The sequence below is a fragment of the Vulpes vulpes genome, chromosome 3 (genome assembly GCF_048418805.1).
Source record: "Vulpes vulpes isolate BD-2025 chromosome 3, VulVul3, whole genome shotgun sequence".
Taxonomy (NCBI): domain Eukaryota; kingdom Metazoa; phylum Chordata; class Mammalia; order Carnivora; family Canidae; genus Vulpes; species Vulpes vulpes.
In genome coordinates, this window is record NC_132782.1 from 14,751,818 (window position 1) to 15,040,175 (window position 288,358).

A 288,358-nucleotide genomic window follows, 5' to 3' on the forward strand; every position below is an offset into this window, starting at 1 on the left:
TAGGTGAGGAGAGAGGAGGGTGAGGAACCTTCCTTTAGTGGTTGCTCTGGATGGTTGTTCTGTCCAGAAATCTGGCAAGTGGAAGGCCAGCCATTTTTGTATTTGGGGTCATTCATCATTTGCTGAATGCCACACAGTCCCGACTGAGCAAATTTTTCTATTCCATTCTGATCTGGTAATCAGATATGCTAGGGTATGGTGACAGCATCAGAGGGAAGTTGAAGACTTACCCAGTACTCCTTCCAGATCCCTCTTTGAGGCCTCTGCACCCATACCAAGCTGCTAAGTCCTCACAGCCATGCCTTTTGATGGACTTGCCCTCAGCTAGCATGCTGCTTCACCCAAGGTTATAGGGTATATCTGGAATGTTTGTGTCTCCCAAAATTTATGTGTGGAAACCTAATCCTCACTGTAATGGAATTTGGAGGTATGGTCTTTGCGAGCACGGAGCCTTCATGAATGAGATTAATGTCCTTCTAAAAGAGGCCCCAGAGAACTTCCTTATCCTTTGAACCATGAGAGGACACAGCAAGAATCAGGAGGTAGGTTCTGACCAAACGCTGATTTTCCAAGCACCTTGATCTTGGACTTTCAGAACTGTGAGCAATAAATTTCTATTGTGTATAAACCACCCTGTGATATGGTATGGTCTCTGGTATTCTGTTATAGCTGCCCGAACAGGAGCTTGATAGTCAATGCCTGGCTAATGGGGGGATTAGAGGCTTGGCCTCAGCCCCAGTTAGAGACACCTTAGAAGGACCATTCCCAGCTCCAGAGCATCTTGTAGGATTGAACGAGGCCTTCATAACAATTGCATCAGATTGTCTTCTCCCTTTGCCCCATCCTGCCTTTGTTCCACTCATCTCTACAACTGCATGAATAGCTTTCCAGAACATTCTTGAGGCCCCATATTAATAGTTTCATAAAAGGATGGATCCAAGTATCTTTTATAGATGTACAGATAGATGAAGAGAGTCTTTTCTTCAACTCCTTCAACATATGCATTAGCTGGGTAGAAGGGGTATAGGTTTGCCATCAAATGGGATCTTCAGAGAATTTCTGCCAGACAAGCCTCTTCCCCATGAATACAGGTATGCCATGTTAGCTGGCCTTCAGGGTCACCCTGCCCAGAGCGGGTGGCACCAGAGGTCAATAAGCAGATGAATTGCTGGCCCACACAGAAGTTTACATTCTGGAGGGAGAGAGAGACAAAACTAATAAACAGACTTAGTACCTAAAATATGGTGGCCAGGATGAAGCAACAAAAATACTTGGTTGATGTGACACAGAAAAACAGAGGGTAGAAACTAGGTAAAGTGGGACAGATGGGACCTCGCTGAAACTGATAACTTTGATTTGACTTAATTAGAACTAGAAAACAAAACTATTGTTATTAAATATAATTCTTTTGATAAATGATACTTTCAAAGCACAAGCCCCATGGAATTAATAAAAGAATCTTCCTTTATGAAAGATTTTTAAAAACTGATATTCAATCCCCCATTTAAGAAATGCAAAAAATAGGCAACTTGATCACATTACTAATTTCTGGCCCACCTGACTAAGACCTGAGTCTTCTCCTGCCTGGAACAGAGATCTTTCCATTATATCATGTCTCAAATCACAGAGAGAACCCAGAAAACAGTGCTGACCGTGGTTAGAGATGTGGCTCTGGACTGAAGCCTCCTGGTTCAAAGCCTGGCTCTGCTACTTATTAGTTGGGTAGTTTCGAGCAGGCTATTTTAATTCTGCTCCTGTTTCCTCCTCCATAGAATGAGGATGTTAATAATAGTACCCCCTTCAGGTTGTTATATTTTTCAAATGAAATACTACGTATAGACCCCTTAGTACAGAAGAACATACGCTAACTGCTCGGTGGGCACCAGCTGTGAACTCAAGTTCCTACCAAGCCTGGTATCAAAAGTCCAGAAACTCAGGGCGGTTTCATGAGCGGTTCTCTACTGCCTGTTCCATGAGAGCCCTGTTAAGTTTTAGGGATTAGATGACCCAGGAGGCGTGGACCTTCTATGTCAGGTGCACTCGTAGTAACAGCTTATTACCTCTCAGTAATCTGTCTGGAAGCACATGAGGTTAACTCCTCAGATGTCTTTTAAACAAAACTGGCCATTCTATTCAATTAAAAACCTTTATCAGGAGAAAAGAAGAAAAAAAAAAGTCAAGATATAAATTTAAATGACACCTGATTGTGACCCGAGCGACCTCACGGGCATGGACTCCTCTGAAGCAGGCTGTGAGGTAGGCAGGATAAACACGCACCCGCGAGATCGTTCATCTTGCACTGGGGCATGTGATTCAATGGATTTCTTTCTCACCTTAGTCTTTAACTTTTTTCATTTATTTACTTAGCTAACATTCATTCAGTACCTATGAAGTACCAGGTTCAATGTCAGGGGCTTTGGACAGAGGAGTGAAAGCCAGCCGTTGCCCCTAAGACACTCATACAGGGTAGGAGAGAGACGCAGAGAGAACGATGATCATAGATTACACAGGAGGCAAGTCTGGAAGGTCCATGAGAGTACAGGAAAAGGCTGTGCATCCCACTCGATTAAAGATTAATTTCCCACTAGGAAATTACAGATTTAGTCTAGGGTTAGGTGTCTGACCTAACCGTTTTGAGGCAGAGCTCAGAAAAATCACTGCAGCTGCCTCTCCCATTTTCCTGCGTCTTTGTTTCCTGGGAACAACCCCACCCCCACCCCCACCCCAGCATGGTGAGACCATGAAGTAGTCGCACCACCAATATTCGGCTTGTCCTCCACAGAATAGATCCAGGCATTCGTTCATTATATGTTTAAACGCTAATGACTTGCCTGAGGAAAGGGTTCATGCTAGTTGGCCTAGTCAGTCAGGGCTGGCTTGGCCCTTCATAGGGAGAGGCACCAGCACCCAACTGGCGAAGGAGCACCCCGAGAGACAGTCCAGTACAAAGAGTTCCCTCATCTGACTAAAGCCCTCTCCCCCAAGGGCTCTTATGAAATCATGTGTTAACCAAAGGCAAGATATAATGCACAGGGAGTGGAACTCATTTGTCTGCCCTCAGCTCAAGTCACTGAAGGCTGCCTGGGGACTGGAAGTTTGGCGAGGAGCTAGGGAACTGGGTAGCTGATAGTAAGGGGAGAGAGATGGAGGGGAGTCAGATCTAAGCCGGTTAGGACCGGATATTTCCTTGCCAACCTATGTTAGAACTCAGTGTGGCAAAATGGTGAAGAGCGTGGACCCCAACTGTCTGAGCCAGGGTCCTGCACCCAACACAGTAGCTGTAAGGCCTTGTGCACGTTATTTAATCCTTTCTGACTTTGGTTTCCTCATCTATAAAATGGGGATGACAATAATAATCTACTTCATGGTGTTATTGGGAGGATTAAATGAATTCATATTTGGAAAGTGGTTAGAAGTCTTGGCACAAAGAAAACTTGCTGTTGGGGCACCAGTGGTTGAGCATCTGCCTTCGACTCAGGTCATGATCCCCAGGTCCTGGTATCAAGTCTCACATCAGGTTCCCAGCAGGGAGCCTGCTTCTCCCTCTGCCTATGTCTCTGCTTCTGTGTGTCTCTCATGAGTAAATAAATAAAATCTAAAAAAAAGAAAAGAAAAGAAAAAACCTGTAATTATTGCTGTTGTCACTAGACAGTCACAAGAATCCACACAGTTCAAATAGGGGAAGTAAAGGAAAATTTTTCCTGGGTCATGGTCTTCCGTCAAAGCTTGCTATTCATGTTTTATCATCTACAAAGCATCTTCTCATCTGTCATCTCTGTTTTCTTATTTTTAGGATGGTAACAATTGTAGTTCCCGGATGAGACTCCCAGGAGAAGTGAGATACTTCACATAAAGTGCTCAGTAAATTAGTTGCTCCTCTTTGATACCATGCTCTGGAATCTAGTAGGTGCTTGTTCCATATTTGTTGAGTGAAGGAGTCAATATTAGCCTCATGGGAGCCCTGTGGAGTTTATAATTTCCATGGATTTTTTTTTGTATGTTTGTTTGTTTTAGGTAAGAAACTGAAGTTTACTGGAGCTCAACAGTTTGCACAAGCTAGTTAGGGAATAGCCAGCTAGTTAGAGAAAAAGTCATGGCTCCAGCTCTACTTTCTGAGATGCCGAAACTGACTTCTACACTAGAGTTTGGTGGTCATTTGCTTAAGTTCTTAGCATTGGTGGCTTATATTCTAAACATCACAGTTCAGCCCATTCTGAGAGGTAACCCAAGTGGCCACCATAGCATAGCTGACTAGAGTATTTCCTCCTGGACTGAGCTGGGCTGAGCTATGTCTCCTGCCATCTTTTCATGGGTTCTTTTTTTTTTTTTTTTTAAAGATTTTATTTATTTATTTATTTATTTATTTATTTATTTATTTATTCACGAGAGACACACAGAGAGAGAGAGAGAGAGAGAGAGAGGCAGAGACACAGGCACAGGGAGAAGCAGGCTCCATCCAGGGAGCCCAATGTGGGACTCAATCCTGGGTCTCCAGGATCACGCCCTGGGCTGAAGGCAGGCGCTAAACCACTGAGCCACCCAGGGATCCCATTTCTCATGGGTTCTGATACAGAATAGTAGAAGGAAGTATCGTACCTCGGTGATTTTCAGACATCATAGACAGCCTTCTAAGGTCATCTTGGAAAACGTAAACAAAAACAACACCCCAGATACCAGATTGATTATTATAAATTCAAGTTTAAAATTTCATGTTGCGTGTATTTTACCACAAAAAACAAATCCAAGTTCAACTTTCAAAGAATGGAAGCCACATGGTTAATTTATTTTAGTCATAGGTTTATCTGTTCCTTAATCCAGAGACCACTATGGGCCTCAAACCTCCTCAGAAGTCAACAGGATGCCACTGGTCTTCACAGGTGCCTGCCTGCTCCACCAGCAGCCTCATTCTGGCTAGGGTCCCTTCATGTACCTTAGGAAACTCATCATGGCCTAGGATCCCATGAAAGGCCACTATAGCTTTGGATTTATAAATGGTTGCAGGAATTTCCTACAGAAAGGACCACCCCCCACCCCCCCACACCCCCCCACACCCCGACCCATGGCAACTCAACTCTGAAATCAACAGGCAGGCTTTCAGATACTTCAAAACAAGAAAAAGAAAAAAAGGAAACGATCCTACAATGCATCTCTTTGATAGCTCACCTAGAGAGAGATAACATTTGAGGGTAAAAATGAAGACACTGTAATTATATTTGCCTTTTTTGAAGTTGCTGTAACAAGCTTAGAACTTTCTGGTACAGCCGCAGTGAGTTCAAAATGAACTCAACTCCACATATAGGCTCAAGTAAAGATAAATCACTGAAATCATGGCACTGGAAAGCCATGATTCTCTAGAGGAGAACTTAGAGAACTGTGTCCAACCCCTTCATTTTCCAGAGAAAGCTGCTAATCGGTGAAAAGACTTACCCACGGTCACATGGCCAATTATTCAGAGCTTCAGTCTCTCCAGATGTGCCACTTGTCAGTGGGAATGAGGTCTGGGTCAGCTGCATACATGAGGCGCTTGGCAAGGGTCAAAGACCGATAAACTGACAACCGCCCTCCTCATCCAAAGCCTAGATGCTACCTCCACAAGGCAAGTTTCTGCTGCAAATAAAGTCTCCACTGCCCCCCCCTCCCCGAATGCATTTGATCACTTCAAACTTCAGAAAATGGCAGTCAAGCGCTGTGCCAAGAACGACTCGAGGCCTCTTCTCTTAAAAAACTGAAGTATCCCACTGAAATGTTTTATTCTTAGAAGTTGCCCAAAAATAAAACCATAAAAACTCAACAAATGGAAACCTAGAAGTAGTGAATATACAATCGCACTCTGGGAAATAGACCACGTCCTCCCTGACTTGCATTAAAAGCCTCATTCGTGGGCAGCCTGGGTGGCTCAGTGGTTTAGAGCCGCCTTCAGCCCAGGGTGTGATCCTGGAGACCCGGGATCGAGTCCCACGTCGGGCTCCCTGCATGGAGCCTGCTTATCCCTCTGCCTGTGTCTCTGCCTCTCTTTCTCTCTCTCTGTCTCTCATGAATAAATAAATTAAAATCTTTAAAAAAATAAAAAATAAAAGCATCATTCGTGTCAAGAAGGCTTAAGATGTTTTTAATTGTCCTGTTCCCCGGCCCCTAAGAGGCCTGTTGAGGAAATTACAGCCACACTCGGGCTAAGGAAAACTAACGAACAGAACATAATTGAAGAAAAGTCCCTTGGAGCTAAGTCTGGAAACTTGGTAAGGGATGAAAGAATAAATTTCTACATCAGCTTGTTCTTCAATCCACTGAAGGTGTGGGTGCTAGACCCTGGGAATTTTGTGGAAGGCCCTACCCCTGCCCTCCTGGAACAAGAAATGTGGCTCTGAACGTTGTGATCTGAATATGCCCTACCTTTCTCAGCCTGGGTTTTCCCATCTCTCAGTCCAGGGGTATTGCCTTCTCATTACATTTAAATAACAATAAAATGAGTCTCCAAAGTTTATCATCTCCACTCCGGCCTCCTTACAGACAAGATAGGTGCATTCTTCCAAAGGCCTGAATAAAAATCTTGACCACTCCCATAACATCCTTTATGAAAAAAAAAAAAATTAAGATCAGCCACTTCTATTAGACCAGTAGTTCTAATGCTGGCTACACATTAAAATCATCCAAGGAACTTTAGCAATACATTTTCTTCTTTTAAAAAAAAACCTCGGGATCCCTGGGTGGCGCAGCGGTTTAGCGCCTGCCTTTGGCCCAGGGCGCGATCCTGGAGACCCAGGATCGAATCCCACATCGGGCTCCCGGTGCATGGAGCCTGCTTCTCCCTCTGCCTCTCTCTCTCTCTCTCTCTGTGACTATCATAAATAAATAAAAATTAAAAAAAATAATAATAAAAAAAATAAAAAATAAAAAAATAAAAAAAAACCTCTTCCCATCTCCTCTACGTAATAAATGGCCATAAGCATGGCTCCTGTGGACTGAGGGCTTACTCTGTGCCAGGCGGTGAGCTAAATACATTCTTGACCCACATTACATGTTGGACTCCCATGGCCAACCTCTCTGTGTTATGGGAGCAGCCTCTGGGGCCGAGATTCACAGTAGGAGGATGGCCCGAGCCCCTATTATGAAAGCATTGGTTGCAAATTGTCCTCCTGGCAAATGACTATCATTAGGGGACACTAGTTAATGAGGGAACAGAAATATATGCCCCTTGTCTCTGGTCTGCATAAGTGGGAACAGCACTCAATGACCGGCAATACTATTATCTAAGTGGGACTCAATGACATCTAGTAGTTTCTGGAGACCTGTTTCTTATCACTAATTCCAGAATATCATGGACACTGAGTGAACAGACGCCTGAGTGAAGTGGCCACAGCAGCATCCTGAAGAACACGAGCTTTAGAGACAGAGCTGGGTTTGAATTCCAGTCCTGCCACTTATTGGCTGTGTGACTTTGGGAAAGGTTAGTTTAACCACTCTGTGCCTCATCTGAAAAATGGGGGTAATAGTATCTACCTCAGGGTGCCAGGGTGACTCAGGTGGTTAAGTGTCTTCCTTCGGCTCAGGTCATGATCTCAGGGTCCTGGGATGGAGCCCACATCGGGCTCCCTGCTCAGTGGGGAGTCTGCTTCTCCCTCTCCCTGCCATTCCCTCTACTTGTGCTCTCTTTCTCTGTGTCAAATAAATAAAAATAAAATCTTAAAAAAAAAAAAAGTATCTACCTCATAGGATTGTTATGAGGATGAAATGAGATAAAACATGTAAGGTACTCAGAACTGAACCTGGTACATCAACGTTCCACTAGCTATTATTATTCACATCCCTGATGCCTAGAACACTGGGTACCGTGGAGACAATTCATGAATGTGTATTATTTGGAGAGGACGGCAAGTACAACTGAAGGATGAGAGTTCCTAGCTCATTCGGGAAAGTTCTAGACACACCCAAGAATAGAGACAATAGTATAATAGACCCCATGGACCCAATGCCCAGCTTCATCGAGTACTGCCTCATGGCCAGTCTCCATCCTGTTCCTCACACACACATACTCATTTATTTAAAGCAAATTGCAGATGTGAAGAAATCCATTTCATGCTTTATGCTCGTAAGGGAGCTTTCCAGAAGGAAACACATGGCTCTCCAGTATCCCCATTTGGATGGATGGCTTGTGACCCCGACGAATGCAGGGTGAGGGCAGAACAGAGGCTGGAGGGTCAAGGGCAGCCAGGGGCTTCAGGCTGCAGTCCAGGGCTCCTTCCAGAATTGCACATCCCCAACGAGCTTCCTCGGAGCCTCCCTCACCCCAGGGCCTACCTTGTTCTTCACAGACTTCTAGCCACCCTGAGATATTCCACCTTGAAATCAAATAATTGTCTTTTTTTTTTTTTTTTCATTTCAGAGAAAGAAACAACTTAATGGATAGAGTTCTCAATTTAAAGTTCTCCTCTCCCATATTTTCCTGAAACCCATGGCCTCTGCACCCCTCTGTCTGCAACGGAGTAGTGAGCGAGTCGTAGTGAGTGAGTAGCAAAACCCTTGCCAGAGACCCTAAAACCAGGTGACCAGCACGATCTGACAGCTTTCCGTGGACACACCTGCTGTGGTTGCCATCTCATAGTGTGCGGTGTAACACATGCCTGTAAAACTGCCCCTGCTTCATGTGATGAAAAGCTAAGCAATATCCACCTCAGTCCTGTAAATAGTGGGTGCCATCCCCACCCCGATGCTCCCACAGAACTTCTGGAACAGCTGTCCCAGGCTGGAGAGAGGGAGGCGGGCTCAGAACCAGCACCGGCACCAGGAGAGCCTACCCGGAGGGGCAATGGGAGGGCCACAGTCTGCTGCCTGGAGAGGCCGGAAGGCACTAGTAGGCTTTCTGATCCCCTTCCGGGCTACACTCAGAAATGACGCCGAGCAGAAAAACCGAATTCTCATAAAAGAAATTCCCAAGACTAATTTCATACTGAGCTTAACGCCCAAGACAAATACCAAAGCTGGAAATTACAAGCATTTTCCAAGCGCAGGTTCTCTTGGCTTCCTTTTACTCTTCTAGTCACACTTTCTGTTGGCAGATGCCACCATCCCCGAGTTCATGCATCCAAATACACCCCACTGAAGCTTGAATTCCAATTTGGAACAAAACCCTCTCCAGCTGCGACCATCCTCACTGCTCTTCCGTCCGGCTCAGCGGGAGGAGCTCTAAGATCCCTCAGCAGTGGGTACTTTCACTGAACTCTGGAACACAATTAGATCTGAAAAGGGGGACCTGGCACAGGGCCTGGAATATAAGGAAGAAAAAGAGGAGGTGGAAATTGACTTTGAAAGCAATTAAGGGGGCTGCCTACTCAGAGTTCAGGTGGGAACCTAAGGAGCTGACTCCTCTCTGAGATTAATTACCCCCCCAGGCCTGTCAAGGCTGGATGTGCTGTGAATCCCCCCTTCTCACCACCTCCCTCAACCCTGGGCACCTCTAGTTCTCAGGTGGCCGGCCAAGCACTCAAAGCCCCAAGCTCTTTGCACAGTGAAATACAACTAATTCATGAGCTGGTCTTAAGAAGCACACGAAAGAAGTCTGATAAAATACACATTTATTAGAAATTTCTCAGCAGCATCATTTCCATTTGCTTTTCTAATCAAAGTACATTTCAAAAAAATTATAAGCTCCCAAAATATGAACCACAAATATTTTGAGAACTCCGTAATAAAATAATCAGTAGTACATGTTTCATCCATCCATCCATCCATGCATTCATTCATTGTTTTAAAAATGTGCAATATTAGCACAGAGAGCCAGAAATTCTACTTAGTATGGAAATTGTACATTCCTGTCATGGTTCCCATTGCGGAGACTATACCCACTATTCAAGAGAAAAATCTAGGCTCTACAGTACATTCCAATACAAATGTACGATTTACGCAAAAGGACCTAAAAAAAAAAAAAGGCTCAAGAAGAACAGTTTCCCTTTCTATTCATGTTCAACTGAGGAAATAAATAGTCATAATGATATTTTCACACACAGAAACGAAAACCCAGCTGAGGCTTTGCTTAACTGGTATTTGTTTTGCACCATCCTTGATGAAGACACAGATTTGGTTTTAGTAATTCAGCTGTTGAGCTCCAGTGTCCGGGGTAGGTAACCACCTGAGATGCCAGGAAGGATGTAAGATACCCTAGGGTCCATCAGGCACAAGGCTTCACTCGATTAGATACAAACTCTTTGCAGGAGGACACCTGTACTTCATGACACAGAACTTTCTCATAGATGTCACAAATAAGAATGTTGCCTTGGCAGCTAGTGAGGTAACACATGTGAAAGTGTTCTGGCTAGGTAGCACAAACATGCAGAAGGGTGAACTTGAGTTGGTTTTCTACCTTCTGCATATCTCAGGCGTCTACAGTCAGATCCAGATGTCTGTACAACACATGGCACCCTCTATCCATATGCCTACTAATCAGGTTACAGGTAATATTGAACCTTAATTAAGTGCCGAGGCGTAAAAATGGACCCAAGGGTGGGGCCTGGATTCCTTTCCTGGGTAATTCTATAGGGAATAGGAGTGGTACCCCTTCTTTAGACATGGCTAAAGGGCCCCAAGTCAATTCCTTTCCTTGTTGGATCATTTACTGTGATGATCACCAACCAATTCAGCAGATATTTTTATCAGCAAATTTAATGATGTGATAATCTTTGCAAAATTTACAAATGTACAATATATTTATAGAATTACCTTCAGATAGCTTCAGTGCAAAGATATACATATAGTACATTGTGATAATTATTTGTAAAAATATGAGACGGCGTAAGTAAAAAAGAAAAAAAAAAAAGACACACAAGGCAGAGTTTCCATGGACACTTCCAACTATAGGCAAACCGGGAAAAAATATATTTTTTTAATAAAGTACTGAATGTTAACTTTTTCTTCATCTGTTTGTAAAAAATATATGTGCAAAAGTGTGTTTCTAATTATTCCCTAAATAGCTGGCACAGCTATACCTCAGAGTCTTCTCTAACAAGGTTTGCGGTGTCTGTAAAAGTGTCTTCTGTTGCAGTATAGGTTGGCACTGGATCTCTCTTTGGAGAACTTTTAGCAGGGACAGAAGGCATTGGAGGTGGGGCCACAGCAGTACTGTCCTTCTGTTCATTCTCCATCTAAGACCACAATGAAACACATATCAGCCTTTTTTTCCCAACATGACTAGGAACAGTTTTGTGTGAAGAAAACGAATTTTTGCCAGTTTGCTCAGAATAATCTGTGTATATCCAATTTAGCCAAGCAAATGATTGCTAAGGAAGAATGCCGAATGCTCGTGCTAAGAAAAATTGTCAACAATTACCTCTGCGTAGATTGGATTTTCAAAGTTAGTGGTTGGTTTCAGTTTTCGTTTGAAGATATTCCATTTTGTTGCCTAAATGGAAAGAGGGAAGCAGAAAACTTTCAGTATTGGAATTTTTTTTTTTTTTTTTTTTGCGTGGATTTGTTCCCCTGGGTAAGTTTTAAAATGTCTTCTTAGTAAAGGAGAAAGCAAATTGGGACCTGGGACCATGTGACCTGCCCCCTGGGTAAACTGTTCAGTTCTTCCTTAGATGGTCCCCAAACAAACTGAAAGTCTTGGGGCTCGTTTCATCTAATAGTTCCAAACACTTCCTTGATTTCACATGTATAGTTGACAGTATCTGTGCGTACAGAATCTAGAAACTTTAACAGAAACAGGCAAGAGATTTCTTCAGAGGCTGCCAAAAATTTAAGGAAAAAGCCAGACTGTTCCTCTCATTTCCTAAAATGATGGCTTGATCCTTGGTCAACTCAAGGATATCCCTTCTCCCCCTTCATCATTTCCTCCTGTAATCAAAACAGCCACCGAGATAACAAAAATTAGCATTTATCGAGAGTTTATTATGTATCAGGGGTTAATCTAAAAGTTTTATAAGTTACCCAACTCCTTATCCTGGCAACTTGGTGAGTTGGGTACTCTTATTTTACAGATGAGGGGACAGTCACAGCAAGCTCATATAACCCAATGGTGGGTGGAAGAGCAGGGAACGATTACAGGACTCAGAAGCCCATAAACTGAGGAACCCAAAGAGAAATCACCCAGACTATGGTGGGTAGCCCAGGTCTTGCTGAAAAGCTGCCCATAGTGCCAATGCTAGACACAGCTCTGGCTGCCAGATGGATGGAGACAAAGGAATAGAAAGCAAGGGAACAGTCACTCCACTCCACCAGGTCGCTAAGGTAGCACGTATACTCTAAGCGTATCTCTTGCTCTGTGAAAGTAGAGGGCCAACATGTGAAGGAGCGCGGGGTGCACAAGACCACAGAAGACCATTCACTGTAACCCACATGTAAGTGAGCACCTACTCCATACATGGCCACCACCAAGAAAATGATGAAGACATTCAGGTCAAGAGCCTGGCCTCGGGGAGCTTACGCTTATGGAATGGGCTAGGTGGAGTTAAGCGATTACTAACAAGAGGAACCATGGTGATTTTCATTTTTATCTCCTTGGGAAATCTGATGCACGTCAACAGGACTTTTGGGAAATGGATAGAACTGAGTCACAGGAATTCATGTTCCTTGATTTGAGTACTTTGAGCCAATTTACTGATGAAAGATAGATTTGTGAGCTTCTTTGGCACATCACCATTAACCTAAGGAGATCCTAACCAAGTGCCTCTACAGCTTTAAGTCACATGGGCTGCTTTCTCAGTACCCAGGAGACAACTGATACAGGGAGATCACCAGATCTACCACGGAGAACAGATGCTAGAGGGTCTCAGCCTTGCCCGATTAAAAAAAAAAGAGCTGATACACTGCAAAGATGAAAATGAGAAAGAAAGGGACTATAATTGGTAAAGATCCACTCTCATTTGAAAAGCCTTTCAGTGTTCATTTTGTTTCTGATGATAGACGTGCAGGTCAGAGGCTGCAGCCTCCCCACCACATTCTCCTTCCTGCTCAGGCTGGGAAGGAGCTCTGTTTAGTGAAGAGGATCACTAGACTTGAAATGGACTGGAAAAGAAAAATAAGTGGAGAATATAAAATAAATCTGGCCCTGCCTTGGGCTTGAGTCTGATTCAGGGAACATTCAAGAAACATGATATTGTGACATTCAAGTATTTTGAAGTCTGTGGAAAATTAATCTCCAAAATCCACTTTTAAATGTAGGCTAAAGAAAAAAAATCAGTCCCTTGAAAAATAGGAAACTGAAAATTCCTTTCTAAGACAATATTTGGATGTATCTGGTGTGTGTGTGTGTGTGTGTGTGTGTGTAGAAGGAATGCGTACATGAAATATAAAAAGGTAGACAGGGACCTCTGTTATAAGCTCTTTATTACCATTAATTTTTTTTTTTTTTTTTTAAAGAGCAAGTGAGCAGGTTGGGGAGAGGCAGGTGGTGCAGAGGTGGAGGCAAGAGGAGGAAGAAGAAGAGTGAGTCTTAAGCAACCTCCATGCCTAGCACGGAGCCTGCCCCTAGAGCCCAAGGCAGGGCTTGATCTCAAAACTCTCATATCATGCATGACCTGAGCCAAAAACAAGAGACAGATGCTTAACTGACTGCACCACCCAGGAGCCCTCATTAGCATGGATTTTATTCAACTTTTATTTTGATCCAAACAAGCTGAACAGGAACCAGTATCTGAGGTGCTAAAAATCTAGCATGACTCCCAAGTTAACTCTGCAGACGCCCATTATGCATATAGATCACGCAGTTTGAGAAATAAGGATTTTGAAATGGTCAGATTTCTAACCACCCTTGGATTTGTGTTTTCACATTACTTTATAGAAGAAGTCATAGAACCTTAGAACTGAGCCATTCCAGATCCTTTTGGTCTCAATTGGGAATGTGGGGGGAGGCAGAGTAGAGGATGACTTCTGGAACCACGGTGCTCTGGGGGAGACACTACTGACACTTAACTGGACAGGGGCCAGGAATACTAAAATGGCCTGCAATGCACAGAGTTTTGTACCACAAAGAACCATCTCACTTCATATGCCAATAGTGACCCAATGAGAAACATTAAGACTCTAGAACCCAGAGGTGAATAGTTTGTCCAGATCAGACAGCTAGATCTTATTTAGCTTCATATGTATCCATTAAAACTAGTGAGAGATTATACATTAACACAAAATTTTACATCAAACTTATCTACTGAATTTCTTTCTGTGGACCAAATAGTCTAAAAATTTCATGCCTGAAGGCATGAGATAGAGTATCATCAGTGGTCTTTTTTTTTTTCTCTTAATCTCCAGTGTTAAACACTGTGCCTGGCACACCGAGGGCAATAATGTTGGTTGGTTGGACCTGGATGGATAGATGAAGAGTATAAAGTAGTGCCATCTCGTGGTGAATACAGGTAACAGCAGTAGAGCTAAGACAGGACATTCTGGAAACAAAGATGTTAACACTATAGAAAATTTGCATTATGTAAAAAAGGAAAGGGTCCTTGACACAGTGAGCTCATTCTTCTTATGAAGTCATTCTCTAAAATCAAGCATCTTTGGTCTTAAGAGCCTAGGTCCAGAAGACTGTCACCTTTCTTTTCTGTATGGTCTCCCATGTCACAAGGGATATCATTCCTATCCCAGTCAATGTAAGAAATGTGGCTTTAGTTAGAGGAAAGTTTTCAATTTATTATTTTTTAAAGATTATCTTTATTAACTGCCTCCATATCTTGGGTCCGTGAGCCTATCAGGGTCTCCCTAATTTACCTTAGCATCAGTAAACCCAGCAACTCCTAAGCCTTTTGCAAATCCTGTATCATTTCAGTAGCCGGCCACTGTTACCTGAGTTCCATCAGCACTTGGGGAAGTCGGCTTTGTGTCTGGAGCTATTTCAGAAGGGTTTATGGGACTTCCGTAGTTCTGGTTATCCACATTTCCAGAAGCAGTAACCTGTGCACATATGAAAGGACATTACAGTTTTGAAAGCTGTGAAGCTTCTTATCAACTCTGGTTCTCTTTACTACCTTGCTTTCCCACAGGCATGGTGAAGCACTAGTTTTCTTATATGAGACCAATTCCATGGTTTAGGACTATACATTATTCCCATCTCCCCAAATCAGGAGCACCTATGTCATCTATGTCATGCCTTAATCCTGGGAGGCAAACACATCTCACTTACACCCTCATTTGGCAATGACAATATTACTTAGTAATGTGTTGTCCATGCTCTCTCATTCCCACTGTTGACCATATTTTTAAGTGAACCACTTTGGTTGTATTTTGGCAACCAGATCCTAGAGGAACAGCATGAATTATTCCCAAACTCAGAGAATTGAGAATCTTATCTTTGGACATTTAGAATAAAATTAATAATTTGAGAGAACTCCTTAGAAGAGGCTGAATGTTTGAAACAAGAGGCATAATGGAATTGACCCCCCTCTAGACATTTTCTATGACATTCATGTGATTCCAAGTTTCCCTCTTAAGTCCAAATTACCATGAATATGCAATAAACAAATTACAAGATAAAAATTCACTATTTTTCCTATATTTCTACATTCACTGTTTCACTTCTCAAAATGGACGTGTGGTTGTTTTTTTTAAAGATTTTATTTATTTACTCATGAGAAACAGAGAGAGAGAGAGAGAGAGAGGCAGAGACACAGGCAGAGGGAGAAGCAGGCTCCATGCAGGGAGCCCGACGTGGGACTCGATCCCAGGTCTCCAGGATCACGCCCTGGGCCAAAGGCAGCTCTAAACTGCTGAGCCATCTGGGCTGCCTGAAAATGGATGTATTTAAAAATGCCTAACGAGATGCCACATCTATTTTATTGCTACCTGGCTATCAAAGGGTCAGGTAAAATGCTTTCAAGATGCAATTATTTCTGATCTTAGGAAAGCTATTCATAAAATAAACATTTTATTTTTAAAATGCATCGTATAGGGGTGCCTGGGTGGCTCAGTGATTGATCTGCCTTCAGCTCAGGGTGTGATCCTGGGGTCCTGGGATCGAGTCCCACATCAGGCTCCCTGTAGGGAGCCTGCTTCACAGGGAGCCTACTTCTCCCTCTGCCTGAGCCTCTGTCTTTCATGAATAAATAAATAAAATCTTTAAAAATAAATAAATAAAAGGCATCATAGCTTATGACTTCAAAAGAAGTTTAAATATTAACAATGAAACCATATATCACAAAGGCTGTAGTAGTTTTTGACAAAGGAAGGACAGGTTAATAGTTATAGACATTAGAAGTGGTGTAGGAGTCACTGACCCAGATCCAGTGAAAAGTTCTTTCCCTTCATCTATACACCTACGTCAACTCCCTGCTCCTCTTAAAAATGAGTGAGCAACAGGGCTGCACCAAAGGAAATTGAGATCTCCGCCTATCAGTTCTGGAGGCTTTTGTACTTTTCAGTAAAGTACAGGGAAGGCAAGCATAGGGAGGTCACCTCAAATAACACCCTTGTGATACCAATAAGAACCCAGAGAGTATACCCAGTCCCCCAAATCTCTACATAATGACCTGACAATCATTCACTTGTTCATTTCACAAATATTTACACAGAGTCGGTGTGTGCCAGGCACTGCTTGCCAAGCCCCTGGATGGACTCATAATTCTTGCTCTGACCAGTCAGAATGAAAAGGCTCTTGGTCAGCACCCCATGAATGGCTTCTAAACCCCAGCAACTATGCAAAAAGTTGGTGTCACATCCTTGGGTCAGTCCTGTGACTGCATATAGTGAAGCTGAAGAATGGAACACTTGTGTTTCCTTCCACTTGAGAGAAAGCTAGGAGAACCCTAAGAGGATATTATTCAATAGAACAAGATACAACAGCAGCAGCACCTGAAAGAAAGGACTGATTTCTCACCTGGGTTGGCTGAACCACTTTGATATCACTGTCCCTGGATGCATACATTGGGTTTTCAAATATTATGGGCTGCTTCCCCATCTCCATGGCAAAGTTTTCACTCTGATGGAGGAAAAAAAAATCTGGTCTCTACACAAAGAAAGGTGCTCCCCTCGTACTTGGAGCAATGCCAGGTACTATGCCAAATTTACCCAAAAAGAAATTACAAAGAAAAATAAAAGGCAGGAGTCTTAAGGCTTCTATATAGCAAACCATTACATAAAGTTAACAAACGCAGTCATTTATCAGATCAAGGAAATGGAAACACACTGCCTAGATCCATGTCTTTGGCTCCTTACTACAAATATATCACTTCGGGACTGGGTTTGCACAACAAAGAAAAGGGTGAGTGGTGGAAGAAGAGCAAAGAGGAGAAGAGGGAGATGGGAAAGGAGAAAGAATGGATAATATTGTACTTTTATGCAGGGGCAAATATGAAAGATTTTGGGGGAAAAGAGAATAGTGAAAAGGATTTTCCAGTATTGATTATAGAGACTGTACCAGTCCACTTCCCAAAATAAACCTAATAACCATTTGGTCCTAATACAAGAGGTATTACTGTACCCATTTTACAATCCTTTTTCCTTTCATATACAAAGAGTCACCACATAAAAAAAACACCATGCTCTCTTTCTGCCCTCTCCCAAAGAACATAAGACTGTTTAAGATTCCCATTAAACATACCACTGCTTACGATTCAACTGTGACTGAGAGCAGGGGTTGAGTTCAATTTTATTACTAATATTTTTAGAGACCTGCAACAAACTTAATGTTTCCTAATTTTATAAAGACTATACTGAGAGGCATATTGCTTCATCTTTTTTTTTTCTAGGTTAATTTTATACTCTCTAAAGTGTTTCTTTTATAAAACAGTAACAATGACAACCTTGCAACCACACTCACCATCACCATTGATCTGTCAATAGCAGACTCCGGCCCAAAACCAGATACTCCAATATCCATGTTAACATCCGCTCCTGATCTGAAGGTCACCCCATTTCCATTTTCAGAGGATTTAACTAGACTGCTTAAGCTGAAAAGAAGAAATTGAAACAATGTGGTTTTTATAAAAAGATTTTGTTTAGTTATTCATGAGACACATACAGAGAGGCAGAGACATAGGCAGAGGAGAAACAGGCTCCATGCAGAGAGCCCAATGTGGGACTTCATCCCAGGACCCCCGATCATGACCAAAGCCAAAGGCAGACGCTCAACCACTGAGCCACCCAGGCGTCCCCAGTACGCTATTTTTTAAACAACCTTTTGCAATAGTTCTCTCTCCCCCATATTGCTAAATCTTCCTTAAATGGAGTGCCCGATTCCCACTCTGATTCACACATCAAACACGATAGGAAGTTGCCTGACCTACAGGGAAGTGTTAAAGCACATTCCTGGGTGCTGGAGATCTAAGAGAGCCCACTTGGCACTTGCAGGAATAAATCCTGGTCCATCCCACAGACTGTGCTCTAGCCTACCCTGAATGCCCACCAGTGGGCACAATCATTTGAATTATAAAATGGGATTTGCACTCAGGCTTCAAAAAAGAAGCATTTGATTACGAAGTTGTGATTTGAAATGAATGCTTTAAGTTCATCACTTTTTGTTTCTGCAGAAAAGGTAAGCTGCATGCTATGCTTTTTTAAAAGAAAGCAAAAAAAAAAAAAAAAAAAAAAAGCACCTAAATTCTTCACAGGGTCACATCACCCAGGCTTCTAAAATCAGTATTTCCCATAATAAAACTGACCTTGGTAGCTTGGGCAGGGAGGGCAAAAGGGAGCCAGTCCTCCTGTAGTGGAAAAATCCTAAGGCTGCCAGAGCTCCAACTATGATGATCAAGATGATTGTCAACAGCACTGCCACTGCTGCCATCAGAGAGGGAATAAGAAGTGACCATATCAGCATGTGGAAAGGGAAAGGAACCAAAAGACTTAACAGTGGAAGCTGGGGGTAGGGCCAATCGTTCTTGGAAGCCTGAGTTAAGTAGAACATAAACAGCATTCAGCTTAGGAGCTGTGGGGCATCTCCAGGTTGCTCACATTCTTACAACTTACTTGTTCCTGGAGGGACGCCTTTTGAAAGCCCTATTTCACAATATTTTCCCATGTAGCCACTGGGACACCTGAAAGTAAAAGAAGAATTGCTCACAAGCTGTGGCCAACTTAGGCTTCCGTAGTTGCTTTACGAACACATGAGGCAGAGAGAGGTTTGACTGAGCAAATTACATCGAGAACAATCAGTTTATTCTACCAAGGGATGGATGATGAGCAGAGAACAACAATCTGACCGTGAAATCCACTTTCAGTGGTGTGGCTATGACATCTACGGGATCATCAAATAAGCCTGGTGGTGTCTACCCTACAGAATTCTTCAAGAATAAAACTGGGAACCATGATTGTGTTCTCTCTTCTGACATGTATTCATTAAATACATTTTAAAGACCTCCATTTATCTTGCTCCATGTAAGAGCTTTCTCAATAATTCTTTTTTTCCAAATCTTTAGCCCAATCTCTGCTCATCAAGAGTATTTGGGCTGAAGCAGCTCTGCTGACAACTGGTCTCCCACAATCCAAGCGTAATTAACACCAGATGAGTAGAAAATGGGGTCATCACTTCTCTAACTCCTTGTTAGAGTTGGCCCACAATCCTCTGGCATCTCCTGGGGGAGTGTTGGAGATGCAGAATCCTGTGAACGAGATGGGCATTTGATCCAGATGTTCTTATGCGCAGGAAAGTTTGAGAAGCACTGCCTTAGTTTTCTGTCGGACTCTTCCAGGGAAGGGCAAGCTGGTCAAGATGTGAAAATTAGTGAACTGGCCAGGTTCTTGCACTTGTTTTTTTCTGGCTACTTTGTCTCACTCAAATTCCCCCAGAAGAGACAAGGCCTCCAGCTCAGACCTCAACATTCAGACTTACTTGCATTTGGGGAGGTCATTCTCATCAAAATAGCAATTTCCTCCGTACATACACCTGCATGGGGGGGGCATGTTGATGGGACTTTCGATGGCTGCAGAAAGGGAAAGCCATGCATGTGTTAGTGTTAGTCAGCCACGTTTGGCAGAGCACCCAAACCATGCAAATCTGTGTGGGCCCAGGGTCAGGATGGGGAGCGGGTCGGGGTGGGGCAGCAAAGCAGGTGCCCTATCAAAACGTTACCTTCCACTCAAGTCCCCAACGAATTTCTTATCAGTAATAAGGTTTTGGAAAGTAACATACATTTGGTGGAAAGAAAGAGGCAATTTATAGCATTTTTCCCCCCCCAAGACAGTAGAGAGATGCTACTCCAGAACGTACATTAACGTTTAAAAGAGACTTGTGGTAGAGGAATCTCTCAGGACATTTATGTCCTCATGCGAAGTTCTCAGAATTCTCCTCTGCAAGCCCAGTGAAACACAAAAGTTCAATTTGGGCACACCTCAAAGTCTCAACCGAAGCTTCCAAAGCATCAGAGAGCCATCCATCAACTGACAGAGACACACAATGCAGAGGCGTGAATGCCTGGCAGAGAGCTGGTTAGAGATGTCCTATTTTTTAAGCCCTCCAAAACTGCCCTCTCTCTGGGCCCCTGCTCTAATTCAGCCCCCACAGACTCCCTGGTTGTGCCTGATGGGGTTGTTGGTGTTCCCACAGCTCATACCTAGAAGACGTGTTCACTTATTTCAGGAGCTCAGATGTCCTGCTAGCTCAGTCCCTCAATCTGAATCTCTACTCAGATTTTACTTTATCAGAGAGGCCTTCCTGGAACTCTGTGTAAAGGCAAGCCAACCCCCACCCCACCCTCATCCCTCTTTCCCTGCTTTAGTTTTCTCCTTTTTTGTTTTCACCACCTGCCATTATATATCTGGGGGAGGGGGGACGCTCTGTTTATTGTCCTATTAGAGTATAAATTCAACAAGAGCAGAGGATCTGTTTGTTGTGTTCACTCCCAGCACTTCGTTATCTCCCACATTTAGTGCCTGGCACATAGTAAGCACTCAATAAATACTTATCAAGTTAGCTAATTAATATACCAAACCAAGACTTCATAGGGAATGACTAACCACCATCGGCATGCTCGCTTTGGTTAAGTTCTTTCAAAAAGAATCTTACTATAATTCACTTGGCAAGAAATGTAAGTGGGGAAAGTAGTAGATGAGGTGACAATTTGGCCAACACTAACCCCTGAATGTGAAATGGCAGTTAAGTGTCAGAACCAATCATCATAGGACAAATGTCAAAAGCCTGGAATCATTGTTTGGTTCAAAATATTGCTGAATATTGAAATCTTGCCAGTATCTCTCCAGTAACCTTGGGGATGAGAGTAGGGACAGGGAAAGGGGAACAGGGGAAGCAGTTTTTTCCCTTTAAGTTCATTCTCTAAACCTGCCAACTTCTCAGCCTCCTTGGGAAGAGTAAAGGTGGGGCCTGTATAACTGCTTTGCTCCCCCTGGTGGCCAAAGGTGGGTAAGCAAGGCCCCATCAACTCAAACTAAGGGACCTGAGCCACAAAACGGGCCACTAGTCAACTGCAGGATGATTTTTTAATGTGCGTATTAAGAATTGGACACTAGGGGAAAAAAAAGAATTGGACACTAGGTAGGGACGCTAGTCATTCCCCATGGTTTATACACACCTTAATTTAAGAGTCATTGAAGAAAGGTATTGCCAGGAATAGATCATCCACAGCCCTTGGGATGAGAAACCACTGCTTCCTTATTCTGGCCTCCATCTCCCAACAACATAAGGTATCTTTTAAAATGTGGCCCTTTTTCACTCATCACAACTTTTAAATGAGCATGTGTGGTGAACAGTGCCCCTCCTCTTGCCTTCCCATCTGTACTGGATAAGGTCCCCCACCTTCAGGAACCTAGTTCCTCACTTGAGGAACTCCAGTTAAGGCCGATTGAATTATAGAGCAACAGATATCCAATATGGGGTAGGGAAAGGAGGTAAAGGCCTTATAGAAAACCCACTTCCAAATATCTTTACAAAACAACACAAGAGTAGATTTGAGGGGACTGAGTCTATACAGATCCAAGCAAATAATTCTCAGCAATCATTGGGACACCAGTTCTGTTTGGCTCCCTAAGTCCCACCCAGCTTTGTTCATATTTTCCTCTCTCTCATCCCTCTGTTGAGCCACTCCATCCTTCAAAGGACCCAGCACACAGGGATTTTTCAGGCTCTTGCAGAAGGTGAAACGCAGATAGGGAACCTAGTGAAGAAGGCAGAGGAATATTCCCAGGGCCCCGTTGGCTGCCCCAGCCGTGCCCCTACCTGCGTTACAATCAGTGATGCTCCCTTCTATGAATGTGGAGCCCTGGGGGCAGGCACAGCTGTAGCCTCCGGGTCTCAGAAGGCAGAGGTGACTGCAGACATTTTTACAGCGGTTGGGCACTGGAAAGCACATGAGAACAGTGGTTAGGGTCTGAGGAGGGAATGAGTATCCCAACCAAGGATATGCCCATGATCTGAGTTGTGGCCCTGCCAGGTGAGATCAGAGCCCAGGCAGTGTCCCAGCCCCTGGAAGCCACATGCCACTCACCTCAGTTACACTGCCATCTCCCAACCTCCCCACCAAAGTGGCACAGTCCCTCCATCCTACTCCCATATCACTCACATATTCTATGGCATTACTTATCTCCTCCCTTGTCCTGGCAGGTTTGGAAGGTAGGTGTTTAGTCCACTGCATGACCTCAAAAACTAATTAATGCAAAGCACTTTGAGATAGTTCAAAAGACCAGTAAGACCCTATTATTATACCAAGATTTGTCATTACCATAGATCATAATGTATCCAAATAATATATTAGATATGATTTCCACCCGCCCTTGTAAGAGGACTTTCTTCTGGACTTTGGTTCTCCTACTTGCAGGACAAGGGAATTTAAAGCTGCAATTTCTAGAGTCACCTGGGAACGATTCACAACTATTGATGCCTAGTCACAGAAATTCAGATTTAAATTGGTCTAGGATGCAACTCAAGTGTCACCACGAAAAGCTTCTCAGGTAATTCTGGAGTCTTCCGAATTCTACCTTAGCTTATGTTATGATATCTCCAAGGTATAGACGATCTCTAAATTCCTTCTCAGACTAACATTCTGTCAGAATGGTTAATGGGCTGATTCTCTGTCACCCAATATGTAACCACAGACATAGCAAGGCTATAATATAATAAACCATATTCCAAAGTCGCACTCAACATCTGCCCATCTTCTTCAGCAATCTAGAGCAAAACTTTTCAAACTTGAATGTAATACAAATCACCTAGGGAATCTGATTCAGAAAGGGTGGGTAGGGCCTGAATGTCTTGCATTTGCCACCAATTCCCATAAGATACCAGGGCTACCAGTCCATGGCCAACACTGGAGTAGGGCCTTAACCAGTAACATCAGCATCAGTTGGGAACTTGTTAGAAATGCAAATTTTTAGGCCACTCAGGCACATTAAATCAGAAACTCCTTAGGTGGGGCCCAGCAATATACATTCAACAAGCTCTCTAGATAATTCTGATACATGCTAAAATGTGAAAACTATTGGTCCAGAGTAAAAGCTAATCTGGCACAGCTGGGCTAGGTCTCTGGCCTACACAGTAATCAGTACTCTCTTATGGGGGCCCAGCTGACTCCAGATATTCCTCTAACTCCTAGGTAGCCTTCTCTACAAGGGCCAGAGAGCGGCTCACGATAGGTACTGTGTTCTCCCTCCTGTCTTTAGAACTGCCCAGCACAAGGGCCCCAAGAACATGGAAGACATAAGAGCTATTTTATCAGTGGGGTTTCCTGTATGTTAGATGAAAATAAAACCTCTTTATACAGTTTTGCAGATTAATGGAAGTAACAGATGTCTGAGTGAACAGTTGAAGGGAGAATTGGACTTACAGAGCTTAATAAAAGTCTATTTCCTTTCCTCACTTCAAGAATTTCTCTTCCCTTTTACCTGACTCCATTTGATGGTGAAGGATGAATTAGTTAGAACACGGAAACCTGATGAAGCGTGACCCGCAACTAAGAAAATGGGACAGTGGGGAGGAGGTAGAAATGCATATAACTAACAGGTTTTTTAAAAATATATTTTTATTTACTCATGAGCGACACAGAGAGAGAGGCAGAGACACAAGCAGGCTCCATGCAGGGAGCCCGATGTGAGACTCGATCCAGGGTCTCCAGGATCAGGCCCCGGGCTGAAGGCGGCGCTAAACCACCGAGCTACCCAGGCTGCGCGTAACTGACAGTTTTAACCTGAGGCTCATGTAGCTCAGGATAACCTGACTAGCCTAGCCTTGGAATTAAAAGAGTATGTAACACCGATGATGTTGATGAAACCCGTTGTAACCCACCTACACCTAGCAGAGGGTGGATGCCTACTGGATTCTGTGGTCCAGAAGTATATACCTGTAACTCCAACGAGGACTGAAATATTTTTACTTCATATCTGCTGGTGATGTACATAATTACATCTGACCTCCAATTTTATCTTTCTGTGGTCAAAATGGTTAAAACACACACACCTTTCGTGCACCAAGAGATCAGACTATTATAATCCACTACCACTTTCCAATAATACAGCCATTAATTTGAAATAAGGTTTCCAGATAATAAGGAACATCTTATTCCAAGGTTGGGGTTACCTGATCGATCATATCTATGTTGATGGAAGATTCGAACTTGAGTGAGCCATGGGTTTACCATCAGCATTTTCTCTTTCTCATCTTGCCCAAATTTATCTTGCTTCCATACTTCTCCCTTATCCTTAGATATCCAGTAAAACTGGCCTTCAAAGATGTCCAGACTATATGGGTTCATTGCTGCTTAACCACAGAGGGAAACAAACAAAAACAAAAAACAAAAAACAAAAAACAAAACCCAAAATTATTGAATAGAAAGTTCCCTACCTCTCTTTTATATCAGGTGTCATTATGCTTGAATTAAACCCTAATACAATGCCTTGATATTCCAGGAACATTCAGGCAGACCTTCTATACATGTGACCACAACAGTGTGCTATTTGGGAGATCAAGATGACAGACATTAAACTAGATTAATGCCCGCTGGTTTATGGCAATTATAGAGAACCTGCTCACTTTCGAGTTGCTGATCTAATTTTATTTCTGGACAATAATTTGAATGGCAGAGATTCTGGGTCTTTTTCTTTGAACATAAGACAGCACTTGTTGGGTAAAGCTGATAGATAATGGATTGCTGCAATTCTGCAGAAATCTGGATAAGAAAACAGAATGTTTCTTTCCTTCTAGATGTTTCCAGTTGTACATAATAAACAACTGAGCATAATAAAAACAAATGGGTCTAGAAGTGGTAAGACATGGATTTCCATTGGTACGCATGAAATGCCACTTAGGGCACTCAGGGCAACTTAACAGGAAACTAGGTTATTTCAATTATCTGTTGGTAAGAATACCTTTTAAAAATTATGTTAAAAGGACCAAAAAAACCCCCTTAACTATTGCTAATAGATTCATTTGCACTTAAATCAGCAGCTGCGGGTTGGAGGGAGTGGTATCTAAGAAACTGTATCAAATGAAGATCACATTGCTTCTGGAGAAAATGGGCAGATACTAGAAATATACTTCGTGGTTATATATTAAATTCTAACCCATTTCTAACCTGCATTTGCAACAATTCTCCTATCAGTCCCATCATGTTTTATAGTTTCAATATTGTTCTCCTTGAAGTCACTCCAGTAGATCCGGTCATTGTTCAAATAATCAATGGCAAGGCCAGTTGGCCAACCAAGGTTCTCTTGAACCAGGGTTTTCCGATGCTGTCCATCCATCCAGGCAGACTCGATTTTAGGTTCTCTGCCCCAGTCAGTCCAGTACATAAGCCTGCAACAGAAGGTTTTCTCCTTTTAAGATTTCATCTAGTGAGGCGTCTCCACTGAAGCAGAGCAAAAACTTCCAACAGGGAAATCAACTGTTTTTCATAGAGGTCTGGGTGCTAAGTGATGCTGTTTTTACACTTTACTTTTTAGAAGATGGGGTGAGAAGAGGAGGAGCCAGTGCATCTGTGGTCTATCCTTCCTGAAAACTTTCTCAATAGAAATTGCCCAGCCCTGTTCAAGTATATATATTCAGACACTTTAAAATGTATAATTACAAGAACTGTTCATTCTTCATAAAATACTTATTGAATGCCTATGTGTTAGCAGCGCTATCTTGCATTTGAGATGCATCAGTGAATAAAATAAGGATTCCAATTTTAAAATGGATTATTTTGCATCCAATTAATAATTATAGGAGAATTGCATAGGCCAGGGATTACATCACTTCAAATACCTGGAAAGGACCAGGCAGGCAATATAAATGAGTGGAGCACAGCAGTTATGAATATCAAGTGATTATGAGAGCAAGGCCTTGTCTAAAAGTTCCAGGCAATACTGCATCAAAAAAGGCATCCCTACTGGGGAACCCAAGTGGCTCAGTTGGCTAAGAGTCCAACTATTGATTTAAGCTTAAGTCATGATCTCAGGGTTGTGAGATCAAGCCCTGCATCAAGCTCCAAGCTGGGCATGAAACCTCTCCTTATCCCTTCCCCTCTCCCCACCTCTCTAAAAAAAAAGAAAAAGAAAGGCATACCTACTTAGTATTATCAGTTCTCATTTTTCAAGCCAAAAATACAGCGTAAATTTTTTTTAATGTTAGTAACTAAGTTTTCAAAACCTTAAAGCTCTGTTTAGTCCAATATAGCCATATTTAGCCTACCAGCCACCACTTTGCAGCCTCTAGTCTACACCAATCATCAGGTAGAGACCAATTCTTCAATTCTATTGAGAAATGCATGGATTTTAGACAAAATGGGCTATGCAAAAAGTGTGGCCAGAGGCCTTCCCCTTACACAGTATCAGTCTGAAGCTTGGCTAGTTCTAAATGATCCTTAGGGCATACTATAATTCTTTAAATTAGTCACAGATACCATTCCAAAAAGTCCAAGGACAATTTTAGTACCATTAGGAAAAAAATAATTAAAGATATAAATTTTTAAAAATCCACAGGAAAATATCTAGAACATGAAAGACTCCTTCAAGTACCTACCCTAGTTTGGGATTCACAACCACTGCAGCTGGTTGATCCAGTCCAGTGGAAATCAGCCACTTTCTGTACCTCCCATCAAGTTTAGCCACCTGGATCCTTTTGCTTTTGGCATCTGACCAGTAAATATGCCTAAATTCAAAGGGACAAAGTTAGATATCTATAAAGTCTAGACTGATCACTTCTGAGGGACAGGTTTGAAGATGAGAGCATTCAGTTTGGAAGCTGGGGCCAGTAAGACAACTACTTAGATACCAATGAGCAGATGGGAGTCACCCTCTCTCAGGAATGCCCCAATCTCTTCAGCCAAGGGTTTTTGCAGTTACAAGTGGAAGAGTAAGGGATAGAGGAGGACTCCTGCCTCATCAGCCAGGATCAGTGATGATGGTGTGTCTCACATCTGGCATTGCTATAAGACATGTACTTCCAGGTGGGAAGTCGTAAGGCACTGTTTAGCTGGCCCTTTAATTCCAACTATGAATCTGTCTCTGCTCAGTCAAGAGCCTCACTGGAACCAACTACAATCAGGCATCAGCTCTAAGGATGAGTGGAAATTGCCTTTCCAAAAAAAGAAAAAAAAAAAACTTAGCAAGGCCATCCTGCCTTATTCTACTAGTAGGGTGGCGCATCTGTCTCTTATGAGAAGGAAGATTTCTATCAGCTTCTTCACTCACTCGTTCATGAAGGCTGAGAAAGGAGTAAAAACTTCAAACATGAAGACAGATCTCCTATTGCCTGGCTAATTTTCAGAAGGCAGTGCTAAAGTCTATAGAGTTTCAAGTTACTGACTCTCCAAGGCCTTGATTCCGGATAGAAAATGCTGAAATGAGTGCCCTGATAGCCTGTGGGCACAGCAGGGACCTAATTAACTTCTTCAGAGATGTTCAAGTCTTCCAGGAGCGCTAGACAAGTTGTTAAAAGGTGAAAATTAATTTATGCTGCTAATGACTCTCCAGTCTCCCAGAGGGCAACAAGCCCCTGAGCCTTCCCTCTCAAACATTTTTTTATTATTCATTCATTTTCAAGGAGATGGGGAATTCTATGAATATTTGAGCTCTGATCCTAACATAATTGCTTTTCCATAAATGTCACTTACGATGCAAGGCTCTTCCTTGAAGAAGTGGCTTATGAACTTTTCCACATTGGTTTGCATTTCCTGCGTCTACCTGATAATAAACCTACTTAAGGTTCATATTTAGGGATCATACAAAATGTCTGGCTCTGGTCCCTCAGGTTCTAGAAAATCTAAAAGAGCAGAACAAAGCCGACACCACTATTAAACCAAACCCAAAGATTAAACAGGAAAGTCAAATTTCCAATCTGTTCAGACAGTACAGCATGCTGAAAACACAAGATGTGTATTCCTGCTCCTCCAAATAATTACCATAGAGAAAAATGTTTCATCTCAACTGCCTTGCTGGAAGAATTGGGAAGCTGTTCCATTTCTTCACAAAATGAATAGTGCTGCCATACTGAAAGTTATAATTTTGGAATCCAAAACTCTGTTGGATAAGAATGCTTTCCCGCATATAAAATCTTGACCTCGGTGCTTTCCCAAACATTTTCATAGAATACACAGAACATAGGAAATTAGAAGGTTTATATAACACCTCAGGGTAAGCAGAGGTGGTTACTGGGGCTAGAGCAAGCCCAGGCATCACCCAGCTGCACCAGCGCCATGTGCTACCCATAGTTGGACCAGCTTAACTCACATGCCATGGCAAGCAGTAGAGAGGTCTGGCCAGGAAAACAGAATAGACAAGAGGAGAATGAGGCTATGGCTAAACTTACCTTCCAACCCAGTCCACTGCTAATCCATCTGGTTGCATTATGTATTTCAGGTTCAGGTTAACTTTCGACACGAGATTATTAGTACCAGATTCAAAGTTGGGGATGTAGGCACGTTTGATAGCACCAAAATCAGAGCCATGCCCTAGCACAGTATAATATACAACACCTGCAAAGCAAGACACACAGTTGAGTTCCATGTTAAAAACATCAAGTAAGGGCGGAACTAGGGTCTAATTAGGTGAACTACTGTTCATTTATTGACATCTCTACTTCCCCATTGTTCCTATAAGAGTAATAATTCAATTACACTGATTTGATCAAACCTCAAGACATCATACTTGAGCTACTAGCTACAAATACTTTCAACTGATAGCTTATTGATACTGACTTAGCTGTCTCTATTTCAAGGTAACTTGCTAAAATATATTTCAGCCAAGGGGCTATTTACTCTCATTAGGATCAAGTTCTAGTTTCCCAAACAAAATGTATAGATAAACCAGGGGCAGGCTATTCAATAACTTGTAGTAAAGGAGCTATGTAGATGAGGAGTCCTATTTTCTGTATAGACTAAAGGAGAGTAGACAGCAAACAACTTAAAAAGCACAGGAAGACTGTGAAGGTCTTTGCCATTCTTGAAGAGTTTATTGTATTGAGTAAGTGTGTAAACACAGCCATAATAAATCTTACATAGCATAGTTACTGATAGTTTGCAAAGCACTTTCACATCTGTTATCTCATTTCATCTTCAAAGAACTCTCAGAGGTAGGCAGGCAGACAAGATTACAGTCCTTACTTTACAGATAAGAAATGGAGAATGAGATAATTGTTACAATTATTTAAGGTTATAAAGCTTAAGAGATGAGGGAAATAGGCATAGAAGATGAGTTTTCTGATTCCTGCCTCATTACCATCTCCCACATACCCCACAGTCATGAAAGACTCAACAATAAACATTTTTCATATTTTCATCCATTGAACTAAATTTCTAAAGCAACCATTGCATACACTGTACTAGATGTTGGGTCAGATGCTAGGCTTGCAGAGTTGAATTAGATTCAATCCTGTCTCCAAAGAGCTCATGGTTAAAATTCAGGGAGAAAATTATGTGGAAAGCTGTAACTCAGTGTAACGTGCTTTAGTAAAAGCACATATAAAACACTTATAGGCTCATGAGTGAGCAATTATGGAACTGTGCCCAGGAAGGATATAGAAGATGTCAGAGGAGATGATATTTGAACTGAGTCTTTGAAGTTTGAATAGAAATTTTGAAGGGTACAGTGACAGGGAAGAACAGTCCCTGCATGAGCAAAGACAAAGAGATATTAAATAAAGGGATGAGGTGGTCCTAAAAGGATAATCCCCAGAGATGGGAGAAGGTTTGGTTAAAAGTTGAAAAAGCTTTGCTGGAACACATGGCCACACTATGCCCACACTCCAGAGCATGCTGGATTAGGAGGAGCTTCCTCTTCCACTCATGCAACAAAATTCACTCATTAAAAAACAGATTCTCCAAAGACCTTACAATTTAATAATTCAATTAATATCGATGACAGATGCCAAAGTTCATACTCACTGAGACCTATGTCTTCAGGATCCCAATCATAATCAATAGCCTGAATACGTTCTTCGCCTTCAAGATAATCTGAGAACTTCTCAGATGAGAGATTATATTTTCGAATCCGGACATTTTCGGGCAGTAGCAACAAAGGAGGGTTACCTGTAAAAAAAGACAAGGGCTGCTTTATCTGTTTGCATTCCATCTGAATTCTTTTTTATATAAAGTAGATATAAAATAGCATTTGTTTGGTTTGGTTTTTTATTTAAATTCAATTAATTAACATATAATGTATTATTGGTTTCAGGGGTAGAGATCAGTGATTCGTCAGTCTCCTATAAAATCCAGCACTCATTACATTGCATGCCTTCCTTCATGTCCATCACCCAGTTACCCCATAAGTTTTTATAGGAATCTGACTACCTCTGCTAATTAATAGAACTAACTATCCAACTGGGGTGGAAAATCTGTGACTATGGACATTCTTGTCTCCATTTTCAGGTGGAAAGCTAATATTTCTGTTAGGGATGTTGTTCTTTACTCTTTGTCCTCTGTGGGTAAAGGTTTAAAGCAAGACAAGATTGAGACCCCTAGATAGTGTCCTCTTTTCCACTGATGTTTTTCTTTATTCACTGACAATAAAATAGACAAGATTATAGACAATCTCACAAAAGAAATATATGTACAGTCCTACTAAAAGTTTACCAGGATGTCCTCATTCCTTACTCTTTACGGACAGATTTTATGATTCTTTTAGCAGGTAATCAGGTCCATGACTCAATTCATCTTCCAGCTAATGACAAAAACAGCTTGTTCTTGTTCTTACCCAAAGCAGCTATTTCAATGGTGACTCATCCTGAGGTGCATTGTCTAGAATTTTTAAATTTAATTTACTTTCATAATGTCAATCGAATCTCATTTGAGTAACTTTTGAAAGTTCACTTTATATATTTCCTCTGTCTTGACATTGTATTTTATATGACTATGAGCATTTATTTCAGTCATCTCCTTAGTTAAAGACTTAAATCGTTTTTAATTTGCTGCCTAATTACCAGACCAACTGCTCAAATGCCTTTACCCTAGTTTTCATTTAGTGTCAAAAATGTTTGGGGGGTAAAATATTTAAGTATGCTAATCAGATGCATGCTTTAAAAGCCCAATTTGTATGAAGAAATTGAACAGCCATTTTACCCTTAATTTGCAAAGTAAAATGTTATTTCCTTATCAAATTCTTTACACTCTAGCACAAATTTCAAATTCAAATCTATAAGACTTGTAAAGACCTATAACCCTTGAGGGGATAAGCTGATTTAGATCAGACCCTTGGAAATTTGAACTATAATACTTCTGCCACACAGTCTTTCTCTTTTGTCCTTTCTATCTAGTACTTACTACTGCTTTCTATGAGGCCCGACTCTCAGATACCAGCATTAACCTAAGATGTAGAACTAACAATTGAAGTTATAAATGAACCAGACTTTATCTGTGATCGGCAGCCCATGAACAGTAAAGAAGATTTATCAACAGAATGGCCTTGATTTGCCCCAAATGAATATGACTGTTTTTTGTGATCCATTTTGAATCACAGTGTCTCAGACCTTGATCTTGTAGTGAGAACTGGAGGGCTTCATTAATCTGTCGACCATCATTGGACAACAAAAGCAAGCTTTTGTTGTCTTAATATTCTGGAAGGCAACATCTTATCCAGTTTTTGAAGTTTTACCAAGGTGGACAAGAGGCTCAGCCCAGAATAATAAATAACACTGACTCCTATTTTAATTCCTATGTATTTGCGTGGGATTGTAGTTATTGTTTTCATCTGGCAGGAGAGAGGAGAGAAGAGGCTGGATGGGCATTGGAAGAGAAGTAGCTGGTGAATTAACAATAAGACTCTGAGAGTGTAAAGTTTATTTTCTGGTATACTGTAATCATCAAAATTTATTTCTCTGAAAGTCAACTGATTAATCCCAACACAAACCCATCATACCATCAGCGGCGCATCGTTTTCCATACTGGTCACTCACAGACCTGAAGCCTTCAGCACAGGAACACTCATAACTTCCTTTGGTGTTCTGGCAGTTCTGGGGACAAACCCCAAACTGCTCACATTCATTGATGTCTGCAGATAAAATAAAAGCAAATATACAACATCTGCTCCCAAACATTCCTTTGAGGCCTCGTTTCTGTTTAAATCCACAGTCATAAGCAATGAAGCCTGAGGAGGCTGCAGATGAAGATAAGCCATGTTGCCATCATTTGTGGAGCACTTATTAAGCTTCAGATATTGTTTCACATGCTTTTCAAGCTTGTGCCTCATTTAATTCTCCAAAATGACTGCAATATGGACAATTCTTAAACCCAAAGTCCCAAAGAGAGTAGGCAATGAAGACAGAGTTCGACTGCAACAGAGTGACTATGTGAAATAGCAGAACAAAATTTCCACTTTTGGAGAGCAGCTGTGTGTTGGTGTTGCATGGTACCACCTCCCTTGGCCTAACTAGTTTCAGGAAAGGGACTTGTTCATTTGGTTTCTTCATTGAGTTCTTAAGTTTCAGCTTCCAAAGAACAAAAGAACGGTCTCAATCATCTGAGTATGACATGACACATCATGAGTTAGAAACAGCCAATTTAAATAATGAAAGACACTTAAAATGATACTCATTCCTTACCATCTTGATAAGGTACCTTCCAATTTCATACATTAGATCTCACTTATGTCTAGCATAAGTAGGTATGTAATAAATATGTGTTGTTGGACTTTGAGGAAGAAAGTAAAACTTGTGTTTATTTATTTTTTTAATTTTGATCTCCCACACTGATAGAATAAGCAGTCATCATTTCTAAAGCCTTAGGAAATCTTACCAATTCCACAGACATTACTAAGAATGAGCTATCTGCCTAACCATCTGCTAGGGACTGGCAAGAGAGCATGGAAAAAAAGTAATTGGCATTCCCAAATGTTGTGGATTTTTTGTTCATGACCCAAGAAATTAATGAGCAAAACCTTAACATTTGTCATCATTGCCTATATACATCATGAAAGTACAGCTTACAGTCTCAATCAGAACTGATCATCACCCTCTAACAGTATAATTATTGGTGCACTTAAGTATTTTAATGAACTAGAACCAAGAGTTTAGTTCTATTAAGGGAATTAAACAGTGGTTAATAAAAGGGAATGAGTGGAGAACCTAAATAGTATGAGGATCTCCTAATGGGAATTGTAGGAAATATACTCTACCGTCACAGGAGTTTCTGTCCAAAATACTGGCTTTGAACCCAGGTCTACAGGAACAGATAAAGCCTCCTTCATTTAACTGCGTACAATTTTGTTCACATAGATTCTCTGCACATGATCTTTCTTTTCCTGTATCTGGAGAAACAATCTTAGCATTACAAATGAAAGACATAAACCTATTTATCCCACCTATCAAACCCACCTGAGATGTATATTATACGACATCTCAAGATAACCTCTTTCCATAAGTCTTTGTAGAGAACCGAAGGCCTTTGTACTCAGATATCTGGTAATGGACTAGATGCCATTTATACAATTGTATATAATGTTAGATCCTTGAGGCAATCTTCCCTATATTCAGCACTGCTAGGCTTCCCAGGGCATCTAATTCCAGAGTCCAGAACCATGAAGTCAGGGGCTCTTTACAACTGAACCATCTGCTCCATAAACATATATATATATATTATATATAAAGATATATAATATAAAAATAATACATGTAATATATATCCTATTAGATGTGTAATAAAGGACACTGATACAGTTTAGAGCAACATAACAAATAGGAAATTATAAATTTATAAGAAGACCAGTTGAGATATGTGTATACATATATATCAAGTGTTAGGGCACAGTAAAATGCATACAGTCATAAATCATACAACTACTCTAAGAACCATGGGTGGCATACATGGAAAGAAATTTTGCAGTAACATGTATGAACCAAGGACTTTAAAAATATTCATACTCTGTTATCCAGTTATTCCATGTTAATAAATTTTCCTTCAAAAAGAAAAAATGTGCAGTATGATTTATATGTAAGGATTATAAATTGTTGATAAAATTTTGAAAACAATTTGAACAATATGGTTTACTCTATTTTATCAAATCTAAGTAAGACACCATTAGACTCTATTGATGCACCATTTTATGTAATGCTAAAATAGAAAAACTGTGGAACTTACACTGTGGCAAATTATCAATTGAAGAATGATCCTTGTTTCAGAGACATTTAAATGTGAAAATAAACATGCATCTTACAATCAATGAATTATGATTATCTACATGAGGGACTGCTAGGCAATCATTCAAATTCATGATTTCAAATGATACTTTTTTTTTTAAGATTTTATTTATTTACTTATGAGAGACACAGAGAGAGAGAGGCAGACATAGGCAGAGGGAGAAGCAGGCTCCCTTGCAGGGAACCTGATGAGGGACTCCATCCCAGGACCCTGGGATCACAACCTGAGCCAAAGGCAGACACTCAACCACTGAGCCACCCAGGACCTCTCAAATGATACTTTGACATGGAAAATGTCTATAACAAAAACGGAGGATAAGTCTTTTATGCTAAAGATCGAATATATCTTTGAATTTTTTAATATTAAATGATTTTTGCACATCTATGCACAAAAAAGACAACCAAGGTACATCAAACTTAAGACTAGTTCTCTTTTAGTTTATGGGATTCAAGTGATTTTACTTTTAATATTAATATGTTTTCTGGACTTTATAGCTTTCATAATCTAAAAAAAAATTCAACAATAGTTGAATATGAATAGTACGAATAACCTTTGTTATCCCTGCTGTTCTGGGGTCCAGATACTCCAGGGCAGACTTTTAACAGCTCAGATTTCATCCTCATACTTCATTGTTCATAAGTGCCCTGAGTTCTTATCTCTGTCAATATCTGTCAAAGCCATGTTTGAGCCCAGGAGACTGTAGTATCTCCTGGTTCAATTCTTCCGAAGCAAAATAGATTTATATTTATCGGTCTCCTACAGTAGGAAATGAGAGTCCCTTAAGGGTATGATGACCACTTATGTGGTTTAAATATACTAAAAACATTGAGTTTCAAAAAAGAAAAATAACCACAAAATAGCACAATAGCATTCAGTGAAATGCTGCCCCTGGAGTTTATACTTCAAAGCTATATACTTGAAAACCTTAGTTTAGCTCTTAAGAATTACACATTACTAAATAAGTCTATTCAGATTTTTTATTTCTTCCAGGACAGTTTCGTTGTTTTCTAAGAATTTGACCATTTCACCTAAGTTGTCCAATTTATTGACAAAGTTTCTCATAGTGTTCCCTTATTATCTTTTAAATTTCTGTAAGGCTGGTAGTGATGTCTCCTCTACAATGTTAATAAATGTGACGTGTTTTTATTAATTTGGATAGTCTTAAACCAGTTACATAATCTCTTTCAGTCTCATGTGTATAATTAGACTCTATAATCTCCTCCTACGTATAAAATCTATAACATGACTAAATGGTCCAGAAGGTAAACATTTCTGGACCAACTGCTCCCCTGAGTGACTTATACTCTATGAAGCAAGAGTCCTTCAAACAAGAGCAGAAGCCTTATAACATTTTAAGATTCTTCCTCAAGTGAGGAACTTATAACTTCTTTCAGTAATGATCACCATCTTAATCCACAAACAACAGATATATGCAAACATATGACACTCTAAAAATAGTAATGTCTCTCCTTTCCTGATCTTAAAATACTCTTTAAAAGCAAACATATGCCCTGAACACTCAATCCTGTTTAAAATGAAAAGAAGAGAAGGGCAAGAAAAGAAGAGAAAAGAAAAGGCAGTGGATTAGTAGCACCCAAGAACTGGTATTTAACTAATTTGAGAGAGATCAAAAGAGCGCACAAACAGAGCAGAGGGGCAGAAGGAGAGGGAGAAGCAGGCTCCCTTCTTGAAGTAGACTCCCTGCTGAGCAGGAAGACTGATGTGGGACTTGATCCCAAAACCCTGGGACAGGGTAACAATCATAGGATTGTTACAAGGATAATCATAGGATTGAACAATCATAGGATTGTTACAAGGATAAATGACCTGAGCTGAAGGCAGATGTTTAACCAACGGAGCCACCCAAGCACCCAAGAACTGGAATTTTGAATAAGAATTCTATGTCTCAAATTCTTGACCCACAGCAGTAAGACTGATTTGCTATCACATACTCACTTAATACCCAAAAAGAAATGCTCCTTCTGTACCTAAATTAATATCTATGCCATTTATTTTCTTTAAATAAACCCAGCTTTTAATCAAATGTCATTTGAATTAAAAGTACTGTAGCCAATTGTAAGCTTTTTAAATGTCAACTAAAAGAGGAACTAATGTTTGACCCAAGCCCAACTAGAAAATACTCCAAACTCCTGGAACAGTTCACTTATCAGCCTCAGCACCAGAACTCAAATCTAACACCGAGTTTTGCAAACCCTGTCATGTTCATGCTTTTTAAAATATTTAACCAAGTCACATTACTATGTCAAAAATTCTAGGCCCCACTAGGAAAGTGTGTGAAATAAAGGGCAAATCAATGCATTTATGACCAGTTATCTTCGTTTGCAACTCACACAGGAGAAAAGCTGCCAAGAAATCCTTGGAATGTCTCAAGAAAAAAGCGATTAAAGCCCAAGAAGTGGAAAATGTGTGAAGCTAACTAAGATGACTAAGTCATGGGCTCCTAGAGTTTGAAGAACTTTTTTTTTTCCTATGAAGAAACTGAGGCCAGGAGAGGTCAGTTGATGCCCAAAGAGGCACAGCTCATGGCAGAGGAAACTAGAGGCCAGCTCTCCTCATCTGGAGTCACAAGACTATTTAAATTCTGCCTCTGCCACTCTGTATGACCTCAAGCAACTTCCTTAAGTTCTCTGAGATGTATTATACAGATAGACATAATAATAGCAACCCAATGGGGTTTGCTTGAGTGACAAATTAGATAATATATGTGCAAGGATTTCATAAGAGCTCTGAAAGACTAAAAAGGTGTGAATTATTAACATGTCATTCTGACATTTCCATCATAATATTGAACTAGAAGCACCTCTTGATTGTGTTCATCATTCTTTTCCTACACAAAGTCCTCCTTCTGCTTTAAAAATAAAAATAAATGTTTCTCCCGAGGTACCCTGTGACATCCTCATCTTTATTAATTCCCCTTAGAAGCTTTTCCCCTAAGTGCCAAAGGATACTGCATTTGGCTTAAAGTGAAAAAATATACAGACAAAAACAAAATACATAGCTTTAAGATGCTGGGAGGCACCTAGTTAACTGGGAGGAGGTGCTCTGGAGTTAGGTAGATCAGAGTTCAAATCCTTACTCAGCCTCTGGATGGCAAAAAGACATGCAATTTTTTCACACCTGTAGGAGAGTTTCCTTATTAAAAAGAAACTTAGGGGTGCCTGGGTGGTGCAGTCTGACTCTTGGTTTCAGCTCAGGCCATGATCTCAGGATCATAGGATCGAGCCCCATGTCAGGCTCTGCACTTAGCATGGAGTCTGCTTGGGTTACTCTCTTCCTCTCCCTCTGTCCTTCCTTCTCTGTGTGCTCTCTTTCTCTCTCTAATGAATAAGAAATCTTTTATTTTTTATGAATAAGAAATCTTAAAAAAAATTGAGAGAGAAAATAATACCCAGCTCATAGGATTGTTACAAGGATAAAATGAGATGATCCATGCTCAGCACATATTCAGTGTTTAGCACAATGTCTGGTGTAGAGTAAATGCTCAATAACAGGTAGCTATAGGCTTGACTGCAGTTCAGAGCACAAAGAGAAATACATGGTTATCATCTACTTGATGTTATTGCATGCTTTTATTAGGTACAGCTGAGTTACTACAATGAAATACAAAAATAAATATTTACTTACTGCAACCCGTTTCATCAAAATGGTCACCACAGTCATCGACATCATCACATACAAGATGCTGTGAAATGCAATGTCCATTGCTACACTTAAATTCATTTTCTGTACAAGGTCTAGAAGTCGAAGCTAAACCTGTAATTTAAGAACAAAAGTTAAAGTAAAAGTCAAAACTTTCTTTTCTGTGGAACAAGATGCTTCCCTCTGTGGCAGACGATTAACTGCTCACAAATAAGCTTGTGCTTTTCCACATTTCCCAGTCCCCCTTGCAGGTTTTTTGGGATCATGTGGCTAGTTCTGGCCGATGGGTGATGAGTAGGAAGCCATATATGTCGTCTCTGGACTGAAGCAATTAAAGCCCCTGTGTCTCCCTGCTTTGGCAACTTTGGAACCCATGTGTTTCGGGTGGCCTAGTTATAAGATGGAGAGGCTGGGCAACCTGCACTGGCCTTTACCAGGGTGAGAAGTAAGTCTTCACTAGGTTCCACCACTGAGAGTTTGAAATGTGTTGGGAGCAGGGTTAGTATTATAGTTCAGAATAGTATAATAGTATACTATTCATTATACTATACTGAATAATTATTCTGAATAGTATATAGTATATATGTAAGGTACTTCCAAAATAAAAACCTAAATTATTTGGCACTGCCTTCACAGTCAGGAGGCAAGCAATGAGGAAAAGCATATTGGAGACAGGAGAGATGGAGACCCATACTATGCAAAGGCAACGCATTAGGTAAAAGTGCCGCTTTGGAAAAATTGGAATGCAGACCACACTTGCTTATTGAACACGTCAATCTAGGGAAAACAGGTGAGAAAACAGAATGTTAGTAGTGTGCACTGCTTCCCATTACCAGAGTTTGGCAAGGTAGTATAAGACAGAGGAAAACTCAGGGTAGAACCAGTTGATTTATAAGCAGAAATGAAATAAAAGAAAGTCCAGAAATTTGATGTGTGGGAGAAGCTGACTGCATTTAGATGCCAAACAGTAAGATTCTATTTCTGAATTTAGAAGGCTTTGAGATACAAATACCCAGTGAACCTCTGAGTTGGATGAAATGACTACCCATCTATATTTCTAGGTGGCCTGAATGTAACTGATGATTGGTTGAGACAAAGATGCAAGGAAAACAAAGCAAAGAAATAAAGCAGGTTCAAAAATTGTCACAAAAGAAACACTAGGTGAGGTTATTGACTTTTAGAACTGACTGGAATCAAATGGATGAAAAGTCTGCTCAATTTCAACAGAAACATATGACCAAATGAATCAAAATACTGTGACTAGAATTCTAAAAAAGCCTTGGGCCCCCAACGTTTTATAAGCAGGGACTGGTTGAAAGCTGTGCAGCTCTTAAAAAGGGCTTAATTCTCCTGCCCTGTCTTCAGTTGAAGAGTAAAAAAAAGACAAGGAAACACTCCCAAAGGGTGGAGTCAGAGACAAGCAGGGCCAATAGACAGAGTCACTCCTCCGGAATGGAGTCCTGACCTCTTCAGTGAATCTCCTCCACTCCCCACTGTAGTGGTCTTCACAATGTCCGCATAAGGTAACCATATAGTTTACTCTCCACCTTGATTTGCTTTTGAGAGTAAAAGGGCACCGGTAATAATTCCACCAGGGCAACAGGCATAAATCAGGCCTGCCCGACGCCTGTGGCACCTGTGCCCCTTGGTACCTCAGAACTGTTACTGATTAGTGAATTCCATGAGTCTCTAATTCTTTCTTGCCCAATGGGAATCTTTCTTTTTTTTTTTTTTAAAAGATTTTATTTATTTATTCATGAGAGACACACAGAGAGAGGAAGAGACAGGCAGAGGGAGAAGCAGGCTCCCAGCAAGGGACCCAATATGGGACTTGATGCCAGACCCCAGGATCACGCCCTGAGCCAAAGGCAGATGCTCAATTGCTGAGCCACCCGGGCATCCTGAAATCTTTATTTCCATTATACTTTCCCCGATCCACCACAATCTATTGGGGGCAGAGGGGCATAAATAAAACTTGTTTATTAGTTTATGTTTCTTCAGACCCAGAGGAACCCAATCTGCAATTGACAGCAGGACTACAGCCTATCATCCAGAGCTCCTGGATTTCAATTACTGAATGGATCTCAGTCATGTCCCCTATAGACAGGTTCAGGGTGTTCTATGCATGGAAAGAAAATTGTGAACGGATTTTTAGTGACACAAGGGTAATTGTGGTAGAAACCACTGGTATTCATTAAACATCCATGTACTTCTCTACAGTCTCCCTTGCAGTTAGACTGGGGCCATGTGGCCAATTCCAACCAAAGGACCACAAGCACAAGCGAGATCTAGCACTTCCATGCCCAGGAAATTAAGAATCTGTGTGCCTCCTTCTGCCTCAGCAACCTCAAAGACTATGTGTTGCAGTTGGCATCATTATAGGACAAAGGAGAATTGCCTCATCCTCAAACTTTAAATCAACCTCTGCTACCGGGCGCTTGGGTGGCTCAGATGGTTGGGCATCTAACTCTTGGTTTCAGCTAAGGTCATGACCTCAGGGTTGTGAGATCGAGCCCTACATTGGGCTCTGTGCCGAGCACTGTATCTGCTGGGGTTTCTATCTCCCTCTGCCTCTCTCTGCCTCGTGCTCTCTCTCAAATAAATAAATCTTGAAAAAAAAATTCAATCCCTGCTACTTCAAGCCATTTAAATGCTGTGGTTTGTCTGTTGTGAAGGTAAGTAATGATTCCTTTGAGTAGCATCCTACTCTTTGGGAAGAGTAAGTTTACCGCCCCTTTTAGCCACTGTCAGATTTGACCACATGCAATAATTGTCTGGCTCCATAAAAAAATGGCAACAGTAATAAAGGAAATGGAAAGAGAAGGGGAGAAGGGGAAACCTGCTCAAAATTCTAAAAATATTTTATTTCTGGGTTTTCATCCTTTTGTGTTATGCCTCAAGTAAACATACGAGCAATGTTATAATCATAAGTTTACCTTGCCCAAAAACCAAAAAATACTTAAAACAGTCCCTTCTAGTAGGAGAGCTGGTAGTGAGCATTCTAAGGTCACATCAATACAAAGAATGGAAAAGAGAAATATTAGCCATTTGTCTAAATTTTCCCAAATAGTATCCTTTTAGAGAAAAAAGTAATTGGAGTCAAGGGAAATCATTTTCCTCATGACTTTTCTCTAGGTAAATTACCCAAAAAATTAATCAACTCTCCCCTTCAATGGATAGATCTTAAAACATTCTCACAGTGGGAAAGCACAGGTTTTTTTCAATATCTGAAACGTTAAATGCAACCAGTTTGAAACTCCTATCTTAAAATAATCCATTATTTTTCTCTTCTGTGAAATTAATTTCCATTTTAAAGATGCATGTAAGACTAGCTCTGTTAACACCAGCGCTGTCTTATTTAATGTGATCTTTTCAGCTGGGCATTAAGAAGTTCATATGCCTAGATTAACAATTAGTATCTCTAGGCTGAAAAGTGACCAAACCTCGTTTTTGAAAATAAATAAACCGTTAATTTGTGAAGCGTGAGGCAACTAGTATTTAGTGTTTGTCCTCAATTTTCTCCAAAAACCCTTTTTGAATACTTAAACAGAGACTAAAAAATTAGGGGACTTGCTCAAATGAAACAGGAATAAGCAGGGGAGAGATGCATTGGAGTTACATTGTGTGTTTATGCGGTCTGTAAACAGTTGTCAACAGAGATCTGCCATCATAGATACAGTTCAAGCCTCTACAGAAAAAACTGAAATCCCAGAGGTACATTTTGCAAGCTGCAGACAACTCTGGGGGCCCTTAGTTTTTCTTTCTTTTGCACTTTTGCTTACACTGCTCCTCTCTCTCATCGCTCCCATCTCCACAGTCATCCACATGGTTGCACAGCTCATGCTTATAAATACAGCGATTATTGTCACATCGGAACCGGTTTGGAGACTCACAGGACACATCCACTGAAAGTAAAGATGGAAAAACAAAAGTACAAGTTAAGAGTAGAACATAAGGTATCTAAAATGCTCCCATGCCAGCATTAGGTTGGCTCCATTCATCCATTCATATGTTCATTCAATTAACCAATCGACAAATACATCCTGAGTATCAAGCACACACCACAGCACTGTGCTAGGAACCAGTACAATGCAGAACAAGAAAGGCATAGTCCTTGTCCTCATAGAACTTTCATTTTATCAGAGAAACAGACTCTGCAAATTAACTGTTCAATGGCAACTGTGAAAAGAGCCACAAACTGGACCTGCTGTAATAGCATCCACTGGGGAGACCGGATATAGATCAAGGGGAGGAGGATCAGAAAAGGCTTCACTTGGGAAGTGAGTCAGGAAGGAGCATAGCAGGTTTTGGACCTGAATCAAAGTCTCTGTAGCCAGAACATGGAATGAGAGGGACGATGACAAGCTATGAGACTGGAGAGGCTGGCAGGACCAAACATGAACTCTTATCCTAATAGTAAGGAGGCCACTGTTTGCTCCTCTGACCCTCCAGAGTATGAAGTTTCACACCATGACAGACTTTCCTTCCCGAATTCCCTCACCTCTTATGTTTAAAGTCACTATTTCACAATCAAACCCTGACTCATCTTGTTGTCCAGAGATAAACTTCTAGCTGATGCTTCTGCACCTATGAGGCACCTAAAGGTAGAACCCAGGTCCCTTACTTGTTTGGTACCAGGGCACAGCCCTCTGTGCACATACCAGGAATTGCATGAACTCGACACACATGTGTGTTCTTCCACATGGAAAAGTTTGGCTGCTTGATTTTCCTTCTGCTTTTGCACCATACACAGGAGCAAAAGGAGAAACTTGTGATAAGGTCAGTTGAGGGGAAAAAGTCAGATCCAAGAGCTGATTCTTAGAAGTATTGTTAATAGAACTGTTGCAAGAATACTTTTCTGTGAAAGATGTGCAACATTATAAACCAGTGCTGGTCACTTTTCATTGTGGCTGTGTCTCTGCCTCTCCACTTTTCAATGTGGCTGTAGGCACTTTATCCCAAAGAGGGAGCAACTTCCTAAGGACTTCTCTGAACGTTATACAGGCTTAAGATATCTTTCAAGACCCGTCAAGCAAAGCAAAACATGGTTAGTTCCTACCAAAAAAAGAAATGGCAAGAAAAATGTGGAGACACCACTGTGAAAATATAATGTACCCTAATTAATGTTATCTGTAGAGAAGGAAATACTGACACAGGATTTTTGTCAAATCCTTGGGCTAAAAATGAACAGGGAGGAATGTTTACCTAACATCCCATGTTCCAAATAGCAAACTGGGGAAGAAGACCAAGTAAAATCACACTGATGATGCTCATACATCCAGTATTCAGAAATTGTCCAACTGCCCTCTGGCATCACATGCTCCATACAAGAAATGTTGAGATTTCGCCAGATGACACCACTCCCATACCCGCCCTTTGTCTCCCTCTTACAGCACAGGTGAAGTTCTTCATCAGAACCGTCGCCACAGTCATCGTCACCATCACATTTCCAAGATGACCTGACACAAACGTGATTTTTACATTCGAACATAGTAGCTGAGCAATATGCACCATTGGGGAAGCGAGTGGCTGTTGGTGGAGAGAAAGCATATTCAAATTATTAGAAAAAGCTACTTGTTCTGGAAAGTTAGCCTGCTATTTGTCCATTAGCTCTTTCCATTCTAGCCTGCCCTTCCTTATTCAAGATGTACTGTTGCCTTACACTGTCTGAAATTATGATGGAATACTTCTTAACAACAGTTATCCAATCCCAGTTTTCAAAGACATCAGTCATTCCATGGATAGTGCTGGACTTTCTCTTTTTAGGCAAGGGCACTCTTCAGCTGTGTCAGCACTGGCTTTACCCACCATCCATTTATATAGTTTCTTCGAAAATAGGTTTTAAGATGTGGCAACCACATCATTAATAACATCCATCATAGATAATAACAATTAATATTTATTTATTTATTTAGTGATTCATAAAGACTAAAATGTGAATGATCATATTGACCTTCATTTTTAAACTTTTTTAAATGCCATCACACAATTTGGAAAAATGTTAATGCTATAAACTCAGTATGTTCTAATACCCATTCCAAGTTCTTGATACCCCTTTATACATTGCTCGAATATACTTGTTACCTGCGGGGTTTTTTTTCAATGAATGATTTGTATGACAGGCAATAATATGTAAGTATTTTTGTTAGCACAGATATTTAATATATTCTCTCCTTAAAATATTGAGAATGAAATGCACTTGAATGACTGAGGAACTCTCTGGGTGTGGCAACTCAGACCCAGGGGAACTGATAATTACCAATGAACACTACGTGGAAAATCCCTAGAGCCTTTTCATCTAAAAGGTGGTGGCTGATGGAGAGGTGGGGTCTAAAAGGCCATGTCCACATATTTCAGATAAACAGTACCATGGGTGCCTATAAACTTACGACAGGTGGCTTCATCGGAGGCGTCCAGACAGTCAGCAGTTCCATCACATTTCACTTGCTCAGACACACAGTGTCCACTCTGACACTGAAAATATCCAGGTTGGCAGGTCTTCATCTCTGAAGAGAAAATACTGTCATTCCAGCAGACCTTCTCATTCTCAGGCCCATGAAATATAGTAAATACTTCATCACATTCTTATCCACATCCTGTGACTGGCTTACCACAAATGCACAACTTGTGGTTAGCAAATGAGTAAAGTTCCCCCATTCAACATATGGAGATGGAAGTACTTATCTCTCCTTTATTAAATAATCTCCAGCTTTTTCTCAGAAATCTGGATTTCCAGACCCAACCCTTCATGAGTAAAGAGCTATAAAAATCACTTGGGGTTTATGATTTCTATTCTAATGCCCTGACCTCTACACCAGGGAGCCATGGTGTCCCTCAGGGCCACTTTCTGGGGAACAGTAGGAAAAATGAATGTTTTTGTTGTTGTTGCTTATAAGGACAACACAGATTAAAGTCTGCTCCTAAGAAATATTTAAGTTAAAATGAGATTTTTAAAAATCTCTTGCCATTTTCTTCTATTATTAATCAAGACAGCTATAAGTTAAGAATAAAGCATAGAAAATACAGAGCAGAGGGTACTGTGTCATGCTAAGGTTTATATATTACATAAATGACACAGAAATTGTTTTACTCTTAAAAAAAAAAAAAAGAATATGAACTCTCACATGAAGTCCTTTCTCCCGTCAAATACGCTGACACTAGTACTACACCCCACGCTAAGCCTCTAAAGGAGTTCTGACAGTTACCACAGTCCCGCTCATCTGAGTTGTCGCCACAGTCGTTGGTATGGTCACAGACCCATCGAGAGGGAATGCAGCTTTGATCATCACATCGAAACTCACTTTCTGAGCACTCCCGGGGGACTGCAAAGGAAAGCCACACAGCCATCAGGGGGAACGAGGAATCAGACACAGGAGACAGACTCGTGAGTTGGCCTGAGTACCCTCAGGGTGCCATGCACTCCTGTGTCCCAAGTCCTAGCAATTTGCTTAGGTGGGCAGACCGCCTGTCCTTCAAAACTAGATCTTCTACCTCAATGTTAACAATGTAATAAATGGCCTTTATTACGAGTTTTGTCCAGAGGTGATTTAATCTTAACATGATTGCTGATTTTATGATAGACTAGATAACCTTCTATAGGATTAAACATGAACTTTATCAAATCTAAAATTCCACTGGATCACACTTTTGTGTTGTGCCAATTGATATTTGCAGGTGTAATCAGCATCCTGAGTCTCTCAATTGCATATGGAAAATGGCAATCACTTCTTACTCCTAAAAAGTGACTAAAGTTAGATTGTGTTCCATATTACAAGGCACCTGGCTGGCCCAGGTGGTACAGCATGAAACTCTTGATCTTGGGGTTGTGAGCTCAAGCTTCACAATGGGTGTGGAGCCTACTTAAAAGAAGAATGTATTCCATATTAGTCTATCAAAAATTGACATATATCAAAAATCAATGACATATGTTCAGGGCAGGGTCTCATTAAAGTTGCTTTCAAAATACATCCAGTTATTCAGAACGGAGTATCCAGTTTGACGTGATCCAAAACTTTGGTTTCCTTTCCTTGACCTTGCTGTCCAATTCCTTGTAGTTGGCACCTTCACCTTCACTGGGAGAGAGGAACTAAAACCTGACTTGTCATTTAACCACTAGCCCTCCTAAAATAGTCAGCTATTCCAGAGGGAGACGACAATCCTAAATACAAGATCTCTTTCCTCGGCTATTTTGGGGCAAGCACCTAAGAAGCAAGGTCTTTGGGTTAGCACCTTTCCCTCCTCAACTTCTCTTGGTACTAATTTTTTCTTTCTATTCTTTATCTTATTATATTTGTCCTCTATTACAAGTCACCTCACATCCTTTTTAGAAAAAAAAAAGTTAAATATAAACAAATGCGATAAACCAAACATATTCTTGGGTAAACATCCTTCTCCCAAAACTTCATTATAAGCATCTTAAAGGGAGATGCTTCTGCTTTAATCAAAGAAAAGATAGAAATGTGCCCGTCAGCAGAATGCAAGAGTGACCAGGTCCTTGTCATCCTACCCCTGGAGGATGAATGGCACAGACAACTGAATTTTGCACAAATAACAGACATCACAGGTCTGGTAACATGTTAAAGTGGTAGAACCCTGAACACTCACCACAGTTTTCTTCATCCGAGTGATCTCCACAGTCATTGTGCCCATCACACCTCCAGCGAAGAGGGATGCACCGGTGATTATTACAGCGAAATTCCCCTGAAGGTTTGCATGTCCTCTCCTCTACAAAGCACAGTCATTGCAAAGACTTCAGAAGCCAGAGGTCAAGAAATGCCAAGGTAGCGCTGGCTTTCTCGTGAGACAATTTGAGAATTATGCTACCATATTCTCAAAGCTCCCAGAGAGAGGAATGTCAGGAGCATTTGCTGTCAATCTTCCTCTGTTGGCTAACCTGAGTCTATTCTACTTAAACCTTAAACTGCTTTAAACTAGATTCATTCTTTTTTTGTAGAAACTGCTCAAAAAATGAATTGACACCTGGCTTCTAATTTGCAACAGAGACCTGGAAAGGAAGATTAAGTGATGCCAACAGCAAATAGAACATTTCCATCCCGTTACCTTTAGCTAATTAAATTCAGTTTTACTAAATTCAGTGTTAACATAATCCATTATCATCCTTACTCTCTTCCAACTAAACTTAACACATACACTCACAGACCTTCGGGTTTCAAGTTAAAATATATGGCTAATCCTGACAGATTCTATTAATTCATTTAGCCTTTTGTCCCTAAGTTATTTGTATGTTGCCAAAGTAACTTACAGCTTTCTAATAGATGATATGGACAGAGGGACATTCAGAATATGAAAATCTCCAAATACAAAAGATTCTGATTTTGAATTATTCTTTTGAGACATAGATATCAAATCTTTTCTCTGCCCCCTTCCATCAATTTCAATCTATAAAATTTGAGAATTTAAACTTGTCAAGTGGGAATAAGGATTCTACATTTAGGAGAAATTTATTGAGTTCCTAATACCTTAATAACATCTTCCTCAATGACAACATCCTTTGGGAGGGGATTTCATTTAGATTATATAAATTAAACTCCCCCAATAGTCCTCTAAATGCTACAAAAATGTAACACGTTACTAGAAAAATCAATAGTTGATGCTTTTTCAGAGGTCAGCAGAAGGAGAACATGGGAAACACTCTCATCTCCTAGATGGCACCTGCACTTCTGTGTCCTTGCCCCTGCCCCACTCCCCTGCAGCCCTTCCTACCACAGCCTTGCTCATCACTGTTGTCCCTGCAGTCATCAAAACCATTGCACACAGACCACTGTGGGATACAGCGGTAGTTCGTCCTACAGCTGAATTCTGTATGGTTGTCACAGCGGTGGCTCACTGGAAAGAGAGGAAAAAGCAAAGTCAGAACTGAATTCTCAGTCCAAAAGACATCTTCCCATTGTTGTATTAAGGACGTGGTGCTCAAGAGTAACAATTATCACCAATTATCACCATGTTACCAACTGGATTGATTCTGGCAACATGGGTCTGTTTAAAGTCTGATCTATTTACCAAGAGCAGAGAATCTTGTTTCCACCCTATTCAGTATTATCCATTTGTGTTATAGGATGATCACGGTGGGGGATGGGGTAGGGGAGGAGGAGGACTGGGCTCGAACCAAAAAATATCTGGGTGTCAGCTCTACCTCTAAATAGAAATGTGACCAACTACTTAATGTAAGCCTTGGTTTTTTTAATCTGGAAAATGGGAATTGGTAGCATGGGTAGTAGGGACTGCCCAGTGATTCCCCGAGGCTCAAATGAGAAAGTGTGAGCCATACAAAATACAAGTTCTTGTTATCATGTATTTTTGAGAGTTGGATATCCAGGGTATTGCGAGGAGGAATCAGCTCCTTTTGAAACAGGGTTGGGTTGAATCTGCAAACCTACACAGCTATTGCTTTGTTTTGTAGTGCCAGACTTAGCAGGGAGAGCCGAGAGGCAGTGTGCCATGGGACTGAAGCAGGGGCTTCCATGTCCTCTCTCAACCCACATAGGTTCTCCCTGTTGCCTTCTGCTCCTGCACGTCCCTCCCATAGGAACTTACTGCATTCGGGCATGGGCTCATCCGAGTAGTCTCCACAGTCATTGTCCACATCACACTTCCAGTCCTGAGGGATGCAGTGGTTATTGGCACACTTAAAATAGCCCGGCTGGCAGATCCTGCTGGCACAGTTGTAAACATCTTCGTCTGAGTTATCACCGCAGTCGTTCTCTGAGTCACACCGCCAGGCTTCAGGGATGCAACGTTTGTTGGCACACTGCCATTCATTGGACTCGCAGCGGTGATGCTCTGCAAATAGGGGCATTTGGTTGCAAGGTGTTAGGGACAGAAGCTCCTAACACACTCTGATGGATCTTGGAGAGCCTGATCATAATTCCCTTTTAGAGGACTTATGTCCTACTGCACTTATTATCAACCAGTACAACTACATGGTCAGTTATTCTTTTGACTATTATTGTCTCCTAAATTCTTAAATATCTTTTTCTTGCAGGCAGAATTGGGTGTTAAAGACTGACTCACGGATAGCTTACTAAATTCACCTTCTCCTGTCCCTATTCTCCCAATGGACAATGTTTTTCAAACTTTGTGTTTGTTGCTATTAATGTGTTGTTTTTGAGTTTAGAGGGTTTTTTCTTGGCTTTTTAAAAATGAAAACACAAATAAATATCACCCATGAGAATTCTTAAAATGAGAGTAGGAAGCCCTCGTTTAGCCCTCAAAGAAGGCTATGTGTAGCACATGGTAAAGAATCACCAACACAGACCTTCTACCTTAACCATTTGACTCGTAGAGACCTTAGTATATCTTAAGAACTTTATAAAAATAGGACGGACTATTCACTGTTCTCCTAGGACTTTGGACCAGTTTAAGGGTTATGACATGCAGAAAATCCCCACAGATTCACACTTGTATACAATCTACTACAGAAGTGGGCAAAAGAAGGTATTAAAGCAATTCAACACACCACAAAGAATCTGGTCTTCATCAGACCCATCAGGGCAATCTTGGTGAGCATTGCACAGGAAGTGTGAGCTGGTGCAGTTGCCATCCTTGCATTGGAATTGGCCTAATCGGCAGTAGCGCTGTGGGCAAAGAACTGGTTCATCAGAGCCATCTGAGCAGTCTCTCTGTCCATCACATTTCCACCAAATAGGAATACACCTGCACACAGAAAATACAGCACTTCTCTTAGCAAAGCACTAGGTGGTAGAGGCTACCTGGAAAGAAGATGTCAAAACTGAATTCCAAGTAATAATAGGTCTAAGTTCCTTTACTGCAGCATATTTTCAGAGAAAACATAACTAGACGAGATGGAACACATTTGTTAAGACTCAAATACAGGCTGAAAAAATGCTTTGATCTAATGATTAAATTCCTGCCACAGAAAACAGTGGGAGTGTGTGTTTAGGCTATGGTTCTGGTAGCAAGAACTGGTTGGGAATATCTGTTGGGGTGACATAACAGACATATGGGTATTGGTTGCGAAGGTAGAGGGCACTTACATTTATTGGCAGCCTAGGTCAAGATAGATATACGCTAGATTCTTCACTGGAGAGATTTTATTTAATCATCAAAATAATCTGCCATTGAATCTTAAATGCTATGATTTGTATTAATGTCTCCCCCCGACTTCACTTTCTGACTCACTCCCCCTAGACATCAATGGCCTATGACCATTGCTAGGGAAATCATCTGTGGCCATGTTTTGTAACAGATACAAATAACCAAAAATGGATTTAAATGTGTAATTCCTGGATCCTCTGGAAGAGTTAATTAAGAAGCTAGGTCATCATATGAGTGGGAAGGACAAAGAAATTCAACCTTTATTTTCTTTTTATTTTTTTTTTAATTTTTAATTTAAATTCTAGTTAATTAACATATAGCATACTATTGGTTTCAGGAGTAGAATTTAGTGATTCATCACTTACATATAACAGTCCGTGCTCAACACAACAAGAGCCCTCTTTAATCCCCATCACCCATTAAGCCCATCCCCCACCTCCCACCCCTCCAGCAACCCTCAGTTTGTTCTCTACAGTAAAGAGTCTGTTATGTTTTGTTTCCCTCTCTTTTTTCTCTTCCTATATGTTCATCTGTTTTGCTTTCTTAAATTCCTCATATGAGTGAAATCATACGGTATTTGTCTTTCTCTGACTTATTTTGCTTAGCATGGTACCCTCTAGCTCCTGCCACATAGTTGCCAATGGCAAAATTTTCATTCTTTTTGATGGCTGAGTAATATTACATTATATATATCAACAATAGCCAGATTAGTGAAAGAGCTCAAATGTCCATTGACTGATGAATAAAGAAAATGTAGCATATATATATGAGCCCCTATTGTTGATAATGCTGCTATAAACATCAGGGTGCATGTGTCCCTTCAAATCAGTATTTTTGTATCTTTTGGGTAAATACCTAGTAGTGTAATTTCTGGGTCAGAAGGTAGTTCTAATTTTAACTTTCTGAAGAACCTCCACACAGTTTTCCACAGTGGCTGCACCAGTTAGCATTCCCACCAACAGTGCAAGAGGATTCCCCTTTCTCCACATCCTCACCAACATCTGTTATTTCCTGTTGTTGTTAATTTTAGCCATTCTTGACAGGTGTGAGGTGGTATGTCATCATGGCTTTGGTTTGTATTTCCCTGATGATGAGTGATGTTAGGCATCTTTTCATGTGTCTATTAGCCATTTGGACATCTTTATAAAAATGTCTATAAATGTCTTCTGCCCATTTTTTAACTGGATTACTTGTTTTTTGGATATTGAGTTTTATAAATTCTTTATAGATTTTGGATACTGTCCTTTTTTCAGAGAAATTCTACCACTATTGAGGGTTATTTTTCAGTGTACATATATACAGCCTTGGTCCTGACACCTAGGACAAATTATTAGAAACAGAAACACATAGTTTCTAGTTTCTTCTCTACAGAGATAGATAGTTGCATACATTGGTTAATAAATTGCTTCTATTCATGGAAGAAATTATTTGAGATTGTAGACTGAGAGTCGTGGTGCACTCCAAATGGACCACATTAATTCCCCAAAATATTAATTTATTAGGAAATTCCCATCCCCTGGACCCTCAAAGTTCAATGTGTGTCTGTCCAAGGGGGTAGAAAGACAGTAGGGTGAAGGAAGAGAGAGCCTTACTTTTCACTGTTGGCACACAGGAATTGGGTGCTGGAGCACCTGGGCAGGCAGATGTTCATGTCACCCATACGGAGGGTATGGAAGTCATCTGGACACTCACAGGTGAATCCATTTCCTCCTGCTTTGATGAGGCAGAGGTGCGAACAGCCACCATTGTTGGTACCACAGGGGTTGTTCACTAGGAAAAGGAAAATACACAGTCACTTAGAATACCAAGCACAGGTGAACTCATTGCTCACCTCATTAAATTAGTCACCTCTCAGTAAGAAAAATCAGGGACGCCTGGGTGGTTCAGTGGTTGAGCGTCTGTCTTCAGCTCAGGATATGATCCCAGAGTCCTGGGATCAAGTCCCACATCGGGCTCCCCCAGGGGAACCTGCTTCCTTCTCTACCTATGTCTCTGCCTCTTTCTGTGTCTCTCATGAATGAATACATACAATCTTAAAAAAAAATCTATCCAAATTTCATGCTTTTTACAAATATTCATAAATAGGACAGATGGTAGAACTGTATAAGCAATGCTGTGCTTTGAGAAAACTGATCTATGTGCTACCAGAAGTGAGGTATACCCACTGGTGTTTTGGGCTAGAAAAGGTGTGTTTCTCAAAGTCTTTGGAGGGCAGGTTGGAAACTTATTTTACATTCATGTGCCCAGAACCAGTTTTAATTTCTAGAAGATTCTGTATTCTTTCATTCTAATAAGTATGGACAAGAATAAGATGGACACATAAACTATGTGGTATCTTTACTAATTTTCTCTATCACCATTTGGAGGTGAAGATTAATTTGAACTTTTATATATAGATACATATATTTATGTGTATGTGTGTCTGTATATATATATATATCTGTGTGTGTGTGTGTGTGTCTATTTTTTTAAATTAAGCAAACACTACACCCAACATGGGGCTCAAACTCACGATCCCAAGATCCAAGAGTCACATGCTTTACCAACTGAACCAACCAGGTGCCCCTAACTGGAAATTTTGCTAAAATAATATCACGAATATTAGCTTTCTAGAGGAAAAAAAAAAACCCTGAATGTCTTTCTTTTGCTAATTCTCATTTTTTCTTACTTCCAAGTTTATCATGTTGTTAACAAAACACAACAAAGCAGACCCACAAAATCCATTCTATCCACAAAGTAAATTCCAGACCTTTGCTAGATTATCTATAAATCATGAAATGGCTTTAACTACATGAAGAGTATAAGTTCACATAAGGAAAAAAACATATTATGAGACATTGTGTTGCTCTTAACATTATTACCTTCCAGATGACAAGTATAACGTATGTTTAACACGCAAAATGTCATATGCAAAGACATTTAACGTGATGTTTTATAATTATTGTAATTTTCTTTTAAACATTTCTTTAAAGCAGTCATTTTAACAGATTGATCTTGGTATTAAGGAATGATTATTAATCTCTTAAGTGTTATAATTTATTGTGGTTACATAGGAAATGTCCTGATTTTCAAAGGTGCTTTCTTAAATATTTAGGGGTGAAATGTCATAGTATTTTTAACCCACTTTATTTTTTTAAAATTCAATTTAATTAACATAGTATATTATTAGTTTCAGAGGTAGAATTTAGTGATTCATCAGTCATATATAACATCCAGTGCTCATTACATCATGTGCCCTCCTTAATGCCCATCATCCAGTTACCCAATGTTTACAGCAGTGAAGTCCACAATAGCCAAATTATGGAAAGAGCCCAGATGTGCATTGACAGACGAATGGATAAAAAAGATGTGGTATATATTACTCAGCCATCAAGAAGAATGAAACTTTACCATTTGCAATGATGTGGATGGAACTAAAGGGTATTATGCTAAGCGAAACAAGTCAGAGAAAGACAAATACCATATGATTTCACTCATATGTGGAATTTAAGAAACATGAAGATAGGGGAAGGGAAGGGAAAATAAAATAAGATGAAAACAGAAAGGGAGGCAAACCACAAGAGACTCTTAACTATAGGAACAAACTGAGGGTTGCTGGAGGGGGATGGGGTAACTGGGTGATGGGCACTAAGGAGGGCACTTGATGTTATGAGCACTGGGTGTTAAATGCAACTGATGAATAACTAAATTCTACGCCTGAGACTAATAATATACTATATGTTAACTAAATTGAATTCAAATTTTAAAAACAAAGAATAAGCCAGGTGTTAAGGGGGGAAAAGTTATTAGCAGGTTTTCTCATGTTTTGTAGAAAACATTAACAAGTAACATCATTCTCTTTATAAACCATGGAGTTTATACTTAAAGAAATAAGAATGGCATGCAGAGAACCTAAATCAACTGGGCTAAACTTCTAACTCACATACTCACCAAATGGCTGCCTGTATGGATGATACACATGGATGTCAAATGGTTTATGTGTTGTGTTCACCAGTATAATCCTATCTGATCCATCATATTTGTTTCCCTTTTCAACTGTCCTTGTATTCCAATCTGTCCAATAAATAGTGTCTTCAAAAATGGTAATAGCAAAGGGGTGAGGCAGTGTTCTGTCGTATACCGTGTGCCGATGGCGGCCCTCCAAATCAGAGTACCTGGGAAAGAAGAAAGCATCACTCAAACAAGCTAACTCCTTTCTTCCAATGACTTTAAGGATAGATAAACGGACAAATCAATTAATAAAATTCTACCCTCTAGAGGTAACTGAAGTCAGATCTCCCCCAAACTCCTAGACTCTAATTAAAACAAACACTAAATTTAAAACATATTTTAACTGAACCATAGTAGCAAAAATTGAAAAAGTCGTGCTTAAAAAATAGGAATGGCCACAGGAGTTCAGCAATACCTAATTCCTAACCATGACTGCTTTCCTACAGATACAGCTGGTTCAGCTCTTTACAGGCTTATAGCCTCTCACATTAATGGTCTCCATTCCATATCCTTGGGATACCATTTTTTTTTTTCCTAAGTCATTGCAAAAATCAGAGAATAGCAATATAAAGCTGGAATTTTGCCTCTTCATGAACATTTCTGAGGATAACCTGTTCTTAGGAAATACCTAGATTCTCAGTGTCACCTACTGATATGGTATAGGCCTTCAGGCTTCCCTCTGCTTAACCTGGCAGCACATTTACTATGAACCATGTCCTAGGCACTACTGATGAATACTTTTCCAAACAAATAAAATTCCAGAGGAGGTTTTGTGATTTCAAGATATCACAGAGCATCCACAGCCAGATTTCCAGTCCTTCTGGTTCCAACGTCTTGCTCACTCATAACTATGAGTCTATGGCAAAATACTAATATTTTAATATTTTACAATTTTAGAGTAGATCCTAAAACTCAAACAGGAGGCAGAGTGAGTTAGCAGCTAAGAAATTTGATGTTAGCCGTACAATATTAAAAATGCTCTCCAAAATATGACATAACTTATAGAAGCCATAGGAAAACTTCAAGACCTTTTTGGCCAATGTTATAGGTCAATTATATCTCAATTTTAAAAATAAAAGTTTTGGGGATCGCTGGGTGGCTCAGTGGTTGAGCATCTGCCTTCGGCACAGAGCATGATCCTGGGGGTCCTGGGGGTCCTGGGATAGAGTCCCACATCAGGCTCCCTGGAGGGAGCCTGCTTCTCCCTCTGCTTATGTCTCTGCCTTTCTCTCTGTGTCTCTCATGAATAAATAAATAAAATCTTTAAAAATAAATAAATAATAAAAACAAAAAGGTCTTAAAAGGGATAAGGAAATTAAGATGTCTATATTAGGAGATAGACTACTATCTCCATTTTCTAGATGGAGAAAAAAAAAAGTGAAAGCACCAGGACAAAAACCTGATATATCTGGCTTCAGTTTTCATACTCTTTCTACTGTACCATAACCACAAAGTTCAGTGGATTGCTTATAGGCAGTTGTAGTTAGAAATGACTTCAGAGTGACTTCTCACACACAGGCCAGTTAGAAGCTACCTGGGAATAACACGCAGCAACACAAGGCCTGGTGTTTAGGATAAACAGTTGCCCAGTTTACTTTATCCTGTTTTATGTACGTACTCAATGTAACCCAGGTGGGCATCTGCCCAGTAGAGTAGATCATTGGTGTAATCAATGGTGATGCCATTGGGCCACTCAATCTTGGTAGAGATAATCACAGACTTATTTGTTCCATCCATGCCTATTCTTCCAATGTATGCTTGGTAAGCCCAGTCTGCCCAGTAGACATACCTATTGGAAGCAACACAAAGGGTCAGTCCCTGAAGCCAAAAGAAGTCAGTAGCCAAAAGACATAGCTCTTCTCCAATTAGAGAAATAGAGTCTACAGAGTCTCTTAGAAAGGAAAGAGAACTAACAGAAAATAATCTAAAAAGGGATGATGTATAGGAAATGCTCAAGAATGAACATGATTAACTGCGGAGTTCAGTGAATTTGACATGGAGAGTCCAGTATAGGTGGGGTGTTTTGTTGGTTTTTTTTCCTTAACCACCATTTTCTCTGCATGCAGCCAAAATAGGTGACTTGAAAAGTGAAATGGTATGTCATGGCAAAGAAAACAGAACAGCTGATGAATGTCATTTAAGTACGCCATGCTTCTATTCATTATAACTAAACCATTTACCAGTTAGGAAAAGCAGAAGACAAATCCCAGCAAGATATTGGCCTTGAGATAACTATGTGAACAGCCTTTTTGGTGACAGAGGCAGAATATGGGCATGAGAGAAGAGCCCAAGATTACAGGGAGACAATACCCATATTGAGGGTGAAGGGCAATTCCTCTGGGATGATCAAAGCAGAAAGTATTGTTGACATCCACACAGTGCTCGGCCAACTTGCGGCGGTATCGACCATCAAGGTCAGAGACAGAGAGGCAATTCAGGTAGGCATCCAACCAATAGAGCTTTCTGAAATGGAGAGCCACGAATTACCGATACAGACATTATGCTTATGAACAGCGACCGAATTTCCTATCCAAGCTACAGTGGAATCACAAAGACAGCTATTAGAAGGCACTTTGCCCCAAGAAATGAGGGGCAAGGGGAAACAGGAAATTGTCCTTCCTGTAATGAGGCAACAGAAGATTCAAGAGGGAGCTATAATTCCCACACCTCGCACAGAGATTCTGGCTTTACTTTCTTAATGCAGCATAAGCTTCCCTCCCAGGCAATGGAAAGGCTTAGAGGAACAGGGATGCAGAAGGGAGAGCAATTGGTGTCATGAACTACAGTTTAAATGGTAGATCCAAGGAAACAGACTTGTCTGAGGGAATTATTGAGAAAAGGAACTCTGAATTGTGACAACCTTAAGATACAGAGAAAACCTTACCCCTCCCTGACCCTGTCCGACTTGACTGGCAACATGAGTTGCTTCTTCTGTGCCATCTTACTTAATCAAACTTAAGAACCTTTAGAAACTTATTAGAATCTTTTGGAAACTTCTACCTTAAGGATATTTCAGTTCTAAATCTACTGCTATTCAATAAAATCTGTCCATTTTCCATAAGGCAGGAATTCTTAATCTGTGGTCCTTAATCTTTCATCACGGTAGGTGAGGCTTTGGGGGAATCTATGAACCCTCTAAAACTGATGCAAAATTGTATGAGTGTAAACATCCTACATGCTTTTATCCAGCATGCGGTTCATGGCTTTCAGCAGAGTCCCAAAGCAAAGGATTCAATGCCCCTAGAATGAGTGTCATTTAAGATCTGTTAGTCAATTCTACCTAGAAGGAGAGTGATTTCCCTTATAGAAGGCTTGGGGAGCCCTACTCCAACCAAGCTGGATGTCAGACTATTACAGTGTTGGCACAGCAACATCCTGTTAACGAGGATGAGAGAATGAGTGAGTATGCATAAATCTACAAGCCTTGCCAGTTAATTCAGTTGGGTAAATCCTGATGAATGAGACAGTCACAAGCCTGGATTCAAATCTCTATTAAGGTGAAGAAAGGTTATAGTATTTTTTAAAAATCATATTTAAAAAATAGTTTTTAAAATATTTAAAATTTTTAAATAATTTTTAGCTTTTAGAAAGCTCCTCTGTGTTTTCTTACCTGGCAACCCAATCTACAGCCAAACTTTCTGCTGCTGGTAGTTTGTGGTTTATGACTGTCTCCCTATTTGTCTTATTCAGAAACATTCTCTCAATGACTTTATTCTCTGCATCAATCCAATACAATCTCTTTTCTACTCGGTCAAAATCCAGAGCCACAGCATTGCCCAGTCCTTGTAAAATGAGGGAGTAATAATGGCCATCTGTAGTTAGATTCCTCAAATAATAACGGTTGCTAAAAATGAGATAGGGTTCGATGTTACTGTTCTGCCGGCAGCTCTTTCCATCTGGTTCTCGGATGTAGCCTGGGGCACACTTACAGATGTAGGAGCCCATTACATTCTCACACATCTGACTACAGACAAAGGGCGTCTCCTTGCATTCATCAATATCATCACAACTCCGTTTGTCAGACATAAGCTTGTAACCAGGACGACAAGAACAATAAAAACTGGTGAGGGTGTCTGTGCAGTTTTGGTCACAGCTGCTGAGCAAAGGGTCATTGCACTCATTAACACCTGTAAGTAAGTAAAAGACAGGTATTAGAGAAGCTAAAACGTTGTACAACAGACCCACCACAATGGTCCAAAGATCAACCTTCTCACTGGACAGCCTAATTCTTGATCAATCATGCTAAAAGAGGACAGACAATAAGGGTTTTCTGAAGGCCAGAGATATTCAATAGTCACTATTTTTCAGTATCCTCCTCAACTTAATCCTTCACCAGTGGTTTCAACAACTAATATAATGAACAAACGTATGTTTGACTTCTAATCCCATACCTGCCAATCTCCTTGTGACCAATAAGTAAAATGACAGAGGAGAGGAGAAAGAAGAGCAAAAGAAAAGAGCCTGGTCAGTGGTGTGCTGATAAAATAGCTCTTGGGGGTGGGGAGAGGATGCTGTGATTCGTAGCATCTTCCATTTCAGTGGTGTGACTCTCATACCATGGCCAATTTCAGGATACCAGGGTGACATCACCAGACATGGAGCTGGGAAGAGATGCATACATTTGGCTCTCTCAATATAGGATGAGCCTCCCAGCAGTCCACCAGGTGTAATTCTGCTTGGTCCTGTGACACATGGCCAAGCTCACCTAGAAACTGCCTCCACAAGGAAGAGAACATGCTCCTATTAATTCTTTATTTTATAAATGCTCAACTGGTTTACCCATGGAGGTCGGAATAAGAGGGAGTTTAAAACTCTCCTCTTCAATCACCTAAGGACGAAAACGAACAAAGGAATCCTAGCAGAGGGACAGCTCAGACAACAAGTCATTTTAAGGGCTCAAAGGGTTTGTCCTGTTTAACAATGGTGTTAGCTACTAATAGTATGAATTTTCTCATCTTCTATTCTCTGTAATGACTGCCTACGTGATGAATTTGCCTAAAAATGTTTATGTACTAACCTTATATACCAAGAAATGCTTACTTTTTGATAGACAAGCTATAGGAATTTTCTGGTAATAATCTATTTAGAGGACAGACTAGAAAGTCCCAGTGGGTCATAAAGGGTTGAGAATCCACATGAAGTCTCACTGTTTTCCTTTTCCCAAATTTTCTGTTATACTCACCACATCCTTTCTCATCACTGTTGTCTGAACAGTCATCCAGGTGGTTGCAGACTTTTGCCATATCAATGCAGTTCCCATTGTCACACTTGAACTGATGAGGGGGGCATGTGGTTTCTGGAGTGTGGCATAGGTGCTCTAGCTCATCAGACCCATCTCTACAGTCATTTTCCCCATCACAGACATCCTGCTTATAAATGCACAGCCCATTCTGACAGGTAAACTGGTTCTCACTGCAGGTGGAGTAGGAGCAGTTCCTCTCATCACTGTAGTCCCCACAGTCATTGCGCCGGTCACACCTGTATAATGAGACCCAGTACCACTCTTGGAAAGGTTGACAAGCCTCAACTATCACCCATTTGAGCCTTTGCTTCTTCCCCTGTCTACCTGAATGTCAGGCCAGCTATTTCAGTAACAAGATCACCCATGTCCTTAGTTCCCTCTCTCCCAGAATCTTTATTTACCTCACCAATCTCCAGCTATAGAAGAATCTAATATTAACATTCCATATGATTTCCCCAGGTACTGGTTGATACCATTAGAAATGTCAATCTAGGGATATTAAAAATAACTGCATTCATTTTTAAGCAACTGAAAAATTAATTAAACACAAATTTATAGTTTTGGTGTTTGTTTGATCTATTTATCAGACAATGTGACGACTTATGGGCACAGGCAATATCCTGGGCAGCCATATGATAGACGCGCCCATACCCAAGTGAACATATACATAAGATCATTATGCGTCCTCCACGAACACCTATCTTCCAATTGGAGTAATGTTTGCATTGTCCTGTTCCTTCCATCTTTAATCATAATACCCTGCCACCTAAATGAGATTCAAGTAGTCATAGTGTTGGGAAAGAGGGAAAACTAGTAGAATAGCATGGGCTGTTGGCAAAGGAACAAGACATTTCCTAGTCCTATTTGGGGACCTAACATTCCCAGGCATCACAAAGACAATATAACTCCCTGAAATTCTATAAGTCAGACTGGTCTTTCTTCTCCACATTATTCCCAAATCCCCTGAAAGTCATGATTACTCAAGGGGTCCTGTTGACAGTAACAAAACATAAGCATATAGGAATCATGGAATTCATAATAAAGGAATTAATAAGTATGAAGGAATCCTGGATAAGGATTCACAAAGCTAATATTTGACAATTCATGAAAGGATTTACTATGGAGGGCACAGGTGCTGGAGGCACAGTAGTAAAAGATGCTAAGATACCAAAGCTGAATATGGTCAAGTTTACAATTGATCTATGGTCAGGTCACTAATCAGCAATGCCATCCACAAACCTAGGGTGCTGGCAAAGTGATTTATAACAAAATGTGTGCATGTAACTGGAAAGAAAGTTGTGATCAGAGCAAGCTGATTCAGCCCCATTTGGTCTTCTGGGAGCTATTAAACTCATTTCCAAATGATTTGAAACACCAATGCTTTCTTTCCTCTAGATCCAACTCAAAAGGAAAAAAAAAGGTCATTTAGAAAAGCAAATCATAAGATTTTTGGACATAATTGAATGTCAATATTCCAGCAAGCTGCTCAAAACTCAGTCTTATCCAGGTTCTTCAGCTGCATCAGTAACGAGCCAAGAGGAAAAAAGTCAATAGGAAAAATGATCCCCTGTACCACCATACCAAATGGGGGAACATGCAAAAGCAATTCAGAAAGCTCAGTCAAAACAAAACAAAACAAAACCAGAGTGAGAGAAAACGGGGGGGGGAAGGAAGGGAGGAAAGAAGGAACAAAGAAAGGAAAAGATGAAATCAATAAGTCTGGTAGGACAGGGGTAAGTCACAAGTAATCACAAGATCACAAGTAATCACAAGATCACAAGTAATCGCAAGATCACAGGAATAATGGAATCATGAAAAAAGAGGTCAGAAAGTTCAGGAAGGAAGTAGAGGTAACCTAGAATCTGATAAAAATTAAGACCAGATACATATCTCTTCTGTAGATACCAAGGTTTGGTCTCCAGAAAATATCTCAGACTGATGGTACTAAATATTTACAGAATTTAGAAGAACATATAGCAGTACAGCATAATAGAACTCTTTAGCAAGTCGGGAGAAAATACAGATAAGGATTTATTCACCTTCATTACAAAAAATTAAAATCTACAGAACACATCCACATCAGTTAAATATGGACAAAGAATAGTGAAATATGATTTCACTATAAAAGAAGACAGCTCTGTCTTCCGAGTGTCTTCGGGGTCAATACAACCACTGCTCAGCAGTGTCTACTTGGGCTTCATCATTACCATTTTTTGGTCATAATGCCAAGCCCCTGTGCCTTTTGCAGCACTCACAGGACATGACTTGACCTTCTCTGGCCTCCTTAGGACTACCCTCACGAATACACAGCTCTGCACCACACTGGATTTCAAGGCCTGTTGAGGGACTGCCTTAGGAAGCCCATGGTTCCAGAAGCTCAGCTGCTCCGACCTTGTGCCAGCTTTTTATGTTTTCCATCTCCTTCCTTAGCAAGTGATGAGCTGACAGTTCTTGTTGCTGACGGCATGCGTGTATGTCCTTTCACCGTCATAGGCACATGCAATATCTTTCCTTCACTCCAGTTCTATGTGTCCAAATGCCTAATATATATTGTCACCCCAGGAAATCCCACTACATCAAACTCACTATCTACCTGGAGCAAACTCCCTCCTGGGCTCTTCTACTTTTCTTAATGTTCTTACTATTCCCCTAGTCCATCAGGGTTACACATCATTTTTCTTCTCAATTTCCCTATACATCCAAAAATTTGCCAAGTGGGGATAGTGAGAAGGCAGGGCACCAAAGAAAAAGTATAAATCTTTGTAATGGCCCATTTAGAGAAAGTGATAAGAAATCAAGCAACAGGATATTATAGGAGAGGTCCACAAAACTGGCAGGCAGTGCACTGAAACTATTTTGACCTGTAGTACTCTAAAAATTTTACATTTTGTTTCCAGCATTTAAAATCAGAGTATTTAGGAGCACCTGGGTGGCTCAGTCAGTTAACCATTTAACTCTTGATTTCGGGATCCCTGGGTGGCGCAGCGGTTTGGCGCCTGCCTTTGGCCCAGGGTGCAATCCTGGAGACCTGGGATCGAATCCCATGTCGGGCTCCCGGTGCATGGAGCCTGCTTCTCCCTCTGCCTGTGTCTCTGCCTCTCTCTCTCTCTCTCTGTGTGACTATCATAAATAAATTTTTTTAAAAAATTTTAAAAAAAGATTTAGAATTAATTAAATTAAAGAATAAATTAATTAAAAATTAATTAATTAAAATTAATTAAAGAATTAATTAATTAAAGATAGAATTAATAGGAGCATGTTCTCTTCCTTGATTTCGATCCAGGTCATAACCTCAAAGTCATGAGATCCAGCCTCATATCAGGCTTCCTGCTAAGCATGGAACCTGCTTAAGATTCTTTCTCTCTGCCCATTTCTACACCCTCCCCCACCCCTTCCCCCCTACCCCTCTGCCCCTCCTCCATCTCCCTCAAAAAATAAATAAATAAGTAAAATCAGAGTATTTAATATGGAAATCCAGATTTCCCTTTCTCTCAAAATAGAACAGCACTTCTGTGCAATGCTAAACAGCATTTGTATCTCTTAGCTGGAACATGCAATCTCAGCTCACCTCACCTGCCTCTTCCCATTGTTTCATTGCCTCTAAGCCTAAGTGCCAAGCTCCATATGATCATGCTTGTACTGTTAGTTTTCTTATAGCAAAGGGAAAAATAAAATATTTCTTGTATCCATGCCTCTACTCCCACGCCTCTACACCAAGTGGAAAACCAAGAGTGTCACCTGCTTCAAGAAAGAATTTTCTTATATCAAGCCCACTTCATTCACCGCCCTGGCCCTCTGGACAAGGTTGCATTATGCCTTTCATGAACCATAAGCCCTTTTACCATCATGAGCCCCTTCCTCCATGAACATATTAAAAATTGTATTTAATGGTCATATTGGTATAAAGGCAAATATATTAATATTATGTATTAAAATACTCTTGTTGATCTAAACGTTCTCTTTTTTTCTTTTGATTTTAAATGAAATCCAAACATTTTCATAGGCCACTAAAAGTACATTACGGCCATGATGCCTAATGGATAATATCCTAATGGATATTAGCCCTGCCCCTGTGGACATTTGAGGTTACTGGGAAATTTTCTAAGCCCCAATTCACCTGTATGAGTGTGGGACACACAATCCATTACTACAGGTGAAATCATTTCCAGAGCAAGATCTCCTGGTGCAATTCTGATGCTCATCATAGCCATCGGTACAATCCGCATCGCCATCACAGACCCAGGATTTAGGAATGCACTTCCTGGATGGAGGCACATTGTTTGCACAGAGAAACTCAGAACTTGAGCAGTTGTGACTCTCTGAAACCAAAGCACACAAGAAAAAGAAACCACATGAAAATTCATGGTAGTAGTCAAATCCATTCTGAACCATTTTGCTTGCTTTATATTACTTAGTAGTCTGAGGGATGAGGCGAAATTAGAGTAAAACAGGTAGACAAGTCACATTACTATCCTAATAACAGATTATAATAAAAATAGCTTTAAATTCCATTTTAACTGCTCTGGACCTTGAATTTTTTTTCAGAAGTAAGAAATAAACATAATAAAACATCTCATTTAGTTTTCCATAAAATTAATGTAAAATCCTATTTTTCCCTTACAGCTTCAGAAAACTATTCCCATTTGTTATTTGTATAACCAAAAATGACTTATACTTAGTAAAAAAAATTTTGGTTAAAAAGTGTAATCACAAAAACACAAAGTGATATAGGTATTTTTCTGCCAGTTCTACAGATGAAAATTGGAGCTCAAACTAGATGGCTTCAAGTCACTTTCTAAAGACCTAGGGCTTCAAACATGGTCTTTTTTCTCCAAATTTAGGGTTTTTCCACTACATTACAGCTACCTCCCAAATAGAATGAAGGTATATAGGAGGATAGGAGGAGAATATGTCAATAAGAGTTGTCAGAAACCATGACACTGTTCAGAAAAGGATGAGATGCTAAAATATAATTTTAAAAACCTGGCATTTTATCCAATCTCATTGTGGATGAATGGGAGACATAAGAGGGGGAGTGGGAAAAGCACATGCTAGTCTATGTTTGTGCAGCTGCCAACTACCCATTTCAATGGATAGAGTACATGTAGAGCTATAGACAGCCACCCAAGTCAATGACATATGGGGTTACAATGAAATGCAAACATCAGGGAGCCACTGTACAATGTGGCTGTACAATGGAAAGACACTCTTCTAAGACATCATAGCTAAGAGTTCCATGCACTGTTGGTAATGGAAAATGGTGTTCCATGGTCCATTCCACAAACCACTCAAAAGGAATAATGCTCCTTCCACCCACTCCTTGAAATAACCACAGCAAGGTAATAGATGAAACTGGAGGCACAGTTAATTGCTATACTGTTTAAACCTGCTAATAAGATTGGCCAATTGAGTTCTCTTTACCTGCTCCAGAAGTATAGGACATTATTTCTGTTAGCTACATGTAAGAGAAAGACAATCAACATTAAAATCATGTTTTTAACATTTTAAAGCATCTAAGTGGATGCTATCAAACAACTTCAGAGTGTAAAAATAAGGGTAACATTTTATCAGCATGCAATCAATTAAAGAGGCATCTGACTGTCATACTCTCCAATGACACAAAAATAAATCTCCCGATTCCAGTTTCCCTTGCATCTCTGCAGAGGAATGAAGGTTTCACTTACCACAGTGGTGTCTTTCATCCTCATCACTCATGTCCCCACAGTCATTATCCCCATCACAGATCCATTCCTCTCGAATGCACCTCCCACTGTCACACTTGAACTCACTACTTAAGCATGTTGCTTCAAGGTACTCTGAGGAAAGATAAAAAAAAACACTGTCAGGGAAAAAAGTGGTTTGCAGTCTTAGAAGAAGCCTGCTATCACATGGGCTGTCTAAAAAACCTGACAGAGCATTATCTAGCTATGTATATCTATGTTAGGCCCTCTAAGGAGCCTGGTACCAGTGACCAGTACTCTAAGACTGAAGTAGTCAAATGAGGGTGCAAAGCCTCATTATTTTTTGTTACTAGGATGTGATTTGATATTTCCTTACAGGTATGATAGAGATATAATAGTCTTTTCCCAAGAGACTATAAATTACTATTTCACACATTTCATTTTTAAGTCTACTTTCATCCCAAAACATTTTGTTTGATCCCAACCATCCTCCCAGCATGCCTGATCCCTATCTTCCTGTGTGCACTCTCTCTTTTTATTTTTTATTATTATTATTATTTTATTTATTTATTTATTTTTTGCTTTTCTCCATAGCACTTGCTACCTTTCAACATGCTATACAATTTACCTGTTTTGTTGCTTGGGTCCCTTCACTAGAACATAAGCACCATGTGGGCAGGGATCTTTGACTTATTCACAGATATAGCCCCAAAGTGCCTAGAACATAAGTGCTCAATAAATATTTGTTGAATTAAACTGATAAGGCAACTTTATGCTTTAAATTAGACATCACTGACTCAAATTCTTTCATCATAACCCCACATATCCTTATCAACTATTTGTCATAGGCCCATACACACAAGGTCCCCTCAAAATTAATCTAAGGCAAAAGTAAATTAAATTTTAACTATAAAAAATATAACATAATGATAACAGTAAGGAGAAGCAGGACCTTTCATAAGCTGCTAAGAAAGGAATGTACATCACCACAGCCTTTTTGAGAGATGGAGACCCTTTGGCACAAAAAACACCCCTTCTAGAAATCTAGCCTATAAGCATCTTTCCAATGTAAGGTCTCTATTTGTGTTTTAAAAATTATATATTAGCATATACAGAAAAGGATAAGGAGAATTCAACACTCACCGGTAGTAGTGATTCTACTTGGAGAGTGAGAAGGCTGAGAAATTGGAAATTTTGCTTTTTTGTATACATCTTATGATTTCTTTAAAACAATACTCCTGCATATTATGAGAATGCATCCATAAACAGGATAGGCAGTTGGTACCACTTACTGACTGGTTCCCAGGGAGAAGTTTGGAAACGATACTTACTCTTCTTTGAACCAATCATTCATATGTCTAAGCCAATCTCTAATACTATTCCATTCACCCAATAGTTAAGTATTTCCATTATAGATCCTTCAAATTCTACATGTCCTTTGCTTTCTACAAAACTATCAGTGTTGGGGAAAGAGGACTTGGCAAAGAGCTTCAAATACCACTCTCCTGAGAGAATAGAAATGGAAAATAGTCTGATTCAGCTGTAAAACTATGAAAATGGTACCAAGAAAATAATATCAAATAAAAAATTTTATATATCATTATTGTATTGCAGATTAACTATTACTATAGGGGAAAGATAAAAGCCATCTAAATGCTTGGAAACAGTTAATGCAAAGATTATACAACCACTCGATGGAATGTTATACTGCCATGAAAAATGAGCATGAAGGGCAGCCCTGGTGGCTCAGCAGTTTAGAGCTGCCTTCAGCCCAGGGCCTGATCCTGGAGGCCCAGGATCGAATCCTGCATCGGGCTCCCTGCATGGAGCCTGCTTCTCCCTCTGCCTATGTCTCTGCCTCTCTCTCTCTCATGAATAAATAAATTAAATCTTAAAAAAAATAAAGGAGCATCAAGACTATGTAAACAAGGGTCAGCAAACTTTCTCATAACCAGGTAGCAAATATTTTAGGCTTAGAACATATGTTCTTTGCCACACCTACCCGACACTGCTATTGTAGCACAATAGCAGCCATAGACAATAAGTTGCTACAATCTAATAAAACTTCATAAAGATAGGCAGCTGGACATGGTCATAGTTCGCAGAGTGATTCATTGACAGATAAAAAAGCAATGACAGTTATGTTAAAAAAAAATGTGCATGGACATAGATTAGAACTTGGAAAGGTTAATAGCAGCCTCCAAATACAAATAGGCAAAACTGCCTCCAGGAATACAACCAGAGGGCCCCCTGAACTTCTTAGGAAACTCAGATGGCCATGGGACCTTACCTCATAAGCTGGCACACAGAACAGGAGGAGGATGTATGTATATAATATGGCCCTGCCCCGTATATATAATTCCAATCACTTGCATCCTCCCACAGCCTTTGGGCCAGAACTCAACCAAACTCCGAAATTCCAATTCACAGTCAATTAAAGTTAGTTGAGCTCTATAAGCCAGGCACAATATTAGGTGCATCACCAACATAATCTCACTTCATGAGCATCAGTCAGCAGCCTCCATACCCTGATCAGCTCCCCACATGGCACCCTACACTAACAGGTTTTTTTTTTAATGCCTGTCTGCTGAGGCTGAGTGGTTTTATTGTCTTAGCTGAGAGGAGAGGCACAGAATGTAAACATTTGACAGCTGTGATCCTAGTCTGCACTTGGAAGTAATGGAAGAGTTTCTCTAGCTGCATCATAATGCTTGTCTTGCTTGCTTACTCTCTTACCACAAGTGGCAGGTTCATCAGAGCCATCAGGACAATCTCCCTCTTCATCACAGTACCAGTGTTTAGGGATACAACGTCCAGATGTACAGGGAAACTCATCACTGCTGCACGTGTGAGAAGCTGAGGACAGAGGTAAAACCCAGGAGTAAGACACAGGCTTGTTCCCATTAGTCTTAACCATTTGCCCATATATCTGAAATAGGTGCCAGGGAAAGAAGACTGAGGCCTGGGCAGAGTTTTAAATAAGCTTTCGGGGGGTGGGGGGAGGGGAAGGCAGGGAGAGAGAAGGCAAGCAATACTGCTCCAGTTTTCCAGAACTTTTCTTTCTAGATTCTAGAAACCCAACAGAAAATTGTATTTGTTAGAAACATCAAAGAAATATCTTTTTGATATATGAAACAAGTTACATATAAGGAGACTTGGTTCTATGTTTTCTGCTGTAACCTAAAAGTAAATAACTTCTATGGAGACAATATTAAAAGCAGAAACGACCCTATCTGAGCTCAGCCCACATGGTTTTAAAAAGACAGTTGTATTCTTATTCATCCTTGTTATATGGGATCTTTACTTGCAAAAATGGCTTTACCTGTGCTTGAATATTGATTCTTGTCTTGAGTAACCTTAGGTAGCTCTGGTCAGATATACTTTCTAAATTGTTTTGTGGGTACAAACTAAAATCAAGTCTTACATTCTTCTGGTCTACAAGGCCCTTTGCTTTGGACCTTGATATCTGAGGATTCACAGGGGTAAAATTGATAAGGAAGCAGGTCTCTGATAGGTCATACTACCTCTAATCTACATGTCCCTCTCTGATGGCTACATCTTGAATTCTGCTTTGTCCTGTTCTTACTGCAACTGACGCCTATTCTATGACTGTACCCTGGTCTGGTGATAATTACTAAAGTCTTAAATTATGCATCTATTTATGCTGATAGCCTCAAAGTTATCAAGCTTAAGAAAGGCCTTTTAATTCAATGTATAAATACAGGGAAATGCTTGACTGAACCAAATTGCTAAATACAAAACAAAGGTTTCTGAAATTCAAGCATATTTAAAAGAAAAGTTCTTTCAGTTACTAATGGTAACTTTAATCATATTTAGAGTAAATATAAGAGCTTGACATCCATATTCTGTTGTGGGCGGTGATTCCTGAAAACAAGAGGCCCTGGACTCTGGGAGAAATGGCTCCACAATTGTAAAAGGTCAGGTATCAGAGCAGGACTCTGGAACAAATATTTGGAGTAGAAATCCATCCAAAGACAACAGAGAGAGTGGTTGCTTATGCTCCTCTAATCATATCCTAAAGTAACTGCCTGAGGTGACAAATAGCCCCAACACTTAGGCTATATATCCATGTATTAGCTCTAGACATGCATCTCTGGAATCACAGAAAGAGCAGCAGGCTTCTCTTACCACAGAAAACAGGGCTTTCATCACTCATGTCTCCACAGTCATTGTCTTCATCACACAAGTAAAAATGAGGAATGCAAATGTTGGTCGTCTGACATTTTACATATCCGGGCTGGCAGGTGCGATCAGCTTGGAAAAGACAGCCAGATAAATATTTGGAACAGATTCATCACATAGATACAGCATTAAAAATGTCCATGCTAACTAACAGAGCTACTGGACTCAAAACACCAGAAGAGAGATATGTTTAAATCTCTCACAGAGGCATCAACCATGACAGTTATTTTTCACCATTGCTTCTAGAGTAAAAAGAAATTATTTCCAGCTGATGAGGGTGGGGGGTGAGGAGAGAGCATAGTTAGTTACTTTGTCCTTTAAATCATCTGTTTTAATTATTTAATAGCACCAACAAGAGTCTCAACTCTTAGTTAAATAAACTATGGTATATCCACACAGTGGAGTAATATGTAGCTGTAAAAAGGAATGAAAAAGATCTCTGTACATTAATAAAGAATGACAGTACAAATCTCCAGCATACCTTGTTAACAGAAATAAAGCACGATTAAAAGCCAATAATGAATCTCTCCTCTAGCTATTCAAGATATTGAAAGGAAAGAAGGCTAAGGGGAAGAAGGTGGATACCCTTTGGATAGATTGAGAAGATAAGAAGGAAAGACTGCTGTGAATATACTGATCATATAATTTTGACCATGGGACCACGTATATTACTTTGTATAAATAACAATGAAATAAAAATGGAAAAAGGAAACCAATTCTTAAAATTTGGAAATGGTAATAGAAGCAAATGCTACATCAAGTTAATAGCATAATCATTCAGAGAATAAATTATTCAAGTGACTTTAAGACCATTATTCTGTCTACATCGCAGGACATAATCTAAGAACAAAAAGGACCTAAAAATCTTAAATTATGATTAGTAGATTTATTGGTAATAGTATTACTCGTGTGGTTATTTTGAAATTATAGGTATTTCAAAATTATGGTAGAATAAAGCAAATAAGTAAATGTCCTAATGTCATCAGAAACCAATATTTTAAGCATAAAAGAGACAGAATTATAAAATCTAAGTTAAAAAATTATAATCTTAAATTAAAATAGGAAAGACTAATATACACTTTTTCTTAAAAAATTGTATTTCCTACCTCTGTATACTGAAAAGCCCTGAAATGAGAGCCAAATATGAACGGGCAACTCAACACTCTGGTAATCTCTAAATCAACAGAAGGAATGAGGTCTCTTTCCAGGTCTCAGGTAGGAAATGGACAGCAATGTGCCATGTCAAAATAACAGAGGACCCAACTTAACAGAGCTCCCACTGGCCTAAGATAGTGAAGCTGAGTGCCAAAAAGACTAAATGACTTTACTGCACTAAAATTCAAATATGTAAAAATCCATTAGTCTAATACTAAAAACAGGACAAAAATTAGTACTCATCGGTCACCAACTCATTACTCCGAAAACTGACAAAGGGAAAGAATCAAGCATTTATCTCACAGAATTATACTTCAGAGTAACAAAATAGCTGATAAGGAAAATTTCTTCTTTATGGAACTTTACCTAATATATGTAGAAGGAATAACAGAATTTTAAACGCTTAGTTTGTAACTCTTAAAGAAATAATGGATTTCTAAAATATGTTAATGTATGCTAAAACCACTGGGTAACAGGTTAATGGAAAGTTCTTAAGGGGTGATTCAAGCTGACTCCTAAATCCACTAATTAATTTTATCATTACTTAATGTGGAACAACCAAGTATTATGTGTTTCATGATGTGATGCAACAGGCAATATACAGTTCCACCTATGGAGAATTCTTACTTAAAGAATTGAACCTAATGTAATCAGACCTCTAGGTACAAATTCCAGTTAGTAGGAAATAAGGACAAAATAAATGGCTCAATTAAGCAATTAGTCAAATCCAGAATGTGGGAGATCCACAGGATAAATCAATGGCTTTTAAAAAAAAATAATAAAGCCACTGCTAAGGTATAAAAGAGATTTAAGAGCCATAATCATCAAAATCCATGTGTAGACCTTGTCTGAATGGTAATATAACAGAGCAACTGCATAAAGACATTTTGGGAATAATGATAACATTCAAATTTGGATTGAGTAGTCAAGTAAGTATTGTCAGTTTTTCCAGGCATCATAATGGCCTGGTAGTTGGTTTTCAAAATATCTTCATAAGTGACATGCATGTCTGAGAGTTGCTTTATAACACTCAGGAAAAAAAAAGTCAGGGGAAATGGATGAAACAAATAGACCAATTGTTGATAAATGTTGAGTTGAGTAATGGATGCCTGCATTTTACCATTCTTTCTACTTCGGTATATGTTTGAAATTTTCCATAAGAAGGAGTTCTTTTAAAAGGCATATCCAAATAAATATTGTATGTAACTCTCCCTATAAAAGCAGCAGAGCATGGAGATATATCCAAATTGAAAATGTATTCAAATTTATGCACTGCTCTTTGATTTTCCCTGGATGCTGAGGTGCAAATCCCAGAAATTTCAGAGAAATAAATGAAACAATTTACCAAAAAATGAAAGAAAGAAATCATGACAGTCAACACCACGCTGTATAGTTTTATGCATAACAGACATTAACCACAACACATTTAGGCAATAGTATTTGTCAGTAACTATTGATACTTTTAAAACAATAAAAAATTTTGTCAAGTGAATTTTTAGTGTGGCAGATATGTAAACTAAGGATAAAATATTTGAGGATAAAATATTCAATGGTCATGTGGGTCCATAAATGTAGGGTGAATAATTCACATTAGAGCTGTTTTTAAAAACCATTTAGCAGAATATATTAAAATGAAATCGATGTTCTAGATGAATACTTTTTTTTTCCAGAAAGCAATGATCTCCCATGAGGTGAAAGAGACTCAAGAAATCAAAACACACACAAACACACACACACACACACAAACACACACACACACAAGATTTCAGACCCCAAAGCACAATAAATACTTGTTGAACTTACAGCAATTTTTCTCATCTGAGGTATCATTATCATGGCAATTGTTAATGCCGTTGCAGACAAACTGAAGAGGAATGCACCTTCTGTTACTGCAGGTAAACTCCACAGTGGCATTACATTCCCTGAACAGGCACCCTGCCTCATCACTATTGTCACCACAGTCATTGTAGTGGTCACAGCGGTAATGATACTGGACGCATCGCCCATTGGCGCAAGTGAAGGCTGTCGGCTGGCACGTATGAAATGCTAAGAAGAAGAAAGAACATAGATTGAAGCATCATCCTAGTTTCTAAAAAAAAAAAAATACAATCAAATGAAAGGGATACTTTGAGATTACCTTCTAAAGCAAAAATGGCTGCAAAAACGGACTGCGTGCAAAGGGAGATAAACTATCAATTAGATTAAACAAAATAGGTTGTATACTTTTTTTTGAGCAAATTAGATATTTTAAGCAAATGTCAGAGTTACTTCATTTCTCTCTCATCTCAATTTAAAATTTTATCCCAATCACAGAAAAGCATACAAACAAATTTCCTAGGGGAAAATAAAACTCTTAGCCCCTTACACAGTCTATTGGAAAAATGTAGCTAACTTCTAGTGTTTTACCCACCCCATCTGGATGGAAGCTGAACACTGATTTCAATAAATTTTTAGGGATCCTTCTGCTATGAAAATTAATAAAATGATAACAATCACCTGTTAGAGCTCTTAGTTCCATGCTAAGTCATGCTTAACACGCACCAAGGCCCATGCTATGTCTTTCATATATTTCTCTCACTCCTCCCAGAAATTTTAGTAATAGATCCATCTAACAGATGAGGTGTCTGAGGCTCAGATAGGGAACTTTCCAATGGCTACACACATTATAAATGGCATAACAAAGATTTCAATCCAGCATCTTTGCTCAAAACCACTACAGAGGTGCTTCCTAATAAAGCATCATACACTATTCCCTGACATGTATATCAGCTTATATGTGATTAAACAGTCTGAATTCTTGGACTAAATGTTTTCAATTCTAACAGGACACATAGATACAAAATTCAAACCTATTCACATACAGCAGGATTCTGTACCAAACACTTGGCATAAAGACAAGTTTACCTCCTAATGAAAGCTCCAAGAGTCCAACTCACCACAGACGCTTTCCAGCTCATCACTGCCATCACCACAGTCATTATCATTGTCACATTTCCATTGCTCCAAGATGCAGTGCCCATTGAGGCAGGTGAACTTGGAACTATCACATCGTGTACCATTGTCCACAATGCAGTGTTTTTTGTTGTTGGCCAGATACCAGTGGCCCTCATGTGGACACTGGCACTCAGCACCATTTGGACCTGAATAAAAGTTGGCCCAAAAAGCGAAAATTTATGTAGCAATCATTCATATTTTCTCTTCCAGAATAGCAGTGGCAATATTTCTATATTAAAGGCACTAGAAGACATGCCATAGAAACTCTTCCCATCAGCCTCTCAACTATATTCTGAATGTTTTACTCAGAATGAAAAAAAAACCCATCAATTCTAATAAACATGGCTAAGTCACCCTAATTTTTAACAACTAGCTCTTCCCTACACTGAAACATAGAAATGATTCTCACTCCTTAGCAAAATCTATAAAGCAATAGTATCAAAAGATGCATCTTCCTATGAATCAGTTGCCATCTATAAAATACACAATGAATCATATAATGCCACACTTTAAAATATCATCAGAAATATTTCAAACTATAAATAGTACCTCCTAAGTGGAAGAACTAGATCCTTTCATAAGGGAGGTAAGCTCATTGTTGGGAATTTTTATGAGTCATGAAGTTTGGCAGCCAAAGACCCCATCTTTCATTTTTTTTCCACCAAGCTTGAGTTAAAATTGCCTTCATAAGAGGGCTCCATATCAAATAGAAAAGAAACCTGTTAAAGTCTTCCTCTAAACATATAAACCCCCAAATCTATTTTACAAATTACTCTGAAATCAAGGAGAATCTGCAATTTTTTTGTCCTGTTAGAGCTGAATATCTCTAATTAGGCCTTCCCTACCAAGCATCATCATTATTATTCTACACGATTCATTCTTTGTGGGCAATGCCTTACCTGGTGCACAAATATGACTGCAGCCCCCATTAAACTCGCTGCAAGGATTGCTACATTGCTGCTGTTGGTTCTTCACGACAACACGAATACCATTAGGCCGGAAGGGAAAACTCATGGTCATTGCTGTCTGACCTGACCCATCATATTTGTTAGCTCGGTAAATTCTTTTTGTGTTCCAGTCAGTCCAATAAATATACTGGCCATAGAGAGTCAAGCTAAAAGGATGAAAGGCTGTGTTGACAATGACCTCACGCTGCGTGCCTGTTAGAGTGCTACGTTCAATCTTCTGCCTAAAATGAAGTAAAAAACAAAATGTTGGAATCCAGAAAGACTAAGTCTTTCAAATGGCAGCCCACTGCCTGGGCCTAACCATTCCTTCACGCAAGACCCCAATTTTCTTTTCAAGAGCAGCATATGGCAGGAAGAAAAGTTTCATCTGATGATGGGAGTCTTCATTTGCATATCAAACAATGGCCTACAAAATCATTGATTTCCAAATATTAATCTAACCTATAAGTAATCCTACAAAGGGAACCAAGCTGAAATTTAAAATAGGAGAAAATTATGAAATAATACATACAATGCATGGAACTCGGTGTTTAGCAATAATAGTCACTCAATAAAATATGAATTACATTTTCCTTCCCACTCCCTTAAGGACTTTCTCGATTTGTCATTTACCTAGTACCCAGAGGTATTTACCTATAATGATCCAAATTTAGACACTAAACATCATTGCTTGCTTCAAATGAGAAGATGAAGAAAAGATGAGATTGTTAGGTGCTAGTGTCACAAGCAGAAGACCAAAATCTTAAGAAAATAAGCAAAGTTAAGATTCCTGATATGTAGACACCAGCAATAATAAAAGAAATCATCTCATCTTTTCAACTATTCCATTAGGATGATTGGAATATGAGTGATTTCAGGGCTACTTGAAGAAGTTACATATAAAATTAGAGTTAGAAAGGAAAACACTATGAAATTGGCTGAGATGACCATAGTTAAAGACTAAAGGAAAATGTTTTTAACTGAAGACTAAAGCCCAGAGGACACTTAATAACAATGTGCATTTAAAAGATATTCTATTTTATGATAGTTACATGGGGCTTGGAGATTATAAATTGAGTGATTACATTTGTAATTATAATTGAAATTAACTCATCTAGTAATGTATCTTTAGATGCCTTCTAGTTCATAATTATTCAATCTCATGATAGATCAATTTTCACAAGTACATTCACCAAGCTAGAATATGGTTCATAAAACTGTGATTCTACATTTTGGCCATATCTATTTGGCATATTATATTTTCATCACATTATGCAAATCCCTCCTCTGAAAGTGGAAGCAAGAACTCTTCTTATCAACACCCACAAAAATAATGAAAGAACGTACAGACTGGCATCTGCCCAGTAAAGAAGATCATTTTCGTAGTCCAGAGTGAGCCCATTGGGCCATACCAGGCTGCTGTTCACAATAGGTACCCGGAAATTTCCTCCCAGTGTGGCTCTCTCAATTTTGGCATTAGTACCCCAGTCAGTCCAGTACATGTACCTAGTCATCAAAAGGAGTCATAATTAGTTCACCACCAGGAACCCCACACCTTTTAGTTAAAAAAAAAAATGGCAGTCTTCTTTAACTGCAAATTTCACATTAATATACCAAATGAAACCCACTCTATCATCACCCACAAAGCTTCCTAAAACTTACTGAGTAAGAGCAGTAATTCCTATTACACAGCCAACCTCTCTAGCAACAACAGGAATTACTTCCCAAAGTTACTCATGTTCTTTCACCCTTGAATATATAGCTACAGAGTTTCAAGTCCATAAAATGTTGGCTGTCTATGAACATAACCTAATTTCAGGCCCCACTCCCTCCAGAAATAAGCATATAGAAAGTATGAAAAACAAGACGGTGGCATACCCTCGGCAAGGATCTAATACAATTGCTCTTGGTTTTGAAACGTGGGCTATCACAGTGCGCTGAGACCCATCCTCCGCCATGGAGTTAATTGTCTGGTTGGTGTAGTCACTGTAATATATTCTTCTATTGATCCAGTCAAAGGCAATGCCATCAGGATTCCCCTTACCTGGACATACACCAACAAACACATACAAAGGCATTAAGAGTCCTAAAAAGCATTTCAGAACCCCTGGGGTCATCCACATGTTTTGATTACATTGTGTCAACTTCCAAGATAAGCTGCTCCTGGAGTGCCCTTACCTGAAATAACAGCAGTGGGTGATCTGGTCCCTGAATTTAGACTGACGTATGAAATCCGACTGTTTCCAGATTCTAATGATTGTGTGAAGTAGATTCTGTTACTTAGGCCATCATAGGCTAGGTCTACAGCAACTCTATCCACACTTATTGCTTGGAAAGGTGGGTTATGAACCTCAGGGTCCAAATGTAAGCTTCTCAAGGTGTTTTCCAAGGCAAAGATGAGGAAATTTTCTGATGGCATGGCACAGCTCTTGCCATTACCTTCTAGAGTTCCAAAAGCACAGCCACATTTTGCAGTGTCCAATCCAGGCAGAGCAAAGCAGAAATGGGTGCATCCACCATTATTTTCCAAGCAAGGGTTGTTGTTGACCTCAGCTGGTGATCGGGGCTGAACACTCTGGTCGAAGATGGTCACATCTCTTAGCCAATTGAGATTGTCCCTTATCACTGTTGGTGGCTCACTGCTATTTGGTTCCTTGCTAGCTTGGAAGATTTTTTTTAAATTCCTGTCTACCCATATGATAGAATTTCCAAAAACAGTGATGGCATAAGGAGTTGGGTAACGACTGCCATAACGAATCACTTCAGTTTCCTCTGCCTCAATACCAATCCTTGCAATTATATCTAAAGAATCATCAACCCAGTAAATGTAGCCATTGCTATGGTCTACTGCCAAGCCCCGTGGTGTGACAATGCCTTCTGATACAAGCACAGTTCGATTGGTACAATCAAGAAAAGAACGTTCAATCTTTGGGCTTTGCCCATAGTCAGCCCAGAAGAGATACCTGTTCTTGGGGTCTACAACAATATCTCTGGGCCTATCTGCTGTGGCTTTAAGGAGAATACGGCGGTAAGTGGTATTGATCCGCAGAACTTCTATCAGTGTTTCAGACACGAAAGCATTGGTGAAATAAAGATTTCCTGCAGAAAATGGAAGAACGTGCTGATAAATGCAAAACCAAGAAGGAAAAAGAGGGAATCTTTTCAAATTCAGAACAAAATATATAAGGCTGAGGTTTTGTCAGTAAATGTTATCTTTTACATGATAATAAATAACTCAGTTTAGACTTGGAAAAATTTCTCTTAGGAACTAAAATTGTTTCAGGCTGCCTGGGTGGCTCAGCTCAGTCGGTTGACTGTCCAACTCTTGGTTTCAGCTCAGGTCATGGTCTCAGGGTCATGAGATTGAGCCCTGCCTCAAGACCCACATGGGTAAATGAGTCTGCTTGAGAGTCTCTCCCTCCCCACTGCCCTTCCCCTATTCCCACACACTTTCTCTCTCTCAAATAAATAAACCTTTAAAAAAGTTTCTCCTTCAAATTTAAAGAGAAAGTGACTGTCTTCAGCTTCTAAAGCAGATTAGAATTCATAGCAAGCATCATAACCCACTTTCAACTGAAAATTTTTTTCCCAGAATGTCTTTCCTCGGGCAGCCTGGGTAGCTCAGCAGTTTAGCGCCGTCTTCAGCCCAGACCGTGATCCTGGGGACCTGGGATCGAGTCCCACATCAGGCTCCCTGCATGGAGCCTGTTTCTCCCTCTGCCTGTGTCTCTGCCTCTCTCTCTCTCTCTCTCTCTCTCTCTCTCATGAATAAATAAAATCTTTAAAAAATTTTAAAGAAAGAATGTCCTTCCTCTCCCACCTGAATGTTTAACACTTAAATCTCCAGAGATTCTCATACACGTTTTTATGGCATAAATTATACTCCAAACATGATGAAAGGAGCAAAGAGGGAAAGCTAGCAGCTTCTCAGCCTATTAGTGGTGTCAAGTGCCTCTGTGTATTAACATAAGTTAATAGGCTAGTCTGACTAGTGTAGCTGTTTTCATCATATGAACCCTCTGAGCCACCAAAGCAAAAGCCCATTTGTCTTTGGACATTACACAGTGATGCAAATGCTAGAATAAAAACACAATGGTATGAAGACAGTAGAATGAGTAGAGTGATCCCATACTGATTCCATGTAGTCAAAAGCCTATTGTTGAATGGTCAATTCTGCTACCAGGGAACATTTATTTTTGTCTGAGTCAAAATTACTCTGGAGATATCAGGCCAATATGCAATATGCTACGGATCTACCCTTTATATATTCAAATCCTTTCATCCAGGTTTGGCAAACTTTTTCTGTAAAGGGCCAGATAGTAAATATTTTAGGCTTCATAGAGCATATGGTTTCTTTCACAAGTACTCAGGTCTGCCATTGTAAACATGAAAAGCAGCCATAGACAAATAGGCACAGCTGTGTTCTAGTAAAACCTTCCTCACAAAAATAGGCATGGTCCAAAAGCACAAATCTCTAGTTATAAAAAAATAAGTACTAACGATGTACAACATAATGACTATAGTTAACATTGATGGATAGCATATTTGAAAGTGGTTAAGAAAGTAAATCCTAAGAGTTTTCATTACAAGAAAAAAATTTTTTTCTTTTCTTCTTTCTTTCCTTTCTATTGTATCCATATGAGACAGTGGATGTTAGTTGTACCTATTGTGCTAACCATTTAACAATATATGTAAATCAAACCATGATGCTGTATGCCTTAAATTTACACAGTGATATGTGTCAATTATTTCTTAATAAAACTGTGGGTGAAAAAACAGCCAGTGGGCTGCATTTGGTCCATAGGCCATAGACTCCTGCTTTAGCTATATTCTCAGAAGTGATAAAGGAATTTGTAATCAGAAATGGGATTTAGGAATCCAGTTAAAGCCTTATCTAACCATACTATGATATTTATTACTTAGAATAAACCCTTATTATAGTACCTAGATTTTCATAATATATTTTAATATTTCTAAGTGATATCTACTTACCAAACCTGATTAACACACAATGATACCTATTTTTATAGAATAGGATCATAGTCTCAAAACTATAATACATTTACTACATTTGATTCTTAGTGTATCATTCATAAAACTAATATTACACTGTATGTTAACTAATTGGAATTTAATTAAAATTTTTAAAATATTAAAAATTAAAATTAAAAAACAGCAGGTGATTTTGCTATGCAAGAGTTCGAATATATCAAGCCATATGTGAGGATAATTACCAACCAATTCAATGTCTTTGCACATCAAAGGAGATTCAGGGGTTATAATCACGCAGAGTTTGTGGGAGCTTCAACAATGGTTAATGAGAGAATAAGTCAGTGATAGGGGGTCCTGTTACCTCCTGGAGATCATATTTGTATTCCTAGAGTTGTTTAGAATATTAATAAATAGATGCTGTGTATGTCATTATTAAAAAATAGAAATAAAATTAACAAAATTCAGTACATGAATCAAAACAACTAAGTTAATGTAATACTGGGTCAGGCATTTCAATATAATTACAATAAAGGAAATGCCTAATGATCAAAGAGTTTTTATATATGAACAAGATGAAGCAATTAAGAATTTGTTAACTAAAATTGCTGAGCTTTAAAATAAATGTCATTTCATGGTTCACTTATTGTAATATCCCTTTCTACTTGAAAATTTTAGACATTTTTAATTTAGAAATTAGGTGCTACTCTAAATGTGAAAAAAAATCAACATAATTTTTCTAGCCATTTTGCCTACTTTTGATTATGTTAATAGAAGGAAATGAATTAGCTATTATGAATCTGTCCAATGAAACACCTGATCATTAACTTAATAGACATACACCTTGGTCTAAAAGCATAATTCAATTTATCTTAATACCAATAATTATCTAGAAAAATAGATTTGTAGTATACATAGTGTCAGATTAAACTGATTATACTTTTTTCAAGTATAAAATAAAATGCAAACACAAAAAGACTTTTCAATAAAATCACTATACAGCTTACCCACCTGCTACCCAATCCACTGCAATACCCCGAACTCCATTTTCTCCTATCCCATGTGTAACAATGTTTGTAAAACCAGACCCATTGGGTTTGATTCTACGGATTGCATTACGAGATGTCATAGAACTGCTAAAATCACACCAATAAATGAAGCCAGAAGATACATCAACATCCACATGCAGCGCATTTCGTCCTGAAACATTTAAGAAAAGATCATTAAACAATGCTATAACTGGAACTAGAACTTTTAAATTTCTTCCCTTCCTCTCATACCATCATCCCCAACCCCTTGCTCTGACCATGCCCTCATTATAAAATAAAACTATTTCTCAGTTGCAATGAGCATACCTAGCACCCAGATGTTGGTTTCTAAAAGCCATTTCTCAAAATAAGAACTGGTTCCTGGGAGAAACAGCTCACTATAAGCTTGGGAGGGGAAGGTACAAGGTGCCTAGAAGATCTTCTTATGCCCAGAAGCAAGGAAGCACTCAAACATTAATGGGATCGTGTCAAAAAATACAGGTAGTCATTTCAAAAGATTCTATCTGGCCAAAATGAATCCAAAGGAGCGTCAAGAGTGATTGTGGTAAATGTAACACACTGAATTTAAAAAAATGAATAAAAACTTGAGTCCACATTATACTGTACACTTGAAACTAGTAACACTAAATGTATGTATATGTATGTGCAAGTACACACACACACACACACACACACTCATACTGAGAGTTCAAATATGTTGAAATATTAACAATTTATCTAAATGAAGGGTATGAGGATATTCAGGGTACCTTTCTTTCTCAACTTCTCTGATTTAAATTTTTTGAAAATGAAAAATTGGGAGAAAAATATAATTGATTTTATACCTTTATAAGATAGTAACTTAGATCCATAACTTTTAAGATACAGGAAAACAAAGATGAGTCTTGAGTATTTGTAAATATAATCATTAGTCAGGAGCATGTGTGGTGCCAAACACTCCCTGACTCCTTTCACCATATGTGTTGTCACCTCTTCTGACCATCTCTCCCATTCCTCCATTCCCTTCACCTTTTTTCTTCCCTTTCTTTCTTTTATTTCTATCAATATCCTGTGACATACTCCTTGTGGTGCGAGTAAACACTTGGTTCTCCTTGTGGTAACACACATCTAGAAATCTCTTGGTTCATCTAAGAAGCAAGTGATCATTTTCTATGTTCACAGTATACAAACATAAAACACTGTCAAAAATACAACTGTATTTTCTAAGTATTAGAAATCTAAGGAGATTCTAATACTGCCAACTCATTTATTTCAACTCATCAAATACATATTAAGAAACCAGATTATGGTCTACTTCCTTACTGTTCTAAATAGTATAACCCGGATCCCAAATCTCCATTAGCTGTTACTCTAAAAACATGAACTCTGCATACTACTTGCAAACTCATGCTATATTCTATCTTGCTCTAGGCCTGTCATTTTCAGTATGGTCCATGAGCCAGCAACATCACCATGCCCTGGGAATTTGTTAGGAATGCAAATTCTCTAGCCCTATCCCAGACTACTACATGAGAAAATCTGGAGATGGAACCAAGATCTGGGTTCCCATTCTGATGTACACTAATGGTTAAGAACAATTCAAGGCAGAACCAGTTTATCTCAAGGGAAAGACAAGCTTCATTACATGCAGAATCCAAGTGTGGAGAAATGCTTTATGGAATCGAGAATTCAACATGGCACCAGACAGAGTGAAATCTTACTTCTGTTGGAGTTTACATACCTTGGCCCGCCACTGGTACCATGGCTTCTGAGTGATCTGAAAATTCCAAGCTAAAGCCTCTGATTATGGACAGCATTGAAACAACAAGAAAAGAGCTATATGGAGAACAGGTCCGATTATCAGGATTCAGTTTCATTCCACTGGCACAGGCGCATGAGAATAAGCCTCCTGGTATAGGCAGGCAAAGCTGCTGACAGGCATTCACATTGTTGCTACAGCCATTGGAGGATGTATCTAAATGAAATCAAAATTAATTTATAACTTTTGACCTCACATACTTGACATGCTATCTCAAATATCTTATATTGGGTCACCACATAATTCATTATAAAAATCAATAGCAAAATACAATACCTGCATTAACAACACAAAAACAGCATAGAAGAGACTATAGCTTCTACAACAACACATAAAGGTACCAGAATTGTTATATGGTAGTTAGAGAATGGAACATCAATTGTTTTACTTCCACAAATCATACAGGAATTGTTTTTAAAAATATTGCATTTATTTATTTGAGAGACAGAGAGGGAGAGAATGCATGAGTAGGAGGAGAGGGAGGGGGAGAGGGAGAAGTAGACTCCCTGTTGAACGAGCAGCCTGATGCAGGGCTCAGTCCTGTGGACTCTGGGATCATGATGTTAGCCAAAGACATACACTTAACCCACTGAGCCACCCAGGTGCCCCACAAATCTGTATAGGAATTAGAAGAATTAGGGAAGTTAGTATGGAAATTCTAATTTTTCTAACCCTTTTGATTTATGTACTGGCATTTAAAATGTCATAAGTTTAATTATATGATCAACAATGTGATCGGCATTTGACTTAAAATATTAACAAATAATAACATTTAAAGGTTTTTTTCACATGCAATAAAAACAAATGCCAACTAACAAATCTAGGTTATAGACAGCAAACAAATTGTTTAATAAGCTTTGGTTAGAGACTAAAAGCCATAAAATATGTCAAAACTCTAAAAAATAATCTCTAAGCCATAATGGTAATTTAAGGGGGAAATCAAAAGTTAGATTATCTATGAAAAAAAGGTTGAAGACGGCAAGTATTCTTTTTAAGATTAAAAATTCTATCCTGGGGATCCTTGGGTGGCGCAGCGGTTTGGTGCCTGCCTTTGGCCCAGGGCGCGATCCTGGAGACCTGGGATCGAATCCCACATCGGGCTCCCGGTGCATGGAGCCTGCTTCTTCCTCCGCCTGTGTCTCTGCCTCTCTCTCTCTCTCTGTGACTATCATAAATAAATAAATAAATAAATAAATAAATAAATAAATAAAATAAAATAAAAATAAAAATTCTATCCTGTTACCACTTTTCCAGCAGATATCCAACAAATGTTTACTGACAACCTTCAATGTGCCACAAGCTCATCTAGTTACTGGATATACAGCAAGAAACAAGATAGACAAAAATGCCTGTCCTTAAGGAGGTTACATTCTCATGAGAAACACAAATAAACTGATAGATAATAAATATATCAGGGACTGCTATGAAGAAAAAGCAAAGTAAGGAATTTTAAATGATGGGGAAAGAATGGGAATAAGCTTACTCTGAAGTCAACCTGGCCTTTCAGATGCCAGATTAGTCTTTGACACTTAAACAAGCTTATGAGAGGGTTATAATTTTTTAAATATTTGGGGTAATTTCAATTTGCATGCATGTGTATATACATGGGTCTGTACGTGGGCATGTGTGTGTGTGTGTATGTGTGTGTGTGTGTGTATATATATATATATATATATATGAAGTGTGTAGATGTGTAAATATACATTGTACATTCATGAATGCATGTTTCAGTGACAAATACTTACCATGTCTGTGATAAACTCGAAGACCCCTCAAATTTGGAATATTCTCTCTCAAGACTACTTTGTTGTCCCCAGTGGCCTTGTCAACTCTTTCAATGACCTCATAGTGTTCATCAGTATAATAAAGGAAGGAATCATAGACAGCAATTCCCCAGGGGTGGGAAAGATGGTTTACCAGAATCATTCGATTTGTACCATCCACGTTTCCTCTTTCAATCTAGAAGATCAGAATTTTCATTATTGATTGATTCACGGTGAAATGAGAGAAACTTTTAAAACTAACATTCTCTCTCTTTCTTTCTTTCTTTCTTTAATTTCTCTTTCTTAATTTAAATTCAATTAGCCAATATATAGTACATCATTAGTTTCAGATGTAGGATTCAGTAATTCATTGGGGGCATATAACACCCAGCACTCATGACATGATGTGCCCTTTTTAATGCCAATTACCCAGTTATCCCATCCCCCACCCACCTGTCCTCCAGCAAACTAACATTTTCTTAATAATAATACATCACATCTATACAGAACTCTATCCTTGAGAGAGATTTTTCATATCTGTTTTCTAATTTGATAATCACAATTATATGTCATTATGCCCATTTCACTGATAATGAAGTTGCACCTCAAGGAAGTCAACCAACTTTCTCAAACGGCATGGTGAAGAAAAGGGAACTAAACCTCTTTAGTCCCTGCATGTGATATTCCTGACAAGGAAACACATTTACTGTCTAACTAAAGACCATTACTGAGGAGCTGACTGACCCTCCATTTAACATCCTCACCAACAATTCCTGCAATGGAACTATGAAACATGTTTTATTCAATGACAAGATATCAAGATTGAATGGAGCAAAAGGTGGTGCTGTTATATTAGAACCGGTAACAAGTCTTAGTCAAAATGACTCTGATTAACTGGATAAAGAACTCACAAAAAAATGAAGTTCCTAATGGGAAATGACAAGTTTGCTTCTGGACGAAAAATAAGCTATAGACATAGGTGGTTTGATTTCATTCCAGAAACCTGTATCAAGTGCCTCCTCTGGGCTAGAATCTCAGCTGAGTACTGGTGAGAAAGATAAATGAGATTTGGCTCACCACCTCACCGGACAAGGTGATCCAACAGTTATAAGAGCAGGTTATGCCCTAGAAACTGACAGAAGTTCCAGAAAGCTAGAGCACAGGGAAGATAAGCTTAGGAGGGGGTTTAGAGGTAGTGATCAGGACCAGATTAGCTGGCCAAGCTCAGCTTAAGTGTTTGGAGCTACTCCTCTAGGCTGAGCAGTGATCAAACCTATTTGTCATGGATTTATAAAGACAACATGTCTCCATCACATAACTAAGGTTTATTACTGACAGCCATCATCTGATCACGGCTCAAGAGAAGTGGCTTAGTATGGAGGAGGTGGCAGAGAAAGGCTGGACCTGAGAAAAGAGGCACAGGACAGATTGCCAGTATTTTGTGATAATTAAAGAAGGACATGGTTATTAGAGTGAGGGGAAAGATGAGGGTTCTAACCTGGGAGACAAGATGGAGAGTCACACCATCAACAAGCTCACACACATCTGGAAAAGCAGAGCAGATGCAGAAATAGGAAGGGAGAGGAGTGGTGGGCACTGTCTGGGACGTGCTAAGTTGTATACAGAAATCACACCATGTGACAAAGCCCCTTCATCATTGTATACAGGCATCAAAGTGCTTTCACACGTCACTACTTCTTTTTGATCCTTAAAGTTTGTCACCATTATATGTACGTATTAGGAGTGAAATTAGCACCGTTGAACTGATAACAAACTGAAAAATCAAACCTACTGTGCAATGTTACGGAGAGTATCAATGTGGAAAACAGATCTGCAATCACTATTTAAAAAGCAGGGGAGAGACTGGCACACGTTCAGTACAACATCCATTGCAATATTTTAACTGACCAATAGTTATGACTGAGCACCTTATAATGTGCCTTGTCCCAGTTCAATTGCATAAGCATGGAAGTGATGATCAAACATTATTTCTGTGAATGGATTAAATTCTATAGTTTTTGCTTCTTCTTGCAGAAAATAATGAACTCAACCTTGGAGTTAAAATCACCACTAAAGGGAGTTTTCCTTTATGGGAGTTTTCCCATATGCATCAACCATGTCAAGACCTTAGAGACAGCATGTAGCTAGGACGGGATGCCATGTTCAAATCAAAAGCTTGGTAGTTACATTTTTTTCCCTTATTCTTTACAACTGGAGAGCCTGGAGAACTTTCAAAGAAAAGCACTGAAAACACTAAAACTTGAATGGTTCTTAAAGGACAAAGAAGAAATGAGAAATGGAAATATTTTATCTTACAGAAAAGCAAAGGATGAGGGAAAAGGCAATGAACATTATTCTATAAGGAACTAGGGATATACTAGAAAAAAGGCACTTCAACTAGGGCAATATTTGCTCTAGGGAAAAAGGTTATTACAAGAAAGGGCAATAAAACACTGGCCCAAGTGGCCCAAGTGGCCAAGTGAGGTTGTTCAGGAACCACAGCCAGACAAGGAACAATCAGTATCAGCTACACAAGCTCAGCAGTAAAGACCAACAGGGTGTGCATACCACTCCTGTGCTGGTGACAGCCCAGTAGAGTTTCTGCTCCTTGATATCAAGGGTGATAAACTCCAGGTGTTCAAGGTTCCCAGTGAAGAGAACTTTTGGGAATGTGCCATCCATGTTAGCACTTGCAATCTTGGCAGGAACACCACTGTCTGTTCCTTGGTCCGACCAGTATAGTTTCCTATAACCATGAAAAACACAGGCATTTCATAAAACAGACAGTTTCATTCAATATATAAATGGAAAAAATAAGTGTATTTATCATCCTCAAAATGTGCACAATTCAATGGAGGAAGTCTGAAATGCTAATATCTTGAGACATGCAAAGTGGAGGAGTATTTAGCTGGCATTCTATCAATGTCTATATATTTCCTAGCTATTACTGGGGAAGAGGGTATTTAAATGGTATCTAAAATAGGATGCTAGCATCCTACATTAGTGAGGGATACTTTACCTGAGTTGGATGGGTTGGAAGCTTATGACTAAGAAAAAGCCTACACCAATGGTCAATAATCCCTTTTAAAGAATCACACACTGTGCACTGTGAAGGACAAAGCTCATGTAAGAGTTGTCAAAAGTCCCTCCCTGCTCACCTCTCAGGCCAGTTATTTAATCTTTCTCCAAATCATCATCTAGTACAAGCCCAGCTACTTTCTTTTCTGACTTCTGTGATGAAAAATGCAGTATTACCCACAAACCCTAATTGTCACACAGAGTTCCCAAATCCATAATTTGTTAAAACTTCACTAAAATATATGAAGGGTTGTTTTCCATGTCATTTGTGGGCATACCTTCTATATTTGAATCCAAGTGTCCATTCCTTTCTATCTCATCTGCTGCCATAGCCTAGGGAGACAATGCTTTTATCTCTTTTAATCCTCTTTCCCCTGCAAACCCCTTCATTCCATCCCAGAAATCTCATCTTCAAGTCTAAACTTCCCTGCTTCTCATTTTTCAAACTCTTGACATTCTCTGCTTTGACCAAACTCTCCCATCTCTTCCCTGCTCCTATTTTATTTCTTCCATTGAGCCTGTTCTTCACTCTTAAGCCTGCACTTGAGCCTGCACTTCCAAACCTTCAGTCCCTCTCTGCCTGGACCTAATGCATAACCATTTTAGCAACATCCTTATTTATTTTCCTCATCTCCCATTGTGCTTATCTTGCTAATCTCTGGCCCTGAGTTCCTGTCATAATTTTCTTTCTCCTCTCAAATTCCAGGCTACCAAAAGTTTGCTGGACGAGGTCACAAAACTTCAGAGTTCACTAAAAATTTAAGCTACCTGACATTAGCTGAGAAACCTTCTCCCTAGCTGAACACTTTCTCCTAACTGGTCTCCCTGCCTCTGGCCTCTTCCTCTCTGATCCTGACCCATCTTTCTGAAATACAAATTTGATTCTATCATTCCCTTCCTCCAAATTCCTAGCTGGCTCCTTATTTCTCAAAAGAACAAAGTGCAACTCCTTAGCATGGTGACTTCAAAGTCCTTCCAGGATTTGTGCCCAGATGCCTTTAGTTTCCATCTTGTCAACCACCCCTAACTTGGACACTCTGGTTCCAGACCTCTATGCCCTCATGCGAAACACTGAAATGCTTCTGCACCTTCACTGCTCACTTGACCTCAAGAACCACTCCCCAGTTCCACCCTATTCTCTACTTAGGGGAAGCCTCCTAATCTTTCAAGTTCTTTTTTTTTTCCTTCAAGTTCTATTTCAAATGTTATCTAGTCCAGTGTTGCTAATTTAAAGAACATAGAGCAAAACACAAATTACAGCCTTCATGCTAAATATGATTCAGAGTTATTTCTCTTTCTCATCCAGATCTGTATTTTTCAAAGGGTTGGCATATGAAACCAGAAAAGGTCCTAACTTTGAAATCTTCCATTTTATCAGGCATAATATTAACAAGAATGGTGCTGCATGGAAAACATGTGTCATTTATGAACACTCACCCATTAACAGGATCAACAGTTATGCCAACTGGACTACCAACTCCAAGAGCTGTCCCATCATTGGTAATCAGTGTTTTTCTATATCTGACATCTCCCTGGAGTTTCAAGACCTGCAGCACAAAATCATTTATTAGAACTGAGTTTCATAAGGGGAAACAAAGAAAGCTGAAATGAAGGAGACCTTACACACACAACAAATTCCAAAGCGCGATTAGAAATGAATGGGAGGGTTTGTGTGAGATTCAGATAATCCCTAATTGCATTTCAGGGCTATGAGGAAATCAGCTCAATAGAAAGTGAGTATGAAAAGCAAAATCAGCCCTCAAATTCCTATTTCAATTCACCTCAAGTTTCAGGAGAGGGAATTTATATAGATAAAAGAAGGATTCAAATGAGTAAACATACAGACTCATTGCCTAAGAGAAACCACAAAAATGTCTTCAGAAAAAGATACAGGAAAACACCGGAAAGCAAATGGGAGCCCCACAGCTCTCTGGCATCCCAATGATGGACATGGCACCCAGTGGCCCATCACTGTAAACAGTTGACCAAACAGTCCGAATTTACTCAAAGTGAATTCTGTGCCAGGTTAACAGCAAGAGTTACAATGCAAGAGTTCAAATCCCTGATCTTCTAGATGTGACTGAGGCAAGTAAATTCACCTCTCTGATCTTAGTTTCTTTATTAGTAAGATGTGGATGATAATGGCACATTTTGCACGGAGCTACGAGATAATACATGTAAGGAGCTTAACACAGCGCCCAGTGTTGTGTTTCCTATCTTTTTTTTATTGGACACTTATCATTATGTGACAGACATTATATTAAGCATTGTTGGATCAAATCCCCACAATACGTCTGTGAGATAGATGCCCATATTACACAGGATGAAAGAGGCCTCGGGACATTTACTGACGTTCTCAGGGTTATCTATTTTTAATTATTATTGCTGTACTTGTTTAAACTAATGTTAATAGCATCCTGAAACATCACAGAAAACTATGGGTTACTAGAATAAAAGCAGTTTTTTATAGGAATAAGGCTATTCTAATATGCACTTAAGAGAGTCTGAGAGGAGAAGCAGCTAGTAAGAAATTATAAGATGTATGTTGATTGCTGATTTGCACGAAGGTTTTTCTATAAAGTTGCTTTTTAGATTATTTGTGTATCAGTGTTTACTTTTCTATCTTTGCCCTCTTTCTGTCTCTATATGTATTTTTTCCTCCCTCCTTCTCTTACACACACACACACACACACACACACATACACACACACCTCTTTAATCCGTCACTCTTCTCTTTAAATTTTTGTCTCAACCTGTGTGGTATCTTTCTCTCTTTTTAATTTGCCTCTTTATGTCAAAATTTCTCTTCTTTTCCAGGGCCTAAGGATCTTTTTAGTTCAAAGGAAAGCTCTTTTGCTTGTTTTTTGGAATATATCAAATTCTCTCCCCCACAACATTCTGTACGCCTCTCTTTTCAGCTACAAAATTACATTTAGTGAATGGGCACACAGCTACCCCTAGTGGAAAACAATTTATTCAGTATTTCTTTCATTCTCAAATTTGAATTAAATATGAGTTACTCTTATGCTGGGGGTGGGGGGGATATTATTCACGTTAAACAGTAAACGATCACTCTGTGCCCTCACATAATCTAACATTCACCTGGGTCACCACTGATATCACCAAAGGAGAAAAATCAGTAAAAAACATTAAAAGGGCAATTTACCTTTGCATCCTTATTCTCATAGGTTCTCAGTGACTATTCTAAATATATTGGTGGTTTGAGGGAAACAAGGACTCTATATTGACAGGATTCCTTAATGTCAAGAAGTACTTTTAGTTACTGATACCCCATTTTACAGATATGAAAGCAGAGGCTCAGATAAGTTAAGTAAATTGTCCAAGGTCAAATACTTGTGAATGGAGGAAATACAGTGCTGTCCCCAGTCACAAAATGCATTTTTATATCTGAGTCTTTATCAAGTGTTTTTCTCTGCCTGGGAGGCCTATTCTCTACTTCTTCAGTTGGCAGAAATGGTCATCTTCCAGGATGCAGTTCACAAGTAACTGGTTCTCCTGTCATTTCCCCTCTGCCCCTTACCCATATACACATTCACATGTACGCACACACATTCACACACTCACTCCACAGTTATTCCTTTACCCAGTGCCTTTTCATTGTACCTAATACTGATGGAGGAAACATGTTCCCAGCTTTTGGAAAACTATCAATTTAAAAGGGAAGTTCCCCATTTATAAAGCAAGAGACCAAAAAACAAGGGTAGGAACATATTAATTGTCATTCAGAATGAAGATGTACTAAGCAGATGTGCATTTGGAATTAAGGGTTTGAAGCAGTCAACTGTGCCAATGTTTTGATGGGAGAGAGATATTTTTACTTGAGGTTATGAAAAAACACCTCTTGTCACTGTCAAGGGGGGTTACAGCAGGCGAGACTCCTGAAGTTCTCATTTATAACAAGTCAAAGTCAGAACACTGCCTGGTAATCAGGGCAGTGAAGCTGACCGTTGAAGCCAATTTCTTGAATTATGTAAAATTCAGGTTCTTATCTGAACAACAAAGGGCTCGAACCAGATGAGCCTCCAAGAGTCTGTTCATGTTAAGAGCTGACGATTCTATCTGGCTTGAGATATTTCAGAGGTTAGCAATTGTAGGGATTGCAAAATGTCCCCCTCGTTGTGAATGTTTACTACCGTTGCCTCCCCTCGGGAATGTTGTGAAAATTTAATGAGACCCTGTTTATGCAAGGACCTTTGTAAACTGTAAGCACTGTTCTATCAGAGAAGCATTTCCCCTGTCCAATCTGCTCTAACTCAGCCACTTGACTACATGCGCCTTCCTCACCTTCGTTCAGCATCTGTCTTTCTGATTACTCCACAGAGAACCTGTGGAGCAGCAGGTGCCTCTGCCAGAGCAGTGAACTGTGAACTCTCCAGAGCCTTGCTAATGAACTGTCCCACTCGCAAGACTACCCCCCCATCCTTCTTTAGAAATTTTCACTTTCAAAATTAGGAATTAATAGTCCCTTATATGTTTTAACTTTTTCCTAGAATGGAGCAAACCAATACTAGTTCAGTTACCTCTGATTTACTTCATGTGATTGCATACCGGTACCTCATCTAGAATTTCTTCTGGGAATTGAAGTAAAAAGAACACTTATCACGACGAGAAAAGTATCAAAGGAATTAGAATCAAGTTTCGACTTTCTGTTTCACTGTTAGAAAAACTGTATGGAGCCATAGAAAGATTTCCATCTTAGAACAGAGGTAACCTATAAACTTGGTTTGGACTGAAATAGCGTTACAGACTTGATGAGGAAAGATAGGGAAAATTTCCTACCTACCATATTCTTCCATACTTAATGCTGAATTCCTTATGAGATTTTTCAATTATCTTTTTATATATTTTTACAGACTTCTAAAGTCCTTTTATATGAACAAGTTAGTATTGATGCCTAGGAGGAAAATAAAATAGAGGAGTAGAAAGTTCCAATAATTTATTTCTAAGGTGGATTTACTCCTCTACTTCTAAGACTTACAGTTCATACAGATAGCTCCTCCCATTTGCTTCCTGCAGAAAAATAATTTCAAAATCTAGGAGAGCATATCCTGAGAATAGCTGTTACATGCATCAAAAACCAGGGTTCGTATGAATAGTATTACGGAATCATTACCTCAATTGATGGAGTTCCTGGATTGGTGTAATAAATGTTTCTTGATATCCAATCTAAGGCCAGGCTCATGGAAGACCCCAACCTCGATAGGGAAACTAATACTGTCCTGTTGGTGCCATCTGTCTTTACTCTGTGAATTTCACCCTGGAGAGAAAGACAAGGAGAGGTGAGCTATTTCATGGCCACAGCTTCTACATGGAAGCGCTTTCTTCTCTGCCAGCTGCTATGTTTCTCATTTGTAAGAGAGGGATAAATTCTCTTTGCCCCTTCCCCATCCTCACAGCTTTCTCCTCCAAAGGGTGAGCTCTGATAGAAAGGGAACCAAAGGTGTGCTCTCTTTATCCTGGAGGCAAAGATGCTGATGAAGACCCCAGCAGCCACATCAAATGCTTTCCTGGAACTCCTTCAGAGAACTACTGCTTTTTGTCTTGAGTTACAATCATTTTTATGTTCATCCAATATCTTCTACTAGCCTAAAGCTCCTTAAGAGCAAGTTTTGTTACTGCTTCTTCTTGGTATGTATTCTACAGCAGAGGTCATTAATTCAGTGCAGAGCAAATAGTAGGCACTTAATAAATACTTGCTGGCTGAATAAAGAAATAATATTCAATAGCTTAAATGTGCTTATTATCTGATCTTTGCTCTAGGCCAGCCTCTTATATCCACCCTTCACTGAGTCAAAAAAAAAACTTAGTGGTACTATATGTTAATTAACTGAATTTAAATATAATTAAATTTTAAAAAAAACTTAGTGGTAAATTAATTTATTTCTGGACCATTTCCCTTTTATCCACCCAGCAAAAGTTTGCTTATAAAGAAGGCATTGGTGCAGGTAGGTTCTTTTGAAGAACAAGTTATATACTTTGAATGTTACTCAAAACTTACTGGATTCTCAACCCAATAGATGAACTGCTCCGAGTCATCAAATTCAACATCATAACCGTTCATCACCCCTGCTATGGGGACCATAGCATCATTGCTCTTCACCTCAGGATTAAGGGAGATTCCAAAAATTATACTGTGTCTTACGGTTATTAAGAAAGGTTGATCATCTGTGAAAATAGAAGAATATCAGTCAAAATTATATCCCATTACTCCCAGACATGTAGAGTAATGGAAGGCAGTGGATTGTTATCTCATAGGATGAGATGACCTTGCAGCTTTGCAGCAATAAATATCATAGATGATACATATTTTATCAAACAATCTAGGGCCTTGGATCAAGTTTCAGAGGGCTGTCAGGGCATCAGGCCTCCAACTCTACATACAGTGTTCCTGGACTTCCTTCTGCTCCTGGCAGATGAGTATTTACCTTATTCTTCATGAATTCCTTGCTTATGCTAAAAAAGTATCTGTTTGTTAAGCATCACAATTTGCACATAGATAAACCTCACTAGTACCCAATAATTCACGAAAAAGAGACTTGGATTTGGGGGGAAAATGTGAAAGAAAACATATGGACTATTCTTGGTGAATGGAAATTTATTAGTTTCAATATTATCAAGTGGGGCCTAGTGTTTATTACACACTTTAACTACTAAATAAATCCCATTTATAATCTCCCCAATTGTTGTTTGACCAACGGCTATCTTCCGCACTTGATTCTAACTCCCAAAGGGCAGTAACTATGTCTGATTTGCTCACTATCATATCCTCAAACCTGACATGTAATAGTTGCCAATAATTATTTGCTAACTAAATGAATGACCACATAAATGAATAAATGGATGCATAAATGAATACGCAAATACTGTCTTCTAAAATTCTCAAGAGTGGGGCGTGTAGGTGGCTTTGGTCAGTTGGGTGTCTACCTTCAGCTTGGGTCATGATCCCAGGGTTCTGGCATTGAGCCCTGCATCGGGCTCCCCCATCAGCGGAAAGTCTGCTTCTCCCTTTCTCTCTGTGCTCTATCTCTGTTTCCTTCTCTCAAATAAAATTTAAAAAACTAAAGTATATAAACAAACAAAAAGTTCTCAAAAGTATCTCTACCTTGCAACTTAAACATCCTGATAATTTCTTATTCAAACTATCAGTTCACTTAACCTCCTTAACAAGAAATAAGATCCTTTTTCAAAGATAATCTTTATCCTAGCTATAGTCTCTTTAACAAAAAATCTAAATTGATGAAACTCGTGAGTGGGGTTTTATTTATACTTATCTCTAAAAAGGAAAACTGGAATGAGAGTTTTGTGGTATGAAGACATCTACATAAAATATATCACAATTAAGCAAAATTAAAATGATTAATCATTGCATAATTTTCATCTGCTAAAAATGACGTTTTCATTATTTTAATAATCTGGAAAGCTTAAGATCTTCAAAGGGATTACTTTGGTTCTTTACTTATTTTAACACCTTATTAGCTTTTCCTTGTTCCTGGCGTTTCTATTACTAAAAATAATTTAGCATTTATTAACCTACTAAACATTTAGAGTAAATATTGCCAACAATTAATGCTGCATATTTTACAAGTCCTACAACATACAGCATTAAGTCTTTTCCAATAAATCTGCAAAGTTGTCTTCTACTAAGGCCAAAGCAGCTTGCAGGGGCTATGTGAGAGTTTAACTCACAAGTCTGTTCTCTCTCAACTGCTCCACATTGTCTCTCTTCTGAACAAATTCAATAGCCATAAATAATCACCCCTATTTATTGTGAATATGTGCCACATAGTATGCACTAAATATTATTTCATTTGATTTATCTCCCTAAAGCTTCATAATCCTGTTTGTTAGGTCATTATCTATCCCCACCCACCAAACTTTCAAATAAGGCACAAAGAAATTAAGCAATTTAACCAAGGTCACAAGGCCAGGTCCTCAGATTCCAAAACTTAGGTTCTTTTTTTTTTAAGATTTTATTTATTTATTCATGAGAGAGACAGAGAGACAGAGAGAGACAGAGACACCGGCAGAGGAAGAAGCAGGCTCCATGCAGAGTGCCTGACATGGGACTCGATTCCAGGTCTCCAGGTTCACACCCTGGGCTGAAGGAGGCGCTAAACCTCTGAGCCACCAGCTGCCCCAAAACTTATGTTCTTAATCACTACTCTGCAAAAAGTGCAGGCCAAGTACTAGTTATCGAATGTCAAATTACCGCTCATTCCATTTCATTTAACTGCAGTAATATACTATGAAAACTATTAGGGGTTTGGATGTACCTTGAAATTATATTAATCATATTAAGATATTTAATTATTTATTCATTTTTTATTTTAATTATTTATTTTCCTTTTGCCGAAGTCTCAACCAAAGCTCTGTTTAGGGCCTATAAAACTATATCCATCAAACACGGGCCTTCTGGATTTGTCCAAGAAGCTCTTCTCTCAAGCTCTTTGGCCACTATTCCTTTGTAAAAGGGCTGTGTCTCGGGCCCTTGATCTGATTACTGCTGGTGTATTTGAGAGGGCTGCCCACTAATGACCATTTATGGGCAATCAACCAGAGGGTGGGTGTCATTTAGTGCTGTGTTGACAAAAGGTGTGAGAGAGCAAGGCCAAAAACGATGCCAGGGTAGCGCTATATAAAGCTGACTGTTGAGACAAGTGGCATAAAGGGTACACTTTGTGGGAAACAAAAAAGGAGTGATTTTATGATACTATACAGCAATAAAGGAGCAAACGGCTGAAAAACACAGCACTGAAGATGGAGCAAAAAAGGTTATTGGAGGGCTTGTCATTCACTCAATAGTCACTGAGTGCTACTGCATGCTATAGGCAATGAACACCTATGAACAAATCAGGTGGAGGCTTAATCCTCAAGGAACTTAGAGTCGACAGAACAAGGCAAAGTATATAGACTCTTAGGATCTCCAATGATAATGGCCTCAAAGAAAGATGCACAGAAGTACCTGGGGTTGGATGGGTAGGATTTCAGGAGAAAGTGACTTTTAAGCCATCATAGGACAGCATGGCTCTCACTCTTTTGAAATAAAAATCATTTCTTCATTTTCATTCTTTATGTCATGATCCCATTCAGATTAGTGTTACAGAGCACAAAAGTACAGAGACAGCAGTCAGGAATGGGAAATTGGTGATGTAATTGAAGAGCACCATTTATTACTCCCTAACAAGGTCCTCTGTAATTCAGACCTTGCACTAACTGACCAGTGCCTCAACCTTTCCACCATTGTGCAAACAGTGTTTTCTTCTTACGTTGCACATAGTCACTGAAACAATTGCCTTGTGTCCCTCAGATGGAGTTAGAAACCTGTTTTGGATTTCAGGTTGTTTATTGTAGAGGATGCTGGGGAGATGTTTTGGTTTGCTTCTTGTTTATGTATTTGTTTTTTGGCATTGTGGAGAACATATTTTCTCAAGAATAAAAAGCTATTTCATACAGAGAAAGTTCTGTTTTAAATTTTGTAACATGAAATTAGGAAAAAAATAGCTCATAATTCCCTTACCCAACTATAACCACTATTTGTGCTCATGTGCATTGTTTTCCAGATCTTTCTATTCTTTTTTTTTTTTTAAGATTTTACTTACTTTATTTAGAGAAAGAAAGAGCATATGAGGTGGAGGAGGGGCAGAAGGAAAGGAGAGAGAGAATCTCAAGCAGACTTTGTGCTGAGCACAGAGCCCATCTCAGGGCTTGATCCCACAACGCTGAGATCCAGACCTGGGTCGAAATCCAAAGTCAGACACTCAACCCACTGAGCCACCCAGACACCCCTTTCAGACCTTTTTAATGCATATTTTTCCATGGCCAATACTGAACAGTATCTGCTTTTTCACTTAACCTTATCACATAAGCACTTCCAAAGATATTCCAGACACTTGGTAAACAATATTTTAAAAGCTATTTAACTCGTAAATCAAGTAAAATGTTTTCATCCATAAATGTTAACAAGTCTTTTAAAGCTTCTTATTGAAAAAAATGTGCAACTTTGTTTTTAGTTAACATATATTGGCATTAAGTTACCCAACTGGTACTCAGAAATCAGTAGAGAAATGCTAAAAAAGTTTCACCTCAGTAAAGTCAGCCATGGAAAACCACTAGTGGAATTATTTGAGAAACAACAAAAGCTACTATTTAGATATCAATCACCATCAGATAGTAATATTGATTACACCAATCCTCAATGCACAGTTCAATGATCTTTGTGTGGTGAAAGAATGCTTTGTATCCAAAATGTCTATAGCCCAGTTTAATCTTCTGCTGAAAGACTCGGAGGACACACTAAATTAAACAATGTCAACAAGGATTAGGTGCATAATAAGGCTCTGAAGAAAAACAGCAAATGCCAATCCCTTTGTAAGCATTACCAATAATTAAAATCTTTCATCATGAAAGTATCATTGCAAAATATTATATCTTGGTGGAATTCGATTTTCAGTAACCCTACATCTGCAAAATCTGTAAACACCATTAATTTCCTGGATTCAGCATAAATTTTCCACTTGAAAACTAACTTTCCCTCTAGACTAGGATACAATTTTCTCTTAGCTTAAGAATTTTTATCATTAAATATTTAATTTTAACTTCTCTGCAATCATTTTTGTCAGTACCAAACCACATTCACTCCACTGAGAAATGAAAAGAACTTGTATTTAGAAAAACTTTTCAGATTTTCAAGCAAAAGGTGAATGACTTTTAAAAAGACTTTATTATGTATCTAGTACATACTCTGGCAGAAATCTCTTTTGTGGATTAACTGTATCTTTCCCTTTTGTTCTTACTCCCTAAAGTACTTTAGTATAATTCTCTGCATACATTTCTATCAACCTAGTAAAATATCTAGGGTGAGATGAAGATTAAATTGCTCCAATAGTCACTTACATCTTTCACACAAAGAAAACTCATTTTTAAACTACCAGATATTAATTACTGAAATTGGTGTCAGAAGACCTATGCTAGAACATTCATCATTGACTATGATAACAATAAAAACGAGATAAGGAACCTGGAAAATAAAGCCATATACAAGTGTCAAGAAGTTTTACTTCTTAAGTACAGAATTTGGAACTTCCTGTTATCATAGCTTGTCTAAGTATAACCAGGTAAGAGAAATGTGAGGTTAAAGATTATTGCATCACATGCACACATAATATGGGCTTCACATACAGAAACTATGTTACAGCTGAGATGTTCACTTCAATCACCGCAGAGAGCATGTACTCTAGATACTCGCTGAATCAAAGGGAACACAGCACACATTCCATTAGCAAGTGGCTTGAGATGACACTGCTTTGCTAAACTATGGAGAATTCCACTTTCAGGGCACACATAAAGGGCATACTGTACCTTTCAAGCAAGTCACAGAATCATGAGAAAGACTCCATCCCGAAGGACAAGCACAGGAATAAAGGTGTGGCCTCTGTGAGGAAAGTAAGCATAGATGGCTGCAGGAGGAAGAAGCACATGAATTTTCACCTGTAATAGAAAAAGAAAATAAGAAACATTAATGAATGGAAGACTTCCGACATTAAAGTGTACAAAATAAACTGATCAAGAAAATGTGGTATACACACTATAATATCATTCAGCCATAAAAAAAGAAGAAAATCTTGTCATTTGCAACAGCACAGATGGACCTTCAAGGCGCTTACACTAAGTGAAATAAGTTAGAATAGTACATGATCTCACTCATATGTGAAATCTAAGAAAAACCAAATTCATGGAAAGAACAAATTGGCGGTTGCCAGATACATGGAGTAGATGGTGGGCAAAATGGATAAAGGTGGTCAAAAGGTAAAAACTTCCAATTATAAGATAAATAATCCTAGGATGTGATTTACAGTATGATGACTATAGTTAACAATACTGTATTATATATTTTTAAAGTAGTTAAGAGAGTAGATCTTAAAAATTCTCATCATACACAAACTTTGTAACTTCATATAATGGTGGATATTCACTAAACTCATTGTCTTGGTCACTTCATAATATATACATATATATGAAGTCATTATCTTGTATACCTAAAAAGACAATGTTATATGTCAAATTTCTCCCAACACAAATAAATAAATAAATTTTTAAATGTGCAGTCATGCTGTTATTGTCCTCCCAAAGACCCCCAGTTGAGACACAAGTACATTAAGTTACCTCTGTTGGTATGGTTTCTTTTTTTTCCTAAACTGCTCTACTCATCATGCCTTCAACACAAGATTCATAAGAGGAACAAAAGAGAAATGACTTGCCCAAGGTCACAGACCAATCCTGTCTATAACCAGATTATGAACAAATAGCCACTGAGTAACTCGGAGCTTAGTAATAGAAATATGATGCCAAATAGTATGTGTCTCCTTGCCTGATCTAAGAGATCTTTTTACAGTAACTGAAATCAATGTGCATATTCCCTTTGTGACCTTGACATTTTACCTACTGTGGTCCAAGTTTTGGACAGTAATCTTTAGATAGTAATCTTTTATTTTTCTATTGATGACATCTTTGTGTGTCTCTGCTTTTTAAAATAAGGGATCCTAGGATGCCTGGGTGGCTCAGTGGTTGAGTGTCTGCCTTCAGCTCAGGGCATGATCCTGGGGTCCTGGGACTGAGTCCTGCATTGGGTTCCCCACAGAGACCCTCCTTTTCCCTCTGCCTATGTCTCTGCCCCTCTTTGTGTCTATCATGAATAAGTAAATAAAATCTTTTCTTAAAAAATAATATAAGGGGGTAGCCCCAGTGGCACAGAGGCTTAGCGCCACCTGCAGCCCAGGGCGTGATCCTAGAAGACCAGGGATCGAGTCCCACATCAGGCTCTCTGCATGGGGCCTGCTTCTCCCTCTGCTTGTGTCTCTGCCTCTCTCTCTCTCTTTGTCTCTATGAATGAATAAATTTTTTAAAAAATATTAATAATATAAGGGATCCTGTGTACATCCCAAGCTCACAGGATGTTCTCTAGATAGATCTTTTATGTTCTTATTACACATGTTGTATTAGATTCATTAATTCATTCATTCACTCAAATAATGTTCACTATGTACCAAACACCATTCTAAGCAGTGACAATACTGTAAACATGGGGCAGATATTCTAACAAAGGGAGACAGAATTAAACTCATAAATTATGTGATTGTAAGATGTGAAGGTAATGAGCCAAAGAATTACGAGAGGGGTAAGCTATTTTAGATAGGGTAGTCAAGGGCCACTGAAGAACATTTGAGAGAATCCTAAATGACATTGAAGAGGCAACTCAAGCAGAAATCTGGAGGAGGGGTGTTCCAGGTAGTAGAAAGGACTGCTGCAAAAATTCAGAAGTAGGAAGTAGCCTGGTATGCTTCTGGACCAAAATGAAGTCCAGCGTGGCAAGAGTAAATGGAGAAGAGACAAAGAAAAAACACCATCATTCTGAAGAATGATGAGAAAGCACTGCAGGGGTTGGGGAGAGTAGTTGTTTGTTTTTTAAGAGAGAATATTAAATGAAGATTCATCGACTCATCCCTCATCCCACCAGAAAGAACACTACCAATGCCAAATTTTTAAATTACTTCGCCACACACACCATACATTTAGGATGACTTGGAGTGGCTGCATCACAGCACCTACAGGGCACTGGTGCCATAATAAATGAGTCCTGAGACTATCACAGGGACAGTAGCCAATTGCTGAATAAAACGACACAATTTATATCTACTGTTGTTACACACAAGATTTTAGTTTACTGAGGTAAATAAAAGTAATGGAAATGTTAGGACTGGGGTGGTTGGAAAAGAAAGGAAAGAAAATGTACTGCCCAAACAAATAGGTCTGCAACATTGTACATTCAGCATTCCCAGAACAAGTGTTTTCCAAGCTAATTCCCAGGCAGATGTCTCTGTATTACTTACCATCTGGTTGTTTCACAGGATGAACTGCAACAACCCCAAGGGGCTGAGGAACATTACGAATTATGACTGACTGGTTCCCACCATGCCACTTATTGGCTTGAACAACCTGATAAGTAGAGCGGTCTGTCCAGTACACAGAATCTTCAAAGAGAGTTAGGGCATAGGGATGTCGCAGAATCTGTGAAGCCAAAGAGAACAATGAGACTTTGCCCAGAAATAAAAACCAAAGTGAAACAATGTAGGAAAGGACATCTGCCCAAGAAGATGGGTTCCTCTCTAGCATTTAATTATTTAATAAGGACATGGGGAAGTCATTGTTCGAGAGACAAAAAATGCACTGCTTAACCTATATATATATATATATATCCCATTATACCACTCTAAATTCTTTCACCTATGTGTGTCATTTAGTCTTTCTTTTTACTCTGGTAATTATACTGGGTGCCCATTTTTCAAATGAAAGCAACATTGAAGTGCAGAAATTAAGGTCACTCATCGGGATCCATTATTTCCAAGCCTTAGTCCCCATCCCATTATCACTACTCTTTATCCAGTGCAATTTCTGCCACTCATAGATTCATATGAACCCCTGAAGGTAGGGAGACCCTGGCAAGTTCCCTTAAAGCCACAGAATTATAAACAATGACAATTTTATTATTTTTTAGATTTATTTACTTTAGAGAGAGAGCATGAGCAGGGGGAGGGGCAGGGGCAGAGACAGGGGGGGAGAGAAAGAGAAGACTCCCTGCTGAGCACAGAGCTCAATGAGGGGCTTGATCTCAGGCCCTGAGCCACCCTGGCACCCCAACAATGACAATTTAATTTTTTTAAGATTTTATTTATTTATTCATGAAAGACACACAGAGAGAGGCAAACACATAGGCAGAGGGAGAAGCAGGATCCGTGTGGGGAGCCTGATGCAGGTCTCGATCCCAGGACCCCAGGATTATGACTTGAGCCAAAGACAGACGCTCAACCACTGAGCCATCCAGGTGCCACAATGACAATTTTAAACTAAAGTCAGTGGGCACCCCGGGTGGCACAGCGGTTTAGCGCCCCCTTCAGCCCAAGGCCCGATCCTGAAGTCCTGGGATCAAGTCAGGTGTCAGGCTCCCTGCATGGAGCCTGCTTCTCCCTCTGCCTGTGTCTCTGCCTCTCTCTCTCTCTACCCCCCCCCCCCCATGAATAAATAAATAAATAAAAATCCTCTTTAAAAAATTAAATAAATAAATAAGCAAATAAATAAATAAATAAATAAAGGTCAGTAACAGCTTTTGATAATACATTATGTTCTATGTTTTCCCATTTAATTTGTGAAAATAAATTCACCAGAATTTTCTGCATAAAAATTAACATATAGAATTGTTGAATCAGCTTCTCCCTCTATGTCTCTGCCTCTTTCTGTGTGTCTTTCATGAATAAATAAAATCTTTAAAAAAAGAAAAATTGTTGAATCAACGTTGAATACCTAAAACCAATTAGAGTTGTATATCAATTATACTCCAGGGCAGCCCCGGTGGCGCAGCAGTTTGGCACTGCCTGCAGCCTGGGGTGTGATCCTGGAGACCCGGGAATCGAGTCCCACATCGGGCTCCCTGCATGGAGCCTGCTTCTCCCTCTGTCTGTGTCTCTGCCTCTCTCTGTGTGTGTGTCTATGAATAAATAAATAAAATCAAAAAAAAATTATACCCCAATAAAAATATGAAATATATAACAAGCTATGATTTAATTGATAAATCCAAATATAAATTATTAATTTTTGCTCTACACTTTTTTAAGGTATAGAAGCAACAGAATAGCATCCACCAATCCACTAAATCACACAAACTATTCATCTTTCCTGGACATACACAATCTGACCATGAACTAGATTAAAAATATTTATTTTCTGTTAGTATGAAAAGATGGATTGGCCCTCATTCCTGCTGATATTTCCTAGATTGGCCTTGTAATGTCTAAGACACAATAATTTCTTACTTTTCTTGTTACTCCATATGATTTCAACTAAGCCGCTCTTGTGGGCTCAGTTTAGTTTTCCTCAACACTAACTTACCAAATCACTGGCTATCACTTGTCTCCGATGCTGTCCATCATAATCACAATAGTCTATGTAATCAAGATAGGAATCTAAGAAGTAGAGCAGTCTGTTGGGGTAGTCAATAGTAATGCCACTGGGCCAGAAAATCTTGTCCTGAACAATAACAGTGCGCAGACTGCCATCCATGCTTGCTCTCTCAATACGAGGGTGATGGCCCCAGTCAGACCAGAACATCAAATGGTCACTGTGAAAAGAAATTAGTTACCAGTTGGAAAGGATATATTTCAATATGGAAAATAACCACCATTTTAATACAACATCATCTTTATGTTCTGTTTAAAATAAATCATCTCCAGTTCAGAAAATCTGTACAGAGTTTATTTCCTCTGAGTGTCACAAAGTAAAACTGTAATCATAAGCCATCTGGGTGTTTCTAAAATGTTCATAAAACATGCAGTACATTATGACAATGAAATGTCTCAATGTCTATTCATGTTTCTGTACAATCCACGAATACTTGATCTGGAAAAATCCATCTGGCCTTGTTTATCTACCCTGTCATTTTTTAAGATAAGAGTCAATTTATTCATCATCAGAGATTTATCATAAATTTCGTAATACTTTACAACATCTAGGAAGTCTACGTTGCATCAAGCATAATTTTCCTAACTCACAATTCTAGAGAAAAGAATCTAAGTTAGAGAATCTTAATTCAAAGAAAGAAACAATCCAAGGTTTGAAACACATAGAATGTCTCCTTCCCTTTAGGACCAGCAGGCAAACATTTTTCTTCCCTATATGACATAAAAGGGAACTCTAATAAACAACATGAAACTAGGGCAGACAAATCTTGCTTTTTTTGTTGTTATTTAACCATGATGTATCAAAGCTACAAAATGGCCCATCTACGGAATACTATTGTGTGCATTCATTAGAGACCTAATGATATAATTCTACAAAAATCAGTTCAATAATTTTATTACCAAGCTAATAAATCAATGTGTTCTTAAAGTGAACAACCAATTGCTCTTATGTACTTTAGGAAACAGATAAAGGAAGGATACCAATAACTCCTGGATGGTTACCATTTCTATAGAGATGTTCAAACAAGACTTCATTTAAAATTTTGAGGTATGCCTATCAGCACATCATGTTACTGTCATTTTTCCCCTCATAACCATGCCAAGGCAATATCATTTAAAAAAAATTCTTACCTAATTCTGGGGTCTAATGCTAGTCCCCTTGGATTTGATATATTCTTACTAATCAGCACAGTCCTGTGGCTACCATCCAGTTTTGATACTTCAATTGTTTCCAGTGCATAGTCTGTCCAGTAAAGATTGCGACCTACCCAATCTACCACAATACTTTCCGTCATAGTGACACCACTGTTAAGTATCTAAAGATAAAAGTGAACAAAAAGTGAATTCTAAAGACAGTTAATAAATGCAAATCTTGAAATTATATGAAAATCTAAAATAAGACAACTAAACTTGTCCTGTGATTGCTTGTGAGCCTTAGAAAATTTTGTCTTCCATGTAGCTAACCACCAAATCAACAGTGGGGCAATATACTACATTTTGTAGAATGGAATATTCTAGGATACCTCTACTATTGGGTTCGTGTATAGTTTCATTTGGTATCAAAGTTTTTGCATTTAAACAAAAGCTCCATCGTTCACTAAATTGACAATTCTGTGAAACTTTATAATGTTCACGTGCCAAAATAATATCTTTATTAATTAAATGCCAACAATTACAAAATAAAATCCTAAGGGTCAGAAGAAACAGAAGCATTAAGGCGCAATAAACTGAAACTGTGGGAGATGGACTGAGATACATAACTAAATTAGAGCTAAGAAAAAGCAACCCTTTAACTCCACTGCATTTTCCTATGCTCTCATCCACTATAGAAAAAAAATTGTGAAGTCTCGTATCATGTGACCAGGAATTCAGAATCGTGGATCCTTCAGAGGCCACATTCTTATCTAAAACACCTATATATTGGGAGTTATGAATGTCCAGGCCACCTGGGTGCAACATGGCCCAGAGGGGAATACGTGAGCTACTTTCCTTCTCTGTGGTTTTCTTGAGCTGTGAGCTACCCAGGATGAGGTAGGACCTGCTCTCACTGGTGAGTAAGAGTAACAGACCCAAGACAGGGGGACTAGTCAAGCCAAAGATCAGGAGAAATGTACTTACGACTCTTCTGTCTGTTCCATTTTGAAAAGCACTCCAGATTTTACCCTGACTTCCATCAGACCAAAAGACACGACCACTGATTGAATCAAAATCAAGAGCTACAATGTGCGAACCATTCCGGACAACTGAATAGATATTGTGAACCTGGGAGGTGATATTGTCAGCAACGATCTGGTTCTGACTTGCCACAAGTAGCAAAAGACTTTCAGATGCTGTTCAAGGACAAAATGCAAAAATGTCAATGAATCTGGGAGAAACCACAATTAAGACATTTCTTAAGTATTTGATACAATACTTTTGATAATAGAAGGAAGATGTAACTCCAAGCTCTAATCATAGGGAAAACAAACAAAAGTCCTTATAAAAATTACTTATTCATTTCATGTTTATCTTAATAGCTGATTTTCATGAGTATTTAAAATGTGCTTTTTGGGATCCCTGGGTGGCGCAGCGGTTTGGCGCCTGCCTTTGGCCCAGGGCGCGATCCTGGAGACCCGGGATCGAATCCCACGTCGGGCTCCCGGTGCATGGAGCCTGCTTCTCCCTCTGCCTGTGTCTCTGCCTCTCTCTCTCTCTCTCTCTCTCTGTGTGACTATCATAAATAAATAAAAATTAAAAAAAAATTCTTTAAAAAAAAAATAATAAAATAAAATAAAATAAAATAAAATAAAATGTGCTTTTTCCAAAATATCTTCCTTCTTTGAATTATACTCCAGTGTTTGTGTCAATATCTGGAGCAAAACCACTTCCATATTTCAAGTTACTACCTGTTGTTTTTGTACTTTTGAATTTTGCTTATCTTCCTTCCTAGAATTTTGCTTATCTTGTTTCTTAATAGAAGGAATTAAGTCTTAGATATCTTTGTTTTGTCTGAGGCATGGAGCTGTGGCAGAGACTTCTATTTCTCTATCCATATTTCCCCTTCACTTCCATTTTAGTAATAACTGATACCAAGCTTTAGCATGGCACATAGCCTTTATCCCCAATTTTATCCCTTGGGCTATCTACCATCCAGACTCTGACTTGATAAAATAAAAAGTTTGTGTTACCTTTCTTTATTTGGTCACTTTGAAGCAGCCAAATCAATATCTTAATGCATAGTATGATCACTTTCACATCAGAGAAAATGAATATTGGTTGAATTGAATTGATTAAGCACTATATAAAGATGCTTAAATATGATATAGAAATGATTTTTAAATAAAACACAAACCATTGATATTATTTTCAATAATATAAAATCATTTACCTATTTATGCTTTAACCTCTATTTTCCAAAATATGCCCAGATCTTTATGGATATTAACTTATTTAATCCACAGTGTATTCACTGAGGTTAAGAAGGTTACATAACCCATCCAGGATTCAAGTCCATTTGACTCTAACATTGTCAAATGCCTGCATGCAACATTTGATCTTAAACCCTGGTGTGTGCTATTAACACTGGCTGGAGTAGTTCACTTCAAGTTCAGCCATTACCTGTAACTTTGCAAGTCCTTCTGTCAGCATCTAACGTGTATTCTTTATCACACCAGCACCGGAAAGAACCTCTCATATTATAACAATGCTGGCTACAAAAGCCTGGAACATCACATTCATCTATGTCTTCACAGGTCTTAGAATCATTGGCAAGGAGGTATCCTGATGGACACAGGCATTGAGCTCCAAAGGGCCCCTGAACACACTGGTGAGTACAACCACCATTGGAATCTGAGCAGCTATCCTGGTCTAGAAGAAAGAAAACCACAGAGAAGGAAAGTCAGGATCTTTGAGTTTTTGGTTCACTCTGTTATAATAATATTCTCAAACAGTCTAATGCCATCTTCAATGTACTACCCAGGTAAGAGCTAAGAGCAGCATTCACTTGAATGAGCTCCACAGCCTAGTCATTGTCCGCTCTAATTTGCTTAAGGATTTACTACTGTCCTTCACAATCACTGGACTTAAACCACTTTTTTCACTAAAATCCTCTATTATAACACCATTTAGTGCAGTGAGAGAAACTTGGGGAAATCTTGCCGGCACCAAGAAACAATTGTCATTGATAAAGCATGCAAAGAGACCTAAATCACTTCCCACTTGCTTCCCGACATTCTTTTACCTATACAGAAATGGGACATAAGACTTCGACATTCAAGAGCAAGGGCTGGAAGATCTATGAAAGTGAATAAATGGAAAGGGAAAGGCAATTGGAACATTAGAAGGCACAGATCCACCAGCATGCCACCATTCCTTCCTCAGGGCCTCAATAGCAATACCTGAAGCCACTCAAAGTCCATGCATATGCCTGGGATGCAACTGCCTTCTATTGCCATGTATACTCTTAACTTATTTTTCAGAGTCATGATATGAAATATCTCCAGAGGGGGAAGTAAGTCAAAATGATTAGAATATTTTCAGCCCAAACATAACCCATATAAAATCATAAGAATCTAAAACATTTTGCAATCATACCTGGCTGGGGTTCATCTGAGAGTGAGCATTGATTAAAGAGGAAAGAAAGAAAGGACAGCAATTAGGATTACATGCCAATCACAGGATTTTAATCACAGCAAACATAAATCCCCGGACTTCATTTGTTTTGTGGCAAGTTCTGATTGAAATTAGAAAATATTAAAGTTAGAAAAACTTAGGACCACGATAAAAAAAAATTAACTTGATAAGCTAATGGCCTCATTTAGTCTCACTTTTCTAAAAAATAAGCAAATACACAGAACCAAGTGCAAAGGATTTAATGAGAAATATCATCAAGTGGTGATTTATTTGAATTCCATGATGCTTATCCCTACACAGGTTTGAACTCACAGAGGAACCAAAACCCTTCTTTAAAGCTACATAGTAACTGTGACAATGGTGATGCACAGCAGGCCACTGTGTGCTCAGAATGAATTTATGGCCATTAAACTGTGGTCAGGAAACTTACTGCAAAGTGGGGATTCATCTGTCCCATTGGGGCAGTCAGAGATGCCATCACACACTGCACTCAGATTCACACAGATGCTATAGCCGGGGCAAAGCCATTGCCAACTGGGACAGTGAAAGGCCTGAGTAGGGCAGTCCTTCTCATCACTCATATCCCTGCAGTCATTGTCCCCATCACAGAGCCAATCTCTGTAGATGCAGTTTCCATTATCACATAGGAAGTGAGATGGAGGGCAGGTCCTGGGGGCACAGCCATGATGCTCATCAGATCCAAAGATGCAGTCTTGGTGCCCATCACACTCCCAGCTCTTCGGGATGCAAACACCATCTGCTTGGCACTGAAATTCATCTGGGTGGCACATACCAGGAGGCCTAGTTGCTAAGAGAAATGCACAGAGGAGATGGGCTTGTGAATGCAATTCATAATCCCTTTTATATAATTCCTATATTCAGAGGAAATTATTTTGGATCAAGGTTTATGAGAATGGTTATGACAAATTTAACATGAAATCTAAAATGAGATAGGGTTCTCAGACATGTGGTAAACAGAAATCTTTATATGTGTCTGATAAGTCTCTGAATCCAAAAAAAATTCTGTTTCCTGTGTTCTTAATGTTCATTCAACTACGGGTTAAATAAAATTTATCTACCTCTTTATGAAATAATTACCAGTGCATTTCAAGAGAGCCAAACAGCCATTAATTTTTACTTTGAAATCATGTGTTTGATATCATATATTTGGATGTTATTAATTTTCCCTCAAGCAAACTATATCCAATGAAACCAGCACACATTAAGTAAACAATTGGTGACAGTGTATCCTTACTTCTTCTATTCATCGAGCAATCCTTGAGAGATAAGAGTTGCGTCCCTATCTCACAAGAGTAAACCCAAGCCTCCTCCCAGGACCTTGTAAGGCAACAGCAAGTCAGTGGCAATTGGCAGTTTAACCACAAATCATCACAGAATTCCATGGTTTCAATGTGAAACAGGAAAATCAGTGATTAAGAATTTCTGAATGTTGTACACATCTAAAAATATTGAGCATTTTATTTAACTTTTCTTTTTATCCATAGATTTAAACACTTTCTGATGGGGGAGGAAAATTAATAAAAACCTACTTATTATGGTCCAAAACACCATTATTCTAACAAATGATCAACTTTCTGACAATTCTTTACAAGTCTAAAATCCATTTAACACAAAAAGTGAGCAATAAGAGATCCTGTCCACTATAGGTCTCCAGCCCATGGAGATCATAGATTCATCAGATTTATATTCCATGAAGTCCTCCTTGAATCCTGTGACTAAAATGAATTTCTTTTCTGTAAACCTCAACTGAATTTTATCTATATCATTTCTAAAGCCCTTGTAACTGTGTTCTTTGCTTCAGTTATCTCTTATATAATTTCTCCTACCCTAATTTTAGGCACATCTTAGCAGATATTCAACAAATAGGTAAAAATGAATTCATTCAAGTCAGTATCAAATACCACTTCACGCCATATTTATACCATGATTTGATCTATTGAGATTTAAAAGAAACCATTATGATATCTTTATGTATAGGAAACCTCAAAAACTTGAAACCTACTAATTTGGGATGTCCTAGGAAAAATTAATAGTGAAAACAAAAATATCTAAGAAATATTTAACCTACCTAAGGGACTTTTGGAAGCTGCCTATTTATACAACCACTTGATTTACAAATTATAAGTCATTATTTGGAAATACCTACTTAACATAACTGTATGTTCAATACCGCATTCCTTTGATAATAGTTTGTAATTCAGGCTATCATCCCCCTAGTTGATCTGAATTAGAGAAAACGGTGGTGATGTCAATGCTGGTAAAACTGAAATATGCAGGGGCGCCTGGGTGGCACAGTCAGTCATCGGACTCTTGATTTCAGCTCAGGTCAAGGTCTCAGGTTCCTGAGATCCAGCCCCTGCCACAGGCTCCTTGCTCAGTGGGGAGTATGCTTCTCCCTCTGCCCCGCCCACTGCTTGTGCTCTCTCCCTCTCTCTAAAATAAATAAATAAAATCTTCTAAGAAAAATGAAACATGCAAATATATGGTACTTACAACAGTCTATCTCATCAGATTGATCACTGCAGTCAAAAACACCATCACAATGATATATGCTACTAATACACCGATCCTCACTGGCACATTTGAATTGAGAAGCAGTGCAATTAATTACTAAGAATGAAAAAAAAAAAGCATTACAAATTAGCTCAAGGAGAAAACTACTAAACACTGAGATTATTTTTAAACACCATCAATAAAAATAAGGCCATCCACTTACCACAACCAGCTTCATCAGATCCATCAACACAGTCCTTGTCCCCATCACAGACAAAAGATAGGTCAATACATCGATGATCAGGACAACGAAATTGACTAGGTAGGCATGTCTCTGTAAATTCTAATATCATTCAAAAATAAAACCAAGTAACAGTTTATTTCTTGTTCAGTGTGTACAAGAGCCAAACTGCAAAACACTAAGGAGATACACAAGTTATCTCATTTGTACATGCATGCAAAATTCCTTCAAATCAGTCACATTGCCAAAGTCAGCCCAGCAAGAGCACACAAAGCCAGGACAGTTTTTGGAAAGAAGAATAAAAAGATACAGGCCAGAGTCAGAATCTGCGATTATACTTTGAAAACCAGACTACACTTTCAAAGTGAGCATTATGAGCTTGGACTGGACTACACCTCATGAATACTACTGAGTCTGTGACTCAACACCAAAGCCAAGCAATGGAGCCCAACTAGGCAGCATGGCTGGCGTGACCCACATGCCTAGCAGCAGCTATATACAGACAGATCATAACTGCATTTAATCCAAAGTCTCAGCAGAACAATTAATTCTAGAAACCAGGGTCCCACCTTGTTGAAGAAACATAGCCTTAGAGTCAGATGTGCTGGTCACTCCATCCATAACATGAAGCTGTATTAAATATAGACTCACAGAATGTGAAGGCTAAAGGAGGTCTTAAAGTCCATCTGCTACAGAGGAAAGTGACTTTCCTACGCATGCAACAAAGATGAGACCTTAGTCCAGGGAACTCCACCTTAAACTATTATTGCAGACACAGAAACAAATAATAACCTAAAGGAAATCAGAACTAGGAGGATGAAATGCAGGCAGACAAGACACTACTAGTGAAATTTAAATTTTCTGTGCCTCTGTATTTTATTCCCTTTTCACCTCTATGAAACGAAAAAGAAAAACCAATAGACAAATGCCTGGATCGTTTATATGATTTAGAAAAAAAGGAATTTGCCTTAAATATACGAAAAGCTAGTGGAGGAGACAGTGCTTGTTCTGCATCCATAGAACTCCATGCTCAAGCAGACTCTAAGCTTCTTACATCTTTGCTCTCACGGCCTATTGATTCAGATATTGACAGATGGAATGGATGTGACTACGATATAACGAAAATTGTGTGAGCTTTCAAGGAAAGTGTACTAATTGTTCAACTCCATTCACTAGGCTGACCAGCCAAGAGAAATCCATTCCAAACTTACGGCAGTTCTTTTCATCCGATCCATCCGCACAATCATTATCTGTGTCGCAGAGCCAGCTCCTTGGGATACACAGATGATTATCACAGGTGAAGAAGGATGCAGGGCAGGAAGTGGGTGCTTGGGAGGGACAGTTCTGCTCATCACTGCCATCCACACAGTCAGACTGCTTGTCACATTTCCAGTGTGCAGGGATGCACTCTCCGTGGCCACAGGTGAACGCTGAAGGTGCACAGGTATTATCTACAACAGAAATAAACTGGTCATGAAGACAGTTGCTTTTACAGCCTGTTAAATGAGTCCTGACCTTGGGAAGCCCCTGTTCTTCTTTTTTAAGGGAAGCAATATACAAAATAAGAAGAAATGTGCAAGTCATTCTCATTATCACTCTCATCATTACTAGTGGACATTTCTTCAGCAATTATCAGATACCAGGCATTTTTCTAAGTGCTTCACATATTTTTTTCTCAATCCTCACAAGAATATTTTGAAGTATGTAGAATTATCTGCATTTTACAGATGAGGAATCTGAGGCTTTGAGACTTTAGGAATCTGCCCCATATTCAATCTCCAGTTGGTGTGATCTGAGGCCCATTCCTTACTTCTAAGCTACTTCTTTTAATCACAATTTCACACTTAAACAGAAACCTTGAATACTGTGTCATTTGAAAAATGCAAATTGATAAAATATTCAGGCAAAAATGTGTAGTTTAGAAATAGGAAGATAATAGGCAAAGAAAATTTTTTAAATTTCAGAAAAGTACAAGTGGGCACTTTTATTTTCAAATCTGACACTCTTCTTTCTCTCCAAAAAGACAGGTTATTATTACTATTGGTCTCACCTTGATAGAGACTTCTTAGATTTTAATTGTCCTTTACCTATTTTTTCTATTTTAATGGAATCCTTTTGTTTTCTGCAATAGCATTCATCAGGCCCCAGACTTTATAGACTAGATTACCATTGAAAAAAAATGTAAATATTAAGATCACCATTTCACCCCTATTTTACTCCAAAGTGGGGGAAAGGGACCATAGCAAATGGATTTTCAAATGCAATTATTCCAAGTACCTATCCTGAAATACTATTCTCTCAGATACTAAAGATTATAACCTATTTCCTTTTTTGAGGTGCTTGCCAAGAAGTAATGATTGCATTGATGATCAAAATAGCCAATGTCAGGGGAAAAAATTGTTAGTGAATATAGTCCAAATCAATGGTAGAAATCATTTGTAATGTTATCTATTAATGATATTTATTATCTAGCTTCCTAAAGCTTTGGGTTACATATTAAAAATCTGAAATTCTGAAAGAATTTTTCCCATAGAGATAACCCAGCCTTAAAAAAAAAAAAAGACCTATCTCTCTCTGTTGTACTCATTGCAGAAAGTATCTCCTGTGTATAAGCTACTTACTCATTTTGCCACATAGGTGCTCATCACTGTTATCATGACAGTCATCTACTCCATCACAGCGGTAGTTACTTGGCACACATCTGCCATTGCTACAAGGAAAAGAAAGGGAGCCACACTGCTCCATGGGTGGTTCATGGAATGGGTCTTCCTGGCATGTCAAGTGATTAGAAGTCAAATTCATTCCATAGGGGCAACCACACACACGCTGGAAATTTGGCACTGGGAAGCAAAAGTGGCTGCAGTCACCGTTTGGATGTGTGGGTCGATTACAGTAGTTAGAACCTGAAAAAGCAATACCCAGAGCTAGTGAGTTATGAACATTTCCACTGGGTTGATCACAGATTTAGTTTGCCAAGGAAAACAAATAGGAAAGAACAATGTTCAGACCCAATGCTACAAAATGGCTTCTTTCTAAAAATCAACATGCTAAATATAACATTCAGTTTAAACACAGAAAAAGTCCTAAGATGTGTTTTTCTCAACCATACTTTTAGGATTAACAGAGTTGAGCAGAGAAAATATATTAAGTTTTATATTATTTAAATCTCTGGGTTGTAGAAATATATAACAATCAGGAGCTATACTAAATCTTAAGTACTAAAGAGAAAAGAAAAGAAGCCACCATGTTAAATAAATATAAACACAAACAAAAAAATAAATAAATAAATAAATAAATAAATAAATAAATAAATAAATATAAACATATGATAGAACGTGGCAATCCCACTTACCAATCTGAGTGTTGGCATCATATGACTTAACGTGCATTATATTAGTGATACCACTTCGAATAACCCTCATGTCTCCACCATCTGTTTTCCTGACTCGAACGATAGCACCCAGTCTCCAGTCAGTAAAAAACACATGGTCTAAGAAGAAACACCAGTGATTAGTATTTTCATCGTAGTTCACTTGTGAATTACTTTGGGAAATGCGATAGACTTGTAACACTTCTCGCAAATGTGAGAAGATTCTCCCATAAATATCTGTAATACACTTCTGTAATCATTTTCTGTGACTTGTTACTCTCTAGGAATGACTCTTTACAAGGCTATATATTTAATGATACCAGGGTTCCAGTTCAGGCAGGTGTGCATGGAGGATTGTGATGGTATTTGATAGCAATTATATTTAGACTTCCACAGGTAAAAATAAAATTTTGGATTATTCAATAGAGCATTAGATGTACCTCATATGACTGACTCCTTGTCTCAAAAGGACTAAACTTCTGAGTGCTTACAGGCAAATACTTAACCGTGAGAGGGCTCTTTTTTGGGTAAAATTAAGGAAATAGACTAAATCTTTAAGCTCCCTTCCAGATCAATCATTCTATATATCCTATGTCTTAACTGAGGACACTAATTTTTTTTAACACTCAACTTTATTTTTTTACAAGATTTATTTATTTATTCATTCATTCATTCATTCATTCATTCACAAGAAACACAGAGAGAGGCAGAGAAACAGGCAGAGGGAGAAGCAGGCTCCCTGCCAGGAGCCGACATGGGACTCGATCCCAGGTCTCCAGGATGACACCCTGGGCTGAAGGCAGTGCTAAACTGCTGAGCCACCAGGGCTGCCCACACTCAACTTTAATAGGAAGCTGTTGAGAAGGGAAAGTACAGATCTAATGCAAGAAGGAACTTTCACTGTAGCTGTGGGGATCAAAAAATCATCCACAGAAGTATGCCTATCCCTACACCTGTAGTTATATTCCGCGAAGTTCAAAATAGTAAGATAGAAAGGCATTGTAAGATTCTAGACCTCAAAAACTTAGTCATGCTCACTTTACACTAGCTACTGAAGCAGGGAAGTAAACATACACATTTTGAATAGAATCAGTGAATTTTTCTCTTAAAGGACATTTTAACTAAAATCCTCAGCTAACCAAAAATGCCTAAAATGCCACAAATTTTATCATTAGACCAGTTTTCCTTATCTGTGACCTAATCAATGACTAATGAGTCACTGACTTACTAAATCTTATCTAGCCTGAGTCCCACCACTCAGGAAGGTATCTTACTATACTTAAATAGATAAGAAGTTCAATAAACCTTTCACTCCCATGTGGTGCACAGATAGCCAAGCAGATCTAGTCTTTCATTGAAAAGAATGATGATTTCTACGTTGTTGTGCAATCAGAGAATTTTCCATAAGAAATTCACATTGAGGGGAGTGCTGGGAGAAACTTATTATTTGTGGAACATTGTGTTGCTCTCGTGAGTATGCACTAAACTTATTTTCATACTGACGAAAAAAAAGGTATTGAAACTGCATTTTTATTCAATCTCAAAGCATTTCTTCAAGAGTAGTGAAAATTTAATGTTCTTATAATATTCTGATATAACAGCAAATGGTTGTCTGACATCATTAATGAAAGGGGAGTGAATAAATGGGAAGGCATAAAGAGGAAGGGATGAGTATTTATAATTGATTCATCTCATCAAAAATCTTACTCTTTCAAGAGCATTTTTTAAATATTTTTAAATACCATGCACTCCACCACAGATAAACAGACAGCAGGATAGAACATGCATATTTACTAGCTATTCATTCCACACTATACGTGGGGGAGAAAGTCTTTGATTTACCGTCAGTGTCTAGTCTTTAAAAGCACCTGGCTTAAAAAAAAAAAAAAAAAAAAGCACCTGGCTTTTAGAAAGTAGAGTTTCAGCCAGGGACACAACTGGCATATTGGCAGGGCCTTTGGGGAATCACAAAAATGGCATTTCTCTAACAGGAATAAACATGGTTTGTCAAACAGAACCAGGACAGACTTTGTCTCTCACACCCTCTTGGCCTGGCACTTCTGTGCAATGCACAAGCTACACCATCATTCACAGAAACCTTAATTTCAAGACAAAACTAACCATCTATTTCACAGTGCCAAGCTACATTCTTATTCCCAGCAATTCAACTCAAAATACCACGCCTGCACTCAAGACAGGACCTGATACATGTGATCACTATGGCTGTAGTTTCCCAAAATTCCATGCCCCCAGCAATGCTACTAATACTAGTAGCATTAAACTATTGGAAAGGCTGATGAAGAAAAACAAGTACATCTTGCTATTTTTCACAAGCCATATTCTAACATTTCTATATAACAATGTGTCAGTTACCCAACATGTGTCTAAAAAGCTTCAGAGCTATTCAGTGACTATGCAGTTGATAAATATGTGTAATAGCTTTTCCACAAGGATTTTGAGGATGTTCTTATAGAGAGCAGCAAAACAGTACAACTTACCACGAATGCTCTTATTGTTTTATTCTTAAAAATGACAAAAGCAGTAGTTTACTATTTCTTTGTGGGATATTTATGTAATAGAGTACTTGGGGAGTTAAATTTTATAATACGTGTAATCTATAAAATGCTATATCTAGAAGTTGTCAATTATTACCAAAGAGCATCTAAAAATTTACTCTAAAAATGAAATGTTCAGTCAAAAAATCAAATGTTTCATCTATTAGCACCATTTTCCTTTTTTGTATCCTTAAGTAACCAACTTTTCTGGAAGTGTGAGATTGGCAAATGAGGATGAGTCTACTGTTAACAATTTGTGAAGTATGAAAACAACATACACGTTCATTGCTTCAAAGCATACCTTCAAAGACAGTAAGTCCAAATGGATGTGTCATCTGTTGTATATGGCCCAGGTTTCTTCTGTCTAAACCATCAAAGGTGCTGTGCTCAATTTTATCAAAAAAGGCATCTATCCAGTATAACCGTAAAGCCCTAAAATGATAAAACACTTAGTTATCTGTTATCTAGAAACTAGTAATGTACCCTTTACACTGAGAGCATTCATAAACGGTATGTTCATTTGAAACATTTATTGAACAAAATTTTTAAAAATTAAATTATATTCATTGAAAATGTAATAATTTTATGCTCCCCCCCCCAAAGATACAGTACTTTCATGAAACTATTTCTAATTAATTATCTTAGAAAACTTAAAATGAAAAAAAAAAAAAAAAAAAAAGAAAACTTAAAATGTTGTTATCTTCAAGTTATTTTATTTTTCTCCTGGTTAAGTCCACAAGTTAAGAAAATCACGTTCAAAAGGCAAAATAGATTTCTTTCGTCTCTCCTATAAACCATTTCACGTCTGTAAGCCTTTTTATCCTATTACCTTTTCTTATGTTCCAAGATAGATCATTAATTTCCTGAGAACTCTATGTTATACACTTTAAAATTCTCCCAGAATTTATATATGTAAATATGCATTTGTTGATTAATTGACACTAAAGATTTCCTATACTTAAGATGCCCTCTATGAAAATTACACATGACCTGAACTTCATCAAATTCCTATCCTACTTCTAATGGGATTTGGGTCTGCCTTCTACCTCCTCTATCAATTTCCACAGAATATTCATGAATGCATTAGTTTTCATCCAGGCAGAAGTTGGCGAACTATGTTTGTGTTTTTTGTGTTCTTGTATCATTCTGTATTTTTCTCCCAGATATAGGGAAATAAAATATCTTAGTGAAAGTAGTACCAGTTTCCTTACTCCATCATAATGTTTCATAAGTGTTCCATAGTAAGCGGGAACTCAGTAATTTGGGATGATTCCTACTTACCCCCAATCAATGGCCAACCCATTGGGCCACCCAAGAGTAGTGTTTACTATAGGCAAAAGGTTAGACCCATCACTCCACGCTCTCATAATTTTAGCAGGACGGAACCAATCAGTGAAGAAAATGTACCTAAAAAAAGAAAAAAGAGGTAATAAATCAAACATGTTAACACTAGAACAAATTAGATGACTTGGAGAGATTTAGCACAAACTCAGATTCTCCAGAGACTTGCTACAACTAATTTTATTTTCTGTATATGTTATTTGGCTTATACAATTACAGATAAAATCTGCTTAATAAGCAGATTGAGAGGGATCCCTGGGTGGCTTAGCAGTTTAGTGCCTGCCTTCGGCCCAGGGCGTGATCCTGGAGTCCTGGGATCGAGTCCCACATTGGGCTCTGCATGGAGCCTGCTTCTCCCTCTGCCTGTGTCTCTGCCTCTATCTCTGTGTGTGTCTCTCATGAATAAATAAATAAAATCTTTAAAAAAAATAAGCAGAAAAAAAAGCAGATTGAGTATACAACTGATTTAACTCTTATTTTGTTTTGTTTTTTTATCTAACTTTTAATTAAAAGTTTAGTTATCAACATATAATCAAAGGCACAAATACAAATGGCATTAAAATGGGCATCCAGGAGAGAACCACTATCCTAGACTGAGGACCCAAAGCTACTGTCACCAAGTAGATTCTTTAGAAAGGCATAATTCAGGTTTCATTTTAAGATTTTATTTCCTAAGTAATGCTTATACCCAACATGGGGCTCAAAGCTACAATCCCGAGATCAAGTCACACACTCCACCAACTGACCCAGCCAAGCACCTCTGTGTTACATTTATATACTCCAGGGATGCCTGGGTGGCTCAGTGGTTGAGTGTCTGCCTTCAGCTCTAGGTGTGATCCCAGGATCTGGGATCAAGTTCGGCATCAGGCTCTCTGCAGGGAGCCTGCCTCTCCCCACCTATGTCTCTCTCTCTCTGTGTGTGTGTGTGTGTGTGTCTCTCATGAATAAGTAAATAAACCTTTAAAAAAAATACTCCAAAGTTATTCAAATGAAATAATAATAATATACTATGGGCAAGAAAACAGATTTTAATCTCTCTTTCCTCTCTGGATTGAACATCTCAGATACACTAGAAAGTTCTTTATTTTTTTTTAATTAATTTTTATTGGTGTTCAATTTACCAACATACAAAAAAACACCCAGTGCTCATCCCGTCAAGTGTCCACCTCAGTGCCCGTCACCCATTCCCCTCCAACACCCGCCCTCCTCCCCCTCCACCACCCCTAGTTCGTTTCCCCGAGTTAGGAGTCTTTATGTTCTGTCTCCCTTCCTGATATTTCCCAACATTTCTTCTCCCTTCCTTTATAGAAAGTTCTTTAATCTTCCACCAGGAACTGATAAATTTGCAGGAAAGCATTTCATCTCTGATGAAGAAAGCACCCAACTCAACATAACTCTTATACAATCTCTACCCAAGGCAATGTTGTGTGTGTGTTTTGTTTGTTTGTTTGTTTATTTTATTATGAGGAGTGACAAAAAGAAAAATCTAGGGAAAAAAATTTTTTTTCTTTCTTGTGAGCCTTAGAAATTAAAACTGGTCTTTTCCAAATCATGACTTTCTGAAATGTGACTTCAATTATTTTAAATGAAAGAGTCAGTAGGAAAGGAATCTTAAGAGCTTTTCAAAACCAAATGCCAATGATTTAGTTTAAGATAAATCCATTAGAAAATCAACTCTCTACAGGGCAGTAATATTTATTAATAGTAATCACCAGTTTTTAAATGTTTCTTACATTATTTCACAGGGAGCAAATTTAAATCCAAATAAACGCCATCTAGAGGCAGCATACAGTGTTCTTAGACACAAAGCCTTTTAGTCACATAGGCCTGGAATTTGAATTCTAACTATTGCTTAACAGATATTCTATCTACCTGGCTCACAGACCAGATTTTGAATTAGACAAGATTATGTAAAGTGTTTACTATGTGCCCTCCATGAATGAGGCTTTCGTGAATTACCACTCATTTTTATTAAAATTCCACTCAAATACAACTTCTCAGCTCAGACTTGTTCCAAACAAACATATTAGCTATTAGTCATATTTAAATAAGAAAGGTAAGAACCTAAAAGGAAAAGTATAAACTGTTCTGTCTTTCTTGTCTGACACCACCAATCATGGAATAGTTAAACATGAAACTTAGTCTGTAGTCTGAAAGACTTTTTATTCTGAAAACTACCGAATGATTAAGCAAGTTTTGCTAAGCTTTATATCAATACATTAAAGCAGGGAAAGAATTTGAGCCTTTCCTGATAATTCCCCTGCACATTCAACTCTTTTCTACTGAACCTGTATCACATTGTTGGTCCTCTTCAATTGTGAAAAAAAACCACACTTCAGTGAAGACTGGGAAAGCTGAAACTAAGGCGAAAGTGTTTTCAAGGAGATAAAGTGATTACCTGATCTTGTGCTAAAGGGATAAAATTTAAGGTGATTTCAATTTATATAGTTCAATCTTATATTTGCTGAACTTGCCAAATAACCGTAGCATCACTTTTCAATAACTTTAAAAGACATAGTTTCAAGCTCTTCAGAAAACATGAACACACTTACCCAGCAATAGGATGAACTACAATCGATCGGGGGTTATTTAAATTCTGGATTATTGCACGTCTTGATTTATCAGCTAGCCTCATGACACTGATACTCCGGTAAGAAGCATCTGTCCAATAGAGATTCTTTGAAATCCAGTCAAAAGTCAGACTTTCAACACTTTCCACTCTGTTGGCAGTGAGAATTTCTCTTCCTGTAAGTTGAAATATGGACAAGGTTTAAACTAAGCATACTACTGTATATTTAAATTGTGTCAGAGTTACAGCATATTTCAGTAACCCATATGGAATTCTTAAAAAAAAAAACAAAACACTAAACTGCTGAGCAACAACATGAGATAAACCTAGAATCTATCCATTCCCAAAAGTTTGGATCTCAAGGAACAGATACGATTCTGATAAACAGAACCAGAAACGGTATGCCCTACATTTACTCCCTTGTTCAAGCTTCCAGAAAAAAATTTCTCATTGCAGAACATCTGAAGACAAGATACCTGAGTTCACATATTCACAAACACCACCCACAGACAGCTTTGATAAGCTGACACCACCAGGTACGACTGGTGGGGGAATCTCTGCGGTGTGATGGCCCAACCTTCTCAGCAGTCTTTCAAAACTTGAAAGTTGTGACATTTTGAAAAGACCAGCAAAGATACCAAAAGAAAATCAGAACTGGGTACAGGAGAAAAAAAGACCACTTTCCTCTTTGTGAATTTTTATGTCTTTTTCCCCTCTCTCCTTTTTTTGCTATAGAAAATCTGAGTCACAGTAAAAAGTAACACTTTTCTTAAAGTAGGAAAAACAATATTAGTGCTTCTTCCATTCATTTACTTAGTGAATTATAAAAATAAACTCCTCTATGTGCTAGACACCATGAGATACTTAGGAAACATAATATTGCTAATAGTATTAATAATAATAGCTTATATTGAATACTTATTACGAGCCAGAAACTGGTCCAAGAACTTTACATGGATTCACCCATCTTTACGGTAGTTCAACCAAGTAGGTATTATTAATATCCCTATTTTGCAGCTGAGGAAATTAAGTCATAGAAAAGTGAAGCATCTTGAAAGAATGTAGACACTACCTTCAAAGGATCTATAATGAACTGGGAAAGAGAAGAGGAGGCAATTAGGCCAAGGGGCAAAAGTGAAACAGTAATGGGTGTTATGATAGAGGGATGCAAAAAATGGTGTAAAACACAGACTCCAAATGAAGCATATGGCAAGGAAGAGGTGAAGAAAAGTTTCTCAAAGAAAGTGGTGAATCGGGTGCTATAGGAAAGCAAAGACTTAGAAGTGAGAGACAGACTGAGAACTCCACGTTTCAGGAGTTAATGAGTTAATGATAGAGGCTAAAAGAAAGGGAGAAGTTTAGGTAACCACCAGATCCTGGGAGAATTGGGGAAGGGGGAAGAAGGGGAAGGGAGTGTGGTCATGATCTACACTAAGGCAGGAGGTCTGTGAGAAATAGGGTACAGATATCCACTTAGACCTATTGGTTTTGAGGTAGTTATGGGTTATATGGTGAGATATCCAAAGGCAGTTGGCATTTTGGGTCTGAACCTTTGAGAGCTTGGATGGAGATTTCTGTTATCACCCGAAAAAGCCTTCCCTGATCTTTCCCTCATTCCCCAGGTTAGGAAGAAAATCATTCAGTAAATGCCCTATCATAACTCTCCCTACACTGATTTATAAATCACTACATAAATGGTAATCTAAGACACAGAAGGCACAAAGTTATGCAGAAGATGACAAAGAAGAAGAGAACCAATGTTGAACCAAGGGAACATGGTTGTTTAGGAAACAGGCAAAAGAAGGAAACACCTGTAAAGACCAGAAAGAATGGCTAAGAAAGAGAAGGAAATGAGATTGGAGGTGATCGAGATGAGACAGGTTTCAACTGACAGGAGATTGGGATGGAATGAAGAATAAGTGAGAAGTACAAATGTGGAAGTGAGAGCAGGAACATGCAGACCAATCTTTCAAGAAGTCCAATCATGAAATGAGAGATAGAGCTGTAACTAGAGAGACACATGGACTGGACGGGGGGTTGTACTTTTTGGAGGAAAGATCTGATCATATCTGAGTTCTCTGAGAGCTTCATTCAGCTGATCTTGACTTTAATTAGATTTCTGACAACTCATTTTCTACATGTGTACCCACCGACACTTATTCCTCTCCCAGGAAAACAGCAATGTAATACCTCCCTCACCAAAGCACAGAAAGCTTAACCACTGACTATAGAGTATTTTAAAAGATAACTTGCTCAACATGTAGACTTGAGATTGGCAAAAAGCATGATGAGCATTCCAGTTTGACAAAGCAGAAAGGGGATGACCTGTGGGATGCCTGTAGGAGACTGAGCCTACATGGGGCTCAGAAACCCAAGACTATTTTTTGGTGAGAGTTAATATTGACTGGAGTTCTCCAAGCTCAATGGACCTAACTCTAGTCCCCAGAAAAGTTGCACTCTAGTTCAAAATAGAAGACTGACCACACACGTTTTCTCCTCTTCCTTCCAAAGTCTATCAAAATGACAGTTCAGGGACAATGGATATGAGATTTCCGTGGTTTGGAAGACAAATTGATTGGACAGGTATTAACTCACTAAGTAGGAGGAGAAAGCTACAACTCAGTGCCAGCAGAGGGAAGCCCCTCCCCTCAACACACATACAGAAGCCTCAGCATATTGGCTCTCAGAGATGCCAGGCAAAATACAGAGGCAAGGAACTAAGGGGTGGTTAAAGGTTTGTACCAGGCCCCTCCCAGATACTAACCATCTATGCCGCTCCCCTCCATCTACCTCCTCTAACAGAGATGTTCTTCTCTGGAGGAACTGATGCAGAGACGCTGTGGGCTCAAGAACACCACAATGCACACGGGAAAGCTGGGATGGAACAGAAGTGAATATAGGGGGATTGTGCGACTCAGGTACTGAAAGGTCCTCAGCCCCTATCCTCTGAACTTCTCCTGGAAAACAGACAGCAAGCTATCCTCACCACCTCTTACTCCCCAAACCAAGGAGAATGGAGACATCAACTAAGGACAAATGGCTATCTCTAGAAAAAGATTTACTAATATCAATGTTTGGGAGCTCTCCAACAGAAAGGCTGCCTCATCACCTGAAGTTCACTAGTTGATGAGGCTATACCTACAGACAGACCTTCTGGTAGCTTTTACAGCCTTGCCCTTAATAGTAAACAAGAATCACAGAAATTTGAAGAAAGCTTCCATCATGAAAAAAGTCGAAACAAAAAAGGAAAAAGGAATCCAAAGAAAAGGGAACTGGAAGATGGATTTTTTAAAATTTTAAAGCCAGTATAGTCAACATACAGTGTTGTATTTGTTCCACATGTACAATATAGTGATTCAACAATTTTATTACTCAGTGCTCATCTAAATAAGGGAACTCTTAATCCCTCCACTCATCTCCCCTTTGGTAACCATCAATTTGTTTTCTATACTTAGAGTCTCTTTTCTACTTTGTCTCTTTCTTTTTTCCTTTGTTCATTTGTTTCTTAAATTCCACATCAGCAAATCATAAGGTATTTGTCTTTCTCTGACTGGCTTATTTCATCTAGCAGTACACTCTCTAGCTCTAACCATGTTGTTGCAAATCACATGATGCCATTCTTATTTATGGCTGAATATTATTCTACTGTATATATATATACCACATCATCTTTATCCATTCACTTGGCCTGCTTCCATAATGTGACTATTTGTAAATAAGGCTGCAACAAATAGAGGTGCATTTGTCTTTCCCAAAAAATGTTTTCATTTTCTTTAGGCAAAATCAGTAGTGGAATTACTGGATCATATGGTATTTCTATTTTTAGCCTTTTGAGGAAATTCAAACTATTTTCCACATTGGCTAAACTAATTTACATTCCTACCAATAGAGCATCTAGGTTCCCTTTCCTCCACATCCTCATCAACACTTGTTATTTCTTGTCTTTTTTGCTATTAGCCATTCTGACTGGTATCAGGTGATATCTTATTGTATTTTGATTTGCATTTCCCTAATGATTAGTGATGTTGAGCATCTTTTCATGCATCTGTAGGTCATTTTGATGTCCATCTGAGAAAATGTCTATTTGGCTCTTCTGTCCACTTTTTAATTAGATTTTTGTTGTTGTCGTTGTTGCTGTTGAGCTAGACTGAGTTCTTTATATATTTTGGATATTAACCCCCTAATTCAATATGTAGTTTGCAAATATCTTTTCTCATTCTGTAGGTTTTTTCATTTTGTTGTTTATTTTGCTGTGCAGAAGCTTTGGAGTTTGATGTAGTTCCATTTGTTGATTTTTGTTGTTGTTTGTACTTGACATCATGCACAAACATTTATTTCTAAGACCAACTTTGATGAACTTTTTCCCAACATTTTTTTCTGGGAGTTTTATGGTATCAGGTACCAGTTTTTAAGTCTTTGCTCTATTTTGGTTAATTTTTTTGTGACTTATGTGAAATAGGGGTCCAATTTCATTTAATTACATGGGTTTCTCCAGTATTCCCAACACCATTTGTTGAAGAAACTATCATTTTATGATTGGTTATTCTTGGATCTCCCCTCAAATATTAGTTGACTATATATGCTGGGGTCTACTTAGGCTATTTTGTCCCACTGTTCCACAATGTGTCTATTTTTGTGCCCATATCATACTGTTATTATTACCCTGGCTTTGTAGTATAGTTTGAAATCTGGAAGTATGATATCTCTTACCTTGTTCTGTTTCTTCAGGATTGGTTTGGCTATTCAGGGTCTTTTGTGGTTCCATACAAATTTTAGGATTGTTTCTTCTATTTCCATGACAAATGCCTTTGGTAATTTGATGGGGATTGCACTAAATCTGCAGACAACTTTGGGTAGTATGACCATTTTAACAATATTAATTCTTTCAGTCCATGAACATAGGCTGTATTTCCATTTGTTTGTGTCTTCTTCAATTTCTTTCATCTAAATTTTGTGGTTTTCATTGTACAGATCTTCCACTTCATCGATTAAAGTTATTTCTAAGTATTTTATTGTTTTTGATGCTATTGTGAATGGAATGGTTTTCTTAATGTCTTTTTTGGATGTTTCATCATCAGTGTAAAAGAAGGCAACTGAATTTTGTATATGTTGATTGTGTCCTGCCACTTTACTGAAATTATTAATTCCAACAGTTTTTGACTGATTCTTTGGGATTTTCTACATATATAGGATCATATCATCAGCAAATAACTAACTTTTTATTTCTTCTTTTCTGATTTGGATGCCTTTTACGTCTTTGTCTTGCTTAATCACTCAAACTAGGACTTCCAATACTATACTGAATAGGAGTGGTGACAAAAGGTTCTTGATCTTAGCGGACATGCCTTCAATTTCTCTCCATTAAGTATAATGTTAGCTGTCGTTTCTACATGGCCTTTTTGTACATGAGGTATGTTTCTTCTATACCCACTCCATTAAGACTTTTTATGAAAGTATGTTTTATTTTGTCAAATGCTTTTCCTGCATCTACTGAGATGATCATGTGATTTTATCTTTCATTTTACTGATGTGATGTATTACATTTATTGATTTACATATATTGAACCACCCTAACATCCCAGGGATAAATCCCACTTGGTCATAGTGTATAATGCTTTTAATGTGTTCTTGAATTCTGTTTGCAATATTTTGGTGAGAATTCTTGCATCAATATTTATCAGAGGCACTGGTGTATAGTTTTCTTTTCTCATGGTATCCTTATCTGGTTTTGGTATCAAAGTGCTGTTGGCTACATAGAATGACTTTGGAAGTATTCCTCCCTCCTCAATATTTTGGAAGGGTTTGAAAAGGATGAGTATTAATTCTTCTTTCAATGTTTGGTAGAATTCTCCAGTGAGTTATAAAATGAAAATACTGAGTTATGCCATCATCCAATAAAGTACCCAGCAGTAAAGTGTGACTGGCCGTAATTTATCTTTCTGTGTTGATTATGAAGATTTAACAGAATCCCAATCAACTGAAAACTTATAGTAAATCCATATTTCCATATAATTCATGGTTTTTTTATTATTATTATTTCAAGCCCAGCCCCCCTCAGGAGAGGTCATCTGGCTGCTTGTATATCAGGAACAGCCTCTAGCCAATCAACCCCTCACTGACTTTCATACACCTGACCTTACTTTTATGAAATGTCAACTTCTTTTATGTCAACATTTCTCATTGTTAAAAATACACTCTTAAAGAAAGGAAGTGTTTATTATAACTTAAGTCATGAGAAGAGTAATAGATTTCTTTTCCTGAACTAAAAGCATTTAGTAAGCTAAGTAAGTTCTACTGAGCAAATTATTAGTATTATTAGTAAAAGATGGACAACACATGCAAAAGACATCTTTTTTAATGTATTCTCACCTGTGCCATTGATATTTTGTTTAAAGATCATGTCTTTTGATGTATCTGAAAAAAAGATAGTGTTCTCCTTCGCATCAAAATCAATCCCAACAAAGAAAGAAGGATTTCCTGTCACTGGAACTATGACATCTTCCTGGGTAGACAGGTTGAATGGGATGCCACGAACAGCGACTTCAGATGAAAAGATCAGGAATTGCTTAACAGCTGTTGGAAGAAAAACACAGCACCGTTGGCCACAGCCTGGTTCTTGTTCTCTCTCAATTCCAGAGAAACTATTTATACATCCATAAAGCACATTTTATAATTCTGAAATAAACAGAAAAAACAGATCTGTGGAAAACATAATTGGAAATAACAAGAAGAGAGGAAAAAAAGATAAGCAGCTATGAGGGTGATACAACTATTAGAATCTTACTTCTCAAGAAATTTATCCTTAAGATTTATTTATATAAAACATGGTCCCTATGCTGAATTCTAAAGTACTATTAACTGAACTGCATAGTAATTCCATCACAGTTCTTGATTTGGATTAACTTTTGTATGGAGATCTAACCAAGAATCTCACTGCAGTTTTTAAGGTATTAAGACCAGTGACCTGGTAAGTTCTTTAGAAATAAATAAAGGAGGGAAAGATGAGAGGCAAGAGGGAAAACAGAGGAAACAGAAAAAAAGAGTGATTTTAAAATCAAAGGAGACAGTAACAGGACATCAAAAAATTAGAAGAGAGAAATGGACGAGGTATACCGAAGACAAAGATAAAAATTGCAGTAGTTTAAGAGCAATATAGTGTCAATACTATAATAGAAACACACTGTTTTTTGAATGAGGGTGATTTTTACCTGAATTTAGGATTACCTACAAAGTTAACAAATTTGTTTCAGTTAGAATTAGAGAATTTACATACTATGCCCGAAGCAGCACCATCCGGGGAGCCAGAATTTGTCAAAGACATTAAAAAAGGAGAGTTTTCGGGCAGCCCAGGTGGCTCAGCGGTTTAGCGCCGCCTTCCACCCAGGGCATGATCCTGGAGTCTGGGGATCAAGTCCCACTTTGGGCTCCCTGCCTGGAGCCTGCTCCTCCCTCTGCCTGTGTCTCTGCCTCTCTCTCTCTCTCTCTCTCTCTCTCTCTCTGTCTCTCAAGAATAAATAAATAAAATACTAAAAAATAAAATAAAATAAAAAATAAAAAAGGAGAGTTTTCAAGGGGAAGAAAGGAGAATCAAATATTGCAGGAGAGTGCACTGCCTCATAAGCTGAGGCGCGGCAATAGCCTACTTATAAATAGATGTGTAGGCAGCCAAAGAGGCAGAAAAGTGTTTGAGAGAATCATTGAATCCCAGAGCACAGGGAAATACAAAGAGAAAATCTGAACTGAAAAGTGAAAAGCTAGATGAGGGAGGAAATGAGCCACCCCAACAAAGTTTGCTTTGGGACACAGCAATAAAGACAAGTGGGATGGAGGGACAACCACCCCCCTCAAGGGGCCAAGGCAGCCATCTAGGACAGGGCAACAGACGTGGTGGAAAGTACTTCCCAATAAAGTTAGCGTTAACATCTAAAGTGGCAAAGGTATACAGAGCAAAGAACGTCAAAATTAAATTGTATGGAATTTCAAAAGCATAATTTTATAAGGAGACAAAATATTTCAGGAAGAAGAGGGGAAGGGAACCCAAGGAAACCCTAGATGTGCAATTAAAGGAAAGACCAAAGAACAGGAATTGACACCTTCAAACTCACGCAGTTCTGTGTGTAAAGGGAGGGGTGCCTACTGAGAAAGATGCTGCATAGCTACCAAACGCTTATTCACCATGGAGGAGTAGGACAGGAAGCTGGCCCAGTCCAAAAGCAGCACATACCCCTAAGCTGCCTGCCAGAAAGACACCCCAAAGCAATTTCTTACCAACGCAGTGGCGGTTATCCACATCCAGGCTGAAGCCAAGTGTGCACCTGCAGCGGTAACCCAAACCATCATTATCTGTCCTGTGGCTGAGGACACAGACGTGTTCACAGCCCCCATTGTTATCTCTGCATGGATTGCTAACTAGAGGAAAAAATACACAGGGTTAAAGCTCAATTAGAAATGTATGATTATCCAAGAATGTGAAACCACTTTGAGCCATCTAAGTGAAACAAAATAACGGGCTTGGAACTCAGAAAAACCACTGCTGGTTGATGCTGTATACACCCACATTTAGCTGCTCTGACTCTCCTACCTACCCTCTAACAGGTAGTGGCAACAAAGTACTCCCGCAGCTACATAACTTCTCCCCAAGTTAACTATGTCTGCTAGCCTCAGTGACTACGAAATAACTGCCTCCCCCTAAAAAACTTGAATGTTTAAAAAAAAAAAAACTTGAGTGTTATTTTGACCATTCGTAAGATATAACAGTAACTATAACTCACAGGATGCATGCTTTTTTAAGTAAGCCAACTTAGAATCAAGAGCTAATTATTATTATTATCCCAATTTTATAAAAGAGGAAATCAAGCTCCAGAAGGTTAACTCAACTTGCCCAAGATTATTCAGCAGCTAAACGAGAAGCCAAGCTTGCAGTACAAACCAGACTATATTTCCAAAACCCATTCTCAAAGCTGAGACTCAAAACATCACTGTGCACAAGCCTGTCACAGCCAAAAAGGTCATAACTGCTTTGAAAATTATCTTCTTAGCTTTTGAATTATTCTTTAAAATAATCTCTTCACAATAAATAAATAAATAAATAAATAAATAAATAAATAAATAATTGTCTCTTTACCTTCTCAGGAGGATTGATTTGGGGAAACAACAAAAAAAATAATTTGGATGATAAAATAATTGGATATTATTTTCAGTCAAAGGCAAATAAGAAGTTGGTAGCTCATGAATGGATTATTCCAAACAGAGATTTCCAAAATGTTTTCAGATGTAGTACAGATTTTCAGCTTCGGTATATGTTATCCCAGGATGACTACATTGAGGGATATTCATATGAATGTATCAGTTCCAGGGGCTGGTTTTTTGTTTAAAAAAAAATCGGGGCACCTGGGTGGCTCAGCTGGTTAAGCATCTACCTTCAGCTCATATCATGATCTCAGGGTCCTGGGATCAAGCCCTGGGTCGGGCTCCCTACTCAGCAGGGAGTCTGCTTCTGCCCTCTCCCTGTATTGCTCCCCGTTTGTGCTTTTTCTCTCTCTCAAATAAATCAAATCTTTTTAAAAAATTGAAATAGGGCAGCCCCGGTGGCTCAGCAGTTTAGCGCCGCCTTCAGCCCAGGGCATGATCCTGGAGTCCCGGGATCGAGTCCCACCTTGGGCTCCTACATGGAGCCTGCTTCTCCCTCTGCCTGTGTCTGTGCCTCTCTCTCTCTCTCTCTCTGTCTCTCTCTCTCTCATTAATAAATTTAAAAATCTTAAAAAAAAACAAAAATAAAAACTGAAATAAAGATTCTCTCTCCCTCTTCTCCTCACTTGTGCTAGCTCTCTCTCTAAAAAAAAATAATCAACCTGATTTTTTTATAGTCTTGCTCCATCCTAAAGTCAGATCCACCACTTAATGTGGGAGTTTAAGTAAAATCTGCTTTTCCTTGAATTACTGTTCACTGATATTAAACTTTCTATCAATACAGTTCATCATATTTCTTTCCTTTTTTCACAAGCAAATACAGAAAGGAGCCATATACAGTCACAATAGTCCTGACAATTTAAAACCTTGAAACACAAACACTACTTACTATAATATAACAGAAGACTAAATGGTGTCTAAGTCAAAATATTTCTTTTCTTTGATAAGTGACCAGCCCATGAGACACCAAACCCCACTGGCCTATGACAGACCCAAAACAAACCAAATAACAGGTGTCATACATGTACAACGGAGAAGAAAAGGGAATTGGCTCTGACACTATCTTAAAATCTCAAGTCAACACTTAGGCATGTTAGTTCCTTCTTCTAGGCCTCAGTTTTCTCAACTTTAATATTAAAGGACTGAATATAAGTTTTCTCGTAGGAGAATGAGGATATATATTTTGGTTTTGTTTGTTTGTGGTTTCTTAATCTCAACATTTAAGGGCACATTGCAGGTGCCATTAAATATATCTGTAACATACATCTCTTAAGTTTCTTGTAGATTTGGCATTTTAACTCTGAAATACATCAATTTTTTCAGAAGGCCCCATGATCCACAGAGCAGTTTCAGAGCATTTAACTCTCTAGATAATCCATCATATATTTGAAACTGCCACCCAAATCTCATGAGATCACAAGTCATTAACTTCCATAGCATTGAGAAAATCTTTCTACCAAGGCCAAACTGAGCAGGGTTTCCATTGTTCTGGGGCATACCATAGGGCTGCCTGAGGGAATGGTAAACAGTCACTCCAAAGGGCCTCAGGGAAGTCTGGTGGTACTCTTGTGGACTGGTTTCTGTGAACTTGTTTGCCTTCATTACAGCCATCTTTGTCCAATCAGTAAAGAATACACGATCTTCAAACAAGCTTATTCCAAAGGGATGAGGAATGAGTGAGCCTCCATGGATTACTGTCTTCCTGTTATAAAAGATGTGTATTAAAATTTTTTTGTTTGCCTTCATTTTGATTAAAGGTGGAATTAGTTTGAGTAAATGCCTGAAAAGCTAAGTAATTTCTTGTTTACAAAAATGAAATATATAGAAAAACACATTTTAAGATGTGGGTATATAATTCGACCTACATTTGATAGAAGGATTTTCATTTGTCTCTTGAGAAAGACCCTTGAAAATAAAATTCCAGTCCCAGCCCCAGTTTGTTCCGGATTTTTTGAAAAATTACTGTTTTCTTACATGCTTCTCAATTCTATTAAGTTTGCCCCACAAAAAAAAAAGGGCTAAGATGTGAAGTATCATTTTGTAATGCATATGTGAAAGAGTGTAACACGGGAATGCAAATGTGGTAGCAGATCAGATACCTTAAACCTACTTCACACTGCACCATTATCTTTTTCTCAGCAATCAGGGAGCAGGATAATGAGAACAATTCAACCTCTAGCAAACATACAGACCTATTTCGCTTTGGGAAATCAAAAAGTAGTGCTACCACTACTATACCTCTGCTTCATAAAACTGTCTGCTCATCATACTTGTTAAGTGGAGGCACGGGGTGGTCAGAGCTGCTTAAATGGAAGAAAAAGAAGTAAAAGGTGCCAAGCAAGGGAAAGAAATCAACAGTGTCTGCCATAGCTACTTCTACATAAATGATCATCCACACACATCACACAAAGAAAGTGAGGTAGAGGAGGAGGGAAAACTCATTTTTTTTTCCTCTTTGCAAAACAGGAAAACTTTAAAGAAAAATCTTAAAAACACTGAAAACTGAAAAGCACAATAGTACTCTAAAAAAAGAACTGAAGATACTAAGGCTGGGAAATACACCAAAAATGGGGGGAAGTGGGAAGAAACCTAAGGTGGCAAGTTAGTGCAAACTTTACACACTCAATAATGACATGGTACATTAAAATTAGAGAATGGTTTTTCTTTTCCAGTTAGCAAATTCCAGAACCCTGAATGCCACCTGCTGGCAAAGCAATAGGAATGACTTTATGATTTCAGCTGTACTCATGAGCTTTTTAATAGCTCTTTGATGTTTCTTCACAGCCTGCAAAGCACTCAAAGATTTCTGAAACTCCATTGATTTTTATGTTTTTATACTTTAATCTTAGCATAAAAATATTTAGACTAATGTAATGTCAAAACACCTATGAAAGAAAAAATTCAGGCAATTTCTCAATTGTTTTTGAATGACTTATTGGGTTGATTAAGATTTTTTCATTAAATTAATTCATCATATTCTCATTATGGGAATCAGTATAAATGATGAGAAATTATAGTCTTAATACTTAATCATTTCATTTAACTAAGTAGAGATTGTTCTAAGAATATGAAATCCAGTGGCAAACTGATACTATCCTTACAAAATCCTCTACAAAATAGAGATAAAGGAGAAAACAAAACTATAATAGTCCTTCATCGAGAAAACAAAGTCAAGTCATTTGGAATAATTAAATCAGCCAGCTTATTTGCTGAATCCACAAAGAGCAGTTTTGACAAATTTAAAACCGTATTTTAACCGATTTTTGAAAACTTCAAAAGCAGAGAAACTAAAATAGTTAACAGTTTAACTTAGAGTTAACTGTCATCAGACTAAGAAGATGAAATAAAAAGTATGCCATATTTATGTTCAAATATTCTGAGTATCTTTGAAATATATCAGGTAAAAATACAAGTCAGAATTTCTCTTTGAAATTTGAACTACATAGGGGTAGAGTGAAGTCCAATTAATTCCCACAAGATAATGTTAAATAAATAATAAAACTTATTTTCACTGAGGGAAAATTAGTAAGGTAAAAGATAAAGTAATCTTTGGAAACAAACCATAAGGGACCCAGAAAAATAGACTCAAAAATTAATGAAAATAATGTGCTTCATCTAGGAGTTGCGGAGCAGTTATAGAGGAGAAATCAAAGAACAAATGCTCTAAGTAATATATAACGAGTATTATCAGGGAATACAAAAAAAGTTTAAAACAACCCCCTCAAAAAAAAATGTCACTTCACACAAAAATCAACACAAAAGACATTCAAGATGTAATGTCAACCAACAAAGCAGTATTTTAATTCTGGTCCCTCTGAATCCTGCTCCAAAAATTTTATGTACTTTCTCCCAAACTTATGAAGCCATAAAAAATACTTCTTACCTTTGAATTCCATCATAAGTTACAGTCTCAATGTAATCAAAACGGCAGTCAACCCAGTAAACACGCTTTGATACTATATCCAGAGTTATCCCAGCAGGCCATCCCAGTTTTGTTTTTACCAAGTCTTTACGGTTGGTGCCATCCATGAAAGCCCTTTCCAGCTTCGGTTCCCCAGAAAGGCTCTCCCAATCTGAGAAAAATAAATAACTACAGAAGACAAACAAAAGATGAAAGTCAGTTATTTTACAAGTTTATCTGGAAAATATATTTTTAGGTTGTGTGTTTGGATCAATGGAAATTTCCTGTAGCTGATTAGAGAAGCACAGGAGTATAAAATAACAATGAAAAACATCAGAGAATATGAGGGCCAATCAGGAGAGGCAACAACTCCAAATAGCAACTATTAAAATGCACCAATAGGGCAGCCTCAAAATTCATATCCATCTTCTTAACTTTCTTCCCTGATCCCTGGCTCTGCCTTTTACTTATCTTTTTTACCCTCAGGAAAACTTACAAATACATTTTGAAATAAGCTATCAAACCATTTCCCTCCTTAATTCCCCATTCTAAAGCATAGTCCAGAGAATATATCCATTATTTTCAAGGAAAGACACCAAGATATCATGAAGTAGAAATGAATGATCACCATTCACCAACTCTTCAGCAGCCTAAAGTTCATACAAGCATTTTAAGACTCAACTTTGAAAATCTAGGAGAAAGTCAAGTCTCACATAACTGCACTCAAATGTGGACATGGGGAAAATTTAAATTTACACCTGGAGACAGGTGAGCATTATCAATCTTGGTGGGGTAATTAACACTGAACTTGTAAAGAGGTATTAGCATTATCATCTTAATCCCAGTTTATAACAAATGAGTGCTAAAAAGGATAGCTCCAATCTTCTTTCCCCTTTTTAAAAAAATTTGCACCTAATTCATGTTAGAATGATAATGGTGAATCAAAAGTAATGTTCAGTTGTAACAACATCATTAGACTGAATCAGAACACAGTGTCCAGTCTCTCAGCCAGGCAAATGTGACAAACACTAAAAATAAAATTCACACCCCCAAAACTCACATATTCATATAGTACACCAATAGATATATGCTTTAAAGCTTATATGAATGGAGACATAAAATACATAAAATGTTCTAGTGTACAGACCCTATAAGAAATCAGAATGAGCCTTTAATTAACCCAGTGGATGCTTTACCTTTAGGGAGAAATAAAGCTTCAGAAATACTAAAATCAGTATTTTTTTCACATTACTTACCCAACAGTTGGGTCCACAGCAATTCCTCTAGGATGCCCCAAGTTTCCAGTTATAAGGATAATCCGATGGCTTCCATCCAAATTTACCATATCTATGCGGTTGACCTTGGTCTCTACCAAATAAAGTTTATTGTTAATCCAGTCCACAGCTAGATTCTCTGGATCATCAAGAGAAATGACTTCTTGGATGCTGAAACCGCTAATGTCAACTGAAAAAACCTGAAAGAAAACCCAAAATTACACTTAAACATAACCGTGGGCACTGTTTTCCCATATTCATTCAGTATATCTATGTTGTAAAAACCAGTCATCAAGATTAAAAAAAGAAAAAACCATGAGATGCCTGGGTAGCTCAGCGGTTAAGTGTCTGCCTTTGGCTCAGGGCATGATCCTGGGGTCCTGAGATCGAGTCCCGCATCAGGCTTCCCGCATGGAGCCTGCTTCTCCATCTGCCTATGTCTCTGCCTCTCTCTCTCTCTCACTCTCTCTCTCTCTCTCTGTCTTTCATGAATAAATAAATAAGATCTTTTTTAAAAAAAAAAGAAAAAAAATGAGACTTGTAAAATATTCTGGGTTACTGGGGAGAAAAAGGGTTTCTTTAAAAGTATATGTAAGGCAAATATAAAAAGTTGGATTTCTTTAATCTTGCATTTCTAATTCTTGGTAGCTATCAAAAGTTTAATGAATGTAGAATTTTTTTGTGGAGGAGATGGTGATGGTTTGTTTTCATTTTTAGCTGTAATCAAATCAGAAATTTTAATAATCCAAATTCTCAGTTTTTAGAAATTTTATGCAAGTTACCACTTAATTGAATTAAAATTTTGTTAACAGTACATGGAAATGCAAGAAGAAATAAAATTCCATAACTCTTTAGAAGTCTCCAAAATTTATGTTTTGAAAATCTCTGTTGCATCACTCAGAGTTGAAATTAAATCTATCACACTTTCCAAATAAGACAGCATAATGAAATTTTGGCTGTTAAACACAATACTGTCAATATTTGTTACCCAATCTTCAATTACAGTTCCATTTAGAAGATGCAGGTAAAATCTGATTTTTATCATCCAAAGAAGCAGAGTACTTTTTACATTTTAAATGATCAAGTTTCAAAAATTACTACCAAATATCTATCCAGTTTTGAAAGAATGTCTACTATTTCTTTTAATTAGGCTTTTGGACTCCATTTCGAATAAAATTAAAAGTTGCTCAAGGCTAATCCATATAATAGACTGCTTTGTTTAATAGGTCACATGTAATAGTATAGCATGGAAAAGGTGCTGATTAACATAAAATATCTCAAGGGCCTTTTTTGTTAGAAAACAAAAGAACTTTCCTTTCCACTCCCCCAAAAATGAAAAACTATCAACACTTTGTGCTTGGGGTTCTATCAGCTCCCAAGCTACACTCCTGAAATTTCTATTTACCTTATCTTGCACGGTGTCAGTCCAAAAGACTCTCTGTAGGTGATAGTGAAAATCCACACCCACAGCCACTCCATGATTTTGAGACTCTACCAGTATCGAAAAGGTCCTTCCATGAATGTCACCAATTAGCAAATCCCGACCATTGGAGAAGATAACGGAGGCTTGCTCAGCTAAATGTGAAGAAGGAAGGCATTATCACTCCTTCAAGTGAACAAACATATGCCAATCACCCTTTCAGGCAAACTTACAACTGATTTGCTTCCTGCCTTTCAAATACTTCTTCTATGTTATCTTATTTGATTTTTAAAATAAACTTCTGAGGCAGGCATATAGGTGTCATTCTACTCAGTTTACAGATAAGCAAACTGAGGCACAAAGATGCTTGATGAAGTGTCCAAAATCACAGTAAGTTTGGAGCAGAGTCTACCGAGAAGCCGAGTGTTCTGACTGCTAGTCCAATGCACTTTCAGTGACACTGCGAGGAATACATCAGATATTTTCAAGAATCCTCTATGATATGGACACCTCACTTTACCCAATCTGCAAGCAACTGCAGATTGGGTAAAGCACGGAACATATTTTATGGATTACTGGGAAATCACTCTGAAAAACATGGCAGTGATGGATTTAAATCTGTTTTACCTACATATTCACAAGCATGCAAAATGATACATGAATATCAAGGTTTTCATCACAGTCTTGTTTGCAATAGCAAAGGATAAAAAAAAATGACATAAAGCCCATGAGTGGGGCATCAGTTAAATAAATAATATGCATCCAAAAATTGAATATTATGCCACCAGAAAAAACAAAAAGAATGAGGAAGAGGACTCTTTAAAGATACACATTGATAGCAAAATGCAGCTGTACATATAGTTTACTCCCATGATCTGTAAAAACAGAATTAGATACCTATATTTATACATTCTTATTTATGTATTTAACAATCTCTAGAATTAAAATAAACAATAATTATCCATGGGACAGGGAATTGGAGACGGGGCAGAGAAGAACTGACATGGAGAAAGACATTTTTATAATTTAAAATTTTTGAACATATTACTTTATTATCCTTTCAAAAATAAATACAATTGTTAATAATCAGCTGTACCAAAGTCAGTAAACAGCAAATCAGATATTTCTACAAAAAAATAACTTGGAAATGGGCAATTCATCAATTCTACGAGCAGATAAATTTCAGAAGGCCAAAGGAACTTCCAGACTACGTTTGAAAAAAACAATTGGGAAAAAAAAAACAAAGATCTTATTCAAAAATGCATGGTGACAAAAATGGAGGGGAGGGGGGCATGATCTTTTACCAGATTTTTCCCAATCTGTACTACAGTACTTAGACTTAGATTGACTCCAACAAAATGCCCAGAATGAGGGCATTCCCCAAAATTCCAATCCAAATTTCATAGGTCCATTTGAATCACTCCTAAATTTTTCATAAACAATGCCAAAATCATTTTTATAGGTACTTGTCACCCACATTTGTGGTAGGTAGATTAATTAAAATGTAAATGTCCAAGTAATCCAAAAAAATACATTCCACAATTAAATGTGGTAGATAACACAAAAGCTCAGACAAAAAGTAAACAAACTGCCAATTTAAAAAAAATGACTAATGGTCATAATTAATAAATTTGTCCCTAATAAGCAAAATACAAAATTAATGTGGACCCATTCTTCTGGCAGCAAGGCCGCTCCTAATTTGTGATGATAAAACCCTACTATCCACATAAATTCTGGTATTTCTTATGTCATCTACTATGGAAGGAGGATATTAGCTGTAAGTTTCCAGTTCAGGAATAGAGCAAGTACCCTTAATTTACTTACAGGAAGTATTAGCTTTGCAATGCCGCTGATGCTCCAAGACATATCCTTCCGCACAGCGGCACTGATGATGGCCAATTCGGTCTTCACACATCTGATCACAAACTCCCCATATCTGGCAATCATTAAAATCTGCCACATAGGAAATAAACATTTGTAATCATGTTTACCAGTGTTTTCTGAGCACACTCTGACAAAAATCTTGGAACAGCTACACAAGAATGTGGTGATACCTAAATAAGCACTGTCGAGGTAGCACAGATTCTAGGCATACAATAAAAAATAGGAATTCAAAACAGGTATCTTCATACTATGGAAGATCCAAACGCATTTAATCAGCTGTTTAAAAAAATCTACACAAAGAATAATTTTACAGAAAATGCACAGCGCTACTTAGATCCACAGCCCCGTAGTATTGCATTTAATTTATTACTGTTGGTTTACAAAATACCTGAATTTTGGTGTAAATCCTTCTATTCAAAACTATGCTTTCCGATTTGGAAAGCCACTAGCCCACTATGGCTTCTTAAATTTATATTTAGATTAATTAAAATGAAATACAATTAATAATTCCATTTCTTAGTATCACCACATTTCAAGTGATCAATAGCTTTATACAGTTGGTGGTTACCATATCAGAAAGTATAGATATAACAGCACATTTCTACCACTGCAGAAAGTTCTACTGGACAGTCCTACATCACAATAAAGTAAGGCCTGCCTTGTATCCAACCCCTCAAGAAGACACAGAACTGTTACTGCAAAAAAGTACCTGGAAATATCCATTTACCCAGCTGCCTTTCCTTTGATATCAAAAATTATAACCAAAATTAAATTTAAATTAGTTTTAAATTTTAGTTTAAAATTAGTTTATTTTTCTTAATAACATTATTAATTAATAAGTGCTCACTGAAAGTCCATTACACGACAGAGCTGTTCACTATCACAGAAGTCCTAGTCCTACTGTGTAAAAGGAGATTCAATAAAGTTGACACATAAACAATACAACATGGGAGGAAGGGTACAGGTGGAACAATCCAAGATACAAAGTCTTCTCAAAGACTACACAGCTTAGGGGTGGAGAAAATTGTCCCATCTTGGTCGCCTGGTGCCAAATATTTCATTGACCCTCCAAGCTCACATCCACTCTTCACCTTCCCTCACCCTGTGCTCTTCCCTGGGAGGAAAACCATCACAGCCTACACCAACAGGTTCTCAGTAAATTATAATTTCTGAAAGCGTTTATCCTCGGGTCTAGAATTCTCCACATTTCTAGGATCTGATTACACTTGCAGCAAATGTCAGAGTTGTGAACTCGGTTCTATCATACCTATTGGATGGCCTACTACCTCATAACCCCCCAATTACAAAGCTTGAGAAAGTCCTGGGATCAAGCTAATGTTTCCAATTTTCCCTCAAGACCAAATAAAACAACATGGGCCTGCATTATCTTTCTTTCCAAGGACTGTGACTAACCAGAGGAAAAAAATTAATCCAATTTGGACATGACAAGGTGAAAGGCATGTGGGTATAAATGAAAGGCCCTTCGTGATTTATCTCTTCTGTGCCCTCACCTCAGCCCTGAGAAAGCACCACCTGAGGCTTCGCCTCAGTAGAAATGAAAGTACAGAATATGCGCCCTCTAATTCCCAGAATGTCATGACCTCATTTTGAATGCAAGACCGATGAGAATATGCCTAAGGGTCTGGAGTCACCCAGGGAGCAGGAGTTCTGATGTAAAACAGAAGAAAACCAAAGGTGAAGAAGTCATAACTAGGAATTCTTGGGTGCTGGGATCCCTGGGTGGCTCGGTGGTTTGGGGCCTGCCTTCGGCTCAGGGCGTGATCCTAGAGACCCGGGATCAAGTCCCATGTCAGGGTCCCTGCATGGAGCCTGCTTCTCCCTCTGCCTGTCTCTGCCTGTCTGCGTGTGTCTCTCATGAATAAATAAATAACATCTTTAAAAAAAAAAAAAAGGAATTCTTGGGTGCAAATGCCCTATCACCTGGGCTACATACAAGTACTTTAAAGGTTTGAACAAGTGTATAAAATCGCTGTCACTTTTAATGGCTGAATAAGATTATATTCTCCATTATGGAAGAAAATGAAGGCTAATTAATATCCACCATCAGCCAAAGCGAAAACAAAACAAAATGAAAGTAGACTTGAGGCTTTTCATGAGAATAGAAAAGTAGTGAAAACTGTATAAAATTCTAAAACACTACTTTATAATACCACCTCCCACCCCATTACCTTTATCTATTTTTCTTTCCTTTTCACTCTTTGTCACCTCGTACCAACAGATACCGCTTTGAAAATAATTCAAAAACCCCTTTTTAGCCTAGACCTCCTTGGACTCCCTCTGAACCATCTGGCTGTCTGAAATCCCACCATGCTGAATGACCTCCCTGCCCTAACTCTGCACCACGATGTCATTCCGTCAACAAACAGCATGTCCTGTCAATCAGAAACAATAACCCCAGTAAACTGCTTCAGCACGCCTCAGAGCCTCCACAGCCAGGTCAAGACTACCAGGGGCAGATGAATGGTAGAAGGACACAAGATTTTGTGTCAGGATTACTCAATTTTATTCTTGATTACCACTGAGGCATTCAGTGGGGAACCATGTCGAAGAGGGTAGATGTTGCATAGGTTTCCAACACCTGAAGCCATGCAGAATATTACAGCCATACAAAGTGTTTGTTGAATTGAAATGCTTGAAAGAACAAACAAAAACAATTTCCCTAAAAGCTCAGCTGAAACAAGTGTAACCGGTTTTATAATGTCACATATTAAAATTAATGAGTTCTCTTTACAAAGAGAGCAAAGTGTAATCTTCCTTGAGATAAATGTGAAATAAACGTTAACCCAGCTTCAAAACTCAGGGGCAAAGAACACATCCTTGAAAAACAGGGAAGATCACAGAAAAGGTCTCTATAGATGGCAAGGGCCCTAACACAAAAGCCCTCAATTGCAGACTTTTGAGCTTATCTCCAAATGAAGTTATCTGTTCTAAAGTCCCAGGCACATACCACAGAGATTAAAAGATGTCATCATAGAAAGTTAAAACTAGTGCCACAGTATCAGACCACACTAACTTCCAGTATGAACTGGGTGTGTTCCATGAATCCTGAAATTATCTTGTGCCAGAGCATAACATTGGAATTTTCTATAGTACATTCATTGATAGGTGAAATGTAAAAAATCTTGTTATGACCATTTTTCATTTATTTCAGACTACAAAACAGAGAGGCTCAGACCTCTGACACACATGTGGCCCTAGACACTTAGAAATACAACCCAAAGCTCATCATAAACTTAGATATTGGCGGGGAAGTACTGGAAAATGTGCTACCTAGACTCAAATGTGCCCCCAAAAAGGTGGGGGGGCTGCAGGGGCTAAGAACAAGCGTAGGGCATCACAAGATTAAACTAGGGATTCTGAAAGAGCAATCACTTTTACTGAAAAGACTTCACGGCCTATCAAGTTCCGAATGCAAGGCAGCCCAGCCCCACCATCTCCTCTTTGGGGGTTGAGAAAGGAAAGAAAGAGAAGCTGACGGAATACTGAGAATGTGGCTTCTGGTATTTCTATTGGAATTCCTTTTCTACTTAGAGAAAGGAGAAATGCCTAGAGAACTAAAAGACTGGAAATCAAACTGGCAGCTGGGTGGCAATAAGGGGCGGGGGGTGCAGAGTGGAGGAGCCTGACATTTGCCAAAGACAAAGGAGCAGCCTCACACCCCCGGATGAGCACCACTCTGGGGAAAAGCGGGTGCTGGCTTCGCAGCAATGCCAGGCAGCACAAGCAGGGGTCCCAAAGTCAGAAAACCACCTAATAATTGAGAAAAATATGAAATTTTTTGTGAAATAATAATTGTAATAATAATTGTGAAAAATATGAAAATGTGAAAAATATTCATAAATTACTTGAATGCACCCCCAATGTGATGCATTGTGATGGTGATAATGACGATGTTGGTAATAATAAAACACACAAAAAAAACCCCTGATTTCATTTAATGCCTGCTGCAGATCACAATCTTTTATTTATAAAATGTTTTCAAATGATTAAAAATTTGAGGGCTTAAGTAATTCAGAATTGTCTCTGAGTCTTCAGAATCTCTTAGGGTGATTTGCATAAAGCACAAGTCGTGTCTTAAGTTCATGTATTATCTTGTAATATGTTTTATATTCAACAAGAAACTATACTGTAACTTAAAAGGAACAATCAGATCGTGGGCAAACTTTGGAGCATGGTCCAGATACCAGAAACCTAAAATTACCTCCGTTGAACACCAAAAGGACAACCTCACTTGGATTATTTAACTGGATAGAAAAATCTCATTTTTCTTGGCATATGACACATAAAGAGGCCCATTATTATGGTTCTCAAAAATCCTGGGGAATAGACTTCCTCAAAAGTTCCAAATGTGTAAACCGAAGTTAATTTGTGGCATTAAATTTTTTCTGGCTGTGAGTAGTTATTAAGATCAATCATGTTTGATAAAGTATAATCACAAGCTGAGACTAAAGACTGAATATGTTCATCAGGTTTATCCAAATTCAGTATTGTTGACAAAATTATATTATATTTTGGAAATTACTTCAGGAGGAGCACTTTGGTAAAAGTATTTCTTCTGTATGCTATGTCTGTTTTTATTCAGAAAGAAAGCCCTAAAGAATCTTTTTTTTTTTTTAAAGTTTCATTTATTTATTTGAGAGAGAGGAGGGAGAGAGAGACAGAGAGAGAAAGAGTGCACAACCAGGGGGAGGAGTAGAGGGAGAAACAGACCCTGCCAAGCAGGGAGGCCAACAGAATCCCAGGATCATGAACTGAGCCAAAAGCAGAGGCACCCAGGTTCCCAAGAATCTCATATTTCTAAGGACTATCAAAAGAACACAAATATCTTGGGAAGATCTGAATCATCTATCTTTTGGAAATCCATAGATGACTACCAAACTTAATTTTTTTTTTTTAAGATTGATTGATTTTAGAAAGAGAAAGCACGAGCAGGGTGGGGAGGAGAGAGAGAGAATTTCAAGTAGACTCCACACTGAGCATGGAGCCAGATACTTGGGGCTTGATCCCATGACCCAGAGATCATGACCTGAGCTGAAACCAAGAGTCCACCACCTAACAAACTACACCACGACAGGCACCCCTACCAAATTTAAGTTTAATGAATCATTACACAGTTGCCTTCCAGGTGCCTTTTTACCAATACCAATTAAAAGAAAGATTTTTTTTTAAGATTTTATTTATTTATTTGAGTGAGAGAGTGAGTGAGAAGGGGTGAGAAGGAAAGGGAGAAGCAGACTCCCCACTGAGAAGGGAGCCTGATGCTGGGCTCAATCCCAGGACCCTGGGATCACGACCTGAGCCAAAGGCAGACGCTGAACCAACTGAGCCACTCAGGAACCCTTTTTTTTTTTTTTTAACCCCTTTGGACACTTTCTGGTAAAAGGTTTATTGTTTACATATCAAAAATCAGAAGGAAGGAGGGGCACCTGGGTGACTCAGTTGGGTAAGTGTCTGACTTTTGACTTTGGCTCAGGTCATGATCTCAGGGTCGTAAGAACAAGCCCCATGGTTGCCCTGGACATGAAGCCTGCTTCAGATTCTCTCTCGCTGCCCCTCCCCCACCTCTAAAAAAAGTGAGAAAGAAGGAAAAGAAATCAGAGTATTAAAAATCCATTGTTCAAATCCTAAAAAATTAAAAACTGATACTTGGCCATAGTAATTCTCCCATCATGAGACCCCCATCCTCATCACAGAAGGATGCAAAGCTAGCTCACATCAGAATCAGAGCTTTCCTAGAGGGGGAAATCTTTCTTATAATTCAGATAAGAGAGATGCAAGAAATATTTGGTGCACCAGCATCTAGTTTAATGCCAGCCAAATAAAGGGAAATGATAGCATTTGTTCTTGAACAAAGCTTCAAGAAGCTTCAAGTAGAGGTGAAAATCAATTAAATTAACCACTAGCATGGCATGAGTACTGACTGGCCACTGTCGTCAGCAGAGCAGTGAGCTGATGATTCTCTGCTGTTAAGTGACCACTCTTTTGTTGTGGGTCCTGAGGAGATTGGAGTTTCCTGGAGAAGAGGCCAAAGGAGCAGGCAAGGGTACTTGATAGGTTCAGGCAGCAGCTGTTTACCAACCACAGAGATGTATTAATACAACCAATATGGCCATGCCAACCCTGCTTCCGAATACTTAAAAAGGAAATCCAAAGACTTCTTCCTTCATCAGGCTGTAGACCGGTATCCACGTAGCTAGTCAACTCACTCAGAAGAACCACGCTTTTGTCTTGTGCACCTCAAAAAGTTTCTCCAAGTTAAAACTTCACATTGTCCAGGTTTACTATGGAGACTGTGTTACTTACTCTTGGTTATAAAGATCACCACGCCTACCCACAAGCACAAACACCTTGATGTTGGAGATCATAGAAGCCATTGATGCCGCAGCACTGTGACGAAACACTGGACACTCCCATCTGTCACTTACCGACACAGTTGTGGGTATTATTTTGGTCAACGATAAAACCTGGTGGACAATAACACATCCCTCCACTGGGTGACATGTGGCACTGGTACTCACAGCTCAATACAGAACACAAATTCACATCTAAACAGAGAAAAACACTTTGTTAAGTGAATTGTGACCTCTGGGCAAGACTGGGTCTATAAAGTAAAAGTTTCTTTTAATGAACTTAAAAACTAAGTAAACATGTAGCAGAGGCACAGAAATTACTAGCATTCAAGCCTTACTACAATATTATGCAATAAAAGTTCAATTCATATTTTTAAAAAATAACTCCTTTTAAAGTTATAACTATGTGCAAGTATACATCATCGTAAGTGTCATTTACAGAAAAATCAGGTCATGAGTCTTTTTTTCTACATAATAGAAAAAGTCAAGAATTCTCAAGTGACTGGATTGAGAATAATATTCAACATGTTAACCATGGCAACTTCTAAATTACTACTAGATAATTTATAGAGTACACTATTGTCAAAATAAAGGGTATAAATTGTATTCCCTTATGGGACCATCAATTATCCACACAACTGATGGAGTAATGGTGGGGAGATATTCTACAGCCACGGCGGGGGCGGGGGGGGGGGGTGGAGAAAACTAATAATTCAAGATATATTCCAGGGACCAGAAGCTTCTTTTTTTGAGTATAGCCAAATAAGACTTTTCCATAAGTATAAGCCAGGGAATAAATTCTCCAGAACACCTTTAGAATAACCAAAATTGCCATTAAAATCATTCTGCCTGGGTGAAGGAAAAAACACCACATATATTTTGAATCTGGGTTTGGACAAATTATTTGTTTTGGCCAATAACACATTTAGCAAACATGACCTAAGAAAGGTTTAAAAGAGCTGGCATGGTAGGGTTCACCTTTTCTATTACCACAAGGAAAGATACTAGCCTGAGCTTTTATTGCAACATCCTCAACATGTGAGTGAGCTGCTCTAGGCCCCAAGAACTTTCTAGCCAACCCACAGAACTATGAGGAATATTAAATGTTTGTTTGTTTCAGCCAGGAAGTCTTAGGATAGTTATGTAAATAATGATACTCTCTGTATTTGGGGATTTATCTATTACAGAAAACCAGAAACATCTCTATCTGAAAGCTACCCACATAAATTTCCATACTCACCACAATATCGCCCTTTGGTGCTATTGTTTTCGTCTTCTCCTTCTGGACAATCTAAAGTCCCATCACAAACATTTGCAATTGGGATGCATTTTCCAGACTCTGGACAAGCCCATTCGCCTGGGTAACATTCATGAATACGGTGAGTACTGCTTTCTGCAGGGGGAGGAATAAAAGAGTCACAGGCCACATTAGAGGTGGAGCCAGCTCTTTTTAATCCATAAGTAAGAGAGAATATAGATCAGTGGGCAAAAGAAGTCGACAAGTGCCTAAACTAGTAATTTCTAACTCGACTACTGGTCTTTTATTGGGATTCTAAGAAGTGGCAAATGGAATTATTTAAGTTCTCTTCTTTTTGATTTTTTTCTCTTTAGTGGAATGTCAACAGTGTAAAAAAACCTATGACTAAACTATAGGAAGACTACTTCTTGGAACACCAAAACCAAAGGATCTTCCCCGTGCATCACTCTTATGATACTTGCTTTATGGTGTGGGTGTTAGTAACTTCTGAACTATTGGAGGTACACCTTGTGAAGGCGGTGAATATCATTGGAATTTCCCTCTCAGGGATCCCTGGGTGGCGCAGCGGTTTGGCGCCTGCCTTTGGCCCAGGGCGCGATCCTGGAGACCCGGGATCGAATCCCACATCAGGCTCCCGGTGCATGGAGCCTGCTTCTCCCTCCGCCTGTGTCTCTGCCTTTCTCTCTCTCTCTGTGACTATCATAAATAAATAAAATAAAAAAATAAAAAAATAAATAAAAGGAATTTCCCTCTCAAAGAATCTTGAAACAATTCTCTGGGTAGTAGCCTTTCCTGCAACTACCACTCCGCAGTTCTTTCTCACGTATTCCCCAGGTGGCCTCTCTTCTACCAGGGGATGTCTGTGACTCATATGGTTAAAAATCTGAATTTGAGAACAAAAAACTGAACTGTTACCAAGGTGCAAAGTCATTTTTAAAGGTTATAAGGTCAAGGAAAATCACATTTCCCTCTCTTTTCCTTCCTTCCCCACCCTATTTCTTTTATACAAATATACCTACTTAAAATAAGCAGTCTCCAAAGGAAAAAGTCAGCATGTTATACAAGGGGGACAGACTGCCTCATCTATTTTGCTTTAATGATAAGAGGGAAGAGATTATAATTATAAATTATAATGTGAATTCATTGTCTTTTCAAGAAAAGCTAGTGGAGTCTCTCCTTCTTCCCCACCTACTAAGTTACTTAAATCACAGCCAATCCTGAGACTTGCTTGTCACACAGATAGTTTCTAACCAGAGAAGTAAGAATACAAGTGCTGGAAAACACTTTAAGAAAACAGTTTTCAGTCAGAATCTGTTCTCCTCTTACCACAGCCATTTTCATCTCCATTATCTTGACAGTCATTCTCTCCATCACAGACCAGATTTTGACTAATGCAGTAGCCGCTGGCGCAAGTGAACTGGTTGCCTCTGCAGGTCTCATAGGCTGGAAGGAAACAACAGCTGCACTCCAAAGACACAAATCATTTGGGAAAAATCAAAGAGTTCACCTCACTGCTTAAACTTCTGCCAAGTATCTTGACAAAAAAAAAAAAAAATGGAAAGAAAAGGAGGAAGAGATAGAAAAAGAAGGAGAGAAAAGGAAAAAAACATTACAGCAGCTTTGGGTCAAGGAAATGAACTCAGGTGCCAGTCTACATTTCTCAAGATTACAAACAAGGCAGTGTGCTATAGGCTGACACAGAGCTAAGAATGCAGATTGATAAAGGTGCTACAGGCATAGCGATGTCCACTGTGCCCAGACTTTGTCACAAGCACTGAGACTGCTCTCCAGGACCAGATAATTCTGAGTCACCCATTCCATGTTGTCACATACTGTTTAATACAGTCTCTGAAATAAGCCCATGAGCCAGGAGGGAAATCATGTATGACTCCTAAAAGGTTAGTGAATATTGAAAATATTTAACAAGGGGTAGGTGCCAACCAGTCAAAACAGGTGTTGTGACAAATCATAACATTCTGGTAAATAAATAACTACAGAAAGGTGCCAACTAATTTTATGAAACTAGTAAAACTCTCTCACAGAGACTTCAGACTACATATTCCAATAAAATGAGTCCAGAGTTGGCAACAATGAGAGGTGGTTTGCATTGCAGGCAGTGACACATGGGGGGAAAAAAAAGTAGGGTCAGAGTTAAGAAGCAGAGGGAATGAAAGCCATCTGCACCACACTGCAACTTCCCTATCCTTGCAATTTCAATGTGGTTAAGAATTTCAAAGTAACGAGGAGAGCTAGGACCACTGCTCTTAGGGAACTTCCCTCTCTTCAAAGTCCTTCTCTCATTCTCCTATGAAGGTTATCAAAACCATTGCTGAAGTATGGGTAATTTGAGAGCCAAGTGACACAATTCACCCCACACCCTTGTAGCCTAAGAGAAAAAATGCACACTGTCCATCAGCAATCCTTCAACTCTACACAGATCCTTGGAAGATAAATGAGCCCAGGTCTAGCTACGCTACTGAGGCTTATGCCATGGGCTCTAAATGATATTCTGGCTCCATCTGCCATCAGACATAGTGACCCTTTTGTTTGAAAAGCGTGGTGCCTTCGTAAAAACACAAACAAACAAAAAAACAGAAAGAGAACAAAGATAACAACACTCCTAGCAACCTGACCCAGCATAAGGAAATCACCGTACTGCAAGAAAGTTCATCACTGCCGTCTTCGCAATCGAGGTAATGGTCGCAGACGTAGGCACGAGGGATGCACACCCCACTGTCACACTGGAACTCATGGTGTGAACAGACCTTAGCTGCGACACAAGGGTAACAAGGGAAAGCAGAAAGAGAAGCTCAGTTCCACGGTAGCCATTTAATTTCACAAGAAGATTCTGTCTCAAGTTTGAAAAGAGATTTTTTATTATGCAGCAGCATGCTGGTAAATGTTTAACAACCAATTCTCCAGGAACAAAAAGACCCTGACTTGTAGTGTTTGCCAATTTCCATGGTGCAAATACTCCCACCGTGGCTGACTTTAAGCTACCAACATGGATTCACTGAACACAAATTCAAGAAGAGATTGTGTAATCGGCCAGTATAAATGAGCCTCAGCATACCACCGCACGTCTTGTACACATTACTTACTGCAATTGTTTTCATCAGAGAAGTCTCTGCAGTCAACTTTCCCATCACATTTCTGACTGCTGTTATAGCAGGCTCCATTGGCACAAGTAAGCTGTTCACACGTTGGGTAGTCTAAAAGAATGGAAATAGCACACAAATCTTAAATTAAGACATTCCCTCTGCAAACACTTCTTAAGTGACTGCTACATGCTAGACATTAAATGCTGAGCATATATTGACCAGGTCTCTTCTGTAAATCACAAACTGGGTTGTACGCTAATGTGGAAAAGACAGAGTTCTGTGGGAATATATTGTGGGGGAAGGCTGGAGCTTAGGGAAGTCTCCCCTGAAGAAGTGACCTCTGAGCTCAGAACTGAAGAATAAGAAGGAATTTAATTTATTTCAAAATGGAACCTTCTTTTACATAATGCAGATAACAGCCCAGGAAGCCAGTGTACCACAAGTGCTTTGAGAAATGAAGCACTGTATCTTTCGCTAGAGGGCTACAGAAAAGCCAGGAGGGCTGGGACCTAGGGCACCACTCAGTAGCTATTTACTCTTACTCAAGCTGCTTACCCTTTTGGTTACCACTTCATTATCCCTTCATTTGGATAATTCACTTCACAGGATAGAGGGACCTCAAAAGATCATTTCTACCAAAGCACTATGAAAAGCATAATGTGCTCTACAAGCACAGACAACTGTTACCATGTTATACACATATGCTGTCAATCAGATGCTTAACTCTGGTTCTCCAGGCGGCAGTGGAAAAATCAGGATGCCCCTGCAGGAATAACGGGCTGTCGGTCCCTCCCCTGTGTGCACCCAGACTTGAAATGCGTGTCTTTCATGATCCCCAGAGGTTTCACTCCTTATGTCCTTATGTGGTTGGTTGTTTCCCCCCATCCTCTAAGATCTAGGATCCTGTCTTACCCATTTTAGAATCCCCAATCGTTAGTGCAGAGACTGGATCACTACTCAGGATACTCAAGAAATGCTAGGTATTGCTATTAACTTGTCACAGATGAACTTTTTTGTTTAAAAGCTTCCAAAAAGGGGGATCCCTGGGTGGCACAGCAGTTTGGCGCCTGCCTTTGGCACAGGGCGCGATCCTGAAGACCCGGGATCGAATCCCACATCGGGCTCCCGGTGCATGGAGCCTGTTTCTCTCTCTGCCTGCGTCTTTGCCCCTCTCTCTCTCTGTGTGTGTGTGTGACTATCATAAAAAAAAAAAAAATTATAAAAGCTTCCAAAAAGGGATCCCTGGGTGGCGCAGAGGTTTAGCACCTGCCTTTGGCCCAGGGCGCGATCCTGAAGACCCGGGATCGAATCCCACATCGGGCTCCCGGTGCATGGAGCCTGCTTCTCCCTCTGCCTGTGTCTCTGCCTCTCTCTCTCTCTCTCTCTCTCTCTCTCTCTCTGTGACTATCATAAATAAATACAAATTTTTTTTAAAAATTTTTTAAAAAGCTTACAAAAATATATTGAATTTGTCTTTTATGGTGTTTATTATCCTCCGTTTCATAAATTGATACCTTCCTTGGTCTGATTTGTGGGTTTTTGTTTTTTTGTTGTTGTTGTTGTTTTTTTTTCAGAAAGATCCGTCTCATAACAAGTCTATTATCTTCAAATTCCTTTTTAACTAAGGAAAAAGTATATCTTAGATAAGATCTTGAAGAGTAGACAGTGGAGTCCCACTTTGAGGCTCAATTTTGCATTGAAGAACCTACTTTGAGGTTTTATAGACATGGACGGATAATTCCTTAGATAGTCCCAATGTCTCCTCCAAGCAGGAGCAGTACATAAAATTCTGTGCTGAAACTATATTAAACATACCCTGTCTTAACAGCTCACTTCAATAAAAGATGGACTCTCAAATGATACCTTTCCATTTTTTGTATACTTTCATCTCTAAGGTTCAAAACTGGACTATAAGTGCCTTTAAATACCTAAATTTCCAGTTATGTTTGGCCAATCATATATTAAAACGGAAGGCCTTTTAAAATAGCTGATTCAGATTTTAATTTTTTCTGAATTTTTATTTTTTAAAAGTCCATGAATCAGCTAATGCTTAGGGTTATCACTGTCTTTTCATCACTGAGATAGTATGCATTATAAATTTACCTTCAAAGGGTCACACAACTCTGTTTATTAATCCTCACTTTGAGAGATCCAAGAGGCCAGTTGAGTCTGCCAGCAATTCACCTCCCGCATGAGCCAAATAGCTCCTACAGTCAGTATGTTGTCTAGCCTTTTAAGAGCAGCAGCAAGCAAGAGAGAGATCTCAGAAAACCCTGTCTTTGCAGTAGATAAGATATCTATTTGGAGGAAAATTTATTTGAGCTTGGATGGTGACTACCTCACTTAGGGTGATTATGGCAGATATGAAGAATCTGGGACCAATATACACTGAGCGGATCACTTGTCTTCCCCATCCTGGTTTTTGAAAGCCAATGCCATAAAATTGAGAAGGGAAGAACCACAACAGTATCCACTGGCAGGGCTCAAAGTTTACTGACATGCCTCATTCCCTCCAAAAACAACAAGGCCAGCTTGATGTCTTCAGGGAGAGTATTGTTATGGTCAGAGGTCAGCAGTTAGACACTCAGAATGAGGAACAAACAGCTTTCTTGTCTCCATCCACGCTGATAAAGAATCTCTTCTCAATCAGCAAGGACCCACCTCAAATCCTACAAGGCTTCTGGTCTCTTCCGTGCATAGTTAACTGAGGTATCTCCCCACAGGAAAGACTCCAGGGAGCAACCGGACTCCATCCACTAAATACTGAAAATATTTGGAAATCTCCAAAGGGAACCCTTGGAGAACCACACAGAGGAAACGGTTCCAAATTGTTCATCATGAGCAAAATAAAAAATGAACAGATTCTACTGCCCTTAAAGATTTCTATTATCAAAAATGTTTTTTTTTATTATCAAAAATGTTAATGAGTTTCGATCTATCCCAGGAAATTGGAAGTCACAATACTTTGGGATTGGGAGATATCTAAAATCTTTTATGGTTTATTTGCTAAGCAGGTCAGAGTCTAACCTGGTAAACTTTTTTCCATACAACAAATCCGTCATGTAGGTGAAATGTCCTGCAAGATTTTAAGTAAAGAAAAAGTATAAGAATAGATAATACACACCAAAAAAAAAAAAAAAAAAACAGAAGGACTCACCCTTCTAACTTCTGTCTTAACGGAAAGATTGACATGTAACTATTAATTAGCCCAGAGCTCTAAAGTTTATCTGACCCAAAAATGCAAGAACACACTTGCTCACACCACCTCCTCTCTCCCTTCCTTACTTTCTCCACATTCCAAATGTACATGTTTGTTCCCTCAGAATTGGGAACGTCCCCCAAATATACATATAAGATTGGTGCTTTGAAGATTTTTAAAATTTTTTCTCTGCTAAAGACTTTATTTGGAGCAAGAACGTTCTATGCCATACTTTTATTTAGATAATCTAGGAGGATGAAGTGGCTTGAAAATCTAGTGGACCTCAACCTCCCAGAATGGAAATCATTCACAGCAGAGCAAGATACAAATATTAACACTACTCTTTATTACCTTGACAGGAAGGCTATAAATACATTCTATTCTCAGAATTTGGCAAAATAGCCAAAAAGGCACATAGAAAAAGAAGACAAATTGACTACAAAGAAAGAGGCATCTTAAAGGTAGATTATGAAACTTAAGCTAAGATTTAAAGGAAGACAAGAAATTACTGATAAAAGTCCTGCCCAAGATACCTGAGACCTTTCAAGGTCCTAGCATTATCCTTTTAAGTTACTCTGAGTCAAAGGAAGGCTAATCCAATCAAATCCAATGATTTGTCAGAAAAAGTTTACCAGTTTGGCCATCAGCACTTAGTTGTAGGTACTACCCACAAAGTTAAATAAACAATGACTAGTATAGTCTTCAATAACATATATTGCAAGCCATGTACCAGAAACTTGTCTAAGTACTCAGTGTGTATGAACTCAATCCCTCTTTATAACCCTATGAGGTAGATACTATTACTCATTTTAAGGATTTTATATATGTGTCTTTCTGAGGCTAAGTAATTTGAAAAAGGTCATACGACCAATAAATTGGAGAAGTAGAATTCAAATCCAGGCAATCTGGTTCCACAATGCGTGTCCCTAGCACTACAATAGATGGAGTTAGTGCTTACAGGCTTCAGAGTAAGTAGTAGGAAGAAGCAAAAAATTACAGAAACAAAATGAAATTGAATGAAAGGAAACAGAAACTCTTAAAAGAGATAGTTCAAAAAGGAAGAGAAATAACCTATGAGAAAAACCAAGGTTTTTCTTCTATGCAATTTCCCATTCCATTTTTGGGAGTCTGGAGAAGTGAAGCCAACTCTAGATTTATGACATATTCTACTAAAGACTTCAATCTGGTATGATCTAGGAATTCCAGAAAACTCTATGCTGGGAAACCAAGCATTCCAGGAGTATACCAGAACAAACAAGAGAATCAGTACCAAAAAAAAACAAAAAAAACAACAAAAAACAGACCACAAAATAGCAGAGGATCCACTCTATCCCCCACTCCAGTCAAATTCAAGTCCCTAGTCATCATGGACTAGCACCAAGGGGGTACAATACTATAAAAGAGAAAAGGGAAAAGCATTTTCTGCCTCTTTTCAAAAATAATTTCAAATGGCTTGTTCAATAAAAGGAAGATTATAAAATGGAAATAGCAATTCAGCACCGAAAAGAAAGCAAAGACAGTCATCTCAAGGGCTAGTAGAACTGGACTAACAAGTGTAGGCTAAGCAGCTTTCAGGAAACTGAAGCCAAAAAGGGAAACACATTAAGTTATCTAGTTTTCCTTACCCTGCTCTCTTTGAACTACTGGGTTGTAAGCCCCAAATCCCTATCTGGTCTCCATCCATGGTGACCTGATATTACACCTAAATTGGAAATGTGCCTGAGAGGCCCACTGCAAAGATTTTGGATCTACACTACCCCTTTCTTCCCATCCACAGAACTACCACCCAAATCTGCAAAGGAAATAAAGACTGATGAAGTTCTAAATTCTTAAAAAATAATAAAAGTCTCACATGAGCCCCAATGTAGGAGTGACTAAGCAGCAAGATGGAAAATTGTGTATCAGATGCTCCAAGACTAGAGCAAAGAAGTAAGATGGTTTCTCCTGGGTGAACAAAAGTTTATAATGTGCATCAGATTTAGTGGTACTGGCTCTACAAAGGAGTTATGGAGTTATGGGTTTTCATTCAGGGTACACTGCACCTATTTCTTCCTTACGGCTATCCCCGGTGACTCATCTGGGCAGAACAAACAGGCAAATTTTAAATGAAGAAACTACCTACACCACAGAATCATAAGAGTGGCCACTTTCAAACCATAACTAGAAATGGTGTGTCTCAGGTGTCCTACTGGGAACCTGGCTCCAGATAACTGAGGACTCATCAACCAGTCATTGCTGGATGAATGCCATTATGCTAAAAGCCAGTTATTCTACAGAGTACTAATTTCCTTTTTCGTCAGAATTTCATTCCTATCCAACCTATATTTATTGAAGTCGATCTTCCTCAATACTTTGCCAAGAACTGGATAAAGAGATAAAATTACAGGTGAAGTAGAAATTCCCACAGCTGTTTTTGTTGTTTTATTTATTTATTTTTTGTTATTGATCAGAGACACAGAGAGAGAGGTAGAGACACAGGCAGAGGGAGAAGCAGGCTCCATGCAGGGAGCCCGACATGGGACTTGATCCCAGGACCCCGGGATCACTATGTGAGCCGAAGGTAGATGCTCAATCACTGAGCCAGGTGTCTCTCCCACAGCTTTTTAAATGTTTTACTTAACAAATAAATTAGTGCACAACTATAGGAGTACGACGTACTAGAGAAGTAACAAACTTCACAAAATCCCTGCTCTCATGGAATTTAAGTTTTCTTTGGAAGAGTGGAAGGACAAACATTAAAGTAAGTGTCCTATGGAGAAAAGTGTTACAGAAATACAAAATACAGCGGGGCAGAATGATAGGAGTGATGCAGGGGGGCGGGGGGAGCAGCTCTGATAAGGTGGTGATTCAACAGAAACCACCAAGACTCGTTAAAAGAAGGTCATTGGTGGCAATGACAAGAGCACTTTCAGGAGTCTGGCAGGGAAGGGCAGTTTTCAATGAGTTCAAGAAAGAAAAAAGAGAGGGACACTGGGTGACTCAGTGGTTGAGTGTCTGCCTTTAGCTCAGGTCATGATTCTGGGGTCCTGGGATGGAGTCCCACATTGGGCTCCCCATGGGAAGCCTGCTTCTCCCTCTGCCTGTGTCTCTACCTCTCTGCGTCTCTCATGAATAAATAAATAAAATCTTTAAAAAAAAAAAAAAGGAGAGTAAATGGAGGCAGGGATATTAAAGACAACTCTATGTAACTTTGTTATGCAAGAAGGCAAAGAAACTGGGCAACAGCTGAGAGGGGTCTCAGGGTCTTTGACTAAATACAATGTGCTTGTATGACAATGATTTAAACAAGAAATTTTTATTTCCCAAAGGTTTCTCAGGGCTCTGAATTCTATCTCAACTGTAAGAACACTAAAAAGGTGTGCAGGGGAAGTGATATGATAGATAAGATGGGGTCAATCTCTCTGTTTCTGTTTTCTTCCCCGGAGTACAGAGAGGACAGTAGGAACAAGGTTTACTGGGCAGCATAAATGTGCAACTGAGTTTGAGGAAAAGCATGTACTTTACGAGCCATCACAGTCCACAGAGAGACTTGAATCAATCTCTTTTTCCCCTCCTTTCCCAGCTGGAGTTTCAACCATTAGATATAGAAAGGAAAATGTTTGAATTCTAAAGAACAGAAAGTCAATAGAAATAAAACTTCATGGACAAAGCAGCCCCAGTTGCAGGCAGACCAAATGCTGCTGATTACGAGCAAGAAAGCCCTCATTGTAACAGGGATTTTATTTACCCTTTCTTTGGCATTCCTAAGTATCAAAAGAGAAGGACTGCAAACCAGTGATAATTAGCAATAGTTTTATTCACACCCAAATCGCTCTAATATGGTACTTGATAAAAGCAAAATAATCTCTTCACCTAACTGGGAAAAACTGTACTTTTTTTGAACAACCAAAAGTCATTCCAATATATTAACTGAATGACCCATAATTGCTGCAATGTTCTGATGTTTATCTTAACTCTGCATGAGTGGCTTTTCCTTGATGCTAATCCCATTAGAAGTAAAATGGACTGCAGTTTTGAATCTGTTGTTCCTTGGGGGAAAAAAATTGACAAGCTATTTAATAACAGGTGCCATTTTATAGATGGCCAGACTGAAGAATAAAATAACTTGGGGAAAATGAACTTTAATCTGTTTCACAGCTTTTTATAATATATATGCACACACACACACACACACACACACACATATACACACACACACATATCCAGAAATACTTCTCAAACAGGAGAATAATCAAAAATACCTTATGCATATAGGAACATAGCAGACAAAAAGACCACACACAATAAGCTTTCATACTACACAAAATTTATCTCAAGGATAATCTTTTCAGTGGGAGTGCTTGCCCTCCTCACCATCTCACTCATTCTCTTCCCTCCCTTCCCCCTGCCACTTACACACTCTTCCTTGTTCTGTAAAAGGAATGCCTGGAATAGACACAAGGTGCTCTGTGTTGGAGCTCAATGTCTTGATCTTAGAAGCTTGAAAGGGTAGGAACCATAACCTAGCAGCCTAATCTGACAGGCAGGACTATGAACTACAGGGTCAAGTTTCCTGATCCTTTCAAATATTTGGGGAAAAGAATTAAGTCCTTCTTTGGAGCTTTTCCAACATCATTACTATATTAAAGTGGTTTTTAGACTCCTTCCTATAGACAACCTTATTTCTGAGATATAAAAAAATAAGAGTCACACTCATAGGCTGATCCTGTGTTTGTCCACAAGTAATGATTCCCATGCATCATGACTAGAGAAATAGAATAAAGTGTGATGCTTCACAAAAATGATTTCTGGGCAATACTTGCTTAATCCTTCATCATGTTGCAACATTCCATTTAAAACAACTAGTAAACAGTTACTATATATCTGAAGTGACATTTAAAATAGCTAAGTATCTCTATGATTAAATGGATCTCACCAACAATCATCAATGGCCAACAGTTAGACATTGTGTGCCTCCCAATGGAAATGTATACTTTAACATTCAAAGTATTGTTGCCCCTGCGCACGCGTGTACACATACACACACACGTCCTTAAATCTCTCAAGCCTCTAGACTAATGTTATTCTTAACTAGAGCAGAGAAGATAGATTTTTTTTAAGATTTGATTTATTTATTCATTAAAGACACACAGAGAGAGGCAGAGACATAAGCAGAGGCAGAAGCAGACTCCCCACAGGGAGCCCGATGGGGGACTCGATCCCAGGGTCCCAGGATCACACCCTAAGCTGAAGGCAGATGCTCAACCACTGAGCCACCCAGGTGTCCCAGAGAAGGAAGATTTTGCTCCCAAAGGAGCATTGTCTGGAGACATTTTTGGTTGTCACAAATGGGAAGTGCTGCTGGTTTCTAGTGGATACAGGCCAGGGATACTGTTAGACATTCTACAATGCATAAGACCGCTCACTTCAATAAAGAGTTAACTGTACCAAGGTTGTCATCTGTACCAAGGTTGAGAAAACTTGCTCTACATCTGGCAACCAATTTCCAAAAGATATAAGGGACAGATGAACTTGTTAAAGGACATCAGAGGACGCAATGATCAAAACCCAGACTGTGGGAAACTCAAAGTCAAGTCATTTGGTTTTTTCCAAGAAATACATTGCAAGGGGTAAAAAACAGAAATGGAAGGAAAATTTTCAAATCAGAAGACAGTAACTAACTCCAATGTATAAATTTTATTTGGACTTTGATTTAAATGACACTGTAAAAAGATAATAAGTCACTGGGGTAATTTTAAGAACTGATTATTTTAAAGAACAGTTGTTAACTTTTAGGTATGGTCATGATATTGTTGTTATGCTAGCTTTTAGTCCTTATATTTTAGACACAATTACTGAATCATTTAAAGATAAAATTACATGACTTCTGGGCAGCCCAGGTGGCTCAGTGGTTTAGTGTCGCCTTCAATCCAGGGCCTGATCCTGGAGACCCGGGATCGAGTCCTGCGTCAGGCTCCCTGCATGGAGCCTGCTTCTCCCTCTGCCTGTGTCTTTGCCTCTCTCTCTCTCTCTCTCTCTCTCTCTTTCTGTGTGTGTGTGTGTGTGTGTGTGTGTGTGTGTGTCTCATGGATAAATGAATAAAATCTTTAAAAAAACTATATGGCTTCTGAGAAGTGCTTCAAAATAATGGGTAGAAGAATAAAGAGCTATAGGTAAGACAAAATTAGCTATGAGTTGGTAATTGATAATTTGAGTGATGAGTACAAAGGAGTTGTACTCCTCCACACTTGACTCTTGACAATCTTTATAATTTCCATAAAGAGGAGATAGTTATCACATCCACCTTGTGGTGTGAAAGTAAAAATTGCATAAGATAGTGATCAGTGCCCAGCAAATGGCAGTTCCCTTTCCCACTTTCCACAAGTGTTCCAAACAAAGAGCGAAAACAAAATGAGGCCAATCTGTCTCTCTATATTAGCACTTTCTAAAGACTTTGATCCAGGCCATTCATTTCTTTCTTGTACAAATCTGGCTGTGGCCAGGAGATCAAAGCACAAAGAAATATGAAGATTCTTAATTTCCTGATTTGGATTTTTTATATACTCCTCCATAAATAGCACATAGTAATAAATAAACAAAGCAAAGAGAAATAGGAAAAAATACTTCATTATAAAACCCATTTACGTGTGTCGGATTCATCTTAGAGCCATGAACTCTGAAGAATTCATGACTTGTATGATTCCAGGAGCAATTAACTATCATATAAATCTGGCTCTCTTTCCCTAACAAATCCTTATTTCACCTATTCCTTGTACTTAAAAAAAAAACAAAAACAAATAAAAGCTTGATTAAAAATTCTGGCTCAGATATTTTATAAAGCTCACTCACTTCCTTTCCTTCATTCCCTTCTATAACAGTGGCTTGCATGCTCGTACCCTGCCAGCTTTTTTCCGGAAGGTCTATTGGCAAAGTCGTGAGGCAGTTGTACTGGTGACTTTAGAGTTGGCTGCAGGGTGTTCACATGGAATGAATCCAAACAGTCTGTTTCAGCTGCCTTTTATTTTCCCTAAAGTAGCATTTCCCTCATTCCCATTGCATTTCCAATAAAGCACTCATTTTTATCCACTTGTAAATTAGGGATAAAAACACAGACTGTTGGCTGGTGGCACAGCCTCTAGTTCTCTCTTAAACTTGCACAAGGTAGGACTTTCTCCTTCTGTAAATAAAGTCCTTCATGAAAAGCAATCAACAGACTTGGAACTAGAAGATGGATTTAGCCCTAGCACTGCCACATATTGTACAACCTTGAACAAGCCACTCTACTCTTTGCAGTCTCAGTTTCTTTATTTATGAGAGTATACTACAACCTGCCCTATTCTCATTGAGGAGCCTAATTAAGAATAACAACCAAAATATATATAACACTTAGTAGTTTACAAAATACTATAAAATAAATGACCCATAATTAGTATTAGTCAAAAATATTTTCTTCACTTGCCATAATGAAGGACCTATTATTTGCTTTACAAAGTACTAAGAGACCTTGACTCATAGACTTGCTATTTTGTGGCATGCAGACAGACACTACCATCTGTATAATTGCCAGTACTAAGTCTAAACTTCCAAGTGAAAAGAGACCCAAATTAGAAGCAACATAATCTCTTTCCAAGGGAACATTTAAGTTGGGTTGGAAATTATACGACAACACAACTATACCAGCAATTCTGCTAGGAAATGGAGATACAAAGACAAATAGCATAGCGTCCTCTCAAAGAAAAATATACCCAAGGAAAGAAAGTATTGGAGAAGTAGAGGTGTTTTTTTTAAATGCACTGTATGTTGGGGCACCTGGGTAACTCAGTTGGTTAAGTGGCTGCCTTCAGCTCAGGTCATGACCCTAGTTGCGGATCATGGAGCCCCATATTGGGCTCCCTGTTCAGTAAGGAGTCTGCTTCTTCCTCTCCCTTTCTCTCTGCCTCTCCCACCACTAGCACATCCACTCTCTCTCTCAAATAAATATATAAAATTTTTAAAAAATAAAATGCACTGTGTGATGATGGTGTCGATGCAACATGAATCTGGACCTGTTTAGACCCAGATCTCTTCTTTTCACATATACAAGTATTTCTTCCATGAAGAGTACAATTTGAACAATACAGTGAAATAGGAATAATTTGCTCATAACCAATTCATGTTAGCTCCCACCCGAGGCATATAGTACCATATCGGGAAATGTACCAAAATATACAGAAGATGGTTCATTCATCAAGAAGCATAAGATATACCATTTGAACCAAAGGAAGAAATTTAGAACAGTCCAGATAACTAAATTAAATCAAAATGATCAAACAATGAAGGAGGTGTCCCACAGGAATAGACTAAAACTTAAATGTCAGTTGGAGATATAATAACCAAGAAGTTTATGGTCAAGTGTTCTAGCAAGTTTTCTAAGGTACACAAAATCTATCCACTGACTATTGGAATACTGGAATATTAAAACAACTCCTTATAAAAATGAAGGAAAACAAGAAAAAAAATTTTTTTAAAACCAACTCCCTAAAGTTTGTAGCATAAATTTAAGAACAAAAATAAGAAAGTAACTTTACTCAGCTCATAGTAAACTTATGAAATGCAGTCTATCAAGAAATTCAAGGGAGAAAAAAAGCATAAAAATTCAAGGAAGTTCTGAATAAAAACATAAATGATATGCTTACAAGGGCTTTTAAGAGAAACTGGGTATGCCTGAAGGTAAAGACACAGATGGACCACAGGACTGACACAGTAGAATAATTCCTATATTCTTGTAATCTAACAATTGCATATAACCCTCAAGAGAGGCAGATTACTCCTTACTTATTTGTAAGAAGTACACAATGCACCATGATTGCACTCTCTTATTCTGGTTAGGGTAATATATTAATATAGAATACTGTTATTTCTATGCCTTATCTCGTGGTAATCAGTTACAACGAACTGATCTGCCATTGGAGAAAGCCGTTTTCAAAATGTAACGCTTTTCCAAACCGGAAAATATTGAGTCCTTAAGAGCAGAAAAATTAATGAGACATTTGACCTAGAAACTTACCATCGTAATTCAATAAAACCCAAAATTGACCAAACTGGATTTTGTATTCAATGTATTCAATGACCTTTCAAGATTCTACGTTACTGTTTAAAGCCTTACTTCAGGGGCACCTGAGTGGCTCAGTGGTGGAGTGTCTGCCTTCGGCTCAGGTCGTGATCCCAACGTCCTGGGATTGAGTCCCACATCAGGTTCCCTGCAGGGAGCCTGCTTCTTCCTCTGCCTATGTCTCTGCCTCTCTCTGTGTGTCTCTCATGAATAAATAAATAAACTCTTTTTTTAAATTTTTATTTATTTATGATAGTCACACAGAGAGAGAGAGAGAGAGGCAGAGACACAGGCAGAGGGAGAAACAGGCTCCATGCACCGGGAGCCCGACGTGGGATTCGATCCTGGGTCTCCAGGATCGCGCCCTGGGCCAAAGGCAGGCGCTAAACCTCTGCGCCACCCAGGGATCCCAATAAATAAACTCTTAAAAAAAAAAAAAAGTCCCCTACTTCAAAAATAAATACAGAAATGTAACTGCGGGACATACTTAAAATGTCCTACTAAAAATAGTCTCATATCAGAATATCACCTCTAATCCATAAAAGAATTTGCCATGAAATTTCAATAGCAAGAGGCATATTGTAGGCATTTCTGTCCGTCAACAAATCTAAAAAATTGATTAAAATGCCAAAGGGACAAAGGTGAAAGCAAATACATTGCAAAGACTGAAAGGGACTCACGGCAGTCTTTCTCGTCAGTTCCATCTGAGCAGTCTCTGACGTGGTCGCACCTGTATTCGTTTGGTATACATTCACCATCGGAGCACGTAATCTGTTGGCTTGAGCATGTTCTCCCAGCTGTGAAGGGGAAAAAGATATTACTTTATAATTACTGCCAATGACAGACCAATCCATTGACATTTACCAAAGATGAGCAAGGAAATTTGAAAGCAAAGGCAAGAGAGTATATTGAACATAGAGCTCATAGGCTCAGAAAGTAGGTTATCCAGCTACACCAAGGTAGACACCTTACAATGCAAAAGCAAAGGTATTATCATCAGGATACTATCAAAATGCTCACAGAATCAGGGCACCTGGGTGGCTCAGTTGGGGAGCATCTAACTCTTGGTTTCTGCCAGCTCATGATCTCAGGCTCTTGAGACTGCGTCCTGCTACCAGACTCCACACTTAGTGGGCAGTCTGCTTCTCTTCCTCTCCCTCTGCCTCCTCCACCGACCCCCAACAGCCCCCCACTCAGGTGTGCACATGCTTGCTCTCCTGTCTCTCCCCTAATAAAATATTTTAAAAATGCTCAAAGAATCATAACAACACTCAAGCATGTTAGTGTAGACAATTATATTATCAACATGTGTTGAGAATACAATATAGATTGAAATCTATATGGTAAAAAAGGATGAATGAAATCAAAATTTTGCAGATATAGGTAGTAGCGAGAGATCAGTAAGGTCCCCCTCTTGAAATAATAATACTTGTTTAAAGATGAGGATATATGCCAAAGGGTTATAACAGTAGTTATTTCTGAGTGATTAAAAAAATGGGTGATTTTTTTCTTTAGATTTTTCAATATTATATGACTTTCTATATTGAACGTGTGTCAGTTTTATAAACAATTTAAACTACCTTGTTTTTATCCTATGTTGATTACAGTAGGTAAAAGCAATGCATCAGTAGTTTATCAAATTTGCCTCTAGATAAAACAGATCAAATCAAAGGAATTGATGCTGCAAGCATCATGTGAATGCTATTCTGTAAGCCTAGGGCAGGAACTATCATGGGATTTTTCAATTGTCCACATAAAAAGAGAAGCATTTGAGGCACAGGGAAAATGTGATCCACTGAAAAAAATTATAATCATCAAATGGAAGAAAAAAGTTTTCCCCTGAATTTGCATAGTTTCCTAGACTTCTATATAGTAAAGATACTTAGGTTCAGCAAAATTTGGCTTTCTGATGAAATTTCATCTCTCTTAAGCATTGTGCCATTCACCTACACTTAAGAAAAACCTTTTGAAAAGACAAGTGGGTAATCAATTGCAGCTTTAGAGTTGACACTTGAAGATTCAAACATATCTTCATATCTGTTACCATATGATAAGTAAGACATTAAAAACTATCCATAATTACCACTCTTTTCCATGCTTAATTGATTATAACCTTTCATGTCATCTTGTTCCTTCTTTCTAATAAAATTATTTCATTATGAATGGGTTACGTAATTCTTGAATAGCAAACAAGATTTTTCCGGTCAGTCTACTTCTGACACTTTAACAGTATGATTTCCTATTTTCTCCCAGTATCTTATATTAATAAAATTAGAACAGAACAACTTGTCTAGAAATCACTTAAATGTCTGAATTCTGCCCAAAGCAGACACAATTTTATCTGAGTAAGGCTAAAAAGGTTAATACTTTCTCATTAAATTCCCCTACAATTTACTTAAGTATATATTGCCAATTTCCACATAAAATTAAAGAACTTTTTTTATTCCCAAAAAGGCAAGTCATGAGTATTCTCAAGCAAAATAGGAAGAAAAACAAAATCAAGTGCCAATATTATTTTAAGTATATTGGCTTTCTTCTTAATCTGAAGCCCAAAGCAATTCTATATTTTGTGCTTAAGATTTCAAAAGGGTTTATGAGGAAGCAAGTAAAAGCTCATTCAAATAGAGAAATGATAAATTAAAATTATATGGATCCATCAACCAGTCTGATACTAGGATTCACTTTTTCACTAGTTACACTACTGAGGGCCTAGTCCATGCCACAAAGTATACCAACAATGGGAACATAATGATGAATGAGGAACAGTCCCTACCCTCAAGGAACTCATGGTTTTCTAGGAAATACTTCAAGAATTAATTAGAAAACAATGATGAAAGTGAATAGTAGGCCCACAAGGAATTACAGAAGCATCAAGGAGGGATGTCTAATTCACTCTGAGGTAAGACTGTGAACAGGGACAGCTTCCTTTAAGAGCCAGCACCCCTGGGGAATCCCTGGGTGGCTCAGCAGTTTAGCACCTGCCTTCGGCCCAGGGTGTGATCCTGGGGTCCTGGGATCGGGTCCCATGTCGGGTTCCCTGCAGGAGCCTGCTTCTTCCTCTGCCTGTATCTCTGCCTCTCTCTCTCTCTCTCATGAATAAATAAGTAAAATCTTGAAGAAGAAGAAGAAGAAGAAGAAGAAGAAGAAGAAGAAGAAGAAGAAGAAGAAGAAAGAAAGAAAGAAAGAAAGAAAGAAAGAAAGAAAGAAAGAAAGAAAGAAAGAAAAAGGAAGAAGAAGGAAGAAGAAGGAAGAAGAAGAAGAAGAAGGAAGAAGAAGAAGAAGGAAGAAGAAGAAGAAGAAGAAGAAGAAGAAGAAGAAGAAGAAGAAGAAGAAGAAGAAGAAGAAGAAGAAGAAGAAGAAGAAGAAGAAGAAGAAGAAGAAGAAGAAGAAGAAGAAGAAGAAAGAAGAAGAGGAGGAGGAGGAGGAGGAGCTGCTAGCACCCCACCTGGGTCTTATAGGAGAAGTGGATAGGTTAGTTAGGTCAAAAGGAAAGGACTGTCTAGCAACATACACTCAGGTAGCATGCACAGAGGTCAAAGAGGGATTCAGCATGATATGCCCAAGGGAACTACAAGCACTACTGTGGACCCCACATTGAAATTTCAAGGCAGGAATGACAAGTGATAGACATGGAAAAATAAGCACCAGCCGCATCTGAGAAGCCACTATAAACCACTGTTAAGGGGCAGCCCGGGTGGCTCAGCGGTTTAGCGCTGCCTTCAGCCCAGAGTGTGATCCTGTGTCTCTGCCTCTCTCTCTCTCTCTCTCTCTCTCTCTCTCTCTCTCTCTCGTTGTCTCTCATGAAAATAAATAAATAAAATCTTTAAAAAAAAAAAAAACCAGTTAAGGAGTTGGAGCTTTCTTCTTAAGGTGATACACACCAAAGGGTTTTCGGGTTTTAGTCAAAGCTTTCTGGTATCAGCATCAGGGAGAATCAGAGGAGACACACAAATAGAGGCAGGGAGACCAATCCAGAAACCGTTGAAGTCACCCAGATAGGAGATGCTAGCAGTAATGACATAAATGGGAAAGAGGTGAACTTTAGAGGTGTTAGGACACGGTTGGTAACTAAATGTGGGCAGAAGAATCAAGAATAATCCCAAATTTCTAGCTTGAGTGCCAAAGGGACTATGATACCCTTTCCATGCTAATTGATTACATCTTTAATGTCACTTACAGCCATCATTATATTTCCTCTAATAGAAGGCCTTCGTTGTGAAATAAATTTCATAACATTCTAGATTAACAAGGAAAATGGCCTCAATCTGCCTATTTCTAACAGCTTGAGACTGACATTATATTTTCTGTTAGTACCTTATAGTGAGTTAATTTTACTTCTATGAAAAGATGATTCATGTAGACCAGCAATTATAGAAGGAAAAATCAGTTCAGGGGAGATTATTAACTCCACTTGGAACATCTTGAATTTGAGGCATCCTGGAGATCTCCAACAGGCAGTTGAATCTACAAGACTGAAGTGTGGGCAAAAAATCTGGGTCATAAGTGTAGACTTGGGTATTAGCCTATCCAGGGTTACTGAAATATCATAAAGTTGGTTGAAATTATCCTGGAAAAGTGTAGAGTAATAAGAGGAGTTGCTAAGTGCAGGGCTCTGAGCAACAGCCATACTCACAGGCTGGGCAGAAGGGGAAAACAAAATGGAATGATCAAAGAAGTTCAGAAAAGAATCAGGTCAGTGAGTAGTCATGGCAGCCAAGGCAGTAGCGTCTGGAAGGAGGAGTGATTGCCAGAGTCAACTGCAATAGAAAAGTCCATCCAATGATGAGAAAGGAAAAGAGTCCACTTTACTTGACAATCAGGAGTTCTCTGGCAACTTTAGTAAATATAATGGTGGCATATTCGGTAGCTAAAGGAGGTCTAATAACAAATTTTTTGTCATTCAAAATGCAAGAATTACCTTATGAAATCCATAGTCATTTAAAATGTCATGTAACATTGCTTATATATTACTGCTATAAAGTTTTCTCCAGTCTCTTTTCCTAAGCAGTTGTCCTTAGGAGTTTGCATCCCCTCTGTAATTTATTATTATTAGCAAAGGGTCCTCCACTACATTGTATCACAATCTTCAGCTCAGCTTTCTTCCTACTTTGTGTGGAAAATGGAACCAAAATGATATATCTCAAGCCAAAAGATAACTAAGATAACTAACTAACTCATCATTCATTAATTCATCCAGTACCCATTTATCAAGACTTTACTATCTACTAGACAAAATTACAAGCCCTAGGGATACCAGCAAAATAAAGCATAGTCACTGCTCTCCAGGGATTCGCAATCCAGCCCCATCCTGTTCTGAGTACTCACTGTCTACAGGTCTTCCCTTCCTTCCCCTAATACCTTTGAGGGGTTACCCAGAAAATTGTATTGGTCCAGACAGATTTCCTACAAAAAAATTTTTCCTGCCCTACTATACCTGGCACTTTTAGTTCCTTCCTTCTGAAGTTCTGAACTCTCACCCCGCCATCTCCCTCTTTCAGATCTGGTCGTCCCCCTTTGCCACTCCACCTCACACCCTAACACACCTCATGTGATGTGCCACGCCCCTATTTGGCCTTGAATTGCTCCTGTCCATGCCTTCTTCTAGATTGTCATTTATCACCACCACTACACTCCACAACCCTACATAGTTCACTAGTTTCCCCTTAATCACTTTGTCCCAAATATCACCATCCCTTTGTGGGAAGACCCCATAACCAACACTAACAAGCCCTAACAGGTTGTTTAATCATACAGTCTTCATTTTAGGTTTAAACCAAAGTTGAAGTCATGGGTATTTTAGAATTTCTATTCTCTTCCTCAAAACACCATTGGCCCAAATGAAAAGAGTTTGCTCTCAATGCTAGACTCAAGGGACACCTGGGTGGCTCAGGGGTTCAGCATCTGCCTTTGGCTCGGGCATGATCCAAAGGTCCGGACTGAGTCCCACATAGGGCTCCCTGCATGGAACCGGTTTCTCCTCCTCCCTCTGCCCGTGTCTCTGCCTCTTTCTCTCTGTGTCTCTCATGAATAAATAAGTAAAAAAAAAAAAAATTTTTAATGCTGGACTCAAAAGTCCTAGGGTAAATTCCAAGCTTTTATAAATGTATCCAGGACCTACAGGCTGTGGCATCTCCACTGCTAGTCAAACAATGACTAAACAACTTCTCACATGAAGTAGTCATCAAAAACATCTGTTTCTGTGGACAATGACTGTAAAAATGCCAACAGGATCTTGGCTGACATCTTAAAATTAACACAAAGTGATGATTTGTGGGATGTGCATTTAATGAAACAGAATGTATATATGGGAGGCTTAAAGGTGAATGCCACACTGTGATCAGAGCTAGACTCTTCTATAAGACAATTGGGGTTAAGAAGCTGAAATGGTTCCTCACAGTCTGATATCTTCTCTCCAATTTCCACCTCAGTCCAACTTAGACTTCTAAAAGGTCTTCGGTTTTTTTATTGGAGGGGGGTTGTTTTTTGGTGGTGGGGGGAGTGTCATAAAAAAAAACACAAGGGAAGGATATTATCTTCTCTCTTCTAGATGTTGAAATTAGACTTATAGGGATATGAAATCCAGGACTTCTAGAGCTTTCGAGCAGTAACAAAAAGTCAACATGCTTAAGATGGGAGAGCAGAAAAGTGGGAGAAAATTGGCTGATGTTTGTTACTGAACTGGGAATTAATCAACCCTGGAACATTACATTTAGGCTTCTTATTGTGTAAGATAATAAAGTTCCCTTTGCTTGCCTATTTTGAGTTGTGTTTTTCATTTTTTGCAGCCAAAAACATCCTCATCAATACAGGAATAATTTTAAATTATACAAATATCCCTAATGGATGAAGCAAAAGAATGATACAGATGGCATATCTCTCATATGCTGCCATCTTATATTTTGCCAAGATTATTCTCTCTTCTAAAATTATTTAAGCCCACTAAAAACCCTTTTCCAGTTTGATCCCAAATAAATTATAATTTAAGAGTTTCTTCCAGGTTACTGTCCTGAATCCCCTCAGGTATGCAGCAGCTGGCAAGGTGCCCCTGATTGCTACCATTTTCCTTCTTTTTGCAACTCATTCTATGCAGGCTGTGCCAGCAGTCACTGGAGCAACAACAACACTTACCACATCTAATTACTAGCTCCATTTCCACTTAATCAGAAAGAAGATAGTTTACTAATTCTGAGGCAGAAGGGGTAGAGGGTCTGCATAGTGCACTGCAGGAGCAAAAGGACCCATCCAATTGCCAACCACACAAATGAAGACCCCATCGATAGATACCAATAAATGTTTTGTTTCTTTATTGAGTGTAACACAATCTTAATTAATTAAATACTGGGAACCGATCTTATTTCCAAATAGCTGGGGTATACTTACAATTCTTCAGAGCACATTCAGACTCTCAATATCATCTAACCCTGAGTGAGACTGCCAGCATAGGTTCCCCTGTTGTTTAAGTTCCAACTCAGCATTTATAAAGAACCATCCCATTGTTATTGCATTTGTAACATGTGAGATTTTAGGTGTCCAGGAGGCCAAAACAAAACTCCTCTATAAACACTTACGACAATGCTGATGTTCATCAGAGCCATCCTCACAGTCCCGTTCACCATCACATTCCCAGGAGTTAGGGATGCATTGACCTTCACCATGACACAGGAATTGGTTCACCTTGCAAGAAGGAGGAGCTAAAATAAACCAGAAAAGGACTCATTATGTCAAACATCCACTCTATTATACCATAAGCGATGCTTATTTCAAAAGAATCTATCTCAACTCCTGCTGAATATAATTGATGGCAAATAGTAAACAATCCTATACAAGGGCCTGTGGACTCTAATCAGCATTCAATGCCAAATAATCCCAGCAATGGCCTCACGACAAACTGATGATCCAAAGCAACACAAAATACAAAGAATAAAACTAATAGCCAAAACACACCCATACAAAGACATGACAAAAAATATTAATTACGTTTTAAATCTAAATAAAAATTGACCATGACTTATTGTTAAGTTATTCAAATTGTTTTGAAATAACTAATAGTAAAGCATCGTGATGAACTGAAAAAACAAGATTTGGAAAAGAAGACCCAGAATTGAATAATTATTATTTCTACAATTTTCTTGCTTTAGGATCTTTGGCAGGTTCTCTGAGCTTTAATATATGCACCATAAAATTGGGACTATATTTATCTCATAGTTTGCTATAAAAAAATCCATTAAATAATATATGTGCAAGTACAGTATAATGTTAGTTGCTATCTCTATTTTCATTGGTACTCTGCTATTATTGTTATAGAACATTGCTATTACATTAACAATCTCTAAAGAATTGTTGGTATAACTGTTCATTTATTCCTCTATCCTAGAATACACAATTCTTAATTTTCTGCTCCTAATGTTTAACCTAAAATAAACTCAGGTAGCCCAGAGGAGGTGAATGAATAGCACACAATGGGAGCTTGTTAGAAATGTAGAAGCTCAGGTCCCACTCCAAATATATGAATGCAAAACCTGCACTTTAACAAGCTCCCCAGGTGCTCCATTTGTGCATGAAAGTTTGAGAAGTACTATCTATATAAGACCTATTCCCCATCTTTCTCTCATTTCCAAATGCACCATGATCCAAGCAACACACCAAAGTTTGTTCTGTTGTGCCACAGGATGGCCAACAATTCAAAACAAATTAATTTTTCACCTGATTTCTTGGTTTTTGGATGATATCCCTTGTCTTTCACAAATCATAATGAATGAAATTGCAGTAGAGCAACTGATCATATATGACAAGCCAGGAAAGCATTAGATATTAAGGGTTGGGATTTGTGCAGGAAGGAGGCCTTTCATGGATGATTTTACTTCACTATGCCTGTTTCCTAATCTGAAACCTATCTCAGAATATTGAGAGAACTAAATGAAGAAACATAGGTGAAAATTATTTTATAATTAAAATTTGGGTTACAATACTACTGTGTTTTTATCTATATTTTTTGAGGTTCTGAATAGTCCAATGGGTTTTATTCTTTTTTTTTAATGTAATTTCATTTACATTCAATTAATTAACATATAGTGTATTGTTAGTTTCAGAGGTAGAGTCCAGTGATTCATCTGTTGTATATAACACTCAGTGCTCATTACATTATATGCCTTCCTTAATGCCCGTCACCCAGTTACCCCATCCCCACCTCCCCCAGCAACCCTCAGTTTGTTTCCCATGGTTAAGAGAACTATAATCTTTTTAAACATAAAACTATACTAGCCTCTTCTGTGACCTTTTTGTGTAAATCGCCTAAGTTATACTATGTCTTTTATAGAAAACAGATTCCTTCTTGAATTACAAATCACAGTTGGTGCACAAAATTTCCAGAGGGAATAATCTGAAATAGGCTTATAGGCTTCAGAAAACTACTCACAAATTTGTTTCCATATCAAGGTCATGGGATAACGGTAAGACAGAAAATGATGTGAATTGAACCCCTTCTTCAGAATTATTAATGCCATCAGTTCTCTTCAGCCACAAAGACCTCAAAAGACTTGAGTCCAGTCCCAAATCTATCACTAAAGGCACAGCTCTTTATCTTCGGTACAGCTGAATTCAGCAGGAGCACTAATGCCACTCACAACAGAGCTTTGCCCAGCCCCTCCTCACTTACGGCAGCCGATTTCATCTGTGTCATCCAAACAGTCTCTGGTCCCATCACACCTCCAGGATGCAGAGATACATTGCCCATCTTCACAGCGAAAATCCTCACTTCCACATTCTGTAACTCCACAAGCAAAAGAAAACCAGTTTAAAAACCTATCCACAAAAAAATAAAAATAAAATAAAATAATAAATAAATAAATAAAAACCTATCCACACAGATATTTAACCAAAGAAATACAATTTTTTATAAAAATGAAAAATTATGCAGTGAATTAGTAATCAAAGGAATGTGACTTACAAAATTAGGAAAACATTTTTATAATGATTATTGTATTTTCTGTTTCAGGGTATTCAGGAAGAGTTCATTTCTGCACATGGCTGACTAGAGTGTGCCTTGATATAACCAGTCCAGAAAGAAATTTGATAACATGTATTTTGTTTTTTAAAAGAGCTTATTCTTAGTTCTTTTATTTTTAGGTGTTTTTTCCACCCCTAAGGAACTAATCAGAGAATTAGACAAAGATTTACATATGGAGATCTTAATCACAATATTACTTACAATAATTTGCAAACTATCTAGATGTTTGATAATAAGAAAAGGATAAAGTTTTCTTATAGCTTTATTTTGACATATTAAGAACTCACTAAAATGGTTATGTAGAACTTCTAAATGATTTAGATAAATATTTATAATATGTAACAAAGATGAGGATGTAAAATTTCACCTATAACAGAGTTATATATGGAGAAATAAAAGTGCAGAAAAAGGCCAGAATATTAATGGTGATTATCTCTGATTGATACCATGAGTAACTTTTCATTTGCTTGACTGTGCTTTTTTCTTTTTTGGAGTTCCCTGCTCTTTATTTTTTTTAAGTGCCCTTTTATTACCAAATCATAGATAGCAATTTATGGTCCTTCATTCTTAGATTCAGACCAATATTTTGGCTTTTTGTTTAACAACTTTGTAAGATCCCAGCTCTGTCAGATCATCTCCCCAAACAAAAAATTTTTAAGTAAAAAAAAGAAAAACCTACCAAAGAAAAATCTCTGCACCCAACCAGAGTGCTCAAATTTGACCCCCAAAGTTACTACATTCCCAAGAGGCAGTGATTTCCTCTAGTAATAGCAGAAAGAGAACATAGCTTAAATACATTTATTTCATTCAACCACTATATCCAGCAATTTTCCCAGGTCTCCCCAGGGGACTAATTTGGCAGTTGGAAACCTTCTGAGTTTCCCCAAATATCCGACCAGTAACTTCCCCACGTATTATGTGCCAAGTAGGAAATTTTTTTAAAGAGATCAGCCAACATCAGCCCAACTTGGAGTAGACTCAAAATTATTCTTTCACAAGCCCAAAGTGGTAGGAGTAATTTCGAAGTTTGGAAGAATACAACTATTTCCCTCATGTATTTAAGCAATCATGCTAAATTACCTATTTCAGTTATTGGCTAATTAACCCAAAATTAGGCAAATATACAGATCAATTATCTACTCCTAAAATAAATAAACAATCTGCTATCCTGACTTGTGTAAATGCAGGCATATCAACAGCATGACATAAACATAGTTAAGTGATCTATTCCTAGGGGATATAGGCTACTTTGTTCATGGAATGTTCAAATCTGATTGTCTGGTAGTGACATCCTGATTTATAATGTATGCTGCAAATGGTCAGAAACTTCCCTTGGCTAAATGGTGGTACCGAGTGGTACAGGAATACGTACACCCAAATACCTTCTATAGACTAATGCACGATGGTGGTTGGTGGTGCAGGTCTGGGGTTGGTGGTGCAGGTCTCTTATCAACTACCTTTAAAACACAACAACCTCCCTTGCAAAAATGCCCCTAAGGAATGTACAAATTCACTCTGGAATCCCAGAACTTCTCATTGGATTTTGTTCTACAAAGCAATATTTCCATGGGAGATTAGTGGCTTTGGAGGTTTAGCTATTAACACAACATATATTAAATCACTTTTATCAATTAGGTCTATTGTTAGTAATCCAACATAACACATTTGTAAGTTCAGTACATTTGTCTCCCTTAGTATCTAATAATTTCTGGTTGAAAAATTATAACAATCTAAAGGTCAGTCTACTTACAAAGAGTTTCATATTGCTATGAAAAAAAGAAAAGCATAAACTTAGAAACTGAGTAGAGAGAAGAAAATAAATTCTTAAAACAATTTATAGCCTGTTATAAAATACATAATTCTTAAGCAATTTTTATTACAAGTCAGATTTTCTTTTATTTTTGCAAAAATATGAAGTTAAACACATCATTAAAAGGACACAAAATATAAACCCAAGTCATTTTTAAATTACTTCAAAGCCAGTTACATAAAATATATAAAAAAATGAAATTGATAGGGGAAATTTTGCAATTAACTCTTTTCTAGTTAGTGTTTTTTCACGTTTGATCTCCCAAATACTCAGTTATCTGCAGTAATTTATCAAAATCAATTTACTTAATTTATCAACAGATCCATGATAATTCATCTGTCAAGTTCACCTTTTCAATATTACCTTCCTTGCCTGTTACAACTCCCAAATGACTATTGTTTGGAAATACCTCTCCAGAAAAAACAAACTGATACTTTATCATTGCTGGGTGGCCTCCCAGGGATCAACCAAGATGCTCCACTGGTGTCAGAAGCCTGTCATTCATTTTATTATAAAGGAAGTATGTGCTATTTAAAAGCAAACTACTAGTGAAAAGCTCTGATAACAATTGCAGGTGCCCCTGATTTCAATTGATCTGTAAGCACTGCATTTATTCTCTTTTGTTTTAAACAAGTAGCCTTTACTCTCAACTCCACCAAAGGTATCTACATCTTATTGTTTAATAATTTAAAGTCCAAAAAAGCAGGGAGAGGGATTTCATACACTGGAGCTAAATCATTTGTGGAGAAAAAAAAAAAAATCTAAAAACAGCAAAATTAAATTTTTTTTCAACAAATAGTCTCTAAACATCCATAACTATTAATCCAGTTTTAACCTAGAGGTAATTTTACAAACAGTAACTTTCATAACTTTAAAATATTTTCCCTCTAATAAGAGCCAAGAAGGTATATTTGATAATCCACACTGAAATAAAAAAATCTTTGTTAAAAGGCTCCTGGGTGGCTCAGTTGGTTAAGCGTCCAACTCTTGATTTCAGCTCAGGTCATGGTCTTAGGGTTGTGAGATCGAGCCCTGCATCAAGCTCCTTGCTGGGAGTGGAACCTGCTTATAATTCTTTCTCCCTCTGCCCTTCCTCCCTTTCTCTCTCTCTCTCTCTCAATCTCTCTCTAAACAAATTTAAATAAAAAAATAAAAAACCTTTTGTTAAGAACCAGGCACAGCCATTGACAAGAAACCATTAGGACCAAATGAACATCCTACTTCCCCAGCACCATCCCTGGGCCTTTTCCAAGGATCAAAATAGATTGATGCAAAGATGAAAAATACTCGTGTGGCATGTAAATGCCATGCATCATTCTAAACACTTTGCCAACTTCAAGTCATTTAACTTCCATAACAACCTAAAAGATAGATGCGATTATTATGAACATTTCACAAATAAAGAACTTGAGGCACAGAGCAGTTCAGTAACTTGCCCAAGATCAAACAGCAAGCAAGTGCAAAGCAAAGATTTGGACCTGACAGTTCTAGTTCTGGCATCTGTGCTATATTGACCACTGCTTTGTGTTCCCTTATACCAAAGAAGGAAAAAGAGAAAGCAAAAAGGAAAAGAAAAAAGTTACTTCACCAAGCTCAAGAAAGAATGTAAAAATTTGACTTTTTTCCAAAGTTGCTATCCACATTAGCTGAATCCGTGAATTGGACTAGTGTGGAATCCATACCACACCATATGCTCATATAATTCAGTTGGAGAAGAAGAGTAGTCTATCTGGCAACAAACACTGCACATAAAAATTCTTTGGCTTAGGAAAATTTGCTACAATCAAAAACAAGCCAGGGACATCAAAAAAAAAGAGGTTCAATCTCTTCAAGAAAACATTAAATTAGACTAAGGATAAATTTGTTTTCCAATCTTATAAAACCCCAAACTGGAGAAAAACCAGTGATCCTTAAATAACCATATCCCAAGCTTCCCGGGCTAAGTGTTGGACTAAGAAAGTGTTAAGATATTAGAGAAACAGTTAATGCCTCAAGGAAGAAAGAAGTCATTTGTTTTTCAAGTGCAGGGAACAGTACTGAATTAAGTACACCACTTCTGTATTCTTTACAGCCTCTAGCGCAGCGCTAGGCACTTGGGGATAGTCAAGGCACACTTACCAGGTAGTGAAAATTCCTCTTCATAAAATTCAGCCTCTTGGTATCATTATATATATAAAGCCATTATATATATAAAACCATCAAGACATACAATAACACTTTATAGGAGTTTGTTTGTTATCTTAAATCCTCAGAAAGGAAAATGAAATCTGGAATAATTTGCCAATTCCTTGAAAGAGGAATGCCCAGAAATTTTAAAGAGAAAAATGTTGAGTCACATTAAAAGGTTTGATTCTTTTACCCTTGCTTAGTGAGAGTTTCTTTTTTTTTTTTTCTCATAAATTCTTTTCTCAAAAGAGAAAGGCAAGTCGTAGTCAATGGAACATTGTCCAAAATTAACAGAGTAAGGTAATTTCTATGGCAAATCCTATTTTCCTGTTAGATCCTCTTAACATGTGCTGGGCCTTCCAGACACTTGGGTCTACCTGAGGAGGTGTATGAGCTCTTTTTAAAGATATGTCATGTAAAAGTACATGGCAGAGGCTCCTGGGTGGCTCAGTCGGTTAAGCATCTGCCTTCAGCTCAGGTCATGATCTCAAGGTCCTGGGATCAAGCCCCATGTCAGGCTCCCTGCTCAGCAGGGAGTCTGCTTCTCCCTCTCCTCCCTACTCCTGCTCTATCTCTCAAATAAATAAATAAAATCTTTATTTTTAAAAAAAAGTGTAAGAGGCAATTCCTTAATTCAATCATAATTCTTGCTTCACTTTTCCTGTACTTTTTTATTTTGACATACTTTTGATGTTTATAAATTGGGCAATAATTCCCTACAACTCACACCTTATCCACACCAACAAGGCCTGTTCCCTTCAAAGACTGAGAGTCACTTGTTTATTTCCAAAACTTTACACTGCGGTCATGACAGCCAAGCATAACAAATTATGTGGAAGATCCTACTCTGCCTAATATCAACTGGTGGAATAGTCCATGTTCAACTGATGAACTACTCTCTTCCTGTGCAACATTCTAGCTGCCTGGTTTCCCTAACAGGTTGTCAAATAAGAGGCCGGAGTTCTTTTTGCTTTTTAATCCAGTTTACAAACTACTGAGTCGACTGTTTTTTCCAAATTATTGTTTCAGAGCCCTGATGGCTGATTACGTCAAAACACCATTAAGAAGACATTTCAAGAATTCAAGGACTTTGAAGCAAAACCCACAAAGTCACTTGATGAGTGATCACGTACACATCTCACTCATGTAAGTGCAGTAAAAAACAAAAAAGAACCAGAAGTATATGATATCAGATTCACTAAAGCCACAAAAAAATTTATACCTACTATGTAAAAGACATGGCTCTAGGGCTTGTGGAAGAAACAAAGAAAGATATGGTCCTTTTGTCAATAGAGCTTATAAATTTATCGGGGACAAGAGTTATATGATATAAATTAGCCATGTATTTTAAGTGTTTTCTGTAGATTATCTCACTTATCATCACAACAATCCCATGAAATAGTATTAATAGTCCCGTTTTATAGATGAGGAGACTGAGGCTTGACCAAATCTCACAACTAGTAAATAAAGGAACAGGGATTCAGACCTATGTAGTCCAGCTCCAAAGCGGTGTCATATGACTGTAGGTGATTTGGTTCTGAATAAGCAGCAGCACAGACAATAAAAATCAAAGGGTCTCAGGCAGCCCCAGTGGCACGGCGGTTTAACGCCGCCTTCAGCCCAGGGTGTGATCCTGGAGACCCGAGATCAAGTCCCACATCAGGCTCCCTGCATGGAGCCTGCTTCTCCCTCTGCCTGTGTCTCTGCCTCTCTCTCTCTCTCTCTCTCTCTGTGTGTGTGTGTGTGTGTGTCTCATGAATAAATGAATAAAATCTTTAAAAAAAAAAAATCAAAGGATCTCAAGGAGGAAAAAACTAATACCACAAGCTGAAGTAATTAGAGAAGGCTTCATGAAGGAGAGTAAGACTGCATGGGCCATTGTGGATGGGCAGGATTAGCAAAGAGAAGGGACCAGCACTTTGTATAAGGTTCAAACAATTTGAGAGAAGCCCAACATAGGTGAGAGCTTAATGGGGAGGCCTCTGTGAGACAAGTGCAGGGAACCTCTTGTGAGGGCAGGACAAGGTTGGGGAGATGGAGAATAAAGTACCATAAATGTCAAGCAATTTGACATTTGACATTTGTCAGGTTGACAAATGGGTTGACTGCAGGGAAGTCTAGAAATCATTAGTGCCAGTAATTGTTAAAACTAAAAGTGGCTCTGCATAGATGTAATCCTGGACAGGGATACAGACTTTGGTCATGAAAAGGGCTCAGGGCTCCACTTCATACCCCAGAAACTGAGCCACAGTGTGAATGAGCTTGGTGAGTAAGCTAGTCAGTGATCCACCAAAAGGCTGCTAGGAGATGGGGCACCTGGGTGGCTCAGTTGGTTAAGCCTCTGACTCTTGATTTTGGTCCCCATCATGATCTCAGGGTTGTGAAATCAAGCCCTTTGTCAAGCCCCGTGACTGGCTCCATGCTCAGCAGGGAGTCTGTTTTAGATTCTCTCCCTTTTCTTCTGCCCCTACCCCTGCTCACATGCACTCTCTGTGTGTGTGTCTAAAATAATAAATAAATCTTAAGGAAAAAAAGGGGCTTCTGGCAAAGATGGGTCTTATCTTGCAGCCTCTCCACTTGGCCCAGGCCTGGTCCCCTTGCATGACAAATGACCAGCAGATTCTACAGGTGCACCAAAGGTAGCTTAGTGTCCTTTACCTGCTGGCTTCTCGAAGCTGAATGTTTCTCACCATCCAGCCTACAGAATTCAGTCAGCCCTTCAGATAATTGATCTCAAAGATTGCTTAAATATTTGCTTCATAATTTTTTAAAAGTGCCTTTTCAATGACCAAAAAGCCAGCAGGATAATGTGATGTACTATCAATGTAGCCTCCTCAATCTGAGAAGTGGGAAATTGTTTCCACTTTTTCTAACTGAGCAATTCCTCATTTTCATTTATATGCTAGCTACCTGCCTTCTTCCCCTTCCCCCTAGTCTTTTACATTCTACTTATATTTCATTGAGCACCCCTTAATCTTGACCACCAGACTATCAGCCTGCACTGCAGAGCATTATAAATAAAACTGCACTTCTCAGGGGTTCTGAAGAGGACACAACTGGCATTTAGAGTGGGACAATTATTTAATTGCCAGGGGCAAAGCTGGATATATAGCATCTTTGGGCCTCATATGTGGAATGCCAGTAGTGCCCTTCCCTGGAATCACTGTGACAACAAAGAACACCCTATACATGTCCAAACATCCCTTGAGAGTGGTGGTACCACCCTCAAAACAACTTAGAATCTGTAAGCAGCTTGTAGATTCAGAGCTCAAAACATCTTAACCCACATGAAAGAGATCTTCTAAGAAAACCCCTATAATAAATTCTTTCCTTCTAAAGATAATAAAATTTCTTAAACAGCAATCCCACTCCCTCCCACCCAGCAATAAGAGAGCCTGGGATTGGGCAATATCATGCTGCAGCTCCTCGTACCAGCAACTTGAAATGAACTCCCCTGGGAGTGTGATAAAGAATCTAAGTTCCAGGGAGGTCTGCTTCACCCTGGAATGTTCCACGGTGCGTCCGCAGGCTTACCCATTCAGGGGTGAGGGGAGTCACAGAAAAAAAAAAAAAAAAAAAAAAACAAGCCAGGAATCTGAAATCCTCAAGCAATTCTTCATTAACGTAAAAGGATCAATGTTAGGAAAAATAAAGTCATAGACACACCTGCTTCATGGAACAAACTTTTCCCCCCAGTGTAAGTATCATAACAAAAAATAAGTTCTTCAAATGTCCTCTCCTAACCCCTGACACATACACTTAAAAATTTTTTTAATAAAATATAAATTGGCAATCACATGAGTGCCTAAAACATTCAAAAGAATCTCCAAATTCTTACCAAGAACACTCAGCAATGAAAACCTTTTGTCAGCCAGTACCAAAACACGGACAGTTTCTGTTAAGTCTTTTCTGTACTCCCCCAAATAATTCATGAAGAACTTTCTCTATCAGCTAAGTCACTGAGCTTCCTGTGGATGGACTCCTCCTCCACTTGAAAGAAGTCTAAGACCTTCATCCCCACTCCCTTCCAAGGGACTAACTGGTTATCTACCTCTTTATTGGCCAAAGAGCTACGCTTACAGAATGCTCTAAAGAACACTACCCAAATAGAAGAAAATTTAAAATAGTCGCCTGCTTGGGTAAAGAAGGAACTAATGAATCAACCTATATATACGAAAAGAGTAAAACACCCTTCAGCACTTAATAATTTAACAGGCCTTGTACAAAACTTTGAATCACCCTGATTTAAGTGCTGATTTCCAACCCCAATTCCTCAAAGTATTCCTGTACGGCTTCATGACTAGCAAATGTAAATTACTGGAAAATGGCTGAATGGAATCAAACATGAAAAAAGAAAATAGGTACTTGTGAGAAATAAGGGACTACATACATCTGCAGTAAGGCAGCTTTTCTGCCTAAGACTTATATATGATGCAATAGACTCACTCTCAACCCAAACACCACATTTATAGACACCATCACACCAGGGAACCAGGGTTTTTCTGATTCATTAGCCCAAGTGTTGAACCATAAATCAAATTGCAACAGATGTGTTAAAGCTGATAGCATAGGGGATCCCTGGGTGGCGCAGCGGTTTGGCGCCTGCCTTTGGCCCAGGACGCAATCCTGGAGACCCGGGATCAAATCCCACGTCGGGCTCCCGGTGCACGGAGCCTGCTTCTCCCTCTGCCTGTGTCTCTGCCTCTCTCTCTCTCTCTGTGTGACTGTCATAAATAAATAAAAAAAAATTTAAAAAAAATAAATAAATAAAGCTGATAGCATCAATGCTAATTTGATCATCTTAACACAGTAATGAGATCACCAGGTTATCAAATGAACAATGACTTGATACTGAAAATTGTAACAATGCAGCAGAAGGAGAAATTAATTCCCAATTGGTGGGTTTGGTGATTCTCTACAGTCACAGATTGAATCACCTGTAACTGCTACATAGATCTTGACTGAATCATACAAACACCTTGCTGTATTCCTTCTCCCTTATTCCATGTTATTTAGGAACACCAAGGGGAGGTGTTAAAGTTAGCAATCAGTGTCGACACTGAATTTAATAGGACTTAGCATCTTGCATCCTCTTCTCAATTTAGCACAAAATGGTAACTTATTTAGCTATGGCCCAAACCCAGATTGGACCAGTACATAATTTTTAAGTGGGCTTATAGGTCACAAATCTCATGCTAGGAACTAAATAACCTCTCATTCTAAACGTGTACATTTTCAGAAAGTAGAGATCAGTTTATATAAAATTTACTCTAAAGCAACCAATGCCTCCATGTCAATAAGAAAGTGTGATGACAACTCTGGATCAGGAATGTTGATGCTTATTATAGAACTCATTATCTTGTTATTTACACACACTGACTTTTATCATAGTTCACTTGTTAGAAGAACAGTTGGGGTACACACACATATGATTCAACCTTGATGATTTAGCTATGTACTTGTATAGTTTCTGCCAGCAAAGAATATTCTTCAACTCTTAAATATTGTGCAGCAAGAATGTGAAAATAATTCTACCAATAAGTTTAAAAGTCTGTTCTTGGGCAATAAGTACTGATAATCAATCATCTGGTAAACTGAAGTCACTGTCTGAAATTAAAATGTATCATCACTCTCTTTTAAAAATTGGTTTTGTTGATGTTTTACACAGTATTTTTGTATTTTTTCCCTTCTAGTGAAAAGTTACAGCTCACAAAGAATTTTATAGGCAGTAGGTCAAAATTCTCCCGTTATGACCTGACAGATGAAAACTAAAGAACAGGAGAAGTAGATGAGATTAAGTGATCAAAAGAAGAGTGATGGCAAGGTGGCAGGATTTGATTAAGAATCCTATCAACAGAGCCCTTATTCTAAACTGAGTTCCTAATGGCAGGAATAAATACCTCTGTAATCCTAGTGCCCAGTGCAGTCCTGCTAGTACCCAGATGATGCTCAATAAATAAACCATATATGATGCATTAGAATACACAGGTAAAGCCAAGATGATTTCCAAAAAACTGATAAAATCTTGAAATCTTGATGATTTGTAGACTTTGATGATGGATCCTGCTGTTTAGAGTCACTGTTTCTTCTGATCTAATTAACAAATCAACAATCATCTTCCACACTGACCTGGCATGAGAGATCAGAAAGACTCGAAGAAGTCAAACCCAAATCCTTGGGAGCCTATGTATATGTTCGAGGCATTCTCTTTATTCAGTAAAGGATAGGACTCCGTGTTATACAAAACATTATATCCAGGACTCCTCTGGAGTAGACAAAGTACTCTGCACCACACCCCCCTCGCAAAAGGCTACCAGAATATCTGATTCCACAAATCAAATTTGTAATTTGAATTATAAGTAATTTGCAAACATAACAGAATCATGATTTTACTCTCTCTACACAGAGTCAAAGGTAGGGCCAACATTGTTAACTTGGAAATCTATAAAATAGGATCTCTTATATTTGCAAAGACTTTCATGTTTCAGTGAACTAAATTTCCTGTCTATTCTGCTACATTGATCTTAACAGATTGAGCGAAAAGAACTTTAGGACATGCCTCACCAGCAGGTTATCTGTTATACTAGCAGTCCCTTGGCCCTGTTTTGTTATGCCTGGGCTCACAGAGCATTTACAGGTCTCCAAATCACCTCCAGGCTCTATAAATGTCCTCACTTTGTGCTATTATGTGATTACGATGACTTGAAACAAAATAGCTTATTGACACAGAATCAACATTATTATATTGTCTCCCACTGATACCTGTACATAATAAAATGGTGTCTGGCTTTCTGACTACAAATGGTGAATTTATAATGTCCTAATATTAAAAGCAGTGTAAATAAAATTATAAGTCCATCTGCAGTGGTTGCCAGAAGCAGGAAAAACAGTGTGGAGTTTATTTCCTAAGATTTTACCTAATCTGTACTATAAATATCATAAGTAATGACAGTAAAAAACCTACTGTCATTATAAATTTTTAACTATGCATTAAAATAAAATCTTAGAATTTTAATGATGGAAAAAAGTAGTAGTTCCAGTAATAAACTAGGTATGTAGAAAGTATATACAATAAAACTTTTACTAACATACAAGTAATTAAAACCATCACCTATTGGAATTTTGTCTATATTACATTTTTTAAAAAGGCAATCACAAAAAATACTGATACTAGGGATTTGATCAAAAACAAGAGTTTTTAGTTGGCTGTTTCAATTCTAGAAACTGGGTATCTACGGTTATAGTCCTGCGACAATAAATGAATGAGCCAATATTCAGAATGAGTCCTTAGATATTGTGATAATTTAAAAATATTTCAATTAAATTTGGTAAAAAATTCAGATTTTACCAAAAAGAACTAAAATAATATCTTTTTTTTTAAGATTTTATTTATTTATTCATGATAGTCACAGAGAGAGAGACAGAGAGGCAGAGACACAGACAGAGGGAGAAGCAGGCTCCATGCACCGGGAGCCCGACGTGGGATTCGATCCCGGGACTCCAGGATCGCGCCCTGGGCCAAAGGCAGGCGCCAAACCACTGCGCCACCCAGGGATCCCTAAAATAATATCTTAATGGAGAAAATACTAGAGTTAAGAGACAAGAGACATATAACACATGGGGTTCAAGCCTTGCAATAGCACTGGCAGTCCCCACATCATTCTTTTTCTCCTCCCCCACTTCACATCATCCTAAGTTCCGTGAGGGCAGGAACTATGTCTTATTGACTATTGACTCTTCACTCAATAAATATTTGTTGCTTAACTGGCTTAGCTTGGTGGACTTGGATTTAAATTCTCTGCTACACAGGATCCTGACCTGCAAAATTTCTGACCTGCAAATCAGGTTTTGGTGAGGACTAAAGAGTCCTTACAAACCACCAGCATAATGTTAGAAGTACAGCAGTCCTTCCATGAAGGCTGGTTCCCTCCCAGGTACTCCTACGCATCATCCAACGGGAGCATTCTAACAGTCCAAGCAATAAAATATTCAGAAATCAATACCTCCACCAGATAACAGCTGTTTGTTATGATCAAGAGAGATCTTCCAAACTCTGACCCACCTTGCTTGCTTGAAGCTCAGCGTTGAGAGCAAGGATGGATGGCGGTTGCCTTGCCTCCTACCCAAGAACAAATTATCAATTGGCCTAGTCTGGAGTCAAGGACAAGACTGAAAATCAATATTTATTCTAGGAAACAAAAGTCAAGCTGGACCCAAAACCAAGCCTGCCACTGGTTTTCTTTATGCATCTTTCTGTTTTCCTACAGTGAGTTATTATTATTATTATTAATTAGTAGTAGTATTCCTTCTATTTTAAAATCACTATTTCAGGGGCACCTGGGTGGCTCAGTGGTTGAGCGGCTGCCTTTGGCTCAGGTCATGATCCTGGGGTCCTGGGATCGAGTCCTACATCAGGCTCCCTGCAGGGAGCCCTCTCCCTCTGCCAATGTCTCTGCCTCTGTCTCTCTCTCTGTCTCTCATGGATAAATAAAATCTTTTTTTAAAAAAATCACTCTGTTTCAGGTGATCCTCTGGAGTGTGTACGTGGAATACTATTAAGTGTATAATTTCAGCAGGCACACACATACAGACTTGATAATAAATATAAAGGCTTTCCCAGAGTGGACCTTGAATCATTATACTACACATCAAACTACCTTTTTACAGTTGTACAAGCTCTCCTATTGACTTCAGTTTATGCCTCTATATTTGTACATAAAGAAACAGGGAGAATATAAAGAAATTCAGGATTTTAATCAACTGAAACTAAGCTAAACAAAGCTTTTTTAGAAAATTCAGAAATTTTCCAGGTCCTACTTTCAAAAGAATGATATTTCAAATTCTTCCTAAAAGTATTAACATATTCAGTATCCTAGTTCTCTAAAACTTTCTCCTATATAATAGAAAAATGCTAAAAAATGCAAACATACTCTTTGACAGGCATAATTTATGATCATGCCTTTACAGTACATTCAAAGGAAAGCTTAAGATGATAAAGTTGTTACTTTCAAATCAAATGAAAAAGGTTTTATGTAAATCCTTCCAAAAAGAAGAATAAAAACAACATCCCAGTGTCATGACCCCAGCCTTAGGCTTCCCTGGGACCTTACCACCTTCCAAAGTATTCTCCACCTTACAGAACAGAGACTCCAAATTCAATTCAATCTAACAAACATGTTCCTGAATCTCTGGCGGACCATTAATCTGCATGCTCTTAAGGAGGCAAAATAACTGTCTGGACACCGTAACGACAAGTCAAACACCAATTTGGCTCTCTGCAAGCAAACCCATACAACCACCCCATCTCCTGCCAGAAACTAAGTGAAGCTGGTTCTTCCCTGAGCTGGTTCTCACTGTTTACTGAGAGCATGCAACACTTCACATTAAGTTCGGGAAGAAAAGTTACAAAGAAGGAAAAGCAACTGAAACCTGAAAGGCTCTGATATCTGATAGTCCAGGAATGAAGCAATGAGGGCCTTATCTAGCTCAATGGTCCTACTTCTGCTTCATTTCCCAACTCTTGTCTACAAACCCTTTCCTTCTTTGACCTTTGGATCCCCATAATGGGTCTAGAGTTTTCCATGGGTCTCGACCCTAACCCCCCAAATCTGCTCCCAGTGACTTATCAACAGCAAAGTTTAAGTGATTTTTAAAGCCCTCCTGTGGGTATTTGCACTCTCAGCAGAAAGTAGGAAGCCCTCCAAGGAATAAATTTTCTAATTGTGGCATTTTAAGTATTCTCTAATGTGCAAATGCCTTCTTCACCAGCTTGGTGGGGCAGATTTTTGGAGGATAAAGTATCTTATCAGGGCTCCTAATATCGTACCACACAGGTGGTGGTACATGTACAAGGCCATCTTTGCTGGTGCCAAAAATCTCATCTGCACTGAGACAGCATTTTTCCATAAATGCACAGGCCAGTTAAAATACAGTCAAAGGCTTCCCAGGAGAATTTGGTGACATCTCTGCATCAGTGAATGTGTCCTAGACTATTCCAGGCTGAAGAAAAAGGCCTTAAAGAAAATTACGAAAGCAATGACTCCGAAGGCCTAGAGAGGCTCAAATAACAAATGAGCATGATTTATTGAAATACCGTTGTTCGGGTTCTTTTATGAACTGAAACCCCTTACTCTGCTATTTGTAACTCAAAGACCTCCTATTGAAAACATAAGATTTACCAATTCCACCCAATGTGAAATGTATGTGTACATATGTATATACACGTACATACACACAAGGAGGTCCAGTGTTACAAAACTGGCTGATGAAGGAATCAAATCTAAGAGTCTGTATTTCCCTTCTTCCATTCAGCCTGGTGTGTCTAAAAACCAACAGCTTTTCCATAGAAGATTAAGAGGCAAAGTGTAAATAACTAGATGGCCGTGTACTTGATACAGCACTCTAAAAAAGGAGGGGGAAAGTTGGCCCCCTGGGTGGCTCAGTTGGTTAAGTTTCTGTCTTCAGCTCAGGTGATGATCTGGGATGATGAGTCCTGGGATGGAGCCCCATGTCCGGCTCCCTGCTCAGTGGGGAGTCTGCTTCTCCTTCTCCATCTGCCCCTACCCTGCTCATTCTCTCTCTCAATCTCTCTCTCTCTCCCAAATATAAAAATCTGTGCCTCAGTCTCCTCATCTAAAAACGGGATAATAAGAGCTCTTATTCATAATGTTAACATGAAGATAGAAAAAGGAGTATGAGCCCAGCATGTTACTAAGTATTCAACAAATGTTTGTTATTGTTACTATTTTTAGGCAAGTGTTTTCTGATCTTTTAAATTCTACATATTGTCTCCCTTGGAATTTTATAGTTTCTGCTTCATACACATTTGCTTATACTGTAGCATTGCCATATTCATAATTGCAACCCAGTTTGAGAACCTTTTTAAACTAGCTCAATTATGATAAATTTCCCCCCCCCAAAAAAAGCTGATTTAATACAGAAACTTGAATATTATCTTACTAAGTTATCACTTTTATCTTAAATTATATTCTTTCTCCTGGGTTGTCTGGGTGGCTTAGTTGGTTCTTAGTTTCGCTGAGATCATGATCTCAGGGTCCTGAGGTCAAGCCCTGCATCAGGTTTCCCACTGCATGTGAAACCTGCTTAAGATTCTCCTTCTCCCTCTCCCTTTGTCCTCTCACTTCAGTGCACTCTCCTTCTCTCTCTCTCAAAAAAAAAAAAATTTATACTCTCCCCTTAACTATTTCTTATACAAGAAGAGAAAAACATATCTGTATTCAAAATGAATGTGGCCTAGAGAAACAAAACTTAATTCACAAAGACAGGCAAGTTTTCGGGCACACATCTATTCCATGCACTTTCAAAAATACATGACTACTTAGTGAAAAAAAATTAACTCCCTTCTCTGAAAGCTTATTTATCTGGTGATAGTAACTGTTTGAGACATTTCAGCAGCTATATTTTAGGGGTATTTAAAATGTTTGGTAATAATAAAAAAAGAATTCCTGTTTAACTAAATAGCATTAATCACCTGCCTAACACAGATATCTCAGTCCAAAGAAGTTGACAGTGACAATATTTCTTGAATTACTGAGTTAGGCATTATGGAATTACTAAACCCTCATATTGAGTACAATTTAAGAATTCTACAATTTAAGAATTCTGACTTCACCCTACTTATGGGAATCATTTCTGACTCAATGACATTCTGGAAAAGCCAAGCATGAAGGACACAGAGGCCACATCTAAAAAGAGAAAAAGTCCTGAGCTTTTCACAATGTTTATTGCTGACCACCATTACAACCATTAAAAGGGGGGGGGGGTGGATTCTGATGTAAAGAAACCAAAGAACAAGCAATATTTCTAACCTCAAAATGATGCATATACATGGTAATACATCTCTATTACGTAAGGTTGAAGGCTTAGAAAAGATCTTAATGTCAATTCCAACATCCTGTTGGTGCATGCTATGTGCCTACAATTTCCTTGCTATTCCTTAGAATCATTTGAAATAGGTTTATCCTTCTTCCACATAATGGTCCTTCAAATATTTGGAGAGAGCTAGCCATTGTACCTTTGATTCTTCTCCTCTCCAAAAGAAACAGCCTCAGTTTTTCCATTACTCCTCCTATAACACAGCTTCCAGTTCTCTCATCATCCTTGTTTCTCTCCTCCAAATTCAGTTCAAATTGTCTTTGTCCCTCCCAAATTGTGATCTGAAAGCTGAACAAATACTCAGTGTCACCTGACAATCTATGGCCAGTAGCCTACCCCAATATTCATTCCCGCTTCCTTTTCAGAAAGAGAATCGCAATTTTATTCAGGTGAACAAGGTCTTTAGCTGAAAGGCTACATTTCCCAGACCTCAGCTAAGTGCAGTCATGGGACTAAGTCTTAATCAATGAGATTAAATGCAAGGAATAGTATTGTACAGGACTTCTGGGAAGTCTCTTTTAACAGAAGACACAACCTTCTTTTCCTCCTCCATTTCCTCTACCTACCCTGGAGTTAGGATGGCTGTGGCTACAGCAGTTGTTTTGGACAATGCGGTGAACTTAGGGATGGATGCCACCACCAGAGGATGGTGGAGCAGGAAGACAGGTACCACAGCAGGAGTACCAAACCAGCCTTCTACTGCTGGGTAGGCATGAGAGAAACAATTGTTTACCTTGTTCGAGCCAAACAAAATCTTCTTTGCAACAGCAGTCTTATAACTTCCCCTAAGTGATGGGAGTTGCTCTACCATGCTCATGTGATTCTTTTAACTTTCCACTAAACCAAAGATTTCTTGAGTTCCTGCTTCCATATGGCTTTGTGCCAGACACAGGATACCAGAGGGGGCAGACATAACTCAGCATTAGTGGTCCTATTCTATAAGAAGCGTTAAAAAACATACATAAATAATTATAATTCATGGTACGATGATAAGCGCTTTAAGAGAGGTTTTGATAACATTCAGTGGAGACTGAGAAAGGCCCTGTGAAGGAAGGGGCATAGAAGCTTCAATACTTGGGTCTGAGGGGAGGGAATGCCTGGCAGATGAAACAAGCTGGAACTGCCACAGAGGCCAGAAAGTGTAAAGCCTGTCCAAGAAAGATACACATTCTTCATCCTATATCACTGACACATGCCTTCATATTGCAAAGATCTTAAGTGCTTGAGAAAGATTCCCTTTTATGTGAAGTAAAAAACGAATTTGCAAGATCATAGCACCCTCTAAACCCACTTAGAGTCAGTCCAATTCACAGGACATCTATTCAGCACCAACTGCTTTGCCATCCAGTAAGAGTTACTCACAGAGTTTTCTCCTAATCCATAAATGTGATAAAAAATGTTCCATATTTTAAAAAACACTTGGAGATGATACTTTGCCAGTATTCTGCTAAATTAGATGAAATGTTTCCAAGAGACGCATTCTGAGACTTAATGAACTATAAGTACACAATATATTTCTCCCTTCTTTTATAATTGATTGATTGATTTTACTAAATTGAATATGTGTTCAATAAGTCACAGAATCAAGAGAGTAAAGCATATGGGAATAATAGAGTACTAGAGTTAAGCATGCAGGATCCAGAGCCAATCCTCCTAGTCTGCCTCAGTTTGCTCATTTGTAAAATGGGGATAGAACCTTCTTGGACTCATGTGAGGATTAAACACTATGGCTATGATGACTATGTGACAGGCTATATGACAGACTATATGGTAGATTTCAGTAAATGTCAGCTATTACTAGTTGTATTACTCCTCCCTTTACTCCTTGTCAACCAAGATGGACCCTCAACACAGATGCCATTGGCATTTAGAGCTAGACAGTTCCTAGTCACATGGAACTGTCCTATATATAACAGTTGGTTTACCATCCCTATCCTCTATCCTCTAAATGCTAACAATGACACTGAGGCATTATGACAAAAATAAAAATAAAAATAATTTTTTTAAAAGCCTACACATTTCCATTCCTCCACCCCAACTTGGAATCAATACGCTAAATTAGAAAAGACATCACACATCATACCCAGATGGTCAATAAGCTAGAACTGTTTAAGACAAGGGGATTCAAGAAAATACTATCAAGTAGTTATGAATGTATGTAACATGCATGTACATGGAAAAGACATGTCTAATATTCCCATAGATAAAGCATATCAACTTATAAAACAAATAATAGGAATTATCAAAGAGCCACAAATAAAAGCTTTCTCTATATTCCATGATGGCTCTCTACCCTTCTCATCACCTCTTGGCCCATATTGTATATGTTTAGTTCTACCCTCATCATCTGTCCTCTAACTTAACTGGTTGATCTGCTTTCCCTCTTGCAGCAAGCATTATCTTTACAAAACAGAAGTCTGATCATCGCACTTGGCACGTTACATTTCTTCAAAAGCACCAAACTTCTTGACATACAAAGTCCTCCACAGTCTCATCAGACTCCACTCTTCCAACTCCATCTCTTGCTGACACACCCTCCTGAAGACCCAGTTCAAATAGTAATCTTTGTGGTCCTCCTTGGCTCTCGGCACCCTCAGGCCTACTTGACTTCATTGCTCCTTTCCTGTGCTCCCAAACTTCTACTACAGCACCTCTCACTGCCATTTAGCACAATTGTTTATTTACATGCTTTCTCCCATCTGTGACTCCACTTCTAGGTCCAATAGGATCTCAATAAATCTGTATAGGACTAAATATATTAATGATAATATTCACTGATTATTAATCAAATCTGAATGGACTAACAGCTTTCTCACTCCCTTGAACTTCTCACTGACGTTGTTCTAGTTTCATGCAATAAAAACTATTATAAAAGAAACAATACATCATTGATTGTGATCCTTACACATTCTGCCCAAAACATCACGAGCCAAGTGTTCACCTTCAGATATACTCTTCCCCCTAGAAATCCTTCTCCCTGACCAGAGGACACACCTGACTCTACTTAGCCTCTTGGTTCCATCATTCTTATTCTCAAAATAATAAGACCTTATCAGTAAATCCTGCATGAGACCAGGTTTGCAGGAAACATACACAGAACATATGAAATGGAAGTATTGGATTCATTCAGAGTTTGAAATTTTCTGCAATATGACATTTTAGCTTTGTGCTTTCAAGACCTGAAGTAAAGAACGAAAGGTTCTTGGGGTAGAGAGGCAGGTTATAGGGTCTATCTTCTAATGCTTCCTTGTCTGATAGTTTCACCCCCTTAAAAAATAAAATAAAATAAAATAAAATAAAATAAAATAAAATAAAATAAAATAAAAGCTATATTTTTCCCCAGCAAGTTCTATGGATAGAGTATTTGACAAGTGATTCCTTTATTTCAAAAGACCACAGCATGATGGCTGTTCTGCTGCATGACCTAACCAAGAGCTGGTCAACTATGAATGATTTCACACGAGGTTCCCTGTGGGGCCAAATGTTTCCTGAATGCTTACCAAGTGCCAAGACCTTACATGTTAAAAATGTCCTTTAAATATTCTCAGGGGCCTGCAGGGGTAGAAATTACTAACACCCAAGGAAACTGAAGCTAGAGAGAGATCAAATGGCCCAGAGGTACACATCTGGAAAGTAACCGACCTAAATCTCCAAACTCCAACATCAGGCAATGTCCCAGCCCCAGAAAGGATGTGGCCACAAGTTAACAATGTCCAGCGTTTTTCCTTGAGATCCTTGGGCTGATGGGGAAGGGGTACTGGGGACATAACCAAAAAGTTTCTATAGTAGTTAGGAAAAGCCCAAAGTTTTACTAAGCAGCCAGAGATTTAAGTTTATGTCACTGGCTTCAGTTCATTCCTACCATTTAGGCCACATTCTGTACCTTCAAGGAAATTGTAAGAATCTTCTCTTTATAAAATGTGGGTGATTTTAGCACAGAATCTTTGCAAATATGTACTAATTCCTCAGAAGTTATTCACGATGCCAAATATTCCTTTTTGAAGCAATCCTAAACAAGCTTAAATCATCTGTCCTACAATGCAAATCCCCAGAATATTCAATGCCTCTCAGAAAATGCAATGGCATATTTAAGGGGTTGGGGGATCATTTTTTAATGTTTCAGCTGTTTTGTTGTCCAAGACAACAAAATCATGTATGTGAAGAAAAAAATTTTCAATTGTAAAGATTCTAAAAACATTCAGTTGTATATTTCTATGATATTTTAGAACTGCAATCAACCTTTACAGACTAGTACAATCAATAAATACCAATATTTTTATAAATTTCCTTTAAATAGAGCACCTAAGATATCCATTATCGGTTCCTTCTAGCTAAAAGCCAAATTCTGTTTCATATTATATCTATTATTTAGTTTTAACTTAGAAAAAGGAAAGAAAGGGACACCAGGGTGGCTCAGCGGTTGAATGTCTGCCTTTGGCTCAGGTCATGATCCCAAAGTCCTGGGATCAAGTCCCACATCGAGCTCCCCACAGGGAGCCTCCTTCTCCTCCTGCCTATGTCTCTTCCTCTCTCTCTCTCTCTCTCTCTCTCTCTCTCTCGCTTTCGCTCCCTCTCTCTCTGTCTCTCATGAATAAAAAAATAAAATCTTAAAAAAAGAAATAAAGAAAAAGGAAAGAAAATAAAATATTAAGGAACTTAAAAGTAAGAGCTTATACTAAAGTGAGTTTGATTATTTGCTATTCGCATTCTCCCTTAATGTTATTATGTACACACTATTTAAGTTCCATTTCCATGATTCTTTCAAAATCTGCTAAGATGAAGGAGCAAAGGTGTCTGTCCTTCAGTCTGACTTTCCTTTAAAGCCATATATTAAAAGTTACCCTGGTGTGCTCCTCTCAAACTATACTACCTTGAGAGTTCTCATTTGTAAAAGTAAGGTTGGCAGGGAGGAAACAAGATGAAAAGGAGAAAATCTCTAATTTGTCATCAATAAAATAAATCAGGAAATACCCTTTAATCTCAAGAGCACAATTTACTGATTTAGTCATTTATTTACAAAATTGATGGAAATTGTTAACAAGGAGTTAATTGATTTAAGTCACCTGATTATCACAGTTAATTAACCACACTGACTTAATCTTCTTTGAAAACATCAACTAATCATTTCCCAAGTGTCAAGGGGTAAATTGTTAAATAAAAAATAAACCTCTGTCCCCCTCATCAAGGGAGATTTTTTTAGCATGTTTTCTTTGCAGATTCTAATCTAGCAACAAGCCAAGTTTGTTTTTTTTTTCCTTATATAGCTATACTGAAAGAACTACCATCTTTCCAGTTTTTTCCTCTTTTATAATTAAGAAAAAGCAGCCTTGCGACCTTACCATCCATGTCATTTTGAGTTACTTCAAAAATGAACTAGGATCCCTCTTTGAATAAAAATGAACAAATCAAAGGCAATTGAGACTTTCATATGAGAAAGTGAGTTTTCAAAAAGATAACTTCAAAACTTATTTGGAAGGTGTGACTACAAAGAAACAGTGTGAGGGAATGGAGAGGGGGACATGGTACTACTGAGCTGTTCTGATCTTGATTGTGGCGGTGGTTACACAAATACATACATATATTAAAATTGATTGAACTGTATGCTACACAAAGTCTGTTTCAGCCTTTTTAAGTAACTTAAATGTTACTTAAAATGTTAACTTTTGAAGCAAAATAAAACAAAGCACTTCATAATGCCAATATTCAAGCCCAGTTCTGTGAAATGTGTGAAACCTTACTCCCTTTTTTACAGATAGAAAAAAGATCAGAAAAAAAAAAAAAAGGAAAATTCACATCAACGACTTGCTCCCCCACTCACCTCAATAAAAAGGGAGGAGTCTAAGAAAACCAACACTGTTAGAGAAGATCAGAAAAAAATACATCCCACACACATGTCTCGTGGCTATCGAGTTCTCAATTAGTTAGATCCATGGCTTCTCTGGGGGGGAAAAAAGCCAACTGTCTTTGATCTGCCAATGCACTCATAGTGCAAGAGGGCTCTGGGGGGGACCAAAGTCCCAGGTCACTGTGACAAATCACGCATGGCCTTGCTAAAGGAAAAGAGTGTGAGGGCCTTCATAGAACATTGTTCCCCTTCCCTCACTTTCTCATCCCTTCCATCACTGTAAAGTGTTTGAAAAACAAATCTGGATCACAGTAGGATTTTGTTGCACATATTCACAATCAGCAACAACTATTAAAGAGCTCTTTGATTTTCCCTTCCAAGGAAGTGAAAGTGCTCTATACAAGATGCACCCTGCTTAGCTCAAGCCCCATGGGTTCTCTTGTCTGCACTGCTGGGTTTAATTATTTACAGTGAGAATCATCTAACTTTCACTCTCTTCCAGGGGTTACGTTCAATTTTTAAACCATGTATTTTGTTTTTCACCAGGATCTCAGCTTCCAATGATTACTTTGCAAATTCTTTCAACACCTCACTGCACTAAATATTAGGGAAGAGGTAAATGTTTATGGCAGAAGTGAACTAGAAAAAAATTCAGTTTTGGTACATAAAAATTAACCATTTAGCAATTGACTTGAGAAAATATGTGTATTTTACCTTATTCATTTGCCAAATCCTTTTATTAATTACATACCAAGAACAAAACTAGAATTTCCTATCAGTAGTCATCATTATGGTCTAGAAGAAGTATATACATTAGACCCAAAGCCTACTCTCCATCTTACCCAGCACTGATGAATCCAATGCTGAGAGAATGAATCCAATGCTGAGCCACAGTTTGGTGGCTTTTAGAGTCAACCTCTCCTTTTTTTCTAACAATCCTACTTCAACTAGAGCTAACTTGAGAAAGGAGAGCCATCATAGGAGGTAAGAAGTTCTATTTTTGAAGTCCATTTGACAGATTCACAGCAGAAATTGCCCATAAAATCATCCTAAGAAAAGGCACAAGCAAGAATACATTGTTATTCTAGAAAAGCTGATTTAGGCAACCCAGTGAAGAGATGAAGTTGACTCCCTTTCAAGACTATCTCTCATCTTCTGGCGGCTTCTTCCCTTCTTTGGTCCCCCCTCAAAACATACCAGCTTTGAGTCTTGTTCTCACTGAACCTTGCTCTAGCAAACTTTTACTGTGCATTGCTATCTCAATTAAGTCCTTTATCATACAGGAATAAACATTTCTACATTTTAAACAGAGTTTTGGGGAGAAACAATGTCTTACTCTAAAGGACTGGTCCTAATGGTGACAAAGCAGACACCTTGGCCAGGGTGAGAGATGCCTGGGGGCCAAGAGACTTTCAGCACCTCTAGCCCTTCTGCATCTCTACATGAACAGCCTCCTCAGATATAAAGAGACTCCATTCTCATTGGTTGTTCATTACTTTCTCTGAGGATTTTGAATAAGAGAACTTAGTAAGAATTTTTCCTTACATACTAAAAAATAACTTTTAAAAATCTGTACTTCACTGCCATCCCTAAAAAGAAGTTAGAATAGAACTCTCTAATTGGGTGCCATCTTTTGAGTTAAAAGGCAAGTAATTATAGAGAAGAGAATATTCCCAGATAGGGAATGGTAGCAGAGCAGGAAACCAGCAGGCAAGAATCACTGGGTACCTAAAGAGTATAGAGGAAAAAGTAGGTTAAAATAGAAAAGTACTCTTCTGAACAGTAAGATCCTTTGGACAGGCCTCTCTCATAGGAATCTCTCCATATTTTTTTAAGAGAGAAAGAATGAGCAGGAGGCAGGGGCAGAGGGAGAGAGAGAGCAAGAATCTTAAGCAGGCTGCACGTCCAGTGCAGAGCCCCACATGGGGCTCAGTCTCATGACCCTGAGATCATGACCTAAGCCAAAATCAAGAATCAGACACTTAAGTGACTGAGACACCCAGGTACCCCTCTCTTTCCTTTAATATAACTAATTACATCACACCTGGAGCATAAGGTCTTGATCAGCATGTATTGAATGAATGACTGCCAGAGTAGCAAAGGTACCGGCATCTGAAATGAAGTCATCTTAACATAATATGAATTATTAAAAGAGGCTTTGAATGTGTACAGAGGCACTATCTGCCACTTGCTCCTACTTATCCACAGTGACAATATGTAAGAATAAGGGTTCAAATCTTAGTTCCACCACTTAGTAATTTGATGGTTTTAGGCAAATCATCACACCTGTCTTTGCCTTGGTCTTTTATCCATAAATTCAGATTGTTAATGAAGAAGTAGATAAATTAATGGCTGTAAAACATTTAAGACAATGTCAGACAGGTAAGCACTCCAAAATATTTATAATTGTTTTAGCTCATTCCTGCAACTTCACTACCCATTTGCACATGTAACTGAGCCATTCCTCTGCTTCTAACTTATTTGGTCATGGTTACATGTGGAGTCTGCAAAAGAATGGGATCTGGAATGAGAAAGACTGTGCCCACAGGACAAGTAGCCATGGGCATTTTTCAGCAGTCTGAGCCTTCTTTGGTTGAGCCCATTTTTCCTTCATTCATCAGGAACAAGACTCATGAATGTCCTGGCTTGACGTGTGGTGTTCTTTCCACCATAGTCCATGCCGCCTCCCTGAGTTGGGAAACCACTCCCCTCTTCAAAGAGGCCCTTTTGTCTGATCAAGGCTGTTTTCACTGTGCTGTGGTCTCAGACAGCTTTCTTTTGTGTTGTTTAAACACAGAATGACAGTCCACTCACATAGTGTCTAAAAACTTTGCCTTATCTTTGTATAAAAGCTACTGTACCAAATCTGTCCTAATAAAATAGCAGAATGACCCATTCTGTAGGTACAGAGGATTCTCACAGGGTTACCAAGTGTCTAAGTTAAAGTCAGAAAAGTTAGAGAGACTGATGCAGAATCAGCTACTCTCAAATGCATTGGGAATCATCAGTAGTTGGGGTCAGCGAGGCGGAGGAAAGGAGAGAGTCAAATGGAAAGAAACAGCGTTGCTAAGCCACTTGTTTTGATAGAGATAGCAATTTTTTTTCTCCATTGGGTCTTTGATGGGGCCCCCAGGGGCCTGGGGTAATTAAAGGCTGGCAATACCAGGGACATGGCGAGGAGCTGAGGATGCCCCTTCTTAGCTTTAAAGTTAGTTCATGATGGCATTTATTCATTTGTTCAACTTATACTTATTTTTTTACTCCTATTCTGGATACTAGGAATAAAGCAATGAACAAGAGATAAGAATCCCTGCCCTCATGAAATTGAGATATTAGAGAAGGGAGGACAATATTAAATAAATAAATTACATACATTTTGTCAGATGGTGAGAAGTGCAATGAAGAGTTAATCAGGAAAGAATCGGAGAAGGTGACCTATAAGCAAAGACCTTTAGGAGGCAAGGAGCAAGTTATGCACAATTGAAGGCAAGAGTGTTCAGGAAGAGAAAAAGCTAGTAGAGAAGCTGTAAAGTACTCACTATGCAGGGGGTGGCGGGTAGGAGGGAAGCAAGAATTGTCACCATGCCTAGAGCACTGTGAGTGGGAGAGAGGAGAAAGAGGTGAGGCCAAGGAAGTGATGTGAAGGCCAGATGGTTAGGGAACTGTAGGCCATTGTAAGGATTTGGACTCTCTTTACGAGAAGGAAAAAGACGATAGATCTAGAATTGGGTCATCACATGTCCCCGCCAAGGACTTTCTACATTCACTCAGCTCCTTTGGGGTCCACCTCAGTTATAAAAGGGCACCTTGCCCAAGGTCATGTCCTTTGTGGGGCAGGCCACATCTAGTACCTGCAGAAGGCCATTTCAGCCTGACACAGAACACCCACAGCCAACTCTTGCTCCAGAGAGTCCCCACTAAGTTGACTGAGGCCTTCTCACAGTTGTGTGTTTTTTTAAGATTTTATTTATTTATCTGAGAAAGAGAGAGAGCGCACAAACAGGGTGATAGGCAGAGAGAGAAGCAGACTCCCTGTGGAGCAGGGAGCCCTGAGCAGGGAGGGCTCCATCCCAGGACTCTGGGATCATGACCTGAGCTGAAGGCAGACACTTAACTGATTGAGCCACCGAGGTGCCCCCTTCTCACAGTTTAACTTCTTCCTCTGCTATTCCTGCTTCTTCCTTTCTCTTCAAAGACAGTGATCTTAATAGACATCTTTTACTCTGAACTCCATCTCAGTGTCCACTTCTGGACAACCCAACTTGTGTGTGACCGAAGCCACTGGAGCTTTTGAGCAGAGGAGTAACACATTCTGACTGATGTTCTAAACAGGTGCTGAGAGTAGACAGAAGAGGGTCAGAAGGGAAGTGGGGTGATCAGTAAGGAAGCTATTGCAATAATCTTAAGAGTTGACTGTGACTTGGACCAGGGTGGTAGCAATAAACATGGTGAAAAGTGGATTTCAGATACAATTTGAAGGTTAAAACAGTGTGATTTTCTGATGGATAGGATGTGAGGTATAAAAGAAAAAAGAGGAGTCAAACCAGAGCCCAAGGTTTGGAATCTGAGCAAGGATGGACCAGCCATTTACAAAGATGGAAAAGTCTAGCAGAAAGCAGGTTTGGGCATTAATGAAGATCAGAGTTCAGTTTTGAACATAAGTCTAAGAGGACTATTAGACAGCCAGACAGGTATGTCAAATAAGCAGTTGGATATACGAGTCTGGAGTTTAGGGTATTGGTCTGGATTAGATTCATAAATTTGGAAGTTGTCAATATAGAGAGCCATGAGACAGGATGAGTTTCCAAAGAAGTAGTATATAGATAGAGATGAAAAGTAGTCTCCAAAGATGGACAGGAACGAGAGGGAGATATCAAAAAGACAGCAAGCAGAGGCCAGCGAGGAAAGATGAAAACCAAGAAAATGAGATTTCTTAAAAGCCAAATTATGTGTTTCATGGAGGAAGGCAGGATACACTGTGTCCGATGCTGTTGCCCAGTTAAATAAAACAACTGAGAATGGATTATTGGATTTAACAGCATGGTGTTATTAGTGACCATGGCAAAAGACGTATCTCTTAAAGGTAGGAGCAAAAATTTGAATGGCACGGATTTGAGAAAAATTGGGGGAGGGAAACTGAAGTGAATATAGACAAGTCTGGGAAGGAATTTTGCCATAAAGAGGGACAGAGAAATAGGGTGACAGAAAGGAATGTGGGGCAAAGAGAGCAGTTAGTGAGAGATGAGATAGAAATCAATCTAGAACATGAATGAACTGCTTGAACTTAAGAGCCTGGAAACTTCATCTACAGTAACAGGAGGGGAGATATATAGACAGAATAAATGTGGGTGATTATGGCTGAGTTATGGGGGTTTGTGGAGCTCTCTTCTGATTGCTTCTATTTTCACATTTATAAGAAGCAGTGTCAGGGCACCTGGGTGGCTCAGTCGGTTAAGCATCTGCCTTCGGCTCAGGTCATGATCTCAGGGGCCTGGGATCAAGCCAAGCTTCCAGCTCCCTGCTCAGTGGGGAGTTGTGTCTCCCTCCCACTCTCCTGTGCTCACTCTCTGTCTCTTAAATAAATAAATAAAAACTTAAAAGAAGAAGAGGAGGAGGAGGAGGAGGAGGGGAAAAAATGTCATCTGAGATAAGGGGGTTTTGGCAGTTTGAAGAAAGAGGAGATGTAAGGAAATAGGAAAGCAAATGGCCTAGCCAGGAAGCAGGTCTGAGGTTGAGATTAGTTTCACAATTTTTTTTAAGGTTTTTATTTATTCATGAGAGACACGCAGAAAGAGGCAGAGACATAGACAGAGGGAGAAGCAGACTCCCCATGGGGAGCCTGATTCGGGACTGGATCCCAGGACCCCAGGATCACGTCCTAAGACAAAGGCAGACGTTCAACCACTGAGCCACCCAGGTGTCCCTAGTTTCATAAATGTACAATTAGACCAGGCAACATAGTTTTTTGTGTGTTTTTCTCCTGCCACATTTAATATAATTAAGACACAAACAGTGGCCCTGGGGAGATGCTGTCATGTTGGCCAGGAAAGGAGATGGCCAAGAATGGAGGTAGTACTAGATGTGAAAGAGTAGTTTTCCTTTCCTGTAACTACTTTGTAATATCCTCACGCAAAACAAAGTATGGATTTAACCAAGTATACTTAACTGCCACTGGAAGGGATTTACAGCGGCATGTCAGTATACCTTTAGTTACAAAACTCAAAAATGAGGCAGCTATCTAGATCAGTTGTTCCAAAATTGTCTGGCCGTCAGAATCAACTGGAAACTCTGTAAAACCAGATGCCCGTACTCCTGATTTAGTAAGTATGGGTTTTAACCTAAGAATCTACCTGCTTTTCAAAGCTCCCTAGGTGATTTTGATGATATACCAAATTGGGAGAGCTGGCTGACTTCTATTTTAGGGTCCCTAGAAATTATAGTATTCTGTAAGCCGTGGTGAAATAATGCTTGAGAACATAACCAAAATCTCACAGTTGAATTGCCCCCTAGATATGATCAAGAAAACATGTAGCCCCATTTGCTCTGGCAGCTATAATGTAACAATAGGGGAAGCTGGACTGAAAACAAAGCTGAAACCTAGAAGAGAGTAGAGTCAAGAAAAACACAAAGAAAGAGAACTGGAGCCCTGACTGCACCTCACCTGAACCCCACTCTGCCTCAGAATTTTCTACTTACATGAGCCAATAAATACCCCTTATTGTTTAAGCCGGTTTGGGGTGGGTGTTCGGTTTCTGGTTTCTTGCAACAAAAAGTATCCTCCACACCCTTCCCCACATCAAAATTAAACCAGTGTGGAAGCACATGCTGACATTTTCTCCTCTCCGTTAGTGAGATTAAAATGTGTCTAAGATTGACATATTCCAGATTTTAAAAACTTCATTCTTAAATTCAACTTTGAGAATTTTCTTATGAAATAAGTGATTTTGATTTTTCAGCCTTTACTCAGAAAAGCTTCTCCTTGTTAATGAGATAAAAACCAAAAATTGGGACCAAGGTGACAAGCAAACCTGACATGATAAGACAGGATGTTTCTATATGGAAATTCAAGAAAGTCTAACATAACAGAATTGTAGCTACTGTCTTCTTCCCCTTTTCCACATTTCCTTAACACCTGCTGGACCATCAAAAGTAGGTATGTTGTTACTTAATGCCAATCAGTACATCAGTGATTAAAGGCTTATTGTCAAAGTTACTAAGAAAGAATCTTAGCGTGTTATTGACTGATAGGACATAAACTTAAAGGAGACCTCTGGGATTGCTTACAAACTTGCATCTCAAGATCTGGACAATAAACAAGCCATTGTATCCATGGTAACAGTGGCTTAACTTTTCAATGCACAGAATGGTAATTACATTTCCTCCTTTCATTCATTTCTCCCTTTTCCCAATAACCTTGGGGGTCAGGCATGACCTGAGGGCTAATGACTAAAAGCACAGAGCTTTTTTTTTTTTTTTTTTTAATTAATTTTTATTGGTGTTCAATTTACCAACATACAGAAAAACACCCAGTGCTCATCCCATCAAGTGTCCACCTCAGTGCCCGTCACCCATTCCCCTCCAACACCCGCCCTCCTCCCCTTCCACCACCCCTAGTTCATTTCCCCAAGTTAGGAGCTTTTGACATGAAACTTCACGTCGTCTAACCTGACACCTTCTAACCTGACACCTTCTCGGAAAGACTTACTTCCTTGCATTGTGGTTTGGCCCTGTCCTAAGTCAGAAGTACCCATCTTACTTTCGGAATTACAATGTTTCTAATTTCTCGACACATGCTATTAGAAATCAGACTTAAAAAAAAAAAAAAAAGAAATCAGACTTAAGGACCAGCAAAATAACCATAGGCAAAGAGTGCATATAGTTGGCATTTCTGAATTATTCCAGGCAGGTGTGAAAGACACCTGCTCTACCATTTACAGGAGCAGTCCTTAGGTTAGATGCTAAGGACTCTTGGATTTGCACCAAGATGCACTGTGCGTGCCTCCACCGAAGCATTTTAGTATGTCTCCAGAGCCTCCTCTCTTCTTTCTTTCCACCCCATTCTCAGATCCAAGGCCTCCTGCCTGGAAAAGGGACAAAGTCGTAAGAATATAAACAAGAAAGCAGAGTTAGCTGGGAAAGGAAATAGAGCCTAGGATTCAAGGAAAAATAAAATCATACAATGGACTCAAGAGCTCCTGTATTCTGCTCTTTCAGCTCATTTTCCAGAACTTTCCTGTTCATCACAAAGGTCTGCTCCAAATAAGAATTCTTTTTTTTTTTTAAGTTTTTATTTATTTATTCATGAGAGACACAGAGAGAGAGAGAGAGAGAGAGATTGAGAGAGAGGCAGAGACACAGGCAGAGGGAGAAGCAGGCTCCATGCAGGGAGCCTGACGTGGGACTCAATCCCGGGTCTACAGGATCAGGCCCCAGGCCGAAGGCGGGAGTAAACCTCTGGGCCATCGGGGCTGCCCTAAATAAGAATTTTTTAGGCCACAAGTAAACCTTCTAGAAGTCCTTCTTTCTCCTGTTCTCCTAAACTTAAAGTTGCAACGTGATCACATGAACACAGAGCATCACGTCTTTTCCCTTAATATTTCCAATACTTTTGCCCCTTCAATTCATTGAGCTATCCCAGGACTGCCTGCTCTTGAGAAATTTCTATATCCTTGTCAGTCTGTCTTCATGTATAAAATAAGATAACATCAGTTGGTTTTACCTGATAAGGTGTCCTAGATACGTGTTGTTTTTGCAGCCCAGCTTCTGACCATCTGGTAGCCCTACCCCAAATTCCCTCTGCAGTCCAACCTTATTAGTCCATGACTTCAGGGACCAAGCATATGATCCAAGCCTAAGCCATGGGCACACTTCATGCTTATGGATACAATGATTCGTTCTCCATTTGAGTTTGACCTAAGGCAGAGCCCAAGATGCAACTGAGACTTTTCCTGGGAACAATTAAGACAAAAACTCTTGCTCTTTCCCAATGGACATGACATGAAAGGATGTGGGCCCAGGAGCCACTGACAGCCATCTTAGAACATTAAAGATAACACTTGAGAACAGAGTCATCTCAGAGTCAGGAGATAGAGAAACCATATCATCCTGACATAGGCTGAGCCCCCATTTTATATTAGATTGAGCCAAAAGAAACTGCCAATATTTTAGCTGTCTAGAAAAACAGCAATCCCATTTGGTTCAACCTAATAGCTGTATATTTTCAATTGTGTCTTTCAATAAACTTCCTTCATGGTTCCAGGCAGTTTAGATTTTGGTCATTTACAAACATAAGAGTCTAGAATAACATATAAAGTTGTAGCCACTAAAATGATATACCAGCATGCATGGATGCAAAAGACCACTTGTGAAAAAAAAAAAAAAAGAAAGAAAGAAAGAAAGAAAAGAATGGGACACCTGGGTGGCTCAGTGGTTGAGCATCTGCCTTCAGCTCAGGGTGTGATCCTGGGGTCCCGGGATTGAGTCCCTCATCGGACTCCCCAGGGGGAGCCTGCTTCTCCTTCTGCCTATGTCTCTGTCTCTCTCTCTGTGTCTCTCATGAATAAATAAATAAAATCTTGAAGAAGAGGAAATCAAGATAATATAATATCTTCTTCTCGAGTTCAAAAAATTAAGTTCTTGGGGCACCTGGGTGGCTCAGTGGTTGAGCGTCCACCTTCAGGTCAGGTCGTGATCCCAGGGTTCTGGAATCGAGTCCTGCATCAGGCTCCCCAAGAGGAGTCTCCTTCTGCCTATGTCTTTGCCTCTCTGTGTGTGTGTCTCTCATGAATAAATAAATAAAATCTTTTTAAAAATTAAGTTCTTAAAGAGATTAATAAAGATGGATAGAATTATATGTGAGACCTCACAACCTAGAAAACATTTCACACTCTTCTCATTTAATTGGCATAACTACCCTGTCAAGATTTAAACCCAGATCCTGTAACTCTAAAATTTCACACTCTTCCCACTTCATTTCACAATACTGAGATTATTTAAAAAAAAAAAAAAATCGGGATCCCTGGGTGGCGCAGCGGTTTGGCGCCTGCCTTTGGCCCAGGGCGCGATCCTGGAGACCCAGGATCGAATCCCACATCGGGCTCCCGGTGCATGGAGCCTGCTTCTCCCTCTGCCTATGTCTCTGCCTCTCTCTCTCACTGTGTGCCTATCATAAATAAAAAAAAATAATAAAAAAAAAAATCACTTAGGAAACATTTGCATGAAAAAAAAAAAAAAGGAAACATTTGCATGGACCCCAAGAGAACACATGAAGCATCAAAGAAATGTCTCTCATAATTCAATACAACAACCAATCTGATCATGTTAAAGAAACAGCCCAAAACTCAGGCTGAAATATGTCAAATCTTTCTAACATTGCTGAGATCTTAGCCGGGGTTCCTAGAAACTAGGCTCTCAATATCAGTATTTTTAATGACGATTAAAAAATTTTTTAACTAAACACTTTTTATTTAGTAGAATAAAACCTGTCAGTGTTCTTGGAGTGCCTGCTTAGACAACATGGACAATGATTAACAATGACCTAGCAATTACTTTGAATTAAGACTAGAAACCTATTCATGTAGCAGTCTGTACTATGAAACCCGGAGACCTTAGGAATGTGCTTTGACGGCCCAAGATTTTGAAAAATAGATCCAGAAGTATGATCTTTGAAAATTGGAGCACTGATATGGCATAAATTCTGGACCAAACTGAAAGCACATGGTACATGGCTGTATTAACCTATCCTCTTAAACTTGAGATTCTTCTTAAACCTGAGACATGTGACCTATCCAATTTTTTAAGAGGATTGGCCAAGGTGATCTTTTCATCATACTTGGCCTCATATGACAGGTCAGGATCAACAGAAAAACAATCTAGAGGCCTCCTCAACCAACCAGGCTGAGGACATTCTAAGTAAGTGTATCTTAAAATGATCAATTAGAAAGACACAAAGAGGAGATGGGGTTTAGATCTTAGCTCTAACCTCTGGCCACATGACCTTAGGAAAAGGGCTTCACCTCCCCCCTTTCACTCCTTTCAATCCCCTCTCCTCTCCTCCAGGGTTTAGTTGCTTATCTATAAAATAATGCAAGTAGACCAGCTGATAGCTAAGATTGCCTCCATCTGTAAGAGCCTAAGTTTCCATTAAAACAGAATAGGCACAAGATTGAAAGGAGTTTGAGCAAAAGCCCTACAAAAAACTGGCTAGGAAGAACTTCAAGCAGAGAAAAAGAAGCCAACTGCTGTGAAATAAGACCAGCAGGGGCAGTATCAGAGTGTAATAGGACCAAAATGTTGCATGCTTGTTACTGGCCCCATCATCCTTTTTTTTTTTTTTTTTAAGATTTTATTTATTTATTCGTGAGAAACAGAGAGAGAGAGAGAGAGAGAGGAAGAGGCAGAGACACAGGCAGAGGGAGAAGCAGGCTCCATGCAGGGAGCCCAACATGGGACTCAATCCTGGGTTTCCAGGATCACGCCCTGAGCTGAAGGCAGTGCTAAAACACTGAGCCACCCAGGCTGCCCCCCATCATCCTTTTAAATATATAAACTTTACCTGAAGATGTAATTGTCATAAAGCTGACACTATGAAAGGCATAACCAAGCTTCTATTGGAGGAAAGACTAGAACTTTGTTTAAATCGATACCATTCTCTCAAAAAAACTTCCAGTCATATCCTGGGATCTGGGAATTCCTCAAAGAAATGTTAGTGAAAAATGCCTAAGACTTCTTTATGTGCACTTAGAAATTAGAAATATGAATAGTAAGCAAAAAAAAAAAGTGTTACTTTCAGTGTCGGTCAATGTAATATTTGCTGCCACTTATGATCATTGTCTAGAGGCCTTACATGTTAAGCACTTTTATCTCTTTATGTTTTAATAAAATGCCATGGAACAGATTCTCCGGTTATCACATCAATTTTGCAGATAACCAATCTGAGCCATGAAAGTTTAGTGACTTCCCCAGGGTGACACAGCTGGAAAGTGGTAAAGTCATTGCTGGAACCCTGACCACTTGACTCCAGAATTCAGGCTCTCCCAATTTTTCTTAAAAGCATTATACAAAATATGAAGAAAATACAAATAATTTTAGCTATGGATATGCTATAATTTTTTTTTAAGACTAACCATAAAATACCCAGAGCTCTGTTCCAATATCTAATGATGCAAACTCTGCGGGAAGATCTTACCTAAAACGTATGCTAAAATAAGGACAGTGTCCTCACACTTTACAACAGGATAAGTCAATACAACAAGAATCTAGAAATCTCCTTAACCTTCCAGGCTGAGGCTATCCAGAGGACAAGTAGGAAGACTGAGAGTGAGGATACTTGGGTGATACTTTCAGGTGACGGAAACCTGAAAAGAATTTCTGAAAAAAAAATATCCAGAGTTATGGCACAGCAGGTAGATTTTTACCTTTTGTGGCAAAGATTGTAAAATGCCACTCAGCTTCTTTAGGAACCTCATGCATGGGTAGTAACCCAGGGAGCGTGACATTTTTAGCACAAAAGAAAAGAGACAGGCAGATAGAGGAGCGAGTCACCTACCAGGGCGGTTAAATTATAGCCTCTGGACTCAGAATCCCTTGGATTAGCCTCCCAGCTTTGCCATTTTCTAGCAGCATGACCCAGGGCACATTACTTCCCATCAGTAAAATGCGGAGAGTAAGAACACTTACCATCAAAGTGGTATTATAAAGACTAGTAAGTATAAAGCACTTAAAACAGCATCTGCCACAAATAAAAGTGTCTGATATGCAACTCTTACCGCACATATTATTATCACATATTATTATAGAAGACGGAAGAGTGAGTGCAGCTTATTTGGTGACCAAACCACCAATCCAGGGGAGAAAATGTCAGTTTTCGTTCTCTGGGGACAATCCAGATGTATCCCAGATGAATGCGGACAAGATTTCCCCTTGCCAGGCACTGACAGGAACATATAGTAAATCCTATGGCTATATTTAGGACGTAGGATGTATATCACCCGAAGCGCGGCAGCAAAGCCTCCGCAGTAATAATAAATCCTCTCTCTGTGTTACCAACACTGAGAAAAAAAGGTGTTCAAAGCAAGAATTATTAACGGTCTCCCCCGGCCTCCCTTCCCTTTCCAAAGATCTTTTTTTTTTTTTTTTTTTTTTTTTTTTTTTACAAGACCAGTGGGGTTTGTTGGCGTTTCCAAACTTCTTCCCAGGAAGCCTGAAATGGGTACTGCTAGGAGTTGCAGTATAATTACTTAGTTGATTCCCTCTAAGGAGCTTACGCTAAGAATTGAGGAAAGAAAGCAGATTAACCATCTGAATACAAGCCCCGGCCCATCCACAAGCTTTCCCCTCTCTCGGCCATACATGGGGAGGGGGGGGGGGGTCTACAGTCCCCACCCATCAACCCCAATATGTGATCCAGGGAAATCAATTTATTGCTTGGGCTAATCCTACCACAATAGGGGTTTCATTTTCATTGTAGGGCAATTAAGTTGTCGGACGGGAAGGGAGGGGCAGGACGGGGGAAGGGGTGGGGGGAGCGCGCTCCCATCCGCACAGACAGATTAGCCCCTGTGCAGGCAGCGGCGTCCGCTCTGTCTGTCTGGCGGTCGGTCACACGCAGCTCGGGGCCGCTACCTAGCAACGCGAAGCCCGCAGCGAGCTCGCCGCCCCCGCCGCCTCCGCGCGCTTCCCATTCATCCCGGCCGCCCCCGCCCCGCCCCGCCCCGCCCCCGGGAGCGCGCCGCGCTGGGCTCCAGTCCCCCTCTCCCTGCTCGCTCCTGCGCCTCTTCTCTCTCCCCCTTTCCTCCTTTTCACCCCCCCCCCCCCCACGTCTCCCTTTCTTTGCTCTGCCCGTTCCTGTAAACTCGTAAACCTCTGACAACTTGGGAGGCTTTCTCAAGGGCTTCCTACCAGAAACTTCCTCCATTCGAGCCCTGGAAACTCCGGGCGCGCAGACGCGGCCTCGTTCAGCAACACAAAAGCCCCCCACCCCCACCCCCACCCCCACCCCCCACCCCCGGTGAAAAGGGAAACCCCTCAAGAAAACGCCCCAGCGGCGTGCGGCTCTCGGCGCCAATCCCGCCTCCCGGCCTTATCTGGGCTCGGAAAGCATCTGCAAGGAGACGCGGTCCCTGGAGGGTGGCCCCGGGACCGAGCCTCGGCGGGAGGGGGGCTGCGCCGGCGGGCGGAGCGCGGCAGGTGGCGGGGGGCGCGCCGGGCCGCGCCGCGGGGATCGCGGGGATCGCGGACCCCCCCGCCCCCCGCCCCGCGCCCCCCGCGCCCCGCCGGGAGCCTCCGCGCTCGCCCAGCCCACGGCGCGCCGGCCGGGGGGACCCCAGCCCCGGGCTCCAGCTGCACGGGGGCTCCCGACAGGGTCGGGGGGAAAGTCCCGCCGGAACAAAGACGGGGTCCCCGCGGGGTGCGCTGTCACCGAAACCGGCCGGGCTACTTTCTCAGGTTTGCGGCCGCTCGGATGCCGGGCGGGCGGGCGAGCGAAGGAGGGCTGCTCCCGCCGGCCCCGGGCGGAGCAACCTGAGCGCCCCGGCGGGAGCCGCCCGGGGGCAGCCGCCCGGCCCCGGCCCCGGCCCCCGCCCCCGCCCGGCCGCGGTCCCCGCAAGTGCGCTCGCGGGCTCGGGCCGCCGCCGCCGCCGCCGCCGCCGCCGCCGCCGGGGGGTGCCGGGCTGTGCGCGGAGCTCGGGCGGGCAGGCGCTTACCTTGGCCACCGGCCGGCGCCAGGCAGGCGGCGAGGGCCAGCAGCAGCGTGCACGCCACGGCCGGCGCCCCGCGCTCCATCCCCGCGCCGTCCGGGCCCGGCCTCGCCGTTCCTTCCCCGCGAGGTGGGCGCGCGGAGCCCGCCGCAGCCGCCGCGCCTCTGCCCGCGAGCGCTCCCGCAGGCCTGCGCCTCGGCCGGCTCCTAGCGGCGGAAAGCCGGGCCCGGCGCCCGGGGCATCCCGTTTTCTACCCGCGCCAGTCCCCACCCTCCGGGCCGCGCAGAAAGCCCCGGAGACCCGGCCGCCCCGGAACTAGCATGCGGGAATCCGGCGGGGCAGGCCCCCTGCCGCCCGGCCCGCCCCCTGCGCTTCGCGGCGCCGGCGGCGCGAGGGACTCGAACACACGTGCGCTCACACTCGCACGCGCCCTCACAGCGTCACACACAGTCGCGCACTCCCCGCACCGTCACGCCGCCTGACAGTCCCCCTCGCAGGCTCGCGGGGGTGCCGGCTCGCACACTCCGAGGCCGCACACGCGCGCGCGCGCATCCCCACTCGCCCAAACACCGACACGTGCACGCACACTTCAGCTGCGCTTGCGGCGTCTGCGCACCCCTCGCGGCCTCACGCTCACGGGCGAGCACTCGCCCGACACTTGCACGGGAAGCGGCGCCCCAGCCTCCCCGCGAAGAGGTCCGCGAGGCAGCCCGTGAAAGGAAGAAAACTAGGAGGAGGGGGGGGGCTTGTGACCATTCTCTAGCCTGCAATCCCTAGGCTTCTTGGACACCCCGTCCCCCCCCCAGAGTGGAGACCCCGAGATGGGGTGTTCACGGTTTTTTACAGAGAGGGGTAAATCGACGTTGGGGGCAGGGTGGGATCCTTGTTTCGTTGTCTTAAGCAGAAGAGACACACGTGTCGCCGCCAGATCGCGTTTCTTACAAATATCTGGCATTTGGAGCGAAATTGCAAAGAAGGAACGTCTTGGCGATCGTGCTGGCGCCCCTGTATACGAGGGCGTGGAGAAAGCCCTGCGGCTCCTCCCGTAAGGCGGCGTCGGACACACGGCCGGGGGCGCCGGCCCCCAAGACCCCCGGAGCGAACCTCACCGTCCGAGCCTCGTCCTCGCGCGGGACGTGACACCAGGGCCGACAGGGGCAAAGGGGGAGGCCACTGACTCCCTGGCCCGGGGATCCCTGCCTGTGGGAAGGGGCCGGGGGGCGCCCCACACCCCAGCGCTGGGCTCTGCGTTCACCCGGCGGCGGGGCCCCAGGAGCTGACTTAGAGACCGGGCAGGGCGCCGCCGCCTGCCTCTCCGGGGCCGAGAGCCTGCCGGCGTCAGCCACCCCGTCCCCGGAGCCCCGGCGTCTGGGCTCTGCTGGCCCCTGGCAGCGCGGACCGCGCACCTCCCCGGGCTCCGGCGACTGCTGCACTTTGCAGGGAAGACGGACGGGGAACCGAGGTGTTACTTTAGAAAGACAAAAAGGGGGACAAACAGACGCGGAGAGAGGAAACCCGGACCGAAGGACAGCAGGGCTGCGGCAGCCGCTCGCGGCTCTCTCCGAGATGCCGGGACTGGGCAACCCAGAGGTCCCTGCTCTGCCGCGAGTCACCGGAACGATACTTGGCTCCGCGCCGAGGAGGAGGCAGGACTGGGGGCCCGGGGCGCGCGGGGGTCCGGGAGGGGAGGAGGATGCGGCGGGCGGCACTTGGTCTCCGCGGGTGATTTATGCCGGTTCCGGGCGCCCCGGGCGGTGGTACGAGACCGCCGGGGTCAGGCGGCCCCGACGCCCGCCCGGGCCGCGCTGCAGTCCCTGAGCGTCCCCGCTCCGCGGGCCACGGAGAGCTGCGGCGGGCGCCAGGGGCTGGGGGCGCCCAGGGCGCGCGTGGGCGCGTGGGGCGCGGGAGGGCGCGCGTGCATGCGAGTGCATGTGTGAGTGTGTGAGTGTGTGTCCTTTCACTGTGGCCGCCAGGGCTCCGAACATTCCTTTCTGCACTGAAGGGTTTTCCCCATTGTTGCTGTCTTTGTGCTCCAGTGTTGCCAACTTGCTGGAATTCCTGACGTGGTTGCACAGCAGGGCTCGGGCTGACCGTAGGAGCCAGCTGCGCCTGTGTCTGAGGCCGACCCCGCCGTTAATCCCAGAATAACGCGGGTGGGGGGGGGGGCAGAGAATGGAGCGAGAACGCGAGGGAGGGGAGCAGAGAGAGGGCGGGGATGGGAATGCGGGGCCACTGACCGAGCACGGTCCACCAAGCGGATGCAAATTCACACATCCACGCTCTTTTCCACCAGAAGGTCTCATTTTCTCAATGCAACCCCAAACTCACGCAGCTTGGGGGCGGCGGGGGGGGGAGCATCTTTTGTGCCTCTTTATCTGCAGTATCTATACCTGAGCACACTCGCTTGCTAGATTTGGAGGATTAAATCTAAGCACCCGCATCTGGGAGAGCCCAAGTCAGCACAGTTGTGATTTAAGACAGCCTTGTTTCTATATAATGCAAAAGAGTAATTTCCTTGTCACCTTTCTCTCTGCTTAGATGCATATAAGACTTTACAGTTAACCAGAGACAAAGAGGATAGTGCTGAAAAGTAGTAATTTATCCTGGTAGATGTATGTTAATTGACCTCCTTGATACATTTCTGACTTGTGTATATTATTTTACTTATGCATCTCAGCAACAAACTACTAAAAATACTTTCAGAGAGTTTATTCCTATCTTGAACCAACTTCTGCTTCCTGCTGTGGGCATGAAGTTGTAAAATCTCCTTGAGTAAAATTCAGCTTCAGTTGGCTATTAATCCAACCCAAATTTGCTTCTTAAATGCCACAGAGCCAACTGCCCACTGAACAGCTCCAACCCCAATGTCCTTAATACCTCAAACTCAACATGGGGAGGGGGGGACGGGGGCTGAACCATAAACCTTCAGTGTTCCTTATCTCAGAAAGGGGTATAACCATCCAGCCCAGATGCCAAGGCCTGAATTGTCATTCTAGACCCTGCTCTCTCTTCTCTACTCCTGCATCCAACCAGTCATGACATTCTGTAACTTCAATTCCTCAATCCACTTTCTTTTCTCTTAAATCCACCCATTTCTCTCTACCTCACTGCCAGTCGCCACCTAGACTCTCTCACCTGAATTATGGCATGAGCCTTTACAAAGTTCTTTGTTCTAAGTTTTGCCCCAGCCATCTGTCCATCTCTTTTCCATTCTGCAATCAGATGATCCAAAGTGATATTTGCATTAGACTAGTGCTTTCAAACAAAGTAATTTCAAACAGACTGATTAGAGTGTATGAAATTAATTTAGTAGTTCAGACAAAAATTATTTTCAAATTAAATAAAATAGAACAGAAACTTTCATGTGGAAAGGATATGTACCGCTTCACAAAACTCCTGATTCGTGTGTGTGTGTGTGTGGTGTGTGTGTGCTGTGTGCTGTGTTATCTTATAGATCTCAGCCAAAAAAGCTTGAAGTATCTCTCCATGAATTACTTCTTACTTAGAAAGAGAAAATAGAGACATGGGGAAACCTAACAGCTATCTTAATAGGTTTTATTATTATTTAGGTATAGTAAGGTCAATAGATCAGCAGATGACTGCCATTGGAAAGATAATTTATAATATTTACAGTCCCTGAGAGAGAGAGAATAAAGGTCACACCACTGGGGGGCCACAGAGGGGAACACTAGAGTGAGCACTACCAGAGAAGAGGGGGAAATGTACACAATCACCTTGTCTATGGTTCCCAGGGTAGGAACAGGCAGACAGGGTAAACAGGCTTAGGATTGGCCAGTTTGTATTTGAAAAGCATTCCCTTGGGCCAACTCTCAGAACGGGGAGGGAATGAGGAAGGCAGGAGAGAGGTCAAGGCAAGGTGAATGGGTCATATTATCGGGTTGTCCAGAACAAGGTGTGTCCAGCATATGCCTACTGGGCAGATGTTAAAGCATTTTAAGATTACAGAAGCTAGAAACACAGTAAATATGGCAGATGCCTCATGGTCTTACTGACAAAAATGTGTAACCTAACCATGAGAAAGCATCAGACAAACCCAAATTTTGGGTTTGGGAGGGACATTCTATAAAATAACCAACTTGTATTCTTCAAAAATGGCATGGCCATAAAAGACAAAGAAAGGCTGGGGAACTTTTTAGAGATACGACAATTAAATGCAACACACAGCCTTGTGTTGGACTTGCATTGGGGAGAAATAGCTCTGAAGGACATTATTGGGGAAAGCAGAGGCATTTCAATATGGACTATAGATAGGATAATAGTGTACTGTTACATTAAATTTTCTGACATTGGTTAGGAAAGAGAATGTTCTTGTTCTCAGGAAATATGTCCTAGAGTATTAAGGGGTGCAGAAACATGATTTTGTAACTTATTCTCAATTCAGGAAAAAATAAATGTGCATATATGCATATGTGTGTTAGGTAAAGAGAGAGAGAGAGCAAATGGGCCAAAGTTATGTGGGACTTTTCTGCACTAATCTTGCAAATTTTGAGTAACTTTTGTTAAGTTTGAGAAACTGGGAAATCATAAGTTCCACATCAACAGTTCCTCTCTTATCTCCCTGTGTTTATTCCTATTATTCCCTGTGTCTAGAACATTCTTTCCCTCCCAATCATCCCTCCATCTGATTAATTCCTAATCAACTTTCCAATCTCATCTAAAAGATCTCTTCTTCCATAAAGCCTTCCAAAACCCCTCATAATGACTCAGGAGTCCCTTCTGTATGTCCTCATAGCTCTCTTTTATTTCTCTCAGCTCAGCTCTCGTCACACTTGTATTCCTGTGACTGCCTCAAAGCTTCTCCATCTGCAACCAGAATAATATTTTGCAGACATGCTGATTATATACATCACTTGGTTATAACACTTTGGTCGTTTTCACATTATTCTGGAATAATATTCAAAATTTCTAGCATAATCTACAAGCCTTTGCATGATCTGGCCCCTGGCAATCTCTTGACTCTCATATGACAGTCTAGACACATTGGCCTCCTCTTGGTTCCTCAAACACATTATCTGCTTTCCCAGCCTTGAGGGTGAGATTAAGAGGCCTAGGAGAGAGATAGGCAGAGGTTCATGGAGCTGCCTACATTCCTGACTCCACTCCAGGTCTAGCTCCCAACCTAGTATATCCTTACAATAATCCTCCTTTTGCTTAAGCAACTTGAGTGGCTGTCTGCCACATGCAAGACAGGGCCAGAGTTTAACCATCAAAAAGTGCCAAAAAGACATCTTAAGGTAGCTCACCTACCAGTATGCTTCTGATGTAATAACAACTGCAATCCAAAAAGGAAGTACACTACGGCCATACCACCCTGAATGTGCCCAATCTGGTCAAAAGGGAAGTACACTGACCCTTCCCCCCACCTTTTTGTAAACAACCTTTGACTTGCCAGCCTCAGGACCAGGTCCTCAGCCATACATCTGCCTATGAGTAGCCAGGGCCAGAAAAGCCACAGCAAGATCTAAAGGGACACCCAGGGGCACCTGGGCGGCTCAGTTGGTTGAGCGTCTACCTTTGGCTCAGGCCCTGATTCCAGGATCCTGGAATGGAGCCCCACATTCAGCAAGGAGTCTATTTCCCCCCATCCCTCTGCATGCTTGCTCTCTCTCTCTCTCACTCTCTCTCTCTCTCAAATAAATCTTTAAAAAAATAAATAAGTAAAGGGACAACCAGTGCAGCAGCCATGGCATCCAAAACAAACACGGAGACACCGGATATAATATGACAGAAGAATCCTTCTGATTTGCAAATAGAGCCATACGTAGAGTGTTGGCAGAGGTTTAAAGAAACAAGGAATCTAGCAGGTCTCACTGATTGAAAACAGGTTCAATAAAATTAGGACTTTGCTGAAGCCTTGATGGCATGTCACCTGGGAGTCAGGTAAGCCTAGGGCAGGCATAAAAGTTCTGATCAAGCCAGTACTGCAAGCACCAGAGCTAAGAACCTGTGCATGGGTACTTTATAATGCCTCGTGAGGAAGGCTAGGAATACGGTAGCAGGGTCAAAGTGGTTAGCCTCACTGCTTTTAAATTCCTCTCTCTTCGAGGCAACTCCTGCAGGTAAAGGTCAGTGCAAACATCTGCCTGGATAATGACTCCTGAGAGCCAGAAACCCAATACAATTCCATCAGTCCCACAGTCCATCTCTTATCTCAGCGATTGTGAAAGGGCTGGAGGTTGTAGAAAGATACATGATAAGAAGCAGTATATGCATGAAGAAAAGGCCTATATAAAGTTAGGACTCAGTATCACCATTACATGTAAATCCAGTCTTCAATGTATGGAAGTATGGGGACTGCACCAGAACTCAGCCAGGCTCCCGGTTAAAGGAGCTGGATTTGTATTGCTCACCACCAAATCCCCAGAACCTAGAACCATTGGACCTGATATATCACAGGTCCTCAAAAAATGTTTGGTGAATGAATGAATGGAATAAAACAGCATAAATTCTGTATTTGGCTTCTGGAATCTTGTTCAAATGAGACCTTACAAGATGCAACTTATTCTTGAGATCTCATACACTACAGGAAGCGTCCTCAGGGGTTTCAGAGTTTTAACTTCTCCAAACAACACTTGTCTTTAGAGTCTACAATTAATTTTTGCAATCTGAGGGGTTGTTTTTTTTTTTTTTTTAAGATTTATTTAGGGACGCCTAAGTGGCTCAGTGGTTGAGCATCTGCCTTTGGCTCAGGTTATGATCCCAGGGTCCTGGGATCAAGTCCCACACCAGGCTCCCTGCATGGAGCCTGCTTCTCCCTCTGCCTATGTCACTGCCTCTCTCTGTGTGTCTCTCATGAATAAATAAATAAAATCTTATAGATGTGTGTGAGAGACACACAGAGAGAGGCAGAGACATAGCAGAGGGAGAAGCAGGCTCCCTGTGGGGTGCATGATGCGGGACTTGATCCCCCAACCTGGAATCATACCCTGAGCCTAAGGCAGATGCTCAACTACTGAGCCACCCAGGCATCCCTATTTATTTATTTTAAAAAGAATAACAGAGCCCAGACAGCAATTCCAGGTTTTAGCTCCTGCAGGGAAGAAAGACCCATTTGCACAGGACCTTGCAGTCTCTATTCCAGGATCCTATCCAGAACTCTACATTACATTTAGTCACCATGTCTCCCTGGGGTCCTCTTGGCCATGACAGTTTTTCAGGCATTGTTTTTGGTTTTGGTGACTTTGACAGTTTTGAGGAGTACTGGTCAGGTATTCTGTGTAAATGCCCTTCTATTGGAATTTGTCTAATGTTTTTATAGTGATTAAACGGGGGTTATAGGAAAAAAATAAATTAAAATGTAAATTAGGGTTATGGTTTTGGGGGCAAGATGACAGAGGTAAAGGGTCATTCTCCTCACATCATATGAGAAGTACATACTATTGACATGATTTATCACGTAGATGTTAATCTGGATCACCTGGCTAAAGAAGTATTTGCCATGTTTCTCCACAGTAATCACTCCTTTCCCCCAGTTTCATTCTGTACTCTCTAGAAGAAAGTCATTATGCACAGCCCACAGTATAGGAGGGGCGAATTCCATCTCCTCAAGTGCAAAGTGAGGGAATTTCTTCTGCATGGATAGATTTACCCATTCATCCCTAATTATGTATTTATTCAACATTTTATTTATATCGGGATCCCTGGGTGGCGCAGCGGTTTGGCGCCTGCATTTGGCCCAGGGCGCAATCCTGGAGACCCGGGATCGAATCCCACATCGGGCTCCCGGTGCATGGAGCCTGCTTCTCCCTCTGCCTGTGTCTCTGCCTCTCTCTCTCTCTCTGTGACTATCATAAATAAATAAATAAATAAATAAATAAATAAATAAATAAATAACATTTTATTTATATCAATATAGAATTATGGATATTTACTTTATAGTTTGGGTTATAATTCTAATACTGCATTATTTTATTGCTCTAGTAAATCTAGCTGTGGTCTTGGGAGCTCTTTCAGTAGACTCATATGTCCCTTTGACATAGTCGCATTATCGTGGGTGTTTTTGCTCTTTGTTTTGAGCACTTTCTTACCTTCTGGCAGTACGAGATGCTCCTCCATCTCATCTTGCTTATTCCCTGCCCTAGCCCTAGAACCAGTCAAGATATTTTTAGTCTTTGTTTTATAGAGAATGTAAGTATAATTAAAATTTACTGATGGAGCACCTGAGTGGCACAGTCGGTTAAGCCTTCAATTCTTGGTTTCAGTTCAGGTTGTGATCTAAGGTTAAGATCTCAGGGTCATGGGGTCAAGCCCCCAGTTTGGCTCTGTGTTCAACAGGGAGTCTGCTGAAGTTTCTTCCTCTCCCTCTGCCCCCTCCCTAATGCACTTGAGCGCATGCTCCCTCTCTCTAAAATAAATAAATAAATCTTTAAAAAGTAAAAAGAAAATTTACTGAATACTCATTGTGGGCCAGATTTGAGCTGAGAATCTTACCAACATTAAGTAAAACTCCAGATAACTAGTAGGCAACTACTGATACACTTTGTTTTTAACGAATTGCCTGGGGAAATTATTTTTTTTACATTTTATTTTCATAATCTTGGGATGGGAAAGCCTGCCTAAGTAAGGCACAGAAGCCTAAATCCAGAATGGAAAGAATTGATAGTTGGTTGACATACAATATTGTTAGTTTCAGCTGTAGATTATAATGATTCAAAATTTACATACAATAGGAAGTGATCACCACAATAAATCTAGCTACCATCTGTCACCATACAAACTGGTTACAATATTATTAACTATATTCCCTATGTTGTACATTGCATTACTCTGTCTTACTTATTTTATAACCGGAAATTTGTACCTTTTAAGGATTGATAGTTGTCTATATAAAAATCAAATGATTTTGTAAGGCAAAAAACACAAACAATTTTGAAAGACAAATTGGAAAATACTTTTTACATCTATGACTTAAAAAACTAATATAGAAAAGTTCTTAGAAACTAAAAAAAAGTTGAGTACCCCCACTAGAAAAAGTATCTGCCAACAAAATAATAACTAACATTTTTGTAGTGCTTTATTATGTACTAGATGTAGTTCAAAGTGCTTAATGAATATCAACTTATGATTTTTTTCATTTGTCTTAGAGAGATTGAGAACACATTCAAGTACTCTCCAGTAGGGGAGGAGCAGAGGGAGAGGATCTCAAGCAGACTCCACGCTGAGCATAGAACCCAATGTGGGGTTTGATCCCAGGACCCCAAGATCATGACCAGAGCCAAAACCAAGAGTCTGACACCCAACCAGCTGAGCCACCCTGGTGCCCCTCAACTTATTTAATTTTCACAGCAATGCTTTGAAATAAGTACTATAATCACTCCTATTTTACAGATACGGAAAGTGAGCCTAGAGAAGTTAAGTGATTTTCCCAAGGTCACACAGCTAGTTAGTAGCAGACCTGGAATTTGAACACAGTCTGCTCCAGAGTACCTAAGCTTGTACTTTCCCCAGAAACAGAACCCTGAAATTAAGATTGGAATACATGGGGGCAGCCCAGGTGGCTCAGTGGTTTGGTGCCGCCTTCGGCCCAGGGTGTTATCCTGGAGATCGAGTCCCACATCAGGCTCCCTGCATGGAGCCTGCTTCTCCCTCTGCCTGTGTCTCTGCCTCTCTCTCTGTCTCTCATGAATAAATAAATAAAATATTTTTAAAAAAAGATTGGAATACATGTAATTTACTAGAGAAATAACTCCAGGAAGCAATACTGAGGCCCCAGATAGAGTGAGATAGGGAAGGAGGAAAACCTATATGGGTGTGCTATATCAATATCACCATTGTGGTATTGGCATTTAGTTCTCCCAAGACCCTCTAAAGAGAATTTAGAACGAGTTTCAGAATTATTCACCTGGATCAACCAAGGGAAGTATTTATCCTTCAGCTCCCATCTTCTGTTGGTTAAGAGTTATCATCAAGGGGGCACCTGGGTGGTTCAGTCAGTTAAGTGTCTTACTCTTGATTTCAGCTCAGGTCATGATGTCAGAGTCCTGAGATGGCACTGGGCATGGAGCTAGCTTGAGATTCTCTCTTCCTCTCCCTCTGTCCCTCTCCCCCTGTGCATGTGCACATGTTCTCTCTCTCTCTCTCTTTCTCCCACCCTTTCTCTCTCTCTCTCAAAAAAAAGAGTTATCATCAGGGGCACTACCATCCCTCTCACTTGGGGTATGCATGTGCGCTTGCTGAACCCATCAGTGTCTACCGCAATGGAGAAGCTCCATGGCAAAAAGTAAAAGACCAAGACACCTGAAACATAATGATTCTAGTATAAGGTAAGATGAAGCCTGTGTAAGGAACCAAGTGACCAAGCAGATGTCATTCCCTAATGTTCTGTGGTACTTTTATTGTGTCCCCTAGTGGAATCACTCTGTCTAGGAATCAGCATCTCCAATCCAGCAGAACCTAAATGACATTCTTGTCATTTAACAAATTCTTAAGGTGATGATGAGAGGCACCAATCTTCCTTCCACTCCATGGGGGCAAAGCATCATATATCTGCCACATACTACATCCTAGAAGATAATATCCCAACCCCACAGTTTTGTCCTTGAGTTGGTAATTTAAATGAAAATGTAATAGGCCATTCTATTGTACTATTAGGGTAGCTTCTTCTGAGTTATGAGGTATACATATCTTCTTCAACTTATCAGGAGGTTATGTCCTCCTGATAAACCCATCAGAAGTTGAAATATCGTAAGTCAAAAATGCATTTAATACACCTTATCTACTGAACATCATAGCTTAGCCTAGCCTACCTTAAACATGCTCAGAACACCTACATTAACCTAGAGTTGGGCAAATCATCTAACCCAAAATCCATTTTACAATAAAGTATTGAGTAATTACTTATGTAACTTATTGAGTACAGTACGGAAAGTGAAAAACAGAATTGTTGTTTGGGTACAGAAAGGTTGTAAGTGTATCAGTTGTTTACCCTCAGCATTGTGCGGCTGACTGGGAGCTGAAGCTGCCACTGCCCAGCATCACAAGAGAGAATCATTTCACATACCACTACCTCAGGAAAAAATCAAAATTTGAAATATGGTTTCTTTTTTTTAAGATTTTATTTTATTTATTAATGAGAGACACAGAGAGAGAGAGGCAGAGACACAGGCAGAGGGAGAAGCAGGCTCCATGCAGGGAGCCTGATGTGGGACTCGATTCCAGGTCTCCAGGATCACACCTCAGGATGAAGGTGGCACTAAACCGCTGAGCCACCGGGGCTGCCCTGAAATATGGTTTCTACTGAATGCATTTCTATTTTCTACCATAATAAAATTGAAAAATCATAAGTCAAATCATCCTAAATCGGGGACAATTTACATAATAAAACTAAAGCATTCCAAGGTCAAATACCCAGTGTTAAACCTACTGCACTTAGAGTTGCTGTTCTGAAGGCATCACTATTCAAGATTCCATGTTAATAAATCAGCATTTCATAAGCAAATGATGGTGCTGACAGAGGCACTATGAGAAAGAAAGCAAAACCCACTTTCAGGGTATCCGTGGACTCTAGAAAGAACAAATCATTTCTCCCACCATATATACAGGGTCCACCAAGGGACTGACTTCTCTATTTTTTCTATGTCAGCATAGGCAATTTTGCTTTTCTAGGAATTTTTCCATTTTGTCCATATTTTCAAATACATTGGCATAAATTTGTTCATCATATCCTCTTATCTTTTTGGAATCTGCGTGATTTGTAGTATTATCTCTTCCTTTTTATTACTGTATTGTTTCCTTACTTCTCTCTTTTTTCCTTGTTTGTATTGCCAATTTTGTTGCTCTTTTCAAAGAATCAATTTTGAGTTTGTTTTTAAATCAATTATATTTTTGTTTTTATTTTTTTATTTTTATTTTTTTAAAGATTTTATTTATTTATTCATGATAGACACAGAGAGACAAACAGAGACACAGGCAGAGGGAGAAGCAGGCTCCTTGCAGGGAGCACGATGTGGGACTCGATCCCAGAACTCCAGGATCACGACCTGGGCGGAAGGCAAGCGCTCAACCCCTGAGCCACCCAGTCATCCCTATATTTTTGTTTTGAATTTCAACTGATATCTTTGCTTTTCTTTACTATTTCCCTCTTCCTACTAACTTTGGGTTTTATATACTGTTGAACTCATTTATTACATTTTTTATTTCCATTATATTTTCAGTGCCAGAATTTCCATTCAAATCTTTTTTCAATACCCCCGTTCTTACATGAAATTGTCCATCTCATCATCTCCAATATATGTATTATATCTTTTGAAACTGTCAATTGTTTAATTTTTTATTTGTTTTTCAGTCATTTCATCCTAGCTCCTGGTATGCCTAGCAAACTTTAATTGAATACTTTATGTGAGTATAACAAGTTGTGTAAGCTATCGATGATGCTATCTCCCCCAAAGAGAATTTATGTTCCTTTAAGTAGGCATTTAGAATAGGGGTAAATCTTTGATCAAGTAGAATGAGGTATCTCAAGACTGGATTTCAGTCCTACTACTAGCATGTAGCCCTTTAAATATCTTAATTGAAAATGTGGATCATTTTCCAGAACACTTCTCCTTAGTCGCCAGCATTTATCTCAGCAGCACCATGATACTAAGAGCTCTGATTAAACTCTTAATATGTTAGCATCCACTTTATATTAGACTTTTTAGATCAGTGCAGCTTACAAATTGGAAATGCTGTAAGGAAAAAAGTAGCAGAAAATTGCCAGTTTTCCTAAGTGTTTTCCCTTTTTCTTAGATCTTGGTCTCTCAAATACTCAATCTGCTGTTATTCTCCAATGCCTCTAAACAGTTATTTCATATTTTAAATTTTTAAATATATTTTTCATATAACTGTGACTATTTTCTGATACTACACCAAAACTCAACAAGTTGTTCCTAAGAATTAATTACAAAAAGGAGTTTGAAACCATATCAATGAACTTTCCATCCTCAATTATATTAAAACCCATTGGTCTTTAACTTTGAATGGATTTTGTAACATTATGCCCTAGTCATTTGAAAAATACTAGTTCACTGTTATGTAGCTTTTCAAAATGTTGATATATTTCATTATAGGATATGTTTTAAATCACAGTGGTTAATATTACCACAAAACTCATCACACACACACACAAAAAAAGGTGTTTGAACACAATTAAGCTCTCATGTTCCCAACGGCAGATACAGTTTTCTAAAATTCTAATTTTTCAATTCAAAGCATAAGATGCCCTGCTTAATAATTGCAGTATACCCTGTTCTTGTTTTAACAGGAACCACTTTACTAAGAAATATGTCACAAAAATAAAATTTCACTATATTTGAATATATTGTCAGACAACATTTGGATGAAGTATCATAAAAGATATAAATAAAAATGTACTTATACTCCAGAATTTGTACATTCTGTCATCATAAAGGTGATAACTTTAAAATAATATTTAGGTCTGGAAATACTTCAAACTGAAAGGAAAATTAGGCTAAGAAAAAAATTTTAAATTATAGTAAAACTATAGCAATTATATACAGTGTTTTTGAAATCTTATGAAAGGCCATTTACTTTTCCCCATATCCATTATAAATTACACTGTGATTGGTTATATTTGAAGTGCACTTGAATTTTGTGACACAGAAGCAGGTATCTGATGGGAGAAACAAGTTGGAAAGTAATACATTGCAATGAACCTTGTTTACCCATCCTCAAAATCAGCTGAATTTCCCTAACTTGAAAAAAATAATAATAAAACTAAAACCTGCCATTAATAATGCTTGGGAAGGTGAGTGAGTAGCTGAAGGACATTGACCCTGCTATCATCTGATCCACTGATCTTGGTAATTGTGGGTAAATCAACAGAAAACTTTTTGATAAAATAGCTCCAAGAATTATTGTTTAAAACTGATTTGCTACTTATACGACTATAACAAAAATCCTTACTATTACTCAAATGGGAAAATTGGAAGTGGTCTGTAATGTAGGTTTTAGAAGAGAGAACTACAAATTCTTTTCTTCCAACACATACCCTTACAGTGGACAGATAAAGAGAAAGCTATTTTCCATACCTGAGTGCCTTTGCCTCTGCTGCCTCAGAGTTGGCTGGTTTTCATCCGGGATCCTGTCTTCACTCATCAGTCAAGGAAAGGCTTCTCTCTACTGTACCTTTTTAATTTTTTTTAATTAATTTATTTATTTGAGGGAGGGGGGGACAGAGGGAGAAGGAGAGGAATCCTAAATAGCCTGCACGCTGAGTGCAAAGTGTTAGCAGGGCCTAATCTCGTGACCCTGAGATCATGACCATCATGAAAACAAGAGTCAGACTGAGCCACCTTCTTTTTCATATAATTATTTCAACAAACGATTAGATAATTGCCTCACTTACAACAAAAGAGAAAGGGTATTATAAATAGGACCTTACAAATTAAAATTAATAAAACAAGTTTATTTGCATTTCATAAAACCACTTACTTGTATATTGACTCTAATTAGCATATCATTTCCATTATTAGAAATTTAAAGGATTTCCTTATTTTAAATGTTAAACATTATTTTTATTTTCATAAAAATGTTTAAGAAATCAGTTTGCAGAGTAACCTATTTTGTTAAGCTGCATAGGCTTGTGGAGTACGGGGTATAGAAAGAAAAGAAAGATGCATGAGATCAAGACTAAGATTGAATTCTACTCTGAAAGAATGATCACTGAAGCAGTACTAGTCTTTAGCTCCAAATGGTGGGATTTGGGATGATCCTTTTTAACTTTTCTATGTTGTTTAAATTATCAATAATGAACACATGTCATCTTTATGAAAGAGGAAATAAAACAACTTCGATAGAAGCACAAAGGGGTGGGACACCTGGGTGGCTCAGTGGGTGAGCGTCTGTCTTTGGCTCAGGTCAGGATCCAGAGGTCCTCAAATAGAGCCCATATGGGGCTCCCCGCAGGGAGTCTGCTACTCCCTCTGCCTATGTCTCTGCCGCCTCTCTCTGTCTCTCATGAATAAATAAATAAAATCTTAAAAAAAAAAAAAAAAGAAGCACAAAGAGGGGCACCCAACTCTTCTTTGGGAGAGAAAAATAAAGGTCAGAGAATAAAATTATCTATAATCTGAATATTGAGTGATAAGTAATTCATATAGCTGAAATAAGGAAGAAGGAATATAATAAAATCCTTTAATTGATGCATTATAGTTCCCAACAATCTTATATGACAGGTATTTTTATCCATCCAGGATCTCCTTTCCATTAGTTATATCCAAGTTACTAACTTGGTATGTTTCTGAAGAGCAAAATTATGAATTCCCTCATAAAAATTCTTTCATTGATAAAGTATATACTGGACACTTAACATACCCTAAAAGGTTAAGTGCCTTTGAAATTGGTAGCTCAGAAAAAGGGCAATCTAAAAATATCCTAAATATGCAGTAGGCTTGTTACTTAGACAAAAACTTATCTATCTGTCTACCTATTCAAGAGACATTAAAACATTATTGAAAATTTTGAAGATTTCTAAAGATTTTATACATCATAGTCATTTTAGTTTCTAGCTGAATTTGTGAGATTTCCTTAGACCTAGAAAAAACAAATTGCAATGAATAAAATGGACACATTTGAAAGGCACATAAACTATCAAAACTGACTCAAGGAGAAAGAGAAAATCTGAATAGACTTAAAGCAAGTAAAGAAATTGAATCAGTAACCAAAAACTTCCCAACAAAGAAAAGCCCAGAACCAGATGACTTCACTTATGAATTCTACCAAATATTTAAAGAAAAATTAACACCAATCATTTTCTTTTTTTTTTTTTAATTTTTTTTTAATTTTTATTTATTTATGATAGTCACAGAGAGAGAGAGAGAGGCAGAGACACAGGCAGAGGGAGAAGCAGGCTCCATGCACTGGGAGCCTGATGTGGGATTCGATCCCGGGTCTCCAGGATCGCGCCCTGGGCCAAAGGCAGGCGCCAAACCGCTGCGCCACCCAGGGATCCCCAACACCAATCATTTTCAAACTCTCCCAAAAACGTTGAATAAGAGGAAACATTTCCTAATTCTATAAGGCTAGAATTACCCTGATACCAAAACCAGACAAAGATACTCTAAGAAAGGAAAATTATAGACCAATATCCATTATAAATATGGATGTAGAAATCCTCAACAAAATACTAGCAAACTAAAGTCAGCAATATAGTAAAAGAATTATGCACATGACCAAGTGGGAATTATCCTTAGAATGCAAGGGTGGCTTACAATATAAAAATCAATTAATGTAATAGATCACATTAATGAAGGTTAAAAACCACATGATCATTGCAGTTGGTGCAGAAAAAGTGTGGCAAAATCCAACAACTTTTTTTTTTTAAAGATTTTATTTATTTATTCATGAGAGACACACAGAGAGAGAGGCAGAGACATAGGTAGAGGGAGAAGCTCCCTCCATCCAGGGAGCCTGATGTGGGACTCGATCCTGGGACTCCAGGATCAGGCCCTGAGCTGAAGGCAGATGCTCAACACTGAGCCACCCAGGCCTCCCCAACAATTTTTCATGATAGAAAAAAAGTACTCAATAAACCAGGAGTAGGAGAAAATTTCCTCAACATGACAAGGACCATACATGAAAAATCCACAGCCAATATACTCAGTGGTGAAAAAAGTGAAAGCTTTTCCCCTAAGACCAGGAACAAGACAAAGATGCCCATCCTCACCATTTCTATTTAACATAGTACTGGAAGTTCTAACTAAAACAATTAGGTAAGAAAAAGAAATAAGCATCCAAATTGGAAAGGAAGATGTAAAATTATTTCTTTTCAAAGATGACATCATTTTGTATGTAGAAAATCCTAAAGAAACACACACACACACACACACACAGAGCTAATCAATGATTTCAACAAAGTTACAGGCTACAGAATCAACACATAAAAATCACTTGTATTTTTATACACTAGCAATAAACAATCAAAAAAAAGGAAAAAATGATATTTATAATAGTATCTCAAGAATAAAATACATAAGACTAAACTTAACCAGGAGGGAAATACATTTGTATGTTGAAAACTACAGGGGTGCCTGGGTGGCTCAGTTGGTTAAATGTCCAACTCTTGATTTCAGTTCAAGTCATGATCTCAGGGTCATGGGTTTGAGCCTCACCTCAGTCTCCGAGCTCAGTCTGCTTGAGATTCTCTCTTTCTCTCTACCCTTGCCACTCCCCCTGCTTTTTTCTTTTTTATAAATAAATAAATCTTTTTTTTAAGATTTATTTATTTATTTATTTATTCATGAGAGAGAGGGGCGGGGGCAGACACACAGGCAGAGGGAGAAGCAGGCTCCATGCTGGGAGCCTGACACGGAACTCGATCCTGGGACTCCAGGATCACGCCCTGGGCCAAAGGCAGGCGCCAAACCGCTGAGCCACCCAGGGATCCCCAATAAATAAATCTTTAAGTAAAAAAAAAAAAAAAAAAAAAAAAGGAAGAAAACTTCAAAACACTGCTGAAACAAAATTTGTTTTAAAAATTTAATTTTGGGGGATCCCTGGGTGGCGCAGCGGTTTGGCGCCTGCCTTTGGCCCAGGGCGCGATCCTGGAGACCCGGGATCGAATCCCACGTCGGGCTCCCAGTGCATGGAGCCTGCTTCTCCCTCTGCCTATGTCTCTGCCTCTCTCTCTCTCTCTCTCTCTCTCTCCCTCCCTCTCTCTCTGTGACTATCATAAATAAATAAAAATTAAAAAAAATAAATAAATAAAATAAATAAAAATTTAATTTATCTACTTGAGACAGAGAGAGCATGAGTGGTGTAGAGGAACAGAGGGAGAGGTAGAAGCAGACTCCCTGCTGAGCAAGGAGCCTGAATGGGGCTCGATTCCAGGACCCTAAGATCATGACGTGAGCCAAAAGCATATGCTTAACCAACTTAACCACCCAGGTGCCCCTGCTGAAACAAATTTTAAAAGCAGAAATAAATGAAAAGACATCCTGTGTTCATGGATTGGAGGACTTAATATTGCTAAAATGGCAACACTCCTCAAAATAATCCTCAGATTCCATGTAATTATACCAAAATCTCATTGACATTTTTTGCAGAAATGGAAAAGTCAACCCAAACGTACATATGGAATTGCAAAGGGATCTCAAATACCAAAGCAATCTTGAAAAAAGTTAGATAATTTAAATCAAATTAGACAACTCCCACTTCATAATTTTAAGACTTACACAAAGCTGCAGGAATGAAAACAATGCATTATTGGCAGAAGCGGAGACATACAGATACATGGAAAAGAACTGACAGTTCAGAAATAAACCCATACATCTATGGTCAATTGGTTTTTGACAAGGGTGCCATAACCTATTCAATGAGGAAAAAAATAGTCTTTTCAACAAGTAGTACTGGGACCACAGTAAATCTAGAGGCAAAATAATGAAGCTGGATCCCCACCTTGCCCCATAAACAAAAATTAACTCTAAATGGATCAAAAACTTAAGATAAAACTATTAAATCTTGGAAAAAAAACATAAGGGCGAATGACTTGGACTGGCAATGCTTTCTTTTTTTTTAAATAATTTTACCTTTTTAAAAATTTATTTTAGAGAGAGAGAGAAGACAGAGGGGCAGAAGGGGAGGGAAATAAGCAGACTCCCCACTGAGCAAGAAGCCCAATGCAGGGCTCAATCCCAAGACTCTGAGATCATACCTGAGCTAAAATCAAGAGTCAGTTGCTCAACCAACTGAGCCACTCAGGCACCCACCTGAAAGAAAGAAAGAAAGAAAGAAAGAAAGAAAGAAAGAAAGAAAGAAAGAAAGAAAAAAGAAAGAAAGAAAGAAAGAAAGAAGAAAAAGAAAAGAAAAGAATAATGAGGATAAATGAGAATTTTTGTGCATTGATGGCAGGAATGAAAGACAACATAGGCACCATGGAAAATAGTTTGGTGTTTGTCAAAATGGTAAACATAAAACTATAATACAACCCAGTAATTCTATTACTGGGTATATGACCAAAAACATTGAAAACATGGACTCAAAGAAATGCTTGCATGCCAATGTTCACCTCTGTATTATTTACAATATCCAAAAGATGGAAATAATCCAAGGGTCCATCAACAGATGAATGAAAAAGCAAAATGTGATATATACATATGATAGAATATTATTCAGCCACAAAAAGGAATTTAGTGTGTTTTTTTTTTTAAGATTTATTTATTTGTTTTAGGGGGAAGCAGAGAGAGAGTCTCAAGCAGACTCCAAGCTAAGTGCAGAGCCTGATGTGGGACTTGATCTCATGTCCATGAGCTTCACTACCTGAGCTGAATTAAGAGGCCACCTAACCAACTGCATCACCCAGGCACCCCAAAAGGAATGTAGTTTCGATACATGCTACAATATAGATGAACCTTAAAAACATTATGCTTAGTGAAATAAGTCAACACAAAAGGACAAATACTATGTGACTCCACATTTATGAAATATGTACAAACAGTAGTCAGATTCACAGAGGCCTAAAACAGAATGGTGGGTCTGTGAGGAGAGGAAAATGGCAGTTACTGCTTAATAGGTACAGAGTTTCTGTTCGGGTTGATGATAATTTCTGGCAATGGATAGTGGTAATGTTTGTATAACATTGTGAATGTACTTAATGTCACTGAATTTAATGTTGCTTAATGTCATTTAAATTAAATGACATTATTAAAACAGTAAATTTTATATTAAGTATATTTTACTATAATCAGAAAAGAATTTGACAATCAACACAGACTGAATTTTCCATGTTTTTGTCCTTAATTTAATTTTTTTAAGTAACCTCTATGTCTAACATGGGGCTTGAACTCATGACCCCAAGATCAAGAGTCACACACATGCTCTACCAACTAAGCCAGTCACACACTCCTGAGTTTCTGTCCTTCTGAAGGGCCTTACTAAGCATAAGGTTTTCAGGAGCATTTCTTGCTGATACAAGTCCTCCACACCCATTTTTCAAAAGCAAGTGTATAATTTAAAACATTTATACTCCAAATGAACTCAGGGTTGCTTCTTTTTTTAATAAACCTTAGGGTGATCGCCACATTACCCATTGGGACCCTTACGTATTATATTTCAGTGGTTGACTCTGCTTCTGTCAAGTTGCATGAGCAAAATCAATTGCTTTTTTTGTTTCTCCAAATTTCCTTGTAGCTGAGAGAATAAGAAAGTAAATGAAATGGTCATAAAACCATTCAAGTTTTCTGATTTTTGTCAATGATGTAGATATGCCTTCTTTTTATCCCACATTAATTCCACAAATAACATAGACTTGGCTATTGAAAGGTTTTGTGGCAGGCGTTGTAGGAGATAAAAAGAAAGTTATCTAATGTAGTTCTTGCCTTCCAAGGACTAACAATCTTGAACAAAGTTCAAACTGCAGGCCAAATCTACCAGACACCTATTTTTGTATAGCACAGAAGGAGAGTTTTTACAATTTTCTATGGTTGAAAAAAATCAAAAGGAAAACAGCATTCCATGGTATGTGAAAAGTATGTGAAATTCAAATATCAGTGTCCAAAAATTAAGCTTATTAGAACACTAGTTCATTTACATACTACCTATGACTATTTCTACCCTACAACACCAGAGTTGAATAGCTCTGACAGAGACCACAGAGCACACACAGACTAAAATATTTACTATTTGGCCATTTACAGAAAGAGTTTGTGAACACCTGCTCTAGAAGGTGGCATGAAAGGCATATAGAAATAACAGCAAATTCAGGCAAATTGGGGTAAACACCATGTAAGTGACACCCACTGGGTGCTGGGTGCTGATTGCTGGGAGTTTGCAAAGGAGAGCGGGATGATCAAAGAAGACATCAGGACAGAGGCAGCTCTAAAACTGGTCCTTGAAGGATAGCAAGGGTTTCCATAAATGACTATTCAGGAAAGAAAATTCTAAACAAAGGGAAGGGTATGCACAGAGACAGGAGAAGGAAAAGTGTAAGCCAAAAAAGGCTTTGGAGATAAGACACCCCAACTCTACAATCAAAAGGAATTACTGGGAATAAAGAATGTGAACAGCCTAGTGGTTGCTCCCTCTTTATTACATGCTACAAATCACTAGCAATCACAAACATCGAATTTTAAATATAGTAGCCCTTTAACTCTTACTGTAAACTCTTCTCTGGAATTCAGTGTATTGTACGAACTATTAGAGCAAAGTGTACTAAAAATTTGTATATTCTAAGAGATAGGAAGCATTTAGATTGGATTAGTCAATAGCCACAGCACTCATGATTTGAACAAAATAGAGGTGAACTTGCATGATTTTGTTCTTCCAATGTGTCAATGTATACACAGAAATGCCCCAGAATTTTATAACTATTTTTTAATATGTCAAATCTACAACTACACATCTGGTGGCTCAAAAGACAGTTAATAAAAATGTGCTAGTCCTTAGAAATCCTGTATGACTGCCAAAGTAGATGATCTATGTCAGTAATCCAAAGGTCCTGAGCCCCCTGGATTGATGGTCATTAAGTAGTCAATTTTTTACCCCTTTGCCAAGGTGTCTGCTTAGTTAAGAATCTTCTCAGAGAATCATCTCTTAGGAAAAAGCAAGGTTCCAACCTTTGGAACTTGAGATGATTAAGGTAACTGTTTTACTTGATAAACCATGGGGGAGGTTAGAGAAAGAAATGTTTAGCTCTTGCTGCTGCCTTCGTACACAGAGTGTAAGGGGCCTCATGGGCAAGCTTTGCTAGGCACTACACTGCCAGCATCCGGGCTGGCAGCACTTCACTTGAAAACCTTGTTGGCATCACAGAAAGACACTATTTTCAGCAAGCTCCCCCAGATCCTCCCAACAACAAAGCTGATGAGCCTATCACAGGTGACCATCACAATGAAGAGCTACACTGCCTGGGTTCAAATCCCACCTCTACTCAGTTATGATTAACGACTCTCATATTTGAGTTCTCTATAGAATCAACAAACTCACTCTTTTCTTCCTCCCAAAGAGTCCTCAGTCTTTCCCAGGGTTCATTCTATTGATGGCCCTATGTTTTTCACCATATAGTATAAACTTCCATTTCTGTGCATTTTCTTTTCTTACCACCATTCCTCAGACTCCACTGAGGTCCTTTATGAGATGTTATCGACATCAGCCTCAGAAAAGGCCTGCCCTTTTAATTTGAAAGAAGGATAAACAGGCTAGGATTGTTATTAGAGGTCTCTATTACTGCATAGTCAAGCTACAGACCATCTGAATTATATTATATTTATAGCTGAGGTTCCATACCTGAGAATAGGGATACCTACCTAAAAGTAGGGAATACCTCAGTCTTCCAAGGGTCCCCAAAGATTGGTAAGCCCTTGTTGACTAAAGATATTCATTCCTCTGGCTCAAAAATTAGATTTGTGACTATTAGAGTAAGAATCAATGACAAAGGCCACCAACTTTCAGTGCTTAAGAAACCTCATAAAACTAAGCTAAATGAGGAGGAGAGTGGGGAGTGGGAGTGGGGGTGGTTGTTATAGAAGAATTATCTGTGAAAAGTCAGCTTTTCTAAAGAGCTTCATTAAACATTGAAGTAGTGTTATCTTTACTTATCAAAGACCTAATGCAGTGTCTAATTTCAAATATCTTCACCAAGATCTTTTTTTTTTTTCTCATGAAATGTCAAGATTCTTTAGGGTCAACAGATTAATTCTGATGAAAAGAGAAGTACCCAAAAAAGCTGTCTCACTTGTTTTGGAAGTTTTCTAGTACTGCACCAGTGTGAATTATAAATCATTCATTTGTGTCTTTTGGACTGCTATGAATTCATCAACATAAAGAAAAAAAATGCTATTTTCCCTTTTTCTATTCTAGAAACACAGCCGAGTCTTTGTGTTTGAGTTTTAGGGTCCTTTGCCCCACGAGGGATAACAGTGTCTTGTGTGTTTCCTAAGCTTTCTGTTGGGAAAGCTTGGCCCATACAAGGAAATGATACTAAGGCTTCTCTGCTTCCAAGGAAAGGAGAAGGTTTGCTTGGACTCCCAAGTACTTGATCCTTGCAAGACTGGGAGAGGGATTGGGGTTCTATGAGGAAGAGAAACCTTCACCAGCTTCCCCAAAGCGCTCTAGCTATTGAAGGAGGTGGATGGGTACAGGGATGCCTGTGGAAGACAAGAGCCTTGGAAATAGCAGTGGGGATGTCCATGGCCAAGTCTGCAGAAATTAGGAACTCATAGAAAGATTGTAGTGTGGTCTACCTGGAGCCAGTGAAAGGTTGTGACAGGTTGTCACCAGGTTGGGACAGAGGTGTCAGGTAGCAGAAAAGTGGATTTTTTAAAAAAGATTTTATTTATTTATTTGAGAAAGAGCATGAGCAGAGAGGAGAAGGAGAAGCAGGCTCTTTGCTGAGTAGGGAACCCGAAGTGGGGCTCCATCCCAAGATTCTGGGACCATGACCTGAGCCAAAGGCAGATGCTTAACGAAGTGAGCCATCCAGGCACCTCAGAAAAAGCAGACGGATAATGGTGACCACTATAGTCCAAAGACCCAGCACTCTCCATCATGTCCATAAGGTCAGAGCTCTTGTGCAAACCAATGACGGCTGAGTTTTTATCCTGAATTGTTTATTGACCTTGGTAAACAGGAATTCAGAGATAGATTCAATATTATTTTAAATATCAAAACAATGTGATAAGTTGTTATGAAAAAACTGATACCTGTTTTAGGTTCCTTTACTAATTCATAAAGTGGGAATAATAATAACATCCATCTCAGAGATATCTGTTATAACCAAATGAGATATAATATGTAAAGTATGAAGGGCATTTCAAATGTTTTTCATACTATTGTAGATGCCCTCAGCCATGTTTATGATAGACTTGCTGGAGTGTTGACTAACCACTTCCCTTGCTGGAGTGTTGACTAACCACTTGCCCCAATGTCAACTGTCTCTCTTCACCTAAATAAGTGAAGGCTCAGTTCATTGCAGCCAGCAAGAATAATTCTGTGAATGTTAGAAATAATAAGTTTCTTTTGTAAAATATGAACCTATGAAAGGGTTTTCTTCTAGGTTAAGTCTATTATTCTAGTCCAGGGAAATTGATTTAACCCTTTTCTGCATGCACACACACAAAAAAAATGATCTTAATCCCTTCCTATGGGTTTGTTTGGGGGGTTTTTTGTTTTGTTTTGTTTTTAACATTTCTCTTATTATCCATTCTAGGAATGACCTTTGAAGTTACAATGACTTTTAAACATGGCTATTGTGAATGCAGAAATCTAGCCAAACAATGCAGGAAACTATTCAGCCTAAAAGCCATCACTATGACTCTCTGGAAAGAATTATATTGTAGGCAAGGGGAATAGTTTAAAATTCTAACTTAGAGGGGTACCTGGCTGACTCAGTCAATAGAGTATGTGACTTTTGATCTCAGGGTTGTAAGTCTGAGTCCCATAGTGGGTGTAGAGATTAGTTTTTTAAAAAATCTTTTTTAAAAATAAAATAAAATTCTAACTTGGAGACTAAGAGAGATAATCAGATAACATAGATAATATTTTGATGAGCGTCTAAAATATGCAAATGTACCACCCTTCTCAGAATTAGTAAATGGTCTGTAACAATTTCTTAAAAATAACTAGGGGTCGGCAGCCCGGGTGGCTCAGGAGTTTAGCGCCACCTTCAGCCCAGGGCATGATCCTGGAGACCTGGGATGGAGTCCCACATCGGGCTCCCTGCATGGAGCCTGCTTCTCCCTCTGCCTGTGTCTCTCCCTCTCTCTCTCTCTCTCTCTCTCTCTCTCTCTCTCTGTCTCTCATAAATAAATAAATAAAAATTAAAAAAAATAACTAGGCGATTTCTTGATTCGCCAAACTTTTTATCCTGGAAAATAATCACTCTCTAATATTCCTCACAAGAACCTTAGGAGGGAGATATTATTTGCTCCATTTGCACAAGAGAAAGCAGCTTAGGAATATTTAAGTAATTTTCTCCAAGTTCTAAGATGTAGGTAATGGCAAGGTTAAGGCCCCAAATCCATTTGAACCACAGTCTAAACTCAGTAGCAAAGCTCTAGGGTCATTCTTGCTTTCTGAACAGCAGCACTAAAAATCCTCTGCACCCTTTAAACTCTTATCTAACCTAACCCAATGCCTCCCTCAAACAGGAGTCTCAAACAAAGTCTACAGGGTCCAGGAAGGTAACACAAATGAGTTAATATGGGTCATATTTAAGAAAAAAGCCACGTTGTTCCACAGCATATAACCTGGCTATTATGTCAGGCTCCATCCCCAGGACATTGGGGTCATGTCCCAAGCCAAAGGCAAACACTTAAACAAATGAGCCACCCAGGTGCCCCAATAAATGACTTTCTAAACAACACAGTAAGAGAAAGGAGTAAGGCCCACAAGTACATGGTAGGAGATAAACAGCTCATTAATTGATGAGGAGTCTCATTTACATACATACCATGAAAATAACCTGTAGTGATCTTAAATCAGATTTTATTCCTTGACAACAGGGTAAACATTAAAAATGTTGTGTACCGGGATCCCTGGGTGGCGCAGCAGTTTGGCGCCTGCCTTTGGCCCAGGGTGCGATCCTGGAGACCCGGGATCGAATCCCATATTGGGCTCCCGGTGCATGGAGCCTGCTTCTCCCTCTGCCTCTCTCTCTCTCTCTCTCTCTCTCTCTCTCTCTCTGTGACTATCATAAATAAATAAATTTTAAAAAAATTTAAAAATGTTGTGTACCAATTACTGGAAACATAGAAATTATATTAAATTTATCCATATCTCCTTCAACAACAAATTTACTGGAATAATGTTAAGCCAAATCAAAATCAACTCATTCATTTATGGCAAAAACTCTTATCTGCAGCCAGCCAAGAAAGTATTATCAGGTTTGGTAGTAGGTTTTTGTTTTCCCCCAGGAATGAAAACTTAAATGAAAAGCTCTCAGGTTGAATTACAACAAAAAAGAGAAGAAAATCCTATTTTCAAAAATCTCTCTTTGACTCTCAGATCTCTGAACTAGAGATAGGGCTGGAATGTGGGATGTAGATGGGAGTAGTAGTTCCAGAATCTTTTCAATGGATGTGCTTCTGAGCACAAAATTGTTTAAAGAAGTTTCCCAATATCATTCAATGGAAAAAAATTTAATCTCTGGGCCTCAAAATAAGTACTGAGCCAATACTTGTGTCTCCATTTCATTTACATCAAGCATTCACTATAATATTTTCATTCGTCTCTTCTGGTTTTCCCCTCTCAACTCACATAATTTTTAAAATAGTGGCTGTGTTTGAAGCTTTTAATTTAAATTGCCATGGATGCATCATTGCATTTGTGAAGACATGGCTTTCAAAAAACATGTACTGAAAGACTAAAATATTAAAACAGTAAAAGTGCAGAACGAAATTGGTTTCAGAGACCCATTTTCTCTTTGGGTTCATATCTAATACAATGATTTCATTCTCAAGTTAAGGAATAATCACCTCCTTCTACACAAATGCAACTCTGAAAGTCATTATTTTGTGTAATGCCCAACACGGAGCTTGATACATAATGAGTAGACCACAAATGGAATTGCTGAACTATGGTGCCAACTATATAGCAAGTATTTTGTAAAACCTGAATTTTAAACAGCATTAGGTCAAAATGTTTACTCTTTGAACTTCTGTCTTTTTATTTACTTATAGGTATCTTTGATCTGGCTTGAGACACACAGAGCTGAGACCTTAAAGGAGTTTTAGCACACATTGAATAGGGAGTCAAACAGTATGCTAAGTGAAATAAGCCAGACAGAGAAAGACAAATACCGCATGGAAGCACTTATATGTGGAATCCAAATAAGAGTCAAACTCATTAAAACAGAGCAGAGAAGTGGGTGTCAGGGGTTGGGGTGTAACAGAGGTAGGGAGAAGTTGGTAAAAGATATTTGCGTTTTTTAAGATTTTATTTATTTATTCATGAGAGACAGAGAAAGAGAGGCAGAGACATAGGCAGAGGGAGAAGCAGACTCCCGGTGAGGAGACTCCCCATTGAGCAGGGAGCCTGATGTGGGACTCAATCCTAGGACTCCGGGATCATGCCCAGAGCCAAAGGCAGACACTCAACCACTGAGCCACCAAGATGCCCCGAGGTTGGTAAAAGAATATGAACTTTCAGTTATAAGATGAATAAGATCTGAGGATCTAATGATCCAATGTATTACATGATCACTTTAGTTGGTAACACTGTATTGTATAACTGAAATTTGCTGAGACTATAATTTAAATGTTATCATAAAAAAAAATTAATATGTGAGGTGAGGAATGTACTAATTAAACTCATGGAGGCAATACTTTCAAAATGTACATGTATATCAAATCATCACATCACAGTTTAAATATCTTACAAATTTACTCATCAGTTATACTGTAATAAAGCTGAAAAAAAAATAGGGAGCCAAAGGCAATAAATGATTATATGAACTAAGTCAAAATGTTGATAAGGGTCTTACTATTTCTAAATGCTTCAAACTATGTTAGAAGAACATTTTTCTTTTTCTTTTTCTTTTTTTTTTTTTTGAGAACATTTTTCATTGCTAAAATTGGCATATATAATTTTTTAAATTAATGTTTTTCTTATTTTAACCAGAAAAGGGAGAGTGAAATCAAAGGAATTTGCACTTCAAAAGAATTTTTTAGCGACTTTGGAGGCAAAGAAAAAGAGCAGCTTCATATGATGAGTTGTCATATTAAAAAAAGAAATAGTAGCTAATGAATGGGAATACAGAACCTTGGGACAACTATCACTATATTCGTAGAAAGCTGTTAGCTATTTTAAATATAAAATGGCACATGTTTTCTATAATTAATTTAGGGATTTTAAAAATCCATAAAATTGCAAGAGCTGTATTGGCTCTGGTGAGCCTATAAGAATGCCGTATTTCCATGGCAAAGCCTTAAATAACACTTCGAAAGGTGAAAATCATGGCAAAAGATCAAAGAATGAGAAATAGGTGGCAGGCTATAGTCAGTTTTACATCAATGGCATTCAGCCGCCTCCTCCTCCTATTTCTTGATAAAAACCCATTAATTCCCACTCCCTTCTGTGCTAACATTCAAGAAAAATATTCTTGGACCTGCCTTGAACACTGAGAGGAGCAGAAGTGTAGAAACATGCTGAACATCTGAAATAGCTATGTTCAACTCATAGCTGTGCATCTGTCACCCGCCTCCATCCCTGTACAAGGTCCTTGCAGAGCCCGAAGGAAAAATAATCATCCCCTCATCCCCTCTTTTCCGCCTGCGGTGGAAAGAACATCAGATAAGGGCACATAAAAAGGTTATACGGTGACCAAACAGCAGACAGGCATTTCTAACCCTGGGCTCATGGCAATAATCATAAACCTACAAGCCCCTGTATTTTTCCATATAATTTGGACAATACCCACAGGGTAGATGTTTATCTGTGACATTTCTTAAATAAATTTGCTTATTTTGGAAAAACCAGCAAAGTACGAAAGGACAAAGCTGGAGGATTAAATATGACCATGCAAAAATGTAAACCTCTGCCCTACCACTACCTGTTTCAACTCTTACCTTAATATCCATAAAACAATAGCACTTCAGGCCCTTACATATAGATGGCACCTAGCCAATCTACATCCTTCCAAGTAAACTTTTTATTTTTTATTTTTCTTTCAAGTAAACTTTTTAAATTAAAGAGTAAGGGGCACCTGGGAGGCTCTGTGGTTGAGCATCTGCCTTTGGCTCAGGGCTTGATCCTGGGGTCCTGGGATAGAGTTCTGCATCAGGCTCCCAGTGAGGAGCCTGCTTCTCCCTCCGCCTATGTCTCTACCTCTCTCTGTGTGTCTCTCATAAATAAATAAATAAATAAATAAATAAATAAATAAACAAACAAACAAACTTAAATGAAGTAATTAATTAAAGGATAAAATATATACACAAATCACTAAGTATACAGTTAGATGAAGAGTCAGAATATTATCAACTTCCCAGAAGCTTCCCTCATGACCCCTTTGGTTACTCTCTTCCCCCAAGAGTAACCATTGTTCTGGTTTCTAACCACATAGGTTTATTTTAAAAAGTATATATTTTAATAAACTTAAATTACATCTTTGAGTACTTGGCTCCAGATATTAACTGCAAATATGTTTTGAGCCAATCTAGCTATCTCAGGCATTCATTGACCACTCAGTTACACTGAATACTATACAGTGAATACCATTTTGGAAGTCCCCAGATTTCATCCCTGCTCTGCCACTAATTATTTGTGAGACCTAAAGGGAGTGACTTTTCCACTTTGGCTTTTAAATTCCTCTTTATAGGGACACCTGGGTGGCTCAGTGGTTGAGCATCTACCTTTGGCTCAGGTAATGATCCCAGGGTTCTGGGATTGAGTCCCGCATCGGGCTCCGTGCATGGAGTCTGCTTCTCCCTCTGCCTGTGTTTCTGCCTCTCTCTCTGGTCTCTCATGAATAAATAAGATCTTTAAAAAAAAAATCCTCTTTGTAAAGTAACTACATTTAACTAGAAAAGGTACAAGGTCTCTTCTGAAAGAATACACCCATCAGAATGGAAATATGGATATATACTTTCAACTACACACCACTTTCAAGCGTGTATATATATATATTCAAATACAACATTCATATCCATTCAATTGAATGTATATTCAATTATACGTAACTATATATAAATATGTAATTTAATTCCATTGTACGTAATTATATATATAATTTGTAACTTTATAGAGAGATTTATAAAATACTGTGCCTATTTACCTTATTTCAAAGACAAATATTTTTGATGGCACTATGGCAGTATACATGGATAATAAGAGCATAGATAGGGTCCCTGTTGTCATGCTGTTTTTAGTCTTACTCTAACTTAAGCAAAGGAATTAATGAGTAGGGACGCCTGGGTGGCCTCAGCGGTTGAGCATCTGCCTTTGGGATCCCCAGGTTGTGATCCCGGGGTTCTGGGATTGAGTCCCACGTCGGGCTCCCTGTAGGGAGCCTGCTTCTCCCTCAGCCTATGTCTCTGCCTCTCTCTGTGTGTCTCTCGTGAATAAATAAATAAAATCTTTTTAAAAATAAAATAAAAATAAAATCTTAAAATTAAAAAAAAAGAAATTAATGAGTGATTAATAATGAAGAAAAGGAACATGGCACTGAATATATAATGGGTCATTTTTTTCCCAAAGAGACACAAAATTCAAAGAAATAAGAGAGCTCTACATAGAACTTCAAAGTAGAAAAAATTACCTATAGTGTCCTGAGCCTTGATAATCTTTGCTTTTTCCCTATTCAGTGAAAATTTATCTTCCCCAAAGTGCTCAGTGCCCTTATTTCTCTATCAAAACCTGTTATTAAGATTAATTTATTCTCATTAATGTGTTAATGGTTGCCAAGCCTGAATATTTTTTCTCACAAAAGTGTTTATACTGACCAAGACATTTTGATTTTAAGGAGTGAATTTCTGGTTACAGAATTTCACAAATCAGAGAGTCAGGAGGGCAGGACATTTTGTAGACAAGAAACAACTAAAATCACCCTACTCAGGTAGCCACTAAAGCAACCTTCTCTCCTAATATTAGTGGCCACTCTTTATTGAGTGCTTACACTCAGCCAACATTGTGCCAAGTTCTTTACATACATCATCTTATTTACTTCCACAGGCACTGTTATCATTTTATTTCACAGATGAAAACCCTGTTAGTGTGCTCAGGGGCACACAAGAAATGGTACTAAATCCCACATTTGCCTTTCTGAAAGGCCAGCCTGACCCTGGGTTTGGCAGCAGTTGCCAGCCAAAGGCAAAAGTAAAGGCCAAAGTTCCCTAGAGAAGTACCAGGAAGAGAACTCACTCTTCTGGATCATTGGTGGTGAAGGGCTGAGAGGCAAGGAAATACAGCCACTCTTTTTTGTGCTGCCGGTGGCTCTGGCCTCCCTCCTTTGTACTAGACCCTTTCAGAAGCTGCATTAATGCTTTGAAGGCCCTGATAAGCTAAAGAGCCACAAGATTCTAAAGGTGCATTGAAATACTGTTCCCAAAGGTCTACACAGATCAACCTGCTGGGAAGCCCCAACTTATAAAGTCATTCCCAGCCAACATGCCATAGAAGCTTCTGAGGATAATAGGGCTTCAGCTACAAATCAAGAGCAGCCTCCAAACATCCTTAACAGCGTATAAAACTTCCAACTCTCCCCACTGAACACAAGTACCTGACCGTGTCTCCCAATTCTTAGAAGGAGATACTGCAGACACTCCAAAGAGCCTGTTTTATACTGCTGGTAGAACTGGAAAGCCCTGAGGCTTTTCACAGGGCCATTTACTAAGCAAGGGTTCTAAGTACTATGCTGAGAAAGAGAATATAGATTGGTAACAAGCAGCCCCCAGCACTTAGCACCTAGGCATCTCTAATGCCTAATGATTCCAAAGGAAATGAAGGAACATTCTAAAAGTGCTCAAAACCAGATGAATTCGAAGCCTGGGTACAGCCTCCCACAGTGCTTGGGATGGGAGGGGATGCTGAACCCTGCAGCAGAATGCAGCAACTCTAAAAAGTTTGAGGTCATTGGCTACTCATTGAAGCTGTATCTCAACATGTGATGATTGCCCTGGTGTCAGAAAGATTACTGACATTTTGTCCAGAATGGTATCAGTGTCAGTCCAACATAATGGAAGCGTAAATTTGGGGCCACAGAAACCCACAATAATTATAGAGATTCATTTGAGGCAGTTCTGTTTATAGGATGACAAAATTAAGTCTAAAATTAAATTCAAACAAATGAAAATATGTACATTCCAAGTCAGGAGCTCAGAAATGAATGAAATCAAGCTGCATTGTTTTAATCCAAACGAGGTTTTCAAAATGTTATTCACAAATATCCAGTTTTATCTATTTTATGGTATATTTTATTCTGGGCCATAACATGCTATGGTTTGCCTTAGGGGCCATGATATGGCTGTGGCTTGGCTTAAGTGAACCACCAGCTTCCAAGGAGATTTATCAGGGAGTGAAAGATAAACAGAAGTCAGTGGTATGTTCAGGGTTGTTGGACAGGTTTTGAAGGAGGAGGAGAAGGGGCATCAAAGACTTGCTCACCATCAGAGGTGAGGACGCCCAACTTCTCTGCGTTCCATTTCCTCTAATCTGGATTGGCATGTCTGACCAAATTCCTGCTTTCAGTGCCACTTTTAAAATCCTAAGAGATGAGAACATCAGCACACTATCTATTATATTTTTAAAGGATGGTCTTAACTAAAAATGAAGCAGATCTATATTGACAGATACAAAGCAACTGCCAAGATACATTATTAAACATTAAAACAATGAAAGTTACAGAATGTCATGTATCCTGTGCCATTTGTGTATTTTTTCTTAAAAGGAAGAAGCAGGTATACATAAACGCTTTTGTATGCACACATATGTCTAGATTCTAGAAAGATACATTGGAAAGAGGTATAGATAAGGGGATTGTGGGACTGAGATATCCATCTACGCTATATGCCTTTTGTAGTTTTATCTTTTTTCTGGTTTGAAAAGGAAATCATGAAATAAAATGCAACATTTAATTGAGAGCTATATTTTCCAGACTAGTATTTGACCAATAGGATTTTGAAATTTTACACAAAGTACTGTGCAGAAACAAAGTCACCCAATGATGTCTTACATAGCTAATCAAGCTCAGCCCAAGAAGATTTTAAAGGTGCAAATGTCAGTCCATTTTCAATAAACCTGCTTCTTTTGCTTTTTTAGTCTTCATTATCTCCTTCGATTTTCTAAAGATTAAAATCTTCAAGGTAGTGAAAGAGTAAGCGTGTTATTGTGTTAGTTATTAAATAATTGTTCCCCTTACTCTCTGGAGAGAAAATTACAAAGAAAATCTGAAGTCATTTAAGATTTATTTCTCTTTCCCTAACTGGTTGTGAATACGGATCAAGATTGACACCCAGTGGCCAAATTTAATCCTTTCTTTTTTTCCACTGAAGTTCTCTTTCTGTGTAATTAGCCATTTTCTAAAAATCTCCCTTTATCTGTTTCCAACGGAAACTGTTATTGAAGGGAGACAAACCCTAAGAGACTCTTAATCCTAGGGTTGCTGGAGGGAAAGGAGGTGGGGGGATGGGGTAACTGGGTGATGGACATTAAGGAGGGCAGGTGATGTGATGAGCACTGGGTGTTATACAAGACTGATAAATCAGTGAACTATACCTCTGAAACTAATAATATACTATATGTTAATTAACTGAATTTAAATAAGTGTTTTTTTAATGTTATCGAAATCTACAATCTAGTGTATTGTAGCTTATAAAACCAGATTAGTTTTATATCACATAATTAATAGACTTATTTCTGTATCCTCTTTTTTTGTCGTTGAATTTTTTTACCTAACATTAAAAACCAAATGGGGGAGGGACGCCTGGGTGGGCTCAGTGGTTGAGCATCTTTCCGCTCAGGGAGGGATCCAGAGCTCAGGGCGGGATCAAGTCCCACATCCGGCTCTCTGTAGGGAGTCTGCTTCTCCCTCTGCCTATGTCTTTGATTCTCTCTGTGTGTCTCTCTCATGAATAAATAGATCTTAAAAAAAAAAAAAAAAGCAAATGGGGGCTCGGGTGAAGGGATAAGCAAAATGAGTGAAGGAGAATGGGAAATACACCTTTCCAGTATGAATAAGTCACAGGGATGAAAGGCACAGCATAGGGAACATAGCCAATGGTATTTTAATAGCCTTGTATGGTGATTGGTAGCAACACTTGTGGTGAGCACAGTATAGACTTGTCCAATCACTAAATTGTATTCCTGAAACCATATAACATTGTTTCAACTATACTTCAATTGAAAAAAAAAAAAAAAAGCAATTTGCCCTCACTTGACAAAACAATGTATTCAATTTTTAGTAGAAACTAATGGAACAAAATAGAATCAAACCTAATTAGAGGACAAGATAATTTATATCCTTAACTTTTCCTGTAACAAATAGCAAAATTACCTATTCTGATTGGTAAATTACTTATAAATAATTAAACATTAGTTATTTTAATTTTGAAATACTGAGTGTGACATAATTGTTCAAAAATATTAGGGAACCCTATCAGAACTGAATTGTACTTCTATTTAAAGAGAATGAGAAAAAAATGCATAAGATATATAATTTTGTTGTGTGATCTCTTACATGAGCACTCTGGAAGCTTTGTGATATGGTTAGATAAAATGTGTATTGTAGCATCCATTTTAATTGTTCTAAAAAATAGAAAAAAATCCTTGATTTTTATGAAGTTAATATTTTAGTAAAGACATATGACATGTTCAATACAGATTACCAAACAGGGAAGTTGGGAATTTAAGAATCAGAAAGATCAAAGTCCAAATTCTGGCAAGGCAATCTGGGCGAGTCTCAGCATTTTATTAACTTCAAATCCCTTCTATAAAATAGAGCTATTAATCCTGCCTCACAGGACTGTGGTGAGGATTAAATGAGATACAACTTAAAATGTTTATCATGTTCCTGGCACATAAATATATAACAGTATCTATTATTATTATGAGAATACCAGAAACAGCAAGATTACTAAAGTCAAATCCACATGAAGTAGATATCTCTTGAATCAATTTTCCACCTACCTGCTTCGATACAGGTGAATAGTGGTCTCAGATAATCTGAAAGTATAAATAATCCAAAAGATCAAATCCAAATAAAATCATTTTCAAGTTGGTTTCTATTATACAATATTTTTATGGCCCATTTATACCTTCATGATCATTTTTTTCATGATCATTTTTTAAATAAAAAATTTAAATTAGATTTAAAAATGGGGGCTCTCCAAACTTTTCTCCTTTCAGGAAAAAGCAAGAATAGTGCATATTCTATAAAGTTCCATATATGATATATGTAAATTACTTATAAATCATAAAGACATACTATTGACTATGTACATTATGAAATATGCCCAAAATAAATATGTTTAAAGTATGAGATAAATATAAATCAAAGTGGAGACACTCTTTTCTATCTCACAATGGAGTATTTTGCACCCGCCTGGGAGGGTATCCCCAACTCTGGAGGCCATTACCCTAACAGTTCTCTGACTTCTCACCAATAAAGTGTACAGAAACTAACTGATTAGTGATCTGGCACAGTGGAACAAGCGAAGGATTTGAGGACCCCAATCCTTTCCTTCACTGGAGACTGCTCTTCTGTTTAGGTCTGGGGCAGCCTTGGCAAGTCTCTTCATCTCTTTGAGCCTCCGGGCCCTCTTCTATCAAAGAGAAAATGATACTATCCATAAAACACAGTGCTTGGAGCAGAGTATCATTATTACCAAGAGGTGAAAGAAGCTTTCAAAGGTCACTTAGGACACTACAGCTAGGATGACACAGTCCACCAGACTTTAAGTCTGGGAGACTTGCCAAAAGCCACACAACCAGCTACAGACAAATCCAGAACCATCCTGTTCTCTTTACTGAGCTCTTAACTACCTCAAAAAGTGTGCTGTCAGGCAAGTTTTCCCTGGGATTAGGAATTTAAATTCTGCCATAAAATCTCCCATAAATTTTACCCATCTGTAATCTACATGGAGGTACAATTACCAATATACTCATTATATGACCAAAAATAAATAAATAAATCCCACAAGTCACAGAGGAAATTGTGCCCTATTTACAATGCCAAAAATCCCTTCAAAACATTTTATTTTTAAATCTACACAAGTGGAGGGACACCTGGATGGCTCAGTGGTTGAGCCTCTGCCTTTGGCTCAGGTTGTTAACCCCAGGGTCCTGGGATTGAGCAGTGCATCAGGCTCCATGAAGGGATCCTGCTTCTCCTGCCTGTGTCTCTGCCTCTCTCTGCATCTCTCATGAATCAATAAATAAAATCTTTTTTAAAAATCTACACAAGGGGAAAAACTCTGGTCTAGAAGAAATGCTACATAGATTCTAGTTCCAATTGTGATGTGAACAAATCACTTGATCACTCTATATTCTCCTAATGTATTAAGCAGAAATGGTAATATACTTATGGCAAGGATAGCATACAATAAACAATAATATAGGTTAGTGAAAGGATTCTATGAATAACAATCATTATTGCTAATGCCCTCTCTTCCTGCAACAGTAAAATTGCAACACACACACACATATTTGAGAATTCAGTATCTTCCAAGACCAAAAGAAAGATCTGGTCCCTTTAGAGATATAGACCATAGACTACTCCACTAGGCCACAGGTTTCACCAACAAAAGCATTGGTATTTTTGCCTTCTCTGATCACTCTTTTTGTCCTCTGACCGCTATAGGGACTGGCCTCTGAGTTAGGCCCATTCTGAGATATTCTTTATCGGCAGCCCCAGGCCTTCCAGCCTGTAACAAGATGTATGGTTTGCTAGGAATGAGCCTTGGAATCCCACATAACCAGGTCACAGTATTTCCTACCTGACTTCTCCCTGACCAAGTCATCTCAGTCCTTCAGACTGAGCATCTGCCTTGATTCAACTGTTTGGAGCTCTCATCCTTTACTAGGACCAATGTCTTAACCAATTAAGAATGGATGCCATATTGTGGGTCTACTACTATGCTGGATATTTTACATATAGCATTTCCAATCCTTATACAATCTGTGAGGTAATGATTATTATTCTACTTTACTGTTATAGAAATTGAGACTCAGAGAAATTAAGAAACTTATTAAAGTCACACAGCTAAGATGGGAAAATGCCCAGATAATCGTTTCAGTCTGGCTCCAAATCACATACTCTTTCTAAAATATTTCACATCCTGATTCTCTGCCTAGTTCCCGCCTAATCTATCTTCAGGATCTGGATCCTGTTTATTATAATCTTGTAGAGGTCCTGCCAGGAGCTACTGGACTGGCATACACAAAACAATTTTCTGCTTCTGGACTTAGCTACTAAGTAGAGCACATATTAGAGCCCGCAGAAGCACTCTCCTAGACATGTATGTACCTCAGATCACTAACTGCCTGACAAGCTCATATTGCTACACCCTTTAGACACAAAGCATTGTGTTGCATGGTCTCCCCACCTGTACACTTTCATTTCTGTTTCATCTCAATCCCAGCTTCCTTCTGCTTCAGGCCAGCCCATGTACCTGAGGTTCCAGCATGTTTCACATTTAAGCCTGCCTTAGTTGCATGCAACACACACAGCACCTTATTCTCTTCCTAAAATAATGACTTAAGGAACTAACAAATTATTCACTACCTTGGAAAATACTATATTTCATTGGGATGGATAATTGTGCATATGCTTTATTTAAAAAAAGGAAACCTCTATGTCCAACATGGGGCTTGAACTCATGACCCCAAGATCAAAAGTCACATGCTCTACTAAATGAGCCAGCTAAGCACCCTTTGAATGGAGAACTGTGATTCACCATTAAGGGCGGGGGGGAGGGGAGGGGGGCCGGGGGAAGCCCGGCAGATATGTAGGCTATCTTTTTAAAGGACGACAAAACAGTCATTTGAATTGAAAACATCTGTATCAAGAAAGCAAAAATCTTTTTAATCTCTATAGATACACAGGGGTCAGAATGGGATGGTGCCCCCTCCCAAGCTTTGTAAAATTCAGAGACACTGAGCCTCAATAGAGGGCAATAATCCACATGAAATTTTAATATGCTTCCTCTAATTCTCCAAGTTCAGAGAAATAAAAAAAAAGCACCACAATCACATTTTTACAGGCATTTTAAAAAGATATATAGAAAGCATAAATTATGATATTGTAAGAGTTAACCTTGCAGATCTTACAGAATGGGAATCACACCATACATTTGGTACAGGTCACTTTACTGTAGCTTTAAAGACCTGATTTAAAAGAAACATATTATACTCTCATGCTCTAGTGAACAAAGCTATCCCCAAAGTTGGATAGCTATGATCCCAACAATATAAATTTAGGAAACAGTTTTACAAAATTCAGACCCATAGCAGAAGGTAAGCACAAGACTCTTGCAAAGTGGCTTCTACTCCTAAATTAAAAAATAAAATGTGAATGTGTTTCATCTGAGGCACTTGTGCAGCAATTATTTATACAACTATTATCGAAGTTAGATGGGAATAACTGTTCCCATCACCAGAAAAAAAGTGTCCAGAGAAATGTTCCAGCCCCATATGACACCTTTGCTCTAATTAGACTTTATGGGGATCACACATACTTTTTCTCTTCCTGTCTAGTAACTTGACCAAGTATCAAATATCAAAAGTGGAGTTTGTCTGAGGCAGGATGATTGGGGATAGACCAGGTAGATGGGGAAAACATACTGCCTTAGAATATGTTTTTACTTCAACAAGTGACAGTGTTTAACTTTGGTTGGCATGGTCTCTTCTGTGTCAGACACTTAGAGTCAAATACGCTACCCTATTTGTGAAGACCAGTAGAACATGCCTCCAGCAGCACTTGTACAGCAGCCAAATTGCTAAGAGAATCTTAAAGGGTAGAGATCAGAACTAATCAGCATCAGGGCCCTAGCAAAGCAGCTAGAGTCTACTCAAAACTTCAGACTTCAAAGAAGACAAAAATTGGTTTCCACACAAGTTCCCATCAATGTTGACAAGGTCATGGATGTCAACCTGTATCAGGCCTTTTTCATGACTTGCTACTATAATAATATTGTGTGTTTAGAGAAGATTTTCATGCCAAGGAACCACTCTGATTCTTTTTAATTTGCCATCAAAAAACATCAGAAGTCTTCTAGTTAAATATAGAAACTGCCCTTTACATTTTCCTAAGCCTCTAGGAGATGATCTCTACTGACGTTATCAGAAGGGAAGTCATTCTGGATGTCCTGGAGCACAGGGAGTACAGGTGCCCTTGACCTCTTATAATTTGGTGTTGATATTTTCATTCTTTTATGCTCCTGTTGTCCTCTGGTTCAGTAACGGGAGAATGAGCAGAGGAAGCGTCAAGGGATCCCACAGTAGTTTTGCATTCATAGGAATTCTCTTGCCTTAAACCTGCACATTCTTTGCCCTGTTGCCCATAAATAATAGGCTGCACAGCAGCATCACCGAAGCCACTGATTTTCAAAGGCAAATAACCAATAAATTTTGATTAAAAATTCATAGTTCCATATCAAACCTCTGCTACAATAATCACAGCGTCACATCATTGGTTAGCAACATGTGGATTACCAGATACTAATATTTTGACAATTCACTGATGAAAGATAATTTTCAAAGAAAGGTAAAACCATGACTCTCATACAGATACAAAAATGAATGTGTATTAAGGATTTTATTTAATTCAATGAGGAAACTGAGGAGGTTTCGCAACCAATTCAAAGCAGAAGTCAAAAAATGCCCAAATTTACATGGAGTAAAGCAATGAGAAATGAATGTGCAAATGAAGGCAAAACTAGCTTCTTCCACAGTGGAGGAGGGTGGTCGGTGGAACCTCTACTAGATAAGACAAAATTTACGTGTCTATAGACAAGAATTTTGTTTACAGGACTATCAGTTATCTACAATTTATATAATTGTAAAAAGAAGCAGATAACATAAAAGGATGTCCCCTACACAGTGCATAGTTTTTCAATGAAGCACAAAATTGTTCCTATGTCTGCATTTATACCAACTTGAAATTAAGGAAGTGATGGATAAGTAACTGTTGTCCAAATAAACAGCCTGAAAGAATGGCACAAATTATCAAAGATCTTTCAAGGATCCTGATCAATAAGACTTCGCCAGTTTCATACCATTAAAATGTCACTCCGTGTTCAACAATGGTAGTAAATACTATTATGTGATTAATGATATCCTCACTTTTATTCTATTCTATTCTATTCAGTTCCACCAACTAAGATCTCACAACACCACAAAGCGAAGGAAAGAATAATTCCTCTCTAGTCATAATTGCTGACGTGGCGACAGCTGACATTTCTACACTTCTTTGTATAGCTCAGAGACAGCCTTACAAATGTCATGACCTTCCTTGACATTATGAGCCAAATGAAGACCAGTGGAAATATATGCCGTGCACCTGCCTAACGTTGGCAAGTGGCAGGATCATATTTTTAAAATATTAAACGTATCCAGTTTTGGTCTCATAACCTTTAGTAATTCCTAGTTTCCCTGAGGCTTCCTACCTATAGCCTAGAACAGAGTGGCCAACTGAGTTGCTTCATCAGCTCTCAGAAGACACAAACCGAAACTCTCGGAAGACACAAACTTCAAAGCGAAAGCAAAGGACTAAGGGGAAGCAACTTCTAGGGTATCTTGGGCAGAGGCACAGCAGGACCACCCTCCCCTCGGGACAGTAGGAGACAGAGACTCCTATCACACACCACTTGCCTGCGGTATGGGCCAGGTCTAGGCCTTCAGGGAGCAGACGAAGACAGCTGCCCTGGAAGCCCGATTCACTGCCCCGGGCACCTACTCTGGCTCCTACTCTGGCTCCTACTCCAAGTCCCTGTGGGGTCTCAGCCGTCATTGGGCTACTCCCCAGAGCAGCCACATACCCTTCCCCAGGGTTCTCCAAGGACCTATACCATTTGGCTCAGGGCCTGGTGGAGAAAAAAGAATATGTAATGAGTTGCTTCAAGACCCTCGGGCTGACCTTGAACCAGTATCTGTAGTATTAACCAACAGTACAGCAATACTCAAACATTCACAGACAACAAAGGAAGATACTTTTGTTAACATTTCTGAAATTCGCCTGAAGCTTCATGTGTCAGGAACATCTTGGACACAACTTTTACTTGTATAACTGAGTTGAACACTAAGATGGTGACTTTGAATTATTTGGATTTTCTTGGTATTTTTCATCATATCAAGTATTGTTGATATTAGAGAAGACATACTATAGAATAATTTGCAATATTTAGCTCCAGGAATGCCTACCACATTTTAGAAGATTTATAGTTTCCAAATATTTATATAATGGACATTTTTGTCTTTCAGTAGTTTTCCGTTTTAAAATAAAACATTTTGTCTTTCTAGAAAAAATTTAAAAGGAAAAGAGACTAAGTCACAAGTGCTTGATAAGGTACAGTGATGGTTTTGTTTTGAATTGCAATAAGGTTTGACTTGCAAGATATCAACCAAAGCCCAAAAGATTAAGCCAAGAGTTTTATATTAGCCATAGCGACAGTGCCATATAAAAAGTAAGGGCAGATTAGTACCCCTACAAGGAGGATTAAAGATCTAAGTTAGAGGAAGGAGGAAAGTTCAAATGCAAGTGAAAAGTCTGCTCTTTGGTTCCTTCCTTTTATCCTGGATGAAATTCAGGCAGTCTCAGACTTTTCTGGTCATTTTCAGATAATAAAAAGCCCAAATGTTTACATCAAGTTGCAAACCAAGTCTCAATTCAGGAAATGAAAGTGTGCAATCTCAAGTAATTACCAATTTTACAGTTCAATTTCTCCCCTTTCAACTGAGGTCTTTGTAAGTGGACCCAAAGCATGGAACATGATGCTATTTCCCCCACCATAGGCTTCTACGCCATCTTGCTGTCTTGCAAGGTATATTTTCTGGCTCATCAAGGGTCAAAGCAGGAGAAAGAGAAAAGGGAAAGGGGAACCAGGAGGGGGAAGAGGAAAGCTAGTATTTGATCAGGACTGTCAATGGTCTTTACCCTCTGGTCTGACAGATGTCTAAGGCTGCCTCTAACTTATAATCCCTTTTATGAGCCTCTTCAAAAATCCACACTGGGAATATTCAGTTTTATTTCTAGTCCTGGTGGATGCATTTTTCTCTGCCTAGCCACAGTCCATTCTCCCCTTTGGGTTCCCATCAGGTTTAGACAAGATTTAAAAGAGCCATAGGTCTGTTCTTTCTCTCAATGACTATATCTGATGGAGTAAACACACACTTTCATCCTTTGCTCCCACCTTGCATCAGCTATCCAGTCCACATTCCTGCCTTTCACATTTTTCAGTCAGAAGTCACACACCAGTCCACAGTGCCACCCTCCTCCTCACAAAACTGCTTGACTCACGTATCAAGATTTCTAAGGAACTCTTCTCACCAGGTTTGAGGTGAGGGAAAACAAGGCAGGAAGAGCTTACAACAGAGCTCTCTTCAAAGACATCCTCTATTCAATCCTCTCTTCCCATTTCCAAAGCTATCCTTTAGAACTTCAATAGGGGAAAGGTTTAGAAATTTCCTTTGAAATTTTACAAATTCTACTCTGTGATCTCACAATCCACTCTGCCATCTGGCATTTGTCATTTTAGGATCCCAGCTTAAACTTCCATTTATAGATCCTATTACAAGTGTTTTCTACGATTAGAGGAAACAAGGATTCATGAACAACCATAGCTTCAGGTATAGAAAAGAAAAAAAAAGAAAGTTAAATTTTAACACATTTAAGTTATGACTAAAACCTTAATTCTTAGTTACCTTCAGTATAATACATGCATATAATATGAGAGTCCCACAAAACAGGAGTCCACAAAAAAAGAAACAAAAACAATGGAAACAGAAAGCAACTTTCTGGAGAAAAAGCAATAGAATGAAGGGGTAAGCAAGTTGGCAACCATCTGCTAGAAGGTCAGGTGTCCTCTCCCCCATCAACATCGAAATAGTGTATGTACCCATAGTTCTGCAACCCCAGAAAGATCAATGGAGAATAATAAGTTGATGCCTACTGCTCCACCTGTATCTTCAATGGAAGCAAGAGATAAAAATGTCCACAGCCAAAAAAAACCCCAACAAAACAAAAAACCAAACCAAAACAAAACCCAAAGACAGCCACGTCAGGAGCAACAGGAAAGAGAAATGATGGTTCAAATGGAGTGAACTTGGTGTGCCCGGCTGGCTCAGTTGGAAGAGCATAAGACTCTAGATCTCTAGAGCTCAGACTCGTGAATTTGAGCCATACATTGGGTGTAGAGATTACTTAAATAAACTTAAAAAAAAAAAAAAAACTTTTAAAAAATGGAGTGAACTTGAAAGAAAATTCTGATTTACAAGATTTATGGTTTGCTGGGCATCTCAGGATATGCTGGGTTACACCAAGGACTGAGTGTGCTTATAAGCTTAAATACCTGCCTTTATTTGGAGTTAAGTGGTATTATTTGCAAATTAGACAAGTGAGTTGTGCAGCTTGGATTCCCATAAGTTTTGTGTGAACTTAGACCCCTAATGTTTGATATGGTTCCATTTATTAATCTTCTTAACATAATAGGGATCCCTGGGTGGCGCAGCGGTTTGGCGCCTGCCTTTGGCCCAGGGCGCGATCCTGGGGACCCGGGATCGAATCCCACGTCGGGCTTCCGGTGCATGGAGCCTGCCTTCTCCCTCTGCCTATGTCTCTGGCTCTCTCTCTCTCTGTGTGTGTGACTATCATAAATAAATTTAAAAAATTTTAAAAAAAAGACACTAATATTAATCTTCTTAACAGTATTAAAAACACTGTTTCAGGGCACCTGGGTGGCTCAATTGGTGAAGCATCTGCCTTCATCTAGGTCATGAGACCAAGATCCTGGAATCAAGCCCTACATCAGGCTCCCTGCTCATCGGGAAGCCTGCTTTTCCTTATTCCACTCTCCCACTTGTGCTCCCTCTCTCTCTCTCAATCTCTCTCATAAATAAATCTTAAAAAAAAAAAAAACACTATGTTATATGTCACCAAGGGCACTAGGTAAGGGGACCTATGCCACTCAGCAATATTCCATGAAAGCTGGAGCAGCTCATGAAAAACTGGACAGAATAAGAGAACATTAGTATTCTAATTCTTTTGCATTCTCATGGTTCCTGTTAAAGTAATATACACGGAGGAGAGTTCTCAGAGTGGTATCAGAACGATTAAGAACCACCACACAAAGCCTTGCTCATGGTTTATCTGTGTGTTTAGAAATTTTGCTTCCACTCTGTAGTACTCTCTCAACCCAGCTTTCTTCCCCTGGAATCCAATAAATCTACTCTCTTTGATCCCTCTATTTTATTTACTCTTGTCACACAGCAAATTACTCCAAAATTTAGCAATTTAAAACAACCATTTTACTATGCTCATGAATCCCGTGGACCAGGAATTTCAACAGAGCACAGTGAATAAGACTTGCCTCCACTTCCATGATATTTGAGATCTCAGATGGGAAGACTCAACAGCTAGGGTTGACTCTGGCAGAGGAGAGAAAGAAGTGCTGGAATCAGCTGGAGGTATATTCAGTCATATGTCTGGCTGGTGATGCTGCCTGTCAGACCTTAGCTGGTGCTGAGCTCTTACACATGGCCTCTTGTGTGACCTGGATCTTCTCCCAGCACGATGGCATAGGAACTTACATGATGGCTCAGGGTTCCAAAAGCTGAATGTACATCACCCTTTTGGCCTAGTTTCAGAAGTCACACAGCATCACTTCTGCTGCATCTATTGGTCAAATGAGTCACAAGCCAGCTGAGATTCAAAGGGAAGGGATACATACCCTCTTGATAGGAGGGGTAGCAAAAAAAAAAAAAAAAAAAAAAAAAAAATGCAGCCAATTTTTTAAAATCGCCATACCTTCCTTGCCTGAATACATTCAAGATTATCCCAAGTGCACAATTATTTTTATTTTTGCTATCATTTCCCCATTTTGAGTTATCAGTCAGAGGAAGGTAAGGCTTCTCTAAGATCAAACACTCTGCTTTCCTCTCCTTTTATCAACCTCCACCTAGCCAAGTGGACATACAAGTACATAAACATACACACTTAAACACCAGTTTTCAGGGAACTAATTAAGCAAAGGAACATTAAGATTCAGGAAAACTATCAGAGTTGATTTTCTTTTTTTTTTTTTTCTTCCTACTGCAAAGGAAAGCAAATCTTAAACTGTTCACCATCAAAAAAATAACCTTTCACATTTTTCATCTTTCAGAAAATCTTAGCAAGCTTTCTATCAACTCTTTTACATTACTTGATTCAATTTTTTAAAACATCATCATTTTCACACGAGCCATTGTTACATGATACATAATTATACAAACAATGTTTCCAAGGTAAATGTTCACTAGTCCATAACAGAGAAGTTAAGTATTTAATCTATTAGCACTGAAAGCATTCTTATCTTTAAAATATATATAGGGCAGCCCCAGTGGCTCAGCGGTTTAGCACCGCCTTCAGTCCAGGGCGTGATCCTGGAGACCCGGGATTGAGTCCCACATCGGGCTCCCTGCATGGAGCCTGCTTCTCCCTCTGCCTGTGTCAATGCCCCTCTCTCTCACTCTCTGTGTCTCTAATAAATAAAATCTTTAAAAAAAAAATAAGAAATAAAAAAAAGAAAAAGAAATAAAAAATATATATGTATATATTTTTTATTTATTATTTTTTAAAAGATTATGTGTGTATATATATATATGTATATATATATATATACATATATACATATATTCTTGAGGAACCTGGGTGGTTCAGTCGGTTAAGTGCCTGTCTTCGGCTCAGGTCATAATCCTGGGGTCCTGGGATCCAGCCCTGTGTTGGATTCCCTGATCAATGGGGAGCCTGCTTCTCCCTCTCCCTCTGTCTCTCCCCCTGCTGGTGCTCACTCTCCCTCTCTCTCTCTCAAATAAATAAAATCTTAAAAAAATAAAAAAATATATTTTTTTAATAACCAAGTGAACAATGACTATTGCTAAGGAAGTTGAGACAAATGTATTCACTTTGAAACATTTTTTTCTTTAATCAAAACTGTTGCTAGAAAGCACTATTTGCTTAGAAACTCTTCATCATTCTTCAAAGAAACACTTTTTCTGATCATATTTTTGTTTTGAGTTGAGAGGCATGTATTATACACCACATTTGATACAAACACGCCAGTTTTTAGCAAGCCCTCTTTTGTGGCTTCTTGGAGTATCATTTGCTGCTCCCTGATTCTTAGCAAACCCAATGACTTAAAGGATAACGACCCTGACCACAGATCAATGAAAATACAAAAAGGAAATACCTATAGCTTCTACTTAGTGAATTTACCAAAGTATTCTATTCTTGGCTTTACCAGATTATGCAAAGATAATCCAGGAATTTCAACCATGTTCCTGAATGGACAGTGATAAACAACACTGACAGCGAAATGGAAGAAACACAAAATGCTCCGGGGTTATCCAGCCTCAGCTGAAGTCTTTACCCCAGGGGATTGAATCCATATCTCATAGGAGAGTTTACATTTATAAGGCTAGTTTAGAGGAAGCTGATGTAAAGCAGAATGTGAATGTCATAGAAGAGATTCAGAGCGCTTTGGGGATTAAAAGGATAAAAACACATAGGTTAGAGGAATCATGAAAGACCTCATAGAAGAAGTGCCCAGCCAACTGCTTAGGGCTTCATCCTTAAATATAATGAATGCTCAAGATTTATCAGATAATTCTGGACAACAACAACATGGAAGAGAGACACCTAAAAAAACAAACAATATGAAAAGAAAGGGAGAGAGAAAATGTAAAAATGTTGAGGAGTGGGAAGGAAAGGAGGACACAATACAGAGAAGAGATAAAAACTTTCAAACAAAGAATAGCGTCAGAGAAATAAGAGGTGTATCCTGAAAAAAAGAATAGGTGCAAAGAGAACAGATAATCCAAGAACAGGAAAGAGCTCTTGGAATTTAAAAATCTATACACTAAATTTTTTTTTAATTAAATAGAAGGGTTGAAAAATAAAGTCTTCTCAGAGAGTAGAGAGAGAGAGAGAGAAAAAAAAAGCAGGGGAATAGAAGAAAAATACAAAAGATAAGAAAATTGGATAATCAATCCTGGCCATGGAACATCCAATAGTTCTGGGTACCAGGAAGAGAAAAAGACAAAATGAAACAGTGAAAATTTAAGAAGTAATTCAAGACAACTAGTAGCCCTGAGAACATAAGTCTGTAGCCTGAAAGGACTTGCCAAGTGACCAGCATGATTAATTTCAAAATCTCATTGCAAAGACCACATCACACAATTAGTGACTACTGGGGATAAGCTGAAAATCCCTTAAGTCTTCAGAAGAGAGAAAAAAAGATCATATACAAATGAACAGAAATGAGAATGGCCTTGCACTTTTTCAGTAATAACCCTAAAAGACAGAAGACAAAAGATCAGAAGTCTTAAAATTGTTGAAAAATGACTTTCAACCTAGAATTTCTATGTGGCTAGGTTTTAGAGTGAACACATAAAGGTTAAATAAATGTACTCCCTTTCTTGGAAAATTAATATGTGTCCAGTAAAATAAGTAAAAATCAAGAAAAAAAGAAATCATGGATTCCCAAAAACCAGGGTGTCTAATTCAGGAATGAATCAAAGAAGAGTTGCAGGATCATAGCTGACCTAGAGAACAACCAGTTCAGAGTCGCTGGGAGGAAAGTTCCCAGAAAAACAAAGTTAATAAATTATTTGACTTGCTTAGCATTTGGGAAATTATTGAGAGGAGTTTGACAAATCTTATGGGAAAAATTAAAGATAAATGCTGAAAGTTATATAAGTAAAACAAATGTTACAATCATCAACTCCAGGAAAAACAGCAGAAGAACTGTAAAAGTAGGGGCACCTGAGTCGCCAGTAGTAGAGTGTCTGCCTTTGGCTAAGGTCATGATCCCAGGGTCCTGGGATGGAGTTCTGTATTGGGCTCCCTACAGGGAGCCTGCTTCTCCCTCTGCCTATATCTCTGCCTCTCTCTGTGTGTCTCCCATGAATAAATAAATAAAATCTTTTTAAAAACCTGTAAAAGCAAGGAAGTTAAATCATAATACATTCTTTGGTTCAGGAATAAACAATATTCATATGTATGATGTTATCCATGACTACCTTTGAACCCAAAATTATAATTCCATTAGGATAATGGAGTGTTGCTATTTACCCAATATTCCTTCCCTCCCTGACCCACCTTCTTCCACCTAGGTTTTGTTTAGATAGCTACCATTTTCTGTCTGGCAACATGGTTTAGGAGAGGCTAATCTCAATACCAGCCCCAAAAGGTAAACCTAATTAATCCCACTCATGATAATCCCATCCATTCCCTCAATTGTGATAATTTTAGGAAGAGGCATAGGTCCAACCCTGTTGAAGGGCTTCTTAAACAGAATTGCAAGGAAGAGTCAATCTCCTCTTCTTTCTGTGGATATATGTCAAAGACAACTAAATTTACTACCTTCATCCAGCAATCAGGAGGCCAACCTAAAGACAAAGTCAACACCCCAAGGATAGGAAAGCAAAGATCAGAAGTACTCAGGTTTGATGATGCCACTGAATTATGCAACCTTGAGAGATACTACCTCTAGATTTCTGTTAAATGGAAATAATAAATGTCCTTATTAAGTTAGTAGAGTCAAAGTTTTCTGTAATGCTCACTGGAAAGCATTCTAATTGTTCTGGGGTTTTTTAGCGGGAGGGGGAGGAGGAGGGAGCAGAGGGAGGAGGGTGCAGGCTGATAGAGTACTAAATTTTAAATCCACATCTACCATAACAGGACATATAGAATATACTATCTAAAATTATTAAACCACACCGGGGTGCCTGGGTGGCTCAGTTGAATACGTATCTGCCTTCAGCTCAGGTCATGATCCTAGAGTCCTGGGATCAAGCCTGCTTCTTCCTCTCCCTCTGCCTGCTGGTCTTCCTGTTTGTGTGCTATTTCTCTCTCTCTCTCTCTCTGTCTCTCTGTCTCTCTCTCTCTCTCTTTCTCTCTCTCTCTGTCAAATAAAGAAAATATTTTAAAAAATAAAAGAATAAAATAAAATAAAATAATTAAACCAAGAGTAGAGCAGTATAAATTCCACATTTAGAAACACAGAGGCAAATACTTGGGAAAACAGTTAAAATAATAGATAGTTGGGGCAGCCTGGGTGGCTCAGTTGGTTAAGTGTCTGATTCTTGATTTCAGCTCAGGTCATGATCTCAGGGTTGTGAGATTGAGTCCTACATCAGGTTTCACACACAGCAAGGAGTCTGCTTGAGATTCCCCCTCTCCCTCTGCACCTCTCCCTGAGCTCGCTCACTTGTTCTCTCTCTCTCTCTCTCTCAAAATAAATAAATAAATCTTTTTTAAAAAATAAAAAATAGAATAAAATAGTAGATAGTGGGTAGTTTTCAGGAGTAGGAATAAGAGTTGCAGAGATGTGAGGTAATACTGTTTAATTATGTGGGTGATTACTTTGATAAAAATAAAAAGTCATCACAATAAATAAATAAATATGAGAATAAAAACACAAAATGTGATTTTCCAAGGTAACTGTACAGAAAGATTGAGCACCTCCTTGAACCATCAAAGAAGTTACTGACATCCCCCAAAAGCCAAGCCAGCTGGTCTTGAAGGAGCTAATGTATTAGTCATAACCACATGGATCTCACAGTGCAAGGTACCAATGGCTCATAGTGTGGAGCAACCTGAATCTTTTTAATTACATAGTGCAATACTCAGATCATTTCAGACAAGATTAGAACAAGAAGATATAATTACAAGGTGACATGATGAGGGCTAGGTTGAGGTCAACCAATATTCTTTCCCCAAGTTACTTGCTGACAGCCAATTTCATTCTTTTTTTTTTCTCTTTTAAGATTTTATTTATTTATTTGACAGAGAGAGAGTGGCAGGCAGAGAGAGAGAGAGAGGGAGAAGGGTCCCCCAGAGCAGGGAGCCCAACACAGGACTTGATCCCACAACCCTGGGATCATGACCTGAGCTGAAGGCAGATACTTAACTGACTGATTCACTCAGGTACCCCCCCCCCTTTTTAATTAAAAAAAAAATGTCTTCCAGCTCTCATTTCTCTATAATTCAGATATGAAATTTTACTCTCAAAGCCTCAACATTTTAAAGGGCTATAACTGAAGAAAGATCTTTTCAGCAAACTTCCAAGATCTTACAACTGTTAGGTAACATTAAGGTTAGGTGAAGGTATCTGATTTTTGATAGTCAAAGAAAACAGAAAGGTAAACTTTTGGAGCAAGGACAAACTTGTCATTCTATCAAATAGAACTCAATTTATTTACCTCTTGATCTTTGGCAAATTAACAAATAGTATATTAAAATTGACATATATGTTAAAATAAAATCTTGTCACTGATTTCAGCCACTTGGCCACCAAACGTTTCACCACATCAAATAATGAAAGTGGGTCAGATTTGCTTTCCCATCTTGTTCCCTGAGCACCTCTTGGTGAGGTGGGCCTGAATCTGCTATAGAAAGGAAATGCAGACATTCCCTAGGATCTGGGAGAGTTAGGGAAGTGGGGACCAAGGCATTGAGATGTTGCTATTAGCATCCTGTTAACTCCAGTCGGCCTTCAGGTACCAGTTTACCTCTCCAGGAAGTCTCTTTATCCTCTAAGACTAGAATAGGCCCCCTGTTCCCTGTCATGCCCTCTTATAACACCTACCCTTATCACAACAGTAATTAAATAATTGTTTCTGTGATGATGAATTGTTTCTTGTCTGCCTCCCCCAGTAGACAGTAAGTTCCATGAATCACAGGTTGTGTGTGTATTTGGTTCAGTTTTATATTACCTAGTACAATGCATGGCACATTATACATGGTCAATAAACATTTGATGAATAATTGAAAGGGTGAAACAGATGGTTTTTATGCATATTAAAATATGTTCAGCCTTATTCATAGATAAATAAATACTATTCATGAAAACATCGATGAAATACTATTTTCCACTTATCAAATTGAAGAGTTCAAAAAATTTGATAATACACTGTTTGTTGGCAAGAGTGAAGTGTGAAAGGTGGTTCCTATTGGGGATGCTACAGGTTGGCAGTCTCTTTGAAAGAAAGTTAGCAAATTATTTCAAAACTTGAATACATATACCCTTTCACCCAACAGTTTCACATCTAAAATTTTATTCTACCATTATGCTCTCATTTCTGTTCAAAGACACCTCTACAAAGATGTACTAAACAGCAGTAAAATAATTAATTATATATATTTATATACTGATTAAAAATAATAATCAAGACATGTAAGTAAGAAAATAAAATGAAAAAAAGTTCATATTATATTTCCCTTTATTGTTGTGGGGTTTTTTTATAAATTAATTTTTATTGGTGTTCAATTTACCAACATACAGAATAACACCCAGTGCTCATCCCATCAAGTGTCCCCCTGCCCGTCACCCATTCACCCCCACCCCCCGCCCTCCTCCACTTCCACCACCCCTAGTTCATTTCCCAGAGTTAGGAGTCTTTATGTTCTGTCTCCCTTTCTGATATTTCCCACACATTTCTTCTCCCTTCCCTTATATTCCCTTTCACTATTATTTATATTCCCCAAATGAATGAGAACATATACTGTTTGTCCTTCTCCGATTGACTTACTTCACTCAGCATAATACCCTCCAGTTCCATCCACGTTGAAGCACATGGTGGGTATTTGTCGTTTCTAATGGCTGAGGAATGTTCCATTGTATACATAAACCACATCTTCTTTATCCATTCATCTTTCGATGGACACCGAGGCTCCTTCCACAGTTTGGCTATTGTGGACATTGCTGCTAGAAACATCGGGGTGCAGGTGTCCCGGCGTTTCATTGCATCTGAATCTTTGGGGTAAATCCCCAACAGTGCAATTGCTGGGTCGTAGGGCAGGTCTATTTTTAACTCTTTGAGGAACCTCCACACAGTTTTCCAGAGTGGCTGCACCAGTTCACATTCCCACCAACAGTGTAAGAGGGTTCCCTTTTCTCCGCATCCTCTCCAACATTTGTTGTTTCCTGCCTTGTTAATTTTCCCCATTCTCACTGGTGTGAGGTGGGATCTCATTGTGGTTTTGATTTGTATTTCCCTGATGGCAAGTGATGCAGAGCATTTTCTCATGTGCATGTTGGCCATGTCCATGTCTTCCTCTGTGAGATTTCTCTTCATGTCTTTTGCCCATTTCATGATTGGATTGTTTGCTTCTTTGGTGTTGAGTTTAATAAGTTCTTTATAGATTTTGGAAACTAGCCCTTTATCTGATATGTCGTTTGCAAATATCTTCTCCCATTCTGTAGGTTGTCTTTTAGTTTTGTTGACTGTATCCTTTGCTGTGCAAAAGTTTCTTATCTTGATGAAGTCCCAATAGTTCATTTTTGCTTTTGTTTCTTTTGCCTTTGTGGATGTATCTTGCAAGAAGTTACTGTGGCCAAGTTCAAAAAGGGTGTTGCCTGTGTTCTCCTCTAGGATTTTGATAGAATCTTGTCTCACATTTAGATCTCTCATCCATTTTGAGTTTATCTTTGTGTATGGTGTAAGAGAGTGGTCTAGTTTCATTCTTCTGCATGTGGATGTCCAATTTTCCCTTGTTGTGGTTTTTTAAAGGAGATATACATGTATATAAGATATACTGGGACTATATGAGAAACTGTAATAGAAGTTGCTTCTGGTGCAGGAAGGCTGGAAAATTGGAATCCAGGACAGAAGAAAGACTTTCTTTTCACTCTGCCTTTTGAACTGTTCAAATTTTTAGCACGCACCTCAATACATTTTTAAATATTACAGCTTGCTTAAAAATCTAATTCTTTTTTTTTTTTTTTTATTTGACACACAGAGAGAGAGAGAGAGAGAAAGAGAAAGCACAAGCAGGGGGAGCCCCTAAAGATTTAATTATTGAAAGAATATCTTTTAGACCAGATGAATAGTCTTTCCACTTCAATCGTTTAATCAGTTTACAATTATAAATACACAAGATGAAAATAATTAAAATAAATAAATACACAAGATGACTGAATTTTGATTTAGATTATTTTGAAGATGCTCTCCTGGGGGCACCAGAGTGGCCCAGTCAGTTAAGTGTCTGCCTTCAGCTCGGGTCATGATCCCAGGGTCCTGGGGTCAAGGCCCACATCGGGCTCCCTGCTCAGCGAGAAACTTGCTTCTCCCTCTCCTGCTCCCCCTCCTTGTGCTCACACACTCTCTCTCAAATAAATAAATAAAATATTTTTAAAAGTCTCATTTTATATCACTAATGATTTTTTCTAAACAGGGACATGTAATAAATATCTGCTAAGGAGAGTCTCTAAAGTAGCTAAAAGCTAATCATTTTCAGTTTAATATAGAATGTACATTTCTCTTTTGAAGTGGGAGCCATATTAATTAATTCATTCATAATAATGATAAATCTAATTTAATTTCTATGGCCATGCATTTTATAAGAATTACACAATTCTTATTTATTTTATGAAGTAATTCCAATGAGTATTAAATGTTATTTAAAATAAATGTAAATTAAATGCTATTAAGAAATCTTATTTGTTAACATTAAATGTTAATTAAGAAAAATAAGACTTGGGATGCCTGGGTGGCTCAGCGGTTGAGCGTCTGCCTTTGGCTCAGGGCGTGATCCTGGAGTCCCAGAATCAAGTCCCACGTTGGGCTTCCTGCATGGAGCCCACTTCTCCCTCTATGTCTCTGCCTCTCTCTCTCTCTCTCTCTGTTTCTTGTGAATAAATAAATTTTTAAAAAATCTTTAAAAAAAACAGAAAAAGAAGACTTATCTGAGACAGTTACAACTATTGGCTAATTCATGCACTATCATAGCTGAAGATATAATTTTATCATGGAAGAGAATATCTCATATGCCTGGAATCCTAGTGAGAGAACTGCCAAGTGCCATATGCATTCAGCTAAACTCCTGCCAAATTGAATGAGGCTTTCAGAATGTAAGCACACCTGAGCCACAGAACTGTCAAAAGAATATAGAAACTTGTTACCAAAATAACATAATCTGGCATCAATAATTTACTATTGAGTAAGAAAATATCAACTCAAGACATTTCTACCTACGTCCACTTAAAGTCATTAATTTTCTTTTTTTTTTTTTTAATGATTTTATTTATTCATGAGAGACACAGAGAGAGAGACAGAGACACAGGCAGAGGGAGAAGCAGGCTCCCTGCAGGGACCTGATGTGGGGCTCTATCCCAGGACCCCAGGATCACGCCCTGAGCTGAAGGGATGCTCAACCACTGAGCTACCCAGGTGTCCCAAAGTCATTAACTTTCTAAAAGAAGTTAAAAGGTGAGCAGTCAGCTTAATAAGATCACTAATTTTGCGGGAAGAATGCTCTACTTAGTTTGATTAATGGGTAAGGTACTGTAGCACTTTATTTTTTGGTTGCAATATATCACTTAAATAATCTTAACATTATAGTTTCTATATAAATGGACCTGTTGACCTATTGAAAACTTTATTTTTTTAAGATTTATTTATATATTTATTTGAGAGAGAGAGAGCATGTGTCAGAGTGAATGGGATAAGCAGCAGAGTGAAAGAATCCATCAGACTCCGCTCAACCTCACAGCTCACTACCTCACAACTCACGAGATTACGACATGAGCTGAAACCATGAGTCAGAGGCCCAACCGACTGAGCCACCCATGTACCCCATTAATGACAACATATTGACATTAGTTGTAAAAAATATTTTTTAACTTTTTTTAAATGTTGAGAAATTAGAAAGTTTTTGACCAGGCTCAAGAGGCACCAAGCAAAGGTTGATTCTGGTATACTATCAGTCTACTCCAAGTCAAGGCAGTAGCCTTGACTTAAAATGCCCTTAGGGAGTAGAGGAATAAGATCAATATTTAAGGGTACAGGCTTGCAATGAATAGTAAATAAGACATAGAGATCTAATGCACAGTATAATGAATGTAGACAACAACACTGTACTACAATCATCAAACTTGCTGAACGACTGAACGTCATTATCCCATCCACTAAAAGGAAAGGATAATACGTAATGTGACAAAGGTGCTAAATATCACTGCACCAATAATCACATTACAGTATATAAATACATCAAATTAATACATTGTATGCCTTAAATTTACATGTTATAAGTCAAATATACTCAATAAGAGCTTTTTTAATGATTCAGAACTTAAAAAAATAAATACAATGCTAGATCATTTCACAATACATACAGACCCATTTTTGAAGTCTTACTATGTCTAAAGTTAACCCACTTTAGGCAACAGATTTTTAAATTTATTTTTATTTAAATTCAATTAATTCACATATAATGTATTATTGGTTTCAGAGGTAGAGGTCAGTGATTCATCAGTCTTATATAACACCCAGTGCTCATTACATCATGTGCCCTCCTTAATGTCCATCACCCAGTTACCTTAACCCCCAACCCCCTTCCTCTCCAGTAACCCTCAGTTGGTTTCTTATGATTAAAGTCTCTTTTGGTTTGTCTCCCTCTCTAATTTCATCTTGTTTTATTTTGTCCTCCTTCCCCTATGATCCTCTGTTTTGTTTCTTAAATTCCACATATGAGTGAAATCATATGATAATTCTTTCTCTGATTTACTTATTCGGTTTAGCATATCCTCTAGTTCCATCCATATCATTGCAAATGGCAAGATCTCATTTTTTTATGGCTGATTGGTATTCCATTATATGGAATACACATCTTTGTCCATTCATCTATCGATGGACACCTGGGCTCTTTCAGTAGTTTGTCTATTGTGGACATTGCAACAATAAACATTGGGTTGGAGGTGCCCCTTTGGATCACCACATTTGTATCTTGGGGTAAATACTCAATAATGCAATTGCTGGGTCATAAGGTAGCTCTATTTTCAATCTTTTGAGGAACGTCCATACCGTTTTCCAGAATGGCTGCACCAGCTTGCATTTCTACCAACACCATACAAGGGTTCCCCTTTCTCCACATCCTCACCAACATGTCATTTCTTGACTTGTTTGTTTTAGCCATTCTGACTGTTGTGACGTGGTATCTCATTGTGGCTTTGGTTTATATTTCTCTGATGCCAAGTGATGTTGAGCATTTTTTCATATGTCTGTTGGCCATTTGTACCGATAACAGATTTTTTTTAAGTGGAACTGAAACAACGACATTAATGAGCAAGGGGCACATGCACCCTGATACTAATAGCAGCAATGTCAATAATAGCTGAATTATAGAAAAGGCCCAAATGTCCATTGACTGATGAGTGAATAAAGAAAATGTGGCATGTGTATGTGTACACACATAATGGAATATGACTCAGCCATCAAAAAGAATGAAATCTTTCCACTTGCAATGATGTGGATGGAGCTAGAGGGTATTATGCTAAGCATAGTCAGTCAGAGAAAGACAAATATCATATGATCTCACTCATATATGGAATTTAAGACAGAAAACAGATGGTCATTGGGGAAGGGGAAGAAAAGAGAGGGAAACAAACCATAAGAGACTCTTAACTATAGAGAAAAAACTGAAGGTTGATTAAAAGGAGGTGGGCAGGGGATGGGCTAGATGGGTAATGAGTATTAAGGAGGATACCTGTTGTGTTGAACACTGGGTGCTATATGTAAGTGATGAATCACCAAATTCTACTCCTGAAACCAATATTACACTGTATGTTAATTGAATAGAATTTAATAAAAATTTAAGAAAAAAAACTCAGATCAAATGCCATTTTGGCCATGTAATCCCACCACATCCCCATTTCTGAGGATTCCTTTCTTAATCTGCCACCTGACTACCCCACAGGCCCGGGGTGTCTCCCTAACTCTGCCACTCCCAGGTTTCTCCCTCCAGAAGGGCAGGGTTTGCTGAAGGGCTTAGCAGAACCTCCAGGTCTGCAGGCTGGCCCTGGACCCCCCACTCTAAGGCTAGAGAAAGTTGTTCTGAGGGAAACTATGGAAACCTGGGAAAGTTGGGGGACATCTTCCAGGCCACCATGGCATGGTGAAGCATGGGAGTGTATGGGAGGACTGTAAGAGAAAGCTGGAGGAAACCCAGAGGTAAGGGGAAGGGGCTAAAGAAAGGAAAGGCAAGAATTTCTCCTAAAAGGAACTGGGGTGCCAGAGGATAGTCCTGAAGCTGGAGGTAGCGACCTTAGGAGATCCCAGCCAAGGTTTCTCAGGTTCCTGGAACCTTATCCCTAGACATCCTTCTGTACCTGCTGGGTCAATGCTAGGGGTTCTAGGCTATGCATGTGGGGCTTTTCTCTCCCAGGAGAAAGTCCTAAGTTTTATGCTTTCCTAATGCACTGAGGAATCCCTCCCTGTTAGCTTTATGTGTGAGGTACAGAATAAATTTGGTTTTCAGGGATGTCTGTAATAGCATTCTCCTTCTCCAGAAAAGTTGCTTATCCTGTCATATATGCTGCAGTGAGCCTTTGAGTCTGGAAAAACTAGGCTATCCTTCTCTGTTTAGCAATGAGTTTATAACCTTTTCAACACTACAAGCCAGTGAGTTGGAATAGCTGCTGCTGGGGACTGGTTAGAGAGGGATGTGGCTGCAGGAGGGGAGGAAGAGGATCTTTGCAGAGACGGTGTTATACATGAACAGAAACACCAGGGTACAGCTAATGAGAATCCTCATGAGGGCCAAGGGAATGAGTTTACCACAACTTAATATTCTTCCTAGGGCCCAGGAGAATGTCTGTATACTGAGAATCTTATTGAATTCTCAGGGATACAACCATATGAAAGACACTTCCAAACACTAAATCTAATGGGATTATCAGTCAACAAAGTCTGATTAACATGTTAGACATGGAATTCCTTATTTTAAGGTGCATTCCTGTCCAAAATAAATTTGAAGAAATGTGTTTGAATTTAGCAAGAAAGGTGGGTATAGCCATCAACTGACTTTCTTTATGAAAAAACAACTACTAGGGGTACCTAGGTGGCTCAGTTGGTTAAGAGTCTGCCTTTGGCTCAGGTCATGTTCCTGGGGCCCTGGTATCAAGCCCCACATCATGCTTCCTGCTCAACAGAGAGCCAGCTTCTCCTTCTCCCTCTGCCAACCACTCCCCGCCCCTGCTCATGCTCTGTCTCTCACAAATAAAATATTTTTTTAAAAAAACAACTACTGATCAAAAGCTAGAGGCTTAGCTTAGTTCAGCAAAAGCTAAATTAGAATCTTGAACTAAAATTGGACAGTAACTTAACAAATTTAAGCAAGTTAAAGTAACTTAAAAAACCAGTCAGGAAACCAGAAACCACACCAGTTGTTTCCATAGAAAGAATTTAATATATGGAATTGGTTAAACGGATATTGGAAAACTTAAAAAGCACACAGGGATGTCTGAGGTAATATAGACTGTAACTGTATCAGGAAGCAGCTATCACCCCAAAAGCTGGGTGAACAAAAGGAAGATGGAGGTATTAAAACTCAAAAACTCAGAGGAGGGACTTCAAGATCTGGCACTGCCTAGTGGGTGCTAGTATCTTTGAAGCTGGAACCAACTGCTATTCTTGGTATAAAAATTCCAAATAATATACCAGTTATGGTTGGACTGGTCAATTCACCATAAGAAAGGATTCAGAGGCAGTATGTGCAAGTGGGCCACCCTTTTTTGCACAAAAGTAAAGCCTGCAAAAATGGCAGAAGACTTAAAACTCAAGAATACAGAGACAACCCAACGACAACAAAAAAGTAACCTAAGGATTAAGATAGATATTCTTTGAAAGAAGATATACAAATAGCCAATAAGCAGGTAAAAAAAAGATGCCCAATATCACTGCCATCAAGGAAATACATATATAAACCACAATGACATACTACCATACCCATTAGAATGGCTATAATAGAACTTTTTTTTTTTATTTGTTCATGAGAGAGAGAGAGGCAGAGACACAGGCAGAGGGAGAAGCAGGCTCCATGCAGGGAGCCCAAAGTGGGACTCAGTCCCGGGACTCCAGGATCACACCCTGGGTGGAAGGCAGGCTCTAAACCGCTGAGCCACCCAGGGATCCCCAAAATATTTTTTAAAGGGAGAGAAAGAACAGTAGCAAGCATTGGTAAAAATGTGGAGGCATTAAAACCTTCATACACCGCCAGCAGAAATGTAAAATTGTGCAGTTGCTGTGAAAAACAGGCAGTTCCTCAATAAGTTAGACACAGAGTTATGACCCAACCATTGTATTCAGAAAATGCTCTGGAATTAGTGTGATCATTATACAACTCTGAATATACTAAAAGTCACTAAATTGTGTACTTTAAGAGGGTGAATTTTACAATATACTGTGAATTGTATGATGTGAATGATAAAGTTAATTATATCTCAAGTTTTTTTCAATAATAGGAGAGAGGGGGCAGCCTGGGTGGCTAAGCAGTTTAGCGCCGCCTTCCACCCAGGGCCTGATCCTGGAAACCCGTGATCAGGTCCCACGTCGGGCTCCCTGTATGGAGCCTGCTTCTCCCTCTGCCTGTGTCTGTGCCTCTCTCCCTCTCTCTGTGTGTGTGTCTCTCATAAATAAATAAATAAAATATTTTAAAAATAAATAAAATAAAATAATAGGATAGAGGACAAAAAAATAGGGACAGTGTTTTGAATAAGATACTATTAGACCAAGCATATAAATTTCTCTCTTTTTTCTGGAACATCCTATTCAATATCTTCCCACATCAAAGTGCATTTTGACTTTGTTATCTACTATTCAAAATCTGACTGATTAATCAAGCCCTCAAAATACTAAAAAGAGTACATAGAGTGCTTTCATGATTAACGTCTGGTTCACCCATGCAAGAATGCAAGGACAGAAACCTATAAAGCATTGTGTCCCATCATTATCTACTCTTCAGTCCTGGCTCCTGTGATCTGTGGCCCCTGCTGGTTAGGATAGAGTATCCCTATCTTTTTATCAGACTCCTGACCCCTACTTGGCACTTCACCAACCTTGGACTCCTACAAAACTCCCACCAACCCCAGGACAGGCACCAGTAGTAGATGAATTAGTAAGATGACAGACCAGGAAGCCATCTATTCACTATCTTACTTGGTGTCCCCATTTTCCTACCATCACCCCATAGAACTGTCATCACATATCCTCCCTTGGCTAGAAGAGGGTCAGAAACCCAAAGTAGGAACATCTCAGCTATAGACCTGGCATATTTTAACACCAATTACAGGCAGCCCAGGTGGCTCAGCGGCTTTGCGCCACCTTCAGCTCAGGTGGGATCCTGGAGACCCGGAATCAAGTCCCATGTTAGGCGCCCTGCTTGGAGCCTACTTCTCCCTCTGCCGGTGTCTCTGCCTCTCTCTGTGTCTCTCATGAATAAATAAATAAAATCTTAAAAAAAAAAAATTACTCTTGCTCACGCTTTCTTCTCAGGATTTTCTTCCATCCCTTTTCTTTTACCACTGCTTCTTCCTGGTTTATGCCTGCATTGCTATAATCATCTCCAGTTTTCTGCTTACAGTCTCCCCTTTCTCATTATCCTATACACGGATATCAAATAACATTCCTCAGACATTTTGTCTTTTTCATTTCTCTGAAATCCTTCAATGCCTCTTCAGTGCCAGCTGAATGTTAAAATTTAATTTCTGAATCTGGTTTCAGAGCCCTCTATGATCTAGTTTCAACCTTCCAGATTTACACAAACTCTCAATTTGATTACATACAATACTTTACCCTTACCCCAAGATTGCCTATTTCTGGGCCTTTATATATGTCTTCTTCCCCAGTTCCTAATTGTCTCTCCATCACAGCCTATCAAAACTCTTCCAGAAAAAAAAAATTCTTCCAGGTCTTCAAGAGCTATTCTTTAAGGCCTAGATCAAGTTTTAGCTTTTCCAAGAAGTCGTGATTATCCCAGCTAAGTTTAAACTCTCTCCTTGAAATCATCACTATTTTCTCTCCCATTTGGCCTTCATCATCCACTACTTGGTAGTGGAATCACTTCTGGCCTCATCAGCTCTCCTCTAAACTCTAGGAGGACAGTGGAGCTTTGGATGTCCTGAAGTGTTAGTCAAATTCAACCTGCAGATCCATTCTGCACAGTGATTTTACAACTTTCAAACAGTTGTCGTCAACATTTAAAAGTTGGGAGATCTCTCATTAAAAGCTGGTTTTCTGCTTCTCTGAGAATTTTGTTCACACTGGGCTGAATTCAATTCACACTGGACCTGTACTCTTGCTTAGAAGATGCTAAGAAGACTGAGTAGCGGCCACCTCTTTAAGATGGGGCCTGTGCCTTCCAGTTTACCCAAATTCCCATCTTCATAGTCTTTAAACCTCATTCATGCCCCAAAGGGGTCTCTGCTTCTAACATCTCTACAATGTAAGGGAGGGATGGACAGATGGATGGATGGATGGATGGATGGATGGATGATGGATAGATGGATGGATGGAAAAAAGGATAAATGAGCAAACTAACCTAGCAGATGGCAAAACTCACTTCCTCTACATGTCTCTTGCTGTCCAGGAAGCTTAACAGCTGAATTCTCTTAACTGCCAGATTCTCCCACTCTATTCTTTACTTGTCCTGAGTCACATCCAGAAAAATTCTGGCCCAAGCTTGAGTGGAGAAAAGACATTTCTTTTTTTTTTTTTTTTTAAGACATTTCTTTTTAATAAGCACTTCCCATTTTCCCTCTCAGAACTCTTAATGAGTGTGAGATGACAGTCAAGATTTTTTTAAAAAATCATTCCTGTGCCTCTGTCTGAAACTGGGAAAATAAAAACTCAAAAGGGATCCATGCAAGTCACAGCCTTGCTTTGATGTGCCCCTTGATGACCCACACTGAGGCAACACATGGCTGTGGGTTCCCATTGTCAGAGTAAATGTGACCTTTCTTACACAAGGGGATTGTGGTTTTGATCTATTGAAAGGACCCCGTGGGCAGCCAGGGATCAGCCTAAAGGGTGAAAAGGTGAACAATAAATATGCCAGTGCATCAACACAATTAGGTTTATAAAAAAGGCACTGAAGCAAAATGGAACATCAAGAATTTACAAAAGCAGCTGATGGGTTCTGTGTTTTAGAGATGGATTTATGGCTAATTAACTGTCCAGAACCATTCTAACTCCTGTACATAGGAAAACATGAGCTGAGACAAAAAGTGATTGATTTTAGTGGGAAAGTCTTGTATTGTGAAATGAGAGAGAAAGGGAGGACAGTATAAGGCAATTACTTGGAAGTATAGTTTGCATAGCATACATGTGGAATCAGGGTTTTGCAAGAGACTGAGTCATTGCTGCACTGTTGTTTTTATTGCTGTTGTTTGCATTACTTTAAAGTGTCTTAAGTAAGGTAATAGCTATATCTGTCACAGAAAGGTGGCTGGATCACAAGATTTACCAGCGCCTTTTGAAGTTACTAGCACTGGAATTCAACATTAAGTATTAATCAACTCTCAATGTATGGAAATTATCATGCTATCATTACAAGAGAGGAAAGAGAAGATTTTGGTTTTAATAGTAATGACTCTTTTCATACTTAGAGTTTTATCTGGATTTCAGGGGCACTGAGAAAGTGCCCATAAGAGGAACAGGCACTGCCATATCTAGAAAATATAAATACTTTCTATTTAACTCATTTTGTCCTGAAGTAACTCCTTTCTGCCAACAGTTCCATATGCAATCACTCTCCTAGCCTTGAAACACAGTCAAACCAAGAGAGTATATATACAACTAATGAATATTGGTCTAATACCAAACATCTATATTCAAAGTAAGACCTAAGCACAGATAATAGCAATGGGATTCATCATCTTTGTGGTTCTCTTTCTAAAGATCAGTTGCTCTGATTGTGGTTATCCACTTCCTCCCTCTAGAGAAGCTTCCAAGAGAGATAAGCGGGAATATAACCAGAGAAAAAGAAGGTAAAGTCTAAAAACAGAGCAGAAATGGACAATAGAAGATAGAGGGAGGTCTACCAAGATGGAAAATGGGTTGGATACAGTTCAAGTTGGCAGAGAGTAGTTAAAATTAAAGATAAATAGCTTGCCTTTTTGAAAGGGAAAGACTGGATTCTAGATTCTGAGGATTTGCTGATATCAGGCTTTAGAAAATGTAAAGTGGCTTAAACATAGAGTTGGTTAGCATTTAGAAAAGAAACTAGAGATAACTCAGAGCAATTAACCTCTTTTTCTTTTCTAATAAGATATCTACATTGGTAGAGCAGGATCACTGATATGAGTTAGGGATTTCAGAAAGTCATGACAAAGTTTCTTTCATGATAGCCTGGTAGGCAAAATGTAGCAACCAAAACAAGATGATAGTACAGATAAGACTGACAACTTTATGATGACAGGGACTGTCATTGGCTTGTTCAATGCTGTACCTTCTCTATGCATCACAGATCCTGACCCAGGCTCAAAATATTTGTGTTGATTTAGTAAAGTTAGGTGCATTCTGATGACTGAAGAGCAATACCCAAAGTACATTGTTTTCTGGATCTCTGTCAACAGATTTAATTTTATTCGCCTTAATATCCCCAGGAGATTAGAAAATACCTGGCATACAGTAGGCACTTAATAAAATGTGATGAATGAATTAATTAATCTATAGGTCTTTTATAACAGTCTTACAAGGTTTTTTTTCTTACTCTTAATCTAGTCAATGCTTTAATCAGTGGCTTGGTTGAAGATATATTAAAACAAGGGATTATCAGTTACTGCAATTATACACATTGAAATAATGAATAGATTAAATGGAATGGGTGAAAAGGACATATGTCAATATTAATATGGCAAAATTTAATATCACTAAATCTATATTCAAAAAATACACAAGGCCAAAAAAGAAGCACAAGGCATATGATCCAGCAATTCTACTTCTGGGCACAGGCATATCTCAGAGATACTGTGGATTCAGTTCCAGACCACTGCAATAAAACAAATATCACGATAAAGCAAGTCAAATGAATTTTTTTGTTTCCTTATGTATACGAGTTGTTTACACTATGCTGCAGTCTATTAAGTGTGAAATAGCATTATGTCTAAAAAATTTAATGTCAGAGTTAATTTTAAAATACTTTATTGTGGAGTGCCTGGATGACATCGTTGGTTGGGCAACCAGCTCTTGGTTTCGGCTCAGGTCACTATCTTAGAGTTGGGAGATTGAGCCCTGAGTGGGGCTCCACACTCAGCAGGGAGACTGCCTGAGATTTCTCTCTCTCTCCCTCTACCCGTCCACCCCTTGCATGCGCACACTAGCTCTCTCTAACATAAACAAATAATTTTTTTAAGAAGGAGAAGAAAGAACATATACTGGCTCATAAAATTATCCGCATCAAGCATAAAAGAATTTAAATCATACAAAGTTATCTGACCACAAAGGAATTAAGTTAAAAATCAAAAACAGCAAAAAAAAAAAAAAAATGCTTCAAACATATGGAAACTTAAAAGCACACTTAAATAATCCATAAATCAAACAGGAAGTCTCAAGGGAAGTCAGAAAATACTTTAAACTGAATGAAAATAAAAATATAACATACAAAAAGGTGTGATATGTAGCTAAAGCAGTGTTTATGCAGTAATCATGTCATTACATACTAATATTAGGAAAGAAGACAGTCTCAGATCGATAAACTAAATTTCCATCTTTAAAAAAAAAGTATAATAAACAAAAATATCACAAAAGGGAAGAATTAGTAAAGATAAAAGCAGAAATCAATGAGATTAAAACTAACTAAATAAAAAAAAGAGAGAGAGAGAGGGGTGGGGCACAAGAGAAAACAAAACCAAAAGGCGGTTCTTTGAAAAGATCATTAAAATTGAAAACCTCTAGCAAGACCAACAATAAAATAGGAGAAAAGACACACTTACCAATTATCAGGAAAGAAAGAAGGAATCACTACAAATCTCAGATGTTAAAAGAATGATAAAAGAATACTACAAACAATTCAATGCACATAAATAGAACAACTAAGATGAATCAGACCAATTCCTTAAAAACTTCGAAATATTAGGGAAACAAAAGCAAAAATAAACTATCAGGACTTCATCAAAATAAAAAGCTTCTGCACAGTGAAGGAAGGAAACAATCAACAAAACTAAAAGACAACCTATAGAATGGAAGAAGATATTTGCAAATGACATCTGTTAAAGGGTAAGTATCTAAAATCTATAAAGAACTTGTAAAATTCAACACCCAGTAAATAAATAATCCAGTTTAAAAATGGACAGAAAGGGTGCCTGGATAGCTCAGTCAGTTAAGTGTCTGCCTTTGGCTCAGGTCATAATCTCAGAGTCATGAGATTGAGCCCTACATCAGGCTCCCTGCTCACCAAGGAGTCTGCTTTTTCCTCTCTCCCTGCCCCTACCCCCACTCATGTGCTCGCTCTTGCTCTCTCTCTCTCTCTCTCCCCCAAATAAATAAATAAAATCTTTTTTAAAAATGGGAAGACATGATAGACATTGTTCCAAAGAACACATCCAGATGGCTAAGAGACACATGAAAAGATGTTCAACATCACTCATCATCAAAGAAATACAAATCAAAACTATAACAATATATCACTTCACCAGTAGAATGTCTAAAATTAACAACACAGGATATGACACATATTGGCAAGGATACAGAGAAAGGGAATCCTCTTACACTGTTGGGAATGTGAACTGGTGCAGTCACTCTGGAAAATAGTATGGAGGTTCCTCAAAAAGTTAAAAATAGAGCTCCCCCTACAATTCAGCAATTGTACTACTAGGTTTTTACCCAAAGGATACTAAGATACTGATTCAAAAGTATACATGCACTCCCATGTTTATAGCAGCATTATTAATAATAGCCAAATTATGGAAAGAGACCAAATGTCCATCCACAGATAAGTGGATAAAGAAGAAGTGGTTTATGTATATGATGAAATATCACTCAGCCATAAAAAAGAATGAAATCTTGCCATTTGAATGATGTGGATAGAGCTAGGGAGTATTATGCTAAGCAAAATAAGTCAGTCAGAGGACAAATACCATTTGATCCCACTCATATGTGGAATTTAAGAAACAAAATAGATGAACATGGGAGGGGGGAGGCAAACCAGAAAACAGACTCTTAACTATAGAAGAAAAACTGAGGGAGGGTTATAGGAGGGGAGGTGGGCAGAGGAATGTGTTAAGTAGGTGATGGGTATTAAAGAGGACACTTGTGATGAGCACTGGATGTTGGATGGAAGTGATGAATCACTAAGTTCTACATCTGAAACTAGTATTACATTGTATGTTAACTAACTGGAATTTAAAAATTTGCACTTTTCCAACAGGTTACATACACTACACGCAAATTAGTCATTTCCAGGAAACGGGTGCTGGCTTTGTAGGGTTCAACATGGAGACAACTAGGGGAACTACTGAGCCGGTTCCTGGGGAACTGGTGTCTATGGCACATGCTCTTTCTCTCCCAGCCGAGTCTTATGGCAATGATCCTGATATCAAGATGGCTTGGGCCATGAAAGCAATGCAGCATGCTGAAGTCTACTACAAGCTGATTTCATCAGTTAAGCCACAGTTCCTGAAACTCACCACAGTGGATGACCAAATCTATTCTGAGTTTTGGAAAACTTTTGGAAACTCAGGATAGATGTGTTGGATCCAGAAGAACTCAAATCAAAGTCCACTAAAGAGAAGTGGACCATTCTGCTTGAAGTTTGATGGGGTTGTAGAAGACTTCAACTGTGGTACTTTGCTGTGACTGGATTGTTCTCAGGGCTACACTGAGGAAAATACCATATTTGCCCCCAGGATACAATTTCTTGCTATTGAAATTGCTCGGAACCGGGAAGGCTATAACAAAGCAGTTTACACCAGTGTTCGTGACAAAGAAGAGAAAGAAGGCAACCATGGAAGAGAGAAAGGAGCTGACAGTGGACAAGCAGAAGAGAAAGGAGCCAACAGAGAAAGAGAAAAAGCGAAAACAAACAAAGGAGAAGAAAAAGAGAAAGAAGCCAACAAAGAAATCAGCAAGAGTGGTGAAACAGCTATGTTAGGGAGACAGGGAATAGCACTCTGGAAGCTGTGACTCAGCTAAGTCTACAGATTCCATGATGCCACTTGCACAGATCTCTGTGGTTAAATGTATGTCCAGGGCACCCGGGTGGCCCAGTGGTTGAGTGTCTACCTTTGGCTCAGGGTGTGATCCCAGAGTTCCAGGATCGAGTCCCACATCCGGCTCCTGCAGGGAGCCTGCTTCTCCCTCAGCCTACGTCTCTGTCTCTCTCTGTGTGTCTCTCATGAATAAATAAATAGAATATTTTTTTAAAAAAACTTGCAGAGTAAAATAAAATAATAAAAAATAATTTTTTTAATTTTTAACTTCAAAATATCAAAATTCATGAAACTTGCCTTAAATAACCCAAATTGCCTTATAACTAATGAAAGAGTTGAATCTATAGTCAAAATCTTCTGAAAAGAGATTTCCAGGTCCAGATGGTTTCACTGGAGAATTCGGCCAAACATTTAAAAAAGATATTACACCGGATCCCTGGGTGGCTCAGTGGTTTAGCGCCGCCTTTGGCCCAGGGCCTGATCCTGGGGTCCCTGGATCGAGTCCCACATCGGGCTCCCGGCATGGAGCCTGCTTCTCCCTCTGCTTGTGTCTCGCCTCTCTCTCTCTCTCTCTCCCTGTGTCTCTCATGAATAAATAAATAAAATCTTAAAAAAAAAAGATATTACACAAATTCTACACAGTCTCTTCCAGAAAATAGAAGAGAAGGGAACACTTCTCAACTAATTTTATGAAGTTAGCATGACCTTGATGACAAAACCAAAGACAGTACAAGAAAACTATAGACTAACATCCTTCATGAACAAAGATGCAAAAACTCTCAACAAAATATCACCAAATCTAATCCAGTAATATAAAAAATACACCATGACTAGGTGGGAAAAGAAACCTCATTCAACGTCTTAAAAATTAATCAATGTGGGGCACCTGGGTGACTCAGTGGTTGAGCATCTGTGGCTCAGGTGGTGATCCCAGAGTCCTGGGATCAAGTCCCATATCAGGCTCCCAGTAGGGAGCCTGCTTCTCCCTCTGCCTCTCTCAATAAATCTTTTAAAAAATTAAATTAAAAAAATCTTCAGCAAACTAGGAATAGATGAGATCTTTCTCAATGTATTGAGAAAAGGCATTCTCAAAAAAAAAAACAAAAAACAAAACAAAACTACAGCTAACATATACTTACATGAAACAGTGAATGCTTTCCTTCTAAGGCCAGAAACTTGACAAAGATGTCTACTCTCAAGACTCCAACTCAATATTGCTAGAATTCCAAAGAAATAAAGTGAAATAAAACAAGAAATAAAGCAAAAAATAAAATAAAATGCATACAGATTAGAACAGTTTCACAATGTGTAGAAAAGCCAAGAAATCTACTTTAAAAACTTCCTAGAGCTAATAAATGTATTTAGCAAGATTGAAGGCTACACAGTCAACACAAACACCGATAATATTTTCATATGGCAGCAATAAGCAATTGGAAACCAAAATTTAAAACACAATACCACTTAAAATAGCTCCAAAAAATGAAATATCAAGGTATACATCTAAGAAAACTTTTACAGGAGCTGTATACCGTAAACCTCAAAACACTGATTTTAAAATAGATGTGAATAAATGAAGAGACATATTATGATCAAGGACTGGAAGACTCAACAGAGTAAAGATGTCATTTGATCTATAGGTTTAATGGAATTGCAATCATAATCTCAGCGATATTCTTGGCAATATAGGCAATCTAACTCTTATATTTATATGGAAAAGCAAAGAGACTAGAGCAGCCACAATAAATTTGAAAAAAAAAAAAGTTGGAGCAATCACACTACTCTATTTTAAGATTTACTACAAAGCTGCAATGACCAAGAGTATATTATTAGTGGAGAAATAGATACAAAGCAATGGGAAAGAATAGAACCTAGAAATAAAGTCACAATACATTAATTTTTACCTTGATGCAAAGGCATTTCAATGAAGATAGGGTAGTTTTTTTAAACAAATGATGTTGGAACAATTGGGCATCCGTATGGGGAAAAAAACCTCAACCCATACCTGTACCATACACAAAAATTAGCTCAAAATGAGTTATAAATATAAATGTAAAATGTAAAACTATATAATGGTTAGAAGAAGAAATATAAAAAGATTCATGGCCTGGGTTTGGCAAAGTTTTGGGACATGACACCAAAGACACAATCTATAAAAGAAAAATTTGTACTTAATCCAAATTAAAAGCTTTTACTCTATAAATAATACTCACTGCTAAGATAATGAAAGACAAGCTAGAGACTGGGACAAGTTATTTGCAAATCATATGTCTGATAGAGGACTTGTATTCAGCATATATATGTATTTTTTTAAATTCTCAAAACTCAATAATGAGACAGCAACTCAACTAAAATATGAGAAAAAAAAACTTGAAAAAAACTTTCACTGAAGAGGATATTCAGAAGGCAAATTGGTGTAGTCTAACACCAATTTCAGTCAGCAGGGAAATGCAAATTAAAACCAGGATGAAATATTACCCAACACCTATTAAAATGGTAAAAATAAAAAATAATTGACAATACCAGGTGCTGACAAGTATGCAGAACAACTGTAACTCTCAAATACTGCTGATAGAAATGCAAAATGGCACAGCTACTCTGGAAAGTCATTTGGAAGGTTTTTTTAATAAAATTAGATGTATCTGATAATTCTACTCCAAAATATTTAGGAGAATGTTCACAAAAAAAATTGACACATGTGAGGTTACAGTAGCTCTAACAAAACTGCCAAAAATTAGAGAAAATCAAATGTCCTTAAATTGGTGAATGAATAAGCAAATTTGGTGTACCTTTACAATAGACTACTACTTGGCAATAGAAAAGAATGCACTATTGATACATGCAACAACTTGAATAAATCAAAAAGGCACTAAATGGAGTGAAAAAAATACAATCTCAAAAAGTTACATATAGAATGATTCCATTTATGTAACATTCTTGAAAAAATAAAACTATATGATGGAAAGAAGACTAGTAGTTTCCAGGGCCTAGAAGTCAGAGGAGGGTGTGATACAAAGATAGAATAGGAGGGAACTTCAGGCAGATGATGAAACTATTCTATATCCTGATTGTGGTTGTGGTTACACAAATATATACAAGTATTAAGACTCATAGAACTGTCCACTAAAAAAATGATAATTTAAGTGTTAACTGTTAACTATATACATTTTTAAAGTAAGATAGGACAGTTTTTGTTCACCACAGCTCAATATATGCCAAAAGTGTGATATGATGACTAAGAAAACCCCCATAAACAGCAAGAGCAAAACCGTCTTAGGCTGCATTAATGGAAGAATAAAATCCAAATCAAAGAAAGTTATAGATGTATTGGATCTTAAACTGATCAGACCACACTTACAGTTTTCTATTCTCTTTAGACATTGATAAAATCAACTATCTAGAGGAAGGAGACCAGAATGAATAGAGAATGGTGGAAAGAAGATATTTAGCCTGGAAAAGAGAAGGAATGACACGGCAATTCTCTTACTCTATTAGAAAAATTGCCAATTATTTACTAAGTCTTGGGCATCCCAGGTGGCTCAGCGGTTTAGCGCCGCCTTCAGCCCAGGGTGTGATCCTGGAGAACCGGGATCGAGTCCCATGTCGGGCTCCCTGCATGGAGCCTGCATCTCCCTCTGCCTGTGTCTCTACCTCTCTCTCTCTCTCATGAATAAATAAAAATCTTTTTAAAAAAATTAGTTGCTAAGTCTTATTTTGTATCACTCCTCACGAAAGAACTGGCTCCCTGGGAAATAGTTGCAAGAAGGCAGACCTCAGATTACTATAAAGAAAAGCTTTCTGATAATTCAAGTCATGAATAAGTACAATGACCTGCCTAGATAAGCAGTGAGCTTCTCATCGTTGGAAATCATTGGACATGTTTAAGCAGATGTTAAATAACCATCTGTCAAGGTTATCCTCAAAGGGATTACTTCACTGAGTAGGAGACTGATATCTTTAACCTCTCGAGTCTCTTCAAACTCCACCTCCTGTATTCTAAATTATAAAGGTTGTTATAAATCATCCCCCACCCCTGCTGAGTGTATCTCCAAGTCTCTACAATTCATTGGATTGTACATTAGGTACAGAGTGCTCACAAAATCCCCTCGGATTCCTCCTAAAACTGATGGTCCCAGAACAGCCTTCGAGGGGCTGTTTTAATGAATTCCAACCAACAATAGTAAAGATATGCAGAGGAACATGTGAAAAAATCAAACTTGTGCAAAGAATGGATAACTTCTAATAAGAATGTATAGGGAATATTTGACTCTGCTCTATTAATGCTTGATGAGTTATTGTATCTTCCCAAAAATGAACTAAAATGAGGTTTGAGATTGTTTTTGACTTCCCTGACCTAGTCATTGCTCTAGTTTAGAAAAGGAAACTGGAAAATTCCAGGTCTTAAAATTTACCAAAGGGCAAAAAGAAATACCCCTATTTTTTCCCGTTCTTCTCAATTATTTGAATCTCACTCTTTATATTTTACTCTCTAGTCTTCTCGGCAAGAATTATCTCAGCCTAAACATTCCAAAAGTCTGGCAATAAGTGAGGAGGAAGAGTGCCTAGTTAAGGTTATCATGGGCAGCATCAAGGCAGGTTCAGCAGCCATCAGGCTGACAAGAATTGGGACAAGGGGAAGGCTATGGAGATTAGTTTCATCCAGCAGGACATGAATCAAGCCAAGTGATCACTATTGATATACCTGAAGTTGGAAGTACAAGATTTAAAACAGTAGATCCAGGCATGACTTAGATAAGACTTCAATTAGACATCGTGTGCCACTCCAATGATTCCAGAGAGCCAAGTTGTGTGCCCAAGTCCAAGGCTGTAATCATGCCTTCCCACATCAGAGTCCGCAGGCCTACCTGGCCTCATCCTCTTAGTAGAACTCTCATTCTGAATTATTTACTAAAGTCTTTTTGACTCTTTTTGGGGTGTTCCTGAGGGTACAGCTGTTCCCTTTGCAAGTCCATTATAGAATTAAAAGTCTGTTTGGCAGACAAAAATAATCTATAGTATGAGAAGATCACTCATTGTGGTAGGTAATCACTGGAAGGGAGCATAGTTGGGGGTTCTGGGGTTCTGGTAAGGTTTCTTTCTTTTTTTTTTTTTTTAGGTTTCTTGATCTAGGTGTATTCAGATTGAAAATCCTAGTTGTATACTTATGATCTCCACACTTTTCTGTATCTATGTTATCATAATATAAATATAAAATTAAAATGTTCCCAAGATAAGGGAAAAGCCCTGAGCAGCAGCTTCATAAGGCCACTAGGGCTACTGGGCAGCCAGGAGTACGATCACTAAGCCAGAGCGCTAGACTCTCAGTCCTCTTCCGTTCTTTCCCTGTGTGTGTGGCTGCTCACACATGCTCACTCATACGTGTGCACACACCCAAACACAAACAAGATGAGGCACCAGAGGCAGCAAGCACAGTCCAGAGGAGAGCTTTTTGCCTTATCTTCCCAACCCTGACCCTAACTCCAGGACTTGGCTCATGTCCTTCTAAGGACCAAGATTTGAAATTCTACTCCTCAGTGTTAGAAAAGGGGTCCTCCTTCTCTTGGTAGAAATCCAAACTTCTGAGATGAAGAAAATAAGATAACTTTAAGCATCAGTAAACTAATGACACCATATGTGTAGAGTTATGTATATTTAGCAAAAAAAAAAAAAAAAGAAGTACATCAAAATGTTGACGGTTTTTATTTCTGAGACATGGGATGAGTTGCGATTTTTCTTTGTCTTTTTCTCTCACTTTTATATTTTCTATAATGATTGAATACTACTTTATAATAAGAAAATACATGCTATAAATAAAAATTTATGTTTATATATTACATTAGCACTTCCAAATCTACAAGCATAAGTTTTCTCAGTGGGTTCTCTGTATAGTTTTGATACAAGTCCTTTATTGGACAGGAGTCCGGCAAATATTTTTTTCTTTTCTTTTCTGTTTTTTTTTTTAGATTTTATTTTTTTTAAGAGGCAGAGAGAGTGAGAGAGAGAGGCAGAGGGAGAAACAGACTCCCCACTAAGCAAGGAGCCTGATGTAGGGCTCCTTGATCCCAGAACTGGAAGATCATGACCTGAGCCAATAACTGACTGAGCCACCCAGGCAACCCTCGGTAAATATTTTCTTTCAGTCCATGGTTTGTCTTTTCATTCTCTTAACAGTCTGTTTTGCAGAGCAGAGGTCTTAGATTTAAATAAAGTCCAACTTACCACTTTTTTTGTTTCATGGATTATTCTTTTGGTTGTATCTAAAAACTCATCACCATCTACTGACTCTTACAATTCTCTGATATTATTACCTCCATTTTGCAAATGAGGAAACCAAACCTCAGAGGTGAACTTGACTAAGCTCATGTGAGCAAAACTAATGGATTTGGGACTGATATATTCCAATACTCATTCCACTATGCAATGTTGTAATGCTATCTAACTCTGTTCTTCTTTTTGTTTTCTTTGCCTTTTTTTCCTCTTTTCTTGGAAGTTTATTTTTTAAGTTTTTTGTTTTTTTTTTTAAACCTAGGGAAAACATGTCTTGCCAGAAGACATGACAACTTCCAGAGAATAAGAGATTGATGAAGCTGGCCCAAAGGTTATCACAACGGCATTGATAGAAACATGCTCTAAGGTGCAGTGTCAAGTGTTGTGGAAGCTAAGGGCTCATTTCTCTAGAAACACACATACTCACATTTTGCATACAATTTTAGGTGTTCTGGATGCCATTGCTGCTTTATAATTAGTTTAGCACCTGGCCGTCTGGGATATATATGAAATAATATAAAGAAGTAACATCTATGAAAGTACTAGCATAGCTCCTGTGTAGAGGAGACACTCAATAAATTCTCATTTAATCTGAAGTCTGATTAATTTGATTAATAGTTCTTTTTGCCTTCAAGCAAGGAATCTATACCCACTGGGTTTAATATAGTCTGGTTGCAAGAATTCGCCACAGGGTGTCACTATTGTTCTAGAGAAAAAATTAACAGCATTAAACCGTCCCCCTCCTTCCCCCCCACTCCATCCCACCCCTTTAATTTAAAAACAAAGTGACTGGAATCCCTGGATGGCGCAGCGGTTTAGCGCCTGCCTTTGCCCCGGGGCGCGATCCTGGAGACCCCGGATCGAATCCCACATCGGGCTCCCAGTGCATGGAGCCTGCTTCTCCCTCTACCTGTGTCTCTGCCTCTCTCTCTGTGACTATAATACATAAATAAATAAAAATTAAAAAAAAAATAAAAACAAAGTGATGCCTGTGTGGTGAGGAGGGGGTGGGGAAGGGCATTACTTTTGTATTCTAATAGCTTTTTAAATTTTTAATATTAACACAATTCATTGCTTTTGAATGTCATAAAAATGTTGCATCAACATATTTTGGGTTACTGAGCAGTTGTCCAGGGTGTAAAAAAAAATTAAAAAGCACTGTTTGGGTTCAGAAAGTTTACTTCAGAGGATCCATGGGGGAGTCTCAGTGACTCATTTACTCATTCATCAAAGATTTGTTGCCTGCTATGTGCTATGCATTATGTAAATCATAATATATCAAGAGATTTGGCATATCTAGTCACTTTCACAATGGCTCTGAGTGATTAGACCCCTGCTTAGAGTAGCAATAGGATAGGGATTTGGTTCAGGATTCCTATAAAGAATTGTTCACCCCAAACAGCTTCTCATAGTTATTTGACCTGATAAATGTCATAATAGTCCTACATTCTAGCATGCTGCCTGGGGTAATATCCATCCATCACTACTAAAATGTGCAGCAGTCACCTGTAAAATATCCACCTGGCATGTGCCTTCCTCCCTCTGGGCACCACTGATGGCACAGATAAAGGGACAAAGACAACAACATTCAGATGAGCAGTTTTGTTTTGTTTGTTAAGTAGGCTCCACGTACAGGGTAGGGCTCAAACTCAGGATCCTAAGAAGGAGAGTCATTTGCTCTATTCACTGAGCCTACCAGACGCCCCCAACAGTTTTGTTCTTCAACAGCATTTTTGGGATATTTACATACTGTAAAATTCACCCATGTGAAAATGTACAAGTAGTGGGTTTTAGCATATTCAGAGAGTTGTGGAATTGTCTCCATTACCTAAGTCCACAACATTTTCGTTAGCCCAAAAGAAAACCACACACCCACTAGCAGTCACTCTCACCCTTTCCCCAGGCTCTGGCAACCACTTATCTACTTTACGTCTTGCTGGATTCACTTACACTGGACATTTCATATAAATGGAGTCATAATACATGAACGGTTTGTAAATAGCAAAAGAAAGCAATTCTTTCATCTCTACTCCAACTACCATAGTTTGATTGGGTAGATTCCTGCTTTCAGAAAAGTGCTTTTAGAAAAGTGCCCAATATGTAATCTATAAATTCCTATAATAGTCATCATGAACTCCTTTGGGGGAATTTTTTACCTCAACAGCATATCCAAATGGGAGTGAAATTGGTTTCACTCAGGACAAAAGTGGCTGAAATCAGTCATCTTCTGAAATCATTACTTTTTAAGGATGGCCTGTGAGAATGTGGGCTGTTTTGGCCCAAGACTTACACCTATTATCTTATACTCTTAAGTAGGAGACAAGAAAAACTAACTATAAAGCTCTGCTCTCTCTCTTCATTAATCATTAAATAAATACTCAAGTCCTCCCCCATGGCCCACAGCATAGAATGAGCCAACAGTAACCTGCCTGGTGGTGAAGAAGGGCATCCACAGAGAGAAATCCATGCTAGGCATTGTGCTGGCATTCCTCCCCCCAATTCTGTAAGCACTATAAGAATGAGAAAATGAGGGCAGCCCAGGTGGCTCAGCGGTTTAGCATCGCCTTCAGCCTGGGTCCTGATCCTGGACACCTGGGATGGAGTCCTGAGTCGGGCTCCCTGCAGGGAACCTACTTCCCCCTCTGCCTGTGTCTCTGCCTCTCTCTCTCTCTCTCTCTCTCTCTCTCTGTTTCTCTCATAAATAAATAAAATATTTTTTTAAAAAAAAGAGAAAATGAGACTTAGTGAGATTCAATAACTTACCCAAGCAAGGCTACATGCCTAGTATGTGGAAGTGTTTAGTAAAGGATAAAAGCACAGAATCAGAAGCCAAGCTTTCTGGGTTTAAATCTTGAATTATACAGCACACTACCTGTGTGACCTTCAGCAAGTTCTTTTAGCTCTCTGTGCTTCAGATGGCCTCTGTAAGGAAGAGATCCTAATAACACGGACCTTATGGGGAGGCTGTAAGTAAGGTTCAAGTAAGTTAGTACCAAAAGCACTTATAGCAATGCCTGGCATATGAAAAGCCCTATAAAAGTATTGACTGTAAATATTATCAGAATCCAGATTCACCTGGATTTAAAGTTCTTGCCCCTAATGCAAAACCATGCCTCTCCATGCTTACCCTATATTCTTGAAGAATTAGGAGATCTGTGGCCTGAGCTGAACTGACAGTGCTGTGGCATGTGATGTCTCAATTAATGTGTGAGCCTGCTACAGTGAGCACATTGGTGGTACCGCCCTGTTCACACTGCAGACAATGTCCACTGCATCTTATTTCCACCCCCCACACTATGTAAATACCACAGCTCTGGCCTGAATTGCAATAGTGTGCATTAAAAGAATGAAAGAGAAGGGTGTGAGAGCAGTTGCCTCCTGCAACAACTCTTTTACATCACTGTAGAAGCAGAATAATAAAACTTCACTGTCACTTTCAAGAAAAAGAGAAGCAAAACCAGGCTAAGGAATTGATAACCTGAACTAATGACCAGGAAGGTATTTTCCTGCCCACATCCCAAAGCAAAGGAGTCATTAAGATGATTTACAGCAACAGGAGGTTACTGTTACTGGTTTTGACAGCAATTGTCTTTAAAAGGATGGGTCCTGCAGTCCTACAAGTTTACTTAGATTTCCAAAAGGAGGGAACTCCAAGAAAAAAAAAAAAAAGCTGTTCCCTAAAGTATAAAGAGGGCAAACGTGTATCTTAAGTTTTCTTTTTAACTTTTTTTGTTAAGCAATCTCTATGCCTAATGTGGGGCTTAACTCATAACTCCAAGATCAAGAGTCACATGGTCTACTGACTGAGCCAGCCAGGGACCCTGAATTTTAAATTTTCCTAATAAAATGTATTATCTCTGTATCTGTACAATTATCTGCTTGCCTCTCTGGAATCATTTTAGTGAAGAATTAATAGGCAGTAAATAAACAAATCTGGCCAGCCCAGGTGGCTCAGCGGTTTAGCGCCGCCTTCAGTCCAGGGTATGATCCTGGAGACCCGGGATCGAGTCCCACATTGGGCTCCCTGCATGGGGCTTACTTCTCCCTCTGCCTGTGTCTTTGCCTCTCTCTCTCTCTCTCTCTCTCTCTCTCTCTCTCGAATAAATAAATAAAATCTTTAAAAACAAAAGATTTTCATTATTCTGCAAATGCCTACAATATCTCTCTTTACAGAAGGAATTCTCAAATTTGGCTATACACTGTAATCACATGAAGATGCAGGGGCTGTGCCCACAGAGATCTCTGACTCCATGGATCCAGGATACAACACGGGTATCAGGAATTTCATAGGCTTCCACGTTAGGAGTAGCCACATTTTTAAAACCAGTGCTCAGTTGGCAGTCACATGTCCTCTGGTCCTGTGTCAGTTTCAGCTCTCCTGGAGGACGGGCCTCCCTAGAGATTCCTCCACTACTAAGTGGGTTTTAAGTTTTTATATGTCCCATGATCTACTGATTATCTCAGACCATCCCAAACCAAGCCTTCAGAGCAGTTGTCCTAAATGGGCACGAATTAGGGAGAGTTCTTACAATCTCAACTAAAATGAACCTGGTAGGGACCCCTGGGTGGCTCAGTTGGTTAAGTGTCTGCTTTCAGCTCAGGTCATGATCCTGCAGTCCTGGGATGGAGCCCTGCATAGGGCTCCCTGCTTCTCTCTCTGCCTCTCAACCCGCTCATGCTTGCATGCATGCTCTCTCTCTCAAATAAATAAATAAAATATTTTTTAAAAAAGAGAGAGAGGGGATCCCTGGGTGGCTCAGTGGTTTAGCGCCTGCCTTCAGCCAGGGCGTGATCCTGGAGACCCGGGATCGAGTCCCACATCGGGCTCCCTGCATGGAGCCTGCTTCTCTCTCTGCCTGTGTCTCTGCCTCTGTGTGTGTGTGTGTGTGTGTGTGTGTGTGTGTGTGTGTGTGTGTGTCTCATGAATGAATAAATAAAAATCACTGATATTATCTATAATGGGTGTTTGGTGTGGGTTGGTGAGGTGCATATAGAGCTCCAACTACTTACCCCAATTCCACCTCCACTGAGCTTAGACTGTGCCTCATATACTGCTCATCATCCACCTGACTCTCATTTCATCAAAAGGCTGACATTATAAAACAGTGACTCAGTGAGAGAGGAATGAGTAAGAAGCCAAAAACATAAATAGAATCCTATTATGCTTGCTCCTCTTTCACATGTGCCTTTGGAGTACATGAGTGAGTGAGTGAGTGAGTTAAAAGGCATCTGAATTTGAGTAACAAAATAAAGATAGTATTGTATTATAACTCAAAGAATAAGTTAAATATCCATGAGTTCATACTGACATGAATAAATGACTGAAAAAATAAATTAAAAAAAGAAAAAATAAATATATGGAAGCAAAGGGAAAATCTTATAGAATTCCAAATAATAAATGTAGATATTTCCTCTTCCAGGATATGGGGCCTAATCTTCCTCCCCTTAAATGTAGGCTGGACTTAGTGACTTCCAAAAAGTACAGCATAGAAAGAGAAAATAGTAACTTTACTGTGGAGAAACCTGGTGCAGACACCACCTTAACCAGGTAATCAAGGTTGGCATTATCAGTAATAAATCAGGTTGATATCATCTACCCCTGATTTGATACTTACATCACAGAACTATCTAAATTTATAAAGAAGTTTAAATTTAAAAATATATGAAAAAATCTCTCTTATTTCTTTACACACTTGCCTCAATTTAAAGATATGTATGTTTGTGAGTACATTCAAGCATATACAGAAGAGGTTTGAGAAGAAATAGACCAAATTTAACAAGGGTTACTTCCACGGAGAATGTGCACTTGCAGGGAAGGGGACAGATGAAGGGATAGTTTCACTGTTTATTCTACATATATCTGCATGGTTTTAAAATTGCAGTAATTACTTTTCTAATTTTATTAATTTTAAAAAATAGAAATGGTCTTAAAGAGAGCTCTATGGAGAAATTTGCAACTTTATACTCCATTCACTCTGGTCTCCTTCCAAACATGAAGAAGTGCTTTCATAAAGCATCTTTTGAAGATCTTTTCTAATTTATCATGCTCTACTTTCATTTATTTTCAAAATACTTGACTCACAATAATATAATTTAATGCTACTCTTAAATTTGAATTCTCCTTTCTCATCTCAAAACTTTAGTGTCTCTTCCAGCAAGAATGTTAAGGCTTAGTTTAGATGGTGAGTGCCAATATGTCTCAATTATTCCACAGTCCTCTCTTGGTAAATTCAGGATGAAGTATTGATATATATCAAACATTGGAGTATCCAGGATATCTAAAACATGTCAAGTGAAATATAAATGAAACATCAGCATATGTGATTATATAACACCAAATTCTGTTAGTGTGGAAATGGTTATATGTAAATTTATGTTCTCCCTTGATATCATGTAGATATAATCTTTGACTTTCTTGATAACCATGAATATATACTTGTTAATTAACTAAATAATAATATCCCACTAAGTACAATTTAGTGTTATGTGCCTAATGTAATTGGAAAAGACAAAGAGTAGCTCCAAGAATGAAAACTGATATATCCACTCTGGAGAACTATATGGAGGTTCCTCAAAATGTTAAAAATAGAACTACCAGAGGTACCTGGGTGGTGCAGTCAGTTAAGCACCCAACTCTTGGTTTCAGCTCAGATCATGATCTCAGGGTTGTGAGATCGAGTCCTATATCAAGCTCCAGGCTGGGTGTAGAATCTGCTTAAAACTCTCTCTCCTCCTTCTGCCCCTCCCTCATGCATGCTCTTTCTCTCTCTCTAAAATAAATAAATAAATCTTCAAAAAAAAATTAGAACTACTCTACAATCCAGCAATTGCACTACTAAGTATTTACCCAAAAGACAAAAATACAGATTCCAAGAGATGCTTGCACCCCAATGTTTGTAGCAGCATTATCAACAATAGTCAAACGATGGAGAGAGCCCAAATGTCCATTAACTGATGAATGGATAAAGATGTGGTATACATATACAATGGAATATTATTCAACCATAAAAAAGAATGAAATCCTGCCATTTGTAATGACATGGATGGGGCTAGTATATTATGCTAAGTGAAATAAGTCAGTCAGAGAAAGACAAATACCATATTTCCACTCATATGTAGAATTTATGAAACAAAACAGATAAAATATGGGAAGAGGGAAAAGAAAAAAAAAGGAGTGAGGGAAACAAGCCATAAGAGACTCTTAATGATAGAGAACAAACTGAGGATTGATGGAGGGAGGTGGGAGGGGGATGAGCTCGATGGGTGATGGGGATTAAGGAGAACACTTGTTACGAAGAGCATTGGGTGTTGTATGTAAATGATGAATCATTGAATTCTACTCCAGAAATCAATATTGCACAGTATGTTAACTACCTAAAATTTCAATCAAAGGAAAAAAAGAATAGCTTCCAGGGGGCTACTAATCTTTGCCTATCCCCAGCTAAGGCAAGTGGCAAGAGTATGAATAAGAGAATACATGTCTTATACACCAAAGAATCATTGGAGTTAGAATATGAAGCCTATTAAGATGACTATAAGGAGGGGAAAGAACATTACATCTTCACTGAATCCCCAAAATATCATTATTTTCATATGTGAAAACAGATATTAATCTACATAAGCCTCAGATGTCAGCATTATCACCTTGCCTCTAACAATAAGATTGGATAAAATATCCAGTTTCTATACAATACCCCATAATGTCCCAGGATGTCTGAGGTATCTCAGGGTTTGTCTTCTCATAGTTACCTACAACTCCAAGTTTTGACTTCTGAATTAACTGATTAAGGTTATGGATGCCCCCTGCTTCACAAACCCCTTGTCCCTTTCTGAGCCATGACATTTGGCATCACTTTGTGTTTTAAGGTTTTGTAAGATGAATGGGATTTACATCACAATTCTACAGATAACTTAAAATCCAGAGTTAGATGTCCATGCCTTTCAAATGACCTTCTGCCATTATGTTGAAATTGCAATTTCTACTTCATTCTCCCTCCAGGATTCTCATTTTTCCTCTCCCTCATTCCTCACAATGTGAGTATCCTAAAGGTATGTAAGCCGACAGCCTTCTGGAAAGCATTTTTTTCATATTGTTTACTTTTTTTATTAGTATAGATAATAGTATAGCTTACT

At 39.0% G+C, this 288,358-nt stretch overlaps 1 protein-coding gene and 1 pseudogene across 1 annotated transcript; one reads left to right on the forward strand and one right to left on the reverse strand.

Moving 5' to 3' along the window:
- Nucleotides 1-9,552: 9,552 nt before the first annotated feature.
- Nucleotides 9,553-207,684, reverse strand: LRP2 (LDL receptor related protein 2). Its single transcript, XM_072751869.1, has 80 exons — nucleotides 207,645-207,684; nucleotides 207,411-207,511; nucleotides 170,642-170,749; nucleotides 168,555-168,677; nucleotides 161,667-161,783; nucleotides 148,718-148,828; nucleotides 148,273-148,386; nucleotides 146,943-147,059; nucleotides 145,599-145,751; nucleotides 144,434-144,553; nucleotides 137,928-138,056; nucleotides 136,089-136,258; nucleotides 134,666-134,883; nucleotides 133,392-133,598; nucleotides 131,008-131,210; nucleotides 128,588-128,728; nucleotides 126,689-126,892; nucleotides 120,303-120,495; nucleotides 117,691-117,816; nucleotides 116,711-116,841; nucleotides 113,837-113,974; nucleotides 113,106-113,387; nucleotides 111,696-111,935; nucleotides 110,467-110,586; nucleotides 110,244-110,360; nucleotides 108,160-108,537; nucleotides 106,716-106,964; nucleotides 105,237-105,448; nucleotides 104,250-104,434; nucleotides 103,051-103,279; nucleotides 100,998-101,175; nucleotides 98,470-98,598; nucleotides 93,110-93,276; nucleotides 92,225-92,368; nucleotides 88,528-88,637; nucleotides 86,581-86,758; nucleotides 83,995-84,208; nucleotides 82,172-82,405; nucleotides 80,414-80,602; nucleotides 76,592-77,512; nucleotides 76,292-76,457; nucleotides 75,761-75,919; nucleotides 74,366-74,655; nucleotides 73,409-73,612; nucleotides 72,276-72,518; nucleotides 69,264-69,389; nucleotides 67,851-67,970; nucleotides 65,118-65,249; nucleotides 63,551-63,752; nucleotides 59,374-59,669; nucleotides 57,802-58,318; nucleotides 56,502-56,654; nucleotides 55,810-55,980; nucleotides 54,132-54,355; nucleotides 51,794-51,971; nucleotides 49,603-49,799; nucleotides 48,681-48,926; nucleotides 47,850-47,972; nucleotides 46,731-46,850; nucleotides 45,332-45,448; nucleotides 44,516-44,632; nucleotides 43,518-43,655; nucleotides 41,909-42,031; nucleotides 38,112-38,240; nucleotides 33,445-33,576; nucleotides 32,191-32,322; nucleotides 30,222-30,365; nucleotides 28,649-28,814; nucleotides 26,861-26,989; nucleotides 25,434-25,654; nucleotides 24,440-24,616; nucleotides 22,088-22,207; nucleotides 19,748-19,838; nucleotides 18,886-18,953; nucleotides 18,579-18,696; nucleotides 17,738-17,867; nucleotides 16,796-16,897; nucleotides 14,770-14,877; nucleotides 11,318-11,389; nucleotides 9,553-11,132 (listed from the first exon to the last, which is right to left on the reverse strand). Coding segments are annotated over exons 1-80 (13,965 nt in total). The 5' UTR covers nucleotides 207,647-207,684; the 3' UTR covers nucleotides 9,553-10,970.
- Nucleotides 207,685-273,245: 65,561 nt separating this feature from the next.
- LOC112916568 (protein PBDC1-like) lies at nucleotides 273,246-273,935 on the forward strand (annotated as a pseudogene).
- Nucleotides 273,936-288,358: the final 14,423 nt, after the last annotated feature.

Excerpts from the sequence above, each read along its gene's own strand:
- LRP2 (XM_072751869.1), bottom strand. Across the intron at positions 168,678-170,641 it reads CACAGATGAAATCGGCTGCC|CTCCTCCTTCTTGCAAGGTG; the intron begins GTAAGTGAGGAG and ends GGTTTATTTTAG. Across the intron at positions 108,538-110,243 it reads ATCTGATGAGATAGACTGTT|CAACTAGGCCTCCTGGTATG; the intron begins GTAAGTACCATA and ends CATTTCTCTTAG.